Source organism: Phlebotomus papatasi, chromosome 1 (assembly GCF_024763615.1).
Source record: "Phlebotomus papatasi isolate M1 chromosome 1, Ppap_2.1, whole genome shotgun sequence".
Classification (NCBI taxonomy): Eukaryota; Metazoa; Arthropoda; class Insecta; order Diptera; family Psychodidae; genus Phlebotomus; species Phlebotomus papatasi.
Window position 1 is genome coordinate 43171053 of NC_077222.1, and position 248824 is coordinate 43419876.

At 33.5% G+C, this 248824-nt stretch overlaps 1 protein-coding gene across 2 annotated transcripts; it reads right to left on the bottom strand.

Moving 5' to 3' along the window:
• Positions 1-70472: 70472 nt before the first annotated feature.
• Positions 70473-191514, bottom strand: LOC129810214 (alpha-2C adrenergic receptor). 2 transcript variants are annotated; one of them, XM_055860540.1, is made up of 4 exons: positions 188750-190876; positions 76454-76615; positions 73175-73621; positions 70473-73108 (listed from the first exon to the last, which is right to left on the bottom strand). In XM_055860540.1, the coding sequence occupies exons 1-4, from the start codon at positions 189401-189403 to the stop codon at positions 72731-72733; spliced, it is 1641 nt and encodes a 546-aa protein (XP_055716515.1). In that variant the 5' UTR covers positions 189404-190876; the 3' UTR covers positions 70473-72730. The 2 variants fall into 2 exon arrangements, with proteins under 2 accessions (XP_055716515.1, XP_055716513.1); XM_055860538.1 differs by having other exon boundaries at positions 70473-73621; positions 188750-191514.
• Between the last annotated feature and the right edge of the window lie 57310 nt (positions 191515-248824).

A 248824-nucleotide genomic window follows, 5' to 3' on the forward strand; every position in this document is an offset into this window, starting at 1 on the left:
GATCTTTGATTAATCCAATTTGGATTATAATACTTCTAGCTCAAAGCATAATCAGGAAAATTTCATGAAATCAAAATTATCGTTCTCGTCCTCGTTTTTCTGAAACGTATTGCACTCTTCTTCATTTTTAAATTAATTTATTTTTATTTTGAATTAAGATAGATACACATATTTAAAATTTAAATGTCTGAGAAAAAAGGAATAGAATTCTTGATTTATTGGCAATTTACCTATATAAACCTATATAAACCTATATAACGACAAAGGTTTAGTCAAAAAAAAAATAGAAAGATTAGTGAAATTCAAATTTTGATAAGTAAAAGCAATTAATGAATATTATTTTACCGCATTATTTTATCTTTGCCTAATTTTATCTTTTATATTTTCAAATGAACGTTTTTGGTCAGAAAATTAGGAGACCTAAGTAGGGGAATGTAGGCATGGTCCGCATAGAGTGAACCTTCAAACGATGCGAATTTTCTCTTTGTTTGCAAAGAGCTGACTTACCATTTCTCATCTCATTTCATGAACTTAATAATTATTTGTCTTATGGCTAAGAAATGACGAACTAGCTCTTTGTAAATAAAGAGAAAATTTGCGTTGTTTGAAGGCTCACTCTGTGCGAACCATGCCAACATTCCCCTATTCAAAGTAATATTAGTGATGTGGTAACTTGTTTTATTTAAAAATATAATGAACATTTCTATTCAAAAAACAAAAAAAAAAAATAATATCGAAATATACAAAATGGTCAATAAATTATTACATTTTGGTCAATGAAATATTCAATTTTGGTTAGTATATAACGTAAAATTGATCACAAATTATGCTAAATATTACTTGCTGTATGTATAAAACATGCTTGCATAAAATTTGCTTATGCTTATACTGTATATGCTTATGATATGCTAAAATCACAAAATCAATTTTTTGTGAACATTTTACTAATATTTAATTAGTGCTGAAAAAGCAAATGATTTTTACTTCCCTCGTAGTTCAATGTACCTACTAAAATGTTGACCAAAATATTGCACTTTGAATTTATCGTAACTGTTTTAAGTTTCTAAATATTGGCTAACTATTTTTGGTTTTTTTTAAGTAAATGTTATGAAATATTTTCAATTTAGGTTCAACATTTATGATAATGTCCCTCTAATATGATTTAATTAAACATAGCTATTACTTAATTCATTTAAAAAATTAAAATATAAAATTATCTTTCAAATTTAATAATGCGTAAAAAGAGTGAGATGGATGAGAAAGAATTGAATATGAATATTTCACGAACTTTTCCTTATGTATAATAGGTATGCCGGGACGACAATAATAGGTATTTATCAAGACACATTGATTCCTTTTAATCATATTAGGGGAGACTGGGGCAGAATTAGCCATGCATGGTATTAGACCTATTAGACAGTGGGATGTTATAGCCTGCCGTAGAAGGAATATTGAAGAAACCACTACTTATTCGAAGAAAACACTTCACTTCCTATTTCCTATTCATTGAAATATTTATCAGCCTGTTGCAAACATTTTTTTTTACAAATTATACGCAATGAAAAATTTTATTTTCTGGCTAATCCTGCCCCGGTCTCCCCTATGGCGCTGAAATGGTTCATAATTTCTAAATTTTGTCTTTGCCTACACTATTTTTACGTTTTAAAAATTTATATTCTCTAATTAGAAATTTGAATTTCACTCACCTTTTTCACAAAAAACAAAACTGCGCTCAATATCAATATGCTTCAACCATTAAAAAATTATTATTTAATTATGAGTTAAATATTTTCGTTAAACTGAAACTGTCTTAAATGTTTCGTCTTATTACTATAAAAAATTGATTAAAAATTTTCGTTTTACGTTACAGTTTGTTTAAACGTATATATAGGAGGAAGTGGGGCACCTTTGAAAATAGGGCACCTTTGAAAATGAGGCACCTTTGAAATTTGGATTTTTCACCTATTTTTAAATAAAATTGAGCCTTATTGTAATATAATTTAGCTGCACAAACAGATTGAGACGATAAATTAAATTTATGATACGGCTCAGTTCCATTTAAACGTAGGTGAAAAATCCCAATATCAAAGGTACCCCAATTTCAAAGGTGCCCCACTTCCCTCTACGCGGCTCCAATGATCCCTAAAAATCTTAAAGTTGTAAAGTTTGTATTGTAAATTGTAAAGTTCCAGGTTTCATTACAAAGTTTTAAACTACTTTTATAAAGTAAGAACCTGAGACAAGTTTTATCAAGTAAAGTATTAGCTACAGTAATTAAAAACTTAAAATATTGCAGATATATAAGGACCAAATGCATTGATTCTATTGTAGTTGTACTGTATTTTTTTTATTTTTAAAATTTAAAGTACCTAATTTGAAAAAATGGTTCATGACATGATCTGAAGAATTGAATAAGTTATCGTTGCAGGTTTACGAACTTTCATAAAACGTATTATATAAGTTTTGTCAATTATCCAAAATTTATTAAATCCCATAATGCGTATCAGTATGTTCAATCAAGAAAATACAATCGTAGAAAATAAAATTAACGAAAGAATTTAAAAAGAAATCGACTAACATATCAGACAGAATATAAAAATAAATAAATAAAGGTTTTTAAAAGTTTTGCTAATTCACGTCTGTGATAGCGGGTGAGGCTAATCGTAATTTGTAAAGAAATAGCAAAGGTATTTTATAATGTTTCTGATCTTATGTTTCTGTGCTCATATATATCATTGCGTGAAAAAGTAAGAAGTTTATGATAAATGTTCTGCTAAGGCAACCTTAACTTATCCATTTGAGACGCAATGTCTCCATTTTGGGCCAGAATACGATTAGTGGAGAATACGACTGTATTACGTTTGGATGATCGTACGATCTCAATGAGGAGAGAAGTTTGTTTTCAGTGAGAAGGGAAAGTGGTGAGATGTAGGAAGGAGTGATCGCAAAAGTCTGGATCCCTCCCATGTCGATTCATAAACAGATTATTTTCCATTTACGATAGAAATTCTGCTTTTGTGCTCTTGTATTAATTTTTATTTCTTTAATTTATTTAATGTTTTCGAAAAATCGGCAAATATTGCTCAGTTATTTATACAAATTTACTAGAAATTCTTGTATGATTTTGGCGGATATTACGAATTATATATTTTTAGGTAGCACTTAATGTACAACTTTGAAATGTATCAGACAATAAAACAATTCTTATTTAGAAAACCACTAAAATTAAGTTTCAGTGTTTATTTGTAAGAAAAAAAGTATTGAAAAAATGAAATTCGATAGGCTCTTCGTTTTTTTTAAATACAAGGTTTATTAATTTTATTTCTAATATTATGTAATAATATTTAAAATAAGATTTAATGGAAATTCATAATTAAATATTTCTAATTTTTATTTTAATAACATAACCGGTAATCACTTTAGGGGGAGGTGGGGCTACATTGTTATACGATTTTTTCGCATAGTTCTAATTGAAACTATGGGTTTTAACATGTTGTAATATGACAAAATAATTATGGATCTAAATGAAATTAATGTAAGGATTAGCTTCATTTAGAAATTTATAACAATCTAGTCCCATAACTCAAAGTAGCCCCACCTCCCCCTAGTTATTAGAATTTTGCGTACTGCTTAAGATAGAAAAATCGAAAAAAACAAGATGTTCAGTTATAAATATCAGAGAATCCTCAAAAAGTTTCTACGATTCTAAATGATACAATTTACGTGCGACTCCAACAGCATAAACGTGTATACTTTGCAGTTTTCTACGTCCCTGCTAGTTACTATTTTGAACGTGAAAGCTGTCTAGAATACTTAATTAATAAAAATATTCTGAAAGCTTGGTGTTCGCCTTCCATTTTAACAATTTGTTTCAATCTAATTTAAAATTTTAAGCATTTACGTAATTGGAATAGCTCGTTATTGTTTTTTTTTCGATTCTATTCTCCTTCATGCAAGATTTTTATTTATTTATATTATTAATAAATGAATTTTTGAAGACAGTAATTCCCAATCATGTAAAAAAGTACTCAATTTCCTGAAAAAAATTAATATGCTGAAACTCATGTAAGTTCAAAGGGGCTCTCCGATGGGGGTTCCTACACAATGTCACAAGTGTACAAGTGCAAAGTGGTGCATATGGCCCTGGCCGCCGCGCGCCCGTGAAGCCTATAATGATGATGATGATGATGAATTTTTGAAGACTTGAGGATTATGTGTTGTCATGTAGGCAACTTTGGATTATATAAGTACAAATTTAACTAAAAAATTATTTTAAAAATAATAATAAAATTATAGGATTAGAATACTATTTTTTTTAATAGGAATTCTACAAATGGGTTGATATTTAAATAAGAAAATTCATTTCGATGAAAGGATTTTATTTCAAAGTCTTATTAGACAAAATTGTATCTTGTGTAATATCCAATCTTAGACTGTTCAATATCTTAGGGTATTGTAAAATTATTATTAGAAGGAAATTGGATTTCTCAAATGGAAATCATATTGTGCTCTATAGAGAAATGGGAATTATATGTGGATATGGTTAAGATAGCTGGCCAGAAATAGGTTCACAATTTAAATATAATTTGAACCGACGAAATGGATTAGCTTTTGCAGAATACATGTAGCTCAAAATTAAATTAGTTTTCCATGGTTGAGGGATCTTATAACGTATAATGAAATTTTCTAGAGGTAGTTTTCCAAGAGATGACACCATAGTTGAAATCCATTGCTGAAGCGAGAAAATGTCTTGATTCAATTTTAATTGTGGTGGGCAACAGGTAAGACTAGAGTTCCCAGGAAGGATATTTCTCTTGCCTTTTCGTGATTCCCCCAAAATTCGGGTGCAGCCGGATGTCTAGTGTGAGACTGAAAAAGGGAGATGTGAGACTTATTACATCTTATAAGTTTCTGGAGAGAATTTAGTGGGAAATCTGTGTGAAATTTTCTCTCTGAACGTGATTGTTTTGCAATAACTTCTTACATTCTCATCCAACAACAACGAAAAAAGAGTCTTCCATGGCAGAAAGTTTACACAAAAGCTCTATATAGAAAAATTTATCGAAAAGTCTTGTATTCTTTCAAGTATTTGCCATGTGTCATAAATCATAAATCAGTCACTCTTTTTCTTCAACTCGTTCTTGTATACACAATTTTTATGTATTTGAAACTGTTTGGGATACATTTCGCTCTTGGTTTCTACCAGAAATACATGTTTATTCACTATAACAGCAAGTTGCAGAGGAGAATAATAAAAAGTTTCACCAATTCTTAGTTGAATACATCAGGAAAGCTCGCAGCGACATTTGCCACAATATAAATAGAATAAAGGAAGTCTTTGTGATAAATATTTTGAGAAAATTTCTATTGCAATTATGACAACATCAGGAAATGCTAATTAGCTCTTGATAATTAAGTAGTTTAACAGCTTTTACCACAAAAATTTCATTTAAAGAAAATAAAAAGCCTTTGTGATGAATCCGCTAATTTGCATTTTAGATCGTGGGTATGCTGGTGGATAAAAGGTAAAGAAACATTTCAAAAATAATCCCATACTTAAGAGCTTTACCATCTAAAATGGCACAGTAATTTATTCCTGTCTTTTTTTCTATCCTTCTTTTTATAACATTAGGAAACTTTTCTTTTTTTTTCTTTTTGCAAAAGCACTGCACTATATAAATATTAGTTAATGGAAATAAAAACAAATCGCATGAGTTAATTGAAAACTGAGCGAGAGCTTTCGTGTAGTTTCATTTCTTAGACTTATCTAGTTATTTCATGAACACGATAAATAGTGTAAATAGTACATTTAGTACAGTAAACTAATGTAATTAAAATTTTCACACAAATTATAATCTTTGCCAAAAACCACAAGTCGATATGCACAGTTATTAGTTAGTTTTGCAGTTATTAAGCTCAAAAAAGCAACTGGAAGGACGGGCGTATGATCGGAAAAATTTTTGAGACACCCATATATTCAAGATTAAGGCTAGGTGAAAAAAATCAGGTGAAATTAGGGCACGATAGAAAGGCATGAGATTTTGTTACAATTTATAACTAGGTGAGACTGTTAAAAATTTCACCTAATATTATCTAATACCTGAACATAAGTAGTCATCATAGAAAATTAGAACAGGTCCTACGCGAAACCATCTTTAGCGAAACGTTGGGATCTTATCATGTTACTATAAGATGAGCTGGATAAAAAATTGGCTAAATTATTTAATATTGAATATTATAATGTTTTGTTTGCACTAAGGCGCTTCTGTGCGTGTCCATGAACATATTTGTCTCTTATAGAGAGAAAGAGACAGAGTTCGAAAATTCAGCGAATGTTCCCTGGCCACTGTTGTTATTTCACATCAGGAAAATCTGTCATAGTGGCAAAATGTTATGCAGGAACAGGATGCAATTGATGGTTGATCCGTGCCAAATTTCAACCAGAACATATCTGTAACAAGAGGGCGACATCAGAGATATATCGTAAATTACTGATTTTGTCATCGGTTTTTGTACAGCATCGTGTAGCTTTCTTTTTGGTACTGAAATTTATTGCACAACAAAAATCACCAAACTATTTTGTTACATTTGGAAAATGGTCGTTATATTCAACATCGATAGGCACTTTTTCAGATTTTCTTTTTTTAGACAACTTTATAGATGATTCAACCCTTTTGCCCAAACTAGTCACTCCTATGGCTATGAATGAACTCAATTACATTTCCAGCATGCACAGATTTAAAATGAATTCTGTACATTTATTTAATTTAGGTATTGGTGGATAAATAATTTTCTTAGTTCCTAATAAACCAAAATTGTTAAAATTCAGCAGCATATGTTGGCTGTTATAATTATTATTTTAATTGAGAGTCATAGCAATATACTCTTAAACTGCATTTGGTACAAGGGGTAAATCACTAATGTTTAGTAAGTGAATCGGAAGCAGCATATGCAGCAGATTTTCGGATATGTTTTACAGGTAGTCCAGGCGAAGATTTCGCCCAAACATACCTATGACCGGAAAATTCGCCATTTTGAATTATTGAAGGTCAAAGGTCAACCACTTTGGAGGGCCCATTTTTCAACCGATGTGCTAAGTTTGGATTTTTTGGAAAGTTATTGAAATTCTGAATGCGGATGTATCGGTCTTCATCGGTAATGAACCGGTTAAGTACCGATATTGAATAACTTTTTCGGAATTTTTTTTTACTTGACCTTAAATTTATTCTCGAGCTACAGGTCAAACGGTAAGGGATATCGACTTCCGGTCTTCGGTAACCTCCAATAAAAAAAAACAATATCTCCAGGAGTTTTTCCTCTATTCCCCCACCCTCCCCTAAAAATATGTTTCTTCGTTTTTTCTCAAAGTTGGCCCAAGCTTTTTCTATGATTTTTGGATATGTTTGAGAGCTAGTCTAGGTGAACATTTCGCCCAAACATGCCTATGACCGGAAAATTCGCAATTTTGAGTTATTGAAGGTCAAAGGTCAACCACTTTGGAAGGATAATTTTTCACCCGATTTGGTTAAATTTGGATTTTTTGGAGATGTATTGAAATTTGGAACCTGGCTGCATCTGTCTTCATCGGTAATGAGTCGGTGAAGTACCGATTTTTTCATTTTCAAATGCTTTTGTGATTTATTAATGAATTTGAACTTTAGTAGATCAGTGTTACCAAAAGATTTATGCGAAAAAACTAATTCACGGTGAGCTCTATCCCGTGAGTTTGAGCATTCCGCAAAGCTGGGACGCTTTTCCATCTTTTTTTATTATTTGCATCTGAAAAATTCTTTTTATAAGGTTAGGGTCTTTTATTAGTATTTTAAAAGAGGGCGAAACTTTAAAATTAGCCAAACTATTTGGACTTCTCTCCTCTTTTCCACTCACGATTGTCATACTGATTGACTAGACATCAGATGACTTGGAATGATCCTTATCAATTCGATGTGGATTTAATATATCAAAGGAATTTAATATGCTTAGCATCGACAAAGATTCAACTCAATGCGGCCAGCCCTTGTATCAAATTGAACACCTATTTGAAATTGAGCAAAGGTATATATGTATCAAAAGGGCAAGAATTGACCACAGAGAGAAACCTTTGGATTCCCCTTATAGGTTAAGTTTTACACTTATATTAAATACAATAAGTTTCTTGTGAGGTTACATATAGATGAAAAGTAGCATGAAGGAATCTCACCAACAACAGAATTCAACCACAATCACAAAATTTTAATATAAAGCAACTTTATTATCCAATATATTTAGCAGATTTCGTCAAACAGTAGGTAAGAGTATCAGTTATCGTTTTGACTCTCAAATTTGTGAAAATTTCAAATTTAATGAAATAATAGTAAAATGCACTATCATTCTCCAAAAAAGAAATCACAGGAAAAGTATATCGCGACAAAACGGTCTACGATAAAGTTAGCAGACAAGATTAACACTTTAATATGATTGTCGATACGATTAATAACAATTAATAATAGTTCTTCCAATAATGTGGGAAAACATCACCTGGAAACTGACTTCTAAAATGTTACACTTTGTACTTTTACTTTTACAAACTATTCTGAATCTCACTCTGAATACTCCTTTATTGTTTTAAAAGTTTCCTTTTTTTCAAACATTTCAAATAGATTTAATGAAATGCTCGCTGATGTAACTTCATCCGCTGAAGTTGGAATTTTAATGCGAAAGGGTGGTCTTTTCGCCTCAGGACATTATTGTATTTGTATGAACAGTAGAAAGAAATTTTAAAGAGAGAAAAACAGGAAAGAGTTGTCCTAAAAGTTTAACATAGGAGAATATCGTTGCTAGATACTCTATATTCATTTTGTATGGTAGAAGGATAAAGAATGGAATGGAGGAAAAACTTTGAAATTGATAAACTTCCCAACTTTGATAACATTTGCACTAGGCGATGAAAGCGATGCATTTAAGAAACCGAGTGAACGAAATTTTGTATGAAGTGCATAGACCCCCCTCATAAATTCAAAGAATTTAACGATTTCATTAATTTGTCCGATTTGAAAAAGTTTTTCTTTTTCTGATACCAATAATGCATTAAATTTTGAATTCTTCCGCACAAAAAGGGTCTCATGGTCTGTTGATGTGGCAAATTTATGAAAATGGATCAATATCATACAAGGAAAAAGTACTTTCATGACTCATCCTTTTTACCATGGAAGATACACAAAGTCTCATACGAAAATATTTGTTGGGAAAACGTATTGTATTTTATTTGTAAATCAATATTTTTCCTGCATAACTTATATAGTTTCATACATCTAAACATTGTCAGACATAAAAATATTTCTCAACCTCAACATGGCGCGACGATCATCAGCAAACACATGAAACTTCCACAATTTTATTTGACATCATGACCTGCAAAATCATAAAATCTTTCCAATGTTTCCGCATTCGGACAACTACTCTTCTATACGAAGATATATGAGGATTGAGAGGGTTTATATATGAGAATTATTTTTTGTATCGTACATTGTCACTTCAGTATTGCTCGAACTCATGGCATTTTTTTACTATTATCTACAGATTTTATAGAAGGGTCTCACAAATTGCAACAATTCTCTGAAATATTTGAAAATCAAGTTCAGTAGATCGATACTCAGAGAGGGTTAGTCCAGTCGTATAAAACACATAATTTCAAATATATGGCATCCAAAATCCTGAAATAGTCGAAATCACATAAAGGATAATGCGTGAAATAATTTCCCAAAATACAGAAAAGCGTGGGTGCAATCATGCACTGAGAAAAAAACCAGGGTGCGATTAACTTTTTTTACTCATAACTTTAACATAACTTTTTTAATGTTAATTTTACACCTTTTAAAGGGTAAAATTAACATGAAAAGGGGTAACTTTAACCCCTGATACACCTAAAGAGCGTAATATTTACACCGATTTTGGATCAATACTGCAGGGTAAAATAAACATTTCCGGAATGTTATTTTAACTTTTAAGGATTTCCCTCAGTGTGAGAGTATATAAATGATACTCTGATCAATTCAGGATTTTTTTTCTATCGGAAGCTCTAAAGCCAGTGTGAGAAGGCTTCGACCTAAGAGCAGACCTAGGACAAGGTTGCTAAATCAAATTCAGGATATTATCCTTTGGGATCGACAGGGAACATCTTCTGAAGTAGCGGGTGATCGAAAAGCACGAGGTGTTAACCCGGGAGTTCTAGGTGCGCGACTCCGATAGTGATAGCTCTTAGGCCATGCTATAAGATACTAAAACTTGAAAGCGATTTTAGGAAAATATTTAAGAATGCAAATCGCGGGATTAGGGAGTTGTATGAAACACTTTAAGAGAGTTTTAGCCAATTCAAAAAACTTGAAGATTTATTGATTTTAATATTTTAATATTTTATTTACGACAATACTTATAAATTCTAAATGAGGAGTACTCTAAGTTTTTAAGTCACCTAAAGATAATTAAAATGATCTTCCTGAATCATTACCTAAACATAATTTTCTTGCAGTAACTATTCCGTATATATTGAATAGAAGGAATTGTGGAATTGGTATGGTCAAATCTTGTATAATAATACCCATGGTTTTCTTGGTATCTCATACCACTAATCTTATTTTGCCTCAAGTGCAAACAATTCCGAGATCTACCACCATAAAAATACCATCAAGAAATAACAAGGGGTTAGATCCGTGTTACTTCCTGATGGATAAATGAGTCTTACGTAATGAGGTGAAGATGAGATGAGCAATATCTATCGAGACACCATACATAGTCCTAATTGGTGTCCATTTTATATGGGTAATATCAGGTTCCCCTATATCCTTCACAGCTCAAAGTCAATTTGCTCCATTTGTGAGCACACATTGATTGGCTAACTCTTGCATAACGTTAGTTCATTTCACTAGATTTAATGTCAATTGCCATTCAAATAGGCATAAAATTGTACTTATGTCTCTTCTCTAACAAAACATTCTATTTATTTATAGAGTACTGCTTTAGAATGGTGGTTTCAGTAACAAAATAAGTGGATGGATAACTCACACACTCAACGCACAACTATTCATCCATTTCGAATATGAATTAATTACCAATAAACAGCACTATGTTTGCTATCCACTCTACTGCTTATGCGTTTCATAATCGAAACAAAAAGTGGTCGTTTTAAATAATGTTCTGGATATCAACACATAAATAGCATAAAAGCAATGCAATGGCAAAATGCACTAAAACTTGATTGCCGAAGTATCATAAAATCAGAGTCAACATATATTAAAAGGCTACTAAACAATAGTAGATTTATTAGATTTACTTGAACTAATGCCAAGAATCCTCTAAAACTAATCCATAAAGTTACAGTAGCTTTTTAAATGAAATTTAGAGCGTAAAAGTACGTTTATTATAGTATTATTTTTAAGGAGAAACTTTATTTAAAAAATAGAGGAAACTGCTTTGGTTTGTAAATTTAGTACTTTGCGTAAGTAAAAATCTAATTGGTTAGTAAATAATTCGAAATAGACAGTAAAAACACAATTTTGATCAATAGTTTTGGCATAAAATTATGAGATCAGATAAATTTTATGAAATCAAATTTAACACATGCTTTGCATAATCTACTCTTTCGCTCTCAAAATTTGGTTCAACTATATTAAATTTTTGTGATATTTGTAACACAATACAATACATTTGTGAATTTTGATTTTATGAAATTTTCTTGATCTTAAAAGTATGCCTGAAGCATTACCGACCAAGAACGAATTTATTATTGTCTATTTTTCACAAAATGCATCTCAATCTTTTAAAGTCTAAAAATAAATTCTCAAGATTCAATGTCATTTGTTGTTGCAATATTAAATTTTTCAAAATCAGTGCACCAATAGAGTATTTCAAAATAAATAACATAATTTCATTAACACTAAACCTACCGAGCCCGGTCAAATTGATCTTTTGGACATATTTCTAATATTTATGTAGACTTAAACGTTCAATTGCCACTACCTAAGTGCGTGACTTTTCTTAATATGTCCATGTGATATATTTTTGAGTATTTGTTTTATTTTTTAATTTGTTCGGATTGCATCCAGTGAGCTTCACTGCATTTGATTCCACGGACATGGGGCTGACAACCTCATTCCGTACAAGAAAAAAAATAATGCATGTCTAGAAATCCCCTTCCGGTAAGGCCTTGTTCCTTCATGGAATGTTGTGTCGGCATTATTATTATTATTATAAAGTCCAGTTTCATTTAAAAATAGGAGAAAAAAGTCTAATTTCAAAGCTGCCCCAATTCAAAGGTGCCTCACTTCCCCCTAAAGTTATTTGTTTTCTAATCTCTCTAATTCAAATATATTGGCTGTATTAGATTTGACAGTATTTCCGTAAAAATGATCAATAAAAATAAATTTTGATCAATATATGAAAAAAGAGTAAATTTTGAATTGCGATTGCCAAAAAATAGTGAAATATTCTTGGCAAAAAGAAAATTAAGATTTTGTGAACAATCTTAGTGCTTTCGGGTCGATTGAAAGGGATTTATGATTACATAAGTCTTTTCATATCAATACGGAATTCTTCACTAACTAAAATTTATTTTTTTACTGACCAATTTTCTAATTTAATAACCAAAAATAGTTTTTCCTATTTATCAGTAAAATGGGGACTTATGTATAATAACTCAATTTCGTCTAGTGGAAATTGCCAATTTATATTCGTTTTAAAGACTTTAAGCTGAGATTCTTTACAATTTCTTTTTCAAAGAAATACTTGAAGAAATACGTATATCTTCTGTGCAGGAACGACCAGTATAAATAATAAGATGCTATAATAGCTTAACTGGTAATTTTTAAATGAGGTAAAGTGCCCTTATGTAATGTTGTGCCAGCATTAGGGGAGACCGGGGTACCTATAGCCAGGGGTAAAAGTAGACAGTGGATTTTTCTCGTTTTTCTTAAAATGTACATCGAGCAAAGTATTTTTTAATGAAAGTAGGAACACATCCCCATATTCCCAGAAATATTTATAACTCTGATCCTGTTATCCTACAATTTAGAAGCATTTTTATAAAATGGGTATAAAATTGTAGTTTTGATGTTACAGTTTTTGGACCAGCATTTGGTTTTCTGAGTTTCTAGTCAAGATTTCATAGTTTTACCTCGTTTCTGGTTTAATAAACCTAATTAAAAAATATTTTTCACTTGGATAATAATTATCCACTTTTTTATATAAGATGATAAACACTGAAACAGCCCTCTGGGCAGTTGTAGTCACTCTTCCGTGGCGGGCTAAAACTATCAATGATTTTTCACTAATACATGGATAATTGTTAGATGAAAAAGTACTATTGATATTCCAAGCAATATTGCCATTTGTATGAGCAACTTGAGAAATAGATTTTTTCAGAATGTTTGCATTAATTTTGCCTCAATTACAAAAATGTCATAAAAAAGTTGGCTAAAGCCCTTTTCTTTAGGTTTAAGTAACATATTTAGCATCAGTGGGCTTCAATGTATCAAGCGAAACAATCTTTGGTATATCCAGTTTAAAATTTCTTCTGGGAAACTAGTGGCAATTAGTACCCCAAAAGTGGCTATTTCTACCCAGGCAGGGGTAAGTGTAGCCAATGTGCAGTACTTTTTTCATTATCCTCTCAAGAAAAAGCCAAGGATTTTAGAGCTTTGAACTACACTGTTTCATATAGCCAATATCCTAATGCTACTTATGAAACATAAAAATATTAGACGAAACTTATCATTTTTTCACAAGCCACTCGCGAAAAAAAAGCTTCATTTGCTGGCTAATCCTACCCCTGTCTCCCCTATTATTATTATTAGAGTGCCCTTAAGTCGGCCGTTGTCTCAACTTTTCCGGTGGAAATATTTAACCATTTTTTTTACCATTTTATATTCGATTGATGTCGATTTGTATGAAGGCAGCTGGCATAGTCTGCCTTCACACGCGAGGCAGCTGCCTTTAAATGTTTTTTTTTCACTGAGAATATTGAATCAATAAAACTAAATGGGCTATAAATGATTAGATTGAAGCCTAACGCACTCACTAAAATTATCACTGCAGTCAAAAGACATTAAACAATAACTTTTCTTCACATTTTTCTGAAGCACTGTTTTGCACTTTAAAATTTGGAAGAAAAAGCCATTGAAGTTGAAAATTGTCAACTTGAAACATCCCGGCCGGAGCAAGATAGCAGGTTATAAGTATTTGTATGACGTTCGTCAGAGAAAAGTAGGAGTTCGATTTCACATGTTTTGATGTATGGAAAGATAGGATTTAAAGGCACACGACATTAGCATTTAAAGGCTGCTGCAGGGTGATATTTGCAAATTTTTGCCACCCACAAAAATTGTGTCATCTGAACCAAAATGTATTAACAGAAATATTAAGCCTGATTAACCTTCTATGTGTCACAATGGAAGATTTATTTGTAAAATGATTTTTACTATGAAAAATCACATGATTTGTGGAACATCAAAATTACAGTTTAGAGCTCATTTTCATTTTTTTTGATCTAGCATCTAGGAAATAGGAGCTAGGCTCTCCATTTTTTGATGATTTGTGAGGATGATGGATAGCTACCTAATAGTTAATAGAATATAATTTATGCTTTTGAGAACAACGAAAAAATCGCAACATTTGAAGGCTGCTGCATTTAAAGGCAGACGACTTTCCCCTAATATAAAAGGTCTTATAATATTAGACTGGTTAGACTGTGCTATAGCAAATTTAAGTATAAATTGAATGACCCCACTGTCTGAGTTAAGGAACCGGACAACTACAGGGCACTTTACCATACTGAATTTTTAAAATAATGTGTGACTGCATTTTATTTAGAGAGAATATTGGATAATCGTGTTAAATCCATCTAAGTAATTCATCATAATACGTTCAGCAATAATTCAAAATCACGTGAAGTGAAATCAAAGCAAATGTTCTCGTTTGAAAATTTAATGGGATTAATTTATTTACTTAAAACTTTCGATTGAGCTTAAATTACATATTAATGTAGTGTAAAAGCTTTTACGCAATTACTGAAACATCATTCTCCTTTGAAGATTTTCCATGGAAATCTCACATAATAATTGCACAGAAATGTTTACACATTCGGTAATAACTCAAAGAGGAAAGAATCTTCAATGCGTCACTTTACGGTCTATATAGGACTCGCAATGACACCCACTTCAATTTCTGTCATGATAAACTTTAGTTTCATTAAATGTCAAATTTATGTGGGAGGGAAAGAAATTAAGATACACAAAGAAAAAAAGGCTTCAGACATTCAATTTCCATTTTCGATGAATGAAATCCATTTGCTTGATTGTTTGATATGTCACTAGTAGAGATATACCCTGGGCTCTATTCGAAGTAATTGATTTTGACACTTGGACATTGTAAATGGATTGTTGTGGATTGAATGATTTTTCATTTCTTAGTTTCCAATTTTAAACATCCTTAAAAAAAATTATTAGTGACATAGATTTTCCCAGGTATCAAAAGATTTTTCTTATATGGCTTAAGTGCTCGAGAAAGTTCTCTGAGATGAACTTTGACTATCCTGTGTGTAGAAAATCGATCTACGTTGAATATTAATTGGCGAACCATTCAACCTAAATTGCTCACAAGCCGTTTTTCCATCAACTCTGCCATCGATGTGAGAGAAAAGTTTGTTTTACTTGCGCCACACTCAATGAACTTTCCACCAAGTGACTTCCAATCAAAATGACCAGCGATAAGCTTAGATAAGTTTATAGTCACTGAGATTCTTTACAAGTGATTTCGGATGCTTGCAATTCGGAATACATGCAAAGTTGAGAGTGAATTGAATTTTGAGGCTAAAGATTGCGGTGCTGCAATTCTTTAACATCAAAATTCACCTCATCAAGGCTTGTTACACACTTAAGCTTATCTGAGCTTATCACTGAAACTGGTTATAGTAGTTGTTGTATATTTAAGTAGTTTGAAAATGGAAGGCCTCCAAGGAAAATAAGCTCATAAATACGATTAATACACCCCGAATATTGAACCCGATTGATGATTATTGGTATATCGAGAGGAAACGGTATCCTATCGTTGAGATGACCTGTGTTTTCCCTAACAGTCAAAAATGTCATAGAAAGGAAATTTTTGAAAACTGGGATAATATGACAACTCCTTTTCGATAGTATCGACTACCGATTCTGAAAATTTTAAACAATATCTGAAATTTTTGTAACTGTTACAAATATTTATCATCAGTTACATTCTATTAAGAATGTAACAATAAATAGACCAACAATGCGTAAAAGATCGATATTCACTTAATCTAACTTAGATTTATCGATACTATCAATTCCATAGTATCGAAAAGTAATCATTTTACTTAATAAATCTGACATCACCAACCGATGTTTAAGCTTTGTCGGAAAGTCGTAAACCGTTTTTTAATATCTCTCTAAATTCTCTCGCAAAAATTGACGGAACGTTGATTTTTAAGATTTTAAAGTTGATTTAGTGGATATCGTATTCGTAAACCCTGAATGTCAAAATATATACTACATACAAAGTTTGGATCTGACCTGAAGAGGTCGGATTTCACTTCTTGCAACAGAAGCTAAGTTTATAAGTAATCTCAACTAATTGGCTGAATTTGAATGAAATTTGTTACATCTTTTCTGAGAATTTTGCCGTAAGAGTTTTCCCGTGAAGGGAATAAATTTACTTATTAGAATTAAATGATTTTTTTCATACACTAAAACCATATCATTTTATATAAGAAAACTTTTATCTTAGAGAATTTTGAAAATGACTCCAGAATTGATTCTCAGTATGAAAATTATCAAAATTCCCCTAAAGAAATCCTACCCAATTAAATAAACAACATGTTTTATGAAAGAATGAGGCTGTGAGACAAAAATTGGTTTACAAATAAAAACACCAAATAAAGAAAAGAAATATTATTGAGAGGAAAATGAGAGTATACCATAATGATGAGTTTTTACAATCTTGGATTGTTTTCAAGATTACACCTAAGGATGTTTGTGACTTCAATGAGTTCAATGTTATGGTAAAGTCTTATCATCGAGCAGTATGATCGACGAGGTTCTTTATATCAGAATTTAATGCGAGGGTGTACTGCGTGTACGTACACTGGTAAAAATATAAAGATCAAATTGATTCAAATTTTATCCTTTTGCAAAAGGATCAAATTTGGATCAAATTGATTCTTTTATTTTACCGCCATAGTTGTCTCTAGAGCATTTCATTTGCCATATAAGCCTATGTAATTTAAATAATTTAAATACTGGAGAGACAAAAGAGTATTTCAAGGTATTAAAATTATAGCAATCGGAGTTAGTATTTCTTACTTAAGGGAGACTGGGGCAAAATTTGTCAAAACGGAAAATTCAATATTCACTATTTTCTAAAATAAAAGAGACTGAGGCTGCTATTCTGCCATCTTTATAATTTTGTAAAATTTTGCGGAATTTGGAATTCTTGTTAGAGTTAATCTAAGGTTGAGCAATTCTGCCGGCAAGAAATCATCTGCGGAATTATTTGACACTGTGTGTTTACAGTGGTTTGTTATTTTTCACGAAAAAAGCATTAAAATATCTTTAAAAGTTAATTATATTCAATTCAACCTTGACAAAACTTTCACTTTACAAAATTTAAAAGGACCTCTGAACTATCCTTGGATCGTACAAGAGAATGTATGGAATTGTCAAAGAATTTTTGGATGAATTGAAAAATTCTTGGATGTAGAATATGGTAATTTGAAAATTTTGTTGGAAACTTTATAAGAAGGTCTAAAATATTTGGAGAGTACTAATATTTTAGGACTTTATATTTTTCTGTGAGAATACCAAATTTCTTGGATCTTGCTCAGTTACAAAATTATAAAGATGGCAGAATAGCAGCCTGAGGCTTGAAATTTTTATTATAGATAGCCTTCATGAACCTTCTTAAACTTACAAAGTTTCAAGGGATTTGAGGAAGGATTATGTAAATAAAAAAATAATGAAATTTTGAGCTCTATTTTTGGAATATTTGGATTACAGAAAATATCAATACTGATTAGCTCAATTTAAGCACATTTCTCGTTAAGATAGAGAAAAATTATCTTCGAAAAAGTTGTAGAGGAATAAATTTCCTATATAGTCTATTTGATATTTTTAACGTTTGTGAGAGTAAAACATCACAAATTATCCGAAGATTGACAAAATTTGCCCCAGCAATTTTGAGAATCTCCACAAAATCGACTTTTAGAAAATGATTCGAAAATCACATTTCTTTCGAGATAGAGGAAAATAGTCTTCTGCAATATTGTAGAGCAGTAAATTTTCTATAAGAATATGTTCATTATAAAACGTTTAAGTTTTCTAAGAGCTCGTGAAAGAATTAAATATTCGTTTTGACAAGTTTTACCCCAGTCTCCCCTATCTCTCTTCGGAACTTGTTCTATGATTGTAGTCATTCGACTATTAAAATCGATTTTTAAAGCCCTAACATATTTGTGATGAACGTCTTGTTCATCACAAATATGTTGTTGTCTTCAGACCTAAGGCTTAGACAAATAACTTAACTGCTCTAATTTCTTATTAATCACGATTTTTTGGAAAAATTTCACTTAGGATTGAATTATAAAAGATAAATAACCTTTTAGGCTCTCAAAAAGCGATGAAATTGCAATCTATATAGGATTTTAAGACCTACGCGAACTGGGCCCAACAACTGGTCTGAAGACCGCTTTACATGCAAAGCTTGAGTTCTATAAGATGAGGTATGATTTCATCTCGGACCACTAAAAATTCTAAGGAATCTCAGCTAAAATTCACTACCAATTCCACCAATTAAATATACTATGTCAATTTGTTTTTGCATGATCAATAAAATTTAATAATTATTTTTTCCAACATATAATCATAGGTGTTACACTATATGTAAAACTCTCTCTTTAAACCACGTTCACTTCCGTCAGCAAATCTCCTAAAATAGAACAATACGCAAATCATACAGGACTTACTGATAGAGATTCTATTTTCCGGTAAAAATTAAAATGAAAAATCACACTAAATGATAATTTATTTAAATTACAGCAAAATACAATGCGTGCATATTATGATGACTTCTCTAAACACTTCAATTTTCCCAAAAATCTCAACTTATAGCGATCATGAGAAAATATTCCTGAGGGAAATTAAGTGGAAAATCAAATGTCGTTGGCACTCAATTTTGCTCAACATTTAACTCACAGAGCACTCAGTAAATTACGCGTAAAATAATTTTATGGTATGTGTGAATGAGTGTTTCATTTTGTTGTTTTGAAGAGTTGAGAAAAGGTTATTTTTACGGTTTCATTAATTAGAAGGGTGTTTTTCACGAGGGCACTTTAAATTTGTTTATTACGAGTGAAAATTTCCTGTTGATGTGAATACGAGAAATTTAACCCATTCATTTCAGAGAATGAAAATTTAAAGCTTTCTAAATTTTTCTAACAGCGATTAAATATGGAAAAAATCATAAATCAATATTTTCTAGAGAGTGTAGAGAGGTCTGAAGTGTATTTGGTGAGATTCTTAATAATCTCACCTACTATAATCCTAACAAAATTTCATGTCGTCCGATCGAGCTCAAATTTGGCCAAAATGTGTTTCAGCACTTCCTGATCACGAATATATATGTGGCTAATTTACGTTCCCGGGCAGGGGATGGTGGTGCGGTGCTCCTTCGAAGATATCCCCCTAAGGTGCAGCAGTCCTCCCTCGGCGGCGAAAAACCGTCCCTCCGGAGGGTGATCTCGTTGGGGCCCATCTGTCGGTGGAAATTGCCATTTCCAAGTGAGAAGCACAATGGCAATAGCGAGGCTCCATTGCAGTCCTCGGGACGAACAGCCGTAGGGGGGCATGGCACGGATGTTCAAGAGAACCATAGCCCGATCGTAGCCTTCCTTCATCGGGATGCCCCAATCCATGGGACCCCATGGGCAGAGTCTCCCACCGCACTTTCACCAGACAACACAAACGACACCAGTGCACTGATCAAAGACTTATCACCAAAAAGCCCCTCAGCAGGGGGAAGAGTGGGCATTTATCCACTTTCCCCTCCCGAGATTTGCACAAATACCAACACACAAATACGGGACAATTCCCAAATTCCCCATTCCACAGAGTGACAATTTCGGGCGAATTTTACACTGGAAAAAACGCATGTTACATGTGGTTTCAATAGAACCGGAGATATGAGGGGTCAAAGTTCACGAAATTCAAAAAATCATATCTCCGGTTCTATATGACCGATTTTGATGAGTGAGGGCTTAAACGAAAGATCTCACCAAATGCTACAACTTTCTAAAATATTTGAACTTCGTGGGACCAACACCAGGGGCGCCACAGTCGAAAAACCAATTTCAATATCACATGACCTCAATTATCTCGACTGTCGCTGAACCGATTTTGATAATTACTTCGACATAATTGTAGAGAACATTTGTCTCTATATTTCGTCCATACATCATTTTTCGATCAGATAATGCGATCTGTCCGATTTTGCCGTTTAAGTGTGAAAAAGTTGATTTTTCCCATAATAACGCTTTGAAACCACTCAGATGCCAATTTGACTACTTCTTCGCGACCAAGACACTTAAAATATGGTTTTAAATGGAAAGTCTCACAAAATACAACAATTCTTTGATATAGTTGAAGTTCATCAAATGAACACTTGGGGCGCTCTGATCGAAAAAACCAGTTCAGAAGCAAACAATGTCGATTATCTCGGCTTCTGATTAATCGATGAGATCAAGTTCTACAGCAAAATTATAGATAACATTTTGGTCTACATATATCACTTTTCTATATATACCCATTCATATATACCCATATATCACTTTTCTGTCACTCCATCCAAATCCTTGATATTTTGGTTTTAATACAAAATTTGTATAATTTCACGAATTTGATTCAAGATAACTGAATGGCGTCTCCCAACTTCAGCTCTAAATCGAATTTGCATGCATTCCGAGTTAGCTCACATTAAGAATCTCACCTACATAAGCCGCTTAGGATTATCTGTCCCTTTCTGCTTACACTCCAATTCTTTAAAAACATATTTTATGCATACATTATGGCTTCTCTATGCATGTCCATATTAATGGACATAAATTCCTCTAGTATGTAGAGGCCCTTAATGAGATCAATTGATTCGATGTAATTGATTTCTTATTTAATCCCAGCCCTTAGCGCGGTCATAATAGCACAGCGTTGTTTCCAAATTTAAGGATGTAGCGATGAAAGATTCCCTTCAAGAAGATTCATATGCCTTACATATAAAATTCATATGCGTTATCACACTTGTTCATTAAAATTTTAATGTCATTCACATTAATTGTCGCTTGTGAGTGTCTAAATATGTTATTTGTGTCTTTGGGTCACTTAATATTTGGGGGTTTTCTATTTATTGATAAAGAAGTGGACTTGGCCTGAAAAACTGAGTTTAAATTTATCTAAAGCATAAATATTTTTCACATTAAAAATTTAAAGAGAAAATCGCATTAATTTTTCGCATTAATGCTATAAATCAATTTATATCAAATTTTGCGGGCCAAGTCTACCTTTTTATAAACAAATAGATCAAATTTTGAATATAAAATGATTCAAGCACAGAAATTACACATTTGGACTCTCACCAGCGACAATTAATATGAATTATATTAAATTTTAATATGCAAGTGTGATAACACAGTTAAACAGTAAAAATAGCGATTAATAAGATTTATCCATGGAATCTATTCGATTGTTTGACAATTTTTTGTTAAGTTAGAAAAGTATGAAATCATCCATATAACCACTTCTCGCCAGTGATCTGCTTCTCGCCAAAGTTAAGTCGAAGAAAAATTATATAAAGTGGGTAATAAAAGGGTGGTGAGCAAGAAAAAGCAACACTACTGTATGTAATCTCTTACTGCTCGAACTCTACATAGAGAGCAGTATATAATATAATCCCTCGATTTTCAGTTAAAGTATATCAGTCATATTTCAGTAGAATTTTGGAAATCTGAAGAACTGAGTTATTTTTTGACGTCACACTGTTTCTTCGCCCGTGCGTCCGTTACTACGCCTAGAGGCCAAATGGTTAGCCATCGAGATTTGAAACATTCAAGAAACCTCCCCCTTCCCCCATAAGTCGATCCAAGGATCGTAAAGATTACCCAAATTTTTCCTCACCCTTCTGCTTCTACACTAACGGCGTTATCACACTTGCACATTAAAATTTTAATGTGATTCACATTAATTGTCGCTTGTGAGCGTCCAAATATGTTAATTGTGTCTTTGAGTCACTTAATATTTGGAGTTTTTCTGTTTATTGATAAAGAAGTAGACTTGGCCTGCAAAAATAAGTTTAAATTTACCTAAAGCATAAATATTTTTCACATTAAAAAATTAAAGAGAAAATCGTATTAAATTTTCGCATGAATGCTATAAATCAATTTATATCAAATTTTGCGGGCCAAGTCTACCTTTTTATCAACAAATAGATCAAATTTTGAATATAAAATGATTCAAACACACAAATTACACATTTGGACTCTCACCAGCGACAATTAATGTGAATCATATTAAAATTTTAATGTGCAAGTGTGATAACACAGTAAAACTAAGTTCTTTTAGGGATTGCTTGAAGACGCATGATGCGATTTTTTTTTCATTTTTAGATATGTTTCAGAGTTACGCAGGCGGACATTTTGTCCTTATACAAAACCGTTGAATTATTCCTAATAACGATTTTTCAAAGTCAAATTTTAAACAGGGTCTAGACTCTAGAGAGCGTAAATGTCAACTGAATTTTATTATATTAGGGCTTGTTGGAAAGATGTTGCATTTTCTGACAAGTCTAAACCAGTTGCAATCGGTTCTGAATCGGTAATGAACCGCTAATTAATTTTTACCCTAAAATGTTGCTAAAGAACTTTTGAGATATAGTATCTATGTCACGAGTTCGAGCATTTAGTAAAGCACAGGAAGATTTAAAAACGTATTGACAAGTAAAATATGCAATTCTAATAATTTTCAATTCAATATTTTAAATATTATCAATGATATTTTGCGTATTATAGTGGTTTACAATAAATTGCACGATATTTTAACATAATATTGTTCACTGAAAGTAGACAATTGGACATACAAGATACAACTGCTCTGTCGCAAGTAGTTGTTCAAGCTTGTCATTGTAAATAAAAGAAAAACTTTGAGATCAAAAGTTCTCAGAGTTTTGTGAAATCTTCCAGAAACACCATAAATTTTTTTTCAATGTACCTGGAAAGAGTAAAAATCACTTCAAATCGAATTTGAATAACTTACTGTGAAGTCTTCAAGGAGTTGAAATCCACTTCTTGGCGAAAGAGCTTTCAAAATCCATTTGCTTTTCTACTCATGTCTTCCACATAAATATTTGTGATTGCTAAAAATTGCGTCACACTTATTGCTATTGCATAGCTACTGTATTCCATTTGTGGCACATTAAAATATATTTTTTCATATCGTTGATATTAAAAAAAATATTCTGCAAAATTTCTTTCATTCGAGAGCTTTTTCCTTTAGCCACTTTCAATTCTTCGGGTATGTTATCCACTTTCTCTGCCACAATATGGCTTCAAGAAAAAAGTTGTATGGTTGTGTCAAAATATGGGACAATTATTTCTCGAGTCGTTGACAAACGAAGAAAAATTGCTGTTGTTTCCTCATATGGAATCCTCCCCCTTCTGTTTCATAAAATTTCCTCCCACACTCTCCTGAGAATCCTCAATTACGAGCCCTCTATTGAGCTCTTCTTTGTGCTTCTTTTTGGGGAAGCTCCACGAAATAGATTCATACTGATGATGTACATAACACAGTTTCTCTGTGATTCTACAATAAACACGTACAAGGATCTACTTTTGAGGAACATCCATGGAATACAAATCATGACAACTTTGTGTCATTATCGGTTTGTAAATCAAGATTGGCTCTTTCACTACGCTCTGGGAGGCATTCTTCACGATGTTACCGACAGCAATTTATCTCGTAAACCTCCATTTGATAATTCACAGGAGAATTAATTGAATTTATTGAGATAACATCCTGCCAACAAATCTCTGGCCATTTCTTCACCGAACTTTTCCGTGTTTTGAAGACATAGAAATCTGCAAATCTTTTCATTTTATGAAAATCGAGATAAAACTGAGAAATGTTAAAGTTCTAAAGACCAAAATATTGTTTGTATAAAATCACATATTACTTAACCAAAATCAGACTTTTACAGTAAGATTGCACTGTTGATGATAGTTTAGATGACTCCAAGATGCAAAGACAAGTCAGTATCCTAAAAACCTTTTGTGTATCTTGTAATGTGCCTCGGGAGATTTGTGCACATCGCACTGCTTCTTCCATTTAGAACTCACACTGAAATATATATAGATACAAGAAAGATATCCGAGAAAGCAGTAAAGTTCACCATAAAATAATTAAGTAATCTTTTCACATTCCATAAATTCTAATGAGGATGTTCTTTGTGCTTTCTTATGAGTATATGTAATCTTTGGCCAGAAGAGTATATATGGCGAAGTGAGTAAAATCTCTCTCTTCAAAATTATTTTACACATACCTTTTCCTGTAGAATTTATTTCTAGATACGAGTTTAAAATGTATCTCCCTTGCATATATCCTGATTAACGATTGTTATCTGAAGTAACTTATTACAAAGTCAGGCTAGTAAAAAATTCAAACGACTAATACTACGACTAAATAGTAATAATTTTCTTAAATTCTGCGATAAGAATATCAGATGCAGTTAATATAATTCAAAGAAAATAAATTTTAACCGCATTTTGAAGGTCAAATGTAATAAGTCTCTAATCTTATTGCAATTAGGGACAACTGGAGTAACAATAATCATGGGGTAGTTGCAAAAACTGCAATGTTTTAAATAGATATTAGACTTCAGAGGACGATGAACTCATGGATGCTATAGAGATCCTTCTTCACCGAAGGAATGGTCGACATAATTTCGAGTAGAGTAGACATAATAATATCAGTGTTTCATGCTACACCCTACCCCAGTCTCCCCTAAGTCTATTGAATTTATCTGAGAAGGAGTTTTCCACCGTTTTCACTCCGGAATAGGTTGGTAACCAATGCTAAGACGTCGTTTTATATACGCCGGTTTCGTATTTTCCGTCCGCCATTTTGAGCAAAAATTTTGCATGACCTTCCGCGAAGCAAGAAAACAATAACAAAATGTATTTTCATCTCTGTCGGGCTATTTTTTTCAAGTAATTGAAGAACTAAAATTACTAAAAATCCATTCCAGACAGCAATTCAGATAAAAATTGCCCAGGAATAAATCATCTAAAATCACTCAATTTGCGTATGATATATAATACCATGGTAAGGAATGGGTTAATTTGCAATAAATATGATTAATAATGATAACTATTATATTTTTTGCTTAAACAAAACAGCAGTGGTGAAAAAGTGTCACAGTTTTGTAGAATGCTCCAAATTGTAACTCAAATAGAATATACTCTGAAAGTTTAGTGTATAGGTATGGTAATGGCACATATTTATCTGTAATAGTTAGGTTTTTAATGAATTCATCTAATGAAGATAATGATCTTTCTTTCTTAAGATTTTTAACATTTTGCAAGGATTTTTTTCACTGGCTGATAGAATTAGAATAGAATAGATTGATTGATGTCCAGGTTTAACATTTGGGACTATACAATGTACCCAAGCCTTTGTAATGTCTTGATTTGTCTTGCTCTTTTTCTTGCCTTTACCTTTTTTCTTGTTACTTCTGTTATACTGCAGTGTGTCCTCTGAGAAGGAGCATTTCCACCGATTGGCTCCGGAGTAGGTAAGTCACCAACGCTGAGAGAGTGGTGGGCGTAAATAATTTCCTACCTATAATTTCACCTCTAAGAAATACACAGTTTCAAAGGCAGTTTTCACTTAAATAAATAAATATAGAAACTTATGCTTTTGTATTGCTAACTAGATTTTATATTTTTTTTATTTTTTTTATATATTGATGGATTCATGTTCAGTAGTTTACCACCGATTCATAAATTTCTCATAATATAATGTTAGGATGTCTCTCGGCCTCGGCTTAAGTCGCAGGTGTGTCACGCACATAAGGTGGCAAATCTTAAAACATATCTAATAGCTAGGGTAACGTGTGGTATTTCGGGACACTTTTTAGCACTTTCAAGTTTCAAACAGTTATACAAATATTTATGTTCCTTATTCTCTCCGGAATAAGATTCTTACCGAAAAATGTTGAAAATCCATTCTTTTTTATACGAAATAGCGAAAAATATAAAGAGGTACGAATGGAATATTCCGGGACAATAGGGTATTTCGGGATAGACAAAAGTGGCTGGCTATTATGCAAATAAATTTCACTGAGCCTGATTATTTACCTTCGAGTAGAAGGTCCAAACTTCACTCTTTTATAAAAATTTTTATTTAAATTTCACTTGTAAAGTGGCTTAAATCGAAAAAAACTCAGCACTGTTTGTGTTGACATCTGCAAAATTGGCGCACTAAAGATTTCGTAAAATGTGGAATGTGACACTCACAATTCACGCGTATTTCACACTTTAAATTAAATAAAACATCAGAAATTTTATGTTTATCTAATACGTAAAGAGCTTAATATTTCATATAGAACTTAAAAATAATAAGAAAACAAATATTTATATGATTTTTTATGTGTCCAAAAGTACCCATATTATGATCCGAAAAGCACCTTGTCCAGAAATATCACACGTTACCCTACAGCCCCAAATTTCACGTTGCTTTATAAATTTGGACCACTCATCAGCAGCTTTTAGATTCAGGTGCAGGCTATCGTTAATTGATAGGGGACTCTCCGGTGGTGGCCAGTGGATTTGAAGTCATTTGACAAAGAAAAACACTTCTTCAATCTTTCCCAAAGCTGTCGGTCCTGGATGTGGACCTTCTTCAGCGGTCGACTAAACTATGTTTTTTTGTACTTTATGAGGATCTTTATTTTGGGATTGAACAATATCATCACTTTCAGATTATCAATTGGGAAGGTTCTTTCAGGAAATTGTTTTCACTGATTTTCAACTTTTGAGCAATTTCTTTTAGGTACAGATATGATGTGATTTGGCGCTTTCTCGCTATCGTTAATATTTTTTTGATATTATTTTATCGTTAATTTTGCTACTACAGCAGTTGCTGTTTCTCATATGCATCCACTTCATCTCACTATTTTATTCTATTTTTGTGCCCAATTATGTACCTTAGAGGCATGAGATGAAAGTACTATGTCATACACTACAATACAATACACTACAATACAATACAATACAATATAATACAATAACAATACAATATCTATATGGTCTATATCTTATTAAAATTATTGCAACTGTAAGCTCTTCCTGCTTTCCACTGAACTTCGTAAAATATGAACTTCATAAAGTAACCGAATACTCTTTAATCTATGTGATGCTGTAACTCTGATTAGGCACCTCATTTTGGGAGGTGCTTGTATAAAATTACACTGAAAGTTTCATCTTCCACTATAGGGGTGGTTTTTTCGTACCCTCCAGTGTATCTCTTGGTATTCTCATGTGACCCACTAAACAGGCCACCCTTCCAGCAACAGCATCCGGAGATTATGTTTTGGATCACAAGTGTACTTCCGCTGGAGCTGAGAGAGAACGGAAGATTTCACAGGCTGTTTCTAGGTCGTGTTGATTGATAAATAGGGCAAATGTGAGGGAATGGATGCAAAGGCCACAGATTATATTTCTCTTGCATTTTGCCTCGCCTTAGCAATACACCCCATCAGGAGAAACTTCCCTCTGAAGGCTTCTCGGTACTTCTCCTATTGGATGAGTGAAGAAGTGTGAGGCGATCCTGTGAAATTCTAGGCAGTTATTCGTCTTGTGCTGGGAGGAATGGAATGTAATATTGGAATTCCTTTGAGGCCATTATTTTGTGTATGAAGTGGAAAAGTGTTTCGACGAGGATGTGGTGATGAGAGTCAATTTAATCGTGCCAATATATCACTGTGTTAGTGGAGTGACCTCAGAGACCTTGACATAAATTCCAATCATCCAACACGTTTCAGTGAGGAATTGCAGTAGAATTTCCGGAGTTTAATTGTGAGGAATTGCTTCATCGTCATCGCCATGGAACACTAAAAAAGGATACGCGGGATACATTTCATCAGATTTATGTACTCTGAGCTGGTGAATAAGATGGAAATGGCATCATCTCTGAAGATTTGCCACAAACGCACTCCAGTAAAATAATTTGCCTTTATTCATTTCCCCAGTTGAGTGATAAAAGTTAACATGATTTAGGAAATTCTCCGGTGTACGTGTGGCTTCACATTAACAATTTGGCCAAAAACCAATAGTAATAAAAGCTTTACTCAACCAACCTTTTATGACAGACTTTAGCTTTACAGCATTACAATTAAATTATCTTTGGTACATTTGCCCACGGTTGGAAAATCCATCCTCAGTTCTTTCACACTTGCCACATTAAATGCATGCAACGTAATTCAGTTTGATTTTATTACATGCACCATTATCAAAATGTTTTCAAAAGCATCGTACCATCGTGCTCTAGGAGCTTTTATTGTCATGGGTGCTTTTGAAGAGGATATTAAAAGCTTATAAAATGGGTTTTTCTGTTGATTGTCAATACACGAGAATTTATTATGGGATTTTACGCTTTTTCACTATTATTAAAAGAGAAGAGACTGAACATGGGAAAAATATACTCAGAGAAATGGAGATTTGAAAGAAACATTGTAAGAAGTTTTTGTCAATATTTGACATAATCAATAATGTCAGTTACACCTAAAAAGTGTTAAAATACTTCAATATTGGCAAATATTGACATAATTTCTCAGTGTGCAGAAGGCAGAAAGTAAGATACACATTGTGAGAAATTGAAGTGAATAATTACGATCTGAAAATTGCAATATTAATAAAAAGATCGAAAAAGCTAATCAAATTATATCAAAATCTCAAAACATGTTTAAAAAAAAACAATTAAATATTCAATTCTAGAAGTCCGAGTAATGTAAAGTGCTAAAAGAAACACGTTTTTTACTGCTCCAACTCAGTAGAGAGCAGTAATATAATCCCTCAATTTTTTCACCCTAAATTTCCACCTTCCACCTCCCGGAGACCACTTTTGTCAACAAATACTCACGTTTCAGTCGATTTCTGAGAAATGTCGTCACGCTGTTTGAACTGGTTCCAATCGGTTTTGAAACGGTAAGGAACCGGTTCATAAAACCAATAAATAATTTTATACGAAATTTAATTAAATTACTCCTGAGGTGTATTTTGGGAAATATTTTGAGTGATTTATAAGTCGATTCAAATCGGTTGTGAACCGGTAAGGAACCGGTTATTTACCGATAAGTTATTTTTCTTCAAATATAATTTTAATTACTCTTTAAATTTAAACTATTAGGTGAGATTCTTAACAATCTCACCTACTATAATCCTAACAAAATTTCATGTCGTCCGATCGACCTCAAATTTGGCCAAAATGTGTTTCGCCACTTCCTGATTCCGAATATATATGTGGCTAAGTTACGTTCCCGGCCGGCCGGCCGGCCGGCCGGCCGGCCGGCCGCTCTTTGGAGCTTAATAGCTCCTAAACTAAAAAAGATATCGACTTGCGGTTTTCGGCAAAGGTTATATATCGGGTGAAAATTGCAACTTGGTGCATAGACCCCCCACCCCCCACCCCTCCTTCCGCCATTTTGAAGACCCCCCTTTTTTTGTTTTCTCAATAGCTCCGCCCCTATGGCATTCAGCGGACTCAAATTTTAGTATGTTGTAGCTGGGCCTTAGAGCTTTCCATCAATACCAAACTTAAGGTCCCCCGACCCCCCTGACCCGAGCTATAAGGGTCCAAAAAAAATTTCTTAAAATATCCATAACTCCTGTTCTAATTATCAGATTTTAAAAAGTGAGGGCTTTTTGGAAAGCTCTCGTGAAATGCCACTTCCCCTTCTAACATCGCAAGTTCATAAAACCACCGCTAGGGGCGCTTTTTTTAAAAAGAAAATTTTTAAATCTTAAAAGTTAAATAACTCAAAAATTCCATTGTGCATCGGGCTGAAAATTTAGTATGTTGTAGCCGTTGATTATACCTATCAAACAAAAAAAACCTTAAGTCGATCTAAAACCCCTGACCCGAGCTATAAGGGGTCAAAGTTCGAACATTGACCGGCCTCTATCTCCGGTTCTAATTAACATAGCGACCTAAATTTTACCTTTTTGGTTTCGTCTCGATGAGCACTTTCAGATGGAAGTTCAAAAAGTCACCATAGGTGGCGCTGTGATAGCGTCAAAATTCATCGAAATTCAAAGTCACTTTTCTCAAAAACGGCATTGTGCAAGTTAATGAAATTTTAGTATGTTGTAGTCCAATCTAGGACGTTTCCAAAATGGTGCGTATGCGCGCTGTGATTTCAATAGAACCGGAGATATGAGGGGTCAAAGTTCACGAAATTCAAAAAATCATATCTCCGGTTCTATGTGACCGATTTTGATGAATGAGGGCTTAAACGAAAGATCTCACCAAATGCCACAACTTTCTAGAATATTTGAACTTCGTGGGACCAATACCAGGGGCGCCACAGTCGAAAAACCAATTTCAATATCACATAACCTCAATTATCTCGACTGTCGCTGAACCGATTTTGATGATTACTTCAACATAATTGTAGAGCACATTTGTCTCTACATTTCGTCCATACATCATTTTCCACTCAGACTACGCTATCACTCCGATTTTGCCGTTTAAGTGTGAAAAAATTGATTTTTCCAATAATAACGCTTTGAAATCACTCAGATGCCAATTTGACTGCCTCTACTACACCAAGACACTTAAAATAGGGGTTTAAATGGAAAGTCCCACAAAATACAACAATTCTTTGAAATAGTTGAAGTTCAACAAATGACTACTTGGGGCACTCTGGATGAAAAAACGAGTTAAGAAACAAAAAACCTCGCTTATCTTGGCTTCTGAGTAGTCGATGAGTTCAAGTTCTACGGCAAAATTATAGAGAACATTCTGGTCTACATTTCACCCATATAACACTTTTCTGTCAGTTCATCCAAATCCTTGATATTTTGGTTTAAATACAAAATTTGTATAATTTCACGAATTTGATTCAAGATAACTGAATGGCGTCTCCCTACTTCAGCATCAAATCGAATTTGCATGCACTCCGAGTTAGCTCACGTTAAGAATCTCACCTACATAAGCCGGTTAGGATTATCTGTCCCTTTTCTGGAATCTATTGAGTGATTTACGAATCGATTTAAATCGGTTGTGTACCGGTAAACAGTAAATTATGCGAAAGTGCTTTTGAGTTATAGCATCTAAATGTGTCTACACATTGAGCACAATTTTCGTCAAAAATTGCTTTTTTGAAGGAAATTGGCTGCAGTGCTGTAGGCAGAAACGTCAAAATTCTGTCGACAATGCAATTTTTGACAAAAATTGCTCCCAATGTGTAGAGGCCTTAAGTCACGAGTTCGAGCATTTCGCAAAGCCTGGAATGCTTTGCCACCTCTTTTATATTAGAATAGCACGTTTAAAACTATTGTTTTTTTTTAATTCATTGCACAGTGGGGCCACTGCATACAAAATGAGGCTAAAACTCTAACTCTGAGACAAGAAGGTCGGAGAAATAAATAAATAACATTTTACATCTAAGTATAGGTCAGCTTTAATTGATCGCAAATTTAAAAATTAGGGGAAAGCGCGTTACCTTCGAACGACTGAAGTTTCAAACAACTTCTGGTTTTAATGTATTTTAAATGAACTTTTTTTCTTGGGATTATGTACCAAGTGAACAGAATCACCCTCAGTTCAATCACTTTCTAAATGACTTTTGCTCATTATAATATAATGTAATATTATATTTTAATAGCTAGTCCAATGCCTCAAATTTCCTAAAAAGAGCTATGGGTTAAATATATTAAGAACGTGTAAAGCAATTTATTTATCTGAAGCTTGACTTGTCCGAAGTTAGCGCACTTTCCCCCTACTAGGGTTGAAGGAACACCTCTTCGACAGGGAACCCCTATTGACACTTTTATCAAAATGTTTAAAATTTATTTAATGCATCCAATAAAATCTCACTAATAATATAACATTTTTTCTTTAATCTACGTTTTTCGATAAGGATAAGTGTTCAAATTTTGTATTCCAAATGGTACAGATTACCATTTGGAATAAATTTAATTAACCAATTTTTTAACAAATTTATTAATCAAAAAAGTTTATGACTTTTGTTATTTGAGGTTATACTTCCAAAATAGATCTGTCATAATTATTAATTTAAAATATTCTAGGAATTGTAGTGTACTATAGCAATAAGTCTATAACTATCAGGTAAGGATGTTGATTTCTTTTTGTTGTTTCCTTATCCATTGAAATAATGTCTACAGAATAGGAAGCCCATCTTCTTGCATAAGTGACTACGAATCCACAATTGTAGTTGTGAATAAAACTAAGTTTTATGGATGTAATGTGCAAAAATTAATAAATCTCATTGAATATTTTCATCATTTGATCAAGAATGACATAAATCAAATTTCACTGTTTAACAGTTTTTTTGCTAAATAAAAGAAATAATTTCATTGGAGTGCAAGTAAATGCAATTTCTTTTTTCAATTTTTCTTAATGTGTATAATGTGTTCACTATTTTTTTTAAGTGTTCAGAGACATAGATTTTGCATAATTATTCACTAGAATTTCTTTTCTCATTCTCGCACTTTTCGCTGAGCTTAAATGTGAATTGATAGAGAATATTCACCCACATAAACATTATGTACATTTTATATGATTTTTATGTGTTTTCAGAATCATTTAAAAGTTTATGGACAAAATTCAAAGGATACCCCTTCATGCATGCTGATGTGGCCTAAGACAAAGCCTTTAGAAGGAATCCCTGCTGATTTCGTATTGGTATGAAAAAATAATACGACTGTGCGTAAAAATTGTACCTTTGAACTGATTTTATTATACCATGAGACATCCATTTGGCTGTGTATGTATTTCGATGTGAAGATTTATTCATGAGAACCATTCAATCAATATTTTATTGAATTACACATTAATATTTCGCTGAAGAAATGATGGAACAGACGAAAGAGAAGCTCATAACATTTAAGGGACAGCAATAAATTTGGTCTGATAGTATCGATTGGAAATTGCGATTTTGGTGACATTGTATCAAATGGCATTCACAGAGTGTTACAATAATTTAATAGCAAGTATTTGCAATTTAATTTCTTTATTACTACTTTAGAGAAATTTTAATGAAAATAGACCTTAACACACTTAAAATGCTAAATTTTTGTACGATCTAAACTTCGCAAAATTTCAATATAAAGATGAAAACTACTAAGAATAAAACTTTAAATTTCTTTGTAAAACGTATTTCAGCGCTGGAAACATAAAAAATACGGAGAAACTGCTAAAAAGAGAAAATTGTATAAATCAATCTAAATCTAATTTTATGAAAGAAACTCATTATAAAATTTATTCAAAAGTTTGACGTGAATTGCTATTAATTTGTATAATATAAACCATTTTGAGCAGAAATGTGATTTCTTGGGAAACAGATGGAAAGCTCTAAGGTACGAGGCACAAGTCACCTGATTCCCTATATCAAATTCGAATTGGAAAGTTTCACATTAATAAAATCATGAAATGGGATAAAGAGACCTTTTATTTTGTCGAAAGTAATAAAACTTTAAAGTTATCGTGAACGTGCTCAGAATCAAGAGGGAGCTTACCAAACCCAACATCTTCAGTTTTTTTGGGGTATGGGATACGGGAAAGGTGTCTCGAGGTACTTTCCGTTGAGCACTGACAAGGAGCAGAGCGAGAAGCAATCATCGTCGTTTCTCCATTAAAAGGGGTCTCTTGATATTTCTAAATCTCTGATGGTGGAAACGGTTTTGTGCCGAAATCTATATTGATTCAATATTTACGTTCATGCTGCTTGAAACTTTTAAATTCATGTGAAATGTCATGATTTTATACAAACTTATTGGAAAGTTTATTGGTATTTAGGAAGTTTAATATAATATTCGAAACGACCGTTTAAATTTGTACACAGTCATTCTCTAAAATATATTTAAACGTTCTTACCTCTTTATTGATTTATCGTAGAATATGGGAAAATTGGTGGTGAAATTTCAATAAAGCATTATTCTTTTCAAACTTATTAGAAACTTCAAGAGATATTGGAAAGTTTAAGGGGAAAATTTCCTTATTATATTCTGCAATTAATACTACGAGTTTGATTTCTATATCAAATCATACCCATTCTGATTTATTGCATTTGAACAGAAATATCTAGAAATTGTGCATTTTCCATGAATTTTAAACAAACACAAAACTTTTAAGAGCATATACCACATTCAATGTTTCAAATATGCATCACAAATAGTTGTTGACTTTTGATCCTTCTCAAAATACTTCAGGCTAGTTCTTAATTCAATATCCCCACAAACAGCATCCTTTTAAATTGAATTTTTGCCAACCGAGATACTTTGAAGTCTTTGATCTTGTGATTGGCTTGACTGGTTTTCAAGATGCAGATTTGTACTCGATTTGCCAATTGATCTCAAGATGGAAAGTAGTTCCAGTATTGAACTTATTCCCTCAAAGCAAATCGTTTCTTCCTTCTACTTTTTAAATTCAGGAATATCTGTGTGCAAACTTACAAAATAAAGAGAGAAATGGAAAATACAAAAATTAAATTTATGAACATATTGTGACGAATTTACCCCATAAATTGGCTAGGGGTAGTGAAATATTCACGACACACCCCCTTTCCCTACCTCTGCAAAGAGGTCTTGAGTCCCTTATATATTCAAATACCTGCTTTGGGGTGAAAATTCCAGTATCTTGGCTTGTGAGTGATTTTTTTTTCCTTAAGCTCTATACTTCGGGAGAGAAAGGGGTATGTGTTGAAATGTCAAGAAAGTCATTACTTGCACAAAAACAGAGAATGAGAGGATCTTTAAAATGCACCTTTATGGCCCACGTAATTTTTGCCTGTGGTTTAAAACTAAGTTCGTAATAAATCGTCTGCTGAGTGAATGAGGAAGCTTTTTGGGTTGCTAAAGCCGTGTCGGCAATTACCAGACACGTGCTTCCCTAGTTCCTGTTGACGTAATATTTACGATTCTACAGTTTCGGTTGAATCCGCCTTATCCGTGATAGCATTTGGCCAAGAGAGTGACCGTCAGTGTTTAGACAATGTCTTCTTGAAGTCATTTTTGGGACTTTCCTACGTTGAAACTACATCAACCCCAAACTACGCCTAGACTAGTTTAGATGAATACCTATTAGATTTTGGGGCATTTTAGCATGAAGACTAATATAGTCAATAAAATATTTGTAACAAAAACCACGATGTTTTTATACAATAACAACTTTTTTTTTAATTTGCAGCGCTAATCAGTTGGCCAGGGTGCTACTGTCATTGAGGTGAAGACTGAGAATTCTGCTACCCAAGTTCCAAACAATATCTTATTCTCAATGAGTTATGGCTCTTAATATCAATTGGCTAAGTGGGAGAGTATTCGCCCATTACAAATTTATAAAATTGCCCTCTGGAGTAGTATATAATTCGGTGGAAGTCAAAATCTTGAACTTGTAATTCCGAAAGTCGAAATCACGAGTGGGTCGAAATTTTGAATGGGTCAAAATTCTGGATTTGAAATTTAGAAGGGGCAAAATCTCGAATGGATTCAAATCCCATCAAATACATAGTAATGTGCTGGACTTACTTATATATGATTTAAACAGGAGAGACGGCTTAACTCTTTCCGGACCATAACATATCCAGCGAACGAATTTCAGTAAAACTCACTTTATTGTAAGTCTTACCGTGGTGTCACATATAAGATTAGGGCCAATCCATCTCAAGACAACCATAGGGGTACCCTTCATGGTCTTAGATGTTTGTGAATTTTACATATGCTAAAGTACACGATAAAATAATATACCCCTATTTTTTTTCGCCCAAAAAAAATTCCTAGCCGGAGACACATGGCGTCAAAAATGGTGTCTCGCGCTTCATTCGTCAATTGAGATTCTTGACAAATATTTCAAAATGCTCTATCTCGCGAACGGGTTGAGATTTCTTCTTACTCTTTTTTTTATTTGAAAGAAAATTTTATACTCTTTAAAACGATATACTAGTTTTCGTATTATCTGCTCAAGTTTTTTTTGTAACCGTCTTTTAATTTTTTTTTGAAAAAATTTAAAAATTAATTTTTCTCAAAAACCCCATTCTCAAAAATTTTCATTTTTTTTACCGTTGATCAGTAACATTGAGTACTACATTCCCTGAAAAAGCGAGCTTCCACTTTCGCGCTTATTTTTTTTTAAAAAATATTCAAATTTTAACAATATTTTCAAAAAAGGAAAAATACCAGTTAAACTCAAAATTTTGAGTTCAATTTTTCAGGGAATACAGTACTCCACATCCACAATACTTATAAACAGTTAAACATCAAAATTTTTCGATTTCCCGTTTTTGAAAAAAAAATTTTTTTTTGATTTTCAAATAAAAATGCCATGACTGTTCCCACATGTTATTTCAATTAATGTCAGATTGCATTGTGATCGGGTGAAAGCTTGCTTGGTAGGAATATTCGAATTCGGATTTCGGTTGTTAAATCGACAAGATTAATACAATGTTTTCACTTTCATAGAATTTTGTGCATTTTCTTTATCATGATAGACAAGGTGTAAGGTTCTTGCACAAAAACTTCATATTTTCCCCCATCCTTGTCGTGTTCCAAAATCACCAAATAGTCATGACAGGAACCAACACAAAAGAGAAGTTCAATCGAAATCCGAAACCCGAATTCGAATATTCCCTCCGACTCCGAGCAAGCTTTCACCCGATCACAATGTCATCTGACATTCAGTCAGTGTGAAGTAACCTGTCATATCAGCTTGGTGGCGAGATGCAGTTGAATGGTCAGGACTTGGCAACTTTAGCCTCGACCGCAGGTTTTCCCAGGTTTTCCAAGAGTTTTCCCGTAAATTATATCAATGGTGAAAATTCGGTGACCAGCATTAATATTCTCTACTCATTATTTTCCTTGAAATGACGTATGGGAACAGTCATAGTCTAATTAAGTTCTTGAGAACAGTAATGTGCTAAAAAAAACATGGTCAGTTTTTCATTGGAATAGCACCATAAGGAAAGGAATAGCTGTGGATCTTCAAATATTTATTTTTGAAAGAGAAAGAGAGATATTTTGTAATATATAAAACTCCAATTTAAAAATAAAACTGAAGATACTGCTTCAGAAATATGATGAATTGGTAATGTCTAAAATGGAAAAATGTATAATGAATTTCATGGTAGAAACATGCAAAGTCCAATATTTCATGTGAAAAATAAAATGCTGAGTTAATAGAGGTGAATGCCAGAAATTCACATGAAAGCAAAAAATGATAAATCTCCGAGAGGTTTTCCGTGTGAATTTCCCCGCATGAAAATTCCCTGTTCTGAAGGGGGAATGGAGAAAAATCCTGGCGTAGCAATCGAAAGCACAAAATGTAATTAATTGATTTCCTTTGGCGCTTCCCAAATGCTCCCCATTTATGGCATTGGAAACAATCACGGATCATGAATCATCTTGGATGGTGACCCCTAAAACATGGATATGGGCATGAAAAATCACTTAGAGGACCAACCCCGAAGGTGGTATGTTCCACAGTTCTACAATGGTGGGGGTGGGTTAGCGTTTTCCTGACTGATTAATGGTGGTAATTTTAATTATTTCTGTTGATTGTTGCTTTCACGGCTGAGTCACATTGTGTGGTCAGGAGCTCAAATATTCTCGTCCACGTCGCAAGGCATTAAAACCAGTATGCAATGCCAATGCTTCAGCGTCATGTTTCATTTTAATAAATGATGCTGTGGTCTCTATTTCGAACCTTTCAGTTCTATATATTCCCCTATTTCAGACCACATCCACAGATTAATAATTGCAATTTCAAATAACAACTGGTTAATTCGCGGTAATTCGGTCAGTGATGCAAAACATAACTCAATGCTTCAAATGAGCACAATTCAATTAAGCCATATTTCTGTTATAATCAGAATCACTCTTCAGAATTTTCTGAGCTTTGAAATTTCCCATTAAACTTTCTCCGTAAATTTATATTGAAAAAAATGTCAGTAAAGAAAGCATTTATCACATTTCACGCTAACTTTAGTATGCAGAGAATCATGTCTTGAAGTTGATTAAAACTAATTTATTTAAAAATGAGTAATGATATATGAAAACTTTACTTTTAGTGCCGGAAGCCATCTCAAGTAACAAAATAAGCAAATAATATTATTCTCATGACGGTAAATAGACAGTTTTGAAACTCAGTTGTGAACCGTCAGTTCGTGTTGAATCCCCTGCATGTTGTTATCCAGAGTTAAAGTCTAAGAAAAAGTGCCCATTGTGAGATGATTCCCGCCTTACAATTTTCCATACCTGACGTACCTGACGAAAAGGGAAATAAGCCTTAAAAATGTCGTCGTAAGAATCAATTTGGCACCAAAAAGATTATTCATGCTGTCGTATCTCTGGTCCGATATCTTGTCGTACTGCTAATGCAAAGCAAAGAAATCAAACTCTTAAATTGTTTAAAAATTATCTGAAGGCAGGACACGAATGTCTCTTCCGGAAGCGTCAGTGGAAAAAATGATTTTCAACTCAGAGAAAAAATCTTCTCAGTTTCCCATAGCTTTTGGCGTACTGCACGCCTTCCTCAATGGACGCTGAATACAATTTAGATCTCTGAATTACGTTAAAGATGGAAAAAGAACACTATGGGAAACTGAGAAGATTTTTTCTCTGAGTTGAAAATCATTTTTTCCACTGACGCTTCCGGAAGGGACATTCGTGTTCTGCCTTCATATTATCTTCACGTCAGCTTAACCACTTCGTTAAAAATTATCCTTTAGGTGCTTGAATTGCGCCGCCATTTCCTTAAAATATCATATCGGAATTGTTATACCAAAGTGACATTCGAAAATGTTCTTAAATTCTCATAATACATAATATCCATTGTTAAAGAGTTGAAATACTGATTTTGAATGTTTTTGACACTGTACTAGGAAAGTTGATACAGGGACTTCCCTCTTCGGTTTGATGTAATTCTGAAAGTATTACACCAATTGTAGCGAATTTTTGCGACAAGAACAAGATTTTTGATTGCTTGGAAATGTTTTTTTTTTTTAATTCATCAAAATAAAGAACACTTTGGTTGAACATGTTAAGAAAATGTTGTATTTCGAAACTTTTTTCTCCTTTTGTGTTCAGTCAACGAGTTAAGAGGAAATCCTGGATGAATGGATGAAACTGTAAGGGTTTTGTAGAGTCGTCTAGAAAATGAATTAGATTACAAGTCTTATCTCTGCATTTGGCAGGAACTTTCTTCATCATGGAAAATTGAATTAAACAATGAATCCGTTTATCAAGGGCGACACATCATCTTTTTGCTGATGTTGTATAAAGAAGTGTAGAACCCAAGGATTGCCATCGTGTGTGACTTGTATATGGCATTCCCACTTGTGTGGTAAAAGTGGATTAATCATTAGAAAGACACAAGTTGTTTTTATTAGGCTTTGAGCTTTTCAACTTCGGTTGCGGAAAACTCCTTCAGTGGTGTGTGGCTGTTGGCAAAATAAGTCAGAATTGTTTATCCGTTTATCTCATATCTCTTTAACCCTTTAGTGACGATAGGGATTTATTCATTTATTTTTCTTATTATTTCTTGAAATATTTCTTTGCATCATCGACAATGGGACTCCAATAGTGTAACAACGTTTAGCCTAGGTAGACTTTACTGATCTACCACGTTTGATCGGTGGGGACCATTCTTACACATTAGAATTAAAAAAAAATTATGAACAGATGCCCCCTTACTCCTCCCCCCTTACGGAGGACAGAATCATCTGCATCTACGGTATTTACAATGTGAAATTTTCAAGAATAATAAACAATTACAAAATATTTTAAATGAGTCCCAGTCACAATCTCGAGAGCCAAAATCTCGAATGTCAAAATCCAGAATTTTCAAAAGTGTCATAGCTACTTCCACAATTGCACCCTCACTTGCTGGAGGCAAGGAGACATTTTCTGTATTTTGAAAAATTATTTCAGACATTATCTTCCGGAGTTTAACCGTTTCTGGATTTCGATTATTCAGGATTTTGGCTTTCGGAATTTTGGCTGCTATAGGGTAAGTGTGCCAAATTTCGGCATAGTCACATGCAAGCGTCAAAGTCTCAAGTTTGAAATGTAATATTTTAAATACAAATTGATTTTTTTTATTCTTTCTTCTGAAAGAGTGTTGCTTTGGAACCTTGTAAAGAGTTTACCGTCTTTATTTACTCTAAAGTCATTCTTAATACATTTTAAAATGAATAAAAATATAGACATAGCTTTGGTGCCCTATTTCGGCCACCTTCAATCTCAGAGTTCCTTGCCCTTCGGGAATTCTTTCAATATCTTTTTCACGTTATCTCGTTTGTCGAAGCTACATTTTTTGTTATTCTTTTGCATTGTATAATCTCTAGAGTACGTAAAATCTAAAAGTTCATGGAAATTCGAGGAACAAAAAAGGTGGCCGAAATTGCAAGATGGCCGGAATTTGGCACATTTACCCTACTGATTTTAAATAGAGGATTTATATTAAAATGCTATTTTTAAAAATCTCACTTAACAATCGTATTATAGTTAAATTTCATCAATGAAAAATTTTTTCTCAAAAAAATTTCTGAATTATTATATTTTAAAATGAATTTTAGATATCATTTTAATTTTACATATTAAATTAATATTTGTATTATACAAGTTAATGTTAAATTAATCTCCACCATATAGGGTTAACCCCTCAGTTACCCCACAAATTGTGAAAGCAAACAAAGCATCTTCCAAAAACTTTACATCAGATTTCATTATATAGGTACCTATAGTACAACATAATTAGATTATTTGTTATTTTCTCGTCTCTGATGTAGAATCCAAGAACTAAACACACAATTCTGACTTTTTCTACAACGGTGACATGTTGTCGTTCTGGATCTGTCAAAATGAGTATAAGTTTTTTTGAAAAAATTTTATTGCATTTCACCTTATTTTATCTCTATCATTGTTTTGTGTTTATAAGTCTATCAGTCAGGAAAATATAATATTATATAGTTTAGAGATGCTAAAAGCGATATGCAAAAATAAAAGATACAGAAAAATAAAATACACTTTTCTCAACTTACACGAAGAACATAGCATGTTAGTTTCCATCTCTGCACATCCTAAATAATTTAGAGAATCTCCTGGAGGAATATGTGGTTTCCGGTGAAATTCTGATATCTCTGGATTTCCCATAAATACTACGATAGCTTCTGACATGAAGTGTATTTATACATAGACGAGAATTTGTAAAGTAAGATGTATATATTTTTTTAGTAAAATTCCTTACTATAATAAATATAAATAAATATTTAAAAAGAATATTCGTTTAGTATTTAAAATTATAGCAAATATCAATAGGAGAAGGAATAGCTCATTGCGATGGGATAAATTAGATTTTCTTGCTTCCTCTAATCTTTTATAAAATCCATTTTAGACTTGAGTTTTAGTCTCGAAGTTCTGAATAATGCGCAATTTTTATAGTTTTAGTTGAGATTACTTTCAAGATCTAATGAAGCGAATGATGTATTGGCATATCTAAAAATTTTGCCAAGAAATTAAAGAGATTTAACGACATGGCTAATCCTTAAGTCTGAAGCCCGTATAAGGACAGAGCAGAACACACCCCTATTTCTCCGCTACCCTATTTTCTCCCTATTTTCTTAGCTACACTATTTTCCTGACGTTCATCAGTTTTTCTACTGCATGTGTAAATTAATATTCATAAGAAAACTCTCTAGTCAGCTTCATACTAAAATTTTCATTTAATGAAGCTTCGCTTTTCACTAAATTTGAAACGGATTATAATGTTTATAGGTATATATATAGTACATTATCTTCTTATAAGCTGTGCAAACAAAAATCGTGATAAATTATGAATTAAATTTTCTGTGTTATTCACGAAGATCTGTATCTCTAGAAGCCTTTAATTCAGATCTATACACATTTCATATTCTTAAATCAACATATAAAAGCTCTAAAGGTTTTCAAATAATACCACTTCAGAGCCTTTACTGCAAATAATTATTTAGTGGTAAATGTTATTGCAAATACTTTGGAGATTCAGCCAGAAATAAACAACCATGATGAGCTCTTTCATGTTAAAAGATATATCTACAATCCTGATGCAAATACCAATTTAATTTCAACAGCCTCTTACGCATATTTCCCATCGTTATATCCAAAAAGACGTATTCCGATATTATCGAGAAACGTCTTTTTCATCCTGCACATCGTACTCAGAAAATCTGCGTGAAAATTTACGAACACCTTGAGTAAGAAAGGATCTTTTGGTGTTTGTTTATGTTTTATCACTCAATAAATTTTGAAAGGCGTATAAATGGCAAGTTGCTTATCATGCTGAGATGGGCTGGTTTTTCACCTTTACAGCACACACGCACCATCAGGCTGGAACGTAATTAAATTTTCTCAGCAACGAGGTGGGCATGATTTACACAAGATGCTCCACCATCATGTTCCTGTAAATTTTCGTCAGAGATATCGGCTGGCGCATTTATCACATTCATACCATGCAATTTATATTAAAATATAAAGTTACAATTTTTCACTCCTCACTCTCACTTTTCTCCACAATTAATTTCTACTCAGGGTACACGTCAGGGGGTTAAAATCATGGTCAAATTTTTTTAAGAAAAAAGTTGTTAGAAAACAAATCATTAACAAGATTGAATGTTTCTTAATACTATAATATTAAAAGAAAAAATAAAAAAATAAAATAACCTTAAAAGATATTACTAAAAAGTTTCACAAAATTACTCAAAATTAAGTTAACAACATGTTTGTTTCGGAGGCAGCCACAATCCCGAAAGCCAAAATCCTGAAAGGCCTGAAAGCCAAAATTTCGAAAGCCAAAATCTCAAACGTCAAAATTCCGAATGTTCAAAACCCTGAAAGGGATGAAATTATATGGAGGATAATGTATAGAATAATTTTCCAAGACACAGAAAATTTCCCTTTGCCTCCAGCAAACTCGTATGCAATCGTGGGAGTAGCTATGACACTTTTAAGAATTCGGGATTTTGGCCTTCGGGATTTCAGCGTTCGGGATTTTGGCTTTCGGGATTTTAACTTTCGCGATTTTGACCGGGACCTGTTTCCTTTTATTATTTTAAAAAAATGCTCTTATTTAGTAAGGGTTGGCAAAGTGCCCGAGGCTTTGCAAGCTGCTCGAACTCCCGAGAAGGAGCTTTGCTTTATATTCTTTTTCGCAAATTTTTCCGGTGCATCTAAGATTATTGTCGATTAAATTTATCTAAAAATCATCATAAAACCATCTTGAAATTGAAAAGTTTTTAAGAAAAGGGTACTTTGGAATGAGAATCGGTGAGCGTCGGGGGTGTAGGATAGCTCAGAAAAAACACAGATTTTTCCCAAAGCTTTCGGCTCGGACTCCAAGCCTTCCATCAGTGGTCAAATCTTTAGATTTCCTAGTTTTGTTAAAAGGTCTGGAAGTTTATAGGGCATGGGATTAAGGTACTGCACTTTAAAATATTTTACTTCTTCACTAATTTTTGTGTAGTGAAATCGATATCTTAAACCATTTTGAATTCAAAATGGTAAAAACTAGAAAAAAGCATTTGAATTGTGGAAATTGTTCTCTTTTGGAGTTAGAGTAGTTAATAAAAAGGGAGATTCAAAATTACCAGTTTTCTCACAAGAAATAAAGTGGTGCCTAAAATAAAACAATGCACTGCAAATTTGACACACTTATTTACCCTGTATTCGGCAAACACATTAAGAACTTGTTCAGAACTCCATAGGTTCTTAAATCAATAACCTAATTTTAGGAAGTTGTAGAACCTCTAATCTAATCACTTAAAATAGCAAAACTAATATGGCATGACTGAGCTTTAACAACACTATGTATAGCCTTTGTTAAAGCCCTTAGTTAAGTAGTTTTTTATGAAGGACATGAAACTGTATCTACAAACATCTACAAAGGAAATTGTATTTACACTAACTAAGTACAAGTCTAAGTACTTAATTAAGGACTTTCGACTAAGCACTTGAATTCTTAATTTCTCATATTTTTTTTATTTTTCTCAGAGAAAAACAAAAAATACTTTTGTCTAATTCGCAAGATGATCATGAACACGTTGATACCAACCTAATTGGTGAGGTTATCCGAAGACACATTTTTTCGCTAACTCCAACTGTTGTCGGACGGAACTCCATATTTTCTCAAATTCCTCAAAAGAAATGTTTCAGATCCATCTATAGAACAAAAATCGATAGGACAATCGATTAAAAATATTAAAAATTTTGTAAATAATTTTAGACGTTCGAAACGTGAGTTTATGGAACATTAAGGAAAATATGAATGCGATAAAACTGAACCGATTTCAATCGGTTATGAATCGCTAATGAAGAAATTGCTTATCGATAACTAATTTTTATCCGAAATTACATTGTTAACACATTGAGTGTTTTGTTAATCGATTCAAATTGGTTGAGAATCTTAAAACTTAAAAATAAATTTCGCATTATAAAAAGTTTCAAAATACTCATATTCGTAAATACTATGCTTTTCCTCATGAATTGAACTACTCAAGAACTTTATTTATAGGTAAATTATGTAAAAAGTACTTTATCCAATAAGGAGTAATTTTAGTTGAGATTAATAAAAACATTCAAAAATTCCAGTAGAATATAGAAATCATTTCAGTAATTCTATTTATCTTATAGTATGGTTTTGTTGACAATATTTTTTTTTTTATAAAATTGTCACGCTGAAAATAAAATTCATCACCATGAATTTTTCTCAATATTACAAAAAATACTTGCTTTTTTTTTAAGAATAAGTTTAACCCCTCAGACTATCATGGAGCACGTGAAAGACGTAGAAAGAACACTGGTAAAAAAAGGTGGATCATTTTGATTCATTCGCGATCCTTTTGGTGAATCAAATATGATCCATCATTTCAAATGTTTCATTTCGATCCTTTTTTGAAAGATCATTTTGATCCATTGCAAAAGAATCAAATTTTGATACTTTGAATGGTTCACTTTGAGGAGCTTTTCAATGGATCAGTGAATGATACTCTAAAATTGATCAAATGGAACTTTTAAAATAATGACTTTTTAATCTTTTTTAAATGTAATGCATTTGCCCTTCAAAACAAATTAAAAGAAAAACATATATATCTGAAATATTTCCAGATATGCGCTTCTAAATGTTCCGAAGCTTGAACGTAGAGCAAAAAACACTTTTTACACAATGAAAATCTAAGGATTTTTTTCACTATTTGATCAACAGAAAGATCTCTCTTTCCGGGGGTGGAACACCGACAAAATTACTTAGAATTGTACAAATCCGTGCAACTGGGGATTATTTTAATTTTCACTTTTTTTACTCACTTTTGGCAAATTTTTCACGTTTTCACAAGTCTCCAAACTTAATTCTTTTTTATCTATAACGTAATAATTTGTAGAAAAGCGACACTAAATATCTAAAAGGACACAAATTCCACGACAAGCGCACCCCGTTTATTTATGCGCTCAGCGAGTGTCAGTGACTGTCACTGACGTCACTAAAAGTGGCGTGATTAAGTGATCCATTCAAATGTATCACTTTTGACATATCGTACCAAATTTTCAATCGCTGAAATATCACGGTTAAAATTTTAAAGCTATCAATTTATTAGTTTAGACACGTTCCCCTTATATGAGCAAATACAGTAAACACATTTTTTACTGTTTTAATGGTTTTATTTAGTAAGAAAATTCGTGGAAAATAATCGCAATAGTGATCCAATTGAAATGTTCAATTTGATCCATTTGAATGTATCCCATATTTTCTATATTTTTTGGCGTAATATCCTGAAGATTGAAAATAGTTGTCTCAAAAATGTGTCATTCTGCCTTGTTATATTATTCCTTTAAACCTAAAAACACATTTTCGCTATTTTCCTTTTATTAGTTGGCAGAAAAATATTCTTGAACATCGATCTTTCTGAAATGATCGATTCGAGGAACCTTTCAATGTATCATTGAATGTGATCCTTTACTTGGATCACTGAAGTGATTCATTAAAGAAGAATCAATTCAATTCAAGTGATTTGATGAAAATGAACCTTTTAGGCCATGATTCTTTTGAAATGATCCCTGGTGATCCATTCATTTTTACCAGTGAAGACGGTTTTAAAGAATTTGTGCAAAAATAATGGGGACAATTTTCACATTTCCTCTCCCAAGTTAGTTCACAGTGTGGTGAATAATAGCCCACCGTGGGTGATGTGGATGTCTGTAAGAGGGAAAATGTTAAGTGGAGTGGTTTGGATAAATTAAATATATCCATTTGGAGATGGAGTTCATAAAAATGAAATATGTCGAAGACGTGCCAAAAATTTTAATGTCGTAAAAAATTTAACACACTCAAACAATCATGGGGACAGATGAAATAAATGAGGGTGGCCTTTTTCTTTCGTCACCCACCCTCACCCCAAAAAACCCCAAGATCTCCTTCCATTTCTTGTCAAACTGATCACTTGACATTGAGACGAAAATATCCCACGACAATACAATTTATTGAGCATATTATGCTCACCACAATTCGCAATTCAATAAATTCCCATGATGGTAATTGGATTCTTTCTCATTTTCACATTTTACGTATTTATATGGTTATTAGTGTTATCACCATTGTATGTGAGTTTATACAGCGTTTTGTGAAAAACATTACAGTCAAAGTACCTTTTCATGCAGAATCAAATGACTCGTTTACCATAAACAAGGAGCTTTTGAAGCATGTTGGGTAGAATTTTCGGTGTAAGGATGATGAAAGTCACAAAATCAAAGTAATTTTAGTGAAGCCAAGCCAAATTCAGATATTGCACACCGCAATGATGTTCTTTTACTGCTTTAACCACCTCAACAGGTTCACATTTGCACGGAACTCTAGTCGCCACTTTCTGCTTCCTTCCAAACCATCGCAATCAAAAATAATTACTCCCCAAGGAGTTCCTAATAAAATCTTTATGTTTTCACCCTGCTCAGGCCACTGAATGGTTGCGGGTGGCCCTCTCTTGAGTGCTTCTTCTGAATGGTGGGCCGGAAATCAACAGAGAATGAGATTCGAGATGGTTCCGGTATTTTGTATGCGTGTCTTACAAGGTGTAGAATCGAGGCACCTCTTGTTGTAACTTTAAGAACACAGATATTAACATACTCGTAAAGCTCTATACCGGTTCATAATCGAATTCAAAGTTTGATCCCGATTGGACATAGACAAATTTCACCTCAGAATACAGAATTATAGATAAGAAATGAGTGTGACAAAATGAAGGCCCTGTTAATCGAGGCACCTCTTATTGTAACATTAAGAACACAGATATTAACATACTCGTAAAGCTCTATACCGGTTCATAATCGAATTCAAAGTTTGATCCCGATTGGACATAGACAAATTTCACCTCAGAATACAGAATTATAGATAAGAAATGAGTGTGACAAAATGAAGGCCCTGTTAATCGAGGCACCTCTTATTGTAACATTAAGAACACAGATATTAACATACTCGTAAAGCTCTATACCGGTTCATAATCGAATTCAAAGTTTGAGCCCGATTGGATATAGATGAATTTCACCTCAGAATACAGAATTATAGATAAGAAATAGGTGTGAAAAAAGGAAGGCTGTGATAATTACATGACTCTTTGATGTGTTAACCCATTCACTCAATGTACCAGAAATACTTGAGATAGAATGTTCATATTTTGGGATTAGTTTCCTACAGGTTAATAGATGATTTTTTTGAAAAGAAATAATTTTTATCCATTATGGGGGCGCAGGGAGCCGCCCTCAAACACACGTCTTAACGGTCACCGAATTTAAATTCTGTGCATTAATTCATTACAAACTCTATTGCTTTAGATAGAGTAACTATACAAGAACACCAATTGGCAACTAGAATTCAAATCAGGAAAGAGGAAAGTGGTCAATTTTAACAAATTCGACGGGATGTCGTATTTTCCGTCCGCCATTTTGAGCTTTTGCATGATTTTTTTTTTGCATGACCTTCCACAAAGCAAGAAAATAATAACAAAATGTATTTTCATCTCTGTCGGACTATTTTTCTCGAGTAATTGAATAACTAACGTTACTAAAAATCCATTCCCGACAGCAATTCGGATAAAAATTGCCCAGAAATAAATCATCAAAAATCACTCAATTTACGTATGATGTATAATACAATGGTAAGGAATGGGTTAATTAATGTTTCTAAACGTTAACTTCAGGAGGGTGCTCCGAAATTTAAAGTCGCTGTTCCCAACCGTTTAGTCCTAAGCACTGGTGGTAACCAGATGACCAGACAATCAGACGAAAATGACCATCATTCCTTAAAAACCTCCTAACTGTCAAAAGTATGTCCAAAGTAGGGTAACAAGTGGATAATGTTTTAAAAAGAATCGATGGAATACTATATTGCTCAGTTTCTGGATTTCAGAAAGGAAATTGGATTTCCAAGTAACGTTTTACTAGACTAAAATACAAATTGTGTAAAAATGATAAAGTGTTTGAAGTTAAAGATCTTATAAGCATTTTTTTCTAATAATTTCTACCACCTAACTAGTATTAAAATTTTTATCAACTATTCAACTAAACACTATCCAGCGTGCGGCTTGATTCAAAATCGCTAACACAGTCGATAGTAAAACCTACTGATACTAAGCTTTCAATCTTTCATTCCAGGACAACTTTCAGATACACATTGGCAATCGTCTTGACGCTACAGCCCGAAAACAAAGTGAAATACGATAATTTGCATTCACGAAAGACAGACGTTCAAGCACGATCATTCTTGAATTTCGGTGGCCATTTCAATGTCTAAATTACTGTATGATCTTTCCTTCAGATAGACGCAATCACTTTTCCGTTCCTTAATTGCTCAATTGAAATTTTTTTCTCAGCAACTTAAAGATGAAATTCTGCAACGAGATCAACGTGAAAGCGATTTTGCTTCTACGCTCAAATGAGCTTAACCTTTTTTTTTACTTTTGAAGATCGAAAAAATTATGTCCGTTTTGTGATTCTTAATTCTTCATGTAGAAGTCCTTCATCAGTATTTGTTTCATGGTTCTTTGCGATCAAATCAATGCGTCTAACAGATCGTTTGTCTTGCAGCCACGATCCGGATTCCGTTCAATTTGCATCTTCAATTTAATCCTTTAAGTGTGGGATTAACTTTTAACGATTTAACGAGTGGGACACTGGTGTCTCAAAAACAAAACCAATTTTTTTTGACCGTACAAAGTTATTTTATCCTCTAAATAGTTCGAAAAATTAGTTTTTGTTTTTGGAACCCTATTCATCCTTAAAGGGTGTAGAGCGGTAACTAGCGACAAAACAATTTTTTTACACCCATCAAAGCATTTTAAAATGCTATTAGTATTCTTGTACCAATTTACATTTATTTCAAAAATTAAAAGTTTAATTACATTCGGGTTTGGAAGAACCCAACCGATAGCTGCTTCTGCCTTTCCAACAAGATTAGCCAAATCAAATTGTCACGTTTGAATTCCATTATAATTTTGAAAAAATCACAAAATCTTTTCTAAAATCTTTTTCCGAGCTTTTAACCGTTTTAAGTAACATAATGAGCTATTATTATGCATAATATGGACCCATTCTCACCAGTGGTTTGAAAGTTATGCACTCAGAATCTTGTTGTAGAATCCAACTTCCCTCATGAAGCCATAGATTACGCAAGAATTGTCTACGACCGATCAGTAATTGACGGTCAAGTATTCCCATTCGAGTGTTTACCACAAAGTTTAAATTTTGCGAAATTCAAACAAAGGATAAACAGAACGGAGTAATTTGCAATGACGAACTGTTGCAAGGAATTAGTAATAGAATTACATATTTAGAATACATTAGGGTCAAATGGGTACAACATTTTCAACCTTTGTTACTCTCCTAGTTATTTGTATCTCTGAGTGAGTGCTACTATTCGTAATTCTGGAATATAATATTTGATTAGCCCATTCAGTCAATGTACCAGAAATACTTGAGTTAGAATGTTCATACTTTGGAATTAGTTTCCTACTGATTAATAGATGATTTTTTTGAAAAGAAATTTTTTTTATCTATTATGGGGGCGCGGGGAGCCCCTGTCAAACACACGTCTTAACGGTCACTGAATTTAAATTCTGTACATTAATCATTATAAAGTCTATTGCTTTAGATAGAGTAACTATCCAAGAAAACAAATTAACAATCAGAATTCAAATCAGGAAAGAGGAAAAAGGCAAATTTTAATAAATTCGACGGGATGTCGAATTTTCCGTTCGCCATTTTGAGCAAAAATTTTGCATGACCTTCCGCGAACCCAGAAAACAATAAAATCTATTTTCGTCTCTGTTGGACTATTTTTCCTAACTAATTGCAGAACTAAAGTTACTAAAAATCCATTCCCGACAGCAATTTGAGTATCAGTTGACCAGGAATAAATCATTTAAAATCACTCAATTTGCGTATGATGTATAGCACCATGGTAAGGAATGGGTTAATTGAGATGCTATATATTTTCAATATTTATTATTCGGATAACTAACTTCAAAATGACTTGTATTTTGAATATTTAAATCATAGAAAATTCAATTAATAATTCAGGAAATAGGGGTAAGACCAATATGGGGCGTCTTGACCCTACTTTTCGCTCAATCTTCAGGCTTCAGTGATATCTAAAACACGATATTATTTCCAGTCCTGAAATGGTTTAGTCGACAAACATGAAACCCTACCTGTTATCCATTAAAAAAATCTATTTTCATTTTCATTTTATATTGATTCAATTGGTTCTAGGGTTTCTTGAGAATTGTGGTCAATTGATTTTCACAATAAATGTGAAATGTTTCAAAATATTATTTTTAAATTTCCACACGTACCTAAAGAAAACTGCCAAGTTGAGTGAAATAACGTAAGGGTATTCCTGCTATCAAGTAACTTCCAGCACCATTTGGTACAAAGTTCATGAAAATTGAAAATGCACCATGAATCCGCTTTCCATTTTTCCGGCTTGTGTTCCAATAGCGTTGGGGACATGGTCGACATTCAGAGACGATGTCCTGCATGTGAAAACTGTTCAAAATTCAATTTTCTTGCCGTTTTCGTCGTATAACCATCTGGATGGGGGTGATCTGAAGAGTAAAGAAAAAAGAAACTTACACATTTATGTGGTTTATGGAAATTGGATTCAACTTTCTTCAAGTTTTACCATCTTATCAAGGCGAGTTTTGGATGGAAAACGAATTGGGTGGTCGGGCTGTGAGGCGATTCTTGAGAGGGATTGTAGAAACATGAAATGGATACAACTTGGTGATAGTTGTGAAACAATCGTCCTCATCAGCTTTGGAATAATTTAAGAGTGTTTTGTCCAAAAAAGGATGTTCTCTTTTCTCTTGTTCATTTGAAAATCATCCTCTTTGGCAGGGATTTTGTCGGCAATTTTGGCTGTTCTTCATGACTTGAGATCTAAAATAAGATACAATTAAGTGATACTCTCGGTGTGGAGATTCTGAAGAGTATCGCACCATTGTGTACGTGAAATCACGTAGAGGGTTGGAGTCAGGGGATGAAGTGACTATGAGAAAAAAACCTGAGAGACATTGAGGGAGGAAATATAAATATCAATTAACTGAGTCATTTGAGGAGGGTGCTTCGCCTGAAGCTACAATATCGATTAAATGGGAAGAAATGTCTCAACTTTAGCTCTCCCCAGAGAATCTCCCGCTGTTCCTCCAACCAAATGTACTATAAGTATTCTTGCCGAAAAGAACTGGAGGCAGGAATTCAATTACACCTGGGCTTACAGATTAAGGAGCACAAAGTGTAATTGTAACTTATCCTCAGAATGGTAACATCGGTGACAAGTATGAGACAAGAGAAGATTTCCAAGTAAAATACAATCAAATCACCTTCATCGCAGTTGAGGGTGATTTCTTGCTGTTATGGACCGGATGACATCAAATTTGTGTAGAAAAGGTGGAAAGGTGATAAAACTGGGGTATGAATGAGTAGGAGTGTGAGTTTATATTGGATTGTCAATTGTGATTCATATTGGTAATCGAATATTGTCTCATTGGATGGCGTTTTTTCGACTCATATCATAATTGAATTTCTTTTCATAATTCAATACAAGGTTTTCTTGGAAAAAGAAAACAAACGAGTCAATATTAAGAATACATTAGACTATCCTCCAGTTTCAATGAAAAATCTGGCATTGTAACTAAACTAATTAAAATTATAAAATTATTTTCGAATATTTAATAAATTGTGTTATTTTTCTAAATATTTATACTCTTTTTAGAATATATTAACGTAATGCCTATTAAGTTATCAATATCTCTAAATAGAAGGTTGATAATCGCATTTGTAAGTATCTCTGATAGTGACCTTATGATTATCTGCGTCAAAAATTCAGACTCAGTTGGTTGCTGTAGGAACGCAGACTCCAAATAATACAATGACCAGTGATAAGCCCAGATAAGCTTATGGTAGCTGAGATTCTTTACAGGTGACCTGGAAATGCGGGCAACACGGGGTGCTCGCCACTCAGAATGCGTGAAAATTCGATTGTGAGTTGAATTTTGGGGGTAAAGAATCGCGTCGAGTAAACTATTCTCGGCGGTCGAAATGTATAAAATTGGCTCGACGCAATTCTTTACCCCCAAAATTCAACTCACAATCGAATTTTCACGCATTCCGAGTTGCAAACACCCCGAGTTGGACGCATTCTTACGACTTCCACCTATATTTCCCGGGAAGAGCGATGCTACCCTCGGTCAGGCAGAGGGGTCATCAGCCTCGATTCTCTTCCTGAGTTGTAGGAAAGAGGGCAATAGCCTTGTACGCTTTCTAAGTCATCCAGGAAAGTGGCAATAGCCTCGACATTCCCCGGAGCAGAACGATGCCAGCTTCTCAACCAGCCAGAGGGGGCAACAGCCTCGACACTTCTCCGGAAAACTGATTAGAGGGGGCAAAAGTCTCGACACTCTATATGGGATTAAACTGCTGTTTTTATGGGCCAAGGGTAAAAGCGGCAACCTTGGCACTCCCCAGAAGATTGTTCAACACCCTCGGTTTCGATCCAGGTTAGAGGTTGCCGATGACAGTAGCTGCACCCGCAATGTTTGAAGCGGCGAGTTTTTTGCATCCAACATGGCCAGGGAAGGGGGAAACGGCCTTAACACTTCCCAGAAGGAAGCTCAACTTCCTCGGTCCCAGCGCTCTACAGATGCATTGCCGATGGCTATAGCCGTGTACGTACACACAGCTCGAAGAGATGAGTTCGGGAACAAGGAAGGGGCAACGGACTCAGCACTTCCCAACAAGTTGTGAACCAGGCTCGGTTCTAGCCCAATCCCGAAATACAGTGGGACCTGGTGGGACCTCGATAGAGCCAACTAATTATTTCCAGACCTGTTGACTCTATTGGATACGTTGACTCTATTGGAGTCCGAAAAAATATTAAAATATGAAATTTTGATAGAAAGGTGTATTATTTTATGTTTATACTAAATCATTGATAAATTCAAAGCGATAATCGAATGTTATTTAATTAAACCATAAATTCTACACCCTCTGGCCCAAAAATGTCGTATGTTTGGGCAAATATTGGAGATTAAGGAATGATTTTACGGAATGTTTTTATTATTAGTAAATATTTTAAGAATAAATTACCCTTCAAGTGGTAATATTGAGGTCCACTCACAATGTTAATATACGAAAATAGTGTATTAAAGATTTCTTTTTTCTTTTTTTTTTTTGAAGAGCTCTGATAGATATTTATAATTATTGAAAATTCTGCTGCGATGAACTTTATTATCTATAATTTTATTTAATTATGCATGCACTCGAGCCCAATGGAATTTCTTTTAAACTTTTACAGTTGAATGTTGAAACGAAGAATAACTTCAGTTAAACCTCAGATTAGCGTTAATCTAGAGTTAAAATTAAGCTAGGTTTAAATTTTTTTTCGTATGCAGAAACGTGGAATAGTGCTTTGGCGTAAGCTGTTTTTCTCATACGGCAACCCCATATTTTGGCTTTTCTGGCATGCTATAAAGTGTCAATTCGTCAATGTTTTCGTTCGATTTAGCAAGATTCCACGGCTTTTTCACGTTATTTGGTAATCTTGAACTACCAGACTTGCTAAAAATTCTCTAAAATAAAATAGGAATCAATATTGTGGATGTGAAAGAATGTGCATGTTTTCTGGGTGCGAAAAAGCGCGACTCCCGCGACTCCTACTTCAGTGGCGACTCATTGAAGTTGCATATGGTGGATGTTTCTTTTTATTTCAGGCAAAATTGGCTTTTTAAGAAGCTGTAAATAGAGTGAAAGCCTTATTTCTTTTTATTACATCCACTAAAGTGCAGATTATATCAATTTGGTATCATTTAACAGTATTTTCGAGAAGAATTTACGGATAGATGTGGACAGGTTTATTCCATCTTTAAGCCAAAAATTATACCTCCGAAATCGGGGGTCTAATTTTTGGCTTAAACGTTAATCCACTGTTTAAATTTATTCTATTTCTCGTTCAAACATTAGAAAACGGTGGATCATCCTCGAAATATCTTTATACTTCGATTCAACATTCAGCTGTTAGTGCATAAAAGAAGATATTGATAGTTTTCTTTTAACTGTGGATCTAAGCTTCACAGAAAGAGCAATAAAACCAATTTTTCTCATTTTTTTGTTCTTGTTCTGTAATACGGGCGCTAAATAAATATCGACTTGAAGTTTCAAGATGACACCCTAATAAATCAACCTGAAGATTATTAATATGACCCTCATTTTCACCCTACCCCTTCGAAAGGATCCGGTGGAAATGAGAGTCGTCCGAAGATTCTAAGTCAGTATCTTTAACCATTCAGTACTTAAATCTTAAATGTACAAAAAAAAAAGTAAATTTTAACCGTTTTTTGCTGACCAATTTTAATTATCAATGCTTATTTTTTTGCTTATTTCTTTTTGATTCAATTTTTCTTCTGTTACATTATTTTTTTTAAAATTAAAATGTAACTTAAAATAAATTTACACGTTTGCTTTAGAAGGGTAATTTTTTAAACAAGTGAGTTCTTAAATTTGAATAAACTTAGAAAAAATGTCTTCACAATATTATACTCAATAAATAACTTTGTGCCATAATATTAATCACTTCCAAATTAATGATGGCTCAAATATTGCGATCATAGGCTTAAACAGAAAATCTTGAGACAAGAAAGAAAAGACAACAGAACTTTTAATTGGTCAAAATGCTTAAAACCACAAAAAGAAAATTATTTTGTTGAAAAATGATTGCACGGTTAATACACGAATTTTATCATAATATTACCATGTACTTACATAAATGTTTTTCTTTTGTTTAAAACTTTACATTAATACACAAAAAGACTAGTTTAAATTTCGAGAAGATCATAATAAAATCATATAATATTGTTGGTTCAATAATAAAAGAAAAGTTGACTCTATTGGAGTCAATTTGGGCCCAAGTTGACTCTATCGGAGTCCGTAGAGTAAAAAATAGCTGGTGACTCTATTGGAGATTGACCCTATCAGGGGTTGACTGTATCGAGGTCCCACTGTATTGCCAAATGCAATAGCTGTCTCGTAGTCAGCCGGAGGAGGCGAGATTGGGTACTAACGTGGGCAGCCCATGCAGGACATTCATTTTCATTGAGCATGAGTCGCTTTTAACTCCCTCCCAACTCAGCTTATTTTTATCATTTAGAACGCCTCGATGTCTCTCGCTCGCGTATGAGTTGCTCGCATGAATTTTATCTTAAATGCAAATGTGTTATTTTAGTGACAAATGTTCGGATTTTCCTCAGAGAATTTGGTGGGTCGCTTAAGGGATTGCTTTGCGAATATTTCGCGTCACAACACTATTATTTATCATCGCTTTTATATATAATAAATTGAACAATGCAAACTTTAGAAATATGCAAACTCACAATTTGTCTCTCAAATGACATAACTTCAATATAAATGGGTTATAAGAAGTTAGTTGTACGTATTTGATCATTTTGAGTAAGTTTTGCAAATGCGTCAAGGATCTTTTGGTCAATTTAAAATGATCAACTTTGGGAAAACAATTATTTTTAATACAGAGTAAAATGAATTATTATTTTTAAATACATAAATAACATCTATGGATTACTCATTTGCAAAAAGAGGAAAAAGAAAAAAATATTTTTCATGTAGTTTCTCGAATAGAGATTTGTCAAGAAACTTATAGCCGACACTGCATTTCTTTTTTTTTAAATTCTGAATTATTACTATTCTTAATTTAATCGACATGAAAAAAATTTACTAAGTTTATTACTTTTAATAAATCAAAAATATTATAGGAAAATCTTGTTTTTAGAATATAATCTTACATTAAATTTTGAAAAAGTTTGAAGTTGAAATAAGTAATATCATGTAGTAATTTTATCATGTAATCGTAAAATTATGTGATAAAAGCATATAAACGGTAAATTTTGATTTCGTCAGTGAAAACATCAACTTAAAAAAAATAGTTTAGTGTACTTATTTGTTTTCTATGATAGTTGCAGCTATCTGTAAAACTTCTTAATTCCTCTTTGCAAAAACTTGCATAATATTTTCACGGCTCTTTAAATTTTAAATTGACTGCTGATAATATATTACTTTTTTGCTGACCTCATTTAATTTTTTACTGCTCATTCGTACAGTTTCAAATTATATGAGCGTGAAAGCTGAATCTAATGCTAGTCATAAATTGCATTGCCAATGTTTTATTGTATTTAACTGACATCAGGTATATCGCAATGCCCTGCTCTAATCACAACATCCCATTTATAAGAGTCCCTATTGATTCGGAATTTAATTTCAAAATTAATTTTTAGTAGAACTGCCATATAAATCAAGGCGTTTCGCTTATTCATGTCAATTTACTCCGATCAATTAATTAAATGAATTAGTCACAGTCGAACCATTTTAATTGAATTTGCAAAAATTTTTCGTTATAGCAATGAATTTAAAATAAAGCTTCAAACTATGTATTTATTATCCTGCCATTACCATTCGTCTAGAATTAACTAGCAAATTTACCACCGAACGGTACAGATTTTCGGTGTTCTTGTGTAATGCTTATCCAGATAGAGAGTAAATAGGGATTGTGGGATTGAGAGATTGAGGGATTCATATTGCGAATGGTGTATATAAGGTCATGCGAATTGTAATCGATTGGCACTATTAGGGATTTCTATTCCCTCAAAAAGACAGGTCATGGCAAAATACCTACGCTTTGGGCTTTCCATGGGAAAGTACTGTAAGGAAATCACATTTTCTTCTGTGGTGCTTTTATGTAAATAAACACAAATATGGTCTCAAACTGTGGGTTAGCAATTTCAGGAGGAAATGACTTGATGATATTAGCAAAAGTTTGACAGGAAATCGACTTATTACTTATGTATAGTACAACATGCAAAGCCCTCCGATGGAAAGTCTTCCTCTGCGAACTTTTTTTTGTCACATTCTGAGTCTACAGGCGGATGGGGAAAAACTGAGCTTCAAGTAGAAATGCCTGAGAAAAAGTTGTGAGAGACGTTATAGGAAAATTGAACAAACAGACAAATACTTTATTTCGGGATTTTTCTCACATTCATTCAATTCTCTCAAATTTTAGGGGTAGATAATTGGCTATATTGAACAAATGATTTTTTTGGTAAAATGTATTTAAAACAAATATTAAAAACTTTAATATCCCAACAACAATTATTAGTAACAGGTTGTAATATTTTTTAAACTTCTTTATTTCCTCCTGTTACGACGTTTCGGAGATTAGTTGTTTCCTTCCTTAGGTCTACAATGAGCTCAAACAGAAGTAGATTTTGATTCTCCAGGGGTGGAATGATAACTTTTCGATACTATCGAATCGATAGTATCGATAAATCTATATCTGTTAGATTAAGTGAATGTCGACTTTTTACGGATTGTTGGGCCATTCATTGCAACATTCATAAAAGAATGAGACTGTTGATAAATATCTATTGGAAACAGGAAGCGCAGCTATCGTTTAAAGTTTTCAGAATCGACAGTCGATAGTATCGAAAATAAGTTATCATGTCCCCCCAGTAGTGTCTTAGATAAAAGTTAAATGGAACTCTATTTGCACAAAAAGTCGTTGAAGTTCGAAGAATTCAAATTCAATTTCGAATTTTCATATACTAAATTTTCGAAAAAGGTGGGGAAAATTTATCAAATATAACACTAAAAAGCTGGCAAAAGAGTTACTCAGTGATTATGGAGTGATTAAATACTGGGATAAGAACAGTAAATGTCGTTGTTCTGTTTTTTCCTCACAACAATGTGAAGACCATCACATTTTGACACATGAGTACTTCGAAATTCGAACAGGATGTAACTTCCTCCGCCTTGCTAAAGTATTAATAAGTAAGAAAGTCTCTTTTTTGGATCTTCTTCAAATAGAATTTTGAATTTTTGAAGATCTACTTCTGTACGGAATGAATGTGTAATAACATAGGATACATTTCTCAATTTTTTTTTTCAATTATAGGACTTACATGGGTGGGTAATGCCCTGGACACACTTACTACTTAAGCCGAGAGACGACTTAGTGGAAAAATATGGAAATGTAGTTTTATCATTATTTCGAATATAATTACGTTAAGCCGTCTCTCGGCTGATCCTTAAGTCTGTCGACGCCCTAAGAAAAGGAATAGATAAATAAATAAATGTCTAGGGGAGACTGGGGCACATGTAACCATATTCGATAGATGCGAATTTGAGGTGATTTTCCAAGGACACCGTGATTTTTTGGAAAATATTTCTTAGCTCATGTTTTACCCTTGGGTATAGGCAATTCGTCGAGGGTAATGCGGATGCTGGAAAACAATTGAGTTTTCCATAAAAATAAAATTTGTGTCCCTGTGCATTTTTCTCTTTTCACAAAATACCTGGGGTAGAAGTAACCACTTTCTGGGGAGGATGTAAACACCTTTTTTCCCACCCTTGAAATTAACTTTGCACCACTCTCGATTATTTTAATTACTTAAGAGATATATAAAGACTGTATATTTTTCAAAAAATCATGACACTTTTTACCAAGAATAATTAAAATAGCAAAAAAAACTAAAAGCATGCATATCAAAGACATTTTTCAATGGATTTTCCCCATATTTTGACATCATGTGACTTTTTATTTAACACAGCGCCACCAATTTTTTTCGTAATCTATGAATTATAGATATTTCGCATGAAGGTCAATTTCCCGCTCTTTTACCTACTCATTTTGTGAAATTGAAATTGCCTGGTTACATCTACCCCAAATGCTGTTTTCTGACCAATTATTAATTCTTTTGAAATAATGAGAATCTCAATTTGTCTAGTAAATCCATAAATATAATCCTAAAAGATGTAGGAAAGAACTGGTATTGCTACATTTCGATTATTTTACACAGTTTTTTAATTTCCAGGTGGAAATCCAAATGACCAAAATAATTGAAATATCAACATTTTCGGGAAAAATGATTTTTATTTTTAAGGTATTAGGATTTTATTGACCAATTCTTCTGTGGACATACATCCCCATGGTATCTATGAATGTTTATGGGTTTTATCCTCTGGAGTCTTAAAATTAATGAAAAAAATCACAGTGTTTACAACTACCCCAGATTACTACTGCCCCAGTTCCCCCTATAGTGGAGACCGGGGTACCTATAGCCAGGGGTAAAAGTAGACAGTGGATTTTTCTCGTTTTTCTTAAAATGTACATCGAGCAAAGTATTTTTAATGAAAGTAGGAACACATCCCCATATTCCCAGAAATATTTATAAGTCTGATCCTGTTATCCTACAATTAAGAAGCATTTTTATAAAATGGGTATAAAATTGTAGTTTTGATGTTACAGTTTTTGGACCAGCATTTGGTTTTCTGAGTTTCTAGTCAAGATTTCATAGTTTTACCTCGTTTCTGGTTTAATAAACCTAATTAAAAAAAATTTTTACTTGGATAATAATTATCCACTTTTTTTTATATAAGATGATAAGCACTGAAACAGCCCTCGGGGCAGTTGTAGTCACTCTTCCGTGGCGGGCTAAAACTATCAATGATTTTTCACTAATACATGGATAATTGTTAGATGAAAAAGTACTATTGATATTCCAAGCAATATTGCCATTTGTATGAGCAACTTGAGAAATAGATTTTTTTAGAATGTTTGCATTAATTTTGCCTCAATTACAAAAATGTCATAAAAAAGTTGGCTAAAGCCCTTTTCTTTAAGTTTAAGTAACATATTTAGCATAAGTGGGCTTCAGTGGATCAAGTGAAACAATATTTGGTATCTCCAGTTTAAAATTTCAACTGGGAAACTGGTGGCAATTAGTACCCCAAAAGTGGCTATTTCTACCCAGGCAGGGGCAAGTGTAGCCAATGTGCCATACTTTTTTCATTATCCTCTCAAGAAAAAGCCAAGGATTTTAGAGCTTTGAACTACACTGTTTCGTATAGCCAATATCCTAATGCTACTTATGAAACATAAAAATATTAGACAAAACTTATCATTTTTTCACAAGTCACTCGCGAAAAAAAAGCTTCATTTGCTGGCTAATTCTACCCCTGTCTCTCCTACAGTGTTTCTTGACTTCAAATTGTCCAAAATAAGACCGAGAATACAATTCATCATATCGACCGCTCAGAATAAGAAACGAATAACTCGCAGTAGCGATTTAAAGCTTCAATTTTACATGCAGAGTATAGAATTTTTTAGATTTAACAGCTCTATAACTTTTAAAATAATTATCTTTCAAGTATATTATTCACATGGAAGGTAGAGGGTATAAAGAAGTATCCAAAAAGCTAATAAAATGATTTTTGTAAAAAGTCGAGTTGTTCGACTTATATTCTGAGTTGTCGATATATACTAATGATGTCAAGATGATGTTTTTTAGTTAAGGGGTAGTCCTCCAAAATTGCTATTTTTTGCCGATCAATTTTGGTAATTGGACGAAAATCAAACTATTACTTACTTACCTTTACTTTTATTACCAGGATTCCTGCATTTCATCTTAATTTTTTAGTAGAAAAAAATAATAAATATTATATAATGTAGAGCTCATTATATCCTGTAAAGAATTTATTTAGCTGCCCTTGGTGGATGTGCACTCTCTCAGTTTTGTGAGATTGATTCAGAAGTAAACGGAAGTAATATGTGGAGGGAGAGCTGATGGCAGTTTAGTTGGCAAAAAAGCACTTATGTTGTTTTGTGTTTTTCTCACGTTGCCAAGAGCTTTTTCTCAGGTCCTTTGCTACCCTCATTGGCTTTTGGAGTCGTAAAATGGAAATTTGATGAGACATTAATATGTCTGGGTGTTGTGTTTAAAAGCCACCACTCACAGCAAAAAGCATCAAACATACGGAGACAGTGTCGGGAAATCTATAAGTAACAGTCAAAAGAAACATTTGCAGAAAAGCCAATGTGAATAAAAGCTCACGAATCGTGCAGTGTACCAATCTTGTGCTGTCCTCGTCTCCATGTCTCATGAGTGTGAGCTTTTTCTCCGTCCATGGATTTACGCGGCATTCACTGTTGGTTGTTGGTTCCGCTCTGGCGACATTCTTTTTGTCATCGAGGGAGGATTCATCCTTGGAGGCATTTCACTGGTCCGTAAATATTTTCTAGTCACAAATTAAAATGCTTTCAACTCGCATTATTATCCCCTTGGTGATCCTTGAGAAAAAAAGGAGAGAAGTGCGTGTGCAGCACTAAAAGCATCATAAATTCACTTAAACCTCAATGACCCGGGGGGGGTGTAATTTTCTTCCTTATAGTAAAAATAGCCCTAATAACGCTATATTTTTCCAAATTGTAACAAAATGATTTTCCTAATCTCACCAAAAGAAAAAAAAAGAAATTATTTTGAGAAATCACACAAAAACGAATATCTTGTGGTTTAAATTCAATTCAATTTTTATTCTCTTTCTCACTTGTTACAGTTTTCTTTTTACAGATGTCATCGCTTTTATACAGTATTCCATCATCTGAGAATATTATCATAAAATGTACACTCAAATTAAGTACTTCTATTGCAAAGAGAAAGTTCTCCTATATTTTCCTTTCAATTTCTTTAGAAGTTTCACTCGAACTTAATAATTCAATATCGTCAACTCTTTTCATTAATACTAACTATTTTATATACTATTTGAAATGTTATATTATTAATTTGAAAATGCAATATATTAGCACTGCTTCATGAATTTTAATGAGATATTAACATCATTACTCTGCTTATAATTTACACACAAGTTACTACGTACTTAGTATGAGGACATTATTTTCCACGAGTAACTCTATTTCATAAATTTATATTCAACGAGACAATCGGGCTCCGGATTGTCTTATTGAATGAAATGACTTTTAAATGAGTTATCGACATTACTTTCATGAATTCTCCTACAATTTCTTTTAACAATAAATTTTACACTCAAATATTTTCGTATTATGTATCAAATTTCTATACGCATAAAATATTATTAGGAGAAACAAGGGAGGAAAGGAAGAATAGAGACAATCGCATGTTGATAAATTTACATGTTATCTGTCGGCGCCAAGATTCAACGAGTGATATCAGTAATAACCGTGTGAAATATTCAATAGCACCATTCTTCGTTGTGTAGAATTCTTTGGCTTGTCGTCCTCGCCAAGATAGACAAGAACTTTTTGTTCCTCATGGAAAAAAATTGTTTTTTTTTACTTGGTCGAAATGTGGTGTATGAATTGCGGAAATTTAATATAATGCCTCAATGGGATGGAAAAGTGGATGGAGAAAGCGAGCAGAGATATCTCTCCAAAGTCAGAGTTGATCTCTTGAAGAATGGACTTTTCTAAATATAAGATGAAGAATACAAGTACTTTTGAAAATGAAAAGCTTTTGCAGAATTCTTTGCGATCTAATAAACTGATATTCAGAATAAGTTATATTATTTAAAATAAATATCTTTATTTATTTCACATAAAATTAATAAAATTTGAAAAAATTCGAAAATTTTGCATTAATTATAATAAATTTGAATATACTACATAATTGAGATATCAATCTATATTATTAATAATTTTAAATTTGTCTTTAACTTCTTATAGACGAGATGGTCAAAAATTGAGGGTCAGAAATAAAAGGGACAGATAATCCTAACCGGCTTATGTAGGTGAGATTCTTAACGTGAGCTAACTCGGAGTGCATGCAAATTCGATTTAGAGCTGAAGTTGGGAGACGCCATTCAGTTATCTTGAATCAAATTCGTGAAATTATACAAATTTTGTATTTAAACCAAAATATCAAGGATTTGGATGAACTGACAGAAAAGTGTTATATGGGTGAAATGTAGACCAGAATGTTCTCTATAATTTTCCTATAGAACATGATCTCATCGATTACTCAGAAGCCAAGATAAGCGAGGTTTTTTGTTTCTTAACTCGTTTTTTCATCCAGAGTGCCCCAAGTAGTCATTTGTTGAGCTTCAACTATTTCAAAGAATTGTTGTATTTTGTGGGACTTTCCATTTAAAACCCTATTTTAAGTGTCTTGGTGGAGTAGAGGCAGTCAAATTGGCATCTGAGTGATTTCAAAGCGTTATTATGGGAAAAATCATTTTTTTCACACTTAAACGGCAAAATCGGAGTGATAGTGTAGTCTGACCGGAAAATGATGTATGGACGAAATGTAGAGACAAATGTGCTCTACAATTATGTCGAAGTAATCATCAAAATCGGTTCAGCGACAGTCGAGATAATTGAGGTTATGTGATATTGAAATTGGTTTTTCGACTGTGGCGCCCCTGGTGTTGGTCCCACGAAGTTGAAATATTCTAGAAAGTTGTAGCATTTGGTGAGATCTTTCGTTTAAGCCCTCACTCATCAAAATCGGTCACATAGAACCGGAGATATGATTTTTTGAATTTTGTGAACTTTGACCCCTCATATCTCCGGTTCTGTTTTAACCACAGCGCGCATACGCACCATTTTGGAAACGTCCTAGACTGGACTACAACATACTAAAATTTCATTAACTTGCACAATGCCGTTTTTGAGAAAAGTGACTTTGAATTTCGATGAATTTTGACGCTATCACAGCGCCACCTGTGGTGACTTTTTGAACTTCCATCTGAAAGTGCTCATCGAGACGAAACCAAAAAGGTAAAATTTAGGTCGCTATGTTAATTAGAACCGGAGATAGAGGCCGGTCAATGTTCGAACTTTGACCCCTTATAGCTCGGGTCAGGGGTTATGGATCGACTTAAGGTTTTTTTTGTTTGATAGGTATAATCAACGGCTACAACATACTAAATTTTCAGCCCGATGCACAATGGAATTTTTGAGTTATTTAACTTTTAAGATTTAAAAATTTTCTTTTTAAAAAAAGCGCCCCTAGCGGTGGTTTTATGAACTTGCGATGTTAGAAGGGGAAGTGGCATTTCACGAGAGCTTTCCAAAAAGCCCTCATTTTTTAAATTCTGACAATTAGAACCGGAGTTATGGCCATTTTAAGAAATTTTTTTTGGACCCTTATAGCTCGGGTCAGGGGGGTCGGGGGACCTTAAGTTTGGTATTGATGGAAAGCTCTAAGGCCCAGCTATAACGTACTAAAATTTGAGTCCGCTGAATGCCATAGGGGCGGAGCTATTGAGAAAACAAAAAAAGGGGGGTCTTCAAAATGGCGGAAGGAGGGGTGGGGGGTGGGGGGTATATGCACCAAGTTGCAATTTTCACCCGATATATAACCTTTGCCGAAAACCGCAAGTCGATATCTTTTTTAGTTTAGGAGCTATTAAGCTCCAAAGAGCGGCCGGCCGGCCGGCCGGCCGGCCAGCCGGCCGGCCGGCCGGGAACGTAACTTAGCCACATATATATTCGGAATCAGGAAGTGGCGAAACACATTTTGGCCAAATTTGAGGTCGATCGGACGACATGAAATTTTGTTAGGATTATAGTAGGTGAGATTTTGTTAAGAATCTCACCTAATATTTATTATAACTTTGTAGACGTAGAGCAAAACATAATTTTAGACGAGCGTTGGGAAAAAATTGATTCATTGGTTTTACAATCATTCTTAAACGGTTCAAAGACGATTTCTATTCTCCCATAAGGATTTTAAGTTTTGTACTCTAAAAACAAAAATGTCTTGCCAAATTAACAAGAAATTTTCTAAAAAGAATGTTCTTCCATACAGAATATGGAAAAGTTTGTAAAAGGCTGTTTTTTCCATATAAAAAGTGAGAAAAAGTTTTGTGAAATTGGTAAATAATATCCTTTTGACAAAATTTTAACAAGATCCATTTGTTCGTTTAACAAGATATTTTTTTAGAATATTTGTATTTTTGTCTTAAACCAGATAACAAAAGCTTTTCCACAAAGCTTCTTTAGCGTTTGATACATCTTTTATACGAGTTTTTATACAAATTTGTTCCGTATGTGCTTCACTAAAAATATGAAGCTCGTTTGGGTTTTTCAAGGACACAAAAACATTCCAACAATTCCAACAAACTCATCATAATCAGTTACGAAATACATTCTGTAGATATTTTCGATTTTTAATCTTGGGTAATCGTTAAACGAAATGATTCAAAACTATTGTATTATATGAACAAAACGTTATGCACTAAACACGCTTACGACTTAGGCTGAGAGACGACTTTACGTAAATATACTCAAAATAATAATCAGATTACATTTCCATCGGTTTCTGACTAATCTGCCTCTCGGTTTTATCCGAGAAACGACTTAAATTAGTGGAAAGTCGAATCATTATAATTTGTAGGCTTTTTTATTTGAAGATTAGACTTTATCTGTATGACTTCTCTATACAACCAAGATAGAATGTTTTTACAATGGAACAATTAGAGATTTTTACAAATTTTAACTATTTTTTTTTATTATGTTAATTACATTAACCCTTTAAGGACGAGAGGGTAAAAAATTGGGGTCAGAAAAAATCACTTCTTCTGACTTTTTAGAGCAAAACACGACTTTGGATGGCCGTAGGAAAAATTTCATTTTTGGGTTACCGGTGACCAAATCCTCCTTAAAGGGTTAAGCAGTTTCTGAGCTTAAGTCGTAAGTGTATCTAGGGTATTAAAATAGACAGCTACTAAAAATACACCTTGCAAAATTCAGAAATGCTCATTTCATGAAATGAATTTCTGATGAATTGAGTATGTCTAAATTTAACCATAGGTCTTCAAATTGTAATCCCTACCAACTGTCCTCTAAGTATGATAATCACTAAATTGTTAAATGAAATCTCTTTGCGGTCTAAGTGATATAATTAAAGTGATATGAATTGACGTCACTGTATATGTTATTCATGTAAATTAATTTGACATCAAATTTAATTAATTAAGTACAAAACATTTCTATTTGTTGAAATTAGTTCGTTCATATAGAGAAAATAAATATCCTATATACACTCTAATTTAATTCGAATTCAATAATTAAATTTATTTTGGTCACTTCTGATCCAAAAACTATAATATAGAAAATCCCATTTTAAATATGAATACTAAATTTTCTGAAATACATGGAATGGCTTTGTCAGTCACATTGCCAACGCTGTACATTATATGAAATAAATAAGTTATATGCAATTTAATTTTTATTGGATGTTTGACTAATGCTATTTAATATAAAAAAAAACACTTCGCTGACACATTCTGATTATTTGATATCAATAAAATTATGAACAATATCTATTTTTTTTTTTAATTGCATCTTAAAATATCGTCAAAAGTGAACTCATTCAAGCTTGTAATTCTCTTTCGAAATGTTTCGTGATCTGTTTTTTTTTTTTAGTAAGTACCTATTGAAAGTTCTTTGTAATAATTTTTTAGTTACCTATGTCACTTTTCTCCACTAATTCTAGCATTCATGGTTAAATCTTCTTTCGTAGAATTCAAAGTAAAAATTCGGTCTGGGTACAACCGTAGTTTCTCTTAAGAGAAAAACAGTCAAAGTTCGGTTTGAAGGTTTAAGAAAAAGATATTTTCACTTTCTAGCAATTCCATAAAGTAGCTCTTGCGTACTTTTTTAATAGGGAAATGTATTTAATGTATTTATAGTGGCAATGTTGGCAATATGTGAGAAAAATCAAGTTACGAAGTTCGTTATATACCGATTTAAGTCCTTACTGATTTTATCATATTCTGATTAACCAACTTCTTTCACAACTCAATTGAATTTCAGTTTTCGAACATAAACGATATTTTGCTCAAAAATAGTGTCATTTACATTTTAGCCAAGATACTTTTGTATAACCACACTATGGTTATGAATTGATGAAATCCGTGTGCTCACAGCGAGGTTGTCACAAATTTGAATAATGATTTTTAAAGGCAAAGAGAAGACATTCACATACCTCTTGATAACTCCTCTAGGTAGCTCATATGCTCATTTGAATTCTTTGAATTGGTTTGGTTGGCAACATGTCACTCTTTGTTTTGAGTCAAAGCACTGAAGCTCATAATATTTCTGTTTCATCATATTAACCTTCAAAATTTAGTTTGCAATTTCGAAATTTACTTTGAGTTGTTTGAACAAAAGAAGATTTTTTGTCTGTTAGCCGAGACACTTTAGGAGCATAAAAATCCAGATTTGAACATAAGGATTAAATCTTTTAAGAATAAATTATTGTCTACAAAAAATCTGTTATTGTGTCAACTCTGACGAAAGTGGAGTACATAAGTCAACATTTGAGTGGATCTTAGGTGAAAGTTCAGGATGGTGAGGACGCACCTTCGAGAACATATAATATCATTACAGGAGGAAAGGATAGGACATGCTGTGAATCTTCAAATGGTACGTGTGCCTGTGATCCAAGATTGAAGGAATTTGCGTCCATACGTCACAAAAGACCTCATATGAGATGAAATGTGCAAATGCGTATGGAGTTTGGCGCCGAAATAGATTTTCCACCTCAGGGGATTTGTGAGTATCAACTTGTGATTGTCTCATGGTAAAAGAAATTCTTTTTTTGAGGTATCTACCGTAAAATTGATTCCTGTGTCCTGTTCTACGTTCGCTTCAGCAAGTGAAATCTTCGAAACCGAAATTATGAGCGACACCTGCCTAGTACATCTGATTTTCTCACTGACAAATTAACATTTTTTTTCTCAAAACTCAGTTCTGCCTAAATGCTTTTGGAAGACCTTCGTATGTTTTTTTGACCCATTTCCATAGATTTTTCCTTCACTTTGATTTACATTTCCGAATGCGACCAGTTTATTTTTCTTTTCTGTGTGTCACGAAATGAATTTTTGGGGTTGGTTTGATTTTTTTCTGTGTATACACGAAGTGTATCTCATTTTGCAATTTCTCAATGAAATGATTGTACAGCAATGTGAACAAATATTGTTTAGTAGAGTATTCATTGTCACACAAAAATCACGTATTACAACTGAAATGTTAGAGACAACTGAAAGAATATGTGTTTTTTTTTTGAATTCCTATGTCAACAATCTTCTTTGGAAGATTTCTTTGATCTCTTCTGGCTTACTTCTATTCCCAACAACAACAAAAAAGAAATTCTCATAGTCAATCCCTTGTTCTACATCAATATAGATTATTTACATGTATAAATATTAAAAGAGGATTTCCTTTTTATACAGTTTGATAACTCAGTCTTTTGTGGTAGACAATTCTGATTAATTTGCCCCTCTTGTCACGCTATCCATTGAGAACATTCCTTCATAATGAATTACATTCATTGTGCTTTTCTGAAGCAGAGATGGGATACTTTCTACACTTTATGTACATGGTCGTTATTGTGTGACATATTTTTTATTTTGTACGTTTGTTGTTAATCATTAAAGATAGATAAATTATTATTCGAGACCTATTCCATCCGCTTTATAATTAACATTTTAAATCTTGCAATCTTGCAAAAACTTAAACTCGGCATATAAAATCTCATTTTGAAATCGTTTTTCCGTAAAGTGAAATTTTGTTTATAGCAAAAGAATTGATTTGGTTAGTTAAAAGGTCTAGGAAAATAAATGTAAATTTTTGCGAAGAAAAAATAAATGTCATTTTGAATTTTCCATTACCATTTTAGATGGTATTTATATAAATAAAACTAATTTCTTGTTGGGTCCCGGTCAAAATCCCAAAAGCCAAAATTCCGAAAGCCAAAATCCCGAAAGCCAAAATCTCGAATTCTTAAAAGTATCATAGTTACTCCCACGATTGCATCCGCACATGCTGGAGGCAAAGGAAAATTTTCTGTGCTTGGGAAATTATTCTACACATTATCCTGCATATAATTTCATCCCGTTCAGGATTTTGGCTTTCGGGATTTTGGTCATTTCGATATTTTGCTCATTTAGAGATTTTGGCATTCGGGATTTTGGCATTCGGGATTTTGGCTTTCAGGATTTTGGCTGCCTCCGGTTCATTCTACTCATTGGTTCTCAAACTAAATTTGTTGTTGCAATTGAAAATAAAAATTCAATTTTTGAATCAGGTTCAGATCTAAGACTTAGCCATATGGCTTAACTGCTCAAATTTCTTATCAATCACGATTTTTCGGAAAAATTTAACTTAGACATGGATTATTACAGATAAGTGACCTATAGGGTTATCAAAAAGCATAAAATTGCTCGTTATTTATGGTTTTGAGGTCTTCGGTTACTGGGCTAAGACTTCAGTCTGAAGACTGCTTTATTTATGGCCTGTCCATACGTATGGCCTTAATAGAAAAATATTCAACATTTATCACAAAATGATTTCAAAGAACCAACAAACTAAGAATATTTGACGTGTTATGCGGTTTATGAAACTATTGAATAAATGATAAATTAAGTGGTAAGTTTTTAAGCGGTAAGGAGGATGTTTACTTACTTCGATTAAGTAGGGTTGTAGTATTCCTTTTAAGGCAAACTTAAGGACCCCTATCTCTAATTTATCCCCTGGGTAACTATACCACGACCTTTTTTTAAATTTTCAAAAAATAATCTTTAATTTTCACTAATATAGTTTTCCTTGAGTATATATAATATTAGGTAAAATTCAAATAATATTTTATTTTCTGTTAATATAAATTTAATTTATTTTAAAGCTGTGACCGAACATTATGATCAAAATAAAATCAGTTTTTGCTTTGATTCTTGTTATATGCACGTGTAGATAATATCCCATCATTCTTCTCTAATAACATTCTCTTTTTGTCTTTGCACGGCCTTAATCCTATAAAGGGAAGGCCACGGCCATCCTTCAAATCAAGCCATACAACTGTTTTATTCCTGTAATTTACTTCATAATTTTCATTCATTCAAAAACAGAATGAAAAGTGAAAGGAAAGATACGTCCTTTTAACTTGACTCTCTTGGAAGAGAGAGAGAGAAAAGAGACCTCAAGAAATCTGTTCAAAAATTTACACTACAATGTAATTATTATTTATCTATTTTTATTGTATTTTTAGAGTTATTTTTTTAATTTCTTTAAATATATTTCACATGAAAATATGCCTTATCACTATTGTTTATTCTACAAGAAAGAGGGGTTTTCAACATTATAATATTATTTCTTTACAGTGACTTATAAAATCAATTGATATTATGTACATTTCATTCTTAAAAATTATCCTTTGCTATTACCAATTTCGTACAATGATGGTGATTGTGAAAATAGTTTCTTATCTAGATTGTTCAATTTCTAAAATGTTTCTTCTTCTGAAATATTTTCTTTTTAAATTTTCCTTAGCATTGCTCCGTAGTAGTTCTGTCTTTGCCAAATATTTGAAATGATTTTTTTGCATGTCTAAATTATTCTAATAAATCAGATTCTTGAAATTGCTTTTCGGGCATTTTGGTGGGAGGAATGTTTCATCCACTATCAAGTAGAAGGATGGTCATGTATATTTCTCCTTGGAGTTGCGAAAGTTGAAAAAGTTTATGCTCTGTATGTGACATTCTTTCGATTGTGCCAGTTCTTTTTGGGATAGTGTCTGAAAACTACTCTTCCAACTTTGATAATACTTTATTATTTGATTTTTGTATTTTGTGACTTATCAGAAATATGTTCTGACGCATTAAATGCAAATATTTGTAGACTAAGCACAGGAGCGTTTTCAAAGCTCAGCTTCAGGAAATTATGGGAAATTATGTCTGGGATTATGAATCCTACTGTCTCCAAACCAAAACTAAATGAAAATAACTGCTTTTACTTTCAAAATGGAAAGATGAGATTATTAAATTACTATGTACAAGAACATTTTCTTTTCATTTTTAAATTATCACAGAATTTATGTCATTGTTGTTACATGTTTTGCGCTATTAGAACTATTCGCAAAACTCCACTATATAGTTTTTCCGTCGACCTTCCTTAACCTATCTGAACACAGATAGTAGTATTTTAAATTTTAAAATTTATCTATATATTCATCTTGTTTCTAAAACTTTGTCATCTGTCCTATCTCCTAAACTTTGTTTCAACACACTCTGGAAGATGAGCTTTAAATGTACAATTTTTGCATTTGACATAACGCCTTACAATGTTATATATATATTCCAACACAGAAAAAGTGAAAACCCAAAAAAAAATCGACATATAACACTATAATCCCAAACAGATATGAACCTATAAAAACGGCCAACAAAAGTCGTGTCAACCTATCGAAATACTTATGACCTAAACATCAATATTTTTATATGCAAATATTTTATGTTCGTTTATGACTCTCTACCAGAGTAATATAATATTATAATCTCTTATATTGGCTAGAATTCATACCATAACATTTAAATAGACTTCGATAAACACTTATAAGAGAGGTTGTATTTTTTTCTTTTACTCTTCTGGAAATAATCTTTTTACACTAACGTGGAAACCATTTTTTTATAAGTTGTTTTGTATGTTCTAATACGTTTTAGTTGCAGTTAAGAAATATTACAATCTATATAATTGGTGTTTGATCACTCTCTACCTCCAACTAGGCTATGTTTATAATGTCTGCTTCAACTCAACATATTCTATTTATTGCTATAGTGTTCAAGTCCTTATCCTACGAACAATCATCCCCTATCACACTTGCATACACCCTTGAATAACTGTCAGATACACAGAATTTGACGAGTTTGAAATCTAATTTTTGTTCGTATGGGGTGTGTCCAAAATTCCCAGAATTTCAGTTATTCAAGTAATTTTGATTATTGATTTAAGTTTGAATTTTGTGTAACCGTAGACTAAATACAAATCCATATAGTGTCCTTATCCGGATTCGGATTCCGATACCCCCATCCCTACATTTTTATTTCGGTCCACGGTGAAAAAAAAAATAGAAAAAATGTTTAGCGACGCGCAAGATAACCCCCATAGCTCATCGGTGTGCTGCCCATTGCCCGTTCAGTAGCCTTTTCGATGCTTCTGTAGACGCAACGGTAGCAGCACACGTATGCCAAACATCACTTGAAGAGGATGCGTCTAAAGGCGCGTCGGAAGTCCTTGTTGAAGATAGTGTAGATAGCAGGATTGAGGGCGGAGTTCATGTAGCCGAGCCAGAAGGCAATGGCAAAGGCGGACTCGGGTATTTGACAGTTTGTGCATAATGGCGTGAGGATGTAAAGGAAAAAGAAGGGTAGCCAGCAGGCAATAAAGCTTCCCATAATGAGTCCCAGGATGAGGGTGGCACGTTTCTCCTTCTTCCGCGCAATACGTCTCTTCTCTTTCTCTGGATCACGTTGCTTCTGTATCTTGGGTATCGCTGGTTCAAGTTCCATCGCACCCACCGAAGGCTTATGCATGTGTATGGTGTGCTGTTGGGGATTCTTCTTGCGGTGGTTCTTTTTCCCAAAAATTGGTTGACAAAGTTTCATCTTAAGTGGTTTTACAACAGCACATCTACTCACCACGCCCGAGTCCGAGCTCGAGGGATCGAATTCGCTGACCATGTCCGTGTCGATCCCCACAGACAAGGCCCGGCATCGTCCCGTCGCACTCGGTGACACCATTTGCAAGTCATTGGACGCTGTTGTCCCATTCGATGAAGAACGTATCGCTGGTGCGTGCGTCGTCACGATGGTGCTGACCTTCAGTGTATCCTTGCCATAGTTTGGATCCACGGCATCGCATGCTTCACTCGTGGACACGTCCGATGCAAAGTCACACGTGATGTTAGGTATAGACATTACGGATGGAACATTAGCCGGATTGGTGCGGGCCTCGATCGTCGCAATCGAGGATTCCTGCTTTGGCGGGTCCGGCTGCGTCTGATGTGGCGTATTGGGCGCTGTACTAGGCACTGAGGGCATTGGACGTGTCCCGGCTTTGCATGGACTGGTCGTGAAGCTTGTAACCTGATTAAAACACACATTCAATTATTCGATGACCATATGATAATACAAACTAACGATTCAAACTGGTAAAGAATTAGTATAAATGCTTCAAACTTCAGACTTTCCGCTTTTCTAATTCCTTATAAACCAATATTTTCGAAAAAAAATGAAAAATTGTACATTATCGCCTCTAATATAATACAAATGTGTGTCCAATTTAATATTTTTCCTACACAGACGTAGGCAATACGCTTCAAGGCATAAATTTCTCTAGTGTGTAGATCTCATTAGGGACCTAATATTCTCTAAGAATGGATCCTTAGAAATATTTTAGCCTGTAAAATCTGGCAGTAAAGATTTATCTCAAAACGTTTTACGCTGAGTGAAGGTTTAGAATGATCGATTAGGGATCCTTGGCCGAATTTCAAATGTCAAATTCCAGGCTAAATATTCCCGAGGATCGAACTTCGTCTATTTGTATTCTTAGATATTTAAAAATCACTAAAATTGCTTGTTAGTTTGAAGTTCCAGAACATCAGAAATCGAGTTAAACTATCAATCTGGAAACTCTGTTATGGGCAACGAGCTTTAGTAACATTTTTAAAAATCAGATGAGAGTGGATAAATGGATACTCAAGATATCTCAACTATGTTCCCATGAATTGGCTTGAAATCATGTTCAAATAGATTAAATTTGAAAATAGTAATGCTTATTTACAATTTTGTCCGATTCAACTGGCAGATCGGCGCCCTTATTTGTTTTTGGTCTTTCTGTCCTTTGTGAAAATCGTCATTTTTGAAGTGTTTAAATAATTTTTTATAGATAATTTTTGATAAAAGCAAAAAAAAAATCTTCGGTTTTTTTGGTTCCAATGAAATCAGGAAGGCTAAAATTTTCGTAAATGCTATTTACTGGCACAGACCACAATATTCTCAATGTAGTAAAAGTATGTTTTCTTTTAGGTTTCGACAAAATCATTTATAGTGGTGATGGCGTTGCAAAATTAAGATAGAAGTACCTAGATGGTTAAGCTCGGGAATTTATTCACGCTCCCAATACAACAGAGAACGTTTATTCATTTAACAGAAAAATACCAATTTTTTGCTACCTCTAAAAGAGCTACAATAAATTTTATATGTTCACAAATCTCTGTGATTTATGGTGGTATAAATCTTTGCAGTTGCAAACATAAAGTTTTACCTATAACTACTTCAGTATATTAAACTTATAATTGAAGACTTTTATTGAAACAATTTTATTCCCATATGATCATTACAATTTGATTTAAAAAAAAAATAGTCAGTCACACTCGTTTAAGAGTTAATACTCTTTATACCAATATGAACAATAATACTTTTATGGCAGTCTTAATACCCATATAAGGAACACAAAGATTCAAAAGATCTGCTCATGCAACCTTACACCCATATTAACATATCAGTTACGAAAAAATATATAGTTTTCATTTTATAATGTTCTGTAGAATAAACATTTCGAACTTAACCTTATATTCATGGACAGATGCAAATTTCATTATTTTTGGACATGTTTATATTCATAAACGATACACAGCTTGAGTGGAAAGTCAATGGAGCGGCACTTATAATAACCATAGAATTATAATTTATTGTCGATTATTTAGAAGAATTTCTGTTAATCCCTTGGTTAATCCTGTTTAAAAAAAAAAAACTTTAAAGGAAATGTAGTGGAGATAAAGTTCATGGTAAACGTATGTAGAGGGAGGTGGGGCTACACTGAAAGGCTATTTTCGTAAATTTTTAAATTAAATTAAGGCTAAATCCGATTTCAATTACATATGCGCAAAAGGCGTTTGCAACGTAGCCCCATCCCCCTACTAATGGTGCTCATTTAAAATTTCAAAATAGAAACTTAAAAAATAGGAAAGTTACTGTTATGCCCTAGACACACTTACGACTTAAGCCGAGAGACGACTTAGTGGAAAATGATGAAAATGTAGTTTAACCATTATTTCTAATATAATTACACTAAGCCGTCTCTCGGCTAATCCTCAGGTCTGTCAAGGCCCTTACAGTTTCTATAATAGTGAGTGTTACTACATATTAATTCGTTCATGACACAAGTATATCTAATCAACAAATACGAAATATTTTACTAAAGGAATTATGTATATGAAAAATCTGCTTAAAAAATTGTGCCAGACTCGTTTACAATCTTTAATTAAAACATACTCGAAAACTAATTTGAAATTAAGGGATTTGAATTTGAAGTAGAATTCAAATTCGGACGATTCAAGCTTCGGTCAACTAATTTTTTTCTATGTTCCCATTGGATTTGATTCATGAGTCCTTTTAGGAAATTTGAGGCATTCGACTATCGACTATCTAATAAAATATAGTATTATAATTCAATTCAATTCAATTTGAATGGGTCAAATTAATTAAAATCATATTGAAAAAATGAATTGTTCGGAACTTGAGTCGTCCGAAAGTAGCGCGTTTTCCCCCACGAATTATTTGATCTTCCACAGTATTTGCATAATTTTTCTTCTAGCGGTTTCTATCTATTAATAATCGTGAAATAATTTTTGCTTTCACAATGGAATGGAATTACTGGATAGTCGTTAGTTCTAGTGCATTGAAGTCGGGGAAAATTACTTAGAAAACTAAAATTGTTCGGAATTATGCATTGTTTTACATTGATATTCGCTCCTGTGACTTTTCAGTCAACCTGTACTTGGAAGGTTTCCAAATTTCTAGGCTATAGTCAGATCAACAGGTTTTGCCTATGCAGCAACCCTTGAATGCTTGTAACAGGAATTTAATCAAGAGTGGTTGTATACAGAATATATGGTTCTAACGTCTGGCTCTCACCTGTTCATTTGTGGCAGACTTCCTTGGTGGCTTCTTTATACCTCTCCTGGCTCTCCTTTTCGCGGCAAAATAAATCCTTATGTACACAAATACCATAATACAGCTGGGTATGTAGAAGGAGCCAAGTGCAGAGTACAGCACGTAGCCGAGATCTTCACTTAGCTGGAAAAAAAGGAGAAATAGCTTTAGTCTACGTCATATGCTTTTCTAGGTCATAGGAAATAATATTAGACTATGACGACAAACTTGGCTCTGACCACAAATCGACGATGGAAGTGAATTGAATAAATTCCTCCCATCCCGTTTTTTTCTCTTCATTTTAAAGTGTATTTTTGAATGGCTTTTTTTTGGAGTCCTCTTTCGAGGGCATCACCATTCTTCATCTTTTATTATTCTGTTCCCTAAAGTAAGTAAACTTTTTTCAGTAGCATTTCGTGCGCTTTTTGCAAAATTCCCACGCTATGTACTTTTGCCATGTGGCCCTTAAGGGAAATTTCAGTGAATTTTTCGCATGTCTGCCCCAAAATACTGAATGCTCCTTGTTAGGGAAACTCTTCTCTCAGTCTGCTTTAGCCTTTATAATTGAGTGACTTGGTTGAAAATCAAAGAGGATGAATGTGACATAGTGAATTCCACCCAAATTGATTTCCTCGCCTTTAACATCCCGAAATGTGAAATCTCCCTAAACCTTCAATTTCCGCAAGAGATCATGCAATAAAAATTCAAATTCTCACCCCACAGTAGGATTTTCATTATCTGGCCAGCCTTAGTAGGATGATGCACGATTGGTATAAATGAGACTCCCATGAGTGGTGATTGTGGGTAAAGAAAGAGCAAAGCAGAAGTTGAGGATGAAGAGACAGAGTAGTCTGAGTCTAGGGGTAAAGTCGGAGAACTTTTTTTTCGTTCAACTGTTAGCTTTCTGATTAAGCGCACATGTACATAGTACATATAGCACACAAAGTCTTTCCTCTGCTACAGATTATGTTTAAGCATCAGTCTTATTTGAACAAGGGGCGTTTAACTATCACAATATAAATTACTTAACAAATTTAAAACTTAACACTTAATATTTCAAATGTTTGTATATTTCTCTCTTTGAAAATTCTATACAATACTATAGGTTTCATTAAAAAAAAAAGGGGTTGTAAACCGTCCCAGGTTTTTCGAAATGCTCGAATTCGTGCCTTAGATGCTATACCTCAAAAGTACTTTTGTTTCATTTACCGATTATGGGTCCTCAATCAATTTGAACCGAATCATAAATCAAAAAATAGGCCACGCCCCATGTAAAATGTGACAGTGTAATTTTTTTTCTTTTCTTCTTCAATAATGATATCGTTGCAAACTTGTACATTGCCCTATGGAGGAGATGTTTCACTGTACTCAGTATTAATATTTCACGGTGTACAAAGCAGGATCAATCATGTGCTGCGCCCTAGGGATTTTTTTTTAAACTTCCCATATAATTCATGCGAGTTACACATATCTGCAGCGAAGTAAGTCAGCAGTGTTCTCGTAGTTAAATTTGAACTTGGGTATATCCGTCATGCTCGAGTGAGTAAAAAGCTTGCTGCAACTATCTTGCTTGTACGTACATATATCGCTCATCTCTTTAGTCCGAATTCCTATGCGCATATAAAGCTTCACGAGAAATGTGCTTTTCAAGCAATTTTCGAATGCTTGATTTTATGGAATTTCTTAATAATGTTGGGGTAAATATTGAAAGACATGGGATGAACTGTGTCGTTTTCATCCGTTTTATATGTGGAGAAGGGTGGGGTACTTTGAAGCAGCTAAACTTTTTTATCAAGACGGATTTTCTCAACAAATATAAACCATATTCATACTAACTGTGGCCCCTTGTGTTTCTTTTGGGCATGGGTTATCTAAAAATATACAGCAAAGTTGTTTTAGATATTTATTTTTTCAACAAAAATATTGTAGCAGTATTTTCGAAAACATTGGATGCTTGAAACAACCCCATCCATCTCTTTATGTTTATGTAAATGAAATAAACATTTGATTTGTAGCAAGATTGTTACGGGTCTGACATTAGAATATGCTGTAGCACTCTTCATCGCTTGTCTCCGGGAGCGAGCCCCCATTGCCCATTCCAAGAGAGCCACGAATCTAGTGTCTTCTTCGCTCGACTGATAAAGACCGACTGAGGAGCCGATTCGATTGTGCTTTCGGAATAACTCGTCGAGCATTCACAACCCCATATATCGAAACTATATAGCGATATCGTAACTTGAAGTTAGCGGCCGTTATAGCACCCCTCAAAGTTACCACCCTAGCTGAACAGCGATTGGTACCGTTGGCTTAGAAGAGTCTTCGTCAGGACGGGCTTTTTACTTCCAACTCTTCCAGGCTCGACAGTCCTACTACAAATTGATATATTTTTATAGCATAGTTATTCTTTAATAAATTTGTTGAAGAGAATTTTCCTTGATCTTAAAGAGAAAAGTCTTTCCGTTGACTTAGATAAGATAACCATAGCTACTGAGAGAAACGTGACATGTGCATACTTCTGTGTGTAACTTAATCAAAAAATCAATCATTGAAATATGTACATACGTGATATTTTTTAAGTAACGATATTGTATACGATTTCCAACTATTCCATACATAATGTACAATTTAACATAAAGTAGTGGCGTTGTAAAAACCTATTGAATTACTCTAAAAGCATCTTGATGGATATTTGAAGTGAAATATAAACCACTTATCGTTAAATATCATGCAAGTGTATCACTTACATATTTTACATTCTCTCTGAACATCTCTTAAGAGGGTTAGTAAGCCACCCCTTGAACTTTTCTTACTCATGAAAGCTTTGATAGTGGTTTGGGGAATGTTTAATGATTACGAAGAGACTTTGAGGGTAGAGTGAGATCCACACGTTATTTAAGGAGTCCCTTCAGACATGGTAGGTGGTTCCAGAAGGAGGATTTTCTGTATCCTTTTTTACTTTCTTCAGAATAAAATGGCATATAAAATGGTCAAATAGCATTTTGATTTATCGTCTGAGATATGCACGGGGTGAAACATGGAAATTTAAGTCCTCAAGCCCACACTATGGTGGTCATTCCCCAATGAGATTAGGCTTCTGGGTCAGCTGTCACACTGAGGACTTTTCAATGGGACAATCTGTCCGCCAGATTTTGTGCGGTTTTCCATCACAAATCCCATCCGGCGTATGCTTTTTTCCACGTCAAATCTCCTTCACAGCATGAGATGGAATCCCAGAAATTCCTTAAATTTTCCCCCCTGAGAAACACTCTTTAAGAATTTTCTACTCACACGAAAGTGTATGAATTTCATTCTGCAAACCTAAGAAGATTCTGTGCAATAAGAAGCTCTATTACAGGGATTAGGAAGTCACAAAATCAATAAACAATTTTTAACTTTTAACTTTGGAAAAAACATCTTTTGCCAATGGTTGGTGTAAAGAGAAAATTTTTATTATTCCCACAGATACTGTGGCAAAAGTCATAAGAATTCATGCTTGAAAAGTTAGCGGAAGGATAAAAGTTTAGCTGGGAAATTGACAGGGCGCGAAAAAGTCGCAGTTGAGGCAAATGACGAACCGAAATTTCAACTCAAACCATGTGGAATATCTGAAAGTTGACAATATCTTTTGAGTTTTCCCAGAAGTAGACTGAGAATTGAAGAAATTTCGCACTTGCAAAGTAAGAGATTTTCCTTAGCACTTTTCCTTGTTTCACTTTTTTTTTGGATCTTCTTTCTTCTTTGTCCTTTGTCAGTATGATGAGAAACTCTAGCATATATTTCCTCCCAGCCCGAATTTACTTTTTATCTAGTAGAGTACATATTGGAGAAGAAAAAGGACCAAAAATCAGTTTTTCAATCAGATATACGAGTATATCAATTGAAATATTATCTTTTCAGTTTAGAGTTAAATTTCTAGACAAATCGTCATGAAACTGTACAAAATTTTGAATTTAGCATTAGTAATTGTTTAAATATACATCTTGACTTAAATTTCGTTAATGCAGATTGTGTTAAAAATAAATATTTAACACATTAAGTCATTTGCATAATTGGAGTTTATCCAACGTATTTTAACCATGATATTTTAAACCATTGAATTATTTACTGTAATTGTGATTTTGAAAAAAACTTTCACTTGAGAATGTCAATTTATATATTATAAACAATAGAATAATCAAAAACATATTGTTAAAATTTTAAAAATATTTTCACAGTAAAAAGTTAAAAAAAACTTAATTGAAGACTGGTTAGGGGGAAGTGGGTCACCTTCTAAATTAGCATTTGTCACCTATTTCTAAATAAAATTGAGCCTTATCGTGATATAATTTAGCTGCACAAACAGATTGTGAAGCTGAATTACATCATGATATGGCTCAGTTCCACTTAAACCTAGTAGAAAATTCCGAATTTCAAAGGTTCCCCACTTTCAAAGGTGCCCCACTTCCCCTATAGGAATTAAATCAATCTTAAAATGTTATGTTGTTTTGGAAGGTCAGTAAGATTACAAATTTAGTTTTTCTTTTAAATAAAGCCTGCATTACACGTTTCTCACATAATTCAAAACTGGATCGGTGTAGAAAATGGTCCTTGAAGCTAAGGATTTTTCAAGATCGAAGATCAGTTCACCGCTAAAAACCACATATCTCAACCAATTTGGGCAAGTAATGAACTCATTTGAAAAGTTTTGGAATCCGTGGTAAGTCTGAATGGTCTGAATCGATACGAAGCGGTAATAAAGTGGTAATTAAAAAATTTTAAATTTTCCGCTTTGATGAATGACTTTTATTATTTTATTTTATTTCCAAATTTTGCAAGCACAAACCTCTTGGCATTAGACAGTACGATAATTCTACATAAATTTTCATTAGAGTGAAAATTATCACTCTTTGGTTTTGTGAGATAAAATACTTAAATTTTTTTTCTATGTCCCTGTCGTCTTTAGAGGTAAAAAATACATAGAATCAGACTGATGGATTTTGAAAGGATAGATGTAAGATGTTTTATTGATTTTGTTCTTCGATTACACTTGTATTGTTGATTTTGGTCAGTGAAAAGCGTTTCGTCCTTAAAGGATTATAAAACAATCAATTAATAAAGCATATCATCGGAGTTCGTTGTAAACCTCTTGGCGACTCTTCTAAATTTAGTACAACATTCCTCTAACACTATGTTTTATTCCAATTTTCCTCCTTAATTTATTGTTTCACATCAATTATCATTAAAGTAATATCTAATAACCACAAATACACAAGTTTGAGCATTTCGCAAGGCTGGGACACCGTGCTGCAACTTTCAAGAATGTTTATATTAAATGTATCAAAAGTGAATTAAGTCCAATTAAGTCCATATTGGAATGGTTTTGAATGGTTATAACGTCAGTAATTTTGATCAAAGTCCTTAACATAGTTCAACTGTTTGGGAACTAGACACAAGTCCTTGAACTTATCTAACTTTAAATTAAAGAAATATAGAACTGGTTTTTGCCCACTTTTCTTAAAAGAAATGGAGACTGAATTTTAGAAATTTCTATCTCAAAATTTCAAACTACTGCTTCGGATTACTATAAATTACGATTTATATTAAAAAAGCTCTTTCTCTCACAAAATGTTTTTAAATCCTTCTACTCTCTCTACAATGTAATGTAGCGAAAAATTTATGAAAATATGCTTTTTATCCGAAATCTTTTGGCGTAGAATTTTGTACCGGAAAAACAGTCATCCTGGAACATAGACCATATACGAGCTTTTCTCATGCTCTCCATTTTAGCCTGGTCTTCTGTAAAAATTGTTCCCTGCAGAGATGGCGAAAAAAGGGCAAAATCAGGAGAATTTATTGAAAGTTTTTTTTTCACAAGAACATTCTCTTTTAGAAGTGAAAAGGGCGGGCATAAGCAAAATGTCATTACCACAAATTTTAATTTTGAAATTTCCCCATCTAGGGGAGATTCTCCAAGAATGAATACTTTTGGTATGTTAATCTGCATGGTAAGGCAACAGTGAATACTTTTATCGCGCTTCCAGCGGATTTAATTAAATTATTCTTACAGTATGAATAGACGCTGGATTGAAAATGTTTATGGAATAAACAAGTGTCACATTCAAGATTTGGAGTAGACGACATAATAAGAAATCTCGGGTAGCATAAATATTTTGAGACAAAATAAAAATATATTACTGCAGAGAGTCTTATTCTATTTTTATGCTCATCCTTAAGTCTAACATCTGATACAATACCATAGAATGTTTTCACAGAAAATACTCGCAAGCAGTTTGTGTGAAATTTTGTGCCTATTCGAGTAACACTCCTTGGTCCTTACCACTGTCCTTTTGTCAGTCTGGTGCCAAAAAGTTTTTGCAGCTCCCTTTTTCTGAGACCTAATGAAAATTCCTCAACCATTGCGAATGGCAAAGGACGCTATCAGTGTGAAAATGTTGGCAGCTATCGGGCAAAGGAAAATCCAGTCATCGTATCAGTTTATCAATTTAACACTGAAGAATTTAATTAACACCATCAAGAAAATATTTTATGTGTTTATAAGTGTTGAAGGGGGATACAAGACGGTGGCGATATTTAAATTGGGTTCAGACTAATTGGCGTAAATTAAATTTTATGCTTTCAATTAATTCAAGTCTGAATCGATAGAGAAGACATTTTCAATTTTCAGTATTTTCCATCGTTTATGCCATCAAGCCACCACAACACAACCACTCACTCTAGGAAAATTCATCCTTTCCCATACTGTTAAATTTACTTTTATAAAGATACAGCGACATTGATAAATTATGCACGGAAATTGTAGCCACAGGCAAATAATTTTATAATTACACATATAACAGTGTTATATACTTTAGCAATTGATATAAGAAGTGAAGAAAATGTTCATAGACACAAATTTGATATGGTTGTCAGATACAAATTCCATTAAAGTGATTATTCCGTGAATATATAGTTAACAGAAAATTTAAAAATTATTACTTACAGTATTTTCAAAATTTATCTAGCTCTATCTTGAACTAACGAGATATATTACTATATTATTTTTGCTTTACCACTGGTATTGTACATATAGAGAGGCGGCATTACTGTGTCCTGTTTTTGCTTATAACCTCCTCGAAAAAAAAAATTGTTACAAAATTATTTCGAAAAACCTCAAAATTAAAATTTATTAATGTGTTATTCATGTGATAACACATCACATTTTTTTCTTTTCGAAATCATTTTCTGACAAAAAGTGCGACGGAGGCATCAGTAAAAAAAAGCCAAAAGTAATGCTGCCGCTCTAGCAGTTAATTACCGATTTTATTTGGATCATAATACAGTAGGACCAGTAGGACTGTTGAGCCTGGAGGAGTTGGAAATAGAAAGCCCGTTCTGACGAAGACCCTTCTAAGCCAACGGTACCAATCGCTGTTCAGCTAGGGTGGTAACTTTGAGGGGTGCTATAACGGCCATTAACTTCAAGTTACGATATTGCTATAGTTCCGATAGATGAGGTTGTGAGTGCTCGACGAGTTGTTCCGAAGGCACAATCGAATCGGCTCCTCAGACGGTCTTCACCTGCGAAGCGAAGAGGACACCAGATTCGTGGCTGTCTTGAAATGGGCAATGGGGCTCAAATCCGGGAGGTTAGCGATGAAGGGTGCTACAGCATGTTCTGGTGTGAGGCCTGTAGCATTCGTGCTACAATAATTCATTAAAAAAATCATTCAAATCATTCAATCATTGGTTGGAATCGTTGGAACTCACACAGGAATGTTGATAATTTAGAGACCTCTTAAAATAAAGTTGCAGCAGATTGAGCAGAACTTTTTAAAAAAGTTTAGTAAAATGAAAATTTGTTAGTTATGAAATATTATATAATATTTCAAAGGAGAAATTTAAGAAGTTATGAACCATTGATGCTAATTAATATGATTTTTTTTTCTAACCAAAGGGCAATGGACAAAAATGAATGGGAGTTGGTCTGTGTGGCGTCCACAGATGGAACTAGGCGCATTTTATAGGTAATGATAAAGGATGAAAAACTGCCGAGAACGATATATTTATTACTGGGAGTCCGTGTAAAGATCTTGAGATCGAATTACTCAAGATCGGCTGAACCGATTGTCATGAAATTCGGTAAAGAGTCAGTGTATGACTTAAGCTACTTATCCATGGATACTACCCTCTTCCCCCAACTCTCCTTTCAGTAGCCCAATACAAAATGTGGATTTTTTCATTATTACTTTTCTTCGACAATAAGTAGAAAGCTGAAACTTGGCATAGAATTAATGTTTTTTAAACGCTCTTTAAACATGTATGTAGATTCTATATACACGTATAATAGTTGTTCTATATAGATGTATAATAGTTCTTCCCTCGCAAATACATAGATCTAATCTTGGTTTAATCGGCTGAAAATTAAATTACCTTGCTTTATTTTAGCGATGACAATCTTCTAGGTGGTATGGGTTCTGAATGATAGCATATGATGAAAAGCATAATAAAATATAATATTTGCCATTGTTTTTAAATATTACATTAATATATAATATTTCAATTTAAATAATAGTTTAATAAACCACTATGATAAATCACAACATAAAATTTAATGGTTTATGTCCAGAAACTTCCCCCCTTTTCAATTGACTTAACACCAAACTCCCCACTAAATCTTCCACACAATACTCTGTGAATTAGTCAATAAAATACCATCCCTTGTTTCCAGACCCTTAAGAAGTGTGTCAATTGATATAGAAGTCCCTTCTATATCACTGTATACCGTGATAGCCGTTGTATACCATATACATGCGCGAATTTGTCCCCAAAATATCCACAATATTCATATTCATTTCAATATTTCAAGAATCATGTGCGAATCCTCCTCAATATATTGCCCATTTTCGAAGAAATCCCCTTGTCTTGAGAGCTTTCCCCGAAACTTTTATTGATAGTCAAATTATTTTCTCTCCTTCAGGCAAACTTTCACAGCGTGAAAATTCCTTTGAGAGCTTTCTGAGAAAACTTTGGCATTCCTTTCTATATGCTCAACTTTTGTTTATGTGATGATACGAAAAGCACTTCAACAATGCATATTATTTCACCTATATTGCTGAAACTCGAGGGGAACCCAATTTTTCGTATTTTTGGTTACCTTTTTACCATTTTACCACTTGTAGATAGAAATGGTAATAAACAGCCAATTAGTGTATTCAATCAAGAAATCTCAAGGGTATCGACTCAATAAAAATGTCATCTGGACCATATATTTAGCTCAGAAATTTTCCAATGTTCCTGGGTTCTAGGATCACCACTAAAAATTTTTTGGTAAACGTTTTTCAGAAACGATTTTGTCAAGTTAAGGACCTAGAGAGCCAAGTCCTTTATCGACTGAAGAAGTTTAGATTCGCAAAGGGTTTGAAACTTAGACTTTTTATTGCAGAAAAATTTATATGATATTATATTTACTACCACGAGGTTAGTTTTTATAAAGAACTCATTGTAAATCAATTCCCAAAAACTGAATTTTCAAAATATTTAAATGAAAATTTCAAAAAATATCCTTTATATGTTGATTTTTTAAAACATTATTTAAATATTGAATTTGATATATATATATCTTAATATTTTGAAAAATTAGTGAAATTGTGCTGTTTTATTTAAAAACTGTGTAACATATCGTCGGTTGCCTCAGCAACTGTGCTAACTGCATTTTGACAACTTTTCAGGAGACCATTTTTTTACTTTAATCACATTTTAATAAAAATCAAACCCCGAATGAGTTATTTTATATTACAAATATCGAAAGACCATCAAGTAATCTGTCTATTAATGCAAAGAAATTGGAAAATAGTAGATTATGCACACTAAAAATTAAGCATTTCCTAAAAGAATACACAATATGCAATTGTGCTAACTAACATCGTTGTTCAAAAGTCTATCTGCAATGTATGGAATTTTTGCAGATAGCACAATTGTTTATCACAGTCAAAACCTAACAAGGAAAGAATTTTCTTTTTTTTATTCTATTGACTCCGTGTAGAGCAACATTTTATTGTCATTTGAAATTTACTCCAAAATTTATCTTCCGAGTGTGTTTTCTTTTTATCAACACTATTTTGCTCTCATGGATCTCTGCAAAGTCTACAAACGGTTCCTCCTAAAAGTGTCACGTTAAACTGAAAGTGAAATACTTATTTAGGAAATAAACGATCTCTGATATATAAAGAAGAAAGGGGATACTTTCACAAAGCTTAAGGATCACATGAGAATAAGCATGGAAAAAGGAAATTGGCACCAGATATGTGACAGGAATTTATAAAATTGTTCTGGCCATATTGAAAAAAAAATATGGCAATTAAAAGTTCTAAATGATCATATTAAAAGAATACTTGATTATGAGATATCAATTTTATTTCTGACTTTTCATTTTGTTTATTTTATCCATTTTCAATTTCTGCACGTAGTATCATCATTTTTTTTCTTTTGAAAATTCATACACACAGAAAAATGAAAAATTCTTAAACAGAAACACCCAGGAATTTAATTTCAAATCCCATTCAATGAATGCCAATGCCCTAATTCTAAATCCTTGATCATTTAGTTTTAGTTGCAATTTGCAAATCTGTAGACATTTTTCATTTTCCAGCTAATGCTGAACTTAAGTTCCCGATCTTTTAACTGAAAGAGCTAGGGATTCTAGCCCATTTCTCTCAATCAGAGCTTCTAAACTTAAACGTCTCGGGGATTCACGTCCAATTTAAGTTCCCAGGTTCTCAAATTAGTTAAGTTCCCAGATCCTAGTTCATAAATTTAGAGTCAAAATTTTTCTCTGTGTATGAAAATTTTATTTTCCTTCTCCGTTAGCTGTTATTTACATTCCAGCTTTCCTGTACTTTATGCGTCGATTTTGGACCCATGATTCTGGACGAGATCTCTTTTTTACACGCTATGTCAAGATTTTCTAAAATAAAAATACTGAAAAAGATCAGAAACAACAGAATGTGATTAGAAATTTAAAAAAACGCCTGTTTTATTGAAAATTTAATAATAAAAAATCATAGTCATATTCTTACCTTCGGTTAATAAAACATCTGCTGTGAAAATTTCTGCTCCAGGGTGACTATTCAGAGAATTTTGTGATCTATCGTTTGAAATATGTGGCTCATTTTTGACTTCAGGCTGGCCAGATGAACCCTGTTCACTCGTGAACATCTCTTGCGAATTACCGACTACATGAATGAGAGTATGAGGAGATGAATCTGGTTCATCCTGATTATTATTATAATTAATCGTATCGGGATATGTTTATTACAATTCAGCCAGGTTATCGTATACCCCGTGTTGGAAGAATCTGCCGATCGTAGATCGCCCAAGAACGCCTTCCCCGCAATGTAGATACTTCTTCCATTCCTTCTTGCATTTTTTGGACGTGGATCAGCTGCTTTATGATTTTTCTTCCTGCGTAACATTTTTCCTGTTTTTTTTTCTCACAAAATCCTAATTTAGTAAGTAAATTAATAAGCATTTTTACAAAGAAAAAATGAAACGAAGACTTACAATTCCGAAATCACTAATTTGCTTTCACCTGCACAACAATCGCGAAAAACTCAATCACAAATCGCAAACGTTTACCTTGTTTTGATGGAGAGTCGTGATGGATAGAAATGACAAACTGCAAATAGAACAGTTGCTGACAAAAAAATTGCGCCTTTTTTCAGTGTATTTTTATGCTAACTGCAGAAAAATTGGTAGATAGCGCAGTTGCAGAGAAATTTTTGTGACTATAGTACAGTTAGAACATTTTCACGGAAAAATATCTCTGTATAGAGAAAATTACAAACTTTTTAAATAACGTAGTTTAATAGAAAAAATTCAGTAATATCAGAATATGCAAAAACCTGAAAATCGCAAAAATGCAGTTAGCACAGTTGCTGAGGCAACCGACGATATTTGCCCCGTGCAATTTAAATTTAAAATTTATTTGAACTGAAAACTGTTTGAATTTTAGTGACATTAGTATCGTTTAATAATAATCGTATTGGGATATATTTTTACAATGTAATAATGTTATATACTTGTTGATCCCATGTTGGAAGAATATGCTAAGACCGTTTGTAGACCGTTCAGAAGTGCCTTCCCCGCTGTGTGGATGTTTCTCCCATGCTCCCAGAGTTTTTGTGGGCAAAGGCGGTGCATTTTATTACGTTTTATCACAGTGAAAATGTCTTTTTCTGACGGGTCCCGGTAAAAATCCCGAAAGCCAAAATCCCGAATGGGCCAAAATCCCGAATGGGCCAAAATCCCGAAAGCCAAAATCTCGAATTCTTAAAAGTATCATATCTTATCTCCTCCCACGATTGCACGCGCGTGCTGCTGGAGGCAAAGGGAAATCTTCTGTGTCTTGGGAAATTATTCTAAACATTTTCCTTCACATAGTTTTATCCCTTTCAGGATTTTGAAAATTCGGGCTTTTGGCTTTCGGAATTTGGCTTTCGGGATTTTGGCGTTCGGGATTTTGGCTTTCGGGATTTTGGCTTTCGGGATTTTGGCTGCCACCGTTTTCTGACATTCAGTTTTATTGCACCAGGCGGGACTCGAATTCACAACTGCGAGAGTCGAGTCAGAGATATCATCCGCCCAAGACAGATGGTCTTGCTTATTTCGCCACTGAGATCCCTGACTGAGATTAGTATGGTGTTGCTAGGATTCTGGAAGTGGGTACAAAACCGTCCAATAGCTTATAACCATCCTGAATTCACTTACAATCCAAGGTATGGAGAGGTGAACCCCTAGGTTCAGGCAAAACATCATCAGAATTCCTGTTTTACATTTTTATTCAACATTTACATTTTGCATTTTACATTTTAGGGTATTTAACCCATACTTCGTACGATCCCGAGCTTGGTAATAACTAAATTTTTCCTATGTTTCTGAATAAAGTAATTCATCGTACACATATTTTGAAAACTAAGAAAAGTGCCCAGTTTTTAAAATTGCGGAGTCACATTTTTCTAGAAACATAGAAAAAAATTAATCATTAGGAAGTTTGGAATCGTACGAAGCTTGGGCACTTTCCCCTACTTCGATTCTAAAGGTAATGATAGGGCACATAAATAAGATTTTAGTTCCCGGGGACCAAGCGGACTATTCTAGAGACTAGAAGGTGAACGGATTCTCCCAAACAAGGCCATCCTTGGACGAACCGGGGTGGATTTTCAGAGATCGCCCATGAACAAACTGTGGCATATCTCCAGATTTTTTACTTTCTAAACTCAAAATATTTTCCAAATTGGCGTGTGAAACTTTTCACCCTCTAGTTGTTATTGCATATGTGTTGCTTACAAGAATTGTAGCCTTAGAATAAAAAATCGTTTTCTTACTCCAAATCATACGTAAAATCACATCAGTTATAGTTTGTTAATTTATTGTATATTGAATTTCTATTAATTTATAGAAAATATATAAATACTTTGTAATAACTATACCATTCTTCTATATTGTTAATGAAATTTATGTGCATTAAAAGAGATAATAAAGTGGAAAAGATTACTCGAAATGGCTAAAACTTGTAAATTTTAGTTTGATAAGTTTTAAGTTGGTTAGACTAAAAAACTTTATGCAAACAAAGTTAAATAAATTGTTCTGGGCAGTGCATGACTTTGAGCTTTGAACAGTATTTTCCACTTCGCCACCCCTTTTCCTATTCAACAAATATCTTAAGAATGCTTTATATTTTTTACAAAACTTCCATCTGGTGATCTCATGCCAAAAAAAACAAATGGAGAGGTTTGTTTAACAAAAACATCAATGATCTAACCAAGCTGTCTCATGCTATTCTAATCTCTTATTTTGCAACTCAGAAGTGTGTGCTATATAAATAATTTGAAAACGATGTCTCCTACAAAATCTCTTAACCATGGAAATTTATTCGTGTCTGTGACGCTTGTTGGCAAAATTTGTATTGTCTTTCCACTTGGAAGTGTGTTGGTGGTATGTCGGTTTTGAAGATACATTTGGGAAGAATTATAAAGAAGAAAAAATTGTACCCTGAATTATTTCTTGCATTTCACACTGATGCTTTTACTCCATTTCCCCTAACTTTCTGTTTCACCAGCAAAATACGGAAGTAGAAATACTCCCATGTGTGTTATGCTGAATAAAGATGCTCGATATATGAAATGTTATGTCTCACACTGTGAATTCTGTATCAGGATATGAGCATATTTTACAATTTTGTAGACTCCTTCCCAAAAATATTCAATATTCCACGATTTTGGGCAATTTTCACTCAGAGAGGCAGATGGTTTCTTATACCCATGTGATTCAATAGACTCCATCACTAAGTAAGACTAAGAGAGTGGGTTTGGTTGGAAATCCAGCCCCTCTGGAGATTCCATCATTTTTACTCCCTGTGTGAATTCTTGAAAATTGTGTCACATTCACCTGACTGATTTCCTTCCAAATTCCCTGATAATCCACTTTTGGTATCCACAATTAAGTTTATCGCGTCTCAAAAGCCTGGTCCTCAATCCCATCCTATATACCTTTCGATCCTTTTCTGTTAGAGGAAAAAAAAACGCTAGGGAATGGGCAGAAAATAAAGAATGAGAGAGAATCAGAGAAAATCCCATGGGAAAAATTAACATAATCCCGGAAGCAATTTCTTCTATTAATAGAGTATTTTCTGGCATCAAATGTGGTGAGGGTTGAAAATGAAGTCGTTTAAAATTGATTGAGGAGAATTTTATATGCGGAAATGCTACTCTCACGTGAAATGATCAATTTTCCAAAACATGGAATTTTGCCTCATGAGAAGCAATTTCAAATATTGACTCAATTTCTTCGCCGATTTTTTAGCCCATTCTTTTGCGGTTTTCCTCTGTTTCTTCACCACATAACCACAATTTTTCAATCAAAAACTTCAATACCCTTTGACAAAGAACAATCCCTTTTACCCTTCCAAAAGTATTTCTTTAGCAATTTTTTTTTGCTTCCTCAACGAATAATCAAGAGCTCTTTAATAAAACATTGAAAATTAGCAATATTCCATGTTGCATTATATAAAATATGTAACTTAATATAGTATATTACAGTTATTAATTTAAAGCCAACATATCGATTCGGCTTCAGGAAGGTGAAGAGAAAATATTCTCAGCGGAAGGAATGTTCCAATAAGTTTTCTAATTTTCCTCTTCATTTTCACATTCTGTCAGTTTCTTCCGTTTGCATAGGAATACTTAGAATTTTTTGGAGCATCGTATTTCAGTTGACTTTCATCAAAAACTTCTTGACACTATGAAATCTTCCCATTTAGTAAGTTTGACTTGCAATCGAGATTTTAATGAGAAATAGGACGCATTGACTAGAAATTGATAATGGTATTTACTGAAATCTTCAAAATATTTATCAAAGCCAGAGCTTTCACGGTTTTAGGGTTGTGTGTAAAGTGAAAATCTTAATTTAATTTCATTTGTTTTAAGAGTTTGATTGAAAATTTTAACAGTCTGACGGATGCTTACTATAAATGCTGCAGCTAAATTAACTAAATCAATTGGGCTAATATTCACAGAGGGTAGAATATTTTAAAAATCCTTTATTATCGTTAGAACTCTACCGAGAAGAAAAGAGGCAATCCACAGAAAGACAGGCAGCGGAGAAATTCATAGTCTCAGATGTAGTGAATTTTGCATATGTTATAATATACATGAAAAAATAATAAACATGTATTTTTTGCTTTTACTTGGGAAAAATTCCTTGCCTGACAAAAATTTTAAAATCCTCTATTTCGGGAATTAAAAAATATTTTTTTTCTATTTTTTCAGAAAAACAAATTTTGAGTGGTTAAACTCAAAAACGGAAACCCTTTTTTTCAGAGGTTATAAGTATCACGATACTACTAACCAAAAGTAAAAATATCAATTTTTTAGTTTCAAAAATGTTTTTTTGGTCGAAAACTTTAATACACTATTTTTGAAAATGTTTTAGAGTTTTATTACTTGAGCTTTTGGAAAATAAAATAGTAATATTTTTTGAAAATTCATTACGAAAGGGACAGATAATCCTAACCGGCTTATGTAGGTGAGATTCTTAACGTGAGCTAACTCGGAGTGCATGCAAATTCGATTTGGAGCTGAAGTTGGGAGACGCCATTCAGTTATCTTGAATCAAATTCGTGAAATTATACAAATTTTGTATTTAAACCAAAATATCAAGGATTTGGATGAACTGACAGAAAAGTGTTATATGGGTGAAATGTAGACCAGAATGTTCTCTATAATTTTGCCGTAGAACTTGAACTCATCGATTACTCAGAAGCCGAGATAATCGAGGTTGTTTGTTTCTGAACTCGTTTTTTCGACCAGAGCGCCCCAAGTGTTCATTTGGTGAACTTCAACTATATCAAAGAATTGTTGTATTTTGCGGGACTTTCCATTTAAACCCCTATTTTAAGTGTCTTGGTGGAGTAGAGGCAGTCAAATTGGCATCTGAGTGATTTCAAAGCGTTATTATTGGAAAAATCAATTTTTTCACACTTAAACGGCAAAATCGGAGTGATAGCGTAGTCTGAGTGGAAAATGATGTATAGACGAAATGTAGAGACAAATGTGCTCTACAATTATGTTGAAGTAATCATCAAAATCGGTTCAGCGACAGTCGAGATAATTGAGGTTATGTGATATTGAAATTGGTTTTTCGACTGTGGCGCCCCTGGTGTTGGTCCCACGAAGTTCAAATATTCTAGAAAGTTGTAGCATTTGGTGAGATCTTTCGTTTAAGCCCTCATTCATCAAAATCGGTCACATAGAACCGGAGATATGATTTTTTGAATTTCGTGAACTTTGACCCCTCATATCTCCGGTTCTATTGAAACCACAGCGCGCATACGCACCATTTTGGAAACGTCCTAGACTGGACTACAACATACTAAAATTTCATTAACTTGCACAATGCCGTTTTTGAGAAAAGTGACTTTGAATTTCGATGAATTTTGACGCTATCACAGCGCCACCTATGGTGACTTTTTGAACTTCCATCTGAAAGTGCTCATCGAGACGAAACCAAAAAGGTAAAATTTAGGTCGCTATGTTAATTAGAACCGGAGATAGAGGCCGGTCAATGTTCGAACTTTGACCCCTTATAGCTCGGGTCAGGGGTTTTAGATCGACTTAAGGTTTTTTTTGTTTGATAGGTATAATCAACGGCTACAACATACTAAATTTTCAGCCCGATGCACAATGGAATTTTTGAGTTATTTAACTTTTAAGATTTAAAAATTTTCTTTTTAAAAAAAGCGCCCCTAGCGGTGGTTTTATGAACTTGCGATTTTAGAAGGGGAAGTGGCATTTCACGAGAGCTTTCCAAAAAGCCCTCACTTTTTAAATTCTGACAATTATAACCGGAGTTATGGCCATTTTAAAAAATTTTTTTTGGACCCTTATAGCTCGGGTCAGGGGGGTCGGGGGACCTTAAGTTTGGTATTGATGGAAAGCTCTAAGGCCCAGCTATAACATACTAAAATTTGAGTCCGCTGAATGCCATAGGGGCGGAGCTATTGAGAAAACAAAAAAAGGGGGGTCTTCAAAATGGCGGAAGGAGGGGTGGGGGGTGGGGGGTCTATGCACCAAGTTGCAATTTTCACCCGATATATAACCTTTGCCGAAAACCGCAAGTCGATATCTTTTTTAGTTTAGGAGCTATTAAGCTCCAAAGAGCGGCCGGCCGGCCGGCCGGGAACGTAACTTAGCCACATATATATTCGGAATCAGGAAGTGGCGAAACACATTTTGGCCAAATTTGAGGTCGATCGGACGACATGAAATTTTGTTAGGATTATAGTAGGTGAGATTGTTAAGAATCTCACCTAATAAACGTCTAAAACATTTTCTAAAATAGCATATGTCCTAAGTAGGGTGCAATCACCAATTCTCGCCAGTGAGTGTCCCACTTTTCGCCGCCAAGTTACTTGTATTTTTACTATATAGTCAAAAAATAGTAATTATTCGTTTTGAATTTACGATTTTCAGCATTTTTTAGAGCAATATTTTAAGAAAGTGCATCGAATCCAATATTTCTTACCCAATATGCTAAGTGTCATCAAATTTTAATCAAGCAAAATATACCTTTTTGGATAAATAATTTGTCTATTGAGTATTTAATTACACTTGTGGAATAGATAAAATTTGTATTTAGTTAATTAATATTTCATTTTATATTATATTTATATGAAATGAGGCATGGCGAAAAGTGGTAAAATTTTGGAATGATTTTACCACCTGTCGCCATCTCATTTCAATAGGCGACGCTAACTTCGTAAATTCTCAGTTCTCAATTCTGGATTATTTGCTTTATGCAATTGTCCTATAGTTTGATTTCTCAAATAAAAGCGAAGAAAAATCCTTTAAATTGAGTAATAATAGGGTGATTATGAGGAAAGAGAAATACTGAATGTATTCTTTGCATAATATTTCCCAAAATAATTGAGTTTGAACCTTTCCAAGTGGATGGCGAGAAGTGGTTACAGAACTGGCGAAAACTGGTAAAAAGTGGCGGCGAAGTGGTTATTTTTGCACTGGTAATAAAAATCAGTTTATTGAGTAGTCCAGGGTTAAACTGGAAGACTATTTTTTTCACGAATCTGCAACCAATACATTTAAGTAACTTTGTGTCAAATTTGAGTTATCTTGGAATAAGAGTTCAAAAGTTATAATAAAATTAATTGCCGTTTTTTCTAAACATGGCGATACGTGATTACTCCACCCTATGTGTTAAAATTTTGTTTTCGTTAAAAAAAATTAAAGCCTAAAAATATTTTTTTTTCGGAAAATGCCAATTGGGAATAATGCTTTTTCATCTACATGCTTATTATAAACCAGTTTTGGTAAAACAATGAATTGCCATGTTGGCTGTTTGAAACAGTTTTAGATTAGTTACGGCTTTTAAAAGTGAACCCAATTTAGAATTGGAATTTGAACTTTCAAATGAATGCAAATGAGTTTAATTCTCAATTTATTTGAGAATTATTATTCCTTATATCTATTTTCTATTGTCTTTCTAATTTAGTATTCGAACAATAAATATAACAAGTAATTTTGCTATTTAAATGAATATATTATCAAATACTTATCCATGTATGTGAGTTTCGCAACCAATGCACCATATCTGTACTCATATAATATGCATTAAGTCAGACAAGCTTAAGTAGCATGTTGATTTCTATAACAATTGATATGAAAGATCTGTGAAATTTGTTATTGTATCATCTGTTCCATTGTTGGAAAGATTTCAAATGACCAGAATGCATGATTAATAAAAGATTAATTTCATATGATCCTTAATTAGGTACTTTTCTATGTCAAATATACTTCTGAATATTCAAACCAATTCAAACTATATCTTTTCACAATAATCTTTAGTGTACAGTAAAATAAATAATTGTCAAATTTTAGCATGGAATTTTTCTTATGCTATGATTTAACGACTTTTACAAACAAAAATATTATTTCCTATAATATTTTCATGAAAAAAAAATATCTCACTGATGTTTTGCAAAATTACGCTGTGCAAAATAATGGCTTATAAAGTTGTGTATGCTTTCGAGAAAAAAAAAGACGCAAAAGAAAGGTGTGCGACACAAATGGCAATATTTAGCGACATAGCACCGAACTGAATAGCTCTTGTGGAATTATTAAATTTAATATTTATAGGGGTTGAAGGGTGTTCGAAGGGTGTGCCTGAGTGGATAAAAAGTCTGTCTTTTCTCTACTCCATCCCCTGCTGTAAAAGACTATATCATTCGACATGGTAAGAGTTTTCATACGCAGCGAGTTTTATTTATTGAAAGCACATTGAAAGTTGAAAATTGAGAATCAAGCCTCTTAAGAGTATTGTATTTTGGAAAAGTGTCATGGAGGTTTTTTTCCGAGAAAATTTGAAAAATTGTTGTTTTAATATATCAAAATAAGTCTCCAAATAAAACTTTATTTTTATATAATTTTGACCGTCAATAGGCAAACTAAGTAAGAAAGTATAGGTATTAAAATGATAAATACTGTAAGGTAATTTGTAACAAGAATACTAGGAATCCCAACAAATCGACATTCATATTAATGAACCCTTTTTCCTCCTTCCAATCCGTTTTTGATATATTTCCAGGATATTTCGTGTTATTTGATCACATTTGAATAAGCTTTAAGCATGTGAAAGTGTACTATATCCATGACCATAAATGATTCACATAAACTGAATCATTTCCAATAGTTTATTAAGGCTCCATATTAAAAAGGGACAGATAATCCTAACCGGCTTATGTAGGTGAGATTCTTAACGTGAGCTAACTCGAAGTGCATGCAAATTCGATTTGGAGCTGAAGTTGGGAGACGCCATTCAGTTATCTTGAATAAAATTCGTGAAATTATACAAATTTTGTATTTAAACCAAAATATCAAGGATTTGGATGAACTGGCACAAAAGTGATATATGGGTGAAATGTAGACCAGAATGTACTCTATAATTTTGCCGTAGAACTTGAACTCATCGATTACTCAGAAGCCAACATAGCGAGGTTTTTTGTTTCTTAACTCGTTTTTTCATCCAGAGTGCCCCAAGTAGTCATTTGTTGAACTTCAACTAAATCAAAGAATTGTTGTATTTTGCGGGACTTTCCATTTAAACCCCTATTTTAAGTGTCTCGGTGGAGTAGAGGCAGTCAAATTGGCATCTGAGTGATTTCAAAGCGTTATTATTGGAAAAATCAATTTTTTCACACTTAAACGGCAAAATCTTAGTGATAGCGTAGTCTGAGCGGAAAATGATGTATGGACGAAATATAGAGACAAATGTGCTCTACAATTATGTCGAAGTAATCATCAAAATCGGTTTAGCGACAGTCGAGATAATTGAGGTTATGTGATATTGAAATTGGTTTTTCGACTGTGGCGCCCCTGGTGTTGGTCCCATGAAGTTCAAATATTCTAGAAAGTTGTAGCATTTGGTGATATCTTTCGTTTAAGCCCTCATTCATCAAAATCGGTCACATAGAACCGGAGATATGATTTTTTGAATTTTGTGAACTTTGACCCCTCATATCTCCGGTTCTGTTTTAACCACAGCGCGCATACGCACCATTTTGGAAACGTCCTAGACTGGACTACAACATACTAAAATTTCATTAACTTGCACAATGCCGTTTTTGAGAAAAGTGACTTTGAATTTCGATGAATTTTGACGCTATCACAGCGCCACCTGTGGTGACTTTTTGAATTTCCATCTGAAAGTGCTCATTGAGACGAAACCAAAAATGTAAAATTTAGGTCGCTATGTTAGTTAGAACCGGAGATAGAGGCCGGTCAATGTTCGAACTTTGACCCCTTATAGCTCGGGTCAGGGGTTATGGATCGACTTAAGGTTTTTTTTGTTTGATAGGTATAATCAACGGCTACAACATACTAAAATTTCAGCCCGATGCACAATGGAATTTTTGAGTTATTTAACTTTTAAGATTTAAAAATTTTCTTTTTAATAATAGCGCCCCTAGCGGTGGTTTTATGAACTTGCGATGTTAGAAGGGGAAGTGGCATTTCACGAGAGCTTTCCAAAAAGCCCTCACTTTTTAAATTCTGACAATTAGAACCGGAGTTATGGCCATTTTAAGAAATTTTTTTTGGACCCTTATAGCTCGGGTCAGGGGGGTCGGGGGATCTTAAGTTTGGTATTGATGGAAAGCTCTAAGGCCCAGCTATAACATACTAAAATTTGAGCCCGCTCGATGCCATAGGGGCGGAGCTATTGAGAAAACAAAAAAAGGGGGGTCTTCAAAATGGCGGAAGGAGGGGTGGGGGGTGGGGGGTCAATGCACCAAGTTGCAATTTTCACCCGATATATAACCTTTGCCGAAAACCGCAAGTCGATATCTTTTTTAGTTTAGGAGCTATTAAGCTCCAAAGAGCGGCCGGCCGGCCGGCCGGCCAGCCGGCCGGCCGGGAACGTAAAATAGCCACATATATATTCGTGATCAGGAAGTGGCGAAACACATTTTGGCCAAGTTTGAGGTCGATCGGACGACATGAAATTTTGTTAGGATTATAGTAGGTGAGATTGTTAAGAATCTCACCTAATAGGCTACAAAGCATATTTGTAATTTATTTGAATAAGACTGGGTTCATCGGAAAGGTGTCGGAATTTCTATCAATTCTGAACTGGTTTCAACCGAAAAATAAATCACACATTACCGACAAATAACTTTCGAAATTCAGATGTGTTATTGGAAGTTTGTATAAGAAGAAGCATCGATTTCAATGCAGATCTAGGCGAAGGTAGGGTGGAGTCATCACTTATGAACGTTATACAACACTTCTGGACGGGTCTCGGTCAAAATTCCCAAAAGCAAAAAGTCAAAATCTCGAATTCTTAAAAGTATCATAGCTACTCCCACAATTGTATCCGCACGTGCTGGAGGCAAAGGAAAATTTACTGTGTCTTGGGAAATTTATCTACACTTTATCCTCCATATAATTTCATCCCTTTCAGGATTGTGAACATTCGGGATTTTGGCTTTCGGGGTTTTGGCCCTTTCGGGATTTTCGAGTTCGGGATTTTGGCAGCCTCCGTTATATACATCTTGCAAAAATCTTAAATTCTTACCTAAAAAAAATTCGAAAAATCACTAAATAGTTAATCGCATCATAAACTAAAATGTAATGAAATCAAATAGCTATATCTCTACATTTAATTGTTAGAATTTGAAAAACTTTGACGTTTTCGGAATCTCTTGTGGAATACTGCAACACTACAACTCTTTTGACACCACAACTGCATCCAATTTAATATAAGGTCCGTTTAATCGAAAAATCGATTTTCGAAAATTCGATGTCAAAAACTAGACGATGTTTTTCTTTAAATTTAAGTATGTTGTAGCCGAAATCGAAACCTTTCTAACATGGGTCGTACCCTTCCCTTGATGTTCCCTGATCTGAGATATATTCAAAAATACCTTGACCTGGCTACATTTCCAGTGTTTATGACCGATTTCTATGAAATTTAGTGTATCGCATCTGTGATCGATCAACCTTTCTAACAATGGATCCCGTCCGTTTGTACACCAACCCACTGTACCTCGAACCTTACAATATTCAAAAGGACCGGACTGTATGTCTAGTCCTAGTGCTTAGCCGATTTCAATGATTTTTTTTCTTTTGTTTGGCTTTCCCAACTCATAATATTATTTAAAATAGAAAATGACTTGTGATAAGCCCAGATAAGGTTATGGTAGCTGATGAGATTCTTTACAGGTGACCTCGAAATGCGTGTTACTTGGATTGCTTGCAACTCGAAATGCGTGAAAATTCGATTTTGGATTAAATTTTGGAGGTAAAAAATCGCTTTTCTCGTGAAAGCCCCGTCCTCTTTTGAAATTGACATTATCACGAGGGATATATTTTTCTTATCTTTTCCCTTCTAACCTTTTAGTATTTTTTTAATTTATTAAGGGAGAGAGTGTTAGAATAGCAAACTTATCTGTTTTTCGTGATTTTTTTTGAAGAGAAGGAAACGACCAAGATTCTTGAAATGTTTCGTATATACACATTTAGAGTACTCCAGTAGTTTTTTCGAGAATAAATACTACAAAATGGCAGACAAATGCGTAGTCCAATATAGCGCCTCGTCACAATACTTTCTTATTTGCGGGAAATCTGTAGCTCGTAATTTTTGTCTGAGAAACAAATCTTAAAAAATTCAATTTTCAATAGGGTATTTCACAGCCAAACAGAAAAAACCCGAAGAAAATCGTGAAATCTGAACTTTTTTTCTCAAGATTTTTGAAAAAAGATACATTTTTCGGACAAAATTTTATCTTTCACATGCTGTAAAAAATCCTAAAATGGGTTTTCAATATTTTTTTATTCTTTTGGTTCAACTAGAAGAGAATTTTATGCTGAAGAGAATTTTATGCTGAAGAGAATAAGCTTGTATTCATTTCGTTCAACCTATAAGTTTTTTTCTTAATTTTTCCCGCAAATTTGACAAAATTTTGAAAATGAAAAATGGAACAAACACGCCACAAAGTTTTGGATGTGCGCTCGAGGGCATGCAAATCTGCTCGGCGCAAATTTACTTTCAACTCTGTGTATTTTCTAAGATACTTGGAATAAGCTTTTGAAATATTTATGGTATATTCTTAGATAGTTTATATACTAATTTAAATAATAAAAAATAAACCACTTTTGACCTTATAATTGACACTCCTCCCTTAATTTTCGAAAGGTTTCTTTTATTTTTGGTTTAGTTCGGACTTGCTGTTTTTATGCAGGCTTCTGAAATATCCACTTAGTCACCTCTCGAATAAAAACAACTAACCAATTCATTCAGATTCTTAATAATATTTTTTTTTTGCAAACTTTTTTCCTAGAATTTAGCAACAAGGCGCTGATTGAAAAATATTGATATTATTCAAAAATTTGTTGAGTGATTATAAATACACAACAAATTTTCATTTCTTTATCAATCAAAAAACATTACTTATTCTAATAATTCCTTAATTTTCTGTTATTTATATTACTCTGGGGACTACAATGTCACCAAGGATCAGCGAACCGTGGAAATATTCAAATTTTACGTAGGGAAGTCACTCTTAGATGTGTGATGAGTATTTTCAAATTCCGTTTATTATAAATGTAAATCAGAAAATGGTGACAAGAACGGAATTTCATGTCTCCGACCATGATTCAGTATATAGAAACAAAATAATTGTCAACAAACTCTCTTGTGTAATACAAAATAATTTATATGTAATGGGGGACTTGTGGGGGATAGTGCAAGCATTTCATTCCTCCAATTATTGTTCACATAAAACCGTTCTTTAATCATTCGCACTGAGTGTATTCAATTTTCATGAATTAGTAAAACAATTCAATTATGGAGTGAATATTACAATATTTCAAACATGTTGTCTCCTACTGGCTTATTTATATATGGTAAAACACACAAGGGACACCATTAATTTATATTCACATTTCGTCTCTTTTGTTTCTGGTACCTCGTTACTCCGTATGTATTGTTTCTCCCATCGTTAAATCGAAAAGTGAATGAAATATTCGTTGGAGGTATCTCCTGTATAAGCAATTTAATTCCTCACTATACGATTTTATACTGTCAATCGATTGAAATGTGTCTATTTGGTCAAACGCGAAAGGATATGGGTGGAGTACGTGTTGCTCTTTTTTTAATTACTCTTTTCATTTTGGACCTCACCCCAACCCTGGAAAAAAATACGACTGGGACAACCATTTGAGAATGGAATTTTTAATTCATCTATACATTGAGCTGGATGATGGAAAAGCTTTATGGAGATTCATCAAAAATTCTCACGAACGAATATGAGATGGGTTTGGAGGTAACCTGAATAGCAACTTCCAATACCAATCTTCTGAATTTAATCAAGATAGATTAACTCTAGATGGAATACGTTTTAATTATTCGAAAGAATTTTAAATTATTGAGTCCTGGGAAAGTAAATTTTATTTCGGGTTATATCACTTACAATATTAAATTACAATTTTGAAGAGGATACTGACTGGCGATAAAAAATGGATTACCTACAACGATGTTGTTATGGACCATCAGGACTAGCAAAGCGACTAAAACTGTGGGTAAGCCTGGATTTGGCGATATCTGGAAGGGGTATCATCTACTGTCAACCGAACTGCTCTTATCATATCAAACACTGAATTTTCATAGTAGCACATTCAGGGACCCATTAAGCCTAATAAATAGTGAAGCTATTTTTCACTTTTTCTTGTAAAAATTTTGCAGATATTGCAGTACGACTTAAACAAATTTGCTTGTTGTTCTTGTATTATTTCGGCGAACATTATGAAAGATACATTTTTGGATAGCCTTTAATGCACAATTTCTAAATATATCAGGTTGATAATTCAATTCTCTTTAGGAAGGAACTTGCCATTAGGTCTCAGTGCCTCTATGCAAAAACTTATGGAAAAATGAATGTCGAGAGGCCCCTGAGTACATCAAACAATTAGATCATCTGATGGAAACTATCAACTAAAAGCGTTGAAAATTGCATAAGAGTCTACAGTTGTTTTCCGTCAATCCAATGCAACGCCAATCTTTGTGAACCCATCAAAAGCTCCGTGTAATAGAATAATTGCCTTGTAGTTCACACATTTCTCTGTTCGATTACCATATCATCGCGGGTATACATGTCCCCAAGAATACTTTGTCTCAGTTTCTTGATGATAACAACAAATTATCAAACAAAATGACACAAATATAATAATGATAATTTTAACTGTATTATATGAAAAGTTGAAGATAATAGAAAAAGGGACAGATAATCCTAACCGGCTTATGTAGGTGAGATTCTTAACGTGAGCTAACTCGGAGTGCATGCAAATTCGATTTGGAGCTGAAGTTGGGAGACGCCATTCAGTTATCTTGAATCAAATTCGTGAAATTATACAAATTTTGTATTTAAACCAAAATGTCAAGGATTTGGATGAACTGACAGAAAAGTGTTATATGGGTGAAATGTAGACCAGAATGTTCTCTAATTTTCCCATAGAACATGATCTCATCGATTACTCAGAAGCCAAGATAAGCGAGGTTTTTTGTTTCTTAACTCGTTTTTTCATCCAGAGTGCCCTAAGTGTTCATTTGTTGAACTTCAACTAAATCAAAGAATTGTTGTATTTTGTGGGACTTTCCATTTAAAACCATATTTTAAGTGTCTTTGTGGAGTAGAGGCAGTCCAATTGGCATCTGAGTGATTTCAAAGCGTTATTATGGGAAAAATCAATTTTTTCACACTTAAACGGCAAAATCGGAGTGATAGCGTAGTCTGAGCGGAAAATGATGTATGGACGAAATGTAGAGACAAATGTGCTCTACAATTATGTTGAAGTAATCATCAAAATCGGTTCAGCGACAGTCGAGATAATTGAGGTTATGTGATATTGAAATTGTTTTTTCGACTGTGGCGCCCCTGGCGTTGGTCCCACGAAGTTCAAATATTCTAGAAAGTTGTAGCATTTGGTGAGATCTTTCGTTTAAGCCCTCATTCATCAAAATCGGTCACATAGAACCGGAGATATGATTTTTTGAATTTCGTGAACTTTGACCCCTCATATCTCCGGTTCTATTGAAACCACAGCGCACATACGCACCATTTTGGAAACATCCTAGACTGGACTACAACATACTAAAATTTCATTAACTTGCACAATGCCGTTTTTGAGAAAAGTGACTTTGAATTTCGATGAATTTTGACGCTATCACAGCGCCACCTGTGGGGACTTTTTGAACTTCCATCTGAAAGTGCTCATCGAGACGAAACCAAAAAGGTAAAATTTAGGTCGCTATGTTAATTAGAACCGGAGATAGAGGCCGGTCAATGTTCGAACTTTGACCCCTTATAGCTCGGGTCAGGGATTATGGATCGACTTAAGGTTTTTTTTGTTTGATAGGTATAATCAACGGCTACAACATACTAAATTTTCAGCCCGATGCACAATGGAATTTTTGAGTTATTTAACTTTTAAGATTTAAAAATTTTCTTTTTAAAAAAAGCGCCCCTAGCAGTGGTTTTATGAACTTGCGATGTTAGAAGGAGAAGTGGCATTTCACGAGAGCTTTCCAAAAAGCCCTCACTTTTTAAATTCTGACAATTAGAACCGGAGTTATGGCCATTTTAAGAATTTTTTTTTGGACCCTTATAGCTCGGGTCAGGGGGGTCGGGGGACCCTAACTTTGGTATTGATGGAAAGCTCTAAGGTCCAGCTATAACATACTAAAATTTGAGTCCGCTGAATGCCATAGGGGCGGAGCTATTGAGAAAACAAAAAAAGGGCGGTCTTCAAAATGGCGGAAGGAGGGGTGGGGGGTGGGGGGTCAATGCACCAAGTTGCAATTTTCACCCGATATATAACCTTTGCCGAAAACCGCAAGTCGATATCTTTTTTAGTTTAGGAGCTATTAAGCTCCAAAGAGCGGCCGGCCGGCCGGCCGGGAACGTAACTTAGCCACATATATATTCGGAATCAGGAAGTGGCGAAACACATTTTGGCCAAATTTGAGGTCGATCGGACGACATGAAATTTTGTTAGGATTATAGTAGGTGAGATTGTTAAGAATCTCACCTAATTGGCAAGCTATTATGGAACAACCTTTAATAGTCAATAAGTCCAAGAGGGCTTCAGAAGCTTACAATAATACGGGTTTCAGAACTAAACTTATTTGTTAAGATTTTTTGAAAAAAATTAATATTGAGGGGTCTAAATTTTGAAAAAAAAAACAATAAAATTACCTGTTTTTTAATGATTTTGTGAAATTTGGGAACCCGGCTAAAACCTCTAGTTTGAAGATCGCGCTAAACTCTACAAAATCCAAAAATCAGAAAATCTATAGAAAAAGAGATGGCAAAGCGTCCCAGCTTTGCAGAATGCTCGACCTCACGAGATAGAGCTAACCGTGAATTAGCTTTTTGCATAATCTCTTGGAATCACTGATTTACTAGAGATCAAATTGATTCATAAATCACAAAAGCATTTCAAAATCAAAAAATCGGTATTTAACCCATTACCGATGAAGACCAATGCAGCCGGATTCGAAATTGCAATTCTTTTCCAAAAAATCCAAATTTAACTAAATCGGTTGAAAAATGAGCCTTCCAAAGTGGTTGACCTTTGACCTTCAATAATTCAAAATGGAGAATTTTCCGGTCATAAGTATGTTTGGGCGAAATGTTCGCCTGGGACTGGCTCTAAAAACATGTCCAAAAATCATTGAAAAAGCTTGGACCAATTTTGAGAAAAACCAAAAAACATGATTTTTGTAGGTATAGAGGGGGACGGGGGGTGTGGGGAGGGAAAAAACGTCGAGAGATTTTGTTTTTTTTATTGGGGGTAATCGAAGACTGGAAGTCGATATCTCTTACCGTTTAAGCTCCAGAACAAAAAGATTGAAAAAAAGACGATTAACCGCGGGTTTCTTTGAGTTCGAGCAGTAAAATAGCAAATTCTAAACTTTGAGTGAATATGATGCACCAGAAATTTTGGGGAATTCATATCTGAAGTATTTAAAAGTCACTAATATTACTTTTATGATTTGAACGACTCCTAGAAAATGTTTTTAAATTCGAGTTGGAATACCACATTTCTTACTACACAAAATAGAATATTTTACAACTTTTCCAGCTGTCGTGTTAGTTTCGAATTCGTCGAAAGCTTTCGCAATAATTCAAAGTATATGTACATAAAATTCCAGTAAAAACAAATTTCGGACAAATTTGGACAAATTTTCATTCGAATTTGAAATTTAATTCTTTCCTATGAGGTCTCATAACAAAATTAAATATAAATTTACCAAGTGATAAACCTTAGACTTTGTGCACATTTGAAAGAATTAAGAAATAAATTACTAAAAATCTTTTGAAAAATAAATTCAAATAATTATGCAAAAATTTAGTGTAAAATTTAGGAGTCAGTTGATTTATTGCAAAACTGCAGAATTTTAATATTATATCTTTGAGCATGAGTCATAGAATAGAGATGCAGCTGATGAGAATAATGTAAATGCTGGTCATAATGACTATACCTTCGCTTTCAGAATATAAAATCCGTATACAATTAACACCTCAGGCGAAGGACTTGCATATCTCGTGCAGATATTTTACATGGAATTCGTTGCATTGCACCGGAAGGTATCCTTCAGTATTCGGTTAAGACCTGCCTCTCCTTCTCCTCCTACCACTTGGGAAGTCATATACTTCAGAATGCTGGTAATCTCCTGCATTCCAGTTTCTTCACCCGTTTGTTATAAATTTCAGTATTTTCTTGAGGTGTGACTTTAGCTGTGCGCATCAGAATAGTGAAGATTTTTAATCGTGTCGTTGCTTTTAATGACCTTCAATATGGATTCAAAGGACTTTTATTTATGTTAAAATCAAAATAAATGACGATATGGAGAATTTTGCGCGTTCATAAAATTCTTCAAGCCATCAGAATGCAATCTACATAATAAATGATATACATAAAAAAAAACGACTGGGATAAATGCTCGAAGTGCTGGAACCCAGGGACAGTGACACCAGAAATTTAACCTTTGGTGGTGTAAAAGTTATAATGGAAAAATAGTTGGATAAACTTTATGCTTTTGGATTTTACTGGTAGTAGTAGAGGAGTTGATTGATGGATATGAAAGCTGTACACCTGGTATTTCTTCATCATCGTGCCATTGCTCAAGAACAATTAAGTCCATCCATGTGAAAGATCTTCCAAATTACACAACTTTTCCTCCTTCACCATCTCTCATTTCCAGAATTATTTACCTTCATATTCTCACTCATTCTACCCATAATTGCAATGCTTTATGATCTCAGTTTGCAACATCTACCAAGTCTATTTGATAATCTCTTATTGCAAAAGCTATCCCATAGAATTTCTGCACTATATATAGTACAACAAGTATAAAGTACACAAAATTGCACTTGAATATTTTAACTCTTTCTCAGAAAAACCTAACTGCATATTAAATTGTATATAAATATTTGCAAAGTCTAAAGCTTTGTGCATGAATTTCCTAAACTAAAAGTTTGATGAAGAATATAGCTTCCCAAAATGAGTGTTAAGAATACCTTCAGAAAACTTTGACTGCATTATTTACTGACTAAATTTACAATAAAACAATTGCAATAAAAGTTGGAAAGAAATTTATTTTCATTAGATTTCAGAAAAAGAGTTGCTATTCATTTATTCTTTTAATGCTTCAATATAATATGTGTTATATTATGTATTTTATAGTTTTACGATGAATTCTGCGATAAAATGAGTTATAAATATTTATTTGACTTATAAGTATTAATTGTAATGTATAAGATACATTCTAACGTTATTTATGAATGATTGTTTCATATCACATTTATTTTCTATCACGATAGACGAGAGAAGAGGGATACATAAATATTTAATACCTAGAGACAACTTAGCTATTTATTCTTAGCTTTGTGAGTTTTTATATATTACCAAGCCCTACTGTCATCGTTATGGTTTGCTTATCAGTTTAATAATCAATTTACTAATGACTTCAAAAGTACCCATATATAGAATAGAAATCAGATTTAAATTTACAATAAAAAAATAAATTACCGGATTTTATTTTTTTATAGAAACTCAATTAAATTTCATTATATTTAAAAAAAAATTGATTCGTTAATTCATTACCGATTGGAAATTTTAAGATGTCTCCATTCTTAACTAAAATGGATCATGAAATATTATAATATCCCCTTATATCGAAAGTAAAAAAAAAAATAATGATTTTGAAGGGCAAAGAGAGGGATGGATGAATACCAGCTAATGGGTTGGGGCTCCCTGGAAGATTCTAAATCGCTATATTAATCAGCGTAACATAATTTTTCAGAAATCATCTGATTTGTGAAGATTTGTTCAGAAAAGCGATTTTCGGATTATGGAAGGTGAAAATTTTGGGAATAAAAAAAATTTAGGGAATACTGTTCGGTCGGTAGAATTCAAGTTGTATGAAAAAGCATAATTTGAAGTCAAAACTCTAGAGAAGAAAGAAAAATAACTCAACTATACGTCTAGGATCTCAGACGCAAGAGAAGCTTATGTTTGATAGTTGCAATCATAAACCACTGCACTGCTCAGATGCAACTCTCAAAGAGCGAAGGGAGGAGGTCATCACTAGCACTGCAACCTCTGCTTCAATTATATACAATTACTAACTCTCAGCGCTCCCTTGTAGAAAATGCAGATCTTACGGCGTTATCACACTTGCACATTAAAATTTTAATGTGATTCACATTAATTGTCGCTTGTGAGCGTCCAAATAAGTTATTTGTGTCTTTGGGTCACTTAATATTTGGGGGTTTTCTATTTATTGATAAAGAAGTGGCCTTGGCCTGCAAAAATAAGTTTAAATTTACCTAAAGCATAAATATTTTTCACATTAAAAAATTAAAGAGAAAATCGCATTAGTTTTTCGCATTAATGCTATAAATCAATCTATATCAAATTTTGCGGGCTAAGTTTACCTTTTTATCAACAAATAGATCAAATTTTGAATATAAAATGATTTAAACATACAAATTACAGATTTGGACTCTCACCTGCGACAATTAATGTGAATCATATTAAAATTGTAATGTGCAAGTGTGATAACACAGTTAGTCTTACAAATTTAAGCAGTCAGTAAGTATTGGAAAAGGTTAAAATTATAACTCGAATACTAAAAATGCAATTATTTTATTTTTGCTTACCAATTTCTGTTTATTGACCAATACAAACTGTATAACAAAGTAAACTGAACTTTGTTTTTAATCGTATCAATAAACAATTTTCTGTTATTTTTCCACGTGGCTTGTGGCAGTTAATGGTGAGTCTGCAGAAAATAAATTTTGAGGGGACCCAAATTACTATAAATCCCCAATCACTATGCTTGAAAAAATTTGTAACAATTGGATGGAGCTTTAGTTGGTATAGGATAGAGCTCAAAAGAAATTTATTCGGTCACAAGGGAAGGTTTCACTTACAGCATAATCCATGACCCATGTAAATGGCCCGGCAATTAATTGTCCAGGGCCACGTGGAGAAAATTTTCAGAGCTTTATACAAAAAATTATGGTATGGAGGGAAAACGAAAATTATTGAAAGAGGCAAAGAGCAGGAGAAAAAAGTGATTCTTTTTTTTTATATCATGGAAAATAGAATTATTATGATACATTGTTATTCAATTTTCGTTTAGATTCTACAAGTCAAACAAGTCCATTTGGTATGCATCTCAGGGATGTTATGCTCCAAGAAAGAAAGCACATAGCAAATTATAAAGCTGTCTGCATCCCAAATCAACATGTGATTTCCGCCTCGTGTAGCTTTTCGATTCATTCGCTTTCACATGCAGACTTACAGGCCAATAAGAAACACAAATGGAATATGATAGGGGAGACCGGGGAGGTTTGGGACACTTTTTCATGTTTTGACTTTGAGACACTATTCCAAAAAATCACGATAGTGTATTACATTGTTATGTGGTCTATAAGATACTTATAGGTATTGACTTTATAAAAAGTACTTGATAGAACTTGGAAAACAACTGAGTTTTCTTGGAGAAGATAAAACATTTTACTTGACACTTTGTCCCAAGCCTCCCCGATGTGGGGCAGTATGGGACGCAAAAGGGGATGTTTGGGACGCGTTTTTTCTCGCATAATTTGTATTACTGGAATAGGTTAATTAATTTTAAATACCAGATTAAAAATATTTCTGATAGAAATAAAAATGTTTCATCTTTTATTTACATTTAGAAATTAATATCAATTTTATTTGTACAGTAGAGTCATTTATTGTCAATCAATTATTTAAAGTATTTTCTTCTTATTTTCCATCTACCTTTCTTTTATTTTTTTTATGCTAAATATTGCAATCATGATTATCAAATTCCTCAGGCGAGTAGATTTTCTTGCAACTCTTAGTTTTGAACTCATTGATGGATTCCTGTTTGATTTTACGACAACTGCATTGTACCTTGTTTTCTCATTATTTCTCTGAATTAGCTCTCGCCTTGCCTTTTCTGGAAAAATTGTTCGAGGAATTTTCGAAAAAAATAGTTTTTAACTAGATTGGGCAAAGATCGAATATCCTCTGAGAAGGAATTATTGCTTCCCAAGACAATGATGGTTTAATTGTCCCTGTAGTTAGAGAAATCTGCTCCACTGATAAAATTTGCACAAGAAGGAGATTTCCAGTAGAAACTAGGCATTACTCTTCATTTTGACAATAAACAATTGCATACCACCTACAATCTTGTCGAAAATCAACGTCCCATTCATCCCCTTTCAGGTGTCCCAAACATCCCCACGTATAGTTTTGGTATTTAAAATTTTTAAGTAAAAAACAAGAGCGTATAATCTTTGAAACTTTTATAAAAATATCTTCCCAGATTACACTGCTACCTAATGAGATAAAAAAGCTTTGATTATATATCGCTGATATAAAATACAAAGAGTAAAACTGAGACGTCAAAATATACGATTTTTATCAATTTTTAAAAAAATGTTCATAGAATTAAAACAATAAAACTGAAGATATCCATTCTTTTAGTCAAGATACATCTTAATATTGCCTACGATACAGTAATGGTTAAATCCCATATATTTCAAAAATTAATTGAAAAAATCGCCTTGTCCCACACTACCCCTGTCCCAAACCTCCCCGGTCTCCCCTATATCTAAAAGAGTCCAAAGCAAATTTCCCTCTGGCCCAATTTTTCTACTATTTTTCCCTTAACCTATCTCCAACTCCCACATTTGTTTGGTCCAGCATGATCCCAGATTGTTCATTATGTGGATGGCCAGAAGGTAAAAAGCATCCAACGTGTTTCTATCCCAAGTAAGAAAAATAAGTGAGACAAGATATTATGTTTGTGCAACAAAGAAAAGTCAGAATCATACATCAGATATTTGTTGAGGCTCTCTAAAACAACAAAATCACCAAATTTCTCTTTATTTGATCTGCAATTTGGATAAAATCAACATAGAAAATTGATTTGAATTCCACAGATACTCTGTTCAATATAAACAATGAGCTGAAAAAATTAACACAAATATTTTCATTCAATGTATTTTATATTAAAGTAATTGAATTCAATGGTAGTCACAATCAAGCATCTGTTTGATCTGAATTCAAAGTAATTAAATACACAGTTTCTGCGTGAATGTGCAATACCGAATTTATAAAAACTGTATAAGTATGTTGTATTATATATATCATTTAGAAACAATGATATATATTGATAAGCTCAGATCTTAGATTAGTATAACTTAGATCCTTTACTTAAGTTACTTCGAACGGACAAAAAAATTACAAAAGTCAAGACAAAAATTTACTATTGTCGTTGCAGGTCACTGCACTCTTTTCTCGCTATTTTTCAACTTTACCCTTTAAAAGTGGATAATTAATAAAAGGAGAAGAGGGGTAAATGAATAAAATTATTTATATTCAGTTGTTAGTGAATGGATGGAGATCTCAGTGGTGCAATAGGCAAGACCGCTGGTTTTGGGCGGACGAGATCTCTGAATCGACACTCAAAGTTGTAAGTTCGAGTACCGCCCAGAGCAAGGAACTGAATGTCAGAAAAAGACATTTTCACTGTGATAACACGTAATTTAATGCAGCGGCTCTACCCATAAAAACTGTGGGAGCATGAAATAAGCATCCACACTACGGGAAGGCGCTCCACGGAATACAACAGCAATATAACATGATTACCTTGTAGCAAAGTATTCCGATACGATAAATAATAATAGTGAATGGATTTTGTGTCACTAAAATTTATTTTATAAAATTTTAAAATTAAAAAAAAATAGTAAAAAGGATTACATTTGGCATAACGTGCATGTGACTTTGCACTTCTTGATAAATATTATAAAATCAACAATTTCTAATAATAACCTACAATGAAGTTCTTCACATCTAAGGGTAAGATGCACGAGATCTACAAGATAGCGTGGTCGCCATCTTGATTTGATGTTTCCATCCGCCATTTTGAATAACTGTGAAAACCTAAAACTCGTACGATTAGGTTGAAATTTTATATATATAAGATTAGATACAGTGAGTGTCAAAAGTTTATTGCCTCATGTACACTAACGGCCAAAACATTAAATACACCCTTCGTAAGCTTAAATACACGTGATTTGGACCGAGAAAACGCTGTAATATCCAGTTCTATTGACTGAAATAGTTTCATATATAAACTTAAGAACAGTTTTAAACAAGATTTGAGAAAATACATGAGCTACGAAATTTATAATTTGAGGATCAGTCAAAAATTAGCTTTTTGGAAAAAAATGAAAAAGTAACCCCACATTCTAAAACTGATCTAATCTTTTAATAATCATTTAATATAAGCTAAATACTATTAGTAAATATTATTAAGAGTCAGAAAAACTGAAAATAATACCGAGGGAATATTTTTGGTACGGATTGTGGTCGGTTTCCGGTGTGATGTGTTCTGAAAGGGATTTCTTCTTTGAATATTGAAATTTTCAGCCCAAATTCTACTTTTTCATATATTTTTTATTATTTTTCAAATTTCTTCTTATTATTGTTGCAATTTCATTTCTTTTACTTCATTATTTTATTTAAATAAACATGAATAAAATCATCAAATTTAGTTTTCCTCGAAGAATCCTCCTTTAACTTTGATAAGCGCCTCACATATTCGAGGCATCCTGTTGATCAATTTCTACAAAATGTCTGAAGTAACTTTGCCCACACATCCTGAAGTGTTTCCACCAAGATTGGAACTGATGTCGCGCCTAATCTCGAACCTTGTGGTCGAGAAAATCCTAGAGAATTGCAATGAGGCTACAATCGGGTGACTAGCGTGGCTAATGCATTCGGTTTATTGGGCGTGGGTTTTTTTTTTCAAGAGGATAACGATCCCAAGCATTCCTCAAAGCTTTGTAGAGGTTTCCTTCTTGAGAAAGAGAAACGCAGGGTCCTAAACTACATGCATTAGCCACCCCAATCACCCAATTGTAACCACATTGAAATTTTCTGGAATTTTCTAGACCAGATGGTTCGAGAGAAGGCGCCGACATCAGTTCCAGTCTTGGTGGAAACACTTCAGGATGTGTGGGCAAAGTTCCTTCAGACATTTTGTAGAAATTGATCAACAGGATGCCCCGAATTTGTGAGGCGCTTATCAAAGCTAAAGAAAAATTCTTCGAGGAAAACTGAATTTGATGATTTTATTCATGTTTATTTAAATAAAATAATGAAGTAAAAGAAATGAAATTGCAACAATAATAAGAAGAAATTTGAAAAATAATAAAAAATATATGAAAAAGTAGAATTTGGGCTGAAAATTTCAATATTCAAAGAAGAAACCCCTTTCAGAACACATCACACCGGAAACCGACCACAATCCGTACCAAAAATATTCCCTCGGTATTATTTTCAGTTTTTCTGACTCTTAATAATATTTACTAATAGTATTTAGCTTATATTAAATGATTATTAAAAGATTAGATCAGTTTTAGAATGTGGGGCTACTTTTGCATTTTTTCCAAAAAGCTAATTTTTGACTGATCCTCAAATTATAAATTTTGTAGCTCATGTATTTTCTCAAATCTTGTTTAAAACTGTTCTTAGGTTTATATATGAAACTATTTCAGTCAATAGAACTGGATATTACAGCGTTTTCCCGGTCCAAATCACATGTATTTAAGCTTACGAAGGGTGTATTTAATGTTTTGGCCGTTAGTGTACCTATGTTCGGGAAACCAAGTGCAAAAAATGAAAATTAAATAAAAAAATTACTTTTTTTTATTTATTTTTCATTTATTTATTTTCATTTTTTAAAATTAAAAATTACTTTTTAAATTCTTCTTTTTGCAAATATGTTACCTGTAATTCGTAGATCTTATACACAGCTCTCTCCGATATCCGGCTGACGGGGGGACAAAATGACATTTGGATTTTTTGAATCTGGTCAACGCTTATTCTATTTTGCGCTGTGTGAATTTATTTTCTGTCGAAAACCAACAGAATTTTCTTTGTGGAGCGCTTTATGTTTCATTTTGTACCACAATTAAGTATCAAAGGCTTTGATAAAGTGAAAATAACATTTTAATTGACGCTGGAAAAGCTGCATGTTTCGTAAAAAAAACCTCTGAATTCATCAATCGTCAGGGTTTGGATATCGAAGTGCCGGATATCGGAGGGAGCTGCGTATATCTATTTCGAAAAAATATATTTCATTTTATTTCATATAAAAAATGATTGTTTTCCAAAAGTTGTTCATTTTTCATATGTCAAAAGTTTGTTGCCTCATTTGAAAAGTTACTCAAAATGATCAAAAACATGCAACCAACTTAAAGTAAACCAAATATATTTTCAGTTTATTTTATTTGAGAGGGCAGGGTTAGCATATTTCTGAAGTTGCACCTGGTTTTCCGATCATACATGAGGCAACAAACTTTTGACATCTACAGTATGAGTTCTGAAAAGGTCTTGGCATCAGCTAGAACATACTAGAATTTCTGCACAATCGGTCGAATTTTAGGTCTTGACTGTTATTGAAAATGGCGGACATAAACGTCAAATCAAAATGGCGAATACGCCATCTTGTAGATCTCGGAAATTCTATCTTAAGACCGTTAAGATTCTTGGATAATTAGATGATTTTTGTTCTAGTACTTTTCTAAAAAGCTTTATATAGACCGTTATATGCCGTTTTATAATTAAATCATGCGTTTCTAGAAAGAAAATAGTGTAAAAGATATTTTAACAAAAAAAATAACAATTCGAAATGGATTATTCTAGCTAGATAAATTTAAAATAGATTTAGACAATTTACTACTCTGAAACCGCTTTTGGAATTAGACCTTCACATAACTTTTTCACAGGGCCATTTTTTGGAATATCGATATTTGCATTTTATTGAATATTACTGAAAGTACAAGTATCTTTTTGAGGATCCTTGTACGTTTCTTGGTATTTTGGGTGTAAAGAATCGTGTCGAGCCAACTTCATCCATTTAGACTGATAAGAACAGTTTAATCGATGCGATTCTTTACCTCCAATCGAATTTTCACGCATTTCAAGTTGCAAACACCCCGAGTTGCACGCATTTCGAGGTCGACTGTAAAGAATCTCAGCTACCATAAGCTTATCTGGGCTTATCACTGGTGATAATGGTTGTTCTGATGTGTTACTGTATAGAAGCCACTTTTCGATAGGTTGCTTTCACGACTGTTTGATAATTTTGAACCACGCCGAGGGCTGGGCGAAACAGTCATAACATAAGAAAACCAATCCAGGGAAGGAACGATAACACAGAGGTACATGAGATCAGTCACGTACAGCCGTTTTCGAAATTAACCAAAATCATGGTTTTGAACGGAAAGGAGGAGGGTGGGGGAAAAGGAAAAAAATTCTGTCCTACACTGAGAGAAATTCGAAAAAGTTAAAATAACATTCCGGAAATGTTAATTTTACCCTGCATAATTGATCCGAAATCAGTGTAAATATTACCCTTTTTAGGTGTATTGGGGGTTAAAGTTACCCTTTTTCATGTTAATTTTATCCTTAAAATGGTGTAAAATTAACATTAAAAAATGTTGATATATTTTTACACCTAAAAAGTGTTAAAGTTATGAGGAATCGCACCCTCTTTTTTTCTCAGTGTATATAATATTGACTTATGGGGAAGTCGTCGAAGACTAAAAGTCGATATCTCTTACCGTTTGGCCTCTATCCATGTCATAAGTTGAAAAAAAAATGGATTATACAACTGCACTCTCTATGAGTACGAGCAGTAAAATTTATCTTCATATTGAATAAATTTGCCTACGCTTAGTGTAGGAAAAATTGTAAAATATGAATATTAATTTGTCTAGTGTGTAGAAGCCATGAGATAAGCCATATGGCTTAATGGTACTACTCCAATGAAAAATGAATATTATTTTTGCACTGCACTGTGCTTCTGTAGAATTGACTTTCCTTTGTATAGGTTCCTGTCACAACTATTTGATTGCTTTATAACTTTTAGAACACGGCGAGGGCAGGGGAAATCAGTCGAAACAAGAACCAACACAGAGAGAAGCTGATTATGCAGGAGACAGTAAAGTGCTTAAAAGACGTCTCAGGAAGAAGATTTCCCTTTTCATTTTACTGCTCGAACTCTCACAGACAGAGAAGTTGCACTCTAATTTCTATTTTGATTGACTACAATTTAAGACAAAATCAACAAAGAGGTACCGAATAAATTTGTCAAATTTGTCTCTGAAAATCTTCATTACTCACCAGGCTGCAAGCAACTAAACTTGTTAATTCATAAGACACCCTAATACGGAATGTCTTTGAATGGAATTTAATCATTTCACAGTCCATACACACATTTCTCACAAAAGCCATGAATTAACAAAGTTGAAAATTTTCCCACACAAATGTGAATTCCGAGCAATATTTATAAGGTTTCTGCCGAACGTGTTCTGTTTAATTTGTGATGAAATTCATTCGAGGTGCCTTGTCATCCTTTGCAGTGTCCATTCTCTCTGAAAAACGTATTGAGCTTTTTGGGATATACTCTCTTGAGATCCATCTAAATTCATTGAGCGTTATATTCGATTATATCTTGATGAATGAGGATCAAATTACGTCAGGCGAAGTATTAACTGAGATGGTGAAGATGGGGTGCGTGTGAAAATGATACTGCAGAATGTAAACAGATTGGAAAGTTACTTTCTTCACATGAAACAGATGGTCCTAACCCCAATATGCTCAGACTCAGAGTAGGTTGGGGAAGAGAGTGTGGATATGTAACATCCGGAAATGGGGATGAGGCTAAGATCTAAAAGCTCTGGAAATGAGCTAGACACTATGCTCATCAACATGAAGAATTGGGGATTTTGAGTGCGAAAGAAAGTATAATAAATTCATTTACATTATTACTTTGGCATATAATCCTCAACGAAATTGAAGAAGCTTTTTGTGTTGAACAACACAAGCTTCACTTTTCCAAATTCTATTTAACCATATTTGGAGTGGGAAATGAAAGTTCTTCCCATTCACCCTCCATCCTCATTAACATCCTTCGGGATTCATCGAGCACTTGAACGTTTCAGGGTGAATTTTACCTGGGAAATTCTCACCTCTGGAATTGATAGGATAGGGGTTTCTGGTCATGATGAACAAATTTCCGATGAAAAGCCTCACATATTGTACGGAAAACTCATCCAAGCCCCCCAGAACGTGTCGTTCTATTCATGTCATATAGTGGCCCAACACATGGAAGCACAAAAAAAGGGGTGTATAATAAGGGAAGTGTATAGTGGAATAATACAGTGTCTGACTAACTTGTTGGAAATGTACAAGTTTTGGGAGTCAATTCAGACATTCTATAGCGTATATATATATTTATATTGTTGAAAATATACACAGTGTGGGGCCTGCAATCATCCCCATACGTGCAAAGAATTTTCAATTGCGAGCCTGGATAATACACCTTGCACGGACCCAGGCTACCCACCTCCAAATCAAATCCATTTATATTATAATAAAAGAATGAAAATGTGGGACACGTGATATGTTACTGTATAGAAACATTTACTACTTGAATTCTCTTTGTAATACAGATCTTCTCTGTTCGGATTTGCCATCATCACGCCCCGGAACCCCTTTAGGCGCCAGGCGAGATGCCAAAAGGTATCACTGGGAATTGTTGCCCGTGGCGAAGAAAGAGTGGGAAATCCGATGAAATCTAACCGATAGGAAGTTCAATTGAATAACCGAATTTTTAAAAATGCTTTCAATGTAATAATGTAATACAAATATCTCGATACAATAAATCAAGAATAATGATAAAACGCGCAAATGAAAATTAAAAACTATAAACTCCAAAACCATATTTTAGGATATTCTCAAAATCGCTTTCAGAGACTTCTTTTATTTTTATTTAAATATATTTTGGATATAGAGACAAATATTTTGCCCGTATATATATGTTTATGGAAATTCGAAATTTTGAATATTTCAGAATCGAAGTTAAACCAGCCTGGAGAGCTTTTGTCAGCCGATTTTGTAAAATTTGGATTCTTTTCAAAAGCCTGTAAGAATTTAAGTTATTTATGTTCTTAGATTATTTCAAAAATCGAAAAACATACATTTCGCACTTCATTGTTCTCAAGTCCTTCAACATAATCGACTTATTTGTACGACTGTTTGGCGGTTTTATAACACGGAAGGGAACTGAGGGGAAAACAGTCGAGATAGCAACCACCACAAAGAAAAGTCGATAATACAGAAGCACTTGAGAACAGTAAAGTGCTAAAAGAATGTTCATTTTTCATTGGAATAGCACCATTATTCATCTAATTTTCAGATGAACGAAATACAATGGCAATCAAAAATAACAGGCTTCATTAAATTCAACAATTTGTGGAGCCTAGTGGTCTTTATGTTTAAAAAATTTAAGACATTTTTTGTTATTCCAGATACGGGTGCTACTTTTTCTTTCAATTTATTTACGACCCCGCATTTATCTGAATATTAAAAATTTTCCAAATTTGCAGACACACACTATTTGAATCCCTCAAAATTGATCTGTTATGACAAGGATTCCCTTGAATTCATATTATTTACAAAGTGTGCGAAAAGCTCGTGACTCTTCAACACCCACAAAATATTTGTATAACTCTGCTCACGCACAAATACACAATTTGTTTGTCTGCTCCCTGTTAGCCAATTTTCACCCATAAATGTTTATTGAATGAAATATGAGTATGAAATGGGCTGGATATCTCATTCCAAAGCTTCTGGTTTGATCGAATATTCCTGGTGAGTTTTTTTGTTGGTTTGTTTTTCACCTCTTCCGAAGCGATATTCATTTTAGCCGCCTTTTATCGCTCAGCCTCCAAAAAAGAACAATATATATAATATTGCGATTTTTTGACACTTAAAACAATTACACATTTTTTTTTAAAATATTTCTATAATAATTTTATAAATTAAGTATGGATTATGGATTCATTTGAAAGATTGTTTAATCCTAGGCAAAAGTGAATTGATACAAAGAAAAGTAACTAATCGATATTCTAGTGCATCACTAATACGGGCTTTAGTGCAAATTTTTAAATGATCTTGTGAATAGGTTTAGGAAAAACTAGGGGCGGTAGTAAACATGAGATAGTTGTAAAGACGAATTTTTATTTTGATACTTTTTGGGAAGTCGACCAATTCAATGCAGACAAATTTCTAGGAATTCATATAACTATCATCCTCTCTAAATTCTAATATTTAAATAAAAAAAATGTAGGGTAAGTGTGCCAAATTTCGGCATAGTTACATATAAGCACCAAAGTCCTAAGTTTGAAACGCAATATTTTTAATTCATATTGATATTTTTTGTTACTTCCTTTTCGGGAAGGTTGTGTGGAACCTTGAAAACTAGTTTACCTTCTTTGTTTTCTTTAAACCACTTCCTAAAATATTGAAAAGTTAATAATAATATGGACATTGCTTTGGGTAGTATTCCGGCCACTTTGAGTGAAATTCCGACCACCTTTTTTCTGACAACCTTTTGTGATGCAACGGATAGAAAATTTCAAAACGTCAAACGGAACGAGTTTAATATTTAGTTTAATACGTTTATATGACCCACAAGCCCTGAGATCTTCCGTGTAATTTGTCTTGAAGACCTGAAGAGTAGCATCTCAAATTTACACGCAGATTCCCGTAGCAATTTGCCGTTTCTAAACTCTTCCAATGACTTTTCCACATCATCTTTTTCATAGAAGCGATGGTTTTTTTTCTCAGAACATTATAGAACTCAGAAATTGGAAAAAAAACACAAAATGAATAAGAAATTTAGGAAAGCAAAAGATGTTGCCGGAATAGGCAACACTACCTCATCGGAGAGACGCTCACAAAGTATATACTTTTTTGCGCGAAATACAGGATCCAGCTGGGAAATTTCACCCGAAATTTAAAGATTGATTCACTATTAACATAAATAGAAACAATCTTTAATGAAAACTAATCAATTTTCATGAAAAACACCGAAGGAAAACCTTTTGCACTTTACCACAAATCGTAAGACTGCTAGAAACACAATCGATCTGTCATATTTTTTGTAAGACTCTTTCCACACTGAGTTTTTATAACGCAATTTAAATTCAAATTATACCTAAAATTTAACGGTCTTTGTGTTAATACATCCTAAAATTAATAAATATTTAAAAGCAAAATGAATTCATTAACTATTCGAAGATAACATACATAATTTTAATTAATTTATTTCCATGGCCGAAATTACACTGAAAGTGGCCGAAATTAGAAGCTGACCGAAATTTGGCACACTACCCCTATACTATATTTGAATTTCCCTGTTTTATTTTTATATTTATTAGTTCCTATTACATAGCTTGTATGAGATAAAACGTGAGATTTATAGTGTTAATATTTAAGCTTTTTGATTAAAAATGAAATGTTATTCTTCACAAAACTACTGACAAATTGTTATTCAGTGTTGATTTGCTGAATCCTTTATTTAGGAAATATAAATAACACATAATTATTGTCTTCATGTGTAAAATACGTCTGATATAGCTTTTTTCTTTTAGTGTGAATGAGGATTGTAAGGATGGCTCTTCCTGCCAATGACAATTTGTATTCCAGAGACTGTGGTTTGCTTAAAATAAATTAATCTTATTAAGGGTGACACCATGGAGAGCTATGGCTGGAGCAGTGCGACGATGTTAGACGACACACACGTAGACCGGAATTTCTGATACCGTAAAAACTCCTCCAAGTGGTAGGATTTTCCATCAGACAGAGCCTTCAAAGTGTGCGTACAACTTTCGATCTCTGCAAGATTAATTGTCAAGAGACAGAGATTTATTGTTGCGGGCCTGTCTTAGAGTTTTCTCCCAAGTGCCCGGATATCGAATCAATAATAGTCTGATTTTGCCAGAAAATAAGAAGAAATCCCTTCCAATCGAGAACAATTCTCACAGGCTTGATTATAAAATTGAGCACGTGTGCGATCGAAAGCTCCTGATAGCCTTTTGGAAGCTTCACCCATTCTCTCAAAGTAATCCTTTCTATATCTTGTAGAGCCACACACGAGGCTGGTATAATGAACTCATTTGGGGATATTTCTGGGAAAATGTGCGACAAGATATATGGATTAATTATGTCCTAAAATGACTGATGATATCCAAGTGAATTAATATTCAAGGTTTTCTATGATGGGAGCCACCATAATCTCATCGATTTTGTGAGAAATTTCTGAATTTCAGGTTTGAAATGTTTTGAATATCTGGGATTAATTTTCAAATTATAATCAGCAACTAAAAATCCGCTGTTGAACAGTAATTCGATATTGCGAATAATGGACAATCAATAAAATTCAAAAAAAAACAATCATTTTTTCGCTATCACAAATGCAGTTACAGCTGCTGAAACCCAATCAAAAACCGACGTGATTTTTCACGAAATAAAAATCAACAGACCACTAATGAATTAAAAATATTGTTGTAATTAAATGTAATTGCTCTGCGTTACGATATTTGTACAGTGAAGTGCACCATTCTGTCATAATATTACGGGTTTCCCTAACAATAAAACCTAACATAAATCTTTGATGTGACTGAAACATTTTATGTTTATAAAATAAAAGAAGGATTTCAATTTTTCTATGTGTTATGAAATGAATGCGGCATTTGGGTGCGTACATATTTTGAGGCTGATATGTGAACAGGATTTTGTTGTTCTTTTACTGAAGCGAAATATCATATGAATTTTGTACAAGTGTGGAAAAATAGTTTTGGTTAGAAAAATTTGGCCTTTGATGGGCTATTGTAGATGATGCACTTTTTGGCAATCGCCAATATAAATTTTATAATTTTACTGCTCTAAGTTTATAAATAATGTGCTATGGAATATTGTTCATAGGGGAACTAGGACTCCTCACAAGGGTAAGAGTTTTTCTTTTCTTATACGAGAATTTGGTTGTTTGTCCTACGTCGCTGTTGTAATAAAAAAAATCATTCAACTATTTATGAGCTATTTCGTAATTAAAAGAAAAGTCTCTTTGCAAATCAATTCTCAACCCATCATACGAATGTTTCCAGTATTTTGAACTATGGAGAAAATTTCGAAAATACTCTCTAACTATACGTTTTTTGCTACATCATTATGTTTAAGTGCAATCCTTCAAAATGCATTTGACAAAATTCATTTTCCTCGCCATTTACAAAAAAAAACTCTATACAAGTTTAATAATGAATTTAAAAAAAGAGTGGTTAGAGAGACAGGGAAAATGGATATATAGGGAGCTGCTATGAGGATGAGAGTGGTTGGTAAATATTTCAAGTGTTATAGCAAATTTTCCTCAATACCCAACGCGAAAACTCTTTTGGGTGAAAAATCGCTTTTCTCCCCTCATGAATGGATTGATTTGCTCATGCAAAATACACAGCATTTGGTACTCTTTCGTTGGTAGATGAAAAGACTTGGTGAAATATGTGGAGAGAGGCAATTGAAAATGAATTTTCGAGGCACTTTTAAACACCTTCCCCCTCTTCTTCTGTTGCCAAAGAATGTGGTACGAAAGCAGAGAAGATGTTCCACAAGGGGTAATGCCGCTGAACCTCATAATGATTTCCAAGATATATTTATTTCTTGTCGTTGACGTACTTTTTCTCACTTATTGTCAACTTTTTTTTATTATTATTATTATTATTAATAATAATAATAATAATAATAATAATAAGGCAAAAAACAAACGAGCAGTAAAAAATTCGAAATGGGCAGTAAAAAATTAAAAATGAGCAGTAAAATATCTAATTAGGATCAGTAAAAAACTTAAATCTTTACAAAAATGGGCCTAATTTATATATTTAACATTTAAAATAGTTCCATATAGAGTGAAAAGCCCTATATTTTCCCTTTGCCAAAATTTGGACGATAATTTCACTGTTTCAATTTTTTTTGTTACTGATCAATTTTAACTTTTTACTGCTCATTTATTCAATGCCTAATAATAATAATAATAATAATAATAATAATAATAATAATAATAATAATAATAATAATAATAATAATAATGCAGACGCAACATTCCATGAAGGAACAAGGCCTTCTCGCAAGGGGATTTCTAGACATGCATTATTATTTTTTCTTGTACGGGATGAGGTTGTCAGTCCCATGTCCGTGGAATCAAGTGCAGTGAAGCTCACTGGATGCAATCCGAACACCTTTAACGGCAGAAAAATTCCTGGTGACCTAAAGGGGATTCGAACCCGGGACACTTGCATCATAGAGCGAGTTCTCTACCACTTGACCCATTGGGTGGCCAATTGCTTTATTATTACTGCTGCTAAATGTTTTTGAAGTTACAAAGGCAGGCGCTTCAATCCAATTCGAAAACACTGTTGAATTATTCCTGGTAACAGTTTTTCAAGGTCAAGGGTTAGAAAGAGTTTAGGGACCTTATTTCTTAACCGAATGAGTCACATTTAGGTGCGTTGGAAAGGTCTTGAAATATCTGAAAAATATTAACCAGTTTCATTAGGTTATGAACCGATAATGAATTAATGAACCGCTAACCAATAAATTAGTAATACATTTAGCTTCAATAACTTCTAAAGAACCTACAATGTTAGCAATACGAAAAACGTTAGCGAAGTAACGGAATTGTTATGTTATAAATCGGATATCACAGCTGTAATACTATCATAACTATCAAATCTCGCTGGAGTAACAATGTAGAAGTTGTATTCTGCTCTCCTTTCTGAATTCTAGATAAAAACCTAGTACGGATATGTTCAAATTGACATGTTCTTTCTTTGCCATTAGCACACAATAACTTTAAATGCTTGGGAGTAATTTTTCCAAACTTTCTTCAAACTTGTCTCTCTGATGGAATTTTGACATTTCATTTTACAGTGGTACCTATTGGCGGTATTGTCCTTCAAAAATAATTTTTTGACGAAAACTTTATTCAATGGGTAGATGCCTTAAAGCAGAGGTGTGCAAAAAACCGTTGAAACCGAATTAACGTCAAACTAAGTTTGTTATAGTAGCGTTTTGACCATTGACTTACATGTTTCATTTGACGTTTATTCGGTTTCAACGGTTCTTGCACGCCTCTGCCTTAAAGGGTCTCTATACACTAGAGAAATTTATGTCCATAATGAATAAAATTCCCTACGCTTTTGTGTAAGAAAAACTCTTCAATATGGACATAAATTTCTCTAGTGTGTAGAAGCCATAAGGCTTCCCAATATTTATAGAAATTTACATCAAAATGAAGCATTTTGAAGTAAATAGCCCATACAAAGCGGAGACCGGGGCAGAATTAGCCACAGACTGAATTAGACAGGAGGAAACTACTATTTTGTTAAAGTAAATACTTTCCTTCCTATTTACTGAATATATATTTATCAATCTAAGGCCTAATGTAAAAATATTTTTTTACAAACTATACGCAATGAAAAATGTTACTTTCTGGCTATTTCTACCCCGATCTTCCCTATAGTTAAATCGTGTCAAAATCTATCAAAATGCAATATTTTTACGATATTTGTGACAATGTGTAGACATCCAAATATAACACATTGTATGAAAATTGCGAACCCCTTGGTTATTCCTTACTACAGCTATTTTGCTATTCCGAGGGTGTTTCCACTGATAGACAAATAAATTAATTTGAACACCTTTTGTGGGTAAAACCACCGAAAGATTCCTACCTCCTGAAATACAAACACTTTCAGTTCCAGCCAATTTCTCAGGGAAGTATCTAACATCAAGAGGGGGGTGCAAATACGTCTGGAGCTTTTCGATATAACCCAAAGCGCATAGGATGGTGTGTCAGAGATAAAATTTTCCTTGAGATGCAGATTAAACATTTGGTTGGCTCCAATCCCCCTCATATTGCACCTGCAGACTGAAGTATTTACAGTGGCAAAATGAGCTCAAAATAACTTCGCTTTCCAACTGTATACTTCTTCTTGGAAATTCGACTATGCATTGCATATGCATAGGATGCACTTTCCACAAGGAAATTTAATTATATACTCCTATAATCTCTAATGTCATACAGTACTGAATTTATGCTAATTAAGTTCGGAATTACAATATCGTGTCATCCTCTAGGCGTAATGGAACATCAATAATGCAAGTAGAAATAACTACGTTGTATTTTGTTTCAGTTAATTATACGTTTTAAGATCTTATAGTTTTGCGAAAGTGCATTTTATTCCTTAAAATCAGAGACAGAGCAATATTTAAAAATATTATTTGCTTGTAATGTTTGAAAAAAGACAAAGTTATATCCTAACAGGTTTAGTAAGCAATTCGATTTCTCATCAAAAAGTACCAAATGTATTAGCAAACACTAAAATGAAATCTTATTAATAACCCAATTGCAAATTGCAATTGGTCTTCACAAAAATCACATTTACAGCGACAATAAAGATTTTATTTATTTAAAAGCGCTATAGTGTCCTCGGTAATTGTCTTATAAACATCTCTTGAAAGTTTGAACTCATTTTGACTCTTCGTTTTGTTGCTATTCCCAGTTTTGTGTAGCAGATCAGAGAAAAAGCAACAAAAAATATTTTTGCAAAAAAACTCATTTCCAATTTCCATAAAAATACCGATTTAAAGTTATCTGACTAAAATAAATTTATTTTTTACTGAAAGATATGTCATTCTGCTTTGTATATTTTATTTAAAAAAAATTGAAAATCTAAAAATGTAAATTTTAGAAGCAAAAAGAGTTTCAAAAAATCTTTATATTTTCTCACCTAGCGCCTAAACTAAAAAAGATAATGAAGAATGGATGGTGTTTTCGAATTTATTGGATCATAATTATCCTAGAAAACATTATTTTAGAACTTTTTTTTCGCATATTAGAGAAAACACCGTTAGAGGGTTAAGCTGAGGGTAAAGAATCCAATGTAACTGTGTTAAATTGAAGAAGGGAATTTTAATGTTGTTCCAAAATGTAACGACTATAAAAATGCAAATTTCGTTGCAATAATATACATAGAGTAAAACAATGGATGCATATGAGATGTTACTCACTAATGAATATGACATTTTATGCAAATAATGCATAGAAATTCCTTATAGGGATTATGTAGCAAAGATGGAGTAGGAGAGAAAAGCTCAATTAGAATCGTCTGAATGTATGAACTGAATTTTGAAATACATGTGAGTTCGCTTTTCGAATGTTTAATAAAACTGAAAATATGTATATCAGCTTGAACAAGGCAGTATAATGTAACTTTACACTGTTCTGAAGCTTAAATGGTAGTGTTATCAACTTCCATTCTTCAATGAGCCCCAATAAAACCCGATTTCTTTCCCTCCGAAATCATAATTTTTAATTAATTTCGAGAACGGCTCCTATAATTTCTTTGTTTTTGGATACGTTTTGGAGAATTCAAGATCTACATTTTAAATTTTTGAAGATCAAAGTTCAACCACACTGGAGAGCCTATCAATCGTTTTGGTTAAATTGGAATTCTTTTTTTGGAAGTTCTTAAAATTTCCATCCCGACTTATCCAGTTTCAATCTGTAATGAAGTATCCGTAATTAATTTACATGGTCTAATATCTCGTTGTTAAATGGTAAGCGATATCGTTTTCTGATCTTCGGTGACCTGCTTGGAATATTAGCAAGAAGTGTAGTTTCTCTTTCCCTTCACCTCTTTTGCTTCTCAAATATCATTTTTTTTTAAATATAGAATACCGTAACTACAATTTTTTACATTTTAGGAAATGATTTATTTGTAAGCGAAGATTTTACATTTTCATTTCATTTTCAAATATTTGTGTTTTTTAAGTTAATGTACTTCCAATGTTTTTTAAATTTACTTGGATAAGAAAATTCAAAGTATTCTAAAATGTGCACTTCTCAGATTTCAAATAATTTTCTGATTTATGAATGATTTTATTCAATTGACTTTATCGGTGTCGGTAATATATCGGTATGTATACCTGAAAAACCATGGCAATAGATAATTCACGAATTATGAGTTGAATGAATTGAGAAATTCGCAAAACTGGGAAACTTTTCTATGTTTCATCGCTCAAAATTCACGGATTGAAAGATGCTTACTGACTCAGAGTGGGGGGTTGCTGAAAACCGAAAGTTGCTATCTACTTACTTTTGGTCCTTAAATAATAATATGGTCCTTAATAAACCAACTTTCGCCAAATTTGTGCTCACTCAATGATGTGAAATTTTGCAATGAATATGGGAGGTAAGAATATTACCTCATAAAGTCTGAAATTCAATTACATTCGCGTTTGCATTTCATGCACTATCATCATTATCTCGATTCTTCGCATAATATTTCTTTAGCATGTGACTTATTAAATTTCTCGTATGTACTGATAGGATAAAACTTTATGAAGGAGAGACCTCTGCTATGGGAGCTGCAAGTATGTGGAAAATGCGCTCAAGTAAGAGAAGTCGACAAAATAAATAGAATAAAAACGAAAATATATTCGATGCTTCCGTTCCATTCTATTCTAATTTGGATTAGAATAGTCTTAAGCGTTTTATTATGATATAAAAAATGTTACTTCTGAAACTCAGGCAGTGCGACTTGTAAAAATTACAAAAGAGTTTCATATCCCTTCATACTTCTGAATATATATTTTTTTAAATAATTTTTCGCTATATCTTGCCCTTCATGGTATAGATGAAATGAAATTTTATGATTTGCGAAAAGAAAATGATTTTTGAACTCTACGCAAAATTTGCAAAAACTCTGAGGTAACTTACACTTGATTCTCGGTTAGAGTAAGTTCATTAACCCATTCAGTCAATGTACCAGAAATACTTGAGATAGAATGTTCATATTTTGGGATTAGTTTCCCACAGATTAGTAGATGAATTTTTTGATAAGAAAATTTTTTTTATCCATTATGAGGGCGCGGGGAGCCTCTGTCAAACACACGTCTTAACGGTCACTGAATTTAAATTCTGTGCATTAATTCATTACAAACTCTATTGCTTTAGATAGAGTAACTATCCAAGAACACAAATTGGTAACTAGAATTCAAATCAGGAAAGAGGAAAGAGGCCAATTTTAACAAATTCGACGGGATGTCGTATTTTCCGTCCGCCATTTTGAGCAAAAATTTTGCATGACCTTCCGCGAAGCAAGAAAATAATATCAAAATGTATTTTCATCTCTGTCGGACTATTTTTCTCAAGTAATTGGAGGACTAAAGTTACTAAATTCCATTCCCGATAGCAATTCAGATAAAAATTTCCCAGAAATAAATCATCAAAAATCACTCAATTTGCGTATGATGTATAATACAATGGTAAGGAATGGGTTAATATAAAGGGATTATTACTTATATTTTGTATTCTATTGTATGAACATCTAAAATATTTCTGTATGAGGTTTTGTTATGGAAAAATACTTGAATTTTTCATTACTCTTACAATATTTAACACCTGGAATATGAAGTTTCTTTGATACTTTTCCCTTTGATACATCTTTGCTAATTTCTACATTCTTCACTGGTTATTATTCTATACACCTGTCTGAGTTTGTGATAAGAACGTATATATTTCTTATAAAATAATTGTTCTAGGATGAAGGAAAAGGTAAGTATTTCAAAAATCCTTCTTCAGGAATGCGAAACAAAGAGTAGGTACACGTCTTAATTCACAAGAATATTATGAAGAGCTCTTCAGTGAACACCTGTTTAGTATAAAATTTATTCATTCTTAATCACATTTCTTCTTCATTCTTCTTTATTCTAACCATCCCCCGGGCCCCTACTGTGCGGTGTATCAAACTAATTACTCTCCATTTTCGCGTAATATCTCCTACAATATCTCATGTTGCCTCCTTGTTTATAAAAATGCTATTAAATAACCTTGTTCAAAGAGCTCTTCTTGACTTTCTTCAGCATTTTGGTCCACTTCTTTCTAAGACAGAAGACGGCACTTTGACTGGAGGACACTGTGGGTGGTGAAGATGAAAAAGGATCTGCCTCTGCTAGAGCAATGGGAGAGAACCATAAAGCAAAGCAGAAGTAGAATATTCAAAGTACCTCTCCAAATAAATCTCAACGGGCCTTTTAAGATAAAAATCGGTTTAAGGTGTAAGCAATTGGTCTCTGCCTTCACCTCATGGTCCACATTTCCTCTTGAATAAATCTCTTTAATTGGTCCGCCTTGAAAGCCCCTTTTGGTGAATTTATTGCTTTTTTGGCTGTCTAACTCAAGGTGAAATTCACCATTTATTGTATCGATACCACCCTGGCTTAAGGGTAGCTTGAGGGAAAAAAATTAGACCATAGGTGAATCAATCATGATGTCAAATAGTCAATTTTAAGGTTTACCAAGCAATGTTGAAATTTAAAAAATAGAAAAAAAATCTAATCCATTAATTTTACTTCTAACTTTATTACTTGGTCTGAGGTTAAGATAGAAAAGGAGCTTTAAAATTTCAGCTTCCGGGGTTCAAAGTGAAGCCCTGCAAAGTCTGATCAGATCAAAACTTTCAGAATAACTCACTAACGTTTTCACGCAAAATGTCATTTAGATTAATTTAACAAACATAATAATCTGGCAAAAGCGGTTTTCACGTAGAGGGAACGGTATGAGACTTGATTTTCAGTTTTTGAACATCATGTATAAATCGAATGCAACAAAATTTGTAATCTAGTCCTGAAAGCTGCTTTAGGTATTCAGGAATAAATTTTAATAAATAGTTTACCTATTTGGAAATATAGAATTTAGATTTAAATTGGTAGGATGAAGTGGGGCATCATTTAATTGGGGTACTCCTCAAATAAGATTTATTTTCTCCCATTTTTGAAGCGAACTGGACTTTACATTCATATGTATGACTTAATTGCACAACCCAATTAATTTATCTTATGATAAGGCTAATTTCTATTTAAAAATTATTAAAAATATGGGAAAAACCTCAATTTCGAAGGTGCCCCAACTCAAAGATACCCTAGTAATGCAGATAATATCCATTTTAAATTGTTTAAGAACAAGAAATAATCATTTTAGAAATTAGTCAATTCGCATTATGATGAGGAATTCCATTTTGTATCTTTTAAGGGTGAGTGGTCTGTTTCACTTATGCTTGAATTTAGGCTATATATATTTTGTAAGATAATAAAATTATCTCTAACAATTGTTCATTTTGTTTCTGATAGCCATTACACGGGATAACTAAGATATTTCGTGAGACTTATGTGTTTCAAACTCCTCTGCATGCGTTCGAGATAATTTTAATGAGGGAGATCGGGACAGATGGGCCAGCAAATGATCTTTTTGCCGATAATTTCTGAAGAAGATGTTTGAATCATACTAATAAATGTTTCAAAAAATAGATAGGGAGATAATTCTATACTTTGAATAAAATAGTAATTTTTTTTAATACTTATTTTAAAGAGAACTGTAACACCCCAACTATCTAATTCTAATTCCTACACTAATTTCTGCAACGATCTCTGATGGCATTAAAGAAGATGTACATTAAATCAACACGTCATATTACTTGCAATTTATTAGAAAGATTAACTAAATTTCAGCATTTAGCAGAGTCTGCCAATAAATCCTCCCTGCCAAATAGATGTTCATTTGATCCTGCCTTTGTACAAAACAGATTCAAAAAGTGTAGGGGAAACTGGGGCACCACCAAACACGGGGTACCACCAAACACTGCGATTTATTAATCGGATATTGGATATCAGAGGATAAGACCGATAGGAATTTATAGGCACTATAGGGATGCTTGTCCACTGAAGGAATGGTCGAGATAGTCCAAGCAGTTTAGAAATAAAAATTACTGTTTGGTGGTACCCCGTGTTTGGTGGTGCCCCAGTTTCCCCTAAAAAAAAATCTTAAATGCATCAGGAAATTTTCGTTTTCATGCAGTTTTATGAAATCAATTCCTGAACTCAAACAATATGACAACGAAGCTAATAATTTCATTCCATTCATTGCTCCCAAAATGGTAGAAAAAAAGAGTGATTACATTTCCTCGTTTGTGCGTTTGTAAGAAGCAATAATGAATTTAAAAAAAGTTTAAAACACAATAAATTTTCCCCAAAATACTGCAAGAACTCAGCTCAACACTCCTCCTCTTATACTATCTCCAAGTAATACGCATAGAGATATTATCAAAAAAAAATCACTCAATTCACATTGATAATGCCATAATATGTCAATCAAGGAAATTCTAGCTCACGATGATTGCTTATTAAATCGACAGTGGTATGTCCTGTTGCTCAATAGATAGTCTATATGGACGTAGTGTGAGAACGAAATATTCAATAGGGCAAATAATAAAAGGAACTCGTCAACAAAATTACCCATCACTGGGGAATCGGTAGAGCCACAAATGAATCCATTATGCTAATCCTCATCTATGGTGACTGAAACAAGCTCCATTCATCTATCATCGTTTCGGAAATTGTGTTAACTAAATACAAATAACATTTGTAAGTACGAGGAGGAAATTACGTTTTTCTCCTGAATATTACAGGTCTTCGCTTATGTACGCTTCAGTTACACTTATATTGTATATCTATAGCTATTTTGATGTATATAGTCGAAAACCACCGAGTAATTTTCAGTATTGATAGGGTGAGCAACACAGCTCTTTTTTAATCAGCTCACAATATCTATCAATAATAACAATTTTAATTAAATAACAAAAGCGGTTCAATTTAAGTATAATGCATCGCCATTATATCTGCTCATTTCGTGATGTTATTCCAATTTCTCTCCGAATGAGTTTCATTCATTTCATTTAATGGATATGGTGCGCACTATATTTCACAATTTTTACTAAAACTTTATGATAAGTTCTTAATATATGTTCAAATAAACTCAGTAATTTCTCGTGAATTTATCTTTTAGCAAGATGAGCTGACTTTCCATTAATTTAATGTCTGGAATTGCCTAAATTTCCTAACTAGTGAGGGAGTGAGAATTTTCCCAGAGTTATTGCAAATGTTTAACCATGCAAATGTGAGTAAATGAAAGATATTTTTGGGTTTACGACAAATGTTTATATTTTCTGTTTATTTTTGAATTCGCTCTGCAAAGAGGATGTGTTTTGATATGCAATAGGAATGCACTTTGTAAAATTAATCTTGTTTAAAATTTTATGGATGCTCAAAGACTTTTATTTCATATTATATGGAAAATGCAATATCTGGCTTTAATAAGAGGTCATGTGGAATTGAAACGTTCTACTATCAGGAAAATAACCTTATAGGAAATTTAAACGAGATTAAAATACCAATTTTCATGAATTTTCTTTCAGCTTAGGTGACGTCAATATTAAAAAACTTAATCGATTTATAATGAGCATATTCTCTTAGGAAATTTGCTATTCTACAACTTATTTTTAAGTATACTTTCCTCTACTTTGAAAAAATCTAGGGGAAACTGGGGCACCACCAAACACGGGGTAGCACCAAACACTGCGATTTTTTAATCAGATATACGACTTCTAAGGACAGAACCTATAGGAATTTATAGTCACTATAGGGATGCTTGTCTACTGAAGAAATGGTTGAGATAGTCCAATTAGTTAAGAAATAAAAATTAGTGTTTGGTGCTACTCCGTGTTTGGTGGTGCCCCAGTTTCCCCTATTTCTCTGTTTTTTAATAGTCTATTTTGTGGAAATTCTCAAAATTGCTGTGGCAAATTTTATCTGATGTGGAATAATTAATAATTAATAAATAAAACAATGGTCTCAAAAATGCTAAACATAAATAATTGAAATGTAAGAGAAAGTGGAGCACCTGTGAAAGTGGGGTAGCCTTGAAATTGGGATTTTTCACTAAATAAAATTCAGCCATATTGTGATATAATTTAGCTACACAAAGATTGAAAAGCTAAATTACACTATGATATGGATCAGTTCCATTTAAAGATAGGAGAAAAATTTCAATTTCAAAGCCGCCCAACATTCAAAGGTGCCCCACTTACGCCTATTTATAAGAGATTCATTCCTCTACAACAACTTTTTCATAGACCGGTTCTGTCTATGTATCATTTCAATAAATTACAATCCACTTTTTTGCTTCTCTTCACCAACCGATGATGAGCTAATGCTAGTTACATAATTATAACAAAATTTATTGGATAACAAAAATATATCTTGTCAGATATAATATAACTAAAAATAAATTATCGCCAGACAGATGATTCTCAATTGATGTTCAATTAATATTAAACAAAAAGTTAGCAAATTCTTACTATAATCACAAAGTATAATTTCCGTCCAGTGTCTGCTATAATCACAAAGTTTTCCACTCAAAAGAATCACTATTTCCCAATAGCTATCATGGGAATTCATTGTTTTTTTTGTATATTATGATTAAGAACATGCTAAGAGACATAATGCTGCATTTTTTATTGATACTTCGTAAAAAAGTGAATTCATTTTTCACAGGTGCAAGTATTAAAATCACATTAAAAATAATATTTACTAAAATTTTTCATGCTCTCGTATGCTATTACAATCATAATAATTAAATTTAAAACAATGTAGATTGAAAAATATTTATTTAATTGCAGCATTTTGAAGTTTATGTATGAAAAAAGATATTAATAACGATGACAAACCACCAATATATGACATTTTATTGAGGTAAGTATTACCTTGTAAAATTACATAAGTCCTTTAAATAAAATTTTAAGAGACAGATGTTATTTTTTTTATCACTTCTAGAATAATTGTTTCAGATAAAATAAATATATAAAGTTGAGGTAAGGTAGATACTAGAGCACAGATCTACTTAAAGTCATTTCAGTGGCGTGCGAATAACATTTTCATGATATGATTTCTATACAATAACAAATTTTTTATTGCTTGTGTTGACCTCATGTAATTTCTTTAAAATTTGTAACCACGGAAACACACAAATAAGGAAATGTTAATTGAAAAGGGTGATATAGGGGGAAGTGGGGCACTTTTGAAACTGGGGTACCTTTGGAATTGGGATTTTCACCTATTTTTAAGTAAAATTGAGCCTTATTGTAATATAATTTAGCTCCACATACTTAAACATAGGAAAAAATCCTAATTTCAAAGGTGCCCCACTTCCCCCTAAGACTCAATTTTATTTAAAAATAGGTGAAAAATCCCAATTTCAAAGACGCCCCACTTCTCCCTAGCTCGGTTGATTGTTGTTTCTTGAACCCTAATATAGCTCGGTTCAGATACAATAGGTGTCAAAAGTTTGTTGCCTCATGTATGTTCGGGAAAATAGGTGCAACAAATGATAGAGAAAAGTTCTTTTTAAAATTTTTCTTTTTGCGAATTAGTTGCCTGTAATCCGTAGATCATATTTATGTATTTAGAAAAAATTATTTCATTTTATTTCATATAAAAAATAATTGTTTTCCAAAATTTGTTCATTATTCGTGCGTCTAAAGTTTGTTGCCTCATTCGAAAAGTTACTCAAAATGGTTAAAAAAAAAACATGCAACTAACTTAAAATAATCCGGCTATATTTTGAGCTCATGTCATTTGAGACGTGGGTTTGGACATTTCTAAAGTTTAAACTAATATAGGAGACTTATTTTTCAATTGTACATATATGCTTCTGTCTACTTCGTTTTATATTCTCTACATATTTCAAAGTATTTAAGTAGTGCAAATAAACAAATCGGCATGTTTGTCAGTGCGGGTAAATTCTAAATTAGTTGTCGGAATGAAAAATGTCTATGTTAGTGATGAGAAAGGGGTTTGCTGAATATATCTTTAAAATGAGGGTTAGTAGATGTTACAAAGTGGAGCTCCACTTTATGGCAATTCACCACGAATTCAGCCTGGATATTTCCGCATCCGTGTCTCTGCAATTTCCCAGCCTTTCCTTGAGCTCCTGAAAAGTTGAATTACATCAACATACATAAGTAACGGTGATACATCTCGAGATGCCCTCATATTTCCTCTATAATGCCATAATCTCAGACATTTTACTAATTTCATCGTATTTCTCGTGATGTGTCTCAAGTGTAAGTGCTGTTCCATGGTTATGCGCGCTTAAACGATTAAATGAAGAAGACGAAATTACTCGCAAAACAGGAACTTATCTCACCCAACTCTACACTTACACATGGAGCATATATCCCAGGGTAAATGACATGGCAACAGGAATTGTGAGGAATTTATCTCTGTCTTGAGAGAATTAAATCATTTCGGTTTTCCACTCTTTTCTCTATAAAGATTCAAAATACCCATCTTGTTTCCGTCTTTTGCAATTAATCGAAAAACATTCGTCATTTGGGAAAGGCATCCAATTGGAGATTGCATGTCACTCCAAAAAGCTTTTTCCAGCCCACCAGCCCACTTTGGACGGCTCTTGGGGCAACTTAAGTGGATTAAGAGTGTTTGAATGATGTTCAACATACGTGCATGCGGAGGAAGCAATATAACCAAAGTAAAACCGCACAAAAGCCACATTGGAAGTTCTTCACACTTCAGTGGTGCTTCCCCAGGAGATTTTCCGCCTTCCACCCACCCCAAAAAAATCCCATTTTCCGAGAAAACAGCTGACGAAAAATATCCCAATACAGAACGACAATGAAGCAAAAGGTGAACATAAGTTTTAGGGAGGGATGTTATCGACAGAACCCTTTCGATCCAGGGATTGAAATGCAAAATGAAGTAATGGAAGGAACACGTTCTGTGGCATCGTGTTTCGGACTTTTTACAGCTCTATTCTGGCCACAATCAATCGATTGGTTGTGTGAAAAGTGGGTGTCTCATTGTTTGCACCCTCTACCGCCCATCCAAACACATAAATTACCCTTCTGACTGGCAGAAAGCTCCTGGACAACATCCAACATGCATCATCACCTCTCCGCTCTTCATCCTTCGCTATCCAAAATAATTTGTAATACTGTTGACTCTTAAGGCGTTTCGTATTTTTGATCATATTCGAGTTCCAAGGGATACAGATAAAAAAAATATTAAAAGACAAGTTAAAAGATGTTAAAGCATGATAGAAGTTTGAAAGATATTACTACACTGAGAAAAAAAGAGGCTGCGATTAACTTTTTTGCGTCATAACTTTAACACTTTTTGGGTGTAAAAATATATAAACATTTTTTAATGTTAATTTTACACCTTTTAAGGGTAAAATAAACATGAAAGAAGGGCAACTTTAACCCATAATACACCTAAAAAGGGTAATATTTACACCGTTTTCGGATCAATACTACAGGGTAAAATTAACATTTCCGGAAAGTTATTTTAACTTTTTCGGATTTCTCTCAGTGTACAAAAAAAAGATACAAAACAGGTAAAAAGGTAAAATCTTGAGTAGAATAAAAAATACGTTTGAATAGAATTCTATACACTTCATTGCATCTCATTTAACAGAGCTTGGGACTGATAACCTTACCCATGTACAAGAATTAAATTAATTTTTAGAACTAGAATTTCACTAGAGATAAAAAAACTGATTTCTCCACGGGGTGTTGTTCCTAAAAATACAACTTATTTTCTTCACATCTCTTTTCAACATATTAACCCATTCAGTCAATTTACCAGAAATACTTGAGATAGAATGTTCATATTTTGGGATTAGTTTCCTACAGATTAACAGATGAATTTTTTGGAAAGAAATAAATGTTATCTATTATGGGGGCGCAGGGAGCCCCTGTCAAACACACGTCTTAACGGTCGCTGAATTTAAATTCTGTGCCTTATTTGATCACAAACTCTATTGATTTAGATAGAGTAACTATCCAATAAAACAAATTGGCAACTAGAATTCAAATCAGGAAAGAGGATGAAGGCCAATTTTAACAAATTCGACGGGATGTCGAATTTTCCGTCCGCCATTTTGAGCAAAAATATTGCATGATCTTCCGCGAAGCAAGAAAACTATAGCAAAATGTATTTTCATCTCTGCGGACCATTTATCCCAAGTAATTGAAGAACTAAAGTTACTAAAAATCCATTACCGACAGCAATTCGGATAAAAGTTGCCCAGAAATAAATTATCTAAAATCACTTAATTTGCGTATGATGTATAATACCATGGTACGGAATAGGTTAAAAGAAATATTTTATTCAAACTCCTAAGCATACAAAAGTACAACATTACTACTATATTTTCAGAAATTTTCATTTGGAAATCTTGAAAATTCAGCCGTTGAAACATATTTTTCAAGACAAGATTTCTGTGAATATATTCATTTGACGTCACAAAACTAAGTATTTTATATTAACTGATGAGTTAAACTCGTACTAAAACTGTGGATTTTTTCCCTTGAGCCATTGAGATCTCGTTTAGATCCAAAGACAATGTTTAAGCAAAACATAAGGCAAAGTTCCCTCACACGACCAGTGTCCTCGACTCGACTCGACCGGTTGGTCAATTTTTGAATGTTTGATGCTCAATTTCGTCAATTTCTATGAAATTATCACTGATTCGTCGTATTATTTATGGAATAATTGACCTATTAATGTTAGATAATACCCTGAATATTATAACAAATATAAATAAATTGAATAAATAACTCTACCGGTCGACTCGTGGTACGGTCGAGTGAGGGCACATTACTTTATTTTATAAAACGAAACATGGTGTAAAATACGCCCAAAATGGTAATTTTTTGTATAATATTCTATCAAAAATTCAAATTTGATTTAAACAAATGTACCGTTCAAGTACGTGAGCTTTCATCCCAAAAATATTTATTTACGAATGTAATGCATGCGAGAACAACCCCACCCACCCCTAGTCATCAATCTTGGTTTTCAGAGAAAAAGTTTTATGTCGTATTATTGATTGATGATTCCCGCATTTTCAGTAATATGACTTTCCAAGGAACTTAGAAATCATTGAATCAGTTAGATATGTAGGGGGAAGTGGACACCTTTAAAAGTGGGGCAATCATTTATCAGATGGACCCCTAATTAAAAAAAAAATAGGAGAACAAAGCCTAATTTTAAAGCTGCCCAAAGTCAAAGGTACCCCACTTCCCTCAACTAGAAATTTGTATAATAACGACTAGTTTTTGTACTTGCGTCATGCTGTAATTCATAAACAAATAATTTTTTTAAAAAAGTTGTAATTTAAAAATAAGAGAAAGAAATGTGTATAAAATAAAATACCACTGTAATAATTTCAACTTTCAGTTGATGGAATATTGATAATTCTATAAAATTAAATTAAACAATAAATTTTAATCTTGAAATATTGTATATCAACTCTGACTAAACCCACTACAGCAAAGTAATTTATTTTATAGATTTCCTCTTGGGTCTCCTACCAGCAAACGATCAGCGATAACCTAAAAAAGACGAGTCAGCAAGAGATGCGAAGTAGCTTTAATGCACATTTTGGGTGAGAGAAAAAGCTCCACCCTCTTCCGGGATTCACGAGGAGGATTAAGTTATTTCTAATAAATCACCTGATTCTGTATATACTTTTTCTTTGCTGTTTTCGAGTGGGTTCGAGGGAGGGTTACGATAGTACCTTAGCGTGGTCTTAAGATTTTACTGTGTTACATATTAATAACAATTTCTTGGCGTATTGAATTGAGTGGGTGGCTTTTTGTTCTGTCACAATTAATCTATTTAATTCACCTTGGTTGGATATTTTGACAATTCTGCAAATGCGACTTTCTCCATTAATTTTGATTTTAATGCTGGGAATATATCATGATTTTTTTTTTAGTATACCTATACATTTGCCATCTGGTATCATAGGATTTTTTTTTGTATTATTATTCAAATTTAAGTTTTTATGAAAATAACCATAACACTATTTGTATTCATATTAGGCAGAAATGAAGTCCAAATATCAAATTATGATTATGGTGATCATGGCAAACAGACTTCTCTATCTCATGTAGGTCATTAAGATGTAATGTTAAAATAAAAAAAAAACAGACTTCCTTGTAGTGATAGGGGAAAGTACTCTCCCTTAGAACGTTCATGCCTTCGAATAATGTGAATTTTCTTTTAGTTTTCCTAACAGACTTATACATTTCTATTAAATATTAGTTAGCTTATTATCAATTATTGATAATTATGTGATAATTATGTTTGAATCTCTTAGTAAAAGTAAAAGAAATTCACATTATTCGAAGGCATGAACGTTCGAAGCGAGAGTACTTTCCCCTATACTTCTGAATCTACTATTTAGTTACTCAAAAGACTTCCTCATACATATGACTTCATTTTATTCTTCTTGTTTAAAAACTAAAGTAAGGCTAATTGTAATTGTCGATTTTAATATCAAGTATGTGAACGTACACGTGTGTCTACCCAAAAAAAATCTGTACAGAAACTTTCAAATAACATGATACCCACAAAATTCTGAATTCTGTTGAAAAAGCCTACGATATACTTCAACAAAACATTTAAATCTTTTCTTAGTCAAATACCCCGGTTTAACATCTGAAAATATCAAATATCTTGTTAAAAATACAAATTCTGATTAATAATTAATCGAAATATTAATATTCCCTTACATTCAAGTTTTCATGCTTATTTTGATTATGTTTTTCATATAGTCTTTTAATTGTAAAATTTCTTGCTGAAGGCGGCATAAATAAACATTCATTATTTTCTCCATGGAAATTATAAATTCACCATGGAATTATTAACATGGATTTAATTCTTTCTGTTTAATTTGCTTAAATGATTATGAATATTTCTTTAACATTTCGTGGAAAAATGTAAATCAGCTCTGAGATTCCATATAATTTTTTTTCTTTCAAGATACTTTTGAATTTCAAACACAATTAGAATCAGTAATAAAGCTCTGGCAACTTTTTGCATCTATATAAGGTCAGGAATTTAAGTGAATTTTTTGATTGGAGATGAGAATTTGTAGATTTGAACCTTGGCTGAATTTTGACAATTTTCAAAAATGTGCCACGTTAAACATGAATCTAGTTTGATCGACCAATCTAATTTGTTTATTCTTTTTTTATTGATTCAATTCGCAGAGAGAGTAATTTTAAAAATCTTAATTTTTTTTAAGTCGTTACTAGGTTTATAGGTTAGATGGTACCAACGTCTAGACTTCGTTGGCCCCCCATAATTGGATATGTTTAATAGGGTCCCGGTCAAATGATAGAATGATAGAAATGGTATGATAGAAAATATTTTTGTCAAAGATTTTTTTCTGATCAAAGTCAAATGATCCTAGATAGTATTTCTTGGTCGATTCTTCTTATGAAAGGTCTACACCGTCTACGCATTAGGCATTCTAAAATATTCACTTCTTAATCAATTGTCTATTTTGGGATATTTTTCTAAGATTTCCGTAAGTTAAACCAATTCGGATCCTAATATTCTAGCACTCACTGCAGGGAAATTTCGCGGAGTGCTCTCGTGAATTGAGCATTCCGCCAAGCTAAGACGCTTTGCCACTGTTTTTCATACATTTAGAATTTCCTTTTAAATATTTTCCGTCGAAAGCAAAAGAAACAAAGAGGAGGATATCGAATGAAAATATTTACGCTTTTTACCAAGCAAAATTAATTTCCTTTTTTTTTTAATTTTACAATTCAGATCGAAATGAGAGGTTGTCACATCGGGATCCTACTTAGCGAATTTTGCAAATGGTATGAAAGAAAATAAATGTCATTACAACAAACACCTGCGAGGAAAATTGAATACGTGTACGAGAGAGTTTTTATGTTCATTTTCCCGTTTTTAGCATACTTCTTTGCCATCTCAACCGTTATATCTTCTTGCACTTCAATAGATGAAATTTTCACAGAGAATTTTCCCAGAACGAGCTTTTTGCACTCTTTATGGAGTTCCTCGGAGCAATTTGGGTACGCAAGCACAAAAAGAGAGAATCTTCCATCCCAAACTATGAACCGATGGTGTGTATAAAGGCGATGCGGCAGCCCTTTGGAATTTTGATGAGAGGAAATTTATTTAATTTATTTCTGTTATGAATGGCACTACATCTACATAACAATAACAAAATTTTTCGAAGAGATTGCGCGTATATAGTCGCCGCTTGTACCAAGTGTATGGAGGCGACAGAGATATAGAACAACGGCCAGAGAGAAAGATATTCCCTCCAGCAGCACTTTTGGCCCAGCCAAAGCTTTTTCCTCCTCTTTGCGACAAAATACCGTCAGCGGGATATTTATGAATGAGCACCCAACCCTCTTGAAATGCTTTGGTTGCGAGTGTATACTTGCAGAGGGTAAAAAAGCGCGTGTTGAGGAAACTTTTTTATTTCACCATACTCGCGTTCTCATGATTATTTCCATCCTGAATTCAAAGCTCCAGGAATGGGGAATATCTATCCAACGATGAATTTAATGCGGGCTAAAGTCGCTGGGTAAAAGTTTCTTCAGCTCATGTGGTCGCATGGAGGATGCTCCTAAATGGATATTGAGCATATTTCAACGAGACGGAAATTGATAGAAGAACTTTTTTTTATCAATATAACGCTTTTTGCATCACATCAAATCCAAATACATACCATCGATGAGGATTTTTTTTCATCATACATTTTCATCAAGAAAGTTTTTCACTTGTTTCTGATTTATTAAACAAACTTTCGGCATGCAATATCTAAATATTATTTCTTCTTTTTCAAATCTATAGGCTCAAGTTGATGTCAAGCTTTAAATTAAAGGCAATAAAATATTACTAATATACTTACATGACTTACAAATGAAAGTATAAAGTATCTCAACTGGGCTAAATGCTAGACTTTAATTATGTATATTTACTTCTAAAATATTCTCAAATATGAAATTGAGAATTTCGCAAAAATCTTTTACTGCATACCGTGTAGGTGAGACCGGGGTAGAATTATCCACCAAATGAATTTTTTGATTGCGTATAATTTGCAAAAAAAAATTTGTATGAGGCTGATAAATATCTCAATGAATATAGTAAGGGAAGTATATATTTAGAATAAAGGGTGGTTTCCTCAATATTCTTTCAAAGGCAAATTATAGGACACCACTATTTCGACCACTCAGAATATAATGCGACTAACTCGATTTTTTGCAAAATTCGTTTTTTTCGCTTTTCGGATACTCCGTGACACCCTCTACCTTCCCTGTGAATATTATACCTGAATATAAATTATTTCCAAAGTTATAGCGCTTTTTCTAAAAAAGCAAAATCTCACTCATTTTTCAATTCAGTCAGGATAAGAGCCGCATAACTCGACCGTGTGACGTCATCATTTTGCTTGTCAAAAGTATCCCGGCTGATTTCACGACAATAGATAAGCTATTATTTGGCTGCAAATATGTATAGTCTTCAATTTGGTAATAACTAGTCAATAACTAATATTGTTAATAATAATTAATTACTCTTCTATAAAATTAAAAAAAAATGGATCAAAAACTAAAAATTGGATATTGAATACGAAATAGGCGTAAAATGCTAGTATTTTTATATGGAGTTTGACAGCTGTAATGGACATTTGAATGGCTTATATTTTATAAAGACCAAAGAAAATTTCACGATTTAATCCAGAATATAAATTTTGCGAATATTGCAATTATTTATGAAATATTACTGATATCTTGATATTTTTTTGAGGTTCTCTAGTATTGCAAGTATTGCAAACCTGGATAAAAGCAATAAAATGCTAATTTATTATGCATCAAACTTCTCCTTGGCGCGAGAGCTCATAACCTATTAACTTTTAAAAAATTTTGTTGCTTGAAAATTGGTTAGAAATAATAATAAGAAATATGTGAAAAAGTGAAAATAATAAAAACTAAATAATATAAGACCTACAGGTGGTGTGGTTATCCGTCCTGGGAATCCTACTTCACTGAAACACTACCTCTTGGTTCGATAATTATATCTTTTTATTAATCAATTTTCACATGAAAGTTTTCTACATTTTCTTTCGGATAATTAGCCGCCATTCCAAATTTCACTTCTTCTACTTCTTCCTCTTCCAGTTCCCCATCCTAGACACACACCAACTGATCGACATTTTCCCATCACTATAGTTCCCACAGGGTAAATTCTGTTATTGTCGTGGAATTTTCACGCTTGCGTTTGAAACCTGTCAATGCCAATCGAACTTTTGTTCTCATATCACATTTGTTCGATTCGAAAATGCAATTAATTGATTTTTTCACACTTTAAAACCCAAATTGGCATTTTACTTTAATTTCAAGTGATAACACTAATGTATAGAGAATTTAATTAGCTTTCGTTTAGTAGAAAAAAATAGTTGATAACTTTTTTATTATGTTAAAAATTGAAAAAAAAAAACTAAAAAATGGGCGTAAAATACCAAATTGGCGTAAAATGCTATCTTTTTATACGTAGTTGGCATCCGAAATGGACATTTGAATGGCTTATACTATATAACCTAAAAAATGTTAATATTTTTGAGTTTTGTCACGATTCGAAAAATACGTGAAAATAATAAAATAAATATTAAAAATTAAGTAATATAAGACCAAGAATTGATGTAGAATGGTAATGTAAAAAAAGGTGAATATTCACTTTTCGCTTTGTTTTACTTTTTCTTTTCTTTTTAAACTATATATGAGAATTTTAAAAATTTACAGGATAATATATAGATATGAGTTCTAAGATTCTTGCCAAATTGTTAGAAAAAATAAAATTCAATATGTAAACAAATAGTATAAGGAAATTCAATAGAAGTTGCCTTTTTGCTACGAAAATCTGTAAAAATTCACTTTAGCATTTGTTGTCAATTTTCACAAAATTTATATAAAAATGACTAGAAAAATGGGAAAATATTTATTGAAAAAATAATTTATGAGTCCTAGAACTGCTGTAGAAGTTTTACGGAAAGAAAAATATTGAAAAATTGCTTTTTTGTGGAGAATAATTGCACTGGCATTTTATGCCAGTTTGGTGTTTTACGTAATTTTTTTGGCTCGGGTTTTAAAGTTTTAAAATGTCTTGAAAAAATTACTTATCAAAATTAGAATACATAGACAGTGATGCGTATGGGGAATGATATCGAAACAATTTTGACAAGTGATGCGTGACCAGCCGGGTCGCTTGGCAGCGTGGGAAACTCGAGTTGTTCGGGTCTTATCCTGAGCTTTTGATATGACAGCTCAGGAAAAATATTTTACAACTCGGAAAATATTGTAATAGTTATTAAAATACACATTATTTTGTGAAAGTTTTATGGAATTAAGATAGCTATTATCGAATCCTTCCGTTTGATATACAATATTAGGAAAGTGAAGTTAAATTAATTGATTTATTAGCAAATGCAAATCTCAGCTTTAAATCGCTCTCCTGTAAAGTTGGCCATTCGCGAGTTAGTCGGATTATATTCTGAGTGGTCGAACTACACGTGGCTAATTCTGCCCTCCCCTATTTATATTTATCTTTTCAAATCGATTCAAACCGATTTATAAATCATCAATGTCATCAATACTTCACTGAAAAAAGTTATTACACATTGAAAGATAATCGAAAATTTTAACACAATATTTCGGTAATGTTAATTCCACCCTCAATATCTCAATAATGGTCAGAAATTTGAGTAAATATTGTCTTTTTAAGCGCATTAGAGTACAGTTGCCTTTAACAGACAAAAATGTAATCGTTATGCTTATGACAAAAATTGTTAATTTTGTCATAGTTTTTCAGATCCCAATGAATTTCAGAAAAAGGTTAAATTTAAACGATTAAAACACTTTAGAACAGATTTAAGTATAACTTTGCACTCGGGGCTGACTTTGCATTCTGCTGTTCGTGAGACTTTCATTAATTCTAGCACTTATTGATAGTCTTCGCTGATCCGGTCTACCATGTCAAGGTATATAGGGATAGGTTAAACACCAAGTAAGGTACAATGATCCTCAAAAGGATTCTTGTAGTTTCAGTAATAAGTCATTGAAATGCAAATATAGATATTTTGTCAAAAAACGGCTCCGTGTAAAAGTTATCTGAAGGTGCAATTCCAAAATCGATTTCAGAGTAGTAAACTGCCCAAATCTATTCTAAATTTATCTGTCTAGAATAATACACTTCGATTTTGTTCATTATTTCTGTTAAAATACTTTTTTTCCACTATTATCTTAATAAGAACGCATGATTTATATTATAAAATTGCATCTTTATAAAACTTTATTATAGAAGTAATTGTCTAAAAATTATCCAATTTTTTGGTAATTTAAGATAAAATGACCGAGATCTACAAGATGGTGTGGTCGCCATCTTGATTTGACGTTTCTGTCCGCCATTTTGAATAACTTTCACAACAAAAATTTCATCTGATTAAGCTGAAATTTTAGTATGTTTTAGATGAAGTCAATGTCTTTTCAGAACATATATTAAATCCGACCTAGGTCAAGCGATTGTCTGGATACTGGGGCTCCAAGTTCAAAATTTTGACATTTTCATGAATAAAAAACTACGGAGAGCTTCTTTTATCGAAACCATCACAAAAAAGGCAGTACAATCGTTAAGCGATGAGATCTAACGCACAAAGAAAAAGAAAAGTAATGTTTTTATTTATAACACCATATTATTTGAGGATCTAAAAAACTGTTTTTGCAAAGATGAAAGAAATAAGTAAATAAATAAATGCACTTTTCGTATATTTTGTTTAATTATGTAAGAGTAGATAAATATATAAAATAAAAGCCTCAACCATTTTTAATGGTATCTGAGGCATTTCCTTTAAGTTTCAAAATTTAGGATTTGAAAATAAAGATCATCAAAATTTGAATATTTCAAAATATTAAACTTTGAGCCTCTGTAATTATTGGAATAGTACGGTCAGTTAGTTATCCATGATGATGATTTAAAACACGGATTACGACCTATGTTTGGATTTATTCAATTGTAACTTCACACAACGTTTCGGAGATGTTACCTGAAGAAGGAGACAAACATCTCCGAAACGTCGTGTGAAGTTACAATTGAATAAATCCAAACATAGGTCGTAATCCATGTTTTAAATCATCACCCCTGTAATTATGTAATTGCTTGACCTAAATCGGAACAAAGATATATTTTAAAAAGGTATTTGCATGAGCTATAACATACTAAAAATTCAGCCCAATAACTAGGACAAGTCTTAAGTTTTGACAGTTATTCAAAATGGCGGACAGAAACGTCAAATCAAGATGGCGACCATGTCATCTTGTTGATCTCGTGCATCTTACCCATACATCTGAAGATCTTCATTGTCGTTTTTAACGGTCATAATGTTTAAAAGTCAAGTAATTCCCCTCACTAGAAGAGAATGGAGAGGAGAGCATTCGTAAAGAGCGGACAGTCTTAAAAGAACCACAGAAGGGTTAGCATCGGGCATCGAGTTCTGGGCCTCAGGACATGGGTTTAGTAGTCTTAGCCGAAAATAGACATAGGCTAATCTTCGAGAATACTCAGCTCGAAAAATTTGACGATTTAAGATTAGCCTAAGCTATCATCTGAGGATTTAGGATCAGGAATTAGCGTTATCGGCGTAAATTTCTAATGTGCATATCTTGATTGCTAGAAAATTTCTTAAGTGTAATATGTATCACTGCATTTTTCACACAGATATGAGCACTCTGACCTCCCCATTACTCCAAATCAATTTTAATTGGTTAGTAACCGTCAGAAACCGTCAGTAACCGTCAGACCGGAATAAATGTCAAAAATGCAATGGCCTTTACGTACATGGGAAATTTATAACCATTTAACAGTTTCTCATTTAGTGAAATTTCATAAATTTCACTAATGTGTAGATGCCATAAGATAGACAGACTGTTAGAACTGAAAAAAGCTTCACTCTCCGTCAGAAAAACATACAAAGTATCGCATCTGTATAAATGACGAGCTAATGATCATAATTTCTTAGGATGAAGCATCCACAGCCGCTTTTCCATCATTTGCCTCTTCATGGGAGCAAACATACTGCAAAGTCGTCACTATTAGCAATAGGATAAAAATTTAATTACGTTTTTATTGCCACCCACTTTCGTTTAATTAAGCTTTTTTGCGGTGCAGCAAAGGATGAATAAAGACAGGCGCGTCTCTAAAGGGGGAGAGCATTTTAAATGAATTGAAGAAGAAAAATACCACTGGAAAATATGCAAATTGTGTGCGGTATTATCTCTATCCCTGCATCTCCCTTTTCACTGCTCTAAATTGAAGGAGGCATTTCTCTATCCATTTGTGACAATTAACTGCCAAAGAAAGTTAGACAAACAGAACGAAGAAATGCTGCAAGAGCTTTCAAAATAAATTCTCAATGCGACATATTCACATTTTATTGATGTAGACACAGAAGTTTTGGTAGCTTTTGGTGAGTGGGTGAATTTGCTTTTGGTTTTCTCTTGTTTTGCAGTTAAGTTTAATTATTGACTCATGAATATGAATGGATTTTGGACGATAATCTTCAACAAGTCCCAGACAAATAGCATGGACTTCCTCAGCAACTTGAGCTTGCAAAATTTATTCCATGTTCTTCTGCACGTCTGACTGGCGTCATCATGCACCACAGGAAAGATTCCGGAGGGGGTGTGAAATAAAATTACTTTCAGCGTTAATTCAGTTTGAACACAAACAAAAAAAAAACAAAATGGAGTGAGAAGCAAAAAATAGCACTGTAATTACAGAATATCTCTGGACAATTAATGTCGGGATGATACTTACATTGGTGGCCCAGTCTCGTCAAACTGCGGTAACAGAGGAATTTTCTAATTTCATCTAGAATCTAGACAGTAGCTCGTTGGAGAAGAAAAATGAGAGATACTAGTGAAGAACACACCACCCATTCGTTCATCGTAATGTTTAATTTTAATTGCGTTTCCGCTTGTCACCAATTAAATTGCTGAATGTGTTACTTTTAAACACTTTCTTTGTTTTTTTTTTTTTTGGACAAAATAAGGAGCGTTTGTGGCGAAGTAGATGAGACTTCGCATAAATCGGGAATTTGCAAAAACAACGTTATGGGCGTGTTTATATTATTAAACATTTCTAAAGTAATTTTGTTGGTATTAATATGTTAGTCAAAAATTAAACCGTTTTAGGGTCGGAGGAACGTCTGTTCGACAGGGAACCCCTATTGACACTTTTGTCAAAATGTTGAAAATTATTTAATGTATCTAGTAAAATATAAGTATAATATAACGTTTTTTCAGAGATGTTCAAATTTCATATCCCAAATGTCAAGGTGCTGACACGAGTTCTTAAAGTGTCAATAGACGTTCCTTTCACCCTAATTATGTGCTACGTCAGCAAACCGAAAGTATTCTAAGTATATCAAATTTACTTTTGGTAAAATTTTCGGAAAATTTGTCAAAATTGATATTTATTCTAAAGAAAATATCTTAAAAAGAGAACTCAAATTTTTATTCTCTTTATTTTCTATAGGGAATACTGTGGCAATCGGGAAATGAATTTTTTAATTACGTATAATTCACAAAAAGTGTTAGTATCAGGTGTATATATATTTTAAATAATAGGAAGGCATGTGTTTACCACTATAAAATTATGGTTTCCTCAATATCCCTTGTAAGGAAAACTATAACATCCCAATATCTAATATCATGCGTGACTAATTTTAAAAATATCTTCAGACATTTTTTTCTTTGTTCCTCCACCCCGTCCAACCCCTTCAAAACCATATTTTTTCGTTTATTTAGAAAACAGCTTTGACCTTTTTTTTGTTTTTGGATATATTTTGGAGGTCCTCCAGGGCTTAAAAATTACCATCTTGAATTTTTGAAGGAGAAAATTTAACTACTCTAGAGGACCTGATTTCAACCCATTTGGCTAAATTTGAATTTTTTTGGAAAGTTCTTTAAATCAGTAATAAATCGGTTAAATATCCGTAAATGATTTATCTTTCTCATATTTACATTTTTTTTTGTCCGCATGCTTGTAACTTATGCCAGAACATTCTACACTGATCATTTCTTTATCAATTATCAGGCGACAACAGGAATCAGGAGGATTGAAGAGTGTCTGGCGCTGTGTCTCCGAGATCTTTGTGTGAGCACGCTGGAACCCTTACGCCAAGTTTGTAAGATCCCCCAAATAACGAAACCCAGTGATCTTTCACATCACTCGACCACGACCACTGAGGAAGACACGGAGCGAGTCGAAAGCTCTGGAGAATCATCTTTTTGGGTTGAATACTCCACAGCTTGTGATGCCGCGTCCGGACGGAGCTTTCCTCCGAAAATTTCCGCTGAAACTGAACGGAAATTTCCCCCATGATTTTAAAATGCTTCTGAGATATACGAATCAATTTCATCGCTAGTGAACCAGGCAATAAGCATCGAAGAGCCATTAGAAAAAATAATTCACTAACTAAGAGCTCTATCTCGTGAGTTCGAGCATTCCTCAAACCTGGGACGCTTTATCATCTCCTTTTTCTATATTTCTTACTCAATTTGTTTAGGAAAAAATGATATTTTTTGGTCAGCAATTCAGTAAATTTGGTATATAAAATATTCACATCGGTCAGTAAATATTTCAAAATGATCGGTAAAAAATTGAAATGATTTTTATAACTGTTTAATTTATTTTTCAAAACCTTGCATATTTCAGAAGGTTCATGAAAGCCATTTACGGTTAAAATTTGAGACTTTTGTCTCTTATATCTTAAAAGATGCTATAGAGTTTAAAATATTTCACTAGGTACATATTGCCCAGGTTTTCATACTCTAGTCAGTTCGTGCGAGAAGAATCAAGTAATTATGTAAAAAATCATCATTCTTAGCTGGTATAGGTAGACCATCCAGAGACGCTATATTGTAACGAAGTTTACCAATAAAAAGGTTCCTTCGAGAGTATTTTATCTAATCTCAATCAATTTTGATCCAATAGAGAACAATTAGGAACACAAATTAATCAATTTGCCCACCCCTAAAAACTAAAAGTATTGGGAGTGAACCCACCACAATAGCACAAAAAGTGAACCATCTCCTGGTAAACTTGCTTTTTCGATAAAGGAGGAAATTTAACAAAAAAAGTGTGTCCTCCTCCGAAATTCATTTTCCCGCGTCGCGAAACTTTAAGGATGTGGGCCAAGTGAACACGATTGTCCCTTTTGTTCTCGTATATACGAATTTTCGCTTCTTCCATTGTGAAAGTAAATACAACCCATAAAAGTCACCCAAAAATACTTAACTACCCGGCGTCTCCATCACTCTTGACCAACATTCATATTTATCGCTGTATTTATTGTATATATGTGCCTGTTTTCTCGTCTGATTTTTCTCTATTTCACTGTTATTCTGCAAAGTCGCATTTATTCTTAGAGGCCTTTTGGGGTGGGTGGTGAAGTGTATCATGAGCTTTCAGTGGGAATAATAGAAAAACAGAGGGAAAGCTGAGAGAAGCACGCAAGGGAAGTTTCATTTGGAAAAAAAGGCAATCGAGTTCGGTGGATAAAAAACACTTCCCACCTAGAATTACGTGGAAAGTTGTATTTGATATGTGTGTGTTTTGCTCTCCAACAATGGCCTGTTTTTTCATCAATGACCAGGTCAAAGGAATGAGCTTACCTCGTCAAATGTTACCATATTTGGCAGGACAATAAAGATAATGAGATGAGGTACAAAAATATGAGAATATGTGAGAGTTTTTCTATAAATAAAAGTTGAAAGTTTAGGAGTGTCCTATTCCTATTGAGATATTATTATTATTTTGAGTTATCACCAATATGTTTAGTAACAATTAGTTGTAGTTGCTTTTATGAGTTACCGACACGCCAATGTCTCATTCAATTCGCCTTGAAAGGGGAGCAATCACAGGCAATAAAAAGAAACAAATGTTCACATCATATTCAGAAGCTTCCTCCACTTTCTATCCACGCCATTGAATAATTATATTGTATACAACGCCGCAGCAAAGAGAACAAGGGGAGTATCAATTAAATTGGGGAGGAGAATGATCTATGAGATATCGTGAATTAAAATACTTTGTCATACTTTAGGCAATTAAGGCATTTCCGTACCCCTTAGGGCTTCTGCAAATACACCTTTTTCCCACTATAAAAGTATCAGAGATAGCCCTAAAAATGCCTAAAAGCTGAATTTTCAATTGTTCAAGAAGTTGAATGCTTATTTCTCAATTATAATTATATATCAAATAATTTCTGATTTTAATTGTCACAGCTTTTCATCATGATATCACACAAGTTATATTGAATAATTTATCAATTATTTCCATGCTTATCGCAAGTACCATTAATAAAATATTATATGGAAAGGAAAGACGTATCGTCTGAGTTCTTACGTTAATTTTAGCAGCTGAATTATTTGCTCTGCTGACTCTCCTTCAAACATCATAAATTCTTGTAAGCAGAAGCGATAGTATTGTATTTAATTTATGGTACTTTACCGTTTCTGAACCGAAAACTTGTTCAATTTCTTCATTCGAAAATTAGGGTTATTTTCATGTAGAAAGAGACTTACATGAAAATATAAATTAGTGTTATTTTTTATGGACTGAACATTTCCACTTACTCAGTAAATTAGTAGATAGGTCAATAAGAAACTTAAAAATGGATCATAAATCACTTTAAACCATATGAGGTGCCAAAAGGTGCCAAAATGATTCATAACTGCTCTATTTTATCTTTACCAACATTCTTGACTACATTTTTTGGACATTTAAAAATTATGACTTTTTATTATAAATTTCATATTTACTGACCATTTTTATTGAAAAGCTGTGTTACCTGCTGAAGGCATTTTATATCCCTCAATTTTGAGCTATTATATATATATCGTAGAAGCCTAGAAGCCTCCTAGAAGCCAAACCGTGAGAGGTAGTGACTTGGGATCTTCACCCCCTCCTCATAAGTCAACCCAAGGATTATTAACATGTCCCTCCCGGCGAGCATTTTATCCATATACGAAAATCCCGTTGAATCATTCCTATAACGGTTTTCAAGGTCACAGCTTAAAAAATTTCCAGAGAGTGTATTTCTTAATCGAATCGTTGGACAGGTCTTGGAATTCCTGATAAGCATGAATTAATTTTAATCGATAATTAACCGATAATGAAATGGTTCATAACCAGTAACTATTTTTTATCTGAAGTTCAATTACTTCTAGGTTATTTTGGGCAATGTTTTGATTCGAATCAGTTGTGTACCGGTAATAAGCAGATAAGTTTTTGTCCGATAATTAGTTTTATTCTCAAAATTATTTTCGGAGGATTTTTTGTGTGATATGATTCGGTTCAAATTTCAAATCGGTTGAGAACCGGTAAACAGTAAATAAAAAGATAATTCTTAGATAATTTTCTATATCATTTAACGAGAAAGAGTATTTTTACCAAAACTCCTATTTTATCAAAATTGATTGAGTATATCTATTGTCTGTCATTATAACATTATAATTTAGTTTTAACTTACTTTTATAAGAAATTTATGAGAAAGATTGAGTTTTATGTCATATTTCAGAAAAGCTTTTCTTTTATTTAATCTATAATATCATTATCTGTATGAATTGTTAACGACAAATTGCAAGTATGATTCTTGTAATGTTCAGAAAGCCATAAATCTGCACTTCAATAATCATGTTCAGCCAGCCAAAATGTTCACTCATGTCAACATAAAGGTATAACAAATTTCACCACTGTGGACAAAGCCCTATAAAAATTGTCGGCATTTTTCACGATCCCAACGGACTCAACTCATGTGACGTAATAAAATCAATAGATAAATATAAGGTGAGAAGGATGAGACATGAGAGGCATGAGAGCTTCTTGTCACGGAATTGGCAATCTTGTACACCTCTCCAAATAAATCCTAGTGCCTTGTTGAGCCCATTGATCGGAAGGCTGTTGCCTAGCGCATGACACTCCATCGCACTGATGTCAGAGAGACACATCCTTGGGTGTTTGATTTGATAGACATTTAATCTTGGCACCTTTTGGTCCTAGTTATATACCCAAAGGGATCTAACAGGGAGTTGGGGTTGGACTCTGCTGAATTTGCTATTGATGGATGAATGGTAAACCGGAATCCGGAAATGTGAATAATGACCTCACTCACCTCCGTCTGAAAAAAAGACAGAGCATACAATATTTCCTCCATTTCCGCACACGACACGTGCATTTCGAAATCCATGCCATTTGATGCCAGAGTGGAGCACAATGGGGTTCCCTTTAGGGATACTAAACTGAATGTACTTGCTCCCCCATAAATACATTTACAGATCATCAAATACAGAAAAGATTCGCAAAATATACTACGTGCACTATGCTACCGACTCCGGATAATTACCCTAATGGGGCTGTTTGGCATGAAGAGGATTGGCACTTTTTCTTCCACTTCCTCCTCTATCAACCCCACAAAAGCCCTGCACTCTACTGGAAAAAATTGTATACTGAGGGAAATTCATGATGTCGTGATTTGTGCAAATTCACAGTGTGCACCCATTACCTCAAGTGATGTTCATATGAAAATTGTATGTTGTATAATAGTTTTAAGGTTGTATGACCAAAACACATGGTAAGTGTTCCTATTTATAGCTGGATGATGGGAGCGTGAAGTGCACGAACTCATTGGTCTCTGATGAACTTATAAACCTCCCCTTGGCTAAGAACATGTAATAAGCTCTCGACATGCTACACAATATACGGGATCGGGTAAATTATCAATTTTCTCACACTTTTTTTGCTTGCTAAAGTTTCCTTGCCCGGTTCCTTATTAAGTATAGCATGCTTTTATTGCTCGAACTCTACTGAATGAGCAACGTATAATCCCATGAAATTTCTGACTTCTATTTCACAGTGACTTATATTCTTAATAGCTTGTCAAATTGAAACATTTTCGAAAATAAAACACAATGTGTGTTCTTCTTAGAGATAGCAACTTTGTATCAACGACCACTTTTAGAAAATGCAATGTTATAACTTTCAATTATGCAATACCCATTATGTTGTAGGACTGTTGAGCCTAGAGGAGTTGGAGAGAGAAAGCCTGTCCTGAAGAAGACTCTTCTAAGCCAACGGTACCAATCCCACTTCTGATATATAGCACGAATGCTACAGGCTCCAGCATGTTCTGGTGTGGGGCCTGTAGCATTCATGCTACAATAAGAAACTAACTGATTAGCTTGAATCTCTTGAATATAGTTTCTACGCGTTTTGCAAATAAGTGTTCAAAAACTATTCAGTTGCCTGAAACTGCCCCACCTCAGGTAATAATACTATTGCAAACAATAATGTTTCGATTAGCCTTTGGTGTTTAATAGAATATACAATTGAAGTCCTGAATTACGAGGGGTAACTCATTTCGGGGAACTCGAGCCAATCTGAACTCATTTCGGGGAACTCGAGCCAATCTGGCTGGGGAACCCATACATTTTTTTCAGGAAACCCGGGGAACCCATACATTTTTTGGGAACCCGAGCCAATCTGATTGATTATGAATTACCCCTTGCTGAATTATGCCATTCTGCATGTATGCCATTATGCAGTTCTGACGTGTCAAAACTGGGTCTAACCGAATATAAACTGAAAAGGAACTGATATTTATTTTAAATCCAAAATACTCTTAATCTTTCAAATTATGCTTCATATCGAATCGATTGTTCACCCATAATACCCTAAAAAAATATTTAGTAGAAAAACTGTGAAATAAATGCCAGCTTGTGGGTATTATACCTATATTACCGGATACGTTAAACCTTTAAAAACTTTATTAATGTAAATATAATGCAAAACCAGATTTTGGATAGAGCATCCCGCAAAACATTGTTAACCCTTTTTGTATTTTCAGCAAGTTCAAAATGCTGTCTTCTCCATGTGTTAACCAAATCGGTTGAAAAATGAGCCTTCGAAAGTGGTTGACATTAGACCTTCAATAATTCAAAATGGCGAATTTTCCGGACATAGATATATTTGGGCGAAATGTTGGCCTGAAATAGCTCTAAAACATATCCAAAAATCATTGAAAAAGCTTGGGCCAATTTTGAAAAAAATAGAAAAACTTTATTTTTAGGGAATATTAATTATTGGGGATGTAAAATTATTCAAAAATCGGTACTTAACCGGTTCATTACCGATGAAGATCGATGCAGCCGGGTTCGGAATTGCAATACTTTTTCTAAAAAAAATCCAAATTTAACCAATTCGGTTTCAATAATTCAAAATGGCCGGTCATAGGTATGTTTGGGCGAAATGTTCGTCTGTACTAGCTCTAAATCATGTCCAAAAATCATCGAAAAGGCTTGGGCCAATTTTGAGAAAAATCGAAAAAAACATTATTTTGGGGAATATTAATTTATTGGGGATGTAAAATTATTCAAAAATCGGTATTTGACCGATTCATCACCGATGACGACTTATACAGCCGGGTTCAGAATTTCAATACCTTTTCAAAAAATCCAAATTTAACCAAATCGTTTGAAAAATGAGCCTTACAAAGTGGTTGACCTTTGATCTTCAATAATTCAAAATGGCGAATTTTCCGGTCATAAATTTTCCGGTCATTTGGAGAAACTTTGCCAATTTGCTGTTCGTAAACTTTTCTTTAACAATTAAGAGTTGCCTTTACCCGATCGAGCATGATAGATTGAATCGACGAAGAGAGTGAAGACTATCTTTAAGTGCTAGAATCAATGAAAAGCTTACGTAAAGCAGAGGATGTAGTCACTCGCATAGTCATTGCGGTTTTAAATCTAAATAGCATACACTACGATTAGAAGAGTAATTAAATTAGAAGTACGAAACCTTTTCACATTACTCATTAGGGTTAATAAATATTCTCCAGAACTTAAAGGTGTGTTGAAATTCTCTGAAAATTGATATAGGGTAGAGTCAGTACTTTTGGCCACCTTTAGGCTTTAGTGGACTCGTAAGGTATGATTTTTTTGTCAGATTAAAATGAATTGTTATATAGAGATTCTTTGAAACAATATCTATCTATATATCTTTTATCTCGAGAATTTTGGTGAATCTCATTGAAACATATGCATTTTCCCCAATCATGCTTGTTCAGTACTGTTCGCCTTTTGTTTTAAAATGAATTTTTACAAGACGTAATAACCTATTAGAATAGTAGAATGGAACATATTGTGAGTGTTGAAGTACAACTTATTCTTAAATTCCTTAAATTAATTGTTTTAATTAAGGTGGCCAAAAAGTGCTTACATGACGAAAAGGGCTGACTCTACCCTACATACGTCTACTTCCAAGAACATATAGGATACAATATATAGCACCCTCGAGAATGCAATGGAGTGCAGCTTAATTTAATCGCAAAATTTCTCCTTTCATCGTGTGAACAATATACACAACAAAGTAATACAATTAGGTAAAATTTCAGACGATTCAAGTGTCACACAACATCTACTTCCTTAATAATCTAATACTATGTGCCATATTGGAAGTGAATAGAGTCAAAATGTATTTAATTCATCCGTTCCTTTGTAGAAGACATTTAAAGTACTTATTATAGGTTTCATAAAAGACGGACACAAAAGGTCTCCGGAATGGATAAAGTTGAATTCTTTCATGACGTTGGAACAGAATCTTTTGTGTTTTCCCCAGCACTAGTAGAAGATGACGCTGCTATTAATATTGCAATAAAGTGATGACATAGTGCAAAACTGCATATTCACTAATAGCAATTTTGTATTATTTTACCACTCCCTCTGACGCTTATAATTCTCTCATATTTGACATTGTTTGAGATGTTCAGCAGCGGATATGATATTAAAATCCTGCAGACACATCATTTATCATCGTGGAAACTTTTTCTATCACCAAACAGACATTTGTGCAAACCAATATAATTTTCCGTTCGTGCAATTAACTTTAAACTTAAAAAGGCGACATTATTACACTGAGTTGCAATCTCTTTGAAGATTTATTTTTAATGTTAATATTATTGCTGAAACTAACCCTTTATTTAGATTTTTTTTGTAAACCGTTAGAATTTGTTCTTCTGAGTAAACTTCAACAAAAATGTTAAGTTCTTCTATGCCACTCTATTTTAAAACAAAAATAAAATTGTGAGAACTGTAATCTTATATCCCTTTCGATTTCACCCCTCTTAAACCCATTCAATATATATATATATATACACTGAGGGAAATCCGAAAAAGTCAAAATAACATTCCGAAAATGTTAATTTTACCCTGGATGTGCGTGCAAACAATTATCTCTTTGATCCCACCACATTTTCCATAAACCTAATAATTGCCATTGCCATATACTTCTAAGAATCTTCCAAAAAATTGTGATCTTTAAAATTAAAAGGGAGTGACTTATTTCTTTATAGTCAATATGTTTCTAGTCAATCAAACAATTTAATTTGTAAGTATGACAGCCTTAAGATGTCATATATTATACATTTCTTAATGGCTTCTACACACTAGAAGAACATATGTGCATAATATTGACAATTTTTCCCACAGAAGTATGAGCAATTTTCTTCATGGACAGAAATTCTCTGGTGTGTAGAGATCAAGATTGTAACAGATTGTGCAGTATTTTGGTAAAAAAAAATGATCTGTCAAATTATAAATTGGTCAGTAGTAAAATATTATTGTCAAAAGGAAAATAAGGAATCATTTTAATTTTTACTATTTTGAAAATTTTTCTGACCAATTTGAATTTTTTCTTACCAAATTTGATAATTCTTACTGACCGAAAAAGTTCTCCCTCCTTCAAATATTGATCACTCCAAAATTTCACAAATATTTAGTTGGAATGATTTACTAACTCCTCCCTGTACAGTTTACGAAAAATCTCCTAAAAAAATTTAAGAGTCACAGAAGATTAAAATAAAATACATAACATAGATAGTAAAATTTGCAAAATACAGTTGGAATGCAAGTTGAATATAGCTTGAAGAAAAACTGAGATTTATTTCTGGAGGATAAAATTGCAAAAAAGTAGCGTCAGTTGGCATGGATATAAATCTTATATTGTACTTTACTCCGGATGATAACTATTAAAGTTATGGTATGTCACATTTCAACAATGTTAAATGAAGACTGTGCAGACGAGGGATTTTTTGCAAGTACAAGAAATATCTCGTGGTTTTCATCCACTCCATATTTCACCTCTGTTTAACCTTTCAAGAGCAATTGTTCGACTTTGACGCTTTACAGGATCTGAGACTACAGAGAATGGTCTTCGTCATTCAATGAAAGAAATTTGTAGAAGGAATACCGCCACAAATGTTGGCCACTTTCCAGATTATATGTATAAGTAACAGAAATTTGGGAGCTTTTTCGTGTAATTGTTTCACCATTAAAGTAATGAAACTTCAGGGACGAAAAAGTTGAAATGACTACATTTTTTCCACAATATTCCCAGTCATCATTTTAATTGTCATAGCTCTTGTCTTTCTTGTTCGTTGTCTTCGTCCTAATTTTTCTTCCACCGCCAAAACTGCCTTAAATAAACCCCCACCCCCTACCTCTAAAAAAGAAGTATGAAGCTAAAAAAAGACGAAAAATTTGTGCTAAATGATGAGGTTTTTGTGATAAATTTCGTGGGTAAAATCAGATATGGGGAACCATATAAATTTAATTAGATAATCCAATTAATGCAATTTACATGAGTCATGAATGATGAGTAATGGATCTACACATGACAATACAATTTCTCTGCTCTTTCAGTCTGGAAAAACTTTTAATTACACTCCCTCAGACGTGATGTTCATGTTTTTTTTTCTGTGGGCTCTCCTAATCAACTTTCTTCGTGCAAACTGCTATCTATAACATGAATATCACAGAAAATTGCGAACTTTCACATTATACCGCCATATCAGAGTAACATAGAACATTATGGGCGGATTTCAAGTTATGAGTTTTAATGCGGGAGGATCACCGTTATTCACATGGTGTTCCCATTTCACTTTAAGTGGGGTTATAAATAATATCAATTTATACTTTTGCTTGCTTGAAGGCAAGTGAAATAATTTTGGTTAGATGTGAAATTTATTTTAAGAGAAATTTGTTTATAAAACACATTTACAATGCGCAACTAGTATAGTTCAATCGTATACGAAAATAATTATTTTTGCCAGGAGTTTGTTTTGCTTTTCAAAACCTAAGAAAAGAAACGCTTTAGTAGCTTTTTGATACTTGAAAATTTCGTTTACACATATCTCCAGACTCTAAAAAAGTAGGTCGTTCCCACTTAAACACAATTAAATGAAAACACAAAAATTAGTCAAGTAATTTTCTAAAAAATAATATTGAATGAACTGGTTTATTTAAAGGGAAAATAAAAAAAAAATGAGAAATCAGGCGCTCTCGAATACTACACCTACATCAAACCACGTATTCGAAATTCAAGCCCCAAATGGTGAGAAAAGGGATACAATTGGTAATATAACGCTATCTAATTAAACCACGCCCGTGCGTTTTAAAGTCTCTAAATTTCAATCGCTCTTCTACAAGTTTATTGGAAATTTATAGAGGAGAATGGTCAAATCCCTTCCGAAATTGCCACGAATGGGACCTATGCCAATGGATAGACATTGGTATAGGTAACAACTTTTATTCTGGTACGAGTATTCTAAATCAGAGAGGAAAAGTTCTGGAGCAGAAAAACTATTTCTTAGAAAAGAGAATAGCCAAAAGTATAAGTGATTCATCTTTATTCAGAAATGAGAGTAGGCGCATTTTATAGGTTCTGATGTAAGATTAAAAAAATTCCAGGGCTCAGGACGATAAACGCTGGGATTCCTAGTAAAAGAGCCTTTATCTATCCGAAAAATCTAAGATTAAAGACTATTTAAATTTATCTGTAAAACATCATAAAACCATCTTGAAGTAGAAAACTTTTCAAGAACAGGGGTTTTCACAACAATTTAATTAATTAATTAATTAACAATTTAATTAATTAATTAATTAACAATTTAATTAATTAATTAATGAGACACTTAAGACCTTGAATAATTCAACCGATTTAACCGTTGAAATGGTGAAAATGGATGAATGTTCAGCTGAATTTTTCAACTTGGGCTAATTTTGGGAAAACTTAGAAAAACCTTCTTTTTCTACGTAATTTAAGGGACTAGTTTCGAGATTATATCGAGAAAAGACATCGAAGATCGGAAGTCGATATCTTTTACTTTGAAAATATTATCCGATGGGTTATATACTACTAATGGGAACCGGTGAACGCCGGGAAAAGAAGGGTAAGCATAGAGAATTTAGATTTTTCCCAAAGCTTTCGGCTCAGGACAAATCTTGTCTTTTCTTGCTTTGTCATTAACCCAGAGATTTCACAGGGCATGGTATTTTGGTTACTGGACTTTATTTTTGTAATTTTAAAATAAATATTGACTAGTTTAAATTTTTGAGTGTTCTCTTATGGCATCTACATACTAGAACAATTTATGTTCATATTGAAGAGTTTTTCCTACACAAGTGTAAGAAATTTGCTTCAATATGGACATATAAATTTCTTTAGTGTGTAGTGGCCATTAGAGATTTCTAATTTTTCTAAGCTGATATCTTTTATCGTTTGAATTTCATATGGATCAGAACAGTAATACTCTCTCATGGTGTTCAAGCAGTTAAAATAGAAAAACCACTTACATAGACCAAAATTTTCACTTTAACTTTAACACATGGTCACACATGGTTGGAAATCAGAAGTGAAAAAGAAAATCATTTCTTTTGCCTTTCTAAAAAAATATAATAAACCTGAATAAAAATATAATTTAGAGGAAGTAGGGGAGATCCTGCAAATTTGAGACACTTTTTTATGTTTTGACTTTAAGCATTATTTCTAAAACCCGAAGAACTATCTTAAAATTTTCTATTGCTCTAGTTGTACTAACTTATAGTATAGACTTTATTGAAATAACTCGATTAGTGTCTTGTCGCATTTGTTTAAATAATCAAAGAATCACCGCGTCTCAATGTACTCGCATCTCAAACATGCAGGACCTCCAATTACTCTCCCTTCTAATGTTCATGCCTTCGAATAATGTGAATTTTCTTTTATTAGGTGAGATTCTTAACAATCTCACCTACTATAATCCTAACAAAATTTCATGTCGTCCGATCGAGCTCAAACTTGGCCAAAACGTGTTTCAGCACTTCCTGATCACGAATATATATGTGGCTAATTTACGTTCCCGGCCGGCCGGCCGGCTGGCCGGCCGGCCGGCCGGCCGGCCGCTCTTTGGAGCTTAATAGCTCCTAAACTAAAAAAGATATCGACTTGCGGTTTTCGGCAAAGGTTATATATCGGGTGAAAATTGCAACTTGGTGCATTGACCCCCCACCCCCCACCCCTTCTTCCGCCATTTTGAAGACCCCCCTTTTTTTGTTTTCTCAATAGCTCCGCCCCTATGGCATCGAGCGGGCTCAAATTTTAGTATGTTATAGCTGGGCCTTAGGGCTTTCCATCAATACCAAACTTAAGGTCCCCCAACCCCCCTGACCCGAGCTATAAGGGTCCAAAAAAAAATTCTTAAAATGACCATAACTCCGGTTCTAATTGTCATAATTTAAAAAGTGAGGGCTTTTTGGAAAGCTCTCGTGAAATGCCACTTCCTCTTCTAACATCGCAAGTTCATAAAACCACCGCTAGGGGCGCTATTATTAAAAAGAAAATTTTTAAATCTTATAAGTTAAATAACTCAAAATTTCCATTGTGCATCGGGCTGAAATTTTAGTATGTTGTAGCCGTTGATTATACCTATCAAACAAAAAAAACCTTAAGTCGATCCATAACCCCTGACCCGAGCAATAAGGGGTCAAAGTTCGAACATTGACCGGCCTCTATCTCCGGTTCTAACTAACATATCGACCTAAATTTTACCTTTTTGGTTTCTTCTCGATGAGCACTTTCAGATGGAAGTACAAAAGGTCACCACAGGTGGCGCTGTGATAGCGTCAAAATTCATCGAAATTCAAAGTCACTTTTCTAGAAAACGGCATTGTGCAAGTTAATGAAATTTTAGTATGTTGTAGTCCAGTCTAGGACGTTTCCAAAATGGTGCGTATGCGCGCTGTGGTTAAAACAGAACCGTAGATATGAGGGGTCAAAGTTCACGAAATTCAAAAAATCATATCTCCGGTTCTATGTGACCGATTTTGATGAATGAGGGCTTAAACGAAAGATCTCACCAAATGCTACAGCTTTCTAGAATATTTGAACTTCGTGGGACCAACACCAGGGGCGCCGCAGTCGAAAAACCATTTTCAATATCACATAACCTCAATTATCTCGACTGTCGCTGAACCGATTTTGATGATTACTTCGACATAATTGTAGAGCACATTTGTCTCTACATTTCGTCCATACATCATTTTCCGCTCAGACTACGCTATCACTCCGATTTTGCCGTTTAAGTGTGAAAAAATTGATTTTTCCCATAATAACGCTTTGAAATCACTCAGATGCCAATTTGATTGCCTCTGCTCCACAAAGACACTTAAAATATGGTTTTAAATGGAAAGTCCCACAAAATACAACAATTCTTTGATATAGTTGAAGTTCATCAAATGAACACTTGGGGCGCTCTGGTCGAAAAAACGAGTTCAGAAACAAACAACCTCGATTATCTTGGCTTCTAATTAATCGATGAGATCAGGTTCTACGGCAAAATTATAGAGTACATTCTGGTCTACATTTCACCCATATATCACTTTTGTGCCAGTTCATCCAAATCCTTGATATTTTGGTTTAAATACAAAATTTATATAATTTCACGAATTTGATTCAAGATAACTGAATGGCGACTCACAATTTCAGCTCTAAATCGAATTTGCATGCACTCCGAGTTAGCTCACGTTAAGAATCTCACCTACATAAGCCGGTTAGGATTATCTGTCCCTTTTTCCTAAGATACTTACACATTTCTATTAAATATTATATAGCTTATTAATTATTAATTATTGATAATCACGTGATAATTAGGTGTAGGTCTGTTAGACAAACTAAAGGCAATTCACATCATTCGAAGACATGAACTTTCGAAGTGTTAGAAGATTATTACCTGCATACAGAAATAATTGTATCAATTAATAGCCAATATATCCGGCTTGGAGCACCCAGTAGAATATTGTCTTCGATGAATGTCCTTTGTTATATATTTATCACTTGAAAGACACTTTTTTACAATTAAGTTACAATTTATTCTCAATTTGAACTTGTCTTTCACTGCTCCTTACTTACTACTTTTTATAATATTTTTTTTTTTTTATTTTTCTGAAGTTACTATTTTAATCACTAAACTGCAACACGAAGGGAGAGTACTTTCCCTTGTCTGCCTAAAAATTGCATTACAGTATCGTATACAGAAAAGTTATCATAAACTTTAGTTATACCGAACTTATTTAAAAATGTGGAACAATTAAGAGGGGATCCCTCAAGGATCCGCATGCTAATGTCTCTCACCGTTCGGCATGTTAAACTAAGAAAAATAGAGAAAAGTTCAACCGTGTTACCGTTTTGTCCTTGAATTTCATATAAATTTATTCTTTTGCGTGTTCTCCGTCACATTTGAGCTAATCTCTCAGGAAATACTGTATGTGAACAAACACACACATATCTATGAAGGAGGATGCCTTCAAATGTAAATAATGTCGGTGTCCCTCCCACACCATTTTCTAAATGAGTTGCGAAATAAACAAGAAAATTAATTTTCAAACTGAAAACTTTGAATTTCACCCTCGAAAATACATCACACATGGGACCAACTTACATGTTCCTCTCCTTCTCACCAGAGTTTTAGCAAATAGAAAATCTAGCATATTTCGTGGGTTATGTTATATATAAATCGTTCTCGACAATTCGAGAGTACCAGGTGAAATCTTAGGGAGCTTGTTTGATTTTATCTTTTAACAATTAAGCGGTATATTGTTTGCGTACCACTGGAACAACAACAATTTCCTACCAATTCGTGTGAAGGTTTTTCCCTATAGTAGACTCTCTGAGGGTGCGTGCACACAGAATTCCACTTCTTATCGCTCAAAATGTGGTATATGAGTAATTCACGTGAATATGTAACAGTCATATAACAAAAAAAATATTGTTGTCGCCTCTTTTTTTGTCAAAATCTCCATGCTCATAAAATTTTTATTCTCAGGGAGAAATAAAGTTGGGAAATTTGGCAGAAATTTTCACACAATTTTCACAGTGATTGCGACATATCCATAAAAGAAAGTTTTTAGTGCGTTAAAATGCGAGAGGATGTTTAAGGCAAATACTCTTTGAGCTGTTAAGAGTGTCAAACTCATGAGCATAAAGAGTACATGAATTTTGAAGTGTTCGCAGCCAAAAGCAACAATTCTGGGCAAGTGCTTGTAAAACTACGAGTAATTGCAAAATTCAAAAGATAAATGTTCATATAAAATAGATGCAACTCCAATTTCAAAATGAAGAGGTTCTACCAAGAACAACTATTGGAGCTCAACTGTTGTATTTTCCAAGGTAGAGTAACTTTGTATCCTCAAATTCGTTCCCGACCATCCTGACATATTTGAACCCGGAAGTTTGGTACAAGAGAAATTTTCATATACGGAAATCTTGTACCAGGGAAATTTTGTACCTGCTAATTTTCCTCTACATTTTGAATTGTGAATTGTGTCCTTCATATGAATTCAGATAATACATGAACTTCATGATTCCATCACAATTTAAATGCTTTTAATTATGTTCTAAAATTATACAATATTTCGTCGGTTTTATGAGCAAATCTCGTATAAGGATAATATATTATATATATATTACATATCATACTGAGATCCAGGTAATATTTTTTTTATAATAACATGGTTACAATAGATATTGAAAATTTTAGATATCAATTGTGATACTATCAAACAAGTATGACACACTGCTCTACTGGGGCAAAATGTCACAAATTCACAAAACCCTATATCTAAAGGCTTTAAATTCTTGCAATACATAGCCTTAATACATCTTTTGAAACGTTGGTAGTTTTATGCGGAACTTGAGTAAAGGACATGAAAAGTTAAAAGTATTAATATTAAATTTTAAAATATTTTCCTTATAGAAAATATCACTAAATTGACAAATTACACTGGTAAAAATGAAAGGGTCACTGATGACCCTTTGAAAGAGTCACTGTTTTGACAATTATTTAACTTCCAAACAAACGAATAAAAACAATGAAAAAGCCATCTTTGGCGTTCGCTCAGATGAAAGAAATATGATAGGAGTTATGAATTTACGATAAAACGTAATCTATCGTGATAAATGTGCATACAAAATTTCAAAAGATTCAAGTGAACCTTGCAAAGGATCAAATATAATCCATTTTTGTTGAAAAGGGTCAATTTGACCCTTTTATTTTTACCAGTGTATACCACATTTCATGTTAAGATAATTATTATAAAAGTGGTATTCAAAAAGATTGTAGTGGAATTAATTACCTAAAGTATCAGCTGGATATTTTTTAATGATCTCCAGCACATTTGTAACTGTTTTTATAAAAGAAATTTTGATTTTTTTTCGGAATTTGCCCCAGTTTCCTCTATTGCGAAGAAGAATTGTATATAATTTTCCCATAATATTTCTTCCCAGGATAATTTCTAAGACAAAAGTGAGCAAAGTGCCATCCAAAAAGTGTCCTTCCACAACGAAAGTGATAAATCTCTACAAGAAACATTTTCTACCCTTAAGAAAATAAAATTTTCACGTTATTAACATCACTTCGGTAACTTTAATTGGCTCAATGCTTTTGTGTTTTTAAAAACCTTATATAAAAAACTTTTCATAACTTTGATGAAAATATTTTAAACTTTTTTATTCGAGAAAAATTAGGTGTGTTTAAATATTTCCAGTATAATTTGATATTTTCCCATCTGAAAATAATATTATTCTTTTTTTTAATTCGAAGTTGTTAGAAAATTAATTACCAAGAAATATTCTTACTCTAAGTTTTGGATTTACCTCAGCTTGTGGGGGTTTGGGAGAGAATATGGGAGCTGTAGGACACATTTTATGTTATTTTTCCAAATTCTCAAGTCAGGGAATTAAGATCTTTAAGAAAGAAGTGCTGACACTGGAGGATATCATAAACCGGCAGCTCAGGCCGCCCTGCAGTTCAGCCAGTTTTAAAAAAAAATTAGAGTAATGTTTATTGCATATATATAAGAGATATAAGAGGCTCACATATAGCCTAGCTGTCTGCAGCCCACGGATCGCACCATGCTCCCTATATAATCTATCTGAAAGAGATATAGCAATACTACAATGACTTTTAGTTAAACCTATTAGACTTTGTGATGGATTTATAACATACAATCTTGCATACAATATTAATAATAAACAAAATTGGGCAGTATTCTTTCATTTTTTTTCAGCAAATGGTATTTGATTATAACCAAACTGAATAAAATACTATACAAATAGTTTGCATTATTTTTATCATATGATGATTTTAATTGGATTTCTGAACAAGTTTCAGAATGAAAATAATAGAAATTTCTCAATTAAACATACCAAAATACGAATGAATATAACAAAATATTAGGGAATAAAAAAATGCAACCGCCGACGTACATTTCCAATTTGAAAAATTCTAAAATTTCCTCAATTAAATTTTGAAACATTCACGCAAAATATTCCAATTTTCTTTATGGATATGCATCAATTTTACCCCAAAAATTGATTGAATTTGTTGAATGAGAACATTTCTAGGAGTCAAGTGATAAAAATTCATCAAAAAGACAGTCAATTTCCTTATTGATGTCTCCTTTTTTCTTGGTATTGTCCTTCAAATCAATTTCCCCAATCGCCCCCAGTCAGTGTTTATCCGTTTGGAGATAATACGAAATGATTGCAAGATTTCTGAGCTGAAGCTTGTAAGTGAATGGGGGATCTGAGCGTTAGGAGGGTGGATTAAAAATTCTGTTTAATGATGCATATGAGATGCAAAATTATTCATGTCATGAAGTTAGACTTTGACAAAAAACATTCGATTACTTCCGAGTTGGATGCTGGCAATCAATCTTTGAAGTCCTCTGATGGATTAGGAAGTGAATGCTTCGGCATGGTATGAAATTTATATTTTGTGCTATGTATAGAAAACTCGGGGTGCTGCAGAAGAAATAAGATGATATGGAGGAGAGGGAGATGAATTGACGCCTCTGAATTTCAATAACAACAACAAGACAATCGAAGTGGATGAAAGCTGAAGGCTGAGATGGGGACAGAGGAAAAAAACGCCATATATTGCGAAAATGGAGCAGAAAAGTCCATTGAGTCCATTCCTCAGCATTCATTCGGAGGAGCAAGTATATCTGGCTGATAAGAAAATTCAAACCATCCATGAGTTGATTTATTTCAGAGCTCACCCCACAACCCATCCTCATGCTTCTTGGGCTCTTGCTGCGGAGTTATTGGTGGTAGTTTTGTGAATTCTGCGGAATTTCCTCCGACTTTGGCGACACTCACACTCAATCCCCTACCACCCCCAAATCCCCATTCAACACTCAGTCTGAATATGTCTGCATGGAATATTTCATATGAGTGAATTTTTGCTTTTCTCATTGTTCGAATTTTATAGAAGATGATACTGGAAAAAGGCCCAGATATCATCATCTGAAATTTTCCGTCATATCTGCAGAATAATTTACTGGAAAAGATGAGTTGTAGACATATAAAATTCATTGTGAAAAGTTACTTAGAAACGTAATATAATTCAATTTTCCAAGTGGTGTTTGTTGGCCTGAAAAATTACTTTATTTGCACTTCACTTTTCTGCCATTAAGCACCAAGAAAAGCTCATGCAGTTTAATGTTGTTGAAAAATTTTTTGCTCTTAATAACAAAGTTAAATATCTTTACACAATTGTGTTACTAACATAACTCTTTGGACGTGACAGACATATATAGAGAATAAAAATCTTTACACACCACTTGAGATTTTACAGTCTGAATTCTGCAGAGAGAAGAATACAATAAATCCTTAATTTCTCGATGAATCTGTATCTCATAAATATATAGGTCATACTTAGCATAATTTTGCCAATCTAAAGTTTTGAGACAAATGACGCCCCTATGTATTTTCCATCCATTTATAATATTATTGATTGATCTCGAATTCGGATTCACAAGTATTGGTATCAGAAAAGTTTTAAATTTAGTATGTAATGGAAAATAAAAAAGCTTTTCTTTTAAATTTATTAATTGAAGTCTTGAGATAAAGCAGTATGTTATAACCTTTTATTTGTGTAGTTCTTTCATGTCTTTGTTTTGTACGATCGTCACCAGAGTCATAGGCCAAACAATAAGAGATAGCAATCTAAGGTCTTCAAAAAACTCCACATTACTCGATTTTCACATTAAATTGATCTTCATTTCACACTATCGCCATTCTTTCTCCTACAAAAACAAGTAGAGGAAAGTACTCTCCCTTCTAATGTTCATGCCTCCGAATAATGTGAATATTCTTTTATTTTTCCTAAGAGAATTACACATTTCCATTGAATTTTAGTTAGCTTATTAACAATTATTGATAATTACATGATAATTATGTGTAAGTCCCTTAGGAAAAAAACGCAGTATTCGAAAGCATGAACTTCCGAAAGGAGAGTACCTTCCCCTATTGTACCACATTTCAAAAGCATGTCTCGTGTTGTGACTTTTTTTTTAAATTTTTGATTATCTGTAAGAAATTTATTAGGCCAATATTTCGTTAATATAAGAATTACCACAAAGTCTTCTGCCTAAAAAAATTTAATAAAGAATTATGTAGGAAGCAAACTCAATGATCTTACTGATCAACTGAAAAATTTGTGGACCGGTGAATTAAAATTAGCACTCTACAAATGAATCTGTATTTATAGAGCGAGACTACTTTTCTTAACATATCTCCATGTTTCAGACGATTTCGAGAAATACTGTTACGCTGTTTGTCCGTCCATCTGTCTGTATGGCCATTACCACGTATGAAGGCCAAACGGTTAAAGATAGAGATTTTGAACCTTCATGATTCCCCCATAAGTCAACCTTGGGACCATTAACACGCCTCTCAATTCCTCCCATTGAAATTACCCGAAAGACAGTGCATTACTTAATCGAATGGTATGATGTTTGGGCTTCTTTGAAAGGTTTCGGACTTCCTGACAAGCTTGAACAGGTTCCGATAGGTTTTAAAGCGTTAATGGTTGACACCCTCCTGTTCGTAAGCTTTTCTTTACTTCTAGAACTTAAAGATGGTCTTTACCGATCCGATCTACCATGTTTGATCGGTGAGAACCATTCTTAAACACTAGAATTAAAGAAAAGCTTACGAACAGGAGGGTGTCAAAGTCACCCGCAATTAAAGTAAAATAAAATGAAAATTCCGTTTAATCACTCACGGCAAATTATTAAAAACGCACAGATTCTTGAGTAAAAACAACGAATACTTTGTATTATAAATGAGTCATTTTAAAACAATTTTACATTTAAGATAAACGATAAACAAATTAACTGATTAATTAGAATACTAAATAATCTTTAAAAAAGTATTTTACTCTTTTAATGCTTATCAAATACAAGTTTTACCGACAAAATTTAATCTCTTTTTAATTTAGGGTGAGCTTTGAAAATAATTTTCGATTCTGAACACCAAATTTATATCACCTCGTATTAGTGGTTATTTTACGTTGATTTTCATATTTTACCCGGCACTTATAAGTTTGATGAGGATTTCGTGAATGTTTTCAAACACTTTTGTTTTAACGGCTCTAATTGTCTCATCTCTGTTATAATCCTTTTCTATTATTCCTAGCCATGCCTTAACAAAATCTCTTAGTAAAAGGATATGAATGAAAAATAAATTTTGGGGAGCTTCAGCCAACACAAAAGGCAAAAAACCCACTCATTAATGCAATACAATTAATTCTGATTGTGGTTGAATGGCTGAGGGCAGAAAAAAAGGAGTCATTTGGAAAATGATGAAGGAGAAGAAAAGCCCTAATCATTTTTCACTCATCGTGCTTTAAAAGCTCAGTCTCTCTACCCTGGCTTTACCCTTGCGAGAGCCTCGAGTGTGGCGTTAATTAACGGCACCCAATGAAATAATAATTTGGGACAATAATGCATGATTGTAAAGTGTAATTAAAAATTCAAACTTCCTTAATTAATGATGGTGGATCATGCTAGTGAAAAAATGGACAACAATATAAATCAGGTTCAGCACGTACATCATAGTCCTGGAGTAAAGCTAGCCCTGAACAATAATGAAATAGGTACAGTGATTGTGGAACAATCAAATTAAAATTTAATTACGCATGTATCAAAAATCAATATGTTGAAAGCTTAACACTCATATTGCTTTACGATGGCGCTTGCACTCATCCAACATATTTTTGCACTTATATTTACTGGTAATAGCGTGTAGACAATAAAAATCAAAATGTAATATTAAACAATCAATTTATTATATGAGTTTTTTTTTACAATGTTCTTGTATTGCTCTTTCTGCGTGTAAAAGAGCATTATTCATTCTGAACCTGAAGCACTTGAAATTGAGTTGAAAGCTATTTCATTCAACACCATTCGCGAAAGCTCTCTGTATTTTTAAAGCACATTTGTAGGTCCTCTGAGCCATTTAATAATTTAATGAAGTGGAGAAAGACATTTGCCATCGGTGGGATTATTCCATTCTAAATTGCCTCTGGGCTTAAGCTAGTTACTCAATAATGGAACAAATCCTCATCTTCTTGAGAGAAATTCCCTTCTAGACCATCCAAATGCATCCCCTTCTCGTAGAATAATTGTTCATAAATTATTCCATATGCGGCGTTAAGCTTCTTGTCTCTAGTGAAATTCTTGAGAGAATTCTTTAAGAATACTGGATGAGATTCTTTAGAATCGCAGCTTCTGTTTTAAGGGTGGAAGTAAATTTCTGTTTGGATTCAAAATATTTGTAAGACAACGAGATGACACTCAAAATACACGTTATAAAACAATTCCGTAGTTATCAGGGTATTTCTACATCCCACACCACCGTTTTTGCATGAAAACGATTTTAGAAATATCGACTTATGGCTTTAGGCAAAGGTCTTTATATCAGTAATTGATTTATAGTATGATGTACAAGGTTGTTGTGATTCGTATTAAATATTGATATTTTATAGCTGATCAGGAGCTCGCTCGGAAAAAGCACCCTATGAAAAGACGCTCTTGGGCGGTCTACAGCAAATTTAGCAGATTCTTCCACTACGGGATATGGCATTGTAAAAATGATTACCTTGTAATACAAAAATCTCGATACTATTAATAATACTGACTAGACTTTGAATTACTAATACAAAAAATAATAATATGAAGTTAAGAAATCACGATAAACCATTTACGTCCATTTTATCAGTTGATGTTTTACACGAATCTATGTACATTCTCCTAATGTAAAACTAATTTTCACGTATTGCGAGTTTCATGAATAATCGATGATCCCAGTGTAAAATCACAGCTACTAACTGCTCATTTGAATGTCTGTGAAGTCTATTAAAATTCAAGATATCATTATTTTATTTTTAGTATAATTCTAACATTTCTAAAATTAAAAACGGAATTAAGTCTTAAATCTTGACAGAAGTTGTTTAAGATATTTTTAAATAGCATATAAGTAATGCATATCTTGATCGATTCCATACCATGAATTATTCTGAAAAATACGCTCTCAATTTCTCTGGTGCAATACTTTATCGTAATTAATCCATTAGACAACTCTACCATAAAATGCACCAAAGCTTCGATGAATGAAATTAATATTTAATATTAAAGTAGTGATAATTTCTAAACTTTAAAACTATATAAAAACTTTTTAGAAATATTTCAAGCTCTATTTTAAAATAGGACTATAAATGAATGTTAAATTTATTGAAAATATTAATGATCTTCAATGTCTCCTTAAATTATGCTAAAACCTATTTATTTATTGTTAAATTAACTATTGCTAATTCTATATTTCAATATAGACGAATTGCAGCTTAACATACAAACTTTATTCAGACAGAACCATAAGTGAATTAGTTTTGAGAATTCATGCATCACTAGCTCATGAATCCTGCGGCGTGTGGTAATCTAGTGTTACAAAGTGATTTGGTTATTGCTGTAAATGAAGATTATAAATTAATTATCCGTTCGCATATGTAAGTTAGACGAATTTCACTAAAATCTCCTCTGAAAGTGTTATAGTAAATTCATTCTAATCATCGTTCCCTGTCGACTGAGTTAATTACCTCTTGCGCTGAAACACCCAATTATAGACTCATAATGGGCTTTGACAGTAACTCACAAAAGTGCATAATAATGGAATTGGACTGTGCTAGTGAGGAATGTTAGGCAAATCAAATGAAAGTTGAAGCCTCTGTTGGAAAACTTCTAAAGCACTTTTACGTTCACTAGCAACAATGAAAATTCCACTTGAAATGCATTGTTTTGTGGTGAAGTTGGGCAACAAGTTAAAGTTTTCACCATCTCCCCTGACGATTGGGTGGAATAACAGGATTCCTTCTTAGAACTTGAGACTTTTGCGACGGGTAGCTGTGGGTGCAAATGGAAAGTTTTACCACTTGTGCCTTCTTGAGGATTCGTTTCTTTTACCTCTCATTTCCCATAGATATCGCCATAAATTGCAATATTATCACCTTAATGCAAGAATTTTAATTACATAGCAGAAAATGAGGCAAATTTTGTGGAAATAACAATTTCTAACAGGTAAAGAAATAATCAACAAATTTCTCCAAAAGAGAAAAATGTAGAATTTTTAAATGAGTGCCTAATTAAAATTCTGACTAAAACCTGAATATTCTAATTAGGCCTAATTATCCGATAGAGACCGTTGGATTAATGTCTAGGGAATTAGAAAATAATTTCCATGTTGTAAGCCATGAATAGTTAATTTTCACAGAATCCACGATTATACTATATTCAATGTGATACACGATTATAAGAGAATGAGAATGTGCCCTACTTTCGCGATATTCTCAAATTTGTGAGCATGAGACTACACCCTTAAAATTGATTTCACATTAATAGTTGGATTGAATTAAGGAAGAAGTCTGACTTACAAAGTCAAAATATGGATTCTTTAATTGCTCAGATCGATAGATAAGATATCTAAGAATATACCAAAGAAATTTCGAAACCCTATTCGAAGTTTTTCAAAGATACAGAGACAAAAGCAAAGGGGCACCGAGTAAATTTGCAAGTGATTGGGCGAACATCGTGAATCTAAAACTTTTATTTCTCATTTTTTACTATTTTGTCAAATTGATGTGAAAGATATCAAAAAAAACTTACCGCTCGATTGAAATTAATTATGGTGTAATTCTAATAAAACTGAGCACGTTTTTTTTGACACTTTGCTGTTGTCAAGTGCTTCTTCATTATCGACTCTTCTTAATGTTGGTTAGTGTCTCAACTATTTTTCTTCACGCCTCTCCGTCTTGTAAAACCTTCGAGCATTCGTGCGATTGGAATCAATACAAAAAAAGTCGATTACCGTCGTTGCGGGTGACTTTGCACGTTTTTTCACTGTTTTTCAACTTTACCCTCTAAAAGTGGACAGTTAAAGTGAAGGGAGGGGGGTGAATGGGTAAAATTATTTGTATTCAGTTGTTATTGAATGGATTTTGTGCCACTAACATTAATTTTATAAAATTTTACTATGTTAAAATAAATCAAGAAAAAATGCTTGCACTTGGGATAAGGTGCGGGTGACTTTGCACTTTTTAATAAATACTAAAAAATCAACAATTTCTGATAATAAACGAAAATGAAGATCTTCAGTTCTAAGGGTAAGATACACGAGATCTACAAGATGACGTGGTCGCCATCTTGATTTGACGTTTCTGTCCGCCATTTTGAATAACTGTCAAACCCTAAAACTAGTCCGTTTGGGTTGAAATTTTAGTATGTTGTAGCTGATGTCAAAACCTTTTCAGAACGTATATATGTTCCAGTGTACGTTAAGCATTTACCTAGATACAGAGGCTCAAAGTTTAAAATTTTGTAATACTCATATTTTGGCGGTCTTTATTTTTTAATATTCAATATTTGAAACCTAAACGAAATGCCTCAGCAACCATTAAAAATGGTTGAGACTTTTATTTTATATATTTATTTACTCTAACATAATTAAAAAAAAAATAAACGAAAGGTGCATTTAATTACTTTTTATTTTTCATCTTTGCGAAAACCGTTTTTAAGATTATCTCAAATAATGCGCTGTTATAAACAAAAACATTACTTTTCTTTTTGTTTGTTTGTTAGATCTCATCGCCTAGCGATAGCGCTGTCTTTTTTGTGATGGTTTTGATAAAAGAAGCTCCCTGTAGTTCTGTATTCATGAAAATGTCAAAATTTTGAAATTGGAGCCCCTATATCCAGACAATCACTTGACCTAGGTCAGATTTTATATATGTTCTGAAAAGGCCTTGACATCAGCTAGAACATACTAAAATTTCAGCTCAATCGGATGAGATTTTTGTTTTGACAGTTAATCAAAATGGCGGACAGAAACGTCAAATCAAGATGGCGACCATACCATCTTGTAGATCTCGGTCATTTTATCTTAAGTTATAAAAAAATTGGATAATTTTTTGCCAAATACTTCTATAATAAAGCTTTAGAAAGACCATTATATGCAATTTTATAACATAAATCATGCGCTCTTAGGAAGATAATAGTGAAAAAAAAGTATTTTAATAAAAATAATCAACAAAATCGAAGTGGATTATTCTAGCCAGATAAATTTAGATTGGATTTGGGCAATTTACTACTCTGAAATCGATTTTGGAATTGCACATTCAGATAACTTTTTCACGGAGCCGTTTTTTGACAAAAAAACCTATATTTGCATTTCATTGACTATTACTGAGACTACAAGAATCCTTTTGAGGATCATTGTACCTTACTTGGTACATAACATATCCCTATATACTTTGACATGGTAGACCGGATCGGCGAAGACCATTGATAAGTGCTAGAATTTATGAAAGTCTTACGGACAGCAGAGTGCAAAGTCACCCCCCGAGTGCAAAGTCACCCGCAACGACGGTATATAGAAACACTTGAGAACAGTAAAGTGCTAAAACAAGCATGTTTATTTCTCATTGACGTAGCTCCATTAAGGCTTATTGTCATCAAAACTATTTCAATATTAAACTATTTCAATTGAACCTAAATGTCTTTAAATTTGTTTTTAAATATTTTTTACAACATGATAAAGTCAATAATTTATCCCAAAAATGCATTTAAAAAATTGCGATTTCATTATTTCTGAGGTTTTTCTTGGTTGAATCCCCTTACGGGCGAGTGGAATACCTGTTTCCCGAAAACAAAACAATTTTTTCAACTATAGAAAGTTAATTTGTTCCTGAAATAGTCCAAAAAATTAGTTTTGCGACACCGGTGTCCCGTGCGTCCTTAAAGGGCTAATTATGAAATACATTTATTAATATTTAAATTATTTAAATATTTTTTTATAGAAGAATTACGAGCTGCTCAATTCCCGCCAGTTAGGAAATGATGCCGCGAGATACTCCAGTGACTGCTCATTAGTCCACCATTTTATAATTTTTTTTCGGAGATAAAAAAAACTAAGCGCTTTAAGTACCTATGTGTCAATATGTCCAATGTTTCATGAAGCGTGATAGTTGTTTCCTTCTCCGCAAAAGAAAAAATTGCATAATTTCATTTAAACAAAATACCAAAGAACCGATTTCAATATTTCAAATAATAGAATTAATTTCGGATTTATAAATCTATGCAGAATATCTTAAATGAATCCAAACTTGGTTAGATCGGTTAAGATTGCTCTACTGTGATTTTATATTTCTCGTTTAAAAGTCATGGTATGATCATGCTGAGCGCTCTCCAGAAAACCTATGCAAGCCATTGTGGAGGGGCTTCAATATCAGGGCAGACCTAGGATAAGGTCGGCCGATCAAATTCAGGATCTTGTTAAGGAAGACCTTGGAACCGATTCCGAATATCTTTCTAAAATAGCGGAGATTCGACAGGTGTAGGATGCTGTAACCTGGATAGCCCACAACCCTGATAGAGATAGGCCGCAGAAAGCATAAACGATTAAAAATTAATGAATGAATATAGAGCAATAGAGCTTAAATGGTTTATAACAGTGTTCTATTTTTTTAAAGGATAAAAGCTTCATATTCATATTTTTTTAACTTTCGCTTTTCCACATAATATTTAATTTATGCGAGCTATTAATTGCTGATTTCATCCAAATATTATCGGTTCACAAATAGAAATAGGTAATGATATGTATGTTTAAACCTAAAGCCATGACTATACAGAATTAGGACTTTAAAAAATTAGCTGTCTTATGTACTTCATTAGGTTATATTATGTTTCAGCTTACAGTGTAATCTATGAGCTTGACTGATAAACATTTCGTAAAAATGTAAACATCCTTTGTAAAGTTTCCTCATTTAATATCGTGGTAAAAGCAACTTTCGAACTTGGTTGGTTTTGTGAGTAAAAGTGTAATTCTTTCTCTTATGATTCTTTCTTAACCATTGTGGGTGATATTGCACGAATAATATAAATTTCTTTTGTTACCATATTTACCATCATAAATAATCCCATTCCCATTGTTGTTACTATTTGCTTTTCAATGTGCTCGAGGGGATGGTGTTGACGGTGGTTAGTAATGGTTTTCTTCCCTGCGTGGTACCCTCATGTCTCGTCTTATTCTTCCCTCCTGGGAAGAAAATGGGGCCAGCAACACAATGACCGACAAACTCTCTGGCATCACGAGACCCTATATAAAATTTACATCTGTGTTGCGAAATGTAATTTATGAGAAAGTAAAAAGATTTACAATCCACTTAATTATATCTATAAAAGAGATAAAATCCCTCATTTTGTGCCGGGGTTTGTTTTGGTTCTCATTGCTTTAGCTGGCATTCAAAGCAAAAACAAACCCCTATTTTTCTTGTGCTTGAACATCCAACTTTCCGGGAAAGAGGAAATGCCATGCAACCAATTGACTTAATTGAAGTGCATACCAGGGAGGTGATTCATATTGAAATGTGCCAAACACATAGATTTTCGCAAAACAAGAAAGTGCTTGATTTTAATTGAGTTAGAGAGTTTAGGAAATTCTCTATATTGGACGATCGCATCATCAGTACAGATCACACACTTTTGTCCATTAATTCTTCCTTGAAATTCGTCAACTCTTCTATTTTTGGCTTATCAATCCAATGTCCACAACTACACTCTTTGCATTCAATTTAATTTGTACCAATTTCAAACACACAAGTGTCTTTCTGATGAGCAATTCAATTAAAGTTTGTAATGCTGCAAGTGAAATTCGTTAGACGATCATTGAAATGGTCAAAATTGATGATTGAGTTCAGTGTCAAAGGATACACTAAAATTCCTGAAATTGCAAATCTTCCCTTTAAATGACATCCCTTTTTTTTTGAAACAGAAATAAATATTTTTTCACCACATAAAACATATAAACTCTTCTCATAAATCGACATTTAAAAGTTCTCATCACAGCTATAAATCGAATAACTCCTTTTTTTGGAATAGAGATTTACGCAAGAGAGATTACAGAAAGTGATGATGCATGCCAGACTCTTGAATTGCTATCAGAAGCGGTAAAAGTATTTCATGACTGAAAAATTTTCCAATTGGAAAACTCTGTAACCAGAAAGAGGGAGAGTGTTATAAAAGTGAAAGTTGGGTAAAAGCTTTCGCCAAACAAGCTGTTCGACATGTGAGACAATAACATTAATCAGGGAAGTGGCATTGCTTGGGATACTTTCAATCATAATTTTCAATATTTGACGCCAGTATATTTACAAGACATAATACCCACCATTGTCATCAACCACATATATCACCTGTAAGCCGTCCCTCTTATTGATTATAGCTAGAATTCGATGTGCCCTGAGGGTGGAACCACAGACAGAAGGAACTAAGTATATCGCACCACAAAATAAACAAATAGGGATGGTTGTGAGTGGCATAACAGAAACAGTTGGAATTTTGATGGGAGTTCTCAAACAATTTCATGGTTAGATATTTATTCAGAATATGTAATATATAGAGGAAAGAGGAGTTGTTTGGACAGTACAGAAACACGAGTTTTCAGCAAAATATTTAATGGTTAACCCTTTAAGGATGAGAATCTCGTCGGTGTGACCCAAAGGAAAAAATAATTTATTTTGAGGAATTAAGAATTTAGATGATTGAAGGATTTCAATGTTTACCCCGTCTTGTTCAAAGGGGTAAAAAAAACTGGAAAACATATTTATAAATCGTTTGGAATAAGTATTATATTGTCTTCTTGCAGCACACCCTTTGGGTATACCCTTCGTGAGGGATGCTGTCCGGCGCTCTTTATGGGGTTAGTATAATGCTTTGTAAAATTTTGAATTTACCTCTATACTTCACGCAAGTAAAATGTATCCGTTATGAGAAAAGATTTGACTTTCTCCTTGAGATAAGTGTGAGCTCGGATTAATCCTTTAACCCTTTGAGGACGATTGGGTCACCAATGACCCAAAAATTAAATTTTTCCTACGGCCATCTCGAGTTGTATTAGGTGTGATTCCTTCTAATCACACCTATTTTGTTCTAAAAAGTCAGAAAAAATGATTTTTCTAACCTCGAATTTTTGACCTTCTCGTCCTTAAAGGGTTAAGGACAATTGGATAATCGGTAACCAAAAAAAAATTTTTTTTTCTACAGCGATCTAATGTTATATTTTTCTTTAAAAAGTAAGAAAAATTATTTTTTCTAATCTCCTAATTTTTAACCCTCTCATCTTTAAAAATTTAAATTATCCGATACTCGAGTTAAAGCTGTAGTCTTAATTTTAATTTCTTCTCTGTTCATTATTCAGTTACACGAGATTCTCTAAACATTTTTTGGTTAGTGAAGTACCGTCGTTGCACTTTGCACTTTGCACTCGGGGGGTGACTTTGCATTCTGCTGTTTGTGAGACTTTGAACAATTCTAACACTTATTGATAGTCTTCGCCGATCCGGTCTACCATGTCAAAGTATATAGGGATATGTTAAGTACCAAGTAAGGTACAATGATCCTCAAAAGGATTCTTGTAGTTTCTGTAATAGTCAATGAAATCCTAGTATAGGTATTTTGTCAAAAAACGACTACGCGAAAAAGTTTTCAGAAGATGCAATTCCAAAATCGATTTCAGAGAAGTAAATTGCCGAAATCTATTCTAAATTTATCTGGCTAGAATAATCCACGTCGATTTTGTTCATTATTTTTAGTAAATTCCTTTTTTTTCACTATAGTCCTCCTAAGAACGCACGATTTATGTTATTAAATTGCATTTAATGGTCTTTCTAAAGCTTTATTAGAAAAGTATTTGGCTAAAAATTATCCAATTTATTGGGAACTTAAGATAAAATGACCGAGATCTACAAGATAGTATGGTCGCCATCTTGATTTGACGATTCTGTCCGCCATTTTGAATAACTGTCAAAACAAAAAACTTATCCGATTGAGCTGAAATTTTAGTATGTTCTAGCTGATGTCAAGACCTTTTCAGAACATATATAAAATCTGACCTAGGTTAAGCGATTGTCTGGATACTGGGGCTCTAAGTTCAAAATTTTGACATTTTCATTAATACAGAACTACGGAGAGCTTCTTTTATTGAAACCATCACAAAAAAAGGCAGTATTATCGTTAGGCGATGAGATCTAAATAACAAACAAAAAGAAAAGTAATGTTTTTATTTATAACAGCATATTATTTGAAGATCTGAAAAACTTTTGCAAAGATGAAAAAATAAAAAAAAATAAATAAATGCACTTTTCATTTTTTTTTAATTATGTAAGAGTAAATAAATATATAAAATAAGAGCCTCAACCATTTCTGATGGTTACTGAGGCATTTCGTTTAGGTTTTAAAATTCAGGATTAGAAAATAAAGATCGCCAAAATATGAATATTTCAAATTTTTAAAGTTTGAGTCTCTGTATCAAGGTAAATACTTGACGTAGACCGGAACATAAATACGTTCTGAAAAGGTCTTAATATCAGCTACAACATACTAAAATTTCAACCCAATCGAACCTGTTTTAGATTTTGACAGTTATTCAAAATGGCGGACAGAAACGTCAAATCAAGATGGCGATCATGTCATCTTGTAGATCTCGTGCATCTTACCCTTAGATGTGAAGATCTTCATTGTCGTTTATTATCAGAAATTGTTGATTTTTTAGTATTTATTAAAAAGTGCAAAGTCACCCGCACCTTATCCCCAGTGCAAGCCTTTTTTCTTGATTTTTTTAAACATAGTAAAATTTTATAAAATTAATGCTAGTGGCACAAAATCCATTCATTAACAACTGAATACAAATAATTTTACTCAAAAACCCCCCTTCCTTCACTTTAACTATCCACTTTTAGAGGGCAAAGTTGAAAAACAGCGAAAAAACGTGCAAAGTCACCCGCAACGACGGTACTAAATAATATGTTCGAATTCAAATTCTTGGCTGTTTCTGTGTTCCCTACCGTCGTCTTTTCCAATCAAATCTGCAACAGCATTATTCTATTTCAAAGGCCTTGAATTAATAAAAATATAAAGTATAGTTGCAACCGGCAACGAACTGATTGTTCGAAATTTATTTGTATTATCTTTTCACGATCTTAATGTAAGTAAGATTTTTCAAACTAATATTAATAAAATATCGCGACGAAAGCAATTAAACTAATCGATTAAACTCTTGGAAAACCTTAAGAACTCATATATCTTTGTAGGAAAATTAAACTGTAGTAAACCTCTTCTTTTTCTTAGTGTAATTTGGAAATGTTTTCATTTCTAATTACCTTACCAATTTGTAATTAGTCTAATGGGATTTTATGCAACTTTTCGAAATTTATAAATTAGAGTAATGTTTCTCTAGATGGAAGCGGTGAATTAATCCACTGTATATTTAAATTCAGAAGCTAAAATGCTATAATTAGGTAAATAGGTTTTGATCGTCGCAATACTCTCATTTTTCAGAATCTATTCTCATTTACTGATTCCAAATTCAAATATTTTCATATCGTATCATGTCCATTTTTAAAATTAAAAATGCCAAATTCATAAAATTGGTCATTATGTTTTGTTGGTAAATGACTAAAAGTCTAAGATATATAATTATATTTGTGTTTATTTTACCAAAAATACAATCCATCGGAATTTGAAAAGTTAGTAGAGATTTTGCTTCGAAAAATGTATTTTGCGCTATAGGATATACATGACATAAATTCAGTTGTGATTTTAAGGGGGTCTTTTATTAAAATACTTGGAATAACTCAGAAGGGAAGTATTTCTTTCAAGATTCCTCCATTCACTGCCACAGGCTACGAAAATTGCAATGGAGAAGCCTATATTGTATGCTTTTCGAAAGATATTTCTCAAGGGACTCCATCGTGAACGTTCCTACATGCGGGGGTGGGTTTGGTATATCGGAGAGGTTTCGAGAGATTGTTGCCATTATCCAAAACCCACTAAAGTCTACGGTGAAGCTTGAGAATTTATCGACCACCTTTGGGGCTGGCCAAACCTAATAGTTTCCTTCGTCATCGCTTGCAGAACCCCCAACATTTGTGGGAAGATTAATCGAGTGTGATGTGGGAGGGTGACTGTGATAATTCCCACATATCCACGCATTCCCCAATATACATTCACGGAAGAGTCGGAATTAATTGAATTATGGCTCGGGCACTTTTAATGATTGGGATATATTGATCATCATGTTTCCGAGATATTCACGCATCCTGTCAAAATTCTACAAATTTTGACAAAGTCCCCGTCATTAACTATAACTACTAAGCACGATCGTATAAAATTACGCATATCAATTTATAACGACACTCATTATATCTGCAATTTCATATCCCACAATCTTCCATACTCATGCCATTCCCAACGAAAGACCCAATATGAGAACATTTTCATGTGAATTGCCTCCCATAAACTCCCAAGTTTTGCTTAGATAAGCGGATAGTATAGGACAAAATCACAGGAAAGTGTATAGACAAAAGCCATCTCTAGTGAATTTATCCACAAATTTACATTACAACTGCATTCCATGAACTGTTTAGGCAAAGCTAATGAAATCGCTTTATTTTTCGTTACCTATAAATTCTCATCGCCATTCCCAACTCAATAACTTGGTGTCAATTTCCCAGTAATTTTTATCAAAATATCAGAACGATTTTTGTCCGTCCGTTCGTCTTTTATAAGACTGGAAAGTCAAATGGTGACATATCGGGGGATTTCTCTCTCCATAGAAAAAAAAACATTTTGTAATATTGTTCGCAAATGTTTGTGAATTTCAATTGGGGACTTACGAAATGCTCGTAAATTGTATAACACACAAACAAGTTCGTAAAATTTGTACTTTTTCCAGAAATATTATTCGTAACATGATCACTTGACGAGCATTTTTTTGTACTTTAACAAACATTTGTACGTAAGTGTTCGTAAACGCACAAAAAATGTTCGTAAAATTTTGTCAATTTTTGTTTGTCTGGCGAACATTTTACGTACATTTACAAACAAATGACAAAATTTTTCGAAAAGTTTTATAATATCCCAAAATAAACCCATTAAACCTATGAGTTTGAGTTTTTCACAAAGTATTTTCCACTTAATCGTTATTCAAATCATTATTTTTTTTAGTGATTTGACTTTGGCCAACAGTTAATAACATTGAAAACTAAAAATAAAATTAAACAGTCATAAAAGTTTTTTTTTATTTTCACCAAGAAGTTTACAATTCAACTTTTCTGAACTTCAGAAGTAGAAAATTAATTAGACAATCATTATGTTCAGCAATTTTAGACGAATATTTTTTTTTGCATATCTTCGTAAAAGCCCGAAATTCATTATTTAACTATATAATTTTTTTTGTAGAGATAAGCAAGATAGTATGATAAAGTAAATGATGTCAGGAACAGTAAAAGAAGGAAATGATCCTTGGTTCCTCTCTTCTTTTAATTTCTCAAGCTTGATGAAAGATGAGCCAAAGATCATTTCCGTGTTTAACTGTCTCTGATATTCCATTTACTGGCCGAAAAATATCTAGAAGTAAATAATATTTTTTGTAAACACACAATCTTCGGAATTAGATACAATGTCCCAAAAGTTGATTTTCTACAATTTTTTTAGATGCTGTTTAAATTATATTATATTCTAATTGTCATTTTTCAAAAATACGTGTATAACATTATATTGAACGTAGATGAAGTCAGAAAGTGAAATTTCGTTCTTCTTATTTTCTCATTTTCTTATTTCATTTCTGTTTTTTTTTTATTTTCTTTATTTTGGAAGATTAAAAATAGTCTTATTTTCATATTATTAAATACATTAGTTTTATCTTTTTTTTAATTTTTCCCGATATAACGAGGCACAAAATAAAGAAGACCAAAATTCCAATTTCTGACTTTGTCTACAACCGTAGACACGAAACAAGTTACTATGACTGCGAGGTCTTGGGTTCAAAGCTGAGCAGCAGCAGAAAAAGATTTCTCATGCCATATCGGCTTTGAATTCGTCCAGTGAATGAATGAATAGTTAATGCCAATGGTGCATATTGGCAAAAAAGTGAACCGCCTAAACAATAGAGGCTGGTACGAGTTTCGGATTGAAAGTGATACTACAGTCGATACAAATATTCGCTGTCACTGATCCCAAAACACACACCGAGAAGGGATGCTATGATATAGGGTAAGTGTGGTAAATTTCGGCATAGTTGCATGCAAGCGCCAAAGTTTCAAGTTTGAAATGTAATATCTTTAATAGAAATTGATTATTTTCATTCCTTCTAGATAATGAGTGGAGCTTAGAACCATGTAGACAGTTTATCGTCTTTATTTACTTTAAAATTATTTTTAATATATTTTAATATATTTTAAAATGAATAAAAATGTAGACATAGCTTTGGTGCCCTATTTCGGCCACCATTCTCATAGTTCCTTACACTTCCGAAATTCAGCTAATGTATTTTTAAATCATATCGTTTGTCCATGCGACATTTTTTGTTATTCTTTTGCATTGTATAATCTCCAGAGTATGTAAAAACTAAAAATTCATGGAAATTCGAGGAACAAAAAAGGTGGCCGGAATTGCAAGCTGGCCGGAATTTTTCACACTTTCCCTAGTAACGGCACTGATTGCCCACAGAGCTGAGATATAGAGCGGCTACCCGTATCGGGGGATAAGATAGAATAGGAGTGGGGATGCATAAGGGGCCCAATTGGTGGCCTGGACGCATCGGAAATCGAAATGGAGAACTGACCCCTGGAAAAATCTTATCTTCATTGAACGTTTCATAAAATATTGTGGTTCGAGATGAAATCCGTCTTCGGCTAATTAGACCCAAATTTTGTGTATGACTAGAACTTATTTTGACACTTATAGACTACTATCTCTACAACATCTCAAAATTAGTAAAAATTATTTGAATCTTCAATATAAAATATATGAGTACTCCTAAAATTTGAAATCAATATCTCTCACTATTAGTCTTTTAGGCTTGATAAAATGAACTGACGCGTAAGCATTTCGAAGTTTGAAAAAAGCTTCCAAACTTTTTATAAAACTTAAATTTAGGATATAAAAGAAAAACTTGAAAATAAAATTACTTCTATATTATTTGCTTTAAACAAATATTTCAAAAGTTTAAAGAACCTGCCAACAAGTGTCCCTTGCCCAATAGGTGTTCCTAGACCCTACATGTTATTCCTTTCATTCCAAGCAAAAAGTGGTTTTCTAGATGTAAAAGAAATGTCCCAAGATACCAACTTCTTTTGATTTCTGATAACATAGAAAGGCAATAGATTCAAGAAATGTTTTTGCCATATTCTTGGAATTGCTATGAATTTTCTCTTTTTTTTTTATTATAATTTCCTCTTTTGGGGTTAGGAATAAATTTACATAATTGGATTTAATACCCATCAATAATTCTCAAGGTATAAGACGATTATTCTGTGGGCGGTTTTTTCTTCATTCATAAAACGTTAGATAATCTTGAGGTAGCTGAAAAAATTGAGCAAAAATGGTGTGAAAATGGACTCTGGTGTTATTTCCATAATCCTCATACCGACAAAAAGACCACATTTATTTTTTTGTGCATATTTAGTTATCTATAGAAGCAGACAATCCAATTGGAAAACTCTTTTGGAGTGCCTCAATGGATATTAAAGATTAAAATTACACTTAAAATGGGAGTTTTGCATTTTCCAACCCATTTATATAGTTTTTCATTTTTTTCAGGCTGTAGCTGCATATAAGGTGATATTTTGTGGGTGGTATCTTTACAATTTGATATAAAATGGGCAGCAGTGGATGGTATGATTCTAGCTAAAAAATGTTATTTTAACGATGTGTACATGGCGAATAATACAGACATTGCCAGCAGTGTCTGAATTCCCTACAAGATGTTTCGTGGTGCATTCATATTGCGCTTCAATGGACTATTATAATGAATGAATCACGAGATTCAACGGAAAGCTTCTTCTATTCTTCACAATTTTCGTTAACATTTCAGAGACCATTGAGTTGAAACATCCACCAGAGAGTGAAAAAGAGGGGAAATTCTCACCAGGAGCATAAGCAAATAATATACTTATCTTTTACACTTAAAAAATCAGACTATGACACTGCATTTTGTTGAAATTTGTGGTTAATAAAAGTACACCGAATTTAGGGCTGCTATCAGGCAGTAGTTTTGACTGAAATAATCAATTGCAAAGACTCAGAGTTTGCCACTAATAGTCTTGTTTTGACGGAAATCCTTCTCTGACCCTTTCATAAAACACTTTAGGACTACTTTTGCACAAGATAAAAAACTTTCTCGATTTATCATCATTTTGTCCTTAGACTTGTAAGTCTTGCTAAATTCGAGTTATTCTAATCAGATAATGTTTGATTTTGACAGAATTTGATGACTGTACTATTCGCATTTAACACAATAGATTGTAAAGGCCTCTATGCAATGTGAGAATTTTTGTCAAAATTAAGCATTTTGAAGTAAATCATTTGTATATGTGCAAATAAATCGTGACAAAAATTTAATCTCAATTAAAAATTAAAGGTCAATTGTAAACTTAGAAATACTTCTTAGAATTAACAACACTATTTCCGTATTATGTCTAACGCACAATAACTTTTAGGTTCGTTATGGCTGAAATCTATGCTAAGTGTGAACTGGTTATCTGAAAAAAATGATCACTTACGTTAAAGAGTCCCTTAACTATCCAATCTGAGATAGATTTGCCGATTAAAAACTTGCGTAAATTTGAAATTTCGAAATACGAAATACGCTAACAGAGTAGCAGGACTATTGTGTTATAAACCGGAAAGCAGAGCTCTGCTTGAAATTTCATACAGAAAGCAATTATAATTATATGAATCGATAACTCTATTGATGACGAAATTTTGCAATGGCACATAAATGAGCCGTGAGCAGGTAAAATTGAGCAGTAATGAAAAAGTAAAATTAGTGGAATCATTATGCTGAACGACTGTATGAGATATTAATTAGATTCGTTTTTGAGACAATGAAGATTGTCTGCTTATCAAAATTTAGTATATTATCGCTCATTTATTTATTTGCTATTTTTAGAATTTGCTATCTAATATCACTCTTCTACTTTAATACAACTTTCATATAGTTGAAATAGAAAACTTGTAGTGATTTTTTGATGAGAATAAGACATTGAGAAATACTCGAGCTCATACGTTCATAAATTTTACTCGTCTTTTATTTAATGTTATGTCTATTAAACCTTTAATGGAATGTAAAACAAACTCGTAAAATCTCCAAACATTTAACGGAAGCATAGTCCGGTTTATTTTAAGGAAAAATTGTCTTCTATGGGAACGTATCACTGTTTTGACACTTATTTAATTTGACAAAAAACGAATAAAAACAATGAAAAAGTCACTTTTGGTATTCGTTTAGACGAGATAAATATGATATGAGTAATAAGTTTACGATAAAACATAATCTATCGTGATAAATGTTGATAGAAAAATTCAAGAGACACTATAGTGATCCTTTTAAAGGATCAAATATGATCGTATCTATTTGAGGAAAATGTTATAGAGGCCATACGATAATTTTGGGCATTTGAAAGATTACCGGAAGTCAAGAGCCATCGTTTTTTTTATTCTGAAAGAACATCCCCAACGGCAAATTTTTGCTCTCTATTGAGATTTTAGACAGTAGCGTTAAAATGAATAGGAATCTCTATCGGGAAATCGCGTTGGATGAGATCCTGAAGTTGTGGACATAGAAAATTTCGGTAACAGATATCGCAGATGCAGATGACTTTTCATACTATTATTCGTTAGCTTTTCTTTAATTTTAGCACTTAGGAGAGGGACAAACTCACCTGCATGGAAGTTCCGCTAATGCCGACACTATTTCCGAACTTGCGCCCTCTTCAGGCCTCTACACATTGAGCGCAATTTTAGTTAAAAATTATATTTTTGACAGAATATTGACATTTCCATCAACAGTAGTACAGACAATTTCCTTCAAAAAAGGAATTTTTAACTAAAATTTCTCAAAATATGTAGAGGCCTTTAGTTAGAAAACAACGTTTCATTGTTCATTTAGAGTACACAGTAGTTTCTGCGGTGTCTCCTAAATTCAAATTAGCTCAACTTCGCAGTGTAGGGTATTTTGCAGGCAGACCAGAACTAAAAACGGACGAAAATCGATTTTGAGCGAATATGATATTCATGATCTATGGGTGTCAAAACGTGTAGCTTCAAAACAGCTAATTTCACTGCAGCTAGGTCGTATTTCACTTCGCACCACGAAAGCTGAGGTTGTAAAGAATTTCAGCTAATTACCAAAATGCCTATAACCTCAAGAAGACCCATCATCGTGAATGATCTTGTACTCCGTAAGTTCATATTCATGCAGCGTGCTAAGCATTCTTCGGCAGACTAGGGTAGTAATCTGTGTCAAAATCTATTTGAGCCAAATTATTGTGGACCAAGTCTGGCTTTTCATCGATAAATTAATTAAATTACAAAAAAATTAACTTAATAAAAATCAAAAACTTAAGTTTTTTTGAACTCATATTAACAAGAATTTATGTTAAACTTCTTTCAATTTTAATGTATAGTAATATGCCTCTCACAAATATACATTTTGAATATTTTTTATATCAACATGAAGTCTTTAAATATTATAACTTTCTAATCATTTTTTTACGATTAAGGGATATTGGGTTTCTATTTCAGTGTAGGGTCGAATGAATACCTTTTCGTCTTTTGTCAAAATGTTGAAATTTATTTAATGTATGTAATAGAATGTAAGTAAAATGACGTTTTTCATTAATCTCCGTTTTTCCATAAGGGTATGTGTTCAAATTTCGTATTCCAAATATTACAGAGTGAAGTGTCAATAGGTGTTGCTTTCACCCTAGGATGAGTTTTAAATATTTCGTTTCTCAAGATATTCCAGTGATAATTTTTCATCTTGATCTACTGATCATCTAAAAAGAAGATTTTCAGGTCCATCCAGATCACTTTTATGATGTGAAAAGCTTTCACAGACCATCAAAAGAATACATAATAACTATTTTTTAGGAACTTGTTTCGGTAGCTGGTAGAAGTTTATGAACCCCATTATCAGTATGCAGTTTTCTTTATTTATTTATTTATATAACCATTTTACGCAGATATGCAGAAGAACACAGTTCTTGCTTATGTCACCATTATTATAATATTTATATGGAATTCTGTACTCCAAATCCGAGATTAGTGTGAATACAGTCAGAGCCGTTGTCTTCTTTTACGGGTTGTTTTGGATTAAAATGAAAAGATTCACCTACCTGGCATTGTGGAAGTAGACCTTCTGGTTGTTTGGCCTTCCAACCCAGCAACGGTGGGATACATATGAGTCCAGACATAATCCATACGGCAGTTATCATGATGGCTGCCCGGGCTGGTGTTCTAGTTTTGAGGTACTCAACAGCCTTCGTAATGCTCCAGTATCTATCCAGGGAGATGAGGCATAGGTTCATGATGCTGGCAGTACAGAGGAGGACATCCATTGCTGAATGGATGTCACACCACCAGGCACCGAAGATCCAGTACCCCATTAGCTCATTGGCCAGTGAAAAAGGCATGATTACCAGTCCAAGGAAGAAGTCTGCCACAGCTAGGGAAGCAATAAACCAATTTTGGATGTTTTTGAGGGACTTTTCGGTGGCAATAGCTATTATGACTAGCATGTTGCCCACCACAATGATCACCATGAGGATGGTAACGACAATTGAGGCAAATACAATATGTGCTATCGTGTATCCACTCGGGTAGATGCCATGTATGCCTGTGGCGGTAGTTGTTGAGATGGGGGACAATGTACCATTGATGTAGGTATCATTGCCACCACCCCCAGTAAGATTTGGTTGACCGATACCTGATGCATTTCCTATCATTGCCAAAAAATCCTCATTTGTAATGTTCCCCACAGGGTATTCCATTATGCGACAAGTTATATTACTTTTCCCAGAGGTGCCTCAGCAATTGATTCTTAGATGTGGTGATCAAGCACCCTGCTACACTTCCACCTTGTTACTTTCAATAAACCCCCTATCTACTATTGCTTGTGATTCATGTGCTATTGATTTACACTCATATGGACTATTGCATGTATGAAACGTTTTAGCTCCTAATTAAATTCACTTTCAAACTCGGTGTCTCTCCTCTCAATATAGATGATAAATTCGTTAAATGGATGTTTCTGGCATTCCTGGGGGATGTGAGTTGATGATGGATTGATATTTCTGTTATCCCATCGATTGCTATATATATACTGAAAATGGTGTATTATTCTTCTCTTGGCGCAATAATTCCAGGAGTGTTCGTTGGTCCCACAGCTGATGGAGTACACCTAAATCACACCATTTGTCGTGTGCTCATTTATGTAAGTGGAAGGTTATACCACCAGGCATTGGTCTAATGCAAAAAAAAATCTCACCCAAAACAATGTTCAAAAGTCTCAATTGCCTGGCATTTAAGCTCCATTGCTAGGCGGCTTCAAACCCCAAAAGATTTTTTTCTGCACGCACCATTCGTATTAACTCTTTCCACTATTTCCAAATCGCACTCACGTTAAGGTGGGAAATACTAGGATTGAGATTGGGGTGCCTCTTTATTTAGGCAATTCGCAAACTTTTCACTGATAGCACAGAAAATTTGGCGTGTCTGATTACCATGGCTTTGGGCATTCCTGCTGGATGATTAATTACTCCAAATGCTTTTCTTTTTCAACCTGTAACTGCACGAATATTGAGCCCTATTGAAGCGACATTTCAATTGTTTCAGAACATATGGCACACAAAATTCAGAAGTGGGATGATAAAAAGCTGGTCCTTTTGTCACATCAATTGCCACAGTTTATAGTGTTAACTTGGACGACAAAGTGCAAGCTATATTGAACTAGGATTAATATTTTAATACTCTTTCTACTACACTCTTTCGCGCAAAACTACCCGTTTTTCCGAAAAGCCGACTCTTTTGTACAAGTTTTAGTTAGTGAAACGACTCGGTAGGAATTGATTTTCTTCATCAAAAACTAAATTCACCTTAATTTCTACATAGATCTATAAAGTCTTACTAGTGCACACATCATGTCAATGTCAATGCCCGAATCATATTTTGGCTCAAGTCCACACCCACACCCCACAGTTAATTTTAAGATCTTAGGAAAATGTATTAATAAGTAAATAAACGAAAGAGAGCAATTAAAATTGTTTTCACATCTTATGGGTGCCACTCGTGTGTTGAAATGATTATAAGGAGCATCACAATATCTAAACATTGAATTTTGATTTACGTTTCTTCCTCATCAGTCAAATTCTATAGACTTTTCAAAAGATCTTTGTTGTTTTTTCACTAAAAGTCACAAACTTCTCAATCACTTTGATTTTCTGCAATCAGCGATGGTCTGGGAGAGCCTTGCACCTGCCATATCTTTGTGTGAGGATGCCACTTGGAGTGGCCCATAGTGGGTCGATGGGTTATTTGTTCCACTTCTGCTTCGTGTTGCTTTAACGTACGCAATATATTTATTGGTACATTCAGGAAATTGACTGAGGAAGTGTATCACTCGTAAACAATTTCCTTTGATTTCTAGTACGTACACAATTTTTTAGATAGGGTAGGCCTAATAGTAGGTCCTAAGATTTCACTGCTGCACTAACAAACCGGTTTCTAAAGCCTCTGTCTTCACCATTAGTTCGATTTGTCATAATTTGCCCAAATGACCCCTCAGGACAATATCATTAGAAAGCCCATTCACAACTCTTAGCACACCTTCCGCAAGGCTAAAGAAAAGCTCAAACGCAAACTAAATTTTCTCGTAAATCATGCTTCGTATTTCAAGTTCCAAGGATATGGTAAATAAAAGAGCTTTTAAAATTTATCTCACAAAATGTGTAATCTTCAATTTAACACTTATTTTCTTGCACGGCATTCTATAAGACGATAAGTGTCCACGTTCGCGACAAAGTGCAATGGTTAGATCTGAAAGTTGTGCCCGGAATGTCTTTGGCCGAATCTAACCAGTTTGGGATAGATCCAAATCGAGACTGAAACAGAACGCACCATCTCGAGAGTCACAAGGCGGATTTGGGTAGGTGAAGTGGGAACAAAAAAGAGGCAGACAAGGGGAGGGCTAGCAGCTCCCAGAAGACCCACCAGACGCACCACAATGTGTGTGAGTTTGCTCCACTATATGGGGAAATTTTCTGCAGATGGAAGAGCATAAACGTGCTGTTGAGTTCGACTGAGAGTGTTTGACTCATTCTGGCGCGTACAATTTTACGCGACTACCGCACATGCGCCCAGACCATCCCCAGCCACTTCTCATGCTACACCAGGCCGAATAATCAACAAACGGTGGGAAAATATGAAGAGATGAAGAGATGTGCCGCTGACGGATGACTGTACAGCATTCTTTCGCGTTCTGTTTAATTATTTTGCTCCTTCCTCAGTAGGGGCCATCGAGGTCCATGGGGTACCATGCAGTTGGTACTGACAAGTGTCCTTGTGAATACCTCTTACAACCACTTTACTTTGAACTCATTGCACATGTTACCTGCATGCTTAACAGGGAAAGTCCAGTCTTGCACAAGAATGCCCAACTCATATGTACTCATGTCTACTCAATTCGAAACGTAATTGATGCTATTGAAGTGCTTCAATTTATGATAGTCTCTATAGACACCTTTCCGAGGTAATGAAAAGAGAACTAAAGAATGACGTTCATCGTAGATTCAATACGAAAATCAATATTGATTATAGCTGCAGGGTAGGAGAAGCAGGTTGGACGATCTCATAATATGACCCTAAAAAAATATTTATTTTTTGGATAATTAAATAATGTCGAATAACCGAGCTGTTTATTGTCATATAATCATAAAAGAAAGATCTAAACACATCGGGAGCAATTTTCATCAAAAATAGTCCTTTGGACTTCGTTGGAAAATCATATTTTGATGAAAATTTCTTTTGATTTTTTAGGTCTTAGAATAAATGAACAGAACATATAGTTCAGTTTAAATACAGTTCATATTTATGTTCTAAAAGGCTTATAATAAATATTAAAATATAATTTTAATTTATAACTATGCAAGAAAGTTTAATAATTGTCAACAATTATCAAGCCTATAAACCAAAAGGGATGACACAGCATTCGTGTTAAGCGTAATGCTCGAATTCGTGACTTTAACGTTATACCTTTCTAATTAGATGAGTATTTCGAAAAGTTCTTTTTAGCTTACATTCTTTTTTATAATATTTATTGATTTCAATCGATTTTGACCATTTTAACCTCTTAATAAATCTTTTCAAGATTTCGTATTGATGATTTTTAGTTACTGAATTTCGAATAAAAAATAACGATCAGTTTATCGGTTGATGACCGGGATTAGATACGTAAGACATATTAGAGTTAGAACACTGTTTTTGCGTTCAAATATCGATTTATGGGATGTTCCATAGACACTTCAAATCTGTATATCTCTTACCATTTGGTCTCTTGCACAGACAATCGCTGAATGAATAGCCCAACAGAAGAACGGACAAGTATCATGACGTAATTTTTCTTAAAACTTCTGAATTCCACGAATTGAGATATGGCAATTATATGTATGAACTCAAACTTTTCTTTATATTTCCCAACAATTGCTAATTTAGAGGTTGAATAAATTACGACAATTGCTAATCTAAGCGACTGTGTATGGCCTTAAGCTAAAAAATCCATGTTACTTCCTCGAAATGTAAAGTACAATAAAAGTAAATCAATTTATTAAATTATGTTTAGTTTTTCCGTGCATAAATTAATCAACTTTCATAGCGATAACATAAGGTAAGATAGTGTACAAATTCCGACCAACATTTGTATCCTCAGAATACTGCTATATACTATGTCTAGGTTAGAAGCAGTCAAAGAACTCACATGAACTTCAGATCCCTGAGCATCACCCCAATGGCCATAATAAATATTAAACAGTGAGTGTTCATTAAGTCAGTGGCATTACCAATGAATTCCATTGCATATTTATCATAATTCACAGAAGCATTATTGAATACAAACGTGTAATGAATTCACTGTGTTCGATGCATTTCCTCATTTCCACTTCCCTTCTTATAAAGTTTTTTTTTAACAGGGGGAAAATCTATGGGAATATGTGAATTATTTGGAAACAAATCATTATTCAAGACTCAATTTATTCTGCAAAATGTTTCGTTTATCCTGTAAACAAAATATGGCGCTAGGGACAAATAATTCATATCGAACACTATGTTATATGATGCATATGTTTCAGAAAATCACCAAATAATCCAGCAAACAATATTCAGACCAATTTTTCTGCAAACTATCACAAAATAAAAATAAATAAAAAAAACATGTTTTAATCATAGAGATTTCAGTAGTTTATTTACAGGATTTTCAATCCATTTGCTATTCTGGATTTAACGCTGAATTCCTGATTTGAATAAATATTGTCACTCACCCTCAGAAGTAGTTATTTTAGTGGAAAAATTTAATGAATGTTTAAATATTTTCATGAACAAAACCGCTTATTCTCTGTAAAAAGTATTGTAATAAAAAAATCGAAGTTTATTATTTTCAGTTGAGAGTTTTTCTTATAAAGATTTAAGTTCGAACAAAAAAAATTAGCTATCTCGAAAACGTTTTTCTGGACTTTTTATTTATTTATTTTTAATTTATTTAAATGAAAATCTGCCTTTGAAACTATGTGTTTCTTAGAGGCAACATTACAGGCAGGAAATTATTTGCGTCCACAGCCGTCTCAGCGTTGGTGAATAACCTACTCCAGAGCCAAACGGTGGAAATGCTCCTTATCAGGATGTATAAGCCAGGGAGGGGACAGTACAGTTTAACAGAAGTGCAAAGAAGAGAAAAAAAAGAAAATAACCAAAGGCAAGAAAAAAAGCAGTCAAGACGTTACAAAGGCTTGGATTAATCGCCGTTTCCTTTCTCTGTGTAATTCATTCCACAGAGATACACCTAATACAAAAAGTGAATTGTGGTGAGTGTGCCTCAACGATCTGGGCATGACGAGACAGAAAGACCTGGTGGATGAACCAGGCACGAGAAACTCGGTTAAATACTCAGGTTGTTTAGTTAATAAAATACGGCAAATGAATTCGACGGCTCGTGACTCCAGAAAGCGTGGTAAGGATTGCCCTAAGCAGATAGAATTAGGAAAAGGAGATATATGATCATAAGGACGAAGATTGAATACACAAAAATTTCCGCCTGCTCCATGCCATAGGACCGGAACTAATTTTCGATGGTTTCATGAACTTTCGAAGTTAAGACGAGATGTGGTATGTCACGAGATCATTCTAAAACGGTTTACAATTTCGGCAATTAAAACCGGAGTTACTGTGTTATCACATTTACACATTAAAATTTTAATACGATTCACATTAAATGTTGCTGGTGAGAGTCCAAATGTGTAATTTGTGTTTTTGAATCATTTTGTATTCAAAATTTGATCTATTTGTTGATAAAAAGGTAGACTTGGCCCGCAAAATTTGATATAAATTGATTTATAGCATTAATGCGATTTTCTCTTTAATTTTTTAATGTGAAAAATATTTATGCTTTAGGTAAATTTAAACTTATTTTTGCAGGCCAAGTCTATCATCAATAAATAGAAAAACCCCAAATATTAAGTGACTCAAAGACACAAATAACATATTTGGATGCTGACAAGCGACAATTAATGTGAAGGACATTAAAATTTTAATGTGCAAGTATGATAACGCCGTTAGAGACATTTGAAGAAGAAAATTTGACTTATCTTAGCGTAGGTCTGGCGATCGTGGGTCTTAAGTTTTTCTAAGGAAAGATCTAAAATCCAGCTACAACATATTAAATTTGAACCCGATCTTTGCTATAGGCGCGGAGAAATTGAGGAAACTCAAGAATACTTTTTAGTGGTGTTTCTTTTACTCTTCTAAAATAGTAAGAAAATCTCAGAAATCCAATTTAGTTTCGATTCAATTGTGTAGCATTGATATTGTATAATGTATAGCATCTGAATCACGAATTCTTGTTGTGCTAAGACACTGTGCCATTTTTAAAATTAAATTTAAAAAAAAGTGTTCCACGAGAAAAAAAATTGTAATAATTTTGTGTAACCTTAAATATAACACTTACCTTTGCCATATGAAAATACGAGTGAGTCTGAGCACTCGGCAAAGATTGAAGATTTTGCTACTTCTTTATTCATTTGTGTACTCTGATCGGCATTTCCGTCGATGTTGGATAATGAGCTGGCGTGATGGATATTCTATGGGGACACATCCGGTAATCGTCAGTGAAAATTTATTTCACCTCAAGAAGAAAAACACATTTTCTGTCTTGCCCAGAGGTTTCGGTCCGGATGTGGACCTTCTTCAGTGGTCGACTAGACTATGTTTTTTGATTTCCTGAAGTTCGTTATTTTTGGAAAAATAAAGGATCATCACCAGCAGTAATCACTTGGGAAGGTTTTAACAATTAGATAATTAGTTTTCTTGTTACTTTTCTTAATTTTCTTTTTGAAATTGTCATTTCCTTCGATATTTTATTAAACACGAAAAAGAATTTTACTCTGGAGCTTATTCTACTCTTATACATAGGGTAAAATGGGGTAATTTGGAACCATTTACAATTTGGAACATTTGAGATTTTCTCACCATTTTAGAGATTCATAAAGAAAAAACATGTTTCTGTTCTTCTTAATTGTCTTTTTCTTCTATTTAGTGGTCTTTGTTTTCTCTTTGCTCATCTGAAACACTGAGAAAATCCCAAATATCCCAAATTATAAATGGTTCCAAATTACCTTATTTTATCCTAATTATATTGATGCACAAAAAGAAGCAAAACGTCTTCTACAGAGAACCTCGATATTAGTAAATAATTCGCACAATTATGAGTATTTGTTTCTGATTTCATTTCAATTGAACTTATCTGTTTTGAGAGAGTTCAATAGCAGTAGTGGAACATGGTGAATGGATTTTTGGGTGAAGGTTGGCCTCAATTCTGTCCGAGATGGTCGGCATAATTCTGACCATTTGGACCATTTTATATTTGGGAGACAGTATGAGAAGTGGATTTGAGAGACGAATCCTTGGGTATTTTGTGTCAAATGGATGAGATGAGAGTAAATACAAAATAAATGAATAGAGCATACACATGGATTACACAGTTGAAATGATGATGATGGCCTGGTAGGTTGGTCATAACCCCATTTCAGATATTGCAGGGAGTATTATATAGTATGGAAGACAATGTCAATGGGTTGAGGAGAAAGCACCATAAGATAGACCAGAGTGGAATTGAAACCAATTATGGTTTTTGGAACCACTGACCACACCAAATAGGCAGCTGTTTGTTGGAAATTGTTTTCATGTTTTGAAAATTTTGTTCTTGTTTTCTCTCTCCCACTGGAGCAGCCAGAGCAACCCAGAAGCGTCACAAATGTGCAAAATTTTCGTGGCACTGCATCAACCGCTACTCTCCAGTAAAATCTCCAAGCCCTAAATGCCCGGAGCAGCCTCTGTCTCCCCCACCAAAAACAGAACCCTAGAAACCACCGAACTCTACCACCCGCTTTGAGCTCGTTTGGTCGCTTTCATATGAAACTTAATTAACCTAAAATACAATTATGTTTATTTGGAGGTCTTGGCATTTGAGGGTGAGTTCTTAACAGTATGCTTGCCCTATCTGCAATACCACACATTTGTGCCTATCGTTTTGTTCTGTAATTCCTCACTGCAGAGAATTCCACAACTTTCAATTAAGTTGTCCCTCGGGAACTCTCTACAAAGTTCAGATCATCTACGCAAAAGATATAGCGAATAGCATAGCTTAAGTATTGTGCAACGATGAACACCACATCCTGCTATTAAAGTCTAACAAATAATATCCGTTCAAATGTGATGAATGAAAGCTCATATTTTAAAATTTTTCCTCTCTAATAGTCTCACTATCTCTGGGATTTATCAGACAGCCTGAAGCATGCAAATGAATAACGTGACTGAACACATTTACCCTGACTGTCATCAACAGTGAGAAAACAAGACAGTGATTTATGAAAGTCATTGTAAAATAAGGCTCAACTATGAAAGTCGTTACCTTTTCAATACAGAAGCTCAAAAGAAATAGCAGTATAATCCTGTGAAATTTTAGATCGGATATTAGAATTGGTTCTTAAATAAGTTGAACTTGTTACGGAAGAAATTTTAGCAAATTTAGTTTTACCAAATGTCTAGGATGACTGTATCTTGCAGTGACCTTGAATAATACCAATTAACAACTTTTAAGGTCAATGGAAAAAAATCGGAAAAGTGTATTTTTCGAAAGATTGTTTTTTTCAGTGAAAATATCTCATAACCTTCACAATAATCAGACATTTCAGATCTTCTTACTTCTTATTCTAGAGGCCCTTTACATCCAAAAAAAAATCGGGAACTCCCGGTAAACAAAAACGGTTATGTGTACATGAGCATCATTTATACAAACTTAATTAGCATGCAAAATGAGAGGGGAAATTGATAACTCATGAATCGGTGAAATTGGAGAATTGGAGAAGTTGGAGATCTACAGAGAGAGAGAGAGAGAGAGAAAAGAAGAGAAAATATGGAGGAGATTATAACAAAAGACGGTTGGCTCAAATTTTCAAAAAGAAAAACGATATCGTTAAGAACAAAGAAAACAGTTGATTGTAGTGAATAGTAGCTACGAAAGTCACATCAAATACTCTGAAACCAAAATTCAATAATTAAAAAAAGTAGTGAGAAATTTAGTTTAACTCCAACCGCACATTGACATCCTGTAGTTGATGATTGATGAAACCCATAAGAAACGCAGGATATCCAAAAAATATTGTGAAAACATTAATTCAGTCGAGTAAGTTTAAAGTTGTCCGAGAAAGAAAGAAAACAGACATTTGTAATTTAAAGTATAATGGTTGCAAAACAAGAAATTCACACCGTTTCAGTCACTAGAGAAGATCTACATCGGGACTGAAAGCTCTATGCAAGATTTCAAAAAGTGTTTTTCCTCCGGCAATCACCGGGGAAGTCCTTGACTAGATCATTGCGCCAGTCTCATCCACAAAAATCAAGAAGGTGCACGATCTTCGGCCATCCTAATTATGCATACCCTTTCACAAGATTTTGGAAAATTGTTATTTAAAAAGAAAAATGTCCTAGAATTAGCGAATGTTTGATATTTTTATGGGTACTTAACGATCGTCTTCAGACGATTGTTATCTTGAAGTTCGCCCTGAATTACTAATAAGCAGTTCTTGGAATTGGACACTTTTCTAGGAAATAATGTCGAATAGAATTAGGGTGTGAGTGGAGGATTTTAGTACCGTCGTTGCGGGTGACTTTGCACTCTGCTGTCCGTAAGACTTTCACAAATTCTAGCACTTATCGATGGTCTTCGCCGATCCGGTCTATCATGTCAAAGTATATAGGGATATGTTATGTACCAAGTAAGGTACAATGATCCCCAAAAGGATTCTTATAGTTTCAGTAATAGTCAATGAAATGCTAATATAGGTATTTTGTCAAAAAGCGGCTCCGTGGAAAAGTTATCTGAAGGTGCAATTCCAAAATCGATTTCAGAGTAGAAAATTGCCCAAATCTATTCTAAATTTATCTGGCTAGAATAATCCACTTCGATTTTGTTGATTATTTTTATTAAAATATTTTTTTTCCCTATTATCTTCGTAAGAACGCATAATTTATGATATAAAATTACATATAGGGGAGACTGGGGCACATGTAATCATTTTCGATACATGCGAATTTGAGGTGATTTTCCAAGGACACCGTGATTTTTTGGAAAATATTTCTTAGCTCATGTTTTACCCTTGGGTATAGGCAATTCGTCGAGGGTAATGCGGATGCTGGAAAACAATTGAGTTTTCCATAAAAATAAAATTTGTGTCCCTGTGCATTTTTCTCTTTTCACAAAATACCTGGGGTAGAAGTAACCACTTTCTGGGGAGGAAGTAAACACCTTTTTTCCCACCCTTGAAATTAACTTTGCACCACTTTCGATTATTTTAATTACTTAAGAGATATATAAAGACTGTATATTTTTCAAAAAATCACGACACTTTTTACAAAGAATAATTAAAATAGCAAAAAAACTAAAAGCATGCATATCAAAGACATTTTTCAATGGATTTTCCCCATATTTTGACATCATGTGACTTTTTATTGAACACAGCGCCACCAATTTTTTTCATAATCTATGAATTATAGATATTTCGCATGAAGGCCAATTTCCCGCTCTTTTACCTACTCATTTTGTGAAATTGAAATTGCCTGATTACATCTACCCCAAATGCTGTTTTCTGACCAATTATTAATTCTTTTGAAATAATGAGAATCTCAATTTCTCTAGTAAATGCATTAATATAATCCTAAAAGATGTAGGAAAGAACTGGTATTGCTACATTTCGATTATTTTACACAATTTTTGATTTCCAGGTGGAAATCCAAATGATCAAAATAATCGAAATATCAACATTTTCAGGAAAATGATTGTTATTTTTAAAGTATATTAGGATTTTATTGACCAATTTATCTGTGGACATACATCCCCATGGTATCTATGAATGCTTATGGGTTTTATCCTCTGGAGTCTTAAAATTAATGAAAAAAATCACAGTGTTTACAACTACCCCAGATTACTACTGCCCTAGTTCCCCCTAATGGTCTTTCTAAAGCTTTATTATAGAAGTATTTGGCTAAAAATTATCCAATTTTGTGGAAACTTAAGATAAAATGACCGAGATCTACAAGATGGTATGGTCGCCATCTTGATTTGACGTTTCTGTCCGCCATTTTGAATATCTGTCAAAATAAAAATCTCATCCGATTGAGCTGAAATTTTAGTATGTTGTAGCTGATGTCAAGGCCTTTTCAGAGCATATATAAAATCCGACCTAGGTCAAGTGATTGTCTGGATATAGGGGCTCCAAGTTCAAAATTTTGACATTTTCATGAATACAGAACTACAGGGAGCTTCTTTTATCAAAACCATCACAAAAAAGACAGCGCTATCGTTAGGCGATGAGATCTAACAAACAAACAAACAAAAAGAAAAGTAATGTTTTTGTTTATAACAGCGCATTATTTTAGAATATTATAAAATGCTTTCGCAAAGATGAAAAATAAAAAATTAATTAAATGTACTTTTCGTTTATTTTTTTAAATTGTGTTAGAGTAAATAAATATATAAAATAAAAGTCTTTACCATTTTTAATGGTTACTGAAGCATTTTGTTAAGGTTTCAAATATTGAAGATTAAAAAATAAAGATCGCCAAAATATGAGTATTACAAAATTTTAAAATTTGAAGCTCTGTATCTAGGTAAATACTTGACGTAGACTGGAACATAGATACGTTTTGAAAAGGTCTTGACATCAGCTATAACATACTAAAATTTCAACCCAATCGGACCAGTTTTAAGGTTTCACAGTTATTCAAAATGGCGGATAGAAACGTCAAATCAAGATGGCGACCACGTCATCTTGTAGATCTCGTGCATCTTACCTTAGAACTGAAGATCTTCATTGTCGCTTATTATCAGAAATTGTTGATTTTTTAGTATTTATTAAAAAGTGCAAAGTCACCCGCACCTTATCCCAAGTGCAAGCCTTTTTTCTTGATTTTTTTTTAACATGGTAAAATTTTATAAAATTAATGTTAGTGGCACAAAATCCATTCATTAACAAATGAATATAAATAATTTTACCCATTCACCCCCCTCCCTTCACTTTAACTATCCACTTTTAGAGGGTAAAGTTGAAAAACAGCGAATAAACGTGCAAAGTCACCCGCAACGACGGTATAAAGAAGGTATAGCTAAATTAAAGAGGTCGAGTTAGTTCAGTCACAGTGTAAACATAGCTCAGATCACTGGGTAGTGTATCCTTCAATAAACAGTTTTGTAATCCAAAAAGAGTGTTTAATTGAGGAAATTTATCTGGAGCCGAAGACAACAAGGGGGCTTCATTTGGGATCACTACATAGTCGTCTCTAGACTTTAGTATTTATACCAGAATCTCATAGAAACGGATTGACCCCTGCTCACTCCATCGCAACACGACAAGCACTGGACCCCACTCAGTCCACTATATGCAAATCAACATTAGTTACCCTCCCGAAGTCTAGGTTAAAGTGTTAAACTTTATATTCAAGCCAACTTACTTAGAAATTACACTCTAAACGAATAGTGTGAAGAATTCACTCTACCTATATAACTTTATCAGTATTTCAACATCATTAATTGACAGATACAACAGGAACTTGATCAAAGTAAATACCAGGGCATATTTTCGTAGACGGACAATCCTTTCCACCCACACAAAAATGACGAATATCGTCTGAAGCTTCGAAGAACTTATTGATTGAATAACACACTTTGAAAAAAGTTTTATACTGGGTCGAACATTGTTGAAAGCTTTTTCTCCCTTTATCATGCTTTACCACTTTGAACCACATGAAGGTGTTGATGAAACGGTGGAAATAAGACAATTTATGCATGTCGTAAAATGAGTTGCATTTTTCCCTTTCAGTGGAAACCAAAATATTACGAGAATGGGAAATGAGACTGACGTACCGGAAAATTGATCTTAACTTCAAATTTGTTTTTAAAAAAAAAATACAAAAGAGGAAAGATTTATAGCTACCATTGTGGTTGTTAAACATTTTTCCGGGTGTTAATGTATTCACGAAGTGCAAAAAAAGCTAATTTATATCTCTCTGGAGAGGTGTCTTTATACCGTTTGGGTAAAGAATAAAAAAAATGATGAAATATTTATAACACTTTAAACCGTACCCTTGACATTCACACACATTTTTCCTTTTTCTCCCTTCCAACTCTAATGATCCACGAATTTTCTTTGGGGAGGAAATAATAATAATACACAACTTTTCAATGTACCAAGCTTTCAAAAATTAATATATTGAATTTTAGGGGTACATTGATGTCATCCACACTGGCAAGAGCAAGAGTAGCAAGGGTTAGTTAGGTCAATTAATCAAATGACAGAGCACTCGCTCTGTGATACAAGTGTCCCGGGTTCGAATATCCTTTAGGTCACCAGGAATATTTCCAGCGTTGAAAGTGTTCGGATTGCCATCCAGTGAGCTTCACTGCACATGATTGTACGGGGCATAGTATACGGACAACCTCAATCATAAAGAATAATAAGGGATGTCCCGAACTCTCCTTGCGGGAAGGCCTAAGTTCCAGAGTTTAGTCACATTTAAATTAGAGTATTTATTTCAAGAGATCCTTTACAATATCGCATAACAGTTTTAATAAACATAAGTAAATATTACAAAAACTTTTTTTTTAATTTCTTCAATGTAATTATTTTCATTTATCTTTTTGTGTAAAGTGAGAAAAAAATATTTATTTGCTAATTTTCATCATTGAGAAATGGCTCACAGAAATATGCGCAAATTGAGAGTATAAAAAAAAGTATAGCACAAAAGCCACCAACAAACAACAGGGTATATAATTAAATTTTAAGGTTTGGGGTGGAAGGAAATGGAACTGCTGAAATTACATGTTTTATTAAGTGAAAGTCGACACAAGTCGCACAAAAGCTTTTTGCAAATTCATTTGCATGCGGATGGCTTGGGAGTGGGACCTCAAGCTTCGATTCAATTTAGTGGAAACCCTCTAAAAAAAATCGCAATTCGCGCTAAAACCCGTAAATTCGATATGCCGATTTTGGGGAGAAAATTAAGAGGAAGGTTGTTTAATTAAAATCCATGCCCAGTTAATAATTCAAATCGGCAAAAAAAGCGTTAAACGAGAACAGTGAATCGATGGATGCATGAAAAAGACGCTATAAAAATTCACTTTGCATAAATTTATCATCATTTTCATGTATCTTGGAGAATTGAAACAAAATATCTTAAGACTTTTTTTTTTTTTGTACTTCATCCTTATGCGAACAAGCCAAACGAGTCTCTGCAAAGCGCCTGATTAGCATTTTGCCTCCTCATTCTATCTCATCAAGGAATTTTTGCCATAATTTAGATATTATTTCAAGGGTGAATTTTTGCCTTATCGTTCACACACTGTGGCATATTTTAGCTTATACCGTGAGGAGACAAAAAATACCAACATTTCAGAATGGTTTTAAGCAAAAGTGAAATGTGTCAATATGGAGCAGATGGATTCTTCAGCTAATTTAAAATTTAATTTATTAGAATTTATTTAAAATTTATAAATTCCTCTGGTTATATTCTTAAACTTAACAGAAATCGAAAGGTTTGTCATATGAAAAGATAATGCGAAAGATTTCTTGCAAAATATTAAATCTATGGATAGAAGAGCTAAAACTTCATATAGGGTTATATTATAAATATAGTTGCATTGTTGAAAGTTCCGTCATCTGAAAATTGAGCGAAAATTCGTATAAGTTTTATTGCAAACTGGTAGGTTGGGACGTTTTAAAATATTACAGTATTCAATTCTTTGGTATTGCGAGGTTATGTGAGGTAAGCTAACAAAATTTTAACAAATATGAGAAAAAATTCCAGCTTACAGTAAATGTTTAAACTCGCAAATTCGAACACTCTGCATGCGAACTTTCTTTTACCTTAATATTCTCCTTACTTTAAATTGATTATACACTGAGAAAAAAATGGGGGTGTGATTAACATTTTTTCATCATATTTTTAACACTTTTTAGGTGTAAAAATATATAAACATTTTTTAATGTTAATTTTACACCTTTTTAAGGTTAAAATTAATATGAAAGAGGGTTACTTTAACCCATAATACACCTAAAAAGCACAATATTTACACTGATTTCGGATCAATACTGCAGGGTAAAATAAACTTTTCCGGAATATTATTTTAATTTTTTTCGGATTTCTCTCAGTGTATGTGACTTAATTCAAAAATTTTCAAAAGTCAGATACAGGTATCAAATTTACCAATAATTAAACGACAATCGGTACTTTATCATTTTTTACCGGTTGGATTAAATTGTTCGAGAGCATGTTCCTACTAGCTCCATACCATTGGCTATTCACGTATAAACCTCTTCTCACAAAAAGAAATCCTGATCCTCTCTGAACTACCGTCTATATCCGAGCCTCTATTTTGGCCCATTACATCCCGTTTTGTCAATTCCTCTGCTTCAAATATTGTATGAAGCCAGACTGTCTAGTATAAATCCTATCGAATATGCGGGTTATAAGACAATCGTATGCAGGGGAAAGTGCGGTACCTTCAGATGATGTATACTTCCTACAATTCAATTTTGTCTATGTTCCTCATTAATTTGACTCATAGATCTTTTCAGGAAACATGAATCATAAAAAAACATTAAAATAAATATTTCCATTATTGGTCTAGAAAAATAACAAAACTAATTTTTCGAAGTGTTTATTTTCATATAGACTTTTCTAATATTGATATCCTAAATCTAAAGTCCTCAAATGACAAACCAATGAGATTCGTTTTTGTGTTGCAGTGAAAACATATTCGTAATATTGAATATAAAAAGGTTATCCATTACCGTCGATTAACTATATATAACACCAAAATCACGCATTCCAGTATTTAGCAAAGTTAGGATACATTGTGCTAGAGAACTAAAAAAAATGTAAACAATTTGAAATAATTAATTAGTACCACATACAGAATTTAGTAAACCATCTTAAACCAAAGACAATCACTTCTATTTGAGTTCTAATATTTTCTCAGCTTGATTTAGTAATCAGTCAAAGTGTTTTGCATGAGTTAACAGAGACACGAACAAAAAGGCCATCCATTAGACTGAGTAAGTTGAGTCATCTCAAGTGGATACATATGGATGAGTTTAGGTGAAGAGCATCCTGGGGATCGATGTTCTTGAGGCAAACCTCTAGAGTGTCCTTATCGAAATGACCGTCGATTTCTCCTAATGCTTTCATAACCATGATTTTATTAGTAATTCAGCGAAATGGTTCTCATTTATTCATCCATTTCATGACGATTACATTTCGAAGCGACGGACATCTGAGGAGTAGAATGTCTTCAATTTTCTCTTATAATCCATATAGTTCAGCGAGAAAATTCATTCCAACAATAAATTGGACTCCTGAGCTATCTCCGAGACACGTTTAATGTTTTTTCTTAATTATATATCGATATTGAGCGATTTGTAATTTCCCTCCTCACAATTTTCCCTCTCCTGTTAGTGCTACTTGTCTTTAAGGTTTTTTTATTCATTATCTTCTCCAATATCTGCAACAATGCCAGTGACTACAAAAAGCACAAGCAAAGAGCTCAATGGGAAAATCCCAAAGTTCAACCTTCGTCAAAAATTTTACTCTCTTCCTGTGCACGAGAGGAAACAACAAAGGCAAAAGAAAAAGAACAAGATTCTGTTCTAGATTTCCAATGAAACTCCGTTGTTCTTGTCAGCTTTAAGCTCGTGCTTTCATTACGTAAACCTCAGTGAAAGTCCTCTCTTAATTTTTTGTCCTCTTTTTCAAGTTCTTTTTTTCTCCACGAGATAAAGTAATTTAATTTTCTTTTCTCCTTATATCTTTCAACCAAAAAAATGGGCTCAAGGAGTTGGAAACCGAGAAAGGATTTCATATTATAGTATTCTTTAATTTTTAATTCGAGCCACAATGCTTGTTCTGTTACCGCCAAAAGGCCGATTATTCTAGTATAAAATAAATCGACAATTATTTATTCAGAATTCTTTTAACGCGACTTTGAAAGTTTATTTGAAGATATGGTGCTCACATTTAAGCTTAAATGTTTACTACATAAAAAATAGCTGGAGATTTACGAAAAATACTTTGGATTTCTATAACCTTCTACTTTACGATTAGGCCACAAACGATCGAAAGAAATAACTTTAGCTAATCAGAAAAAAAAATTCTCTATGGGTCACTGATGACCCAATCGTCCTTAAAGGGTTAAAGAGTTAAGGGACTTTTCATGGTTATGTATTACAATTCACCATTTAAGAAAATAGTCTCCAATTACTAACAAATATTCAAAGCATCTGACCTTTCCGAAGTAGTAAGACTCATTTGGTATATTTAAATATTATATATTTTGATATTTATGGTGTCTACACGTTTAAGCTGATTTCATCAAAAATTATTTCAAACATTTTTGAAAGTAAAATTCGCCTTTTTCAAAGAATTTTTGAAGAAAAATGTCTCCACAATGGATCGACTTTCTTTTCAAAAAATTTTTGACAAATTGCTCATTCACAAATATCTTCTTCTTATGATTGTTTTTCATGAAAATTGATTGTTTCACTGCTGAGAAAAAGTAATAAAAGTGTTTATGGAAGTTCCTTGGGATAGTATTTAATGCATTTGTGTGAAAAAAATTCCCAAAAAAATGCGAGGGAACAATGTTGTTCTGGAGATGTCGGATCTGGTGGAATCCAACCCAGCCTTTGAAGAAGCATTTTTGATTTTTCTCTAGAAATTGCAGAAAATTAGTAAATCTGTGTATTCATGGGACTCCTTGTGTTCCACTCACGACTACGCTTCTGGCTACAAATTTACTTTTCCATAAATTGCAAAATTCGAAATGTGCCGAGAAATAATTGATTATATTTAACATGGTGCTTAATTTTATGTGATGTTTTAGAAATATGAAAGATTGAGCTCATTTCTCCATAGGGGGGAGTGGGGAGAGCCCCACATATAGCTGTGGGGCTATATTGTTACACGACTTTTCGCCTTTTTTTCTAAATGAAGCGAGTCCTTACAATTATTTTATTTAAATCCACAATCATTTTGTGTATCCAAATCACATTATCTTGAATCCAGTTTCCATTAAAAATATGCGAAAAAATCGTATAACAATATAGCCCCATAGCTCAAAGTAGCCCCACCTTCCCCTAAGTGGTATGAAAAATCATTAAAACTTAATCTGACCATTGCTCTGTTTTGTAATAAATTGTTTGTGCATTTAAACTTCATTTTAATATTTGTTTAAAGATTTTTTTAAATTTAGAAATAATTATCAATGAAAAGTCAATTTTGAAAGAAATTTTGTCAGAAACTCAAGTGAATAGATTCTAAATTTGTATAATTTATTTTTATTATTAGGAAACGAGTATCTAAATTGGAAAATTTAATTTGTAGGGAATTGATGAATGTGATTTATTGCACGCGATGGTCGACACTTAAATGCGAAATGTTGAGTATGTGGATATTTTTAAGTACCACATTTGATGTTCACGTAGGGGTGAAAATCGTAAATTGTGGATGGATATCCTACTAGTAACTCACGCAAAAATGCCTTTAAGAGTTATTGGTTCAAGCGCGTCAGCAAATTATTAGTTTCAGCTTTTAGCGCATTATTAGAGAATGAATCCAATGTTTTTTGGGTGTTTGCTGGGGCATAATTGAACATTCTGTTGTAACCATTATCTTCAAATTACATTATAATTGCAGGGATTTAGGATTATGTTTCGGCAATTGTGATTTTATGATTGCATGTTTTCTGCCGAATATTGAAATTCGCAGTTGATTTGTTATCTGCTTAGATACCACTCTAACAGTGTCCTGGCCATCAAAGCATCAAAATCCATAGATCGCAATTTTATGTATAACATCACGGGTGATATATTGAGGGTGGAATTTTGTATGAAATCGGCAATCTGTCGCATCGACAGAAACGTGACATTCAATATATATGAATTGCTAATTCATCCTACACGGAAATATCTTATACACTCGCCACCACATTGCTCTGTGAGCTTCTCGGATCCTCATCCTGGCGCAGCTCAGATAAGCAGATGTGTCTTCCATAGAGTGTGAGACTTGACAGAATTATTCATCATTCATCCTTTAAGCAGGGGAAGGTTTCCTCAAGACACTATGTAAGGCATAGCGTTTGTTAGATGGTGTATTATATGGCAACTTTCAAAAAGTGACAAGAGAAGATCTACAAATGGAACATCTGAATCACCTCATTCTCCCGTTTTATGATTTGATGAAAGAGCTGAGAAATTCTCAAACTAATGATAATGATGCATTCATGAATCAAACCCGTCAAAGCATATGGACACTGCAGTTGAGAAAATAAAACCCTCTTAAAATATAAGACAATAACATAGAATCAAAATTTAAAAACATATTTAACCAAGAGTTAAGCTTTAAGAATCTCCCATAAGAGATTCCCTTTGTCCACAGTTTCATCGCAAATAAGATGATTCCAAGAATCCGTCCGTAGGGATCCCATTAGCATTTTTCATCCATTCACTCCACTTGTGACTTTCCTCCTTGAAAATGTGCATTAGAAGAAGACAGAGGAAGAAGGAATTCACCGAAGGCCATCCGATATGAAGAAAAAGCTATGCTTCAAACAAGACCCGTCTCAGAATTAAGTAATGTCAACCCATAAACATTAACTGCACAATCTCATCTTGTGGGAGAGAATTTTTCTCCGGAAAATGAAAAATGGTAATTTCACCCTCAATGTATGAAAGACAATCCTTCTTTGTTGGGAAAATAGAACTGATTTTTATCAATTTTTGAGTCATGAAATTTTCAAAGACGTAGTGTATCGTGTACGTACACTACTACATCAAATTATGCTTAAATTTAAAATTATTAGTAAACAAAGAGATGACAAACCGTCTCAGTCTTGCGGAATGCTCGAACTCACGAGAAAGAGCACTTTGTGAGTTTATCTATACGCAAAGTTTTAGGCTCCATACCGATTTAGTACCGATGAAATTGATTTATACATTATGAAATTATTCTAAGATCGAAAACTGGTTAATAATCCCTTCGACACACCTTTTAACTCGGTATAATTATATTAAATCAAAATTTAATTCTCTTTCTTTCTCATAAGTTTTGCATAAGTCTGTCCCACTATTTATATCTCAAAAATGGATTTAACTAAGTTTAATTTAGTATGATGTTCAAAAGAACAAGAAGAAGAGTGCGAAAGAGTAAGATAGACATAGAAAAGATTTTAAGAAAGAAAGAGATGTAAATTTTAAATTTAATAAAATTTTCCTGATCTAAAAGGTGTCTTGAAAAATCTGAAATCCATTCATACGAATCTCGTCTATACATCTATGTATACATTTTAATTTCTTTTAATTTTTCCAAAATTCAAAATCTTTTGTCTGCGGATCCATTTATCCTGTGAGAATTTTGATGAGCTCTAAATGCATCTATGCATTGGGAGCAATAAAAAAAAGTGTTTTTAAAGAAAATTTTCTCTATCGTGGGCAGAAACGTCATTTTTTTTTGAATGGCAATTTTTGTCGAAAATTGCTTCAAGTGTGTAGACGTCAATAAGACGCATAATTTCACCATCTGAAATTCTATCACTTCAGTTGTCTGTCCCTTTGCTAAATCTCTTTATAAATCACTGAGGAACTCTTGACAGTTTCTTCTGACAGTTGTTTTGATTTTCCCCGCAACAAAATGAAGACCGACACATGTTAACACTATTAAAGTAATTTTGATATTGATATGATAATAAGGAGCGTGTTAATAGTCGAGTTATGAGAGGATCCCCGATGGTTCCAAGTCCCTATCTCTAAGTTGGGCTCTTGGCGCGGTAACGATCGGACATACAATCGCACAAACGCATAGACAGACAAAACAGTGACGTCAAAAACTCGAAACTTCAGATTTCCAAAAATTTACCAAAATACAACCCCTTACGATGTTAGGAGTCAAAAAAAACCTCAAAATCAAGGGATTTACCATGAAGTTCAAGCAGTAAAAATCAGTTTCATGAAGACAAATAGGGTGAAAGGACCACCTACTGACACTTTAAGAACTCGTGTCAGAACTTATTGACATCCTACTCTGTACCATTTGGAATGCAAACTTTGAACGCTTATGCTTATCGAAAAACGTAGATTAAGGAAAATCCGCCATATTACTTACATTTTATTAAATACATTAAATAAATTTCAACATTTTGGCAAAATTGTCAATACGGGTTCCCTGTCGAAGAAGTGTTAATTCGACTCTATCATTTTATAAAGACGTTTTGACAATATAAAAATTTAAACATCTCAAAATTTAAATTTTAGAAAGAGATATGCTTCAATTGAAAAATGGAGCAATGTATATACTATTTTAATATTTATTACTCTATAAGGACAAAGAAACTAAATTCATTATGCAAGACACTATAAATTTATGTTCCTGATTTAAACACAGTTTTATTTGAGTTTTGAAATAACAATAAAGTAGAACCAAAGAAACATAGAACAAGATAATTTTAAAATTATATTTAAATTTCTTAAAACAAACCTCTCAACTTCTTTAGTCACAACTTATAGTCTCATTTATAATCATTTAGCAAATTCTTTAGTGTTATAAGGAAATTCTTTTTGATGATGTTCCCAAAAATTTATTGTGAATAATAAAATTACCAAGAATTTTCTGTTAAATGATTTTTCATTTATTGGATATTTCAACTTGATGACTTAGACAATTTCAAAAATTACTTTGCAACCACTTTAGTAAGTCTTTAATTTTCTCTATTGTCATAAATCCAAATTACCTCGTATTTTTCACATGAATGCTGAAAAAATCTACTAGGATGCTGCCAGAATGCCCCCGTCATCCGTTGGGAAAATTGTGCTTAAAGAAAAAAAAATGGGGAAAGTGTATTGGAGAAAAGCAATTTCGGCATTTTTCATCGCTACTTTTGTGGGTTAATTTCTTCTATTCACGCATCTTTTCACGATACATGAAGGGGCCTTTTCTTGTGGAAAATCAATGGACTGCGAAATTTAACTGGAGTTGAAACAACTGGGAAAAAAGTTTTTGGGGCGAATCAAGTGGATGCCACAGAATTGTCTCTCACTAAAAACGAAATGGACCTTTTTGGGTGGAGAATGGTTTTGGGGGTAAGAAGTCTTTGATGAATTGTGAATGAAGAAAAAGGATTGAGAATTGCTGACTCTGGGAATGGTGGATAACAGGGGATTTCATTTATCATAATAAGTTAAATCACGCCGTGTCACTGACTCCACAAAGGCAAGGAGATCCCCCTGGTTGGCAAGGGAATATTCCAACAAATATTTCACAAATAGATTAATTAAAGTAATTTGACGTGAATTGGAGACGAAGCAGAAAAGAAGATGAGAGACTTAATCAAAGTCTTATTAAGGAAAATTTCTCGTTTGGAAAATTTGCACGTGTTTTGTGCTACCTTTTTCCCACTTCTGGAGATTGGACGTGACGGAAAAGTTTCGTTATTATTCCTTTGTGTTTGAATATTTGCAAAGTTATTCCTTAACCAGTATTGACATTCATTGCAACAAAATTGTGTATTAATAAAATCAGCTTAAGAGAAAAACCTTCATATGCCTAAAGCTTAATGTAGATAAGGTTCTTAATGTAAGATAACTGGGAGTGCCTTCGAATTCGATTTAGAACCGAAGTTGAGGCTCGCAAAGTTCTCTACTCATTTATTAGAAAATTTCGTCAAAATGGAGAATTTGCACGTGATTTATCTGCACATATCCAAGCGATTTATTTCAAAGTACTTTATTTCTCATAAAGTGTAAAGTCCTTAATGCAGAAATTTTCAGGCAATTTATCAATAAATGTGTGATTCACATTTAAATCACAATTATCCAGAATAAACACTGGAAGAAAAATAAACTATATGGGTTAAACGGGTTAAATGCGTTAAATGTAATTTAACAGTACTTCAGAAATTTTATTAAAGGACTTAGGGGAGGTTGGGGCTGCTTAACACAGCTGATTTTCTTTTACGATTCTTTTGAATTAGTTTCTCTTGAGTATTGACTGAAAATATACACAACACTAGCTAAATAATTATTTTGGTCTTAAAAATGTGCTTTTTCGAAAGTAATGTCTGCGTGAAAGTACCCAATCTTCCCCTGATCCACTTACCTTATGCAGAAATATCTGCATAAAAAATTAATTTCTTAGAATTCAAAATCTTAATAATTTTAAAATCAGTTTCAGATTCTACAGCGCCTTGTAGTCTTTGTCTTACTTTACGCTTAAACAATTTGTCTAATCACACATTGAAAATGTCTTTTTCTGACATTCAGTTGCTTGCACCGGGCGGAACTCAAACTTACAACTTTGAGAGTCAGAAATTTTATCTGCCCAAGACCCAACGGTCTTGCATATTGCGCTACTGAGGTGCCCTGAAAACCGAACATAAGCTGTCAAACTTGCAACACTCTATCATTTGACCCATTGCGTCTCTTACGCAAATACACACGGCTCTTCGTTATCCGGCTGACTGGGGGACAAAATGGCATTTAGGTTTTTTGAATGATAAACGTGCTGTGTGAATTTATTTTCTGTCTGACGAAGAACAAGAGAATTTTCTTCATGATGTGCTTATGTTTCATTTTTTATCACAATTATGTATTAAAAACTTCGATTCAATGATAATAATACTTTAATTCCAACTGGAGAAACTTCATATTTAGTAAAAATAATTTTGAATACATGAACCGCCAGTGTTTGGCAGCGTTGGCAGCTGTCACCTGGATAACGAAGTTCCGGATAACGAAGAGCCGTGTGTAGTATTCAAAGCGAAAAAAAACTTCTGAAGCATAACATTGATCACATGACATCGTGTGATCAATGTTATGCTTCAGAAGTTTTGATTTGTTTTCAGAAGTGTATTTCACTAAGCCATTATCTTACTATTTTGTCACGAAGTTACTGTTTTCTATTTTGTCACACCTGTTCTATAATATGTTGATGTTATTAACAATTATTTATTGATCATTATAATTTTATACTAGTATTCTACTAAAAGTAATTTTTTTTATATTTAACACATGGGAATTTTTAATTAAAAAAAGGTGATGAAAACCATGTCATTTATTTTATCTTCTTGCAGGTTGGATTGGCTTATTAAGACAGACAAAAAGTCATTGCGGAAGTTTCTAACGTTATTATGAGCCATTACATAATCTGCAACTCCCAAAACTGCTAAAATGTTTTTCAAGAGTCAGGGAACTTTTTATCTACTTCTATACTACATACAATTTATTATGTAGAAATACACTATGTTTATGTTGTTATATTTCCTTAAATACTTTCTTGCAGGATGGAAATACTCGCAAGAAATGAAGTCAAATGAAAGCTGTGTGAAGGCTGTTTGGCCAAAAAAGCTCAAGCACAATTGAATGTGTGTGTTTCACATTGAATTTACCCCGTTTCTGCTTTTTTCTATAGCATAACGCCCTTTTAGCCTGTAGTCTTTTCCTCTCAGCACTTTCTCGAAGAAGCGCTTAGCTCCATCATCCCTTGGTGAGCAAGAAGTGCCATTGGAATATGAGAACAAAGCGAAAATGGCGCTTGTTTATTTTTGTGAGATTTCCAAATGATTGATCGAGGATATATCTGTGATAAATGGATATGATTAATAATAATCGAAATGTAGCTGGGTGTATTATACAGCCAAATACATTACAATTTCGATTTCAATTTCATCCTCTCATACATTGATGTGTGTATTTGACGGTATACCCACAATACAAAATGTCCCCTATTTAGGACAAGAAACTTCTGGTAGAGGGGCTAGTTACTCGGTATTTTCCCTTTTATCGGCCTCTACACTACGGGAAACTTATGCAAATTTTGAAGAAAATGGTTATAAAAGTACCAAAAACGCACTTTTATTCCAATTTATTTTTATGTGATCGTTAAACTTATCTTTAATCTGATATAAAGTCACACAGAAAACTACTGTAGAGTTTATTTGAAGGTGTAGAAACGTTAATGAAACTCGACCGAATATTCAATCAGATATGGCCTCTACCGCCTCTACACACCAGAAAAATTTATCTCCATATTAAAGTAAATTCTCTACGCTTGTGTAGGAAAAACTGTCAAATATGGACATAAATTTCTCTAGTGTGTAGAGGCCATTACACATATTAAGCTCTTGATTTTGACATAAGAATATTAGAAATATTAAAATTATTTTATCCATTAGAACTTATTCATACTTGTCCAAATCATTTGATGAGTAGGGGAAAGCGCACTACCTTTGGACGACTCAAGATTCGAACAACTAATTTTTTTTTAATAGGTTAATGAAGCTTGGTTGGTTACAGTCTATTTTATTTGTCGATTGCCTGGTTAATCGAAAATTTAGCCATGACCAAAATTGATTATATCGTACAACACTACATTTTATATTAATCCGAAACACTTTCGCTTATTTTAAGCAGTGAGACAATATTATTTTTATAAAATATATTGACTAAAGCGTGTGCACGTTAAGATTGCACCCAAGAATAATGCTTTAAAAATGAAGTCTACATAATATTAAAAAAAAAAGAAAAATATTTTTTTAAATTTTAATTCATTGTAGATTTATTATAGATTTATTAGTTTTTTTTTTATTCTAGTATTTGATTGGCGAAATCTCGAATCTTCTTCTTGAGTCTTCCCATCAAGGTATGTACAAGATCATCACCGCGGTTCTTGGTTGTTTCATTCCATTTTTTCTTGAAGTCCTCGATGTTTCCGACGCGATAAGCCTTCTTCTTCAGATCGTATTTGATAAAATAGTACAATATGTTTCAACTGTACGCAGATTTGGAGTGTTTGGCGGATTCATCTCCTTGGGTACATAACGAACGTCGTTCTGGTCGGACCATTCGTTGATTGCTTTTGAGTATGGCACGACGCCAAATCTGGCCAGAAGATCGGGGGTATGTCACGGCATCTGTACAGAGGCAACAGGCGTTTTTGAAGGCACTCCGTGATGTAAATTGACGAGTTCATTTTGCCCTTCATGAAGAACGCCTTTCTCTAACGTCAACATACACAGATCGCCATCCAAACCATGTATTTTCTTTTTGGAAACTTTTCATAATTTTTGTACCTGTACTTTTTCTTACATCCTGTGCGAGACTTTGCGATGTAATATTGCTGTCCTGGCAATTGTTTGAAGTCTCCTTTCACGTATGTTCCATCATCCATCAAGATGCACCCACTAAAGCCAGACATCATCTTATCGTGCAGCCTTCGAGCTCGTGTTTTAGCTGACTGACTTTGTGCAGCCGTGCGATGAGGGGCTGCTTGGGCCTTAAAAGTCTTCAGTCCATTCCTATGTGTGATTTTGTGCACAAGACTGGGAGAACATTTAAGCTTTTTAGCCATATCCCTCACAGATGTCGAAGGATTGTTCTTGTAGCGCATGATCACCTTTTTCTCCAAATCTTGATCTCCAATACCCCTATTTTTCCCACATCCAGGTTTCTGCGCAGTGATTTTACTGTCGAGGAATCGAAGAATCATCCTCCGGACGGTTTGGTGTGAGGTATTTCTGAGTTTTCCAAGGTCCGCGTAATTGATTCCAGGATTTTTTAGATGCGTGTACACGATCAGTTCCCTTCTCTTTTCCATTATTATTTCATATCTCAGTGAAAAATGAACAGAATTTGATGAGAATTTCACCAAAAGAAAGCAAAACGAAAAAGCGGAGCTAGCAACATCTTTCATAAAAAATATCAAATCATTTTGAACAATTTTATCGTGAACACGCTTTAGTAACCAGTCAAAAACTTATCGTAAATTACCGGTCTGGTTTCTCGAACATAGATTTGCCAAGAAGATACTGTAAGCTTAAGTAACGTCAAAAGTTGAAGCTTGGTATAGGATAATTTAGGTAAATAACATTTTAACACTTAAAAGTCATTCTAACTAAATAATAAATCGGTAACTACTTATTGAATATGACCTAAAACACTAAATTATTTTTCAAATACTCAACTTAGTGTCTTTTATATTGCTCAATATTCTATAGCTTTCATTCCTCCTTATGAGGGTATTTTGTTTACAAAAATGCCTACGTTCTAAATATCTTGAAGATGTTGATGTTGCAAATAGAGAACTTCATTGACAGCAAATACATTACATCTAAATTGAAAGGAAATAGAGACGAAATATGAAAGAAAATCATTCTGAACTCACCAAATTGAACATCAGGAAAGAAGCCCAGCATAATTCCTCAAAGGAATTGACCAAAATTGCTTCTATTAAATGGCATTTCGTCACTTGTCGAGTCTCAATGGATAGGCACTTTTTCTTTGACACTAAAAGTGATTAAGTTAAGAAGATAGACAACAAGAATCTCTGAATAATATCCTCAACCATTATCGCAATTATTCTTCATTTTCTTCCTTCCCTTGAATGCAATATGTCTTGGGAACTTTTTTTTTTCTTCAGATGATAACATATGAACCCTTTTAGGCATAAATTTATTCACTTTCACCAAGAAAGATGGTTATATATTTATCAATTTTCACACATTTTTTTCAGATTTCCCGTCATTAGGGCAAAGAGGAGAAAAAAAGCTCGCGAACATTGAGAATGTGCTTTCAAAATAAATGTTATATCATTTTAGGAATCATCGCACAAAGATTCTCAAAATTGGATTTGTTGGGGTAAAAAAGGGAGATTCTTATGTACGACATGTCTTGTTAAAAGTCTCTCTGCAGAAAAATTACGTGAACATAAATTGGACCAGATGAAAAATTTAGGAGGTAGAAGACCATCTTCAAATGGATGGCAAATTGTGCGAGTAAAAAGCCACAGAAAGAGAATGAAGTGGATTCCGTGCAATATTTTCTAATAAATCAGTCACTTGGAAAAGCAATTAATTCCCTTGTAGGGTCGTGGTTTGTATGAAATTGGACGCCTTGTGATGTGGGTCCTTCTAGCCGCATATTCTTCTCTCTCTCTGTGTTAATTTTCCCACCTCATTCTGCACGTGTGTTTAGGCCACGGCCATGTCTGACCCGTAGATGGAAAAAGGTCCAACAGCCCCAATTTGTTTTCCATTCTCATGGAATCGCAAAAATGGAATTTTTGCGGGTTTCGACAGACTCAATTCTCGCCGAATATCCCTGCTTTTGCATATGAGAGGGATTTTTGGGGGATTTCTAGGGGATTTCTACCGAGCCAGAGGGAAATCTCCAAATATCATTGTGCAGTTTTTACTCAAACGACATTAAAAAACACTCTGTTCACTTTTTTTTTCTTTGAAAAATATGTAAATGATTATTTATGTATATTTAAAAACAAGAGGGTGACAATGTGTGTCAACTCTGCAGAATGCTTGGCTATGATTATAGCTCTAAGAATTGCTTATGCATTAATCGTTCCAGTATAAAAATTTCCTTAGCTATATGAGATAAGATGGAGATAGAATTGTCTAATCGAATGTTTAATTTTATTATAATTCTGACTCAATAGTAACTCGTTTTGGGAGGAAGTTAATGCTCAAAAATTAACTTTCAATTGTATTCTGAACACGTTTTTTTTCTACAATAAAGTATTATATATAATCAGAAACGGTGCTCAAAATTTAATACGTTAAAATAAAATAAATTTCAGCTTATAAGTCAGACAAATAAATTATTCTGTCTTTAAATAATAAACCCAATGACAACTCAGTGACAATAGTGAACATAGAAATGGTAGCAAAGAGTTTCAAGCTTAAATAACTTTAAAGAAATACAACTGAAATATGTGATAAAAATGAATTATCTCTTCAAAATCGATGATTCTTTATCGACTAAAGCTAGTTCATGTTTGTCAAAAATTTGTCATAAAGCTCCAAACATCAATTCGATTGAGAAATACGCTCTATAAGGTCTTTTTAACATTTGACCTTATCAAACCGTTAAATGTACGCCTCTTCTAGAACATCCAAAAATTAAGAAAAAAAAACCACACAGCGAATTTTCGAGGAATCCAAAAAATGTGATTTTTGGAGGATGATGGGAAGGGTGGAGAAAAATGTTGGGTATATCAATGGTCCTTCGGGCAATTTATGGGAGAGGGAGATCTTGAATCATCTCTTACCATTTAGAATCTAGGTCTGATGACAGCCGGGCGGTTTGACAGGCGGACAAGCATCGTGACGTCAAAAACTTCAAACTAAAGATTTCCCAAATTCCTTAAAGAGCAAGGAGTCGAAATACACAAAACATGATTAGTTATGACTATAGAAAACCAAATTTTTCTTCAGAGATTAACTCTTTAGGCGTCTTCTATACGGGGGGATTTCGAAATGCACCCCACTGTGCTATGCACCGGTGAGTCTCGGGAAATCTCCCCTTGTGGTTCATTCCTGAGATATATTTTCTCCACCTTCTGGTATAAATTCTCTAAGTGTGCTCTAACTAAAATAGATAGTCTGGAAGACTTTCTATTTTATTTCGAAACGTTGCAAACGTCAATCACACAGTATTTTACAATCAAAGAATTTGTTAAAGAGTGGTAAAGTTAATATTTATACCTGATGACGAACACTTCAAAAGGAAGAGGAGATGGGGCACTCTTCCTCTATATCAAAACCGTCCAACCTCAGGATTTTATGCCAATATTTTTGCTAAATTAAGAAAATATGCTAAGTTTATATTTTTCTATACATCAATTTTATTCTATTTAAGGATGTCTATTTAACAATTCGATCATATTCTAATAAAGATTAAACGATACATTCAGAATAGTGATCGATACCGCGTCCCTATTTCACCTGATTTTCAACTCATGATAACTTTAAAAATAGTTTACGAGAGAAATATCTCTTGAAAAAAAAACGTGATTTAAAATCGCTTGAAATGTCAAAATATTCCAACATAAACAAATGGAGCTTTCGAAGAGGGAGGTTTTAAGCGCCAGAAGATAGGCAAAAATGCACCGGTCTAAAGCTCAGTGGGGAAATTTTGTTTCAAAATGGCGGTTTCGAATTAAAATCCCCCCGTTTAGATGCTCCCTTAAGGACGATTGGGTCACCGGTGACCCAAAAATGAAATTTTTCCTACTGTCATCTAAAGTTGTGTATTGCTCTAAAAAAATCAGAAAAAGTGATTTTTTCTGACACTCGATTTTTGACCTTCTGGTCCTTAAAGGGTTAAAAGTATCATTATACCTTCGAAGCAAGTTTCTCTAGTATGACCGGTTGAATAATATCCATTTTCTTGTGAAAACTGTTGTAGTTGTGTGAAAACTGTTGCAGCACCTATGCAAAGTGGTTTGAAGTGTCTTCCTTTGTTAAAAATTTTCTAGATTTATGAGTTGTGCGATTTTTAAAAGTATTTTTGAAAGTAAGTTTTTACGAAATGAAGAAATACATGGAAAGGTTGAACTGAACATAAAACTGGTTGCAGCATTTTGCAAAGGTGGAACGCTAAGTCATAGTTTTTGAGTCTTTAAAGTTGAAGTTGAAAGTCGTGGCAGAAATCTCACCACTTTCTTACATGATTTTTTAAATTTCTTTTACTACATTCACTGTTTTCCTCAATTGTAACTATAAACTACAAGCAGTATCACCGTACCTGACTGAAACAGAGAAACTTTCATTTAAGATTCATGTAAAAAATAAACATTCAAATTCAAAGTGACTTTCTGCTGAGAAGTTTGTAAATCTCGTCCTCAAAAATTATGAATATTTTCTTTATCACTAATCTATTGAGATAGAAGCTCTTTAGAAGGAACTTTGAGTTGTTCTTTGGAGTTTCGTGAGCAAAAAAAGAACGAGAAGGAGCCAACAAGACGCTAAGCAGGAAAAAATATACCAACCAAAAGTTTATAATGCGTTTGCCCGAACTTGGTAAAAAAAAAGCAATGTTTGCGGGTGGGATATGATAAGGAGATAATGATTTATATAGAAGCCAGTGGTGGCATGTGAGGTATTTCGAATGTCACAATATTTCACTTCGCTTGGAGAAATTCCTGAATGACGTGGTGGTGTTCTTGAGGCCTGAAGGAAGAGGGTGGGTGACAAAATGAGCGGCTGCTTTCAATTGTGCCTCTATACACCTTAAAGTTCTCCAATGCATGGAGCTTTAATGTCATTCCCCATCAATTCCATAGGATTTCGTACATTTTATTCTTCAGTAATTTTTACCCATCATTTGTTTTTGGCGCGATTTAATCGAATTATTGTTGTAAATTACTCACCCTTCACTCCATTGCGAGCATTGAGAGAGCTTCCGTGGAGTTATGTGGGTGGGACCAAGACACAAATTGTGGCGACGACTGTAATCTAGGGTTGGAGTCCTCCAATACCGTATTCTTACCTTTTATGTATATATACGTGGGAAAAAGGTGATGTGACATCTGTCCAAAGAAAGTGATTTCATCTCAAGTGAAGCAGAGAAATATTTCCATCCACAATTTTTCTCAACAAAAATTTCAAGTGAAATGTTGGGTGGTGTAAATAGACACCTTGCAAAAATAGACCTTTTTTTCTCCCAAAAAGATTGGCAAACATCATTGATATGGTAAATTGAACACGACCAAGCATGATGACATTGAAGGAAGCTCGTCAGGGATAATTAATTTTCCTCATTAAAAGATTACAGGGGACAATTCGATGAAATTTCAAAATTGACAAAGAGATTCTCGCATTTCATTTCAATTAATTTTTTCCTCGACAATTTCATTTAGATGTTCTGTCCCTTGTAAGCTCTCACTAAAGTGTGCTTCCTTTGCCTCTTTGTATCCATTTCATTCAGTTTTCTACTCCCACTTGACACACCCCTTGCTTAATGACTGTTTTCAATGGGATGGGAGTTTTGGAATCAAATTCTTGGATGGTTCTAAAAGGATTCAATACCTACAGCCATTCTTCAGCATTACTAAAATTAATGTTCTACATTCAACTCTACATAGTTGTAAAACCCTTTAAGATAAAAAGAATTAAAAAGTTTTCAAGCTTTTATAGCAAACTTAGCCACAGCAACTTTAAAAAATTAAAAGAATCTGCTAAGAACTATGTTAAGCCTAGAATAGCTTTTATAATATCGAATTCTTAATATGATCCACTTTGGAATGCAAGTAAATTCTCTTTGGATCTGAATTGGGAAACTTTCATAATTCCTTTGAGTCAAATTTGTGTATAAACGTAAATTTAGTATTAAAACTAGAGTATCTGGAATTTGCATAGACTGACGGAAAACTTATACAAAGGCGAAAGATAGATGAGAATGTTCTCTAACTTCTTCCTGTCCTCTGCTGATGCTGTCCATTTCCTTCGATATCCATAATCAGGCATCGTCTTAATTTTACTGCTCACTTGACTATGGGTGTAATGAGACTGACCTCGCCGATCACCCTCATTTTGAAAGGTCACAGAATCCGGCTTTTCCATAGATTTGAATTTCATCTAATTAGTAGACTCAAATTTAATTTTAAATTATCATCTTGAAAACACACATGACTTCCAAAGAGCTGAAATCGCTATCCCTTTCAATTTCGTGTATCGTATGACTTATGCCCTAGACACACTTACGACTAAAGCCCAGAGACGACTAAGCTCGTTCATAGCCAAGTCAGTTCCTGACACACTACAAACGAGGCTTAACGTTTACTAGCACTCACAAAACATAACTTTCGTGGGTTTTCTGCAGATATTTCTACTGAAATGCACTAGTACTCCTTTGAAAACGAAACTACTTGCAAATTTACTTGACAATTCACTTATAACAATAAGAATTATTCACTAGAATCGCGGAAATTGGCTTAAGTCGCGAGTTAGCTTCCACCTCACAAATAATTGTGATTAACAATAATTATTGCATGTGCTCTGAGACATGAATTTACAAATAGTTTCATTTTCAAAGGAGTATTAGTGCATATCAGTAGAAATATCAGCATAAAAACCCACGAAAGTTATGTTTTGCGAGTGCCAGAAAATGTTAAGCCTCGTTTGTAGTGTGTCAGGAATTGATTTGGCTATGAACGAGCTTAGTCGTCTCTGGACTTTAGTCGTAAGTGTGTTTAGGGCATTACCGTCGTTGCGGGTGACTTTGCACTCTAAGTCGACTTAGAATAGTAGAATGGAGTCATCGAATTTACAGTAACAAGCAACCACTAAAATCGCCTTGCTAGATGCTCTCACGGTAGGCGGATTCGACTTGAACCGTGGAATCGTAGAGGCTCATCTTCTCCACAGACATTGCCTTCATTGTCCTTCAAAGGCATATGTGTTGCCCTCCCAAAGTATACGCTTAGGTGTAAAAAATACACTTAAGCGAATATTCCGGAATTTTCGCCCCAAAACGGATATTTGGGGCTATGAGGGTGAGGGACCCAAAGGCGTATTGTGGAGAAATGGGATTGGGGTTGTTTTGAAGATTTGACAACCCCTAGCCATTTAAAAGGCAAATTCGTCACAATAGTTTTATTTTTAAATTCAAGCAAATTTTACTCGCTAAACACGTTAAATCAACCAACAACAATGCCTGTATAGTAAAATGATCATCTGTAGTATGCATCCCAATTGAGATTATTTATGCTTGATGTTGGATTTTTTTCCATAATCGCATATCTCGTATTTCTCAACTTTATGACTGGGCGCAGGATACTACCAATTTGTGCGATACTGGTTATTTTGTGGGCGTTGCAAATAGAGTGATGAAAATTGTCTGTCTTTTCGGTGTCATATTCATGCCCTTTTGCAATCTGCACTGGGATAGAATTTCCCATAGTATATGTGCAATGGAGCCGACAATCAGAACTAATTTAGAGATCACTCGGTGTCTCAAATGGAACTCTACTATGATGTAGGGCATGACAAACTATTAGCTGTTTGTCATGCATTTCATTGAGCATGATCTCAAATGGAAGGATAATTGCTAGGAAACTTCCAGCTGATGATTTATTCTTCTAACTTAATGAGTTGCAAGTGAAAATGATTTGTAATTGTTTATTGGAGAAAGGCGATGGGAAATAATAGAGCGAAAGAGAAATCGGTGAATTTCCAGCGCCATATCGTCCTTCATTAATTCTGCATAACCAAATGAGGTTTCAACTGAACCAGTTATCAATTAGAAGCCAGTTTTCATCATCTCAACAATTCCAAATGGACACGAACATAGAAGAATTTATTAAAGTTCTCTTTTTTTTTCAGAGAACGAGTTTATAAATTAATTTTTGTCCATATTTGCTTACAGAGATAATAATCAATTGAAATTGATTTTTGTGTCATCGTTGTCCATAAATGCATCTACTCTTTCACATTTCTCTCACTCGGCATTTTCCCATCAACTGGATTTTCAATTTGCCATATAAACTAGCAAATATAGTGTCAATTAAAAATCTTTGTTATATTCCCCAACAATTGAATCGATTATAGCCGCTATAGGGCTTTTACCCCAATCACCTCGAATCCATATTTCTATAAATGATTGTATATTATTTCTGGTCGTTTTCCATCACGACTCCATCCACAATTTCCTTCTCATACTCACCCACACCCACCATATATACTCATCGTTCAGAAATTTCCTCAGAGAAGCATTTCATACAGAAATACCAATGTAAAACTTTTCCTTCTGAAGAAAGTTTGCTCCATCTCACACTCCCATTCTTAGAACCGTCATGAGCCAGCCAAAACGTAAAATTTCCATTCTATTTAGCAAAATGTCGATTAATACCAATTTCTCAATGTCGTTTCATGCCCTTTACAAACTGCGCACTCAACCCCCCCCCCCCCCGTCCACCCAGTACAATTTTCTTTTAACAGTTTTATACGTTAAATCAATAAATTAATTTTTAACAAATTTCATGGGTGCCTAATTGTTTAATCATACCAAGCACCGGAAGCTTTTGTACCATTCTTCTGCAGACGAGGCAACAGCTCAAAGATGCTGATGCTATTTTATAAATAGTTTATGGGAGTTGTGTTCCATTTGCTGATTGAATTGTTGAGAAAGCTCAAATTCATGAAAAGAAAGCTTTTGTTAGTTTTAAATCTTTGACATGGGGATTTGTATGGAAAATTTAGTATATTGTTAGCAAGTTTTATATTATACTTTACAAATAGCATTATATGTATTAAATTTGTAATTAAGAGTTTTCTAAATTTAAAATATATTATAATACTTTTTTTATTGATTTACGAATTATTTATATGAAAAGCACTTCATGGGTCAAAGGATAGAGTACCTACTTGCATGTTGCAAGTGTCTCAGGTTCGTATCTCCTGTAGGCCACCAGGAATTTTTCTGGCATTAAATGTGTTTCAATTGCATCCAGTGAGGTTCATTGTACTTGGTTCCACAAAGCATGGGACTTACAATCCTTGAAGAAAAAGTTACAATACATGTCTAGAAATCCCCTTGCTGGAACGTCTAGTTCCTCTATGGAATGTTGTATCAACATTATTATTATTATTTACAGTAGACTCTCGCTCAATCGGCTTTTTCTCAATCGGGCGAAAAATTTTGTTGACAATTTCCACGTTTAATTATGAAGCTAATTTGCTCAAATTCACTGTAGTTCTTCCTATTTTATCGTGATTCTTTATAATTGGGCGTTTTTTGTGGGATTTACAAAGGCTTTAACGCCCAAATCTATCGATAAACCGGATGACATTTTGCCCCAAATGCCCAATTGAGAGAGAGTCTACTGTATTATTAATGTATAGTCCTATATGTATCTTATTTATTGTATACTTTGGGCATGAAACAAATATAATATTATTATTATTAAGACATTTCAATAAAACATTGGACGAAAACTAGGGGAAATACTTCAGGCTTCGCACATACTTTGACTTTCAAAACTTCATATTCTTTTCCATATTCCAGTTTCCATATTTTTTACAAAAAGAAAAAAAGAGTGATAAACTCATATAAGCTTATGGTAGCTCAGATTCCTTGTGACTTCGAAATGCGTGAAAGACTAGGTGCTTGGAACTCGAAATGCGTGTGAACATTCGATTGTGAGTTGAATTTTAGGGGTAAGAATCGCATCGAGTAATCTGCTCTCGGCAGCCGAAAAGGATAAAATTGGCTCGACTTAATTCTTCATCCCCAAAATTCACCTCACAATCGAATTTTCACGCATTCGGAGTTGCAAACACCCCGATTTATTCGCATTTCGAAGTTGTCCGTTCCGTAAAGAATTTCATCTACCATAAGCTTATATGGGCTTATCACTGTTCATTTTCTATTTTAAGTAGTCTGATTACAGAAGACCAACGAAAGAAAAAAAGGTTCACTGAAATCGGATAATAAACATTGGAGATAGAGTCCGGTCCATTAGGATATAGTAAGGGTCGGGGTGAAGTGAGTTGGAGTAGAGACGGATGGGAGCCATCGTTAGAAATATCTCGATCTCAGATACAATATATATATATATATATACTAAAATTCAATCGAAGTGTCTTTCATAAACACCAAAAATGCAGTCCGGTCAAGACATTTTTAATTATAGCTCAAGTCAGAGAACATCGAGGGAGGAGTGTTATCCAGCGTTGAAAAGGTCTCGACCTAACCAACAATATATTAAATCGATTTAATCGATTTAATTAAATTAAATCAATTTAATTTAATTTAATCGATTTTTCAATTAATCAGACCTTCGATTAAAATAGATGAAGTTGGGGTATCAAAAAAGAATCATAGCAGTTGTCGAGAGATTTCTGACACACCAAAATTTTCCAAATTTGGTTCCCTTACAGCTCGAGTCAGTAGTTCCGAAGTATAAATCTTCTATTACAAGTCGCAGTATTTTGCAAAAACCTTAATCTTGCGATCTTAGGTATTAAATTCAGACAAATAGAACCTTAAATATAACGCGTTTAAATTTTTTTATATCTCTCTTAGTTGGGAGTTATTAACCTCGAAAGAGCGATCGACAGAATGGACAAACAAACGAACAACCGGAAAAGTTTTTTAGCTACGCATTTAGCTACGCATGATCAGGGAGTCACCAAGTACATATTGGCAAAGCTTGGGTCCGATGGAAGACAATGAGATTTTTTTAAGATTATAAGTAGGTGAGATTGTTAAGAATTTCAATTAAGTTAATGAAAATGGCGATTGGTTCTGCTACAGCAACAGAAAGGTCATCTTATAATTTAATCTAGTAAGATAAGTCCACCAACCCCTTTTTGATTTTGGAAAAATTCTTGCTTGTTTACCCAGGTACAACAATACTTGCATTTAATAAAGTACAAGGCCTCTTTATGGAAATGGTGACGCCCAGTAGATGTATTTCAATAAATTGAGAAGCCTAACATTTTAATTTTGTAAAAATTCTTCTCAACTATTAATGAAATGAAAAGTCATTGTATGAAAACATGTCAAATCCACCCACATATTTCAATTTAAAACCAGCAATAGAGATAAAATCTTGGATTATAGACAACAAAAAAAGTTTTAAAAAAAGTGCGTATCATGCTACCAAATTAGTTAATTGTTATCACTCGATTGACACATTTGGCGCCTTACTAATTCACCCACACAACCAGCAATATCTCTATTTTAGGAAAGTTTCTGGGTGAAATCACGTTTCTGCATTTAGGGTAAGTGTGCCAAATTTCGGCATAGTTGCATGCAAGCGCCAAAGTCTCAAGTTTGAAATGTAATATTTTAAATACAAATTGATTTTTTTTATCCTTTCTTTTGTAAGAGTGTTGCTTGGAGCCTTGTAAAGAGTTTACCGTCTTTATTTACTCTAAAATCATTCTTAATACATTTTAAAATGAATAAAAATATAGACATAGCTTTGGTGCCCTATTTCGGCCACCTTCATTCTCATAGTTTCTTGCCCTTCGGTAATTCTTCCAATATCTTTTTCACGTCATCTCGTTTGTCGAAGCTACAATTTTTGTTATTCTTTTGCATTGTATAATCTCTAGAGTACGTAAAATCTAAAAGTTCATGGAAATTCGAGGAACAAAAAAGGTGGCCGAAATTGCAAGCTGGCCGGAATTTGGCATACTTACCCTATAGTTTTGTGCTATGGGCTGAATGATATTCTATGTGTATGGCGTCTTGGAAAGGGATGTCTCGAGACTTGTTCGCTGTCCAAATGACATGGTATTGAAATCTTGCATTAAGAAAACTTTTCAACTCTTGTATACCTTGCTTGCTGGTTGCGTTCATCGGATGTAGAATGTACCAACTAATGAAATTTGCACTGTCTTTCATGATATTACTCGTGTGACTGGGCATCACAAGAAACTTTTCTACGGGGTACAAATACGTCGAAATTTATCTTAAACTTCCTTTCTACTGACTTTTCTTCATGTTTGTATGTGTGGCGTAATAATAATGGAATGTACAAAGTTGATATTGAAGCATCCAGAGGGGGAGAAAAGTGTGAAAACTTTTTAAATATAAGAACCGTCTGTTTGACGCATCACCGTGATTTTCAAGACATGCCACCAGAAGAAACTCAACTCACACGTCCCACCCGACACGTTACTTGAGGGACTTTTGGGGTGAATAGAGCAAAATCATGATATACTGACTTAACTTTTCTGCCTTGCAATTGAACTTTTTACCCAACACCTCATATACCCGATTCTCTAGCAATATTTGCGCCGGCACAACCTTCAGTAACACATACTAAACTTTTGCCGTAGGCTTTCATAAAAGCCTTGTAAAATTTCACCCATTTCACCAGAAATTTTAATATGAGAAAATTTATCTCACAAAAATGATAATAAACTTGTCTTTTTTTATTGAAGGAATCAAATTTACAAAATATCTTAGAAAGTTCGCTGAATAAACCAAATTGAGTAGCAAATAAATTAGAATTGTATTATAAGTTATGTTATGAAAAGATGCTCACAATAACATGTATTCAATTAATATACAACAATTTCAACAATTCGTAAAACTTTAATTACGAAACACGTTGAAGAGTATTAATATTTCCAAAACCAAAAATCTTCAAATTTAATTTTGGAATTATTGAGAAACAAAATTCATATGCGGCTTTTAATATTTTATTATTTTTAGTCAATCTATAATCCGTGTTTCCATCAGTTTTTTGGTTAGAAATGTTCGATTTTTCACAGGTAATATATCACAAATATTATTTTAGTCAAATAATAACTTTTGAGGCTATGTGAGCACATATGATATAAACTTCCAAGTCCAAGAAACTGCTGCAAAAACTCCACCTCATCTGCTATATATAAACTTATCAGTACTTAAGTTTGCTTGTAGGTCATCTGGCTTATTTCATTTTACTTTTGTGGGACATTTCCCATGACATTTTTGAAATTCTCTCTCTATAATTTTTTCGAGTGAAAGAATAGTAAAAGCTGAAAAATCTTATACTCGCAGCCGAAATATTTGTATTAAAATCCATGCAGCAAAAAAGGTGAAGAGCACGCTTTATAGTCAAGAATTGAGGCATAACTCGAGTCCCACCAGGAGAAATTTTACATATCTGAAAAAGTGGTAGAAAGCTCCGTGAGCCAGAGTCCCAAAGCAATTACCGCGAAAATTTCTCATAACGTGGTGCTGCACTGTGGACACTAAAAAAATATAGTAAAACATAAATTAATTTAAGGCTTTATGACGTATTAAGTGAGATTCTTAACAATCTCTTCTACTATAATCCTAACAAATTTTCATGTAGTCAGATCGGCCTCAAAATTTAGCAAAATGTGTTTTGCTACTTCCTGATTACGATTTTATAGGTGACTAAAAGCTTTCCCAATGGGTCAAGTGGTAGAATACTCGCTCTATGATGCAAGTGTCCCGGGTTCGAATCCCCTTTAGATCACCAGGAATTTTTCTGGCGTTAAAAGTGTTCGGATTGCATCCAGTGAGCTTCACTGCATTTGATTCCATGGACATGGGACTGACAACCTCATCCCGTACAAGAAAAAATAATAATGCATGTCTAGAAATTTCCTTGCGGGAAGGCCTTATTCCTTCATGGAATGTTGTGCCAGCATTATTATTATTATTATTATTATTATTATTATTATTATTAAAAGCTTTCCCGTCCTTTCAATTGCTCTTTCGAACTTTCGAACTGTCGAACCCCGAACTAAAATAGATATTTACTTATAGTTTTCGACAACGGTCCTAATGCATAAAAATTGCAAAAATTGCTCAAATTTATATCTAGACTAGAAAACACTTTCCCTACTGTCTGTTAGACCATTGACAACTGAAGGTTATATCCTACACAAACTTATGGCTTATACGGGCTACAGACCTAAGACTTAGCCATATGGCTTAACTTCTCTAATTTCTTATCAAGCACGATTATTCGGAAAAATTTAACTTAGGAGTGGATTATTACAGATAAGTGACCTATAGGGTTATCAAAAAGCATTAAAATTGCTCGCTCTTTAGGATTTTGAAACCTTCGGGAACTGGGCTAAACCTCTAGTCTGCAGAACGCTTTACGCCATTAGAGGGCTTTGTGAAGATTTCATGGAAATGTACCTTTAATCGTTATAATCACGTTTAGTCGTCTCCCAGCTTAAGTCGCAGATGTGTCAAGCACATTAATAACTTTAAAACTAAAAAAAATATCAACTTGCGGTTTCTGATAAAAATTATACAAATAGAATAACTTGTGCTATTTCTGGACAAGGTGCTTTTCGGGACATAATATGAGTATTTTTGGACACATAAAAGACATATAAATGTTTGTTTCCTTATCATTTTTAAATTCTTTATGAAATATTAAGCTCTTTACGTATCAGACAAACATAAAACTTCGGAAATTTTATTTAATTTAAAATGTGAAATATGCATGAATTGTGAGTGTCACATTCAACTTTTTACAAAAACTTCAGTGCGGTCAATTTTTTCAAATTAAGCTACTTTACAAGTGAAATTTAAACAAACTTTTTATAAAATAGTAAAGTTTGGACTTTCTACTCGAAAGGTAAATAATCTGACTCAGGAGGGTATGCACAGTAACCAGTTGATTTATTAATTTATTAATAAATAAGAAAACCTATGCACAGTCAGCTTACTTATTTATAAATATGTTACTTATTAAAATGGCCGTTGAAAGCTTAATTTTAAATTAATAAGTGTTCCTATGCAGAGTACTTAACATTTTATTAACTAGTACAATTTTTGATTTATAAACATGCTCCTCGGGACTTATTATCGTCAAATTAAGTAGAAAAAACATTAGGAATTGATATATTTCACGAAGTAAATTACGATTTATGTGGTCTTATACAATTTTACAGGTGATTACCTTAAAATCAAGTAAAACATTTTTAATGAGAAACTTTAAAAAAAAAATCATTTTTTTTATAATCAAGTGAAAATAACGTGAGACCTGGGACTGTAAGGAAAAGGAGGCAATCGCAATTAATTTTACATATTCCAAAGAGGTTTTGATTTTAACAGTTTTGTTTATAAAGATTTAGTCAAAACATAGACTTCATTCAAATTTCTTCTTATATTCTCCCTCTGTCCCGAAATAAGTCGTACATTCTTTCATATAAAATGTACTAGCAAATGTACGACTTATTTCGGGAGAGAGGGTGTATTATATTTACTGAAAATTTTTATAAATTTTCGCCTCTATTTTTTTATTTTTATTTTTTATTTTTTTTTGTAGCATTAAGCATTGATTTTCATCTACCAAAGATTTAACAATTCTTTCAATTAATTCATCAATCTTTTCAAATTCTGCGTTTATTGTGATCTTACTTTATAATATTTTCTGACTATTCATTACTTTTTTTATCAAAATATTTAGTGCAGAAAATTCCAGAGGAGTCATGTGTTACAAAAAACAAATACACATTTTCTTCTACAAATTAGTAACACTTTCTTTGCGAAATCCACAAAGAAAATAAATGTTCATACATCATTACTAATATTTTCAACATCTCACAGTAAAAAGACCTAAAATAAACCTAAAAATAATCTCTAGAATGCTTCAAAATGTACAAAATTCTTTAAATTGAAAAATCTCTCAAGTTTTTCTCAGCGTTAGTCCTGTCCTCGGGCGATGGATATGGGAAACAAACTGATTTATTAACAGAGCTTTAGGGACGTCATTTTCTGTGTTTGTGCATAGGTTTTCTGATTAATTAATAAATAAGTCTAATAAATGAACTGCTACTGTGCATACCAGCCTCAGTGAAATTTATTTACATAATAGCCACTTTTGTGTGTCCCGAAATACCCAATTGTCCCGTCCTTACATTTTTTTGCTATTTTGTATAAAAAATTATGCATTTTTCAAAATTTTTCGCTCAGAATCCTATTCTGGATAGAATAAAAAACAAAAAAAAAAACATATTTATATCAACAAATAAAAAAAAATAATTAGAGAAGTCGTTAAGCTGTTTGATTTTGTAAGCCCTGATGGGGCTCACTGAAGTAATATAAACTTATTAAGGGAAAATGGGGAACTGAAGGTGCCACCCATCTTTCAACTTCCTCAGAGTGAACCGTCCACGGCGACTGATGCTCACTCACTGAAGTGCAGGGACAGCTGACATGAACAAAAGCCCCAGCAACCTTCAGCACCCGCCTAGGGATGTTGGGTGGGGTGTGTCATAGGAATGAAGGATTGGGATTGGTGGGTTTGGCCGTCGACTGGGTTAACAATTGTCGAATGGGCCATACGCTCTATAATTCGGCCAATCCTGACAGAGTTGCCGTCCCTTGGCAACGTGGTGAAATAGTAGGAGCCCCGGGTCAGGACCATAGTCTACCAACCTGCTCCTTCAGCCCATATCACCACAATGTCTCGGAAGCTGGTATACTCATCGAAGAAGGCGAATTACCCTTAAATTTCCGTGATGTAGAGAGCGTTCGAATCCTTGTGACATCAGTGTGAATGTGCCACGGATCGAATGTGAGGTGGCACTGCCCCTTGAGGTGTTTCACAATAGGTATTGTAAAACCACTAGAGGATCTGCAGTTGACCTCCTGGCGATCGCTCAGACCAGCCAGTGTTGGGGTGATCGCTCAGATCATCCAATGTTGGGGTGATCGCTCAGATCATCCAATGTTGGGGTGATCGCTCAGATCATCCAATGTTGTGGCGATCGCTCAGATCAGCCAATGTTGGGGTGATCGCTCAGATCATCCAATGTTGGGGTGATCGCTCAGATCATCCAATGTTGGGGTGATCGCTCAGATCATCCAATGTTGTGGCGATCGCTCAGATCAGCCAATGTTGGGGTGATCGCTCAGATCATCCAATGTTGGGGTGATCGCTCAGATCATCCAATGTTGGGGTGATCGCTCAGATCATCCAATGTTGGGGTGATCGCTCAGATCATCCAATGTTGTGGCGATCGCTCAGATCAGCCAATGTTGGGGTGATCGCTCAGATCATCCAATGTTGTGGCGATCGCTCAGATCAGCCAATGTTGGGGTGATCGCTCAGATCATCCAATGTTGTGGCGATCGCTCAGATCAGCCAATGTTGTCCTCAAGCGTCCAGGTTCTCACTGCTAATGCGTCTTTTTCCTCTTGGGAATTAATCATAAAGGCTATATCAACTTGGTTGCTCAACATAGAATCATATCCCATCTATATTGTGATCCAATCACTGTCGAGTATCGTTTTTTTTTCTAAGGTTTCTGAAGTTATCCAGCAACAGCATTCCTTTTACATTGGTCTTATGCGCCTGATAAGAATCCAATTAAGTTCTTGTTGGTTAAAGTTGTGTTGTCTTGCATTTTGATTAGAAGTCATCTGTGTACTAGAATTTCACTGTTGTGTGGAACGTGCATTGTTGTAGAGTTGTCTTGTAGGATCCCGATGTGAAGTCTTCTCCTCTTGCTGCAGGAATTAACTTGGTTTGCTCGATGCTTTCGTTCCCTGTTTCCTAACTTTGGGGTGTAGTGATTGTATGCATCAAACTCCTGGCCAGATTCTGTCCGCTTTGTTGTAATTGGATCGTACCTCTGGACCTAGGAATTTGATCATACCACTATCCCATGATTTACCGTTTTAGTCATGTGATTCAGTTACCGACCGTGTACTCTACAGTTTATAACCTATCGCTCCTATTTTTTTTGAGTAGACCCCCTGAAAATCCTTCCTTACTTGTGTATCAGAAATTAGACTGCAATCAATAATTTTAAATTTTACACCCTCTTTACCGTTTCCCGAAGTAAAACATCTATTATTCTAATTCTAATTCGATATTATTGGCCATTTCGTTGATATGAGTTGTTCTTATCCTGAGTCCTAATTCCTGTATTTTGCTTTACGTCTTGATGTGACAATTTGAAGTTTGCGATATGATATCCCTCTCGCTAACTATCCTTTTTCTTTCATTCAATTCTCCTTCCTCGAATAGAATTCATTCACTTCTATTCTCATTCCTGTCTTTCCTTTTCGCCTATCTGATGTCTTATGAATTCTACATGAAACTTCATACGACAGTCTAATTATACCTGAGTCTCCATACTAATTTTTGCACATATATCGTTACAGATTCCGTTTTTTTTTTCTTGATACAGATCCCTTATCCTACATAACATGTTGGCTTTCGACTTCAGCTTATGATCTCTGTAGTTCTTTCGAAAATAAGTAGGTCATAATATCGTTAGGACTAAATCCATCATCATAGTACGACGCGGTGAAGGTATTTTTCACTATTCCCGTTAAAATTGTTTTATCTGTTGTTGAAGTGCCGAGTGTTACTAGTTAGTTCGCTGTCTTCCTCAGGGTCACACATTAGGTGCAAAACTTTTCAGCATCCTATTTCTGGTTACTCCTATTCACCCAATAGGATTTGTCGATTTCCTAAACAACGCCTCCTATTTGCGATTATGTGTAGTACAGCTTTCAACTGAATGTTTCAAATGTGCCAACCGTCGATATGATAAACGTGGTGATCTTTTCATGCCTATGTATCCCAAGCACTGAAGGAAGTTTTATTTCCTCATTAACCCGATCGGTTTGCGGTACGAAGTTTTGACGGTCGTCCTTACTCTGGTGTAACAATTTACTTTAATATGGCAAATATTGATGAACATTTATTAAAGTATGTATGCCATTAATGTTCCAAATGACAGCGTGTTCCTATTCCTTCCCATTAAATAATTCCTTCTCTCGCAATATAATTATCTATCTGTCTCTAAGGAGTCACTTCCGAAATACGAACAGTCGATCTGTAGTATTTTGCATAATCGCCTGACTGAGTTACGATCTTCTGTTGATGTAGATGGTTCGACAAAGCCTTATCCAATTAATAAATTACTATATTTTCTGCGCGAGTATTGTACAACTGAAGTTAATTTCTATGCCGCAAATGTTGACTAAAATAAGCGTCGCGTCGATATGGTTACGTTTCATGTCATTCCCTATTGTATTCAACCTAGATCTACACGCGATCTAGTGTCTTTATGTTACGTAGCCCTGTATTCCCGTATGTATTAAGAATTCTAAAGAGACTATACTAATATTAAGACTTTTTCAAAATACTATCTAATTGTTACCGAATTCGACTTATATAACCATGAATTACCTGTCTTATTTATCTATCATATATCTGCCATCTGAAATCCGCTTCCTTAAAGTTTGAGTTACCCCTTTTATTCCAAAATATTCCTTTTTGATTGAGATCAGATCCAAGAGCATGTAGTTGGAAAAGTTTTCAAATTTCTCTCGGCATGGCGACACGACATAATGTTCTTTCGAAGATCCTCCGTTTTGTCCAACATCCGATGTATATTGAACAATTGGTGAAAAATATGGTATGCAGCTGTGTACATTCTAAAAGCATTACGCATATCTATTTATGAGGGTTTTATTGCAAGGGATAAGTTTTCAACCCGAGTGTCCGACCATCTCGGAAATCCCAAGACCCGCCTAATGAGTGGTGCATATTGTAAAACTAAAAAAACCTTTCTGTAGAATAATTGCAATGCTGCCGACATGTCTATTTGAAAAAATCCCAAATTCTCTTGAGAGGTTTTGAACTAATGAGTCCATGCAATATGTTCGGGTTTCCCTAATTTGCTTATCGATCCTTTTGCATTTATTTTATGATCCCTGAATGAGGTGTTGTTTTTCGCCCCTTAACCCAAACGCATTTCTTTTGGGTCTAAGCAATTGGAAAACTAATTTAGACCATTTCCTCTAACGCATCCTTTCAATATAACATTAAGTTTGCCGACGTGTCGGGTCCCTTTGTCTGCAAAAATATTTCAATATTTTACAGCCCCTATCATAAACCTAAGTTTGTACCCTTCTCTACCAGCATTTTTTTTTTTGGGTTATTCCCATACTTTCGAAAATGGATTACTTATCTTTATCATTTTCTCTCCTTTCTTCTTATATTTCAACAATATCATATGAATTCCAATTTTTAATATTTTAATTTGTCCTTCAATTCTGTGACCGCGTTAATGTTCGTTAAGCATATGTGGTATTGATCCTTAATCGCGTAAACTTTCTGAAGATAAGTATTTAATATCAAACGTCTTATCACTTATAGATATCAATATAAACCTCTGACATTTATAATTGTGGCGCGTCTTCAATTTCAAATGTGTCCTACTCTTTGATTTATATAGCCTATACAACTGAAATTGGTTTCTCCTAAGATCAAATCTATACGAATTCCTTCAAATTCCCAATTTTGATTCAATTTACATCTGCAATGGAAAACCTCATTCACACACACTTTCGAGGGCCCTCTATCACACAACAATCACACAGATCATTCATAAATACAGCCTCTAAATTCCATTTACAATTCTGCTATTTCTCATCCAAAATATTATAATCTTATTGCTAGATGATACTTTGCTTTTCATATGACCGTTTAAATCTTCCGATATTTATTCGTCATCGACAGGGTGTTAAGTGATCGCCGCGAAAAGATTATTTGTTAATGTTCCGAAGAGTACTTTCACTCAATTAATATTTTAATTTAACCTACGTAATCCCATGAAATCACTTGCTTGCATACGACCCTACGGACTTCTAAATTATTTTGCTAACATCCTCTGATCTCGATCATAAATTTACTGAGTTGCGCACTAAACGTGGTTCTTGGTAAATCATGAAAAACTCGCGTTCGATCTATTAAAATAGTTGTCTCAAATGTAGATTAATACCTTTTCTATTAAATTTAATTCACTATGTATTTCCGTAAAGATGTGGTCATGGGACGCGAAAACAATTATCTGTCAAAATGGGACTAATAGTGATTTTGAAGACTATAACACAGATGCAACTAAATAATGAAGTTATGGAGAACTTGTATCCGAAATTATCACTGACGAACTTTTCATTTATGGTCATGATTTAGATTTAGATCCATAGTAAATTTAAAACACGTTCAAGAAGATGATATTTATAATTTTTAGTTATCGTTTGCACAAATTTTCCAACAAATCATCCCTCCACTTTTCCTTTAATGATAACACGTGAAATATTTGATGGTATTGCAATTCTTTAAAATCAATTCCTGATGTAGACTATTATATATACTTATATGAAATTGGCACGCATTATGATATCTGTAGCTACGATTGTTCAATATAAATAACTTTTTCTAGAAATTTAATTAGAATGGACTTATCTGAAAATCTTTCTCCGATGATCTCTCTGTACTAAGACCTCCATCCTCACAATTACTTTCTTGAAGAATTCCTCGCTCTTATCTTAAGGCTCCGCAATCTCCTGGCTACACAATACGATGTCTCCTCCACGTTGGCTTAGTGATCCCACATGGACTCCCCAGTCATCTGCAGACTTTCCTCGACAGAAAGGCTCCATCTTATCTTCTTTGTTCTCGTAGTATCACTGAACTTTACACATCACGACCACAATGCAAGATTAATTAAAGTCTCAACACAACAATTGTAACAATTAATTCAACTGTTCTTTTCGCGATCCACTTTTGGGGATTGGGGATCCCACTTCTGAATTTGTAAGCCCTGATGGGGCTCACTGAAGTAATATAAACTTATTAAGGGAAAATGGGGAACTGAAGGTGCCACCCATCTTTCAACTTCCTCAGAGTGAACCGTCCACGGCGACTGATGCTCACTCACTGAAGTGCAGGGACAGCTGACATGAACAAAAGCCCCAGCAACCTTCAGCACCCGCCTAGGGATGTTGGGTGGGGTGTGTCATAGGAATGAAGGATTGGGATTGGTGGGTTTGGCCGTCGACTGGGTTAACAATTGTCGAATGGGCCATACGCTCTATAATTTGAAACTTGAAAGTGCTATAAAGTGTCCCGAAATACCACACGTTACGCTATCGGACAAAAATTTATATTTTTACAATGTGCTCCCTTCTAGCTTATGTATCCCTTCTACCATATTGAGAAATTACAATTTTGTTTTCGCAATAGGTCCGCCCCTATATCATCGATCGGGCTTAAATCGTAGTAACTTGTAATATAGGGGCCTCTCAGCTTTCGACCGAAAAAGAATTTGACCTCCTACCTATAACGGGTCAAAAAAATTCTAAAATTTTCTGTAGGTCCATGTCTAATTGTTACATCTCTTTCTTACATCAGAAGTTCATAAAATCATCCCTAGATCACGCTGAAATGAGCGTTTATAGCTCCACTTCATAAGAAACAAATAAAAAAAACCCTGTTTGGACCCAACTAACCCGAACTATAAAGAGTTAAGATTTAAAAAATTGACGAACCTGTAATCTAAAAGAAAATAATATTTAAGTGGAATACACTATATCCATTAAAATATTCTATGAAAATTACGTAACTTTAATCCTTTTCAGCTTTGCTTTAAAAGTGTCCAAAATTACAAATTAAAAAGTTTTTATTTAAACTATCTGTATTGACAATTTGGCTCTGCTCCATTTTTGAAATGGATAGGATAATAGAATCGTTTTCATTTTTATTCGCTACCGTATTTATCCTCATTTTAAACATCTCACAGTGGTCTCTTATAGATCTTTCCCCATTTCGCAAAGTACATAGCATATACATGCCTATTTTTTCTGTAGAATGTTTTAGTTAGAACCTATTCTTCAAAAATTTATTGATTTTCCAAAATTCAGCACGCCTTGCAAAATCCATTTTCTTTCATTTTTATAATTTGACTTTTTCAAATAGTATGAAAAGGAAAAAACTTTCAATTTTGCGGTAATGGTGAGAGTTTCTGCGTTGACATGTGAGTATTAAAAACAAGAACAGTATAGAATTATTTGAGAGATGTTAGTGGTGAAAAATTATCGTTTGTTGGCATGTTGCCGATCATTATTGCCATTATTTATAACGAATGCCTCATATGTATGCTCACATTTTTCTCAATTGTCTCCCACGCACAAGACATTTTCTCGTGGAGTTAATACTAAAAAGGCGGAGGTGGTTTATTTAATAATAGATATTTACTTGTAATATATGCAAAAATATACATGGAAAGTTATGGAAATGAGGGCCACACATCTAAATTTGGGGGAACTTTTCTGCACACCATCAAACACATATCCCGCCTAGAGGGTGCCAATGTGGAGGTGCACAGAAAAAAAGGCCAAATAGATATTTGGGTGGATGGTTTGTGAATTTTACACACATCATCCACCCACAGCCCAGAAAATCCTTTAACACCCCATTTTGTGAATTGTTAAACGGAGTACGGTGTCGAGGATTCATTCAACTTTTTATCACCACTGAAACTCACACTGAGCCAATTTTCGTCCACCAGCGCTTTTCTCCTGTCAGGTGGAAAACCTTTTGCTTTTTCAGCCTCCAAATCCTACCGAAAGGCCCTTCAATGTTTACCTCTGAACCTCGATTGAAGACCATATCTTCTGGTGCTATTTCTTCAAAATATCCCACACGTTTTAGCCTGTCAGCATATTCTCAATATCCAAGCCAAAAGCGCAACATTTTTCACACAGCAACACTATACAAATCAAACAGAATTGAACCCAACAGTTTTTGCCAAAATTTAGGGGAGGTGTGCCAAATTACGGCCAGCTTCTAATTACGGCCACTTTGAGTGTAATTTCGGCCATGCAAATAAATTAATTAAAATTATGTATGTAATCTTCGAATAGTCAATGAATTCATTTTGCTTTTAAATATTTATTCATTTTAGGATGTATTAACACCAAGACCGTTAAATTTTAGGTATAATTTGAATTTAAATTGCGTTCTCAGTGTAGAGAGAGTCTTACAAAAAATGTGACAGATCGATTGTGTTTCTAGCAGTCTTGTAATTTGTGGTGAAGTGCAAAAGGTTTTCCTTCAGTGTTTTTCATGAAACTTGATTAGTTTTCATTAAAGATTGTGTTTGTTTATGTTAATAGTGAACCAGTCTTTAAATTTCGGGTAAAATTTCACAGCTGGATCCTGTTTTTCGCGTAAAAAAGTATATACTTTGTGAGCGCCTCTCCGGTGAGGTAGTGTTGCCTATTCCGGCAACATCTTTTGCTTTCTTAAATTTCTTATTCATTTTGTTTTTTTTTTCAATTTCTGAGTTCTACAATGTCCAGAGAAAAAAAGCATCGCTTCTATGAAAAAGATGATGTGGAAAAGGCCTTGAAAGAGTTCGAAAATCTGGGTGCCAAACGGCTAGAGATAGGGAGATAGGGACTTGGGATCTTCTGAGGACCCCCCCCCCCTCATAAATTGACCCTGGGTTCATTGATACGTCCCTCATTTTCCCCCACCCCTTCCCTACCCCTCCAAAACCATAGTTTTTTGGATTGGTCGAAAACATGTCGTGCGATTTTTTTCAGAGGAAGAGGAGAAGCGGGGGAAAAAGTAAAGACATATTAATGGTCCCAGTGTCAACTTATGAGGAGGTCCCCCGAAGGTCCTAAGTCTCTATCTCTCACCATAGGTCGCTTTCTAAAGGAGAGCTATTAGTTCGGTTAAAGGATCCGTTACCCCAAATTCGTAAAATCGAATTAAGCTTTCAGAATACATTTGAAATAATTCTGAATCTCATTATCATGAGAAAAAACCGCAAGGATTTTATTAAGCTTAATTTAACAATTATACCACTAATATCAATTAAACTCTAAAAGCTCTTTGCATTACTGTAATTGTGGTTCAAAGAATTGCGAATGTATTCTGTATTTAGAAATTAATTTGCATGAAGTTTTAGTACACATTATAATTTTTTGCAATATTCAGGTAATTATTAAAAACACTCATGATAAACGATATTGGTAGAGTAATTACATTATCGTTTAATACTCTTACAACTATAGTGCATTAAGAATCTATCATACTTTACGGTTATTTGAAATATGCATGAGACTAAATTTTAGATGAGCAATAATGTTCGAAAACTAGTGGTACAAGAAATTGACAACATAATTAATACTTTAATAAAATTAATTTTGATGCTATTGAAAATTTACTCATGATAATATGTCTTCTACTGCTTCAGCCGCTTTACCAAGAACTCCGTAAAAGAATTTAATGTGCTATGAGTTACTCGAGCCAATATATAACAAATCGGACAGCTTTGATGGGGAATTGTGTCAAAGTTTCTGATTTATGTCTCAAAAATAAACGTTCGACGTGGTACTTTTTACACGTCGACATCCTCCATGTGAGGATGTTTTATGTCTGGACCTCGAAAACATTTTAGCACACCAAAAATCTAAAAAGTCAACAAAAAGAATTTTCTATAATTCAAAATGACTACGCCAAATTAAAAGGGCAGGTTTAGTGATCTGGTTCACCAGTTATTACCTTTCCATTTTGAGTTTGTACAGTTTGTTGAAGGATTACAATATTACAATAATAATATAATTTGGTTTAATTCATTTTCTAACCCCAATGATAACCACGTCAGTTAAATTTCAATGATAATGCCCTTATTTCTGATAAAAGGAAACCTTCAGTTTTTGAATTATATGTCTATTAAGTGTCAAAATTAATCATTTGTATTTCATATTAAATCAAAAGAATTACTTCGACTCTTTGCTGTTTAATTAATACATAGGAAGAGTATAAAATTTTGATATTTTAATTTAAACTATCACTTTCTAAGCCATTTCATCACTTTCAACCTCTGTTTCTTCTTTTCCATGTTTCCTGTAGCTGTCGAATACTTTTTGTAGGAATCTTTTCGATCATATTTCAACCACAAAAAAAATATCTCGTAAAATTGATCGTAAGTATTTGTGAATTCCTATTGGGGACTTACGAAATGCTCGTAAATCGTATAACTCACAAACATTTCAAAAAAGTTTGTACTATTACCACATACAATGATCGTTTGACATGAATTTTTTGTACTTTTACAAACATTTGTTCGTAAATATTCGTAAACATACAAAGAAAAGTTCGTATTATTGTCATTTGTTGCTTGTGAAATGTAACAAATACTTGTAAAAGAACAAAAATTGCTCGTTGAATTTGTATATGTTACAAACAATGTTTGTAGGAAAAATAGAAAAATTTACGAGCTTGTTTGTGGGTTATACGATTTACAAGCATTTCGTAAATCCCCAGTAGAAATTCACAAACATCTACGAACAATTTTACAACATATCTTTTTTCAGTGTATGAAAAATTTGCAGAAATTTCAGCACAATTTTGTTCGGAAATCCATGTTTCAAAATAAAATACAAATATTTCCACACTTTTCTTTTTTTTTGGGCTCTGACCTTACCCATTTGTAAAATAAAATACAAAAGGTTTTTTAACGAACATTAAAAATAAAACTTTGTTTTGTTAATTAATGTTGCAAAAAGCATTTCCCATGGGTGGAAAGTAATTTTCAATTAAGTCAAAGAGTATAGGGCGGTTATTGTACTTCTGTTTCCTCAATGGAATTTCAGTAATAAAATAAGACAAAAGTTGGTTAAAAAAAATAATAACATTCGTTCAGTAAAATATTAAAGAATCATAATAAAATATTAAAATTAATAAACAATTTTGGGTTTCCTTTTTTCACTCACATTACCCGAAATTTAACTCTAAATTTCAAGAAGATTTTTATTCAATTTTTGGAATATTCTAAAATAATCCAACCATTGAACTTTACACTAACAAAATTTACTAAATAATATTTGCTTTTTTTTTTAATTTAAAGGAAATATAAAGTATTCCATAAAGATCTTTTTTGTACATTATTTAATGCAATAAAATCACTATAAAAGCAAGTATACTTAATGGAAATATAATTGCCTTCGCATAAAAAGTTCAAATCTGTAAGTATCTTTTTCGGCCTCTTATCAACTTCATACTTGTAAATTGAAAGAATCTGAATTCTCTCACGTGACATGGACTTTCCAGATAACCCTCTGTTTGTCGATTTCCTTCAGTACTCTTGCCTAAGTCTTGGTTAGAACACGCTTCTAGAATTTTAAACACTTTTCATTTTTTATCGAGTTGTGGTACGCCAGATCGTTTTTTCCTTACATTAATCCCTATATTTGGGTGGTCTAAAACAATATTAAATTGACTTTTGAAAACGACTTTGTATTGCCATGTAATCCAGAGTGCAGGCAGATACAGTCAGTGCATTTTCGCTACATTTAAGGATCTCTACGAATACTTTATAATTCTTGCTTGTTCATATCGGGGAGAATAATTATGGTAAAAGACTCAATACGCCTCACAATGTACTATTTCGTCGTTATTATTTCTTTTAATTTCTCCGATGGGAGTGTGAAGACAATAAAAGCTTCTCAATCTCAAATCTTAAAATTCGAAATTAGAAATGATTCCAAATTGCCCCATTTCGCTCTATCACATTGTGCTTCTGGACTTGTTTTTTAATTCTTCTGAGTTAGCCACATTATATCAGATTTACAGGAATTTTAGATCAGAGGTGTGAAAGAAACCGTTGAAACCGAATTAACGTCAAAATAAGTTTGTTATAGTAGCGTTTTGACCATTGACGTACATGTTTCATTTGACGTTAATTCGGTTTCAACGGTTTCTTGCACACCTCTGTTTTAGATTATTACTGTTTTCGTCAAATAACTCAAGACCCATGAACTATTGTCATCCTTGGAGAGTGTTCACATTATATTCCATTAAAATTTTAGGATCTTTATATATTTTATTAGGTGAGATTCTTAACAATCTCACCTACTATAATCCTAACAAAATTTAATGTCCTCCCATCACGCCCAAACTTTGCCAAAACGTGTTTTGACACTTCCTGATCTCGAATATATGGATGGCTAAAAACCGTTCCCGTCCGTCCGTCCGTCCGTCCGTCCGTCCGTCCGTCCGGTCTCTGGAGCTTAATAGCTCCCAAACTAAGAGAGATATCGACTTATGGTTTTCGTCAAAGGTTATATATCGGATGAAAATTGCAACATGGTGCATTGACCCACCACCCCCCACCCCTATAACCACCATTTTGAATACCGCCTTTTTTTGTTTTCTCAATAGCTCCGCCCCTATGGCATCGATCGAGTTGAAATTGTAGTATGTTATAGCTGGGCCTTATGGCTTTTGATCAATATCAAACTTAAGGTCTCCGGACCCCCTTGACCCCAGCTATAAGGGTCCAAAAATTTTTTTCTTAAAATGGCCATAACTCCGGTTCTAATTGTCAGAATTTAAAAAATGAGGGCGTTTTGGAAAGCTCTTGTGATATGCTACTTCCCCTTCTAAGATCGCAAGTTCATAAAACTACAGCTAGGGGCGCTATTATTAAAAAGAAAATTTTTAAATTTTCAAGTTTGGTGGTAATGCGCTGCTTAGTTTTTTTTTGACAGCTGTTGAAAGTGGATGCTCAGAAAGAATTATCAAACATGGAAGAAATGGGCCATCGTTACGTGATCCAGTACCTATTTTTGAAAGGTCTTAGGACACCTAATATTTAAAACCGACCATTCCATTTTAGAGAAGTCTGTTCTTTCGATTTCCGCTGTAAATTTTTGGGTAGGAGACTGTAAGCGTGGTCGAAAGAACTTGAATAATGGTCGCCCTAAAGAGGCGTAATCACCTAATGTAAAACAAATCCAAAAAATTGATACTGAGTGATCGTCGATTGAAAGTGCGTGAGCTTGCTGACATATCAGGCCTTTTCATAAAGTGCCGTACATTGCATATTGACAGAAAATTTGAACATGAAAAAGCTTCTAAATGGGGGGGTTAATGCGACACATATCCTCTTCCCCTCAATTCCTATGTTCACCTCCAAGCGGGCTAATTGCCTGGTAGGCCCCGGTACACTTAGGTGAATGTAAGAAGATTGGGTAAGCAACACCAGTGGGATCACAAACTTGAGGCTAACTAATAAGGTATTAGGTTCTTCTAGAGAGGGTTGGGCAAGGGACTAACAAGCCCTTCTCGTCAAAAGTAAGATTGTTACGAACACAAGCCCTATGCCTCAGATAGGACGGGATTCACGGCAACGACCCAGGCAATGTGCAAAAGACTTACGATTTTGAACATGGAACGTCTTGAAGTTTAACTAATGATTTAAAACATAACTTGAAATATAAACATAAACTTTAAATAAAAAAAATATTGTCAATATTTTCATATAACAAATTCTCATAAATTCAATCAACTCCCCGCGAAACAGGAAAATGCTTAAAAATTAACGTTATTTGGTTTAGTAAATCACGAGTTTAAGTACTCAGCAAAGTTTTTTTTTCTGTAGCTTTTAAAATTTCATGCATTTAAACAAATTAATCAATTTATCATCTTTACTCAAGTTGTTCCGTCAGTGCATTCAAGTCAACGAAAAAGACAAACCACTATCCAAACAAAGAATTAAAACTAAACAATTTAACTAGGGATTTTCTTAAAGAATCATTCATTCTATATAACTTCAGAGTTCTTTATTTTACAGAAATAAAATCTAGTTTAATAATGTTTCCCAGTTCACCAATTTAAACAAATAAAGCTACAATTGGGGCTATTTTTGCAGGGAGAGTCACAATAAATAAATTTCTAGAGAATGGGAACAATGGTATTCAATGGTTGGAACACAAAATTTCATTTCGAAGGGTGAAAAGAGCCGAGACAGAGGGTTGATGGAGTAAAACAAATAAAAGAGAAATGGAAAAGTTCCGCCAAAGTTTTAATTGATTAGCTTTCCTCCTCACACCACTTTGTCATACTCAATTTTCCACAGTGACTTCTATTCATATATAAATAATCCCATATTTAATGTTGCGAGTGAAAAATTTATGAGTTTTCTGCCATTCTTCTTCTCGTGTGAAATATCTGTGAATTTCCCATGCCTAAAATATTGTATTTTGAGAAATAAACTCCCAGTGAAGAAATACTTGTTTCCCAAAAAGATCCCTGAAACTTTAACAATTAAGGAGTAAAAACTATGCTAACAATTTTTTTAATAAGAAAAACTTTGCAAATATTTCTCTCCATTTCTTACTCAGAGTCTCTCTCTCTCTCCCTTGATTTAGCATCATATTTTGATGAAGCAGAACAGATCAGGATATACAGAAAATGCATCAACTTAAGCTAATCCTCTCATCTCTTGCATTGCATCTGTGCGGTAGATGTCTTACATGGATTGTTTCTGGAGACACAAGTCTCATGAAATAGTACCCATGAAAGAGTGAACTTTTCCTTTCCATTTCAGTTAGATTAAGGGATGCTGAATAAATCTAGAATTTAAGTCAGAACCACTTCTGTTGCAAAAAAAAAACAACCTGATAGAATAGAATCAATTATTTCATTATTAATTTCCACAATATTTGATTATAATTTCACAAATCAAACCATTAAGAAAGCAATCAGCTTTCGACAAACAGGAAAATACGTATGTACAGGTCAGGGATGATTCTCAATCATCTGCCTTAGGGTTCATTAGGGATCAATTTATATTCTTAAGAGGTAAAACACGTGACATCATTAGCGTATATACTTCACGAGGCACCTTAGAAATTACAGGGCAAATGATAAATACTCAATAAAGGCGCAATTGTGTGAAAGCATTATTGACAGCAATTCATTTTCAATAATTCAATAGCTCAATGTGCTCAATTATCTTCTTGAAAAGGTGTGGTAATTGAATATCCAATGTACACATGATGCCTCATAGAAAATATTACTCACATGTTTTAAGTTATAATATTGCAATATCGATAAGTTTTATGTAAGAGAATTGGCACCAACTGCATGTTAGTAAAGTCCCGCCACAATTATAACTAAAAAAATATAACTAAACTAAAAAGCAGTAAAAATTAAATTTAGCCAGCAAAATAACAAATTTGAATAGGGGAGACCGGGGCAGAATTAGCCACGCATGGTAAATAGTGGAATGTTATACATAGCTTTTATTAGAAGGAATATTAAAGAAACCACTATTTATTCCAAAATTACACTTCCCTTCTTATTTATTGAAGTAGGGGAATGTTGGAATAGTTCGCACAGAGTGAACCTTCAAACAACGCAAATTTTCTCTTTTTTTTGCAGAGGGCTAGTTTGACAATTCTTAGCCATAAGATAGATAATGTTCATGAAACGAGATGAGAAATGGTAAGTTAGATCCTTACAAACAAAGCGAAAATTCACATCGTGTGAAGGTTCACTCTGTGCGAACCATGCCAACATTCCCCTACTTGTCAACACAATGTAAACATTTTAATACAAATTATACGCAATGAAAAATTTCATTCACTGGCTAATTATACCCCGGTTTCCCCTAGTACTCAATTTAAACTTTAAAATCTATTTTTAATTATTATGCAACTTTTAAATAAGAAATAAATAAAGAGTTTTTCATTTTATCTGCAGCCATATCTTTACAAAGATTTAGGTTTTTTCAAAACACAATTTATTACTTTACTTACCAAATTTAATTTTTTTTGCTAATCAAATTTTTTACTACTCATTTGTTTATTACAAAGTCTTATTGCACAAGAAACAGGATCTTTCAATTGAGCCGAATTATAAAAGATTTTCTACCTTTCGTTCCTCGATCTTTACAAATAATGAACTGAAACGACTGAGTGACGTGGACATGTTCGTTTATCCGTTTATGCGTTCGGCCGTCACCAAAGCTCGTTAGGAACATTTAGATTTTCAAATATTAAAATCTTGGCACTTAAAAAAGAAACATAATAATAATAATAATAATAAACCGGCACAATTATTTATAAAAGAAGAGGAACTAAGTCTTCCCGAATGTCCAATCAAGTTCTGTGAAGGTCCTTGAATGAAATTCAAACACCTTTAACATCAGAAAATTCTTGGTCACCTAAAAAGAATTCGAACCCGAAACACTTATTGGAATCATAGAATAAGTAGAGACTCTAACACTCAACCCATAAAAACATAATATTAACTAAGCAGAGATTGTGAAGCGTCTCAACTTTACGGAATTTTCGAAATCACGATATAAAATTCGCTGTCGATTATACTTTTTAATGGTTTTCAGGTGCGTATTGGTTTATTACCAATTATAAATCATCTCTTAAATTATCAGAATATCATCCGAAATTAAAAACTGATTAAGAATTGCACAGCACAATTTCAAATAGTGTTGGCTTTTATATTCAATTAACCTGACTTCTATTAGCTATCTAACATTTTCAAAAAAAAAAAACATAACAATTTGACTTTGCAAAATCTATAGAAGAAATGAGTTGAAGTTATTGTAGGGTAAGTGCTCATAATTTTGGACAGTTTCTAAATTTGGACACTTTGAGGGTAAAATTGGACACTAAAAAGAAATTGATTAAAATGATGGATTTTTATTCCAATATTTGATGAAAAATGAATTCTATCTAAATATTTGTTCTTTTTGGAAGATTTTGACACTAAATACGTTAAATTTTGAATATGATTTGAGTTGAAATTGCTTTGTTGAAAATTCAGTGTGAGCAATTGCTTACGAGAAATATGACAGAACTTCGTGGCTTACTTCAGTCTTATTTAGTTTTGGTGAAGTACTAACAAAGTTTGTTCGCTGTTTTTGAGTGATATTATTGAATATTCATTGAATATTGTGTTGATTCACGTTACTGATGATATGTACATTTGACCTGAAATGAGATTTACCTTGTGAATTATATTTTTCGTGTGAAAAATGGGAAATTTTTTAAGACATTCACCAGCGAGGTGATGATTCTTATTTTGGACAGGTGTTTTTCTCACGAAATTTCGTGAAGTTTTAGCTTTTGTGATGACTAGGTTGGACAAATGCCTGGAGAAACAAAGGAGCATCATCTCTACGAAAGATATGTAGCGAGAAATGCCTTGAAAGGCTCCCGGAAAGGTCAGGGAATGAGCGAATCTGCACGTACTTGGAGTATCGAAGTCAACTCACTTTAATGAATGATATGGAAAGTTTCCGGGCTTCTGTGACATTCTACGTTTCCCTTACATGAACAGGAAGAGGACTTGGTAAGATTGGTTCATCAAATGAAGAACAATGGGCATCCTATTGAGGCGGATTAACTGTCCAAATTTACAGCCAAGTTGGCCAAATTAATAAACAAATTGTCCAAAATAAGAGCCAAGGTCACCTCTTCTTATCAATTCATTTTTAAACGTATTAAAACTAATTTTAATAAAAATAAGACGATGAATAGCTTGCTAAGTTTCTAAACAACCCTTCTGAAAAGAGAGTAACAAGAAATGTCAATTAGTATAGAAAATATCGCACTTCAAACTTGGAACTTCGATGCTTATAAGCAGACTGTCCAAAATTATAAGCACTTCCCCTATATGGACGAAAAATTCGCGCCTAAAGA

Excerpts from the sequence above, each read along its gene's own strand:
- LOC129810214 (XM_055860538.1), bottom strand. The coding sequence starts at position 189,403 with ATGGAATACCCTGTGGGGAACATTACAAATGAGGATTTTTTGGCAATG. Across the intron at positions 76,616-188,749 it reads GTCTACTTCCACAATGCCAG|CTAAGTGAAGATCTCGGCTA; the intron begins GTAGGTGAATCT and ends CTTTTTTTCCAG. Across the intron at positions 73,622-76,453 it reads AGTCTGCCACAAATGAACAG|GTTACAAGCTTCACGACCAG; the intron begins GTGAGAGCCAGA and ends TGTTTTAATCAG.